Here is a 251,795-nt window from a genome sequence, read left to right as displayed (position 1 = left end):
TTTCCTGTGGTGCTTCTAGTTCATGTAACCCATTTCAATAGCACTTCATTCTCTGATAGAGATCTGATAGAGATCTGGTAGAGTGGTCCTGCTGCAGTGAAAGTGTAGACATAATATGCTGCATTCTGGGATGTCTTCAAAGTAAAAGCTTTGAGAATATTTTCATTGAAGAGTTTGCTTTTCCTTATTTATATAAGATTTTGCCAGTCTGAAAGGTGTTTGGAGTTAGAGTTGCTCTGCTTGTGTACACATTTCTGGGGATTATCTCAATTTCAGTTTAATTTGCTACTTCACTCAATGCTATAAAGCTCTCAGGAATCTTTAATTTTCAGTGAGAGCTCACTAAATGAAAATGAAATTGAAATACACTTGCATCATCAGCGCTGAGAATGGCAGCGTTGTTCCAGATTTCCATTTACACTTCACTGGAGCTGCTTGTTCACGTTAAGGCACCGGAGCTCCCAGGTGCCGGGTACCAGATCTGATCGAGTGGTTGAACACCCCGACCTTCTGCCTAACTGCACCCATGTGAGGAGGTTTCTAACTTGCAGCACACTGTGCTCCACGTGAGCAGTGACACATCGGCTGTGACACACTGAGTTCCTCTTAAATGTCATGGATCTCAGCAGTTCTCAGTAATGTTTAAATTACATGTAAATTTACCCCACCGCTCCCTGGATTGATCTCCTGTGAGGCTGGAGGTTGGGGGCTGTAAGAGCAATCGGTGTCTGTACCCCTTGGAACTGTTTTCACCTGCAGTGTATTCCAGCGTCCTTCAGTAGCTTTGTGAACCTTCAGCACCTCGGAGGGGAGTAGATGGGACTGCAGTCTGAAGAGGACAGGAAGGCAGTCGGGACAGGATGAAAGCAGACTGGATGAAAAAAGGGTGACAGCGTGGCACTGACGGTTGCTATACATACCTGTGGCCTTGTGCGCGCTAGATGGGGTTGGTGAATTCCCCCTTCTACTGGTGACAGCACCAGCTCTGCTCCCAAGTTACCTGTGTGACTGCCGGGATGGGGAGGTGGAGACTCTCTGGCAGGAGTGGACTGATGGCCTGGCTGCAGTACCGCTGGGACATCACAGCTTCCGTCAGACCGAGCTGAATCTGTGTGCTACGGAGGACTGAGGGAACCACCATCTACGCAAGACTCAAGAACCCCAAATCTGCTACATCACAGGGACAAGGAGGAACAGTTTATAGAGAGGCTTTATACAAGCTGCAGCCCTGATTCCATTCTGGGAGACTCTTTCTGAAAGAACACTGTCTGTTGTGAATGAGCTGACTGTGTATTTCATGGGATACTGCCCTGCTTTTGTACCTCACTGTGAGGAAAAACACGCTGCTCAAGTGCTAAGTGTTGTCTGCCCAGGTCTCTTGTCCATTTCCAACCTTCTCCCATACATTTCATCTATGCTTTTTTGTAACTATCATTTTTAGTTTCCCTTCTCCACTTTTCCTGGTACAGAAGTCTGGATAAACTGGAGTCTTGTGCCAGCCATGGCAAAGTTTTCTTGCATTGGAATATTCTAATTAAGAAGGACATAAGTACATAGATTTTTTGAATGTACATTAACTCTTGATTCCATCAGGAAGAAGAGAGTGTGGTTTGCAGTTAGCTTTTAATTGTGCCTGTTTATCATGTGATAATGATTTGAAACCTACGAGCGCTTATTTCAAAGGACCTTTTGATACTGATGATTGTGTTGTGTCAGGAAAACCAGCTGTGGTGCAGTTAGGAATAAGAAGGTGTTTAATAGGGAAGAACTCTCATGCACGGACTTCACAGGAAGATTTAAAACTTGAATTTTTATTAGCACCAAATATCAAGCAAGTTCCATGACAACAAGCTGTACTTCCAAGCTGGTGAGTTATTTTATTTAGGGAAAGTGAATTGGTAATTATATGACACATCAATTCGGTCTGTGTACTCTCTTGTGTTTGCATTTGCAAATCCATATTCCTTCAGCTGGGCACAGGTCTGAGTTCACCATTTCTGGTTTCCCCCAAAAGTAGGAGTATTTTCAACCATGAGGTTTCACGGCCTCTCTGTTCTTGAGAAATCAAGTAGCTTAATGTAACTGCACACCAGGAGAACAGTCTAAGCACCTCTGGCTTCTAGGGAAAAATATTCCTGTTCCTCTAAGATGCTTATGTGTCCAGTAACTGCAGCTGAGGTCACAGCATGGAGACTTTTCCCAAATACCTCCAGTTGTAGCTCGGTGCTGCCTCCCTATTCAACTAACGCCAACATGGCTTTCAGACGAGATTGATGCAGGTGCGAGAGCCTTCTTGGTGGGAAGAAGGGTGCTGCGTGCTGCTCTCAGCATTGCACAGGCATCCTGAGTGACTGACTGTGGTAAGTGACCTGGTAGAGGATGGCAGTGAGAGGAGGGCTTCCAGGAAAGCACCAGGAGCAGCACGGTGCTGAAGTGCTCTTTTCCTTGAATACTTGCAACTGCTTCGTCTTAATTGAGTTTGTAAACAGCTTTAACGCCTTGGGGGGGGGGGGGGGGGGGGGGGGAGGGAGGGTTCAGTTCCTTGAGAAATGAGAGCCTGAAAATACTTTTTCTTTCTCTTTTTTTTTTTTTTTCCTCTTTTTCCTTTTTGTTGTTGTTGAAATTACCTGGGACAGTTGGGCTGGACAGTTAGGCGGTCACAGTGCAAAACAAAACAAGGGGATACAGGAGATGAGCTGTGTATGCTGCTCCGGGCACCTCGGTAGCATGTGGGTGCACGTGAGCTTTTCAGAACAGCAGTGGCAGCATTTATAGGCTGAGGCATTTTTTTAGCTCAGTATTCTGGGCGCTTATTAACCGAGCTGAGATATAATATCAGCACCAGTTAATTGCCTCTGTGGGTGATACAATAACACTGAACAAGGTAAATTGGGTTAAAAGAAGGGGGGAATAAAAGAGAAAAAAATAACCCCTGCAGCATCAGTGTCTCTGAGGAATGCTAAACAACCAGTGACAGTTCTGTTTGGTAACAGCAGTGCTCATCTACCTGCCTGGGGAGCTGGGACATTGAGAGCAATTCAGATATAGTCACTAGTTAGGCCTGTAACTCGGCTGACATTAATTACTTGATTACAGCACTCACTTTGTTCTGTAGGGACTGTTGTCTCCTCAGCATCAAACCTGAACTTTGTAGAGCCGTGGAAGGTGTCTGTCCTTGGGCACTAAGTTATTAAACACAGCGAACCGACTCCCCTCCACATTTGGCAGACGAGGACCTTGATTAACCAGGTACCCTGTGTGCACAGTGATGGGTTTAAATAGTGCAGTAGAGGGCTGGAGCAGTGATGGGCTGAAGCTTTACAGCCAAGGAAAGGTCTTTGTGGAGGAGGGTAATTCTGAGGTGCATATGAATAGAATTTCACAGACCGTTTCCCAAAAATCCCTTTGCTTCTATAGTTTTTAGTATCTTCAGGATGAATGTTTTATACCTGAAACGCTCATCGCTGTCCATATGGAAAAATAAACAGGTAAGTAATTCAAGTCAACAGCTGGGATGTATGCTGTACATACTTTGTCATATATAGCTCAATTATATGCAGTTTTATTTTGTTAGCTGTGATTTGAACCATATCCAGGGGAATATAAGGGGAGGGTTATAGTGATCCCCTCCTTTCAAGTTGTTCTTGTAACCACAAGTACAGGGAAGTCTCTGTTACACAGTTCTGTAGTCACAAAACGTTCTCCCATACAATTTCTGCATAAAAGATAACAGGGAGGAGTTCAAGAAACTAGTTTAACTGATCAGCCATTTCTTCATTAAAAGGGTGCTTGGCATGGTGACACCAGCCCTCTCTGTAGCTGTCTAACATGCACTGGGTTAGACTTGGCTGTTGGCGTAGGGACACAAACAAACGGTTCTCACAGGTCAGCACAACCCAGGATCGCTACTGAGCACAGGGCCAGGCAGTGTTTCTATGGGGAAACAGGTTCACTGCGGGCGGGGACCAAGGCCTACGTGGGCAACTGCTGGGGTGTCAGAAACCCAGCCTTTCAAACAGCACTGCCTGGGGGCTGCTGAGGGTTGCTTCTTTCTCTTTGGGGGTTTTTAACATAGGGGAAGGTGAGACCTGTAGGGCTCTGCAATTTGCACTCAGGATGTGTCAAGACAGAACTCTGGATAAAGTCGCACAGGCTGTCCTTGAGTCTCTGGAAGTTATCACCACGCAACCAGAAAGTACTTTGTGTTGCACAGGTAGTGCAGTCAGATAAACATGATATTCCTGGGCTGTGTTAAGTGTATTTGAGGCAAAATAGTAGAATGCCAGCTGAAATACTATGGTAGTTGGTGATAAAAATAGAAACTCCCTTGCCTGTGCCAACATGTAGTTCAGAAAGCAAAGACAGCTGAACTAGGCGAGCTGCTTGGGGAGGGGAGGTACAGTGGGCTTAGGGTTTGGTTTTTTTTGAAACAATGGGATCTTGAAAATCAATAGTGTATTCTGTTACCCAGGTGCAAGCTTCAGTGGAAAGTTAATACAGCTGCTCTGTGCCCATATATTTCTGTAAGAAACATTAGGTTAGTGTTCCTGGAGTGTAGAACCAGTGGTGAATAAAATAAATTGAAAGGCAACATGTTAAACTCCATGTAAGAAGGTTCTTTTAAATATTTACTGCACAATGGAATTGGGACATTCACTGCTACAGTGACTTCAAAGAATTCAGAAAGGGATTAAAGGCAGACGTGAGTAGTGAGACCATCTAGTGGTGCAGGTAACGAGATGAAGAAAGCCCAAGTAACATAAATGTTCTTACTGAATTGTGGGAGTTTTGTAAGAAACTTCCACCAAAGGTGTGATGTTACCCTTTATGTGGTTTCCTACATCAACTTCTCAAGCCTCTGGGACAGCACTTGGAGGACACGTCTTCCCTGACACCTTCAACAGTACGCCTGTGGAGGTGTTCGGTACGCACCCCGCTTAGAAGCACTTGCACTTGTGAAGCTGTTTGACCTGGAGGGTACAATAAATGGTACTGAGACAGGTGGTGTTAGACGGCTTCAGCCAGGATACCATCCTAACCACCCTTTTCTGATCTGACGTAGCAGGAGTTCGTAGCTGGTCCATTTTAACAGTCTGGTGTTAATTTTATAAGTTTCTCCTTGTAATTTCTGAATCTAAGCAACTACCTCAGAAAAAGAGAAGTCCTTTTGCTTCAGAATCATTAGTAACAGACAAGTTCTAAAGAGAAAATAAGTATTTTGTTACTCTGTAAACCCAATCCCCCAGAATTTTCTGAATTGTTACCGACTTGCACATCATTTCAGGTTGCCCTTAAGAGGAAAGGGGTGTAAATTTACCTGGGAATGGGTAAGCCACTTAAGTAATAATACTATTAAAAAAAAATAATCCAAAGAAGGCTCATTCAAATCAAAGTGAGGCAATGAGGAATGACAGAAAGGATGTAGGCTGCTGCGCATCACGCTTTGTCCTGCTGCGTAGGCTGCGTGTCTCACGCACGCACCTCTGTGGGTGTGTGTGCTCATGGGATCGCTTGTAGTGTGGTCGGTCATAAAGAATACAAAAGACATTCTGTTGTAAACTTTAAAGAATATTTAATAACTTTTAAAAAATAAAATGTATATTTTAAATTTTGTGGTTATATGAATGCACAAAAATGAATCATTGTAGTTGCAGCAACAAAATCCCAAGGACTGAGGAGACCTGCCCACTGTGGTCAGGTGCCACTGACAAGCTGGGAGAATTCCCAGTGGAATCCAAACAGAGTTTCCCATGGCGAGTCCTGACTCATTTCCTCACTGCGAACTGTCTACCCTGGAACCTGTGACGATCGTTCACGCTTAGCAAGGACCCTTGCAGACAAAGGTGATAGAGTCTGGCTTTAAAATAAATGCCACATCAGCTGCTGGTTTCTGTTGCTTACCTTTGGTGCCACATTTACAGCACAGCAGTGAAGCTATAGGGGTATGGGAAAACTTTCTCCTTGCTAACAACGTCCGGCCCTGTGTGGAGGGGGTGGGGAGAGGTGGCTGCAGCCACGTGTGCTGAAAGATGTAGCCAGTTCTTAATTAGTGTGAGAGCAGTGAGGGGCTTGGGTGCCTTTGCACAGCAGCTGCATTGCTGCTGCGAGATAAAGTATTTTTACAACTTCTATGCAGTTCCTTCCTCTCTGCATTATAAACCATTCAGTGCTGCAGTCAAGTGGTAATTATTAAATGGAAGCTTAAACTGTTATGAGATTGTATTATTTGAGGGGGAGGAGCAGAGAGCTAGTCGTGGAACAGTTTCTGGAGTGAATTGCAGTGATTGTGCTCGATAAGATGTGGAGCTAAATAATTCCGTTATATAGGCAATAAACTTTGGCTGCTACTGGCAGTTACTGTACAGGAAAATAAATCGTATTTCATTAACATATATATATATACACACTTATATGTATTTAGTATAATTGTGAAGGTTGGAAACCAGAAGTATACTGGACTGAAGCTAAAAGCTAAATCCTGATGTTGCTGAATTCAGTAGGTCCAGCCATGTGCCCTGTGCCTTCATGCCTTGTTATTTAACAGAAAGAGCAATGAGTACAAATTAGGAGTGCTCTCCTTTAATGTCTTTGTTGCCTTTGGTTCTGTCTTTAAATGTACTGAGTCCTCCTTCATGTCTAAAGATAAGTGAAGATAATTTAAAGGGCTTTACTAAAAGTGACAAAACACTAATGGATGTAATCAGAACGACTCCTGTGTTGCTCTGTGTATGTAGGATGCAAACAGCCTTGTAAATGGATGTTCTGTACTACAGGGTATTCGTAATAACCACTTCAGCATGAAATTTTATGCATAATATGGGACTATCTTTAAAAAAAAAAAAGAGATTGTTGTTGTTAGATACCAGAAAATACTCTGACCTCGTCAGCAGAGAAAGGATGTGATGCTTTTAAAGATATGGTAAGTCTGAGGCTTGTTGTATGCAGAATGTGCAGAGGTTTGAAATTGGATTGTACTGGTAATGCTTTAAGCCCCGTAGCATCTGCTGGGCCTGTGTGCAGAAGACAGCGTGTAACAGCTGATAGAGCAAACAGTCCAGTGCAAAGCACAAACAAGCTGCAGTAGCATCTCAGTTGGGAGTTTAAAAAAATATGTGGCAGGAATGTGTGGCCTGTTTGGGTTCAGGGTTGGGTTTTTCCCCTTGTCTTCTCAGCAGTTAGTGCCGTGTGCTTCTGTTGCAGGAACTGGGCTTTACACAGCAAGGAGCGTTTATTCTCCCTACAGACCGGGGCTTTTTGAAAGCCCAGGCAGTTGTTTATCTTGTAGACACCTAAGCTGTAGAAAATTATTGGGGGGGGGGAGGTGTGGAACCACAAAGTGTGACTTGTCTTCGGTCTCTACTTCTCATTTTGTTCCTTCTGTGGGTTTAGCTAATGTCTAGAAGTCTTCTCCAAGCTCAGGGCCCAGTACTGGGAGAGTCACAGGATAAGAATTTGTGACCAGGCACGTTGATGAGCGTTGCCCTCTGTGGGAGCTCCTGCACAATGTTTGTTCCTGTCAGCTCAGCCAGCATCAGCCTACTGTCTCTGTGTGAATTTTTAATGGCAGGGATCACTACAAATCGGCTTGTCTGCCTTTTATCTTTCTTAAAAATCAGTGTTCTATTAATGTGTTCATCACTCCATCCGCTGCTTTTCGGCAGGGGAACTCTGAGCTGTCGGCGGGAGCGCCTGTGCGTACAAACCATAGAACTAATGGTCCATCTAACCTGGAATCGTGTCTGTGCAGATAAGGGACAGAGTGGAAAGAGGCAAGGAAGGACCTGGCACCACCTTTTGAAGAGCAGCATGGCTGACAGGTCAGCCTGGCCTCAGGAAGCAGAGAGCTCTGACACTGGTGATCCTAACACCGAAAGTGGGGCTCTTGCTTGAGGTACAGGGTGCTGATGTGTGGGCTGCTCACTGGGTTTAATCTCTAACTTGGGTAAAGGTCTGCTGATTTTTGTTGAGGCTTGTCATCATGGCAGTAACACACTGCAGTGGTGGTGAGGCTTGTGGTAGGGATGAGGAAGCCACGTAAAATGCACACAGGTAACAAGTTGCTTTCAACTTCGCCTGCACAGCATAAAGGTGGGGGTATTTTTGGAAGATACTTGCTCTTTCACATACCAGGCTGTCCTTCCCCACAAAACTAAGAGTGGTTCAGGCCCGAGGGTGAGAAGACTGAAAGGAATCAGCAAAGTGAGGGGGGCAGGAAACCAACCCCCAAATAGTGGCAGTAGTATTTGTCAATGGTGGAGGTCCAGAAAAAGGTTACTCAGGGATGTTACACAGATGTGGGTTGGTGAGCCCAGCTTTACTGCTGGCAGTTGCCATTAAATCAAAGTACAAAGTACACAGAGCATCACTTGTAGCTGAGACCTGCTGTTGTAAGCATTAAAGGTACAGGGTAACTTTTTTGCTTGAACCTGATACATGCTTGTAGTCTGTCACAGCAGGAGTGGCTGTACTGAGCCTTCTGGGAAAGCAAGGCTCATGGGGTGGCTCTGGTCTGTTGTCAGTGGCTGAGAGGTCCTCAAAGGCTGGCTGTGGAAGCAGGCCAGCAGTGATGCTCAGCTTGCCTGTTCCCTGCTGTGTCCTTTCCCTGTGTGCTTCAGCATCTCCCTGCCACATGAGTGTTGTGCAGGGAATTGTTTGTTTGAACAACAGGAAACATCTTATCCTTAACCTCATCGCTAGAAGGGGTGCACAGAAGGGATGACATAAGTGACAGGCAGGGAGGGGAAATCTGGCAAACGGTGGCTGTTTCCTGGCTAAGGAAAGTTATGGGTTTGATTTCTACAAATTCCAGACATGTTCTAGCCAAGAGCCAGGCAGAGGGAGATGGGTCTGAAAAACAGACCTGAGAGGTGACTCCAGCTCTAACAGAGATGATGTGTCTTGCTGTGAGCATGCAGCTTTTAAAAAAAAAAAGCATAAGAACATCTGAAGTCTTAATACCTCTCAGAAAAATGAGCAATGTGCAGGAGATTTCTCCTCAGCAAGGCAAACTCTATCATACCTGCAGATGATGATATCCCAAAGTAAATTAATGAAATGGTGACATTCAGGGAAGGAACAGCTGACAGCTTTGTACAGATCTTCAAGTGTGGAAATGAGTGATATTTTTTTGGCAGACTAACTTGAAACAGGGATGATAAAAAAAATAAAACCATAGTAGAATGACAGCGAGAGCCCACTCACAAGTTGTTTACTGAAATGAAGATACAGCTGAAAGTAATTACTTGTTTCCCAGAGGTATAAGTGATAGTGCCTCCTACAAGAAATAATACTCAGTTATTTCAGTTGGAATGTAAAATGAGATAGAAAGGTTCCCTCTTTCTGAGGTTAGATGCTGGGTGTTTTGACCTCGTTTTAGAACAGTATGTGTATGTGAGTGTAATATATATTACATACTCAGTCAACCATCTATATGCCACGGGCAATTAATAAATGAGACAATGTCCAATGTTGTTTTCCCTTAACAGCCAGATCTTACTGTTCAGATTCTGATTAAAAGCCTGACTTTGCAGTGCATAAGATTAAAAATGCTCCTTTAAAATAACGTATTTCTGAGGATGATCCTGTCCTGGCTACAAAATCGTCTTGAGACACTTGGAGGCAGGGTTGCTTGATCTTGACATTTTAGCCTTGTGCAGTCTGTAGTCCAATTACAGCTGTGTTCAGTGCCAGCCACGCTGTGCGGGCTTGCCCTGCCCAGGAACACACCTTTCCTGTGCCCTCTCTGCCAGACTGAGATGCAGGAAGGCAACCAGGCAGGTTTCCCAGAGTTTTCCTCAGCGCAATCTTTTCCTAACATGGGTTTGCAGATCAGCCCCTCGCAAGCAGCCTCCTCTGCCTTGCCATGGCCATGGAAGAGGAACCATTCTCTCTTCAGGGGTGTTGTTCTGTTTAGGGACAAGGCTGCTTCTTACCTGTGCCAGTTCACATACCGACTTTCTTTCCTTCCTCCTTCAGTGACGTGGGGCGACTCACAAAATCTTCAGAAAGATAGCATTATACACAGTTCATAGTACAAAGGGGCAGGGGGGAGAAAAAGGTCAGATGAATGAGAATGAAGGAGATTTCTCCTGTGTCCTTTGGAGGAGGAGCAGAAAGACTGGGAATGGTATCTATGCACAGTAGGTGTCTGCCTTGACTACCTGACAGTACATGGTCATTGCAAAGGTGAGTCCAAGAATCTAAGGGAAAAAAGAAAACAAACAATTTTTCACCAAATAACCCCTCTTTTTACTGGAGCAAAGAGAAGAGCAGGCTTGCGCTGGTTTTGTTCACACACAGGAAGAACACATCACACACTGCTTTTCCTGCTGGCTCATCTTGTTCTGGTCCTAGTTCCTGTCTGCCTTTTGTCCTTACCTGTATTGCCATTTCACAGCATGAGCAGTGACAGCAGGAGAGAGTTGAATTCTTCACAGAAAGCAACCACCAGGTACTGGGAAGAGTTACATTGAGAAGAAGCGCTTGGAAGTCTTCTGCTCAAAGGTATTTTATAGTAGCAACCCCGGCTGTGGGGTCACTGTAACTGTGGCTTTGAAAGACAATCAGGTTCATCCCTGGCCCAAAGGATGCTGTGCTGTGCTTCACTCTACTCTGCTTTTCCAAGCGTTTGTCTGCACAGGTCCCTGTACTTGGCATTGGTGAGGCCACACCTTGAGTACTGTGTGCAGTTCTGGGCTCCTCACCATTAGAAGGACATTGAGGTCCTTGAGCAAGTGCAGAGAAGGGCAACCAGGTTGGGGAAGGGGCTGGAGGGCAAATCCTATGAGGAACAGCTGAGGGAGCTGGGGATGTTTAGCCTGGAGAAGAGGAGGCTGAGGGGAGACCTTATCACCACCTACAACTACCTGAAGGGAGGTTGTAGAGAGGTGGGCGATGGTCTCTTCAGCCAGGTGACAGGAGATAGAACAAGGGGAAATGGCATGAAGCTGCACCAGGGCAGGTTTAGATTGGATATTAGAAAAAAAAATTTTTACTGAAAGAATTGTCAGGGCCTGGAACAGGCTGCCCAGGGAGGGGGTTGAGTCACCTTCCTTGGATGTGTTTAAAAAAAGGGTAGATGAGGTACTTAGGGATATGGTTTAGCATAGGATGGGAATGGTTGGACTCGATGATCTTCAAAGGTGTCTTCCAACCTTGTGATACTGTGAACTGTCGGGAATCACTGAGAGCTGTCCTTGCAGTAACCATTGCCATCAGTGCTGCACCAGCAGCCTGGGTGTCCTTCTGCTCAGCCTATCCCAGGGAAGCATCAGGGAGGGAGGTGGTGGTCATTCTCCAACTAATGACCTGCTGTGCTGCCTCTGGTAGCTTACTTCATCAGGAAAGTACTTACTCCCTGTTACAAGTGATTGTTACTCTTCCTTTGCAACACCACTCTAAAAATTGTCATTGAAATGAAGGTTTGCCAAGTAGAAATCTTTTGTATTAATTGTATTAAGGACTTAATTTGACCACTTCAAATTTACTCTACATAAATAGCAGTTCCTGTTAATGAGTATTTCGAAAGGTTATGTGAATAGCACACATACTGCTCTCTAAATAAATTCAAATAAATGGCTATAAAGCTGTTCTCATCTTCAGTGACTGTTCTCCCACAGTGAAGTGAGATTGTCAGGCTTTGTGTGCTGTTTTACAGTAAGCATCTGCCTTTGCTAGGAAGTAGAAGGCAGAGTTTGGGGTATTTCCAAAGGGGCACTTCCAGGTGCCTCATTCAGCCTCCTGGCTGAATTCCTTTCACAGTCCTGATCATGCATGACAAAGAGGCCTTCTGGCACCTGTGGTTGTGTCACTCTCTGATGAGTAGTCACAGGAAAACCAGAAGCTGGCACGTGCTCAGGGCCAGAACAACATTCTAACAGCAACAACAGAGGCAGCCCACTTCAGTGAGGTGACAGTGGATCAAAACTCTCATTGTCAGTTAGATCTGATCACATAGTGGAGCTGGAAGACAGACCAAAAAGCTTTTGTGTTCTGAGGTGGTGTGTCTATTTCACAACACTTAATAGGAATAGTATAATTTCTTAATTGTCTGAAGAGTTTATTCCCACACTAACTAGTAATTTCTTTGTCAGAAAGACAGTATTCTCTTAAATATCCTAAACATAAACAAGGTCTATGGGAAGGAATCCGACACGGGCTGCTGCGCTTTTACTGTATCTTCTAAAGACTCCTTAAATCCTGAGCAGATGCTTTAAAGCCATCATGAAAAATATGGGAATACATTAACAACAGTCTTACATTGTCTCTCTGCCACGTGATCTCGTTGTGCTTATCTTTTTTCATATACATAGCTGCTTAGTACACTGGAAGCCAAAGCCCCAAATGCCACTGGCTTTGGGCCTACGAGGACTCAGGCATTTGCATTCATCAGCTGCAGCCAGCACCTGAGGTAGGCCGTGCTGCCTGATGTGCTGAGTGGAGTAGGAGTGGAACGCTGAGCCCAGCGTCTCTCTCGCTGCTGCTGCCAGTGCTCGGCCATGCAGAATTAAAGCAAAGCCCCCTCGGGCTGATCTGGACTTGCATGATCCTACAGTATTTATTAATTAGTTTAGCAGTGCCCCAGTGAGCTGGAACTGAAGCTCTGCCTTCCCTGCACCCAGGGTGGGGCCTGGGCCACGCAAGGAGGGCTGGCAGGGTGGAAGCAGCCTGCACTGCAGCACAGCTTTCACCAGCGTATGCCCGGGCTGAGGTTGGTGCTGTTGTGCTTATGTTATGGCCACAGCCATGGCAAACTGAGTCAAGGACACAGGTACCTAAGAGACAAGGTACTGACTGAGCCTTCTCTCCTCAGAGTTACGGTGGGAGTAACTCCAGGTCAAAATCTGCCAGTCTGTGCCAGTGTTCCCTACCTGGCTGCCTTAGTTTTCCAATTAATAGAAAGGGAGCATGGCTTTATTTCCTGGTTGAGTAATGGTAACAACATCCCAACTTCTAACTTGCCCTAGGACTAAGAATGGGCGTTGAAGACTTAAGCTACCCTCAGGCTATCTTAAACTTACTTAGTCTAAGCAGATGGACCTCTCTGCATAATAGGCAATTCATCCTCCCTGACCACACTTCTGCCTTTGGAAGGAGGGAACCACCTCTCCACTAAGTCCACTGGGTGAAGGGCCTGCTCTTTGCAGTGCAGCACAGAAAACACATGTGGAGTTCCTCATTCTGCCCCTCATACATCATGCTTTAGCTCAGTTGAACTCTGAAAGGCCTTGCAGAGTTTTACATTATGCAAAATTCAGAATTATTAAAACAGGCTTGAGCAGAGTATATCTGGATCTGTGCTTACGTATTTAGTTACTGTCACTTAGGATTTGAAAAATTCATATTAAACTGTACCTGCACCATAGCCGTGCACAATCCAAAGATTCCCACTGCTAGTAAGTTTTCCTGGAGCCATATTTTCACTGTTTCATAGCAAGGCTGGGAAAAAAAAAAAAAGAAAAGCCCAGAATATTGTATTAGCCCTAAACACACAACTCCACACCTCTGTGAACATGTGCCAGAACGAGCCAGGTCAGACTAAACTGCGAGGGAGCCTGGGTGATCATTCCAGCACTGAGCAGCTACCATGTACTTCTGGCATGAAGCTTGAACGTGGGGCACTACCAAAGAAGTGCATCTCCAAAATGTAAACCAAGAATTGTGCCCACTGTCTTGTAAGTGCACGTGGCCAAGAATCACTCACCCCTAGTTAGGGGCTTTCACAGATGTGTAAAAACTATCAATGCCACCAGAAGGTACAGCGTTAACCCCCACTGGTGTTCTCAGTATCCCAAATAAAACAGAAGAAATGTTAAGTCTGTACATTCAAAATTTGACCTGGAACTACTTGAAAGGTAGGAGGAGTGTGCCAAGTGGGGTTCGGACTCACCCTCTGCCAATCCATGTGTATGAAATTTCATGAGAAAGAGGCAGAGGGAGCTTTACTCACTGACCTCACAACCAGTAAAACCAGCAAACCTTATTATTGTTCCAGCTCATCAGCTGGCATTACTGCACACCCCTCCTGGATAATTGTTCCACCCGCAATTAGCACTAAGAATTGCTGAGCTAATTTCAGACAAGAATTTAGGTTCTCTCTGCCTGCTCTGGAAAGATCTTGCTGAGGAAATTATCCCATGGAGTTTTGAATTTGATTACAGGCAAATGCAGAAATGCACTGCTGAAAAAAAAAATCAAAATGCTGCTGGCAGCTCAGTGGAGCAGTTCCCGTGCTCCTGCTGTGCAGTGGAAGCCTCTGAAGGGGGTTCCTGGCAGGAGCAGAGCACAGCAGGCTCCCACAGTCCTCCCTCCTGCCTCACCACTGCCTGGGCCAGGAGAAGCCTCAGCTGCGGCTCCAGGGCTTCTGCTACCTGTGTGGCCTTAGTCTCTGCCCAGTGCCAGTGGGTGGGACATTAAAAGGGACACTCCTGCCATTTCCTAGCTAGATCTAACTGGAGCGTGTTCCAGCTCAGTGTTGGAAGGTACTTGTCTGCAGTGGGAGCAGCAGCTCAGAGCCGCCTGAAAGGAAAGCTTCAGCTCGTCAAAGTAGTTAAACTGGCTGGTTCACCAGAGGTCAAAAGCCAGCGCTCACACAACCCTCCCCAGCAAAGACGGGTGAAAGGGTACAACATTCCTTAGTGTCTGTGGAGCCCTGCCCATGACCAGCTGCCTGCGCTGTACCTGGGTTGCAAGGCAGCTGCTGCTGCTGGAGAGCTACTCACCGCTTTCCACCAGGTCCCTGGGGAGTGGAGTCCACAGTTCTCACTGAACTCTAAGCAGCAGGAGTCTGGCACCCGGGTTGTATTGTACACTTCAAACCAGTCAGTGTAGTTGGAGACTCCACAGCATCTGAACTGGAAAAAGAAGCAGCGAGACAATAATGTAAGCGTGACCTGTCACTGACTTCTGCTCGTTCCAACTCCGTCTCCTGGAGTAGGACATTCACTGCATTTCAATTACACCAGCAGAGGCTTGAAATGTTAAAGAAATACCCTATTTCCTCAGCTGAACCCAAACAGACCCTTCCCTCACTCTTTCCTAATGTTTAGGTACAGTCTCCTATGTACCCGATGTCGATACAGGGTGGCCAAGGCACCGATGTGCCGTGGCAGGACCCTGCAGGAGCTGAGCCAGGACCAGCCCAGCCAAGTGCTGTGGTTCCCAGGTGATGTGACTGAGCAGGATTGTAACGACTGGCCGCAGCTTCTCATCAGGGAAAAAGGTAATACAGACACAGCACCCAGGAGAGGAAGATACTGGGATCTCTGGGACCTCCACTGCACACTATTGTTGAAATCATGATTGCAGTTAACGAGGCAACTTTCTCTCTAAGCTGTTAATTACTGATCACCTTTGAAAGTCTTTGTCAGTGAGTAAAAGATGCATTTCCTTTCTTTTCTCTTTGGTACAATTCCTTAATGGCATCATGCCATGCTGCTAAATTGTGGTGCTTTAACTGGCTTCGTTAAGCATCTGTGTACACCGACATGGTGAACAGGGCCTGCCTTAGTGCCAAATCAGAAGGTTGGTTCCACTTCTAGTGGGATGAAAGGTATAGGAAATATATGTAACAGTACAGGGAATGGCTCTGGGACCATCTCCCCACCCTGGGGACTGGTATATTCCTGAGACACAAAACAAGCTACAACTCATTACCATATAGATGTACACACCATCTGGCACGCCTGTGCTAACGCACAAGTACGAATTTGTCAGTATTTAGACACTTCACCACTAATGAGTAAAACAAGATGACATTGGGCTGCAGAGCTGCTCTCTGCTATTGGCAGTACTGCACACTTCTCCAAACCACCTACCTGGCCCCAAAATGACCTGCCAAGATCTTAGTTTTCAGATGTGCTCTTATCTAAGCCTGCACAGTATTTTTCACATCCCTGTAGGGACCATTCCTCTTCTTTCTGACTGACTTATGATCATGCAGATTCGGCATCACCAGGACCAGGGACCTAATTCAGATCCTGATGTTTACACTGGCCCAAGGGAGAGTTTTCCCTATATATGTGTGTGTGTGTGTGTGTGCACATATATATGCATATATAGTCACAGAGAGCTGAGTGTTCAGGGCTTGATGCATACACAGGATCTGCCATTCAACACCAATAGAGGGCAGAGGTGTCATACATTGCCTCGCACATCATCGGATGCTTCAAGCACTCACAGCAAGTAGTCTGTGATAGAGACGTTCCAGTGCTCACAGCACTGTTTTCTTCTGCCAAGCAGAAGTCAGAAATCTTTCCCGGATTAACAGCTGTTCCCCAAGGTTCTGCTCAGAATTCCGCTTAGGTCAATGGCAGGAATCAATCCTTAGCTCACAACTGTTTGATTTGTGAGTTTACAGGCTTCATTTTCTACAAACTGACTTGAAAAGGAGTTGATGAGTTTCTTTTTTTCCTCTATGTCCTTGCACACAAGACAGAAGCTCCATGCATAACAGGTCTCAAAACCAGATAGGAACAGCACGGACCACATGGCATGAATTTGAGGAGAGCAGGTTTATCTGGAAATCTAACAAGGTGGTCTTGCAGGCTGTCATCATTAGAGTCAGGAAGCAGTGCTTTGATAGACAGTGAGAAGTGACAGCTTGTAAACAGCAAGCCTTGGAAATGTGGCTCATCTGTGATGGAGAGAGTACCACAGTAAGGGCTGAGACATTTGAGTGATGTTCTGGCCAAACACGAGTGACACAAGTTTGCATAAATCAGGACTAGAGCCCTTCACAGCATCTCAGAGTGGTCGGGGTTGGAAGTGACCACTGGAGATTACCTAGTCCAGCACCCTGCTAAAGCTGGATCACCTACAGCAGGTTGCACAGGATCACATCCAGATGGGTCTTGACTATGTCCAGAGAAGGAGACTCCACCACCTCTGTGGGCAGCCTGTCCCAGTGCTCTGCCATCTTCAGAGTAAACAAGTTTTTTCCTCATATTGAGAAGGAACTTCTGTGCTCCAGTTTATGCCTGTTGCCCCCTGTCCTGTCACTGGGCACTACTGAGAAGAGTCTGGCCCCATGCTCTATACACCCACACTTCAGGTGTTTGTAAGCACTGATCTTCTCTCAGTCTTCTCCAAGCTAAACAGACCCAGGTCTCCCAGCCTTTCCTCATAAGAGAGATGCTCCAGTCCCCTCATCATCTTTGTAGCCCTCCAGATAAGAGGGATAAGCAGAGAGCTCAGCAAATTCTGAGACTTCATTATGGAAGCCCAAATAGAGAAGAGAGTGTGGGAGTGCCTGACTCATGAAGCAATTGCAGACCTGATTCTTGCTACGACATTCATTTTTTGGTCACATTTATGGTCCTGTCTAGTATCCTTCACTAGTGAAGTGATAAAATGAGACAAGGTTGCCTGTGTGATTAGTTCTATTCCCAATTTCAACAGGGAACTGAAGTATTTTAGAAACAAATACAAACCAATAGGCTTATTTTGGGGTGCGAACACACTTTAAAAGGGATAATCTGTAAAAAATGTCAGCTACTGTCTGGAACAGCAGTAACTTTAAGACACCTTTCCTTGGACATCTCGGGTCAGTTGGCTTCAGCTTGGCAGCTGCAGAGGAGAGCACACTTAGATGGAAGCGCGTGTGCCCCCACGAACAAATGCCGGTACTTACGGCCCAAGGTAACAGTCGTGTAGTAGTTCTGGGGATGCTCCTACAGCGTTTGTCAGAGCTGCTCAAACAAGCAAAAGCTTTTCGATGCCTCTGAATATCTTACATTTCCCCTTCTGAACATTTCCAGGAATCCTGACAACACACTGCTGTGTGCTTCACGTGTTTCATGGGAGAGATGCTGTCTCCTGAGATGTCAACACACATTTGCCCCCTCCTTTGTTAGAGAGACATAAATCACTCCCCTATGGATTACCTGTGGGGCTGTGAGGCAGCTTGTCAGCTCCCATGAGCTCAGGACACACAGGGGCTGCTCAACAGGATGACAGAGCCAAAGGTTGTGCTGCTGAGGAGTGGGTCTCCCAGCTGAGCTGTGCCAAACAGCACTGAGGTCCCTGTGCCATACTCGTGGAATGCAGCACTACTTCCAAATAGCTAAATTTTTGCACTAACAGTTGCTGCTGTAGCATGAGGTACCTGGGGTGGGTACTTAAACGCAAAGTTCCTCGCTGAGCAACAGGAATCCAAAGGAGTTGGATATGTGCAGGTATTTTACAGGCAATCCCAGTATTTAAGGCTAAATACGCCTTATTTTCTTTGCCAAATTCCTAAAAAATTGTCCGGGCTGGAGTTGAGTTCATGAAAATTGTGTGTTTTCAACCCTGGCCGCAGACAGGTTACAGCAATTCCCAGACTTCTGGTTTTGTGAATGTGGCAGGGAACTAGGGCAGGGCAGGGCAGGGCGCCACCTGCACACCTGTTCCCTCCGCTGTAAAAAGTGGTGAGTAAGGTAAGTTTTGTTCTAAAGACACCTTAATGGGAGGTTATGCACGGTCTGACCTAACAGAATCAATGACTGGGGTAGAGGGAGGGACATGGGTCAAATTCTGTTCTCAGTTGCAGTGGTCTGACAGACACGAAAGGCATCACGCAGCAGGGCGAGTGCGCCGGACCTGCTCGCTGTAGTGAAGCTCACGCGTCTGCTGCGCGCCGCTCGCATCACCGCGCGGTTGGTTAAAAGCAGAGGTGTTCAAATATTGACCACAGAGATGCTGAGGGTGAAACAACATTTAACCATTAATGCCTCTCTCTCATTTCCTAATGCTCCCCAACTGTAACCCTCAGTCATGGTTAAACTCACTTTGCCCACCTTTATAATCTCCAGTCATGACATGCAACAGCCACCTGCTCGTGTTTCTGATCCTTTTAAGGTTTGAAACACCCCGAGACAGGCTGTGGTTTGGTTAGCTGAAGGAATTAAGAAGAAATCAATAACGTGTTCTATTTTGAAACAGCTCGCTGGCCTAGAGGCTCACCATGACTGCAAAACGAGTCTAGTGCTTTTCCTCTACATGTGTTGCATGTATGCAGCTCAACCCAGCTCCTTTACTGGCAATCTCCACAGGGAAGTCATGGACCAAAACCTTGTCCTTTAAAGACAGACCTGACAGACCCTGTTTTTTTCTTGTTCCCCTTTACTTGAAAATCATATGCTTCTGTTAAAAGGTGGAAAACCATTTCTGAAAGCACAAAGGCTTCAGAGGAGAAAGCCCCTGAAAAAGGTGGTCAGGTCTTTCACACTTGAATAAGAAATACCATAATCCCTATTCCCATGTCACTGTGTGCACACTGGGTATCTGTATTCCCAGTCAAAACTCCCTTCTGATTTGTGATCAGCCAGTCCCACAGAAACAAAATGCCATCTAAATGTGGTTCTGTTTCTGGAAAATCTTTTTTCCCCCCTTTAAGCAGAAGTTGCCACACACTGTTGTATTCTGTGAACTGAGGGCAGGCATGGTCTCTAAGCTATTAGTAGGAGAAAGGAAGAACTATGTTAGAGCTTAGATCTCCCATGTCTGAGCCTCTGGCTTTGGCCATGGCACCATCCTTCTGCTCAAGCTCTGAAAAATGCTTTTGCAAAGAAAGGAGCGTGAATGCAGGGAGGGCAAGGGAGAAGGGCCCATTATGACTCCAGGTACTGTCATGTGTTTTTCAGATTTCATGCTTTCCTCTGAGGCTGCTTGGCATCCATGTACAGACACGGCCCACAGCTCAACCAGTGGCTGAATGCTGCTGGTCCCATTACAAAAGCCGGTGCTGAGGCATGCCCTGTCTGGCTCTAACATGGGGTTTTCTGCAGGCAGACTCTTAGGAGCTGGAATGCAAACAGCAAGCCTGGGCTGGGACTTTCCATTCAGAAAGTCGCCTGTATTGCCCTAATCATCCTATCATTGATTGCACTCTACTGATTGGGGATGTAAGGGATAACGATTATTACTGAACACAAAAAATAATACTTGGCATTTACATAGAGCTATTTAACTGCAAAGTGTTTTACATAATTAACCATGCTGGGATTGCCTTCTCTGCACCACTGCAATATTCTACTCCTAAATAGTTTTGAAAGATACACGTGAAAACCAATTATGCAGAGTGGTAAAAATAGATCTGTGGGAGCTCTTTGCTTTTCTCCTTAGTGCCCAGCACGGAGCACAGAGACTTTAACACTATGGTACTGTCAAGACCATGGTAATTCCATAGTTGTCATGTTAGAAAAGAGAGTGATGTAACATGATTGTACATGGCTTGTGAGACGGCACTTTGCTGTTATCTTTTGGGCTCCTAAGACCTAGCTAACATTAGTTTCATCTGAAACTTGTAAGATGCTCTTTAAACTGTAATAGGTTTCAAGGCCAAAAGAATGAAGACAATCGAGCTTGATCTGTAGCACTACATAGGCCAGAGACTATTGAGTCCTGCCTCAAACCCAGGCTTGTCACTGAAGACGACCATTTCTTTTCAACAAAAAAAAACCCTGTCTTCACTTTAGAGAAGAATAATCCACCATCCTGCTGTACAATCACATCCTGCCATCAGATACCTGTACCCTTCTTCCAAAATCCCTTTCTTTTTCCTTTCCTTTCAAGGACTGCAGTCACATCAGTACTTCATCTTTTCCTGGTTATATAAAGCCTTTAACATTTTTCACCATAATGTAAATTTCCAAAATTCTCATTATTCTTTTGCATCTTTTTTTAATCCAATCCAACCTGTGAACAACCTGAAAAAATGTTCCTTGGTGACTAGACAGCTGTATGTCCTTACAGCTGTTTTACAGAAAGGGGGGAGGAAGAATCAGGTTTATATCCCGTAAGTCCTCGAAATAATGCTGCTCCCCCACTTCTGCTATGTGCTTTTAACAGTTCTTGGGGTGTCACTGAATCCACATTATTAACATTTACTGCAAACATCTTAGCATTAGTATTTTTTCTACATTTTTATTAAGCAGAGTGAAGTTAATGCAAGAGAGTAAAACTTCTAATGCTGTTTGATATAAGCACTGATATTAAAGAATTCAGGTATATGTCACATGGCTCACTCTGAGCCAGCAGCACAAAACACATTTTCCTTGTCAGTAATTGTCAGTTTCTCAGATTTCATCACAGTCTTGGAAGAGAAAAACACTAACAAAATTGCAAGATGCTGATGCCTCTACAGGCAACTGAAAGAACTCTCCACACACGGTTGTTAGGATGCAGGACTGGAAAGCTTATTAGCTTGTTATCTGGACCCGAGCTGCTTGTCTTTCACACACTGTTGCTGTACTGTTGCTGTCAACCCACTGCACTCGACACAGACAGCTCGTGCAGCCCCAAAGATGCTCATGGGATTTGGCCAACCAGCTCTTTTGTTCTGTTAGTCACCCCCTTTTTAATTTCTCAGACATTTCCTTAGCTGCCGCTCCTGTGACCTCACGTTGTCAAACCAAAAGACACTCAGGATTTCAGCCCCAACAGAGGAAATCAAAGGTAAACGAGCAGGTTTGTTCTATGAGAATGGGGCACTTGCCCATCCATCATCTCAAATAGCTCGTATGACCTTGGAAGTATTGGGAGGGGTTGTCATCTGTGGTGGATTTGAGACATCTGAGGCAAGATGCCTGTCTGTACCACGCTGGCACCTCTGGAGAAGAATTTGATAAATCTATGCAAGACTTCTTGAATGAAGCCAAGGCAGTACCAGGGCTTCTTCCTAAAGTGGAAGAAAAGTTGAAGCACTTTTCCTCATACAAGAAGCAGAGAAAATCAAATCAGAAAGATCACCCCCCAAGAGATCTGATTGAACTGAATATGAAAGGAGAAGGGCAGAGCTAATAAACCTAAGCTGTCAGGGATGGTGTTTCTTCAGCAAGCCAGACAAGGACAAAAGGAGGAAGCCAGCTATAGTGTTCACCAGTTCTTATGAGACAAACATTGGCAGAGTGCTGTCAGAGAATCAGAAGGATGCTACAGTGGTGGCAACATAGCAAAAAGCATTCCCAGCCCATCTGTGAGGAAGGGTGATTAAATTCTGCTGGGAAGGATGTACTGTCTGTAGGAGGAGGTTGTAAACACTATGGCTGGTTTACATTTTGACTGTACTAGTGGAAACCAGCAACAGTAACAAAAGGAGACAGGACAGAAATGAAAAGGGGTTGACAAAAGTAGCACTTTGTTATTACACTATTGCTCTTCATTCCAGCATAAGGCATCCCTTTGACTTTAAAGAGGAGGTACTGCTTGTTTCCTGACCATCCCCTTCGTTCCCCGCACAGCACAGAACTATATGATATTTAGGCATCAACACAATATAAATGTTCAGAAGACAAAAGCTATCCTAGTCAAAGAAGAAACAAATAAAAGGTACTATTTGTTACAAAAAGCAGAGTTTAGTTGCTAATGTGCTGACTGGGGGGAAGAGGTTGGCTCAGTATCTTGAGGTTTAATTAGGTTTACGCCCAGAATATGCTGTTACAGAACCCAGAGGGTAAAGGGGAAGCAAAAAAAGCCCAGACTTACATCTGTTTGAATGATGCTCCACGCGTTAGTCAGACCAATGTTTCCATCTGTCCCATACAAATGAAGCCCTTTCTTCAGATCCCGCTGGGCATACTTGTCAATCTAAAACCAACAACAAAAGACACAAATCTCAAAATTTGCTGCGTACCAGATTTCAGAACCAACAGCCACAGAGCAGGGAGATGCTGGGCAACAGTCCTATGCTGAAACAAATAAAAAGTTAACCATCATTTTCTAAAGCTTTTCTCTAGTAGATTTGTTATATTACAGGTAGCATTTTGTAAAGAACAAGAGGAGTTCCTGTTCTGAGTTCCTGTTTGTGTTTTCCATCAGAGACACCCAGAACATGGTTTCTGTCTGCTCTCAACCACCAAAGCACCATAGAGAGACTAGATTCAGTTTAATCACTCTTCTCTTCCTCTGTTTTTTTGGTGGTGGTGGGTGGTTGTTTGATTTTTGGTGGGGTTTATTTTGCAAATGAGGACTATATATTAAAACAGTCATCCATCCACAGCACTTCCTTTCAGACTAATACCTTTAATTGTGACCAGGTACCCCTCAGCATCTCCACACGGGAGATCAACAGCAGCATTACATAGTACTGATACTCTGAGTTGTGTTCATAGTATCAGCCAGGGCACCCCCCTTCTTACAGCAGGATTGACATAGTTACATTGAAGCAATGGAGAGTAACCTATCCAAAATTCAGGACAGACAGGATTTAGGAATTTAGTTACTGAATGGAGCTGCTCTTAAATAAATGGATTTTTTGTTGATTTAATGAAAGAATGAAGTTCTGTGTTAGAGGCTTTTGCAATTGAAGATCATGCTTTCTTGTTGAGAGGCTCCACTGGTAAAGCAGGTTATTCTTGGATCACCACCAGATAGTATGCAAAATGGTTGAAAGTGCTTCTCTCCCAGTCTAACCACATATACACATTTCTACAGAATCAAGCAAACACAAAAAGGACGTAAATTATAAATGGATGTTCACAGTTTAAACTGATTTTAGTGTTGCAAATTAAGAGCATCAAGTAGTACATTCACCCCTTCCCTGGATGCCTGTCAGAGTTAGTGGTCTGTCTGACATCAGAGCAAGAAAGGTGGGCAGTCTCATCCCATTTTCTTCTCCATTAATCTGCTGTAAACCTGACTGCAAAATACAGTGCCACTCAGACTCTGCTGCTCCAACAGTCAAAACCAAAACTAAATTCACAACTTTCTTCATGGGGACAGTCTAAGTTAAGTTAATACATATTGGACAACAGACAGACATGGAGCATACTCTTGTGATTGCCCCTCTGACTCTGGCCATTCCACCTGAGAATGGTCTAAAACAAAGTAACCAATGCTAATTTTGAGTTAACAGAGGTAAAAAAGGTATTCTTCTATCAGCTGTTGGATTTTCCTTCTGCTTTGTTCAGTCAAAATTGGTTTTATTTCCTACTGGGAAAAAAAATGGACACAAAGCAACTTCCAAAGTCTAAAAGAACTTTCAACCCAGTACATCATAATTATTATGGACTAAATGTGTAAGTTACTCAACGATATGACACCAGGAAAAACTGACCTCAAAAGTTCATCATGTCCAGTAAATCTCTGCTGTATGTACAAAGGGTGGTGCTCCAGTTCTTTTGTATCCTTCCCAAAAGTTTACCACCATCAAGATAAGCCACTGATAAAATAGCTTTGGGACAGTACCAGAAGCACCTTAACTGTTATGCAAGCACTTTCTCATGGATGACTCTCTTGAACAGTAGGTGCTGTACTCCCACTGTAATTATCATGTAAGCTGCTTTTGACTTCATGCAGAGATTATACATAGTCACTGGTATGTTAATTAGAAGAGAAAACCAAAGCTGAAAGCTATCATTACATTTGGAATTAGTTGAGAAAATTACTAGCAATAAATGATAAACTCGCATGTGTGGGGGATTCCTGGTGTTCATTTACCAACGAGACTGAACTGGGTTTCAAATCTTCCCTTACCCCCTGTGTCTCAGCTGGACCTGCTGCAGCCTGGAGCAGAGCTTGTCTGAGAGAGGCTCTAGAATTGCGTCCCACAGAGGGGGCGAAGGAAACCGACTGTTGAAAACCTAATTGCTATTCAGAAAGGGACAGGGGTGAAGAGGAACAGCAGAGCTGAGGGCAGGTGGGGACAGAAATCTAGCTAGTAGATCTGTTGCCTCGCAGAAGAAAGAGAAAGGTCTTTTTGCAATATTAATTTATCAGACTTGAGGAATTCTGCCCTGTAAAGTGAGAGAGTTATGCATCAGCCTGCAGTTCGTATCACCGTTGATCTGGAACAAGGGAGATAAGGTCAAATGAAGCAGTGATGCCCATCTGAAGGGCGGCTGTCAGGACACAAAAAGGAGGCAAAATGCAAAGTTTGCATTTCCTTCTCAAATTTTGCTTTACAAACCACTGGGGTGGTTCAGCATGATAACCCTTTTTGCCAGGGCTCACAGGCTGCCCGTGTTAACACAATCCTCACATCCTGGGTGGGATTAACAGCAACAAAAGAATAATTTGACAATTTATGATCAACATTTTAAAAGTACTTCACGATCAAGAACAAGGTTTTGTTAGTCCCTGTGTGCTGTAACATGGCCTGGAGAGATTTCCTCACCAAACATTCCTGCTCTCACTTTCCCTGGATACAATGTGCTCACAAGCAAGCTTCCTGAAGCAAAATGGAAACAAGCCTCCTCTTCCTCTTAAAACTGACCACTTTTCTCCACACAGAGAGTGCAGGACCTTTATACAGGAAACACAACTGGCAACAGAAGTCCCTGTTTCAAAAACTGAGTAAACAGCAGAGCTTACTCAAGAAAACAGGCACTATGTGACCAGTTCTCTCACTGCCATTTCAAAAAGCTTCCACATCAACTCCCTCAACATCAAGTCATTCACATTGTATGACCCCCATTACCACGTGTTGGTTTAAAAAGCAAGTGCCTGTTTGAATGTTCTTTGGAAGAGGATATAAGCTTTTTATAATCCCACACCATTTCCTTAAATCTCCCATCTCTATGCAGGTCACAAGTTAAAGAGGCTCATGCATGCTGTGAAACAGTATCTCCAGATTGCTTTGTTTTTCATGTCCATTGACATAGGGAAGTATCTGGAAACCTCACAGTGTTTCATACGTAAACACACACACAGAGAACTTTATATTTATTGGAGCAATTGTAAATGTAGGATTTGACATAGTTCTCCTTTACTAAAGTATCTAACTGGTCTTCTAGCCTTGTGTGCTGTAAATGCCCCCAAGAGCGCTCTTTTTCTGAAGAGCAGCTGATTTAAAAACACTTTCTGACAGAGATACTCCTTAAAGCGTTCACAGTCCCCTGCTTGCTTACACAAGGGTCAAAAAGGTCTTTGTCATCACCTTGTACAGCACAGCTGAGCCTTTGGCACCAGGAGAAAGGGGAAGCAGGCATCGCCCTTTGGTCTCCTGTCACATGTGTCAGCAGCTGAGGTACCAGCACAAAGTCACTCACTGTGTCTGCTGTTTCCAGCCAGTTGCATGGAGCCTGTTTTAGTAATGTGTTATCTTGCATGAATTAATCAGCCTTGACACAGAAGTAGTCTTGGGCTGCTAAGAGCACAGATGTTACTAAACAAGACCACTTCTCTCATTCAGGCTGCGAGGAGTTCACTGTCTACGTGCAGTCCTATTAAAAGCACATTGACCTCTGCTTGAGTATCTTGTGTACAAGGTTATAGGAAGGATACTTTTTTCCCTAACTGAAGCACTGCTTGAAGCTCTAGACGTGATTCCTACTGGCTTTGACCAGAGTGGTAAGTAAAACTCACCTATTTGTGGAGCACACCTGGCAAATGCCCCTCAAGGTCAGTCATGCCCAACAAATTTGGTGGCCTGCTATGACAGGGGTATAGCACTGGTAGATAAGGGAAGTGCAACTGGTGTCATCTACCTGCACTTGTGCAAAGCATTTGACACTGTCCCAACATGATATCCTTGTCTCTAAACTGGAGAGACATGGACTTGATGGATGGACCATTCAGTAGATAATGAACTGCCTAGATGCTTGCATTCAAAGAGTTGTGGTCAACAGCTCAATGTCTAAATCAAGACCAGTGACAACCAGCATTCCTGAGAGGTCAGTACTGGGACCAGTGCTGTTTAACAACTTTGTTGCCAACATGGACAGTGGGATTGAGTGCACCCTCACTAGAGGGAAGGATGCTTTCCAGAGGGACCTGGACAGGTCCATGAAGTTCATGAACGTCATGAAGTTCAACAGAGGCAAGAACAAGGTCCTGCACCTGGCTCAGGACAATACCCAGTGTCAAACAAGGCTGGGGGATGAATGGATTGAGAGCAGCCCTGAGGAGGAGGACTTGATATAAAGCTCAACATGAACCATCAACATGCGCTTGTAGCCCAGAAAGCCAGTCCCATCCTGGGCTACATCAAAACCAGTGTGACCAGCAGGTCAATGGAAATGATCCTGCCCCCCTTGTGACACCCCCACCTGGAGTACAGCGTCCTGCTCTGGGGTCCCCAGTGCACAAAAGATGGGGACCTGTTGGAGAAAGTCCAGAAGAGGGATACAAAGATGATCATTGAGGTGGAGCATCTCTCCTATAAAGGGAGGCTGAAAAGAGTTGCTCTTGTTCAGCCTGGAGGAGAGAAGGCTCTGGGGAGACCTTACAGTGGCCTTCCAGTACCTCAAGGGAGCCTGCAAGAAAGCTGGAGAGGGACTGGTCACAAGGGCATGGAGTGATAGGGCAAGGGGTGATGGCTTTAAACTGCAAGAGAGCAGATTTCTATTAGATATTAGAAATAAATTCTTTACTGTGAGGGTGGTCATGCTCTGGAACAGGTTGCCCTGGGCAGTGGGTAGGTGTCCCTCTATCTCTTGAAGTGTTCAGGGCCAGGCTGGATGGGGCTTTGGGTAACCTGGTCTAGTGGAGGGTGTCCCTGCCCGTGGCAGGGGGATTGGAACTAGATGACCTTTAGGGTCCCTTCCAGTCTAGCCCATTCTACAATACTATGATTCTATGATTTTGTTTCCTGCTAGCCTCAATTTTATTTCTTCCTCAAAATATTTTTAGAATAGCAGGATTTTTTCAATATGCCCTTATTCTAATTGTATATTTGATTTAAATGAAAACTCACAAAACACCCCCAGCTGTCTCTTCTGCCTTCAATTTGAGTTTCCAGAAAATGATCCTTCTGAAAATGAAATGCTGCACGACAGTGATTCATCACATCTCCTGACAAATGATCCACCCAGCATTCACCAATTTGTCAGCTTCTCTTGTTTATCTCTGTGCTACCAGTCCTCAGCCAGGCAAAATGTCTGTCACAAAACTGGGACTGTAAGTACTATATTAAATATTCTGCAATTTGAATCTGCTCTGTACTCCCATAGGCAAGCCAGGCCCTTCACACAGCACAACTCTATCCAGTGAGGGAGCACAATGAGGCATAATAAAGACTCTCAGCAGGCCAGCAATTTCTCTAAATGAAATGCCTATTTTTAGTCATGTGGAATACCACAGATTTCCTCAGAATTAAGAGTTTCTGAAAGGTTGAGGAGTTAGAACCTTTTATCAATCTGGAAGTGAGGCAGAGAAAAATTCTTTTACCTTTTGTGGTTCATTGGTCAACAGATGAGAGGTGTAAGCTTCAAGCTGGCACCCCATCCATGTCAATTCCCATGACTTCTGGATTCAGAGACATGGGAAGTTTGCTCATGCTTATCAGTGCCGTTGGATTTCAGTGGTGTTTCCACTAACATAAATTGTCCTGTTGCTTAGTGTGGTAATCCATGACAATCCAGGACTGCTGGAGCAGCACTTCTTCCAGTAGGGCATGCATACTACTAGCACTTTATTTAAGGTAAGATCCCATTTCCACTGTAATGAGCAGAAATACCTTCTTACTGACTTCCAATAGGGCCTAATTTAGCTCTTAAATCTCTCATTGTCCTATTAAAAAGACTTTCTAAGAAACACAGGCCACAGCAAGGTAGACAAGTCATGTTCAGGGAGTTTCAGGCAATGTAAGAAATTCTGTATTTGAACTACACAAAGCTGTTACCTTGAGCCAGTAATTTGTTGTGTTGTGTAATTTGTGTGTGTACCTGTATCGATGATTTTTCAAAAGACCCTTGATGTGCCTTGTTAGTCTAAAGAATGTGCTAACAATTATTATAGAAGAAACTAACCCTTAAGCATCTCTTGTACATAATGAAAAGGAAGAACAACCAAGCATTTAATCGACTCAAGGTCCTTTTGTGCATCAAGATGTGTCCTTCACTGTCTGACAGGGAAGACTTACAGTTCTTCAAAGAAACTTCCCTATCTTTATTAAGAATTTCACAAGCTAGAATAAATACTCTTTAAAGTTTGTTCTCTAGAATAAAGTCCTTAGATGACTCAATACCTTAAAAGTGTAACGTGAGGAAGGGTGTCTCTCCCCAAACAGCCACCAAAGACCCTGTGCTAGCACAGAAGCATTTTGCCTATGCAGCAGATTTTAATATGCAGGCACAAAAGGCTATTTGGTCAAGTTAATGAATATGCAAACATAGGTGGGGACTTTATGATATTCTGTGTACAGATGTATGCTGGATGTTCCCCAAAATGTGCTTGATCTGTGGATTTCCACCTAGCACCTGGCAGTGAATAAAGCAGAATCTCCTCTCTGAACTAGTTCTTGGTTTCAAGGGTCTTGATTTCAGGTGGCAAAGGTACAAGAGATACAGCAGGACATGAGAGAATCTGCTACAGAGGTCAGGAAAAGTGGCTGGATGCAGCTGATGCAGTGAGAAAATGGGCAGGGATCTATCTTAGCCTCACCCAAATTACAACTGTGACAAAACATCCCTTAAAAATCTTACTTAAGTCTGCATATAAATTCAAGCAAAATTAAAAAGTGGTTCCTTCTTAATCTGTATTCCTGTGAGACAGCTACTTAAGCTGTAGCAATTTACATGGAAGACTTGTTCTACTGTCAGCTCTGTCCCCTCATTGCTTCAGAAATCTGGAGCCTCCAAGCAGAATTGGGGCTGGCTGGCTGACAAGTCCAGCTGCGGAAGCCAGCATCCTTCAAGAGGACCAAGAGCTGTCAGACTCCACCTTGCCTCCTTGAATAAGACAACCAAGGAGTAATTGAGGCTGAGATAAAAACCATGTAACAGCAGCAACAACAAAAACCCTGCTTAGCACAGACACAGACACACTGAAAGCACTACATAAACATTCTGCACTGCAAAAACCCAGTGAGGCTCATAATTATTTCCATCTTTCTATTACAGATGAGGGATGGCAGTAGCCTTCTCAGTTCCCAGGGATGGTTTGACAGATCTCTTACTGTCTAAATGAAAGGCTTTGGAGTTTATCTACTTACTGTTAAGGCATGAAAACAGAAGACAAGTACTGCTCCCTGAGAAGCCCAGTCATGTATTTTGCTGCTGCTAAGGAGGAAGCAGAGCTTTGGAGTAAAACTTCTTGGGCAAACAAGAAAGTTGTATCTGTGCAGAGCATGGGTATTATCAATATTTACAGCTAATACCATGGGAGACTTGGATTAACTGCAGCTATACCAATACTGAGGAGACAAGGTCCTTCCACTGTCCCTGCACAATGAGATGGAAGGTGGCTTTGCTGTAATTCTCTCTGGAGGAAAGACCAAAAGAAGGCTCCTGGGGACATCCTTCTTCATTCCTTTTCGACTTTCTGACAGCATGAGATGTCACTCACATTCTGGCATACCCTCAGGCAAAGGCCAGGGGATGCCAGCAGCATGCCCAGCTTTCTAACCTGCAGGTAAATGAAGACTTCTAATTTCAAGCCTCAGTGCTTTCTTACCACATCAGGAACAAAAATTCCACCCAACAAGGCTCTTAAACTGGGCAAAGCCTCTCAGCAGCCTTTCAATATAGGTAAGTAAATATTCCTGACCTTTCTGGTGATTGCTTCCCCTACCTCTCTGCCTCTCCACCAGAACAGGAGAGGCTGTAAGGAAATTACAAAATATCCAATAGTTTCTTACCAGGCAAAACTTTTACTTTAATGCCTTGATAATCATTCTCTACATATAACAGGGAAGGGGAAATTGAATGTAAACAAAAAGTGCCTAATATATAAGGTCATTTTTGAGAGCCCTCTTGCTTGCCAAGAAAAGATGAGATTGATTGCACCAACAGGTAAGCTTGTCTATGAGAAGCTGAGAGCAGTAAGTGCTCTCCTCACCACTGAAATCTTCTTTATATCATCTGCCTGCAGATAGAAATCTTGCATGATTTTAGCAAGTAAGACACATGGTGTGAGTTTTTATGATGTTTGGCAGTTAAGGGGCAATATCATAGAATCATAGAATCATAGAATATACTAATTTCTTGTCAGTGTCATCAGTGTCACACAGAATCTCTATGATGCTTTGCTCAGCTCTGTGGTATTCCTTCTTCCTCACTTTGTCCCCAGATGTGAAACAACTCCAGGACTTAACAACTGTTTGTAACTGCTTCCTTAACACAGCAAATCACTTGCTTACTGAATTCTTCTCTCTCAGTCCAGTTCGACTGCAAACACCTACATCAGGATTCAAACATTTTATAGACCTTCCAAACTTCAGGAAGTTAGTTGCAATGCTTATTGGCTCTAGCAGTGTTTGATACCAAGAGAGATGTGCTGGCACTGGCTGCTTAACTTCAGAGGAAAAGTGGAGAAAAGAGGAACAGAAGACCATAGCAAACGGTCTGGGAGTGGCAAGAAGAAGGAATATTTCTGAAGCATGCTGGCTTGGGTCAGCTGAGGTGAGACCTTTCAGCTGTGCCATAGGCTTCCTATATAGTCCTGAGAAGTCACTGTTTTTCTTGTGTTTCAGTTTGCTATTTGTAAAACAGGAACAACCTGACTCCACTCATGCCATAAAATGAGTAATAGAACTTGGAGTAGGTATTTGAATATCAAAACAAACCAGGGACATGAAGCCATGTAGAGAATTTCAGACAAGGAATAGAGTTACTAACCTGGGAGGGTCAGTAACCCTCCTGGCACTGAGAAGGTAAAACTGGGGTTCATCATTAAGCAAAAGGAAGGACAAGTACATCTTGCATTGGCCTGGAGGAGGCAGGCTGAGGAAACTATGAGAGAAAGCTTCCTACTGCATGCTCTGACAAGAAACAGGAAGTTTTTATAACAAAAAGCTAGTAAGAAACTCAAAGAAATAGGGAGTTTCAAATCAGTTTTGGTCCCTGGTTTGTGCATGTGTCAGGGTCTAGCCCTCACCACCAGCTAAGCACCACACAGCTGCTCACTCCTCCACCCTCCAGTGGGGCAGGTAAAAAAAAGGTAAAACTCACAGGTTGGGTTAAGGGCAGTTTACTAGGACAGGAAAGGAAGAAGAAAGTAGAACAGCAGTACTTACAAAGGCAAATACAAAGCAGGTGATGCACAATGCAATTTGCTCAATCCCCCGAATGCCCAGTGTGTCCCCAAGCAGCAACCCCTCCTCCCTGGCCAACTTCCCCCCCACATCCCCTTATATAAAGAGCATGACATCATATGGTACCAAATACCCCTTTGGCTAGTTTGGGTCAACTGTCCTGGCTGTGTCCCCTCACAGCCTTTTGTGAGTATTTACACAATCACAGCTGCAAACCAGGACAGCATACAATTAACTGCAGTTTCAGTCCCTGTCTTCCACACACAAGCACCTGCTTGTACTCACAAAGCAGGCGTCCTGGCACCTCAGACAGCTGAGACAGCAATAAAGGAGCCACAGAAATGTTCCCATACTATTCATACTATTAAAATGCCAGTGAATCCCAACAGCAGCTTTAGTGATACTTTGTTCAAGATACAAGAGATCACAAGTATGACAAGTAACCAGGCTCTGCAACTCAAATTTTTTTCATGCAAGAGAAAATGAAAACATTTTCAGCAAACTGCACCTGATTTTGTTCACATGATTCCTTTAAAGTCCAAGGGAGAGACAGGCATTTTATCACTGTTCAGCATAAAGTGGGTATTTGGCTTCCTGTCATTGCTGGTATAAGGGGAAAGCATGGTTTTCTGGAGCCAGAGAGGCCCCTGCCATCTAATCTGTTCTTAGGCACAGTAACAGCTGAATAACTCGTGCATCAAGTCCCCAAGCTTGTTTAAATTAAGTACTCCATAGCCAGCCCAAAGATACAGGCTCACAATGTTGAGGGGCAGCTATGCCCATTCTCTGCTTGCACACAGAATGAAGCCAGTAGCAGAGCTGACTGCTTAAGAGAGTGTGTACATCTGGCGCTGTGCACCCCGGCCAGGGGCACTTCCCAGGGACACAGCCCCAGGCCTCCTTTAAAAAACCTCACACCTTGTTTCTTTGTCATGAACCTCAAAATAAAAACTTTCAACGTGCACTCTTGGCTTGCTGCTTCTTGTTTCAAAGGAGTTTGAATGCTGCAGAAAACATGGGAAAAGGGCTGGGTAAAAATAGGCAGGTAAACCAAATCAATTACATACACAAAAGGCTGACACTACACGTTAATTACCAGGACATTAAGTAAATTCTTCTTGGGCATTATGCGTTTTCAGTGACAAAAGCCTCACCAGCTTTTGTTGGAGGAATTTCAGGTGAGTGAACACCGATATGAACGTTGCTTCTGACATGATTATTTATTTATACGGCATTCAGAATACATCTTCTGCTGATCCATTAAAGGAACCTTTTGTTTACATATAAATAAGCTCTTCGACAGATTATTATACTGATTGGGAAAAAATGGTATTAACATCCTCAGCAGCAGTTACAGCAGCAAGTTGGGTGCCATCGTTACCTAATATTGTCGTTTCTTTTCCAGCCTGAAACTCCCTTTGCAGCAGGTTTTCTCCGAATACTTGCTCCAAAGACGCCTGACACAAAAGAGCTTCTCTCCTTTCTCCAGTTAGTATCCTGCCAACCACTGCTCTCAGCAACGCTTCCCTGTCTTCACAAATCAGCGTGGTGTCCCACAGATCTCACAACTAATCCTCCAAGCGCCCATCTCCTTCCTGTGCCACCCCTCCTACTCACTGGAATTATCTTTCCCCAGACACGATCCTGCGAGAGTCATTCCTTTCCCACATGTCTCAGTACTCGACAATTTTGCCTTGATTTCTAGTGGCTACAGGACCATACCCAAGCCAGCGTGTAAAGGTGCCTCCCAGCTACGCTTATGCACTGAAATCCCGGGTACACGGAATCCAGGCCAGCAGAAAAGGGAAATGCCCATTCTTTCAAAGCCTGTACGGTGGAAAATATTCCCAGGATATCAGTACTCAGCTCCTTTGCTGCCTTTTTTTTTTTTTTTTTTTTAAGATAATCACTTTCATTTGTCCTCAACTACCATCAGTATAAGCTCAGATAAGTAAATGAGGAAGGATGCTAATTAACACGATACATGCTGTTGAGCCTTTGTTTGCCAAGAGACATGAAAGGTGGGTTGCATTTGTGTTTCAAGTGCTAACAACCTGTTATCTCCATCTATACAGGTCCTCCCCCCAAAAAGGTACACCCCTCCTCCCAAACCACCCAGGGATGCACATGTCAATAGAGCTTAAGATCCAATTACCTGCCACAAAGGCTTAAGAACATGCAGAGGCAAATCAAAGCAGGGAGACAAGCCGCTTCCCTTGTAGGAACTAATGACTATTGTGTGACTGTGTATGAGGACTCGCAGTGACATTGGACACAGAGTCCTTCTCGGATGGTGCGTGCTGGGGAAAGGGAAGCCGGCAGTTGACTCACAGGGCTAAAGGACTTGGCCATTTGCCCACTAAGCCATTTGTTGCAGCCATCCCACGGGATCAACCTTTGCTTCAATTATTTACAATACTTATTTACTTAGTTTAAAGGTGAATGAGAAAGCTTTCAGAAAGAGAGCACGCTACTAATGTCAGGGGAGGAGGGATAGCAAAGGCAGACCACACTGTACGCTCTGACTGGGATGAGAGAAGAAGAACAAGTCCCACAAACCACTTAAGTGTGGGCTACCTGCAAGTTCATTTACCCAAGTAACTTAAGTTCATTTCCTATGAAATTCACTACTCTGGTAGGAAGACACAAGCCAAAGTAAGTAACTTGTCCACTGCTGTAAGGTAAATACATCTCAACAAGAGTGAAAACAATTGCACCCTGACCAGATCAGGCCTCCGGTGGCACCTGAACCTTGCTGGGGGCCATGGGATAGGCACACAAGCTCCCCCTAGTTAATCACAGGCACTGGCATTGTCACCTCTTGGTGGCAGAGCTGGTCTGCTGAACACAAGCTGTAAAGCAAGTGTGGGAGAAGGCTGCTTAAATCACATCCTCAGGGAACCGGAATTTTCCTGACCCCTTAGAACAAGGGGAACAAACGTCTGCTGCTAAGCCACCTTCCTCTGTGCTGGAACTAAAAGACCCATTAAAAACCAAACCAAACCAAACCGGGGTTAAAATCTGTTACCCTGCCTGGGGAAACTTGTCTGCAAAGAGTGAATCTGTAGAAACAGACTGAAGAACCTGTGTATTCCTAGATGCAGGGAATGTTAATCCTTAGGGGAAAGTGAGATTTGCTCACAGCCTGCTTTATTATTCTTAAGATCAGCTTTCTCTGAAATTAACTCATTTTAAATAAATAATGCTGTGAGGAGAACTATCATTGTCCTTGGAGGGAACAGACTATCTGGCAAAGTCAGGCTTTATGCCTAGTGCAGGGTGATCTCTGCTCAGTCTTAAAGTGGGACAAGTGCAGAATGTACCCCCACAGAGAGAAGGCAGCACAAATTGTAGATTCAAGAAAGAGACTTTAGGGGAATATCTGGCCACTTTACAGAAATTTGGCAAAACCTCTGGAAGAGTTCCCTGGCTTTATTTTGAAAAAATGGAACAGGATCTCAATATCCTCCTGCCTAAACACCAGAGAAGGTAATTATCTCCTTACCTATATTTTCTTTCTTGAAAATATGTTCTTTCCTTCCAATCACATAGACACATGAACTTGCAAGAATCACAGGTTATGCTACATGCCAGCTCCTCAGCTAGTAGAAATCTGCCCGGCTCCTGTGAAACCAAAGGACTTGTTCACATTTCTTAGCACTTGGAAGCATCACATGGTATCTCCAGTGCCTCAAAATCATGTTTCCATTAGGATATGTGCAAGCTTTTAAACCTCTCCAAAACAGCACCTCTGACACCATAGGAGTTCTGACCTTCAGCAACTCGAATTACTGTTTTTCCTGGAGTTACTCAGGTAACTTTTCAGTGGAGATACTAAAATAAAACGTCTTGGAAAGCAGCAGAAGTGAATAACTGCTATTAAAGGCCTCCCTCGTTTTAACAAAACAAACAATTGCAGCTCTTCACCACACTTGGTAGAAAACAGATTTTATCATGAATGGAATGATCTGGAGTCACTGCAAATGACAAAACTACAAGGAGATTGTTTTCCATAGTAACAGAAAACAAACAAACAAATAAACTGCCCATCACACTTAGGAGGCACAACATGCAAGTCTCCAACACCTTCTCTCCTTCTAGTACTACCAGAAAAAAAGCCACATTTCTCATTGGAAATCACACAGGTAGAATGGAGAAGGAAAGATGGTTGTTTCCTCACAAATTAAACAGAGGTAAGTGACAGCACCTTCACTGAGCAAGGCACTGTAGGACCATAATATGTCCATACAGAACAGAATTATATATGCTATAGAAGTTTTGGGTGGGTTTTTTTCCCATAAAAATGACATTTACCAAATGAACAGCGCAGACCCTGCTAAATTCTGTGACTCTGTAAACAGCAGCAAAGTTGGATTAAAGAACAAATCAGAAATATTGAAGAAAAGATCATCTCAAACTGCTGCTACGTGGGCAGCCCTTGATGTCCCAGAACACGATCCGTGCACATCCTGGCTGCCAAACACAGCTCCAGATTGCCAAGAGGTTTGGCTCCGCCCCCCCCAGACCCCACCGGGGTGACCAGTGGAGGGAGGACAGCATCATCACCGCTGTGCCAGATGCAATGTTTCAAACTGCCCAAGGTGCACATCAACTTCTTTTGAAATTGCATTGGCATGTAAAGGATGACACACAGCCTATATATTTAGAAAGCAGTGTCATCCACTACCCATCAACAGTCGAGTCTGGAGAGACCAAGGAGTTCCAGTTCCTCAGCTATCTGGTGGTCTCAAATGAAAGGACATTCAGGGTTGCCAAATGAAAAAGGCAACAAAAACCATCATAAAAAATGCACATACTGTTCATGTGAGCAGCAAGGCACCCAACAGAGATTATGTTTTGAACCACCCTCACCTAACCCTATAAAAAACCATCATACTACTAAGCATCTGAAGACAACATACCACATGCAGCTGGACTAGAGGTAAGGGGATGAAAGGGTATGACCATCTCATAACAAAGATGAGTCCCATTCCAAATCCAGAGGAGCCAACATTTAGGAAAAAGGAAGGCAATTTGCAGAACTGGTCCCCCTCAGTCTGCCTTCCTCACAAGGACTGAACAAGGTCACATCTAAAAGTATACAGAGAACTGACTACAGTAATCCAGGCTCAATCAAGTAACTGCTGCCCGCACCACCATCTCCTTCAGATGGCAATCACTTTTCATCAGTTCTAAGCACAAGCTGCATCTTAATCAGGATCCTCTAAGGTCTTATCTCCACTGGATAATTTTGCCTTTACTTAATTAACTGCCAGCCACCTAGACGTCGCTGACCCATTTGTAAAGGTTAGATTGGACAATCACCAAAAACCTCAGGTTTGCCTCTGAGATCAAACTACAATAATATTAGCTTGGCTCAAGCACATATCTAGGGTGCAGAATTGCCTTTAAAAATGTGCAAATTGTCTGAAGCCTACTGTCAATCAACTACAGCCCAACGCTCCCCACTGTCAGTACCAGCCTCTGGTATAGGCTGTATCCTGCTACCAACCTGCTATGCTAATTCATCCCCTTTCCATCCCACAAAACCTCAAGTCTTAAAAGCTTTCTGTCAAGAATGAACACACCGGCTTGGTTTTGAGTTTTTTCTTTGTTATAGCCTACACCTACTCTATATTCATGCAATTTACTTCATCCAATACACAAGTCTCTCAGAAGAGGCCTGTTGTTTCAAAAAGGTAGTGTTTGAGCTAAGGACCTGAAACAAGTTTCTGCCATATCCAAGTGCCCCTTCTAGAAATGGCATCACGATCCTGGAAGTAATCCAATCTGCTGGATTATGAGCCATTGAGCCATTGTCAGTGATGATCTAGTTTATTCAGAAATAATCTATCAGGAGAGTGAGTTATCCCTTAGAGAGGAGCAGAAACCCAAGTGAAAGGTTAAATCTGCCACATTTAACAGCGGTCTCAAGAACACCTCGGAGGATGCTCCTCAGCTGCCTCTGTCTTGTTTTACATCTATTGCTCTGCTTCTACCTTTCAAAATGAGCTCCTGTTTCCTAATTAAGATATTGACATTTTGCCAAAGAGAAGTATTGATCCCAAGTCTCTTCTTAAAGCCGGAAACGGCTTTCTCCCTCTCACCTCCTGCAGATTCTCTGGTGTCTACTAATACTGGTTGAGCTATCCCTGAGACATTTATCTCCATGGGGCATTTATCTGGTTCTCTCCAACTATCTAAACATACTGCTTTTGACACCTCAAATTTGACTGAAATTTATCACTTTCAAGTTTTATGAGGGTATAGGGGAAAGAAAAGCCAGTGTAGTCACACTGAATGTATTTTAAAAAGTAAAATTTACAAATAAGGAACATAATTAGAAACAGGGGATTCATTTGGTGGGGTTTTTAGTGGGTACATGACCCAAAGTAGTTTAGTATTTTTTTCACTTAGCAGTGAAGTAAGCATAAAACTGACTGCTAATAAGGTTTTGCAGATAACACACAAAACTTGCCTAACCTGCTGATATCACTTGGCCTGCTTGCCTAGAGAGCCTCATGGCATTCAGCCAAATACCAGAAGAGATATTTGGGATCAAATACAAGAGGTTACACTACAAGGCTGGAAACCATATTCTGGAAAGCAGGAAATCTGTGGAAAGACCAAGGAAATGGAGATGGACATGCTCTGAGGTCAACACTTCCAACTTACAGAGGAAACAGTCATGGTTATATTCAACATAAGCTGTATAAAGGTTGAGTTGTATCATCTCTGCACTGCAGAATTGATATCAATATTTTCAGAAATCTACTGAAAAATCTGAAATATTTTAGAAAATACCTACAGGAAAAAGCCAGTCACTGAGAAGCATGCTTTATATTGAATGACTAACACTCTTGGATAAACTTAGTACAATGACAAGGTTAAAAAGCAGCCTAATTGCTGTCTGCAAGTACCTACATGAAGAAGCAATTCTCAACAGCAGACAGCACTTCAATCTCCCAGAAAAAGGCACAATGAAAGTTAATGCTTAGAAGTTTAAGCTAGACAAATACAAGACATAATTTTAAAAAGAAAAAAACAGTCTTTGGAATAAATTATTGAGCAATGAGGTTGAGCCAACGATGTCTTTAAATCAAGGCTCAAGAATTTTGCAAAGTTGTAACTCAGATGTAATTAGTTAGATTACAAGAATACTGATTGAAATGCAACGGACCATAGATGCCTTTAGTTGCTTCATCTGGTCTTTATAAATCTTTCCAAAAGTCTACAAAATTTTCCAAGGATAAGGACTTTGTTATTCATGCCAGATTATGTCACCTATGCCTTGCACCTTGAACTTTGCTCTAAATCCATCCTGAAAGAATAGTTGACATAAAATGTATCAGTCTATTTAGCATATCACATCTTGGTACTCAGGCATTGCTCCTTTGAAACCATCACTGGTGATTTTGGGACACAAATTCTCCTAGATCGCAGACCAAGTTCTCTGAACGAGCTCCCTATTTGCCAAATCCACCACTCTTCACCCCTGTCAATACTCAGAAGTTCTGGTCCCAGTATTGCACAAGCTGCTACTGACTGTGTGGCAGACCAGGGGTCCTTTGGGGAATGTGTCATCCAAGTCACCAAGGCCAGCAGCTCCACAGACACCACCCACAGTCGGGCTCATTTGCCCGGCAGCACGTTCATGACATTCATCTTCGAGGCTGCTTTTACCCGGCTTCACGTGGTGCGCTGTGAGAGCCTGTGCGCCGTCACCACCCAGTACTGTGACTGCACAGGAGAGGCCAGGCCTATGGAGTCACAGGTGGGCAGCCCTCAGCAGCGCTGCCGTGACTCCCTCGGTACAGGCAAACGTATTTTATCCCCTCTGACAGAAAGTCAGGACTCCTGGATAAACAGCAGAAGTACCTTCAATACACCTCTCAGTTATCAATGCCACATGATAATTTTGTCAGTCCAAATGGTTGAATTCTTTTGGTTCCTTTAATCTTGTCAGCAGTAACAATGCCCCTGTCCTGCCAGACACTTCCCTGAGATATTGCAGCACTGGCTTGGCAGGGCATGGCCCTGCCAGGTACATCTCCAGTCTATATCCAATTAATAGGCATAAAGTCAGGGCATCAGCTTTAGCCACAATCTAACAGGGCTGCACTGAACACTGGGGACAGCAGCAAAGGCCACTTAACAGCCACAGACACTGTGCTGTTTGCTGGTTTAGTTTTGCAATATCTTCCTTCTAGAGAAGGACCCTGTGTAGAGCCCTTGCTATTCAGAATCCCATTAACTTGTTATTTTAAACACTTCCATCATCTAAACTGCACCAGCTTCAGCAAACATTGCACTATGGTTAGCTGCAGTGACACCACCTACTATTCATGACCCAAAACATGGTAAAAGCTCACATGCATTCACATGTGACTGTGACACGTTTCCAAAACTTAGTCATGATAGAGCTGGATCGATAGAATTAAATCTCCTATGGGATTCAAAGAGGTTTGGAGATGGGATCACAATTTTCCTTACGTGATCCTAAGGGCCCAAAACCAACAGCAGAGTCTCGCAGGTGTTGCTGTAGTGAAAACAGAATGTATACACACAAAAGTGCAAAGTGCAGGGTTTTGTGCCTTGTGAAGTTTTTTTGAGGCACTGAAAGGCCATGAGGAGTTCATAACAATGTTAATAAACACTGGAAAAGGTAGCTTTAGAATGAAAATCTGTTTGAGACTTGTTCTGGTTTTTATTCATTATTCACCATTAAGCACTTCCTTCATTTTGTCTGGGGAACTAAAAACACCCTATTCAGCCAGGATGACAAACTGCACAACCTAAATATTAAGTAGTAAAGAGCCAAAGAGAATGCTTTTTGAAAAACCCATAGGTAACAACACACCAACACCACTCCATCCCCCCCAAACTAAACAAGCAGCATTAAATAAATTGCAGGCTGTGATTAGTCTGCTGAATCACTAATCCAAAGGAGCAACATCATACTTTTACCAAGATTGCCAGCTTTTGGAATACTTTGAGAAGTCACATCATACTTGCATGGGTGCTTGTATAATGCTCCAGCTACTGAATCCAGCAGCTATAGTTGAGAATTTTGTATTTTATTTAAAAAGAGTTTATTATACATTTTATGGTCTAATGGTTTATACTAGAAGTTTGAAAATATTACAAAGCAAAGGCACCCCCCTTCCCTTGCCCAACTTAGTAAGAAGAAAGAGTTGTATTTGTCATTCTGCCTCACTACCCGTGTTATCTTGCATGACTTCATACACTAAATGCAGGCTGCTTCTCTACTCTGATGAAGTTCTGGCATAGTGCCACTAGGCTGATGATCTGACTATTTAAGAGATGAGATGCTCTAGGTGTTTAAACTATTTATACTAGTCAAGAAAATGACAAAATAACCAGTACTGGACATACAGTGCCTTTACCTGAGCATGAAAAGAGCTTATAATAATCACTAAAGACCATTTCCTTCTTATGATGAAGCTGTGGTTTTTTCCAATCGGATCCTATTTAAATCTCTTTATTCTACAAAGCACAGCCTCCTTCACAAGAGGCAGCGACCCCATCCTCTCAGCCATGTACACCTTTGACCAGCAGAAGCCAGGTCTCCAGTGATCACACAGAACTGCTTGACTATGCAACACACTCTGACAAGAACCATTGGGGAACTCTGCTACACCAACTTTCACCTTTCTTGTGTTTGTTGGAAAATACAAGAATAATTAAAAAAAGATTAGTCTCCTTGTCTGTGATAACTTTCCAAAAAGAGAAAAGAAAGTTACAGCATTTTTTCCCTACTACTGAGCTTGACATTGTGTTGCTGAAATGTTTGCTAACACATCTGTGAAGACAAACAGAGCAGAAAGCAAGCCAGTGACTCCACTTACCTTTCTAATTAACACAGAAAACATGTTGACTAAGTAATTTCAGAAGACCTCATCTAATCTAGTATTGCTTTGGGACATAATTACATGAAATACTCTTCTGAGTGCTACTCAGGTCAGTGGTCAGAATCCATTCTCTCCAGATTTTGGATGATTTGGAAGGCAGCAAGAGAACTAGCAGTGGTGAAAACACAGCCAGTGTCACTGGCTGGAGCACTGCAGGATATTAACAATGAAAAAAAGAAACAAACCACAACTCTCAAACTCTGTCCTGTTGCAAGAGCAAGGCAGCAACAGCTCCAATAGGAGGAAAAACTCATAAATCACTGAGATAGAATCCAGGGCATAAATACCATAGGCATCAGAGTGTACTTGAAGGGCAAAAGGCTTTGAGAAACTGGCTGTGTGACCACCACATAAACATGCAAGTGCAAAATGCTCCACTGAAGGAGAAAGGTGACAGTGCTCTCTGCTGTCAACAGAAACAAAGGTCCTTCAAAACTCATTAGCACCACTAAGAAATGTGCACAGCTAAAATGTCAAGGACCACACAAAGTCTGGAGACTGGGACTAGATTCTAATTGTTCTGAAACTGCATAAACCACATCCCAGTGAAGAGATTTCACTGAGCAGTAATGATTTCTTTGCTAGCCTCACATTAGTGGTAACAACTGACCTTGCAGCCAAACCCACACAGACATCTGTAAGTGAAGCATTCAGTCAATAACTGCAAGTGCTGTAAGGCAGAGGCTGAGCTATGAAGAACACTATCCACTAAAAGACAATTTGTCCATCCCTAAGTGTGCCACAATCTAATCTTGGAAACAGAGTTGCAACCAGGTAAATCAAAAGCAACAGACCTTCAGGTTTTGCATAAAGCAGCTTTGCAGATGAAAAATGGCAGCCAGCATACAAGGAGTAAATGAATCCTGACATCCTGAACTCAGATGACAGAAGTTTTAATTGCTAAACCCATTCACCTCTTTCTACAACATAAACAGGACAAAATAAATAGTAATCAGTGGATGACTCTTTCACCAAAACAATGTGAGGGCTTAAAAAACCACTAAATTTCTGAAGCAACCAATGTAAATATTAATAATGGAAAAGAGACACTGAAAGTTTGATAAAGAAAGGGCTTTCATTTGAAAGATCAATTCAAACAAACTTAACAGACAGGAAAATAATTTGTATTATCTATATATGTCACATCTAAACAATGTGTATCACTCCAGTTTGTTTCTGAGCTGTATTAGAAAAGTTTGTAGTTTAAGTCTGTAAAATTGTAGCTCCCAACATGAAATGGGAGAGTGACAGCATTCAGTAACATGCTGACTACCACTGTTACCACGCTGCTCAGAGAAAATCACCAATTCTAACTAAGCCTATGGGCACAATCACTAAAGCATTCTAAGTACTCTTCATCCTACCCTACCCTTTCCTGGGCATGTGTGTGCAGTGTTTGAAACAGTTTTAACTGCTCCTATCTCCTTGGATTTGGGGGAAAAGAAAGAGAGGAGAGAATCAATAGGAAGACTATGGTTCTGGTTATTTCAGATAGATTTCCAAATTGCATTAAATACTCTGAATTTAGGAGAGGAAACTTCTCATTATCTCATACAAATCTGATTAACTAAACTAATATGCCTGGAGCAGCAGCATATTCCCCACATGCACTTCTGAGTAAAGGGATTCTCTTCTTGTGAAACTGCAAATCAGCATCAGGTGTCCTCTCCTACAGAGGCTGTTTGCCAAAAGGGATTGCAAAGGACACTTAAATCTGCAAAGAACACTTAAGTGTATAAAAATATACCCCATTTAGAAATGCAATGGCTGAGAGCCTGAGGCTATCATTTTTGTCCATAGCAGACAAGCAGTCTGAGTAGTCTATTAATGAGAGCACAAGACTGGGCAGCAGGATTTGAAACTGTTGTTCAAACCAATGGAAAATATAGATCAGAAGCAAACTGGCTCTCACAACAGCTACTTGCAGCAGAGACCAATTATTTTCTGCAGGAGCATGTCAACCACCCCACCACAGACCAGTATGAGAAAGTTGCTGCAGCAAGAGAGAATTCGTGATTTACTTTAAAAAAACTACAATTATTCCTACAGAACCATCTCTGTTTTGACCTGACTCATAATTTATAGAGGGGAGGAAAAAATGCCACCCTGGAAATTACTTTGGCCCTGTAGTTTTTAACTGTCAGAGACAATTTCTTTGAAATCTAATTTATGATTTGCAGGCTTCATTAAGTTTTCGCAAGTAATTTTACACTTAAATCACCATTGGCAAATCCATCATTTATTGATAGAAACATTAGGACTCTAATGGAGTGTGACTTGTGATGAAACAAGATAGGAAGAGATGAAGGTGGAAAAAGGTGCTTCCCTCTGCCACATTTTAGACCATTTTATAGGAAGAAAAAAAAAGGAAAAAAATTATTCCCACCTCCTATGGGTTGTTAAAATTATCTTCTAAAACTTGGGGAAGAAGATACAAGCAAAACTCAAGATTAAGTGCAAGTTTTCTGTTTTCTTATTTAGAGAGAAATTGTAAGGATGGACTGCAGTAAAATTCCATCCTCTGAAAGAAAAACATCTAAATAAAAGCCTGCCAAAGCAAGTAAAATACAACAGAGAAGGCCGGGTATTTGTTATCAATTTAATCCCTCACCATGCTGAATCCTGTGATTCCAGGTGAGGACATGTTGAAACAGCAGAAAGATTATTATATTCTGATTGACATTTAAGGATTTAGTATATAGTTAGCCCAAACTTTTACCAAGTAGGGAAGTATTCAAACAAACAGCATTCAAGTACACTTCTCAGAAGCCTGCATATATCTGATCCTACCAAGAAAAGTCTCCTTCATGCTTTGTAGCCATCTCCCTTCAGTACACCTTGCCAGACAGTCTCAGGAATATATTTCTTTTGAATTCCAGACAGCATCTTTATTTACTGTACTTTATTTATGATACCATCATTCCCCTCATCCAGCAATTATGATTTCTGACCACCTGTTTCCAACAGATGTGATAAAAAATACATTTAACTTATTAAGTGACTTCAGTGCAACTCCCAAAGAAAACAAGTCCTAATGCAGTGCAAAGCACTGTTGCACTGGAAAGGTGAGTGATGGACAAGCAGAAGTCCCTGTATCTTCTTATCTCAGCAGAATGAAGCTGTGCCACAGCAAGAGTTAATACTGTAAAGTCCTTAAGTACGTGACAAAGAAACCTCCACTGCAATCAGATCTGAGCAGTCTGCCATTTGCAAGTTGATTGACACTGCCCAGAAGAAAGCGTAAGAAAAAGATGAAAAAGAACCACAATTCTCTTACAGTGCTAGCACTATGCAGCAACATGGAAAGTTAGGAATATTTGGTGCCATTTAAAAAGAGAGGATAATGGGATTGCTCTGTCTGTGAGAAGCTATCTGACTTCAGTGAAGTTATTTCTAAGTTCACCCAAACAGAGTTCATGAAATGACTGGCTAGTTACAAAGCCAGATTTTGCCTATTTTTACCCGATCACTTTGCACTGGGTGGGTATTTCTGTGACTTTCTAATTCATTTTTATATATATGTGATGAATAAGTATTAAATAACCTGAATGCAATGAATTTTAAATCAACCTGCTACTCCTTTTTTTAGATCTAAATTAAATGCAAAGTAAGCACCTCTCAAATGCTTGTGGCTAAATTTACCACTGGGAACTTAATGGGTGTGCTGATGAAATATTTACATGCACCTGTCTTGGCCATAAAGAGAAAATTCACACATCCAATACATTCAGCTTTGCATCTAACTTTCCTGCAATCTGATTGCCTGCTTAATATGAACAAATGAAAGATTAAATGGGAAAAACTGGCAAGGTTCAAAGTCTGGACTTTTTTTTTTTAAAAAAAAAAAACCCAAACAACTAACCCAAAACATTTTCACACAGTGTTTGGCCTGACACATTCAAGTTGAGATTTATAAAGTTCAGCCATTCACATTTCAGTTCTGTTCCAATAAAGGCCATTGTAAAGTTTTCAGACTAGTAATAAAGAAAAGCTATTAATGTGTTTTCTGCATGCTAATTCAATATGGGGATTGTGATGTTAACACTACTTAGGTTACTGCCTTCACCATTTCTCATTCTTACAATATATAACATAAACAAAGGGCTTTTGGATTCCTTACAGATTCATTTTTATCTCAAAGTGAAAGCTGTGCAAGATTTGCAGCTTCAGACTCATAGCTGGTGATAAGCTTCTCCTTCCTTCCTCTTCCCAATCTAAATATACAAAGAGACTTTAACAAAATTAATTGCAGTATTCAGCGTTCATGAATTTCTATGCTTGTGTAATTCATTTCCTTGCAGATAGCAAAGCAGGAGGAGGTTCTCTTGCTGCCAAGGTTACAAGATTCATGAGCAAGCCTGCCCTGAACTAATGGGGAATAAGTAAAGAATCTCCCTCATCGCTCCTTTCACCGGGGACTAGCTTTTAATCGCATTAAATTACTTGAGTCATCGGTCTGCATACCTAAGGATAGAGGGATGGCCAGAAGAAAAATGCTGCCAGGTGATTCCTGAACAGCCATTTCTGCCACAAATTGGATAATATTTAGTTATAATGATTGGGGACCAACAATATTCATGTCAATCTCTGGAAATAATACAGCCCCAACTCAATTCCTTCATCAGCAACTCCAATCTTCAATGCAGGCATGATGCAGGAAGGTGAAGCAGCCGGTGCTACCTGAGAAAAAAAGCACTACCATAAAACTGTCTCTTTCCTCGCACCTGATCCTGCTGCTTAGAGTCACTGACTGTAGAGGTCAGAAAAGGGACCTCATCTCTGGTAAGGACTGGCTTTACAGGAGGTGAAGCCCCAGAGCACTGCAGGATCAATCCAGGTGTTACTTCTCTTGTCGCAAATTAAAAAATCATTTTCAGGTGCCATACATACTTTTTACAAGAAATAGGTTTACAGGCACTGAAAGACCCACCCAGCCACCCTTCCCAAATCCTAAAGACCTTCCTGCATGAGCTGAGACAGCCCCAGACCTGGGGAGGAATATCCGTACATTCAGAACACACCAAACAGTAGCTCAACTTTTCCTGGATTTTTGATTTAGAGGGTGGAAGGACAGTTAAATTCCCTATCTTATAAAATGCAATTCACCTTTCATTCCCCAGTCACTTACATAAAAATCAACTGAGATAAAACACTTCTTTAATTTACTCTTCATTTCACCTTGAAATGAATTACTGGGTGAGGTGCTAGTTCCCAAAAAACCAAGGAAGTGACCCAGTCCTATATGCTTATTAATACAAATGCATCTTTACCCTCCATGCACAACCATATTCCAAAGGGGATGTGAGAGGGTCAGCACTGTGGTCACAGGACAAGAAAAAGGAAAACGTTAAGATTCATTCTTACCCAAGGAATTGTAAAATGTGTTGCTGCAATAGGCAGGGCGCTGAACCACATCCCACCACTGTACTGATGTACTCTACCTCAGAGATGACTTGCAGACATGAGAGTCAGGGCATCACACTTCATTCACATCCTGGTAGGTCTAATTTTCATGAAATGTCAAAATTCAAGCCTCTCTATCTCAAATTAGGTCAACAAGGGGGAGGCACTCAAATTATTCCCAGATTAACACCACATATGTAGGATGTAGTCAACTGTCTGTTAAGTCTAACTTTCCTTTAGCCTTATTTTTTCTCTGTATTAGATTCCCTCACCACCACTTAAAAGAGCACGTAAAAGCTGCCTAAAGACAACCTCCGTAACAAGTGTCAAATTCTTGCCTACTTATCTCCACTTAACTCTGTTCAATCTGAACATAAGTTGTCTGTGTGCGACCTAAAATTTCCACAGGATAACTGTGGTGAAGCGATCTGCAAGTCAGAATTGATATGGTGACATTTCAAGGTCCTCTTCTCTTGAAAGGTTTGAGTAACCAGGGCATTGCAAGCTTTCAGAGATCAGAAACTTGATCTTCTTAATTCACACTTCGATTTTGGATTCTTGATGTTAACCTGAATAAGGCAAACAGTCTTCGAGGAGAAAGAGAGTAATTGTGTGACTGAAGAAACACACTTCAAGTACTGCATTTTATGCCCTCATCAACTTTGCCTGGCATTCTCCAAATGCGCTACTTCTCACAAAAATCTATATAGAACAGGACTCCTTAGCCCTTCTCTGATAAATTAATCTCCTCTACAAAATTTCACATAGAAAAATCTTGAGAAAGAGTGATATTGGAATCCTTGAATTTAATATGCTATTAAAAAAGACAAAGAAATTAATGAGATGTATCAACTTGGAACATAAAAGCTGTGGAATAGATAAGGACTTACTAAGTGACCCTTACAGGCTGTAACTCTGCACGGCATCCTACTGAGACCAGAAATAAATACACACAGTCTGCAAAATGGTGATTTAAAATATGTTGCTCGTTTACATTGAAATAGTTTTATAAGGGCACATGGAAAGGATTCATTTGTCCATCTCTAAGCCTGGCTGTTAGCATCTATCTGCTAAAAGAGACCTAGAGAACATGCCACAAGCCTCTCTACAGTGTCAACCCAGACTCAGAGGGAAGAATACAGTGCTTCCACGCACACTGCAGAAAGGTCTGTTCTAAATGGCCAGCTACTCCAGTGGAGCATTGCTCAAAAAATGTCAGAATGGGTGGAGGAAGACCTTTAGAACACAAAGGTGCCTTTGTGTTTCCTAGATCAAGCAGGATAGCTGTTTTGCATCTCAGAGCCTGATCTAGTCCCCTCAAAGTGCTATGCAGTAATGTTGACAGTTCTATGGTGTCTAAGGAGCATGCTAGGAGCTGCCTCTGCATCAGGAGGGAGGAGCCCAAGGAATCCAGAATTTGACTCCTATGGAATCTGCATGACCCCACCAAAGATGTGGAAGCAAAAAGCCATATTCTCCATTTTACCATACAGAGCACTAGCTGATGCTTATATGACCATACCAGATCACAAAATCTAATAAACAAGCGTGTGGAAAAGGGACACACTAAATCCTCAAAAGGCCAGCTCGGAGTGGAATGAGATCTCTCCCTGCTGTCCCCTTAGTGGTTGGGTATCAAACGCATTCCAGGACTTCAGTGTAAGCATTCAAAAAAGTAATTTCAAACAAATTACAGTGAAAAGCTAATTGGAAAGGCCATTCCAGTAAGCATCATTGAGAAAAAGCTTTAAATTGCATATTTGCCTTAAATATTCTCCTTTTGTTTAATAACTGCAAACCTATGGCACGCACCAGTGGGAGCATTTTGTCATTGGAAAGTTGTTGCCATATGACTTCAACAAATAATTATAGAGCAAAAAAGCCAAAGTCAGATGGTTGGTTGACACACAGATACCAGATACACTCAATTTCCTTAATTTTTGTGAAAACTGGAAACTAGGTGCAGCAGATACCCCAAATTAGTACCCAGTATGAGAAAAGGCTGAGTGTAACAGACACACATTCTGTGGGCTCTAGAATATATAATGCCCTGTCAGTCAGCATTTGGGCTTTTTTATTTTTTGCCAGTGGAATGGTTGGAAGTACTGGAATGGCAATACCATACAAGGCAAGAGAGGACTCTCTGTCCTACTAGAGGACACCGAGAAGTTCTTGAACACTGGAAGACAGCAGATTCCACTCCTATCTTCAACACACACAACAAGGAAGATCCAGGAACAATAGGCTGTCATTCTCACCTCAGTCTCTGGAAGGTGATGGAGCAAATAATCCTGGAAGCCATACCCAAACACATAAAGGACAAGAAGATGATTTGGAGTAGTCAGAATGTGTTTACAAAGGGGAAATCATGCTAGCTTTCACCATAGCCTTCCACAACATGGTAAGTAGCTCTGTAGATGAGGGGTGAGCAGTAGATGTTTACCTTGCCTTTAGTATGGCACGTGGCACCTGTGCTGCAGAGAAAGATCCTGGGGTCTTGGTGACCATTACATTGACCATAAGTCAGAAATGCACTCTTGTAGCAAAGCAGGCCAACAGTATCCTGGACTGCACATATCATTTGACATGAGCCTTCCTCTCTACTCAACATTAGTGATGTCCTATCTGTGTCCAAATCTGGACTCCTCAGTAAAAGAAAGACTTACTGGGGAAGGTCATGCACATGGCTATAAAGATGATTTGACTGGAACATCTTTTATATGAAAAGAGGCCAAAGGAGATGGGACTGCTCAGCTGTGAAGAAAGAAGATTCAGAGGGGTTCTTACCAATGTGTCTAAGTAACTGATGGGAAGGAATGAAGTGGGAGTGCATACTGAGGTCATGAGAGGCAATGGACACAAACTAAAAAGTAGAACATTAAATCTGAACGTAAGAAAACACTTTTACTGTTTGTGAGGTCAAACACTGCACCAGGTTGTCTAGAGACATTGTGGAGTCAGCCTATTCTAGCTGGTCCTGCTTGAGGACATGGTTGGACTACATGATCTCAAGAGATCTCTTCTAACCTAAAAAATTCTCTGATTCTGTACCATAAAAAGCCCCCACCTGGACAGTCACTGAGAACACAGATGGTGAAGCCAAGCTATCACAGCAGACATTAGGAAACAAATATGCACAGGAATCTAGATTTCACTAATTTCATTTCTCTTGGGAATGCATGATTTTTCCACAGCCAAAGTTCAACCAATTTCTTAGCAGGCAGCAGCATTCCATACATTCTGCATTGCAAGATTAACACATTATGTGCAAGAATTCAGAACTCCCTGATAACTGCAGTTGCCATGCAGCAGAGCCTCCCATTGCACTGCAATACACTAGTTGACACACTCAAGCAAGCATTACTTGTATCACCCTGTGGGGAAGTGGGATAGAGATTTCAAAAGTCCTAAAATTACGGATAATGGCCTGGCTCCATGGAATACAAAGCAGAGCTCCCACTGACTACACTGGGGCAGGATTTTACCACACACAAAGCGGTAACTTGTGTATTCATTCTGTGCTGACACCTGATGTTGCATCATGTAACTAAACCCCTAAGTGCCTTAAAGTGGGCATGGCAAAACTGTGATATCCAGCAGCAGAGCACCGTTCCAGTGTCCTAGTCTCACTCATCTAATTGTCTCCCACAGATGTTCCCACACAAAAACTGACACTTACATGAATAGAGTTGAAAGGGAGAGAACTTAGGCTAGGCAGTCGGAAAAGCAGACCTCAGGGCGCAGTGCTCTTGTGTGGTAACAACAGTCATTCTGAAAGAACCGCCTCTGCCATCTGTACATAAATCAGCATCAAAGATAGCATGAATGAGGCTTCCACTGAGAACACCCAGCCATGGGAAGCCACACCTGGCCACTGAATGGCCATCAGCAGTGGTGGTAGCAGCAAGGGCACTCCACTGACATTTTCTTAAATACCAGTCCAATCTCAACACACTTCAAGGTATGCAACACATCCATCTCCTGCTTTCTTCACTGTCCTCAAAAGAAAATCAATTTTTTTCCCCCAAGCTACCTGACCTTGAAAAAAGCATTGCTTCTCTTTGTTTGAATGTATTCAGCCGCTCTTCTGCCAACTGCGATGCATTCCCTATTCATCAAGAAAAAGATGGATCTGAAAGAGATCTGCAGGATGTTTTCTTGTGTGTGCATGTTGTTTAGATAGTAAGGTTCCCCTATTTTAAATATGCCTTCAATAATTACAATTCATTCAAATCTTGTTGATTGATCCAGAAATTTCAAAAGAAAAAGTGAGTGTCCTGTGTGATAAATCTAACAAACAGCTCATTTTGAGTCAAAATCTTTTCCTCTTACATGCCTCAAGACTTTCCACTTTCAGTACTCTGTAGAGAAAGACTTTTGAAGTTTTTTTCTGAAATATGTTCGAATGATGTTTTGACTCTTCCCCGTTTCGTTTCATTTACATAGTTTCATGGAATTGTAGAATGGTTTAAGTTGGAAGGGACCCTAAAGATCATCTAGTTCCAATCCCCCTGCCCCATCCAACCTGGCCTTGAACACTGCCAGGGTCACAGAGGCACCTAGCATCTCCCTGGGCAACCTGTTCCAGAGCATGTAGTTCCCTGGGATTTACTTTTCAGCCTTATTAAAAATGGGGGTTACTTCACCAGACTGCCACAACTTGAAGTATGATGGATCGTGGCTTAGCAACTCCATTCTCCAGTTCCCTGTGGACTCATGGATACATCTTGTCAGGTCCCATGGACTTGTACACCTCCAGGTTCCTCATATCGTCTTGAATCTGATCTTGTCAGTTCTTAATTCTTCCAGACCCTGCCTTTACCTTTTGTGACTTGGGTGGTGTGGCTAGAGCACCTGCTGGTGAAGATCAAGGCAAAAAATTGAGTACCTGAGTCTTCTTCATATCCTAGGTAATCAGGTCTCCAGTTTCCTTCCAGGAATGGTCCACATTTTCTCTTGTCTTCCTTTTATCATTGACATACCTATAGAAGCTTTTCTTGTTGCCCCTGATGTCCTTGGCTAGATTTAATTTTATCAGAGCTTTAACTTTCCAAACCTGATCCCTGGCTGCTCAGACAATTTCTCTGTATTTTTACTAATTTTTTAACATGCAATTCAATATGCCCTTCAAGGTGACCTCTGAAAAGGTTTCCTAAATGCTGAGGTTAGGACATTGTCAACAAAGGCAACATCAGCACGGATGAAGATGATGACACGTACTATTCTTCTTTCCTGTGGTTCAGAGTGGTAGGGTGCAGATGGCAAAAAAGTCTTGCAGAGCAACAACATTCTTGCTTTACAGCAAGTGCAAAATGGAGAAAGCAAGGAAATCAAAGCATACATTTTTGTATAATAATTCAATAATATATCACAGAAAAAAATCATTAAGAAATCCTATCAAGGACAGTTAGGAGCAGTTGTAAGTAGATTCATGGGTTTTAACAAGAAATAACTGAACCTATACGAAAATTCTCTGTTCTCAAGGATGCCTCTGCTGCAAATTAAAGGCATAGAAGAGGGTACACAAAATAACTGCAGTACAACAAAATGAATTAAGATTGTGTCATAGTTAAAACAACCTTTGTAAATGCCTCGTTCACTGCTAACAATATGACATCGTAGCAAAATCGTGTTACACGACCATGATTGAAATTATCAGAGGCACTGAAAGTGTCCCATAGGAATTGTGTGCAGTCAGAAATTGTAAAATAAAGTTCTCCCTCTTCTTCTTGTTCAGATGTATCCCTTTACACAAAATCTCTTTCTTCCAGCTCAGTTATTTCCTATTGTTGAGTCAATCATTGATTTTAGTGTTCATTTGTAAAATGATTCAGGGAGTCCAAGTTCCCATATAATTAAAGATAATTAGTCTGAATTAAAGATGGCACAGGTAGCAAAACAGCAAGTAGGTATTGATTAGCATTGATTAGCAATCACCATTGATTATGTTAGTTTTCTAAGTTTGGGAATGTATTTCAAAATATCACCAGTGTCTAGAACACCTGCTGAACCTCCTTCACAGCAAGGACCCAACTCCCAATTTTCAGCTGAAAATTCACCACCATCTTGCTGTGCAGTGGTATTTCCAATAAGAAGCTACACTATAGAGTTGTGGCCTTGTACATATCATGGAATTTGGTTAATAAAAAGCACCTGAATGTGATTTGTGGCCTTAAAGTCAACACAATCCACTCCAAAAGAACCCCGAATGTTTGGATTTAGAGTTGCTGATCAACAAGATTCCTCATTTCAACTAAGAATTGTTCTCTATATATCATTAGTGAGTTAAATAAAAGGAAGGAGTTGAAAAAACTTCAGCTGCAAATTACACCTAATAAAGAGGTCTACTCACCACATTATTCTTCAATGACAGCAGGTAAATCCAAGACAAGGACTGCACACTATTGGCCTGCTTACAGCCTGATAACACAAAAAGTCATCTTCCCTTCTCTTTTTGTATATGTAAAAAATGTTAAACATTTAGTTTACTGTCATTTTCTAATGTTGTCTGAAATACATTTTGACACATCAAAAATGTTTGTAAAATGAATAAAAAATGTGCTGTCTGGTTCAATACACTACCTCAGTCATTCCTCTACGTTTGATGCTGCCTGTACTTAAATGACGAAAGCTGCCTTAATTATTTATCGCCTTTCTGAAACATCCTTTTTTCTCTCTGGTATTCTTCCCTTTTTCAAGTAAAATTGTGTAAAATGTGTACCAGCAGTTAGAACAATTGCAAAACTGGGAGTCAGTCACCAGCTAAAACTAGTGTTGATCAGGCATACGTAAACCAGTACCACTCACTTGAGTTCTACCAGCACTGAATATCATCATAAATTCAGTTCCCGATCCACCAAAATATTGAAAGGGTTTCTCATTTCACTGCAGATGAGTCATGCAAAAACTTGCTCTCTGGAATAGTAAGGCCCCATTACATTCATTCAGACATTAAAACACTAAATATTTCTCAGGAGACATGGCACCTTCCAGATTTAGCCTTCAACAAGACTTCTCCCAGACAGCAAAAGCAGACCTGAACTTATAACATGCTTTAAGATGCCTGGACAAAAACTCACACAGTTGTGCAATGCATTTACTAGCCACCATAACTGTATTCAAGAGTTTTCCTCTGGAGAGATTGTCTGCAGACCTGGACCACTCATATTTTGTCTAATATGAATTCTGAAGCTTGAGATAGAGGCACAGGAGACAAATCATCATCATAAGAGTGCTCCCAGAACAAAGATATACTCTGATGTCCCCTTCAGATTATAAATTAACCTCTAATTAGGGATTACAAACTAGCAAGAAGGAAACCCAGATACATCTCTTTCTGTTGTAGGCTAACTGATACATTGCCAAATATTTATCAGAGAACCTCAAATGAATTTAGTGATGTCAAGAAATAAAACAACAGATCTGGCTGGCTTTAAGCCAGGCATAATGGCAGCAGCAGCAGCTGTGTTCAATTCATCTCTACAGATCTGGGAATTAATCTCCCAGTCAGGCAGGTTGGAGGTCGGAACTGGATTTCTCCTGAGACAAAGAACTATTCCAAACTATGCAGCAGGACAACATGAAAAATACTGTACTCATTGCAATATGAACAAAAATCCATATTGACTATGATAAGACATCATTCATCTTCATTTCTGATTTCAACCAAAATAGAAAGATTTGTCAGCCAAATGGAAAGTGGCACAAAGAGCTGAGAGGCTACTGCATCACCTAATCTTTGCAAAGAGTATCTGTGTTAGGCATGGAGCTTGATTTCAGAAAGTTTGATTTTATTTGCCCTGCCCCCATTTCCCCGCTAACACTTTATTCAAGGAATCAATTAGGCCTTGATCAAGCATTGATCAAGAGGTCCCAATGGGGAGCCCTAATGTATTTCATCTGCAGTTATCGTTCCTGAATAACACCTATTTCTGAGCATGCACTTAATTCTTTTCATCAATACTGTGCTATCCTTCAACAAGACTGTGAATAGCTTTTTGTAGATGCGCTTTCAATGAAATTCTCCTTTGACAAATGAATTAGTGAAACTACTGGGATTTCCTTTGGTGTATTTTTTTTCCAGCCACACAGACAAATAAATTCCAACCCCCTCACCTCCTCCTGCCTAGAAAAAGGTTACAGTGATGTGTTGGAGTTCAAGATACTAAATGGAAAGCTGTTCAGAACAAACAGAAAAAGATAACCAGCAATGCCTTAAAGCAAACATTCATTATTTTTCACTAAATTCCCTATGGAGTGAAAGATGTGATGCATCTTTACAATCTCAAGATTTTCTCACTGTCATTAGCATTTCCCCAGCCTTTTAAAGGCAAGGCACAAAAGGTGTGTATCAGCGAAGACAAGACTTCAGTATATGATTAAGTCATTCACATGGGTTTAAGCGTGCACTTAAGTTATCTGCTGAATAGAGACAGATTTAAGCACATGCCTGAATGCTTTGCTGAAAAGAAGCCAAAACGAATTGGTTATAATTAAATTCTTTTGATGAAATTTCTGCAACTCCCTATTGTATGTCACCAGAACTGAAATGCTAATAAACTAGTTAAAATTAAGCTTATTACCAAGTAAAATAAACCACAGAGACACTTCTGTCTTTTCTTGTTTTATATCACCATTTATGTAACATTATTTTGCATTAGAGAAATAAAATACTTGACCAGGGCTGATGCATCAGCCTCACAGTGCAGTAATTGCAATGCAACACAATCCAGGAGACAATCTATACCTTCCCTCCACATCCGCCTGCAATCTACTTCTGTTTCTCTGAGAAGCAGCTTAGAGCCACGTCAGCATTTACACAGAGCCCTAACTCCAGAACACTGCCAGAGTCATGCTACAGGCCAGGAACTGCTCAGTGGGTGGAGAGATCTTTTAAAACCAACACAAATGGAACTCCACCTCAAAAATAAAGCATTAACACACAGGGTGCTCAGAAACAATTGCATATAAATACCAGGACTTGCATGTGCTGAAGCACGTTATGTTACTTCAGCACAGCTCCACAGAAATAATGGAGTTAAAAATGGCTTTGCACTCTTGAGAACGCAGAAGCTATACACCAGACTTGTTCTGAAATTCTCCCAGCCTTGCATAGCAACAGGAAGGTCTATGTTCACTGTGGCAAAGAAGGACACAGGCACCCAATATTTCTACCACCACTCAAAAGTTTCAATAGTAAAAAGTTTTGAAATATATGACAATAGGACAGTGTAGGCAAAGTCAAATGGTGGTAAAGCAAGGCTGGTAGAAAAGGCAGGCCATCTGACTGAAGAGTGCTGCAGAGTGACCACCCTGCCAGTTTTGCAGGACTTTCCAAAGCCTGTTGTTTTCCAATAACTTAAGAACATGTACAAACTGCATAGAATTTGCATGACCCTGCCCCTTCACTTTGGCCTTCATTTCTCCATTTTCAAAAAGATTAACATCTTCTGTCTGCATGCCTTAGACAGCCCTGCGTGCAAAGGCAAACCAGGAACACAAGGCACTTTGGTACCTAAGCAGACATCCTGCTCCATTGAAGCTCTGTCAAAGAGAAACACGGAAATATTTAAATCTCTCTGGACAGAAGCTCAATGTGAACAGCTCCTGCAGTAGGTTTGAACTAAACCTTCTGTAAGTACAATTTCTTCAGTTTGGGAATACCTTCCTCATACTGGCAAGTGGCTCGGCAGCATCAAGTCATTTCTGTGAGCTCATGAGTGCAGAAGGTGGAAGAGATTCAGGGCTTCCACTCTGTCTTTAAAGCCAAACGTGAAAGAGGTTGTGAGGACTGAGCTATACTTGAAATCATACCCACTACATTCCAGTCTGCTGTCTATAATCTGTATGGGACCAGGCAAAATATCAATCAGGAATTACAGTAATTTGTAAAATGTTTTGAGAAACAAAGTAAGAAATGTATCAACCCACAGACCGTATTTCTTTTTATAAGCTAGCAGTAAAAGCTAAAAGGAACTCATTACAATTTACTGTGGAACAGAAAACAACAGCATTTTTACACATCTCATGAAAAACAGAAGCAGCTATTATTTTTCAATCTTCTACCATTCTGTGGGCCATTTCCAACACAGCTAAGCAGGCATGGAATTTAGGCTGTAATTTTCACGGGGACCCCAAGTGAGTTAATGGCCTAATCTTTATTGAAAATTCTGGTCTTAACTTTGAGTTGCCAATAGCAGTAACTGCTCCCATAATCAAATATCATAGCCAGCGATCCTCCAGTGCTTTTGTTCCTTAATCTGGCTTATGCTACTCAGTCTGACATTTCAAAAAGAAAAGAAAAAGCCCACATTACGGTGGGTTAGTTATGTTCTTCTGTTTGTGAGCATTAAATAGTGGCACCAGAGCTCTACGCGTAAATCAGAAAATATATAGACATCTGAACAAACAAACCTACTAAAAAAAATCATGTATTACAGCTGCAAAAAAGTAAACATGGCAATTTTTTTCTGTGCCTCCAGGAGAATCTTCACAGTAAAAATAAATACAGATGCTAAACCCAAAAGGATTACAGAAGTTAGAACTGCTAGAAGACTGTGCATTTTATTAGCATAATTTATCTTTTAACAGGGTCCAATCTGGTGCTGAGAATTATAAGGAGCATCCAGCCTCTGACAGGATAGGGCCTGCTGCTTTCTGTCTATCACAATAAAATGAAGGTTAACCCCAAGCACTCCATGGATCTCTACAAATACACATAGAGCCTCACACAGAAATGATAAACTTATAAAACCATCAAACGCTACTCTGTATTAATGGAATAAAAATAAACATATTAAAGACAATATTCAAATTGTAAATGGGTGGCCATTCACATGACTCCAGCAATCTCACTGGAGTTTGGACTGCTTCACATGGTGGCATAAATTTAACCTGAAAAAATAATTCTCTCAGAGTGATAACAACCTGCTTTAGTTCTCATAATCACACTCCACTCAGTACCCACATCTCTTGGGTTGGTATTTCTGCCCTCAAAAAAATGACAAGCTACATTTTAGGAACTTCCATATGAACATGCACAAGTACCAATATTAGCTGCCAAGTCCCTCAGGTACCCACTTTGAGCTGAAGACAGCCTAAGAATCAGTCACTCTGCTGCTTTGGGAACAGTCAGGACAAAATAAAAGTGCTGTGTGTTTTTGCTGCCAACCATCCCATAGGAACATATTTCCCCATACTATTCCCACAGCCCACATTTCATTTCTGCAGAACTCCAGGGTTTCTTCTTTTGCAATGTAACCAGCCAGGACAATTGGAGTAGTAGTGAACAAGGTTTGAGCCCTGCTAAAGAGATCAACAGTGCAGCTCCAAGAAGCAAGGCATCACACCTTTTTCTTTCCTATACCATGGATTTCTGAGCTTCTCCATGCCCCTCTCTCTTCACAACATCATACTGCATAGCCAGTTCAGAGAAAGAGTAGGGAAATCCAGAGCAGCATTTATGTCATGAGATCAAGACAAACATTTCTCCATCAAGAAAAGTGAAGATGACACTCTAGAGCACGTGAGCAAGTTGGCTGCTTAAAAGCTCAGAGAGGCTGATGCAAGCGACTAGAACAAGAGGCAGAGGCAATTTTGGGGCTTCTCCCAAGCTGATGAATGAGAATGGGTCAGTCTAAACTGCCTTGAGTCCCAGCAGCTGGTCCTGTCGACCTCCACAGCTGCATGCTCTTCCACAGCAAAAGAAAAAAAAGCACTGTGCCAAACACCTACCTGTGAATGGCTGTAAAGAACTTTTGTCTTGATGCTTTTTAATAATTAACACACTATTAAAGCAACAGTCCCAGCAACAGATAGAGCAGCTTGGGAGCTTCAGAGCTTAGGAGACCATGCATTGTGTTCACCAGCACATGGATGTATGCCCACCCTGTTGCTGATATTGCAGTGCAAGCACCAGCTTGCTACTGTGTCCACTCTACAGCAGAAGGAATAAAATGGACATCATTCACTGGACAAGTGCTAATAAGTCAGCTGCAATACCCAGCCCTGCCATCTGCACGATTCAGCCTCTCAAATCTCTTGCTGTCAGCCAAAGCACTACGAGCTCTAAATTTAGAATCAGCTCCAGCTGCCTGCAGAGTCTCAGGCAACTCTCAGCTCTTGCCTCTCCAGTGAAACAGGGCAGTAACAGTGCCCTGCTTCCCAGAAAGAGGAGAGGATTGATTAAACTTTGTAGCAAGGGACACAGTATCCATTCCAAAGTCCTTCCACTGAATTAAGTTAGAATAAATGAAAGCTGCAAGTGAATCTATTACTTACCCTCTTCTCAAGCCAGAAACAGAAAGTAATGATTGACCCCCATTTTATCCTTAGAAGAATTTTACACGTACATACACTCCTCATTAACAGAAGGCTAGCTGGTACTTAAAAACCCTGATTTTTAGAAATACATGTATACACACATACACACAGATATACACACACAAACATGTATATGAACGATAGAGATGCCCTCAAAGTCTTAATCTGCAAAGTAATTTTCTGCTTTTGCACACAAAATTAATGTTTCTTTCCTCTGATGTGCAAGAGTTAGTATAGATTGCCCCTTCACTTATTTCTCAAGGGACTCCATTAGCCATGACTGCGGTGGATTTGTCTGGATTGTGTACGTGTCCATACCAGGACGTAGGCAATACTGTCCTTCACATGAGGGAAGCCAGTGTACAAATTCCAAGCATGCTGTACAAAAATACTAGTTTTAGGCTGCTGCTGCTTTATTTATTCTGTAGGCATGACTGTAAGTGTAACACAGAGACAAACTATTGATTTCCTCAGTGTAAGACCATGGATTTAAAGTCATACAGGAACATTAAGAGCCTCTAAATTTGATCATTCGCAATACCCCGACTACAACAATTTCTTTACTTAGTAAAACTGCTCTTGAACTACAGCCCATATTTCAGGCTCTGTTTTGATCTTACAGACAACTGCAGTGTACCTCCTGCATCAACCTACAGCACGTGACTCAGAGGAAAGTTAAATTTCCTGCTCTCCTTATTAAGAGCAAATAAATTCCACTGCAAACCAACAGGCTGAAGGAGGGAGGGAATCCTTCCGGACACTTTGTCATGACTCTTACCTCTGAAGAGTGAGGACCAACATTCTCTGTGACACACCTGTCAACATTAACAGTGCTGATTGCTTTACGAATCAAAATATGCATTGGTTTTTTTCTTTGCTCCTTACCTACACACTTATCGAACTATCACCCTCAACCACAGGGAATTCTACAAGATCATGATGTGGAGCATAAGAAACATTTATCTTCCATAACTACTCCTCAAGTTTTTCAAGTATTTTTTTCTATGTTCAGGGCAGGTCTTTTGTATGTCATTACTGTAGAAACCGCTATCATTTCACTTCTTAAGATCTCTTAAGCAGAGGATCTCATTCCTTTCCCGGACTGAATCAGGACAGCCTCCATAATCCCTCTTCACGACTGCTCTCTCCCACCTTCCCAGCACTGTACCCAAACAGTTTTCTGTTTGGTTTTCATGTCTGCAACCAAAACTCAAAGTTAAGTTCGGAGTGAGGCGAATCCGTCAGTTTATAAATGAGGTGCGAATATTTTCTAACGGAGTCCCCTTTCTAAATACAGCCAAGTGCTGCATTTGGGGTTTGGAGGGCCACTGCATATTAAGTAGATGCCTTTATTAAGCTGTCATGTATGACGTGTAGATCTTTCTCCCAAGAGGTTACAAGTAATTCAGAATCCAATAATGCATACAAGTAATTTCAAATCGCCCCTTCTACTTTAATTACCTTGCAAGTTAATTCCATGTTCCAGCTACAGCAGCATGCCATTCAACAGCATGGTTTTTTACAGCCCTTCACAAGTGCACCTCACAATCACTCACAGTGTTCATTCATTAATTTGGAGCCTTTCTATAAAATAATGTGGACATCTTATCCACTCCTCATCCAGGTTATTGCTAAACATACTGACTATAGCTAGGTCTACTGTTAACCTTAGTTTTATTTTGATATTTTGTGTAGTTAATTTTATTCTCTTTTTATTTGCTATTTTTATTCTTTATTTATATTTTCCTATACTTTCCACTCCAGAAGAAGTTGTTTATTGGTAATGTACAACATGAGTGTTAAATCATGGCAAAATTTGCCACCTACCCTGTGATTTTCAAGCTTCCTTAGTCTTCAGTTGCAAGAGACTTTGTTTGACAGTTCTGACTGAATAGGCAGGTTACAGTTATGCCCTTGGTTTTGGTTTATTCATGTAAGATTTATTTTTATGAAAAAAATATTTTAAGGCTAAAGATAATTCAGATATGCAACTTTACCCTTACAACAGAAATATCATGTAAGCACAGAAACAAAGGTCAAGCATAAGTAAAATTTGAAACCACAAATAAAAGCTTTGTTTATTAAATTTTTATACATTTACCTTGGCTTTTCACTGGAATCCAAGTACACATGTGCTGCAAAGAGCAACTTGGAAATATCATGAATTGTGTGCCTTTGCCTGTGCTAAGGCCACCTTCTTTGTAACAATAATAATGTGGATTTTAAACTGTAAACATATTTTTTTAAAATCCCATTCATTCTGATTGCTGTGTCTTCCTACATTTTCCAAGCAAGGCTCATTGGCTTCTATGGTTTTTTGTGGGGGCTTTTGGTGTTTATTGCTTTGGGTTTTTTAAATGGCAGATACACTTGGCAATATCTGTGACCTTGAGCTGTACACATGAGCACACAAGAGTCCTGTCCTGCAAGGCTGTTTATGCATTCTGAGCGAGCTCCTTCTGAGAGGGGTGTCTCAAGGAAGACAGAAGCATGATGTGCATACCAAGCCAAATGCTTCATGATTTATTTATAGGCAAAAGGGGCATAAAAATTTGCTGAAGAGGAAAGAAAAATGAAGAATCTGACTTACCTTGTCAGTGTAGACGAAGAACAGAATCACAACAGTGAGCTCCAACAGAAATATAATTAACAGCATGATAAAAAACTGTCAAGAGAAGAAGGGATAGGGGAAAAAACAAAAAGCAAAACCCATCAACATCTATTTCAGCTTTTTCTGGATGCACAATAAGTACATTCAGCAGATCATGCAGAATGGGGAGTGGGAGTCAAGGCAGGGAGATGCAGAGCTACTATGTTACAGCAGAACGGAAGGCACACAACATGTAGCAACTGAAAAAGCAGGTAAAGGACTAGTAAGGACAACACAGTATCTGGGCATAAGTATGGCTTGTTGATATCACTGTAGAACACACAAAATCCCACAGTAATCTGTCCCCCCAGAAGCCTAGCACTCTACTTGACAGTAACTCTTAAGGACTCCTCCCAGATTAGGTTCCCTTTTTTTTTCCCCCATCGGGTCTTTGCAATTAACAATGTACCAGCAAAATCCACAGCTCAGACTTCCCATTGCAAGAGAAGGTAGCTAGGTCCATAAACTATAAAGTCATAGTCCCTTTCAAGGGGAATTGTGGGAAAAATGAAATGCACACCAAAAAGCTTGCATACCAAGTCAGCTTTACAAGCAGTTTTGGTGGCTACACAAATCATCCACTGGTTTCAACTGAAAGGGGCTGATTTGTATTGAAGACATAAAAGCATCTCCTTTGGCCCTCATACGCCACAGAACTGTCTGAAACCCCGTAGTCAAAAGCTCAAAGGAGTGGATAAAAAGTTTAAACAGAAGCATTTCAGGGACATTCTCTAAAGCCCTCAGCTCTAATCGACTGAGAGGAACTGTTGGCAATGCCAAACACTTCTGAAAAAACATATCCCCTGCTTTTTGTTAAGATGCTGGACAGGTCTGCAGCACAGGTCTGCAGCTCAGGCCAAGGTCCTGCTCCCTATATTACAAACTCCATACACTTAGCAGCCTGCATGGCTGGAATTCTGAGCAACAGTACCTTAATTGAAATTCCATTCCCAAGAGAAAAAAACCAGTTACTATCTCGTTAGCTGCAACCACCAGGCTGCAAATCTATGAAAGTTCAATAGCTACAAAGCCTTATCAGAGCTTCTTCACTGGCTGGTAAGTCAAAACTAAACCTTTGAACCTATGGATTTCTGTGATTGAATGGAGGGCAAAAGATCAAGAAGGGGAAAATACCTTTCTTCACTAGTACAATTACTACAGAACTCATTGCATTTTGCCCTGCAAGTCTTAAATTAAAGTTTATTTTCAAATCTTCGTCACTATCTTCACACCTGCCTGACCCTAATACTGGATGCTATTACTGCCCAGTTTTGAATCACAGAAGTCATTCATGCTTGCAATCCAAGCTGATTTCCATGTCATTACCATCCAACGCTGACCTTCTGTATGGCTTTGCAAACCAGTCTAGGTGCAGCTTGCTTATTTTTTACATCTACGAGTTCAGCCTGCTGCTTAGCACTAATTGAAACAGGAAAAAGCATTTCCCTCTTTGCAGAGATGCCCAGACTCTCTGCTATATTTTATTTGGCTGTGGGGTACTTCTTTGCTCATTCATAAAGCACGGCTTTCCCAAAATGTGCATGTGAACACCACCGTCTGCCTCTGAAATTCACTGGCATAGCCTGGATTACATCAGGCAATTTCTAGAACAAAGGAAGGACTCATACCCATTATGAATAGTGACCAGCATTTCCTGCCACAGGACCCCAACTTCGTCAGCTTATAACTTTGCCAAACCTTAATTGTCTATGCTTATATATGGTAAATGGTAAAAGGTTTTGGAAGAACTTAGAAAATAGCACTTCATATGTTTCTAAGAATGAAGCAGGGTAAAGTACATTATTCTGCCTAGGTTGAGTTTCTGGTGGCTTTAATTTGAAATCCTCTCACACACCAGTGTTTAGAGCAGGGACCTGAAAGAAAGTGTGGCTCCATTTCAGTCACGTGCCTTTTGTCTTGCCCAGCTGCAAGTGGATTTTTTGTGGAAAAGTTATTAGCCTTCAAAAAACTGCCTTTTGCACATCCAGCAGAGATGAGAGGACTCAGCAGCCAAAACCTCAAAGTCTACAACCACAGAAAGATTACTCACATGCTTCCCACAGCTCACATGTGACCAAACAACTCGATAACAATCACACAGAGTATCTTCCCCATTCTGGTGGTGCCCATACACCTGTAGTGCCTTTCTGATGTACCCTCAGAGCAGATGGCCTCCCATCCTGCCTCACAGGACATGACCTGGAACAGCAGGTATGGCAAGGAATCCAAGTAAAGTTCAGGGACATGTTTTTCCTGTGCCCACAAGAAAACGCTTCCTCTCTTCGCCACACACACCAGCAAGGAGACGGTACAGATGAAGGTACAGATGAAGCTGGGGAATAACTTTGCAGGGGTACCTGAGGCAGAACGTTTTGAACAGCAGATGGGGAATGCTTTGGTTTAGGATTTGATTTGGCTAATAGTTCAGAGAAACTGGATGTACTGGCAGTAGTCAACCAGGGCAGGAGACAGCAGAGAAGAAGACAAGGCTTGCACAGCGGCAGAGAACACCTGCATATGTGTATACCCAGGAGGGATTATGCCTTTGAGAGGAAGACTCCACACTGGAGCTGTTGCTAAAAAAGAACAAGATGCGAAGAGTGGCAGTGAAAGCAAAGCACGCTACACTGACCCCCCTGCCTGAGCACAATATACAGGGAGTGGACTAGAGGCTGGCAAGGCTGGAGAAAAAGTGTCTGGAGGGAAGTAAGAGGGTTTTTCTCAAGTGTGTAATTGTCTTTAATTCTCAATACCAGAATCAGTAATTAAAAGTATATCTTAATTAGCAACAAAATTTAGGGAAATTTCACAACTCAAGAGTGTTTTCCCATGCAACGCTAAGTCATAAAACTCTGCTAACCCCCCTCCACATCTTAGTTCTGGAGCAGGCAGCTGCTGTTTCCAGCTGTGCTGCTGCATCCAGTAGAACTGTGTGGGGTGGATCTTCTGGTGAAACCATGGAGGTGCTCCTGTCTTTTGCAGTTCATAATAGAGAAATAGGTATGACGTTGCTTTTGTAAAACATGCTAAACATGTGAAGTCAAGCACTCAAAATTTATGAAATCTTAACATAAAAGTCCTCTCAGTGACAGTCATACATCATGTCTAATTCTTTTCCTATGCAGACTCAGAGGTTCCTCTAAGCTATTACTGGTGAGAATTTGGTTTCATGCACTAAAGATTTTGGAAGCCATGCAGTGAACCAAAATTAATGTACACTCTTCAGAAAATCAAAACATAGACAAGTAGGATTATGCCTTTCTCTATAGAAATGTATATATTTTTATATAAAACCTCTAGTTTTATCTTTCTTACTATTTGCATTAATTGACAAAAAGTACACTGTTACATCACAGATAACTAACGTGCATTAGTAATTAAATTGTTCACTGACAGTAGAGACACACACTGTACCTTTTACTGCAAGGTACATTAGGTAAGTGCAACCTTAAGGTGGAAGCTTCAAATTCACCACCCAGTAAAAGGTACAAGCACTTACATGTCAGTGCATTTGTCAACCCCCTTTAAAGAATAACCCTACCTGAACCCAAAACAATATGTCAGAAAATAAAAATCATGGGTCCAGACTGAGCTGGCTGCAAAATATGGCCTGCACACTGGGCTGGCTGCAAAGCATGGTCTGTACATCCTCTGACCCACTGGACAACAGTGCATACATGGATGCATGCACAACCTGCTCTTCTATTCCCATAGCACCTTCCAACAAAAGTTCATTTTCAGTTCCATGCTCAATATCACCTCAAGGTGAATGATGCCCAGTCAGAACCAGCTTGGCATATCCCATTCAAATTTAAAAGGGAGAAACATAAGGCTGAAGGCTCACAGCACTTAAACCCCTACCACACCTGCTGGAAACTCTCATAGCTCCTTTTCAAATGAGTTCTCTCACTGTGGTAATAAATACAGAGAAGAATAAAAATGAGTTTTGCTTTGGTTCACTGGGGCTGCAGGCTGTTGGTGTAATAAAGATTTATGCATGGAGAAACAACAGTCCCAGAACAAAGCATTCATGTAAAACTCAATAAAAAACAAGATCAATCTGACCTTGTACAGAGAGATCCTTTACCACCCTACTTGCCAGATAGTGGGATGCAACCTACTAGAGGTTCACTGGAGAGGTATCTACTGCACAGGTTTTCATAAATTACACCTGAAATAACCCCACAGAAGTTTTTTCCATTTTAACACCCAAACACAGCATTCCATCCGCTGCTACAGAAGAAGTTAACTCCATCCTGACCCAATTATCACATTTATCTTTTTATTCTGATTTAAGACAAAGTGGCATATTAAAGTGGAGGCTTTCCCAACATTTGAATGATCTCTGCCTGTTCAGATCAGGAGGAGTAGGTAATTTGCCTTGGACCTAAAAGGAGGCTTTGATAATTGTGGATTGTGATACTGTGCTTTAGGTCTAAACATTCAAAGTTCTTTTACAGCAGCCACACTTTACCAAGATGCCTGAATATTAAGAACACTCCTTAAATTTGTTTTATAATTTTCCTGTGTTCTTATCCTAAATTCTATTATTTATATTGAAATAACATCTACTAGACTGAGTGGAGATTCTTCAATATTATGGTTTGCACTGTAAAAGTCTTATATCTTCCCTGCAGAAGTGTAGCAACCCCACGCCTAACCTAATTAAAACAGATGTATCAATAAATGTTGATGCAAAAAGTCAAGCACCAACAGGGCTGAAACTGTTGATGCCCTGAATGCTATAGATTATTGCCAAAGTTACTGAACATCCCACACTTTGGAAAAAATGAAGCTGCCTATGAAAAGTTAAAATCAGAACTCCAGGTACTAGAGAAGCACCTGTACTTTATAGGGGTCCTGTATCTGCTTTCAGGTACCAATGCTTGCTAATGTTGGCTCTGGTTTTCTAAGCACAGCAATAAAAATATCATCCCCAAGCATTTTAAAAGGTTTCCCAAAATAGCTTTTTTATTACATATTGGCACATGACTTCCACAATAAAAAGTGATATAGTGCAGATTTTATTAGCACTCAAAAAAAAAAGAAAGGAAAAAGAAAAAAAAGAAACTTTCTTCCACTTTTGAAAGGAAAAGTGTTTAATGTATCACTAGTTCTCGCAAGCAGTTTGACTTAACATAATTCCCCAAAGGCATTTTGATCTGATACATTAATAGGTAGTAGGAACACCACAGGCTCACTTCGTTTTTTAAAATTTTCTTTGATTTTCTTTTCCAAGGAACTGAACAAGGACAGAACAGAAGAAAAAAACGCAATGGGAATTGTACCTGCATCTTGGAAATGAGTTCTGCTGCAGCCTGAACGACTTGTAGAGAATGAGACAGAGCAATGAATGCAAAACGACAGGACAGCACCCAGCCAATAACAATAACTGGAATTATAGTCAATAAAATCCCAGTGTATTGATCTATCACATGAACTTCACAACAAAAGGGCAATGGCAGCTTGCTTTCACCAATTTCTATCATAGTGGATTCTGATTCTACATCCCAGTACCAAAGTGTCTGCTGGCACTTGGTTTGAATTCTCTTTTCCATACCATTGCTCCTACTTACTAACTTTTGTAGCACCATGCACACACCCTTTCTGCCCACAGAATTTAGACTCCTTGAGTATCTGTAGGCTTATGTCCCATCTGAGCACTCGCCTCTGCCATGCTGTGCATATTTAGCTCTTTTAATGCTTCCTTGGAAGTAAATCTCTTTAGCCTCCTGATCTTCTTTTAGCCTCCCGATCTTCTTTTTTCAGCATAAAAATGATAGGTTTGCTCATAAACTGTAAAAAGGCAATAATGTATATGAGCAAACTTATGAGCAGAAACTCCATTATGAAAATGGCATGTATCTAAATTGGGTTCATCAGCTATTATTCTCTAAAAGCCTTAATAGTTAATTCATTGTGAATGTGACAAAGCCGTGCATGCTTTATGCCTGCTGAATATACACTACAGCTCTGTTTATGTTTGGACTATATTTTTTAAGAATGTGCAAAAACTCCTGCAGATCAATAAGGCTCAAAGAAATCTGCAGTAATTATTTCTGGGAAGATATACAACATATGTAGTTTTAACACATTAACAGTGTTTCATTTTAGTCTCATCACTGCTTGGAATCATTCAGTCTTACTGCATTAGTAAGTAAGTGTTGAGACTTGACATTCATGTACTGTGTGTCAGAGGATTTTAACTGGCATTGTGTGGCATTTCTAGTAATTTTCCATCTTGTCCAAAAACTGACTCAAAATCAAGGAAGTGTCATCAGATATTAGCTAGGCATCACTCATATATCATAACGGTAGGTGGGCATAGGCCCATTTAACACATTTGCAGATTATTACTCCTTAGCACAAACAAAGGTCTCGTTGGCCTTTGACTCTACAAGTTGCTCCATCTCTTGTATAAACATAAAGCAAAGGTGTGACATGATCTGGTGCCAATCTTTACCCTAGGCAAGACAGAAACTCACCCTACTTCTGAAGTGCAACATGGCTGAAGAACTGAAACATCAGACTAGCTCTTACAAGTGCCTGCACCACTCTATTAATAACAAAGTAGTTGCTGGAGTCCATCTAACACACCTAATGGGAACAGCAAATAAAAGAAAAAGGCTCTGGCTTGGGGTTAATCCAATATTCTCCATCTATGGCAAAGACAGGAAAAGTTAATTAGTGTCTAAACTTAGACCTTTTACTCAGACTTTAACATCGTCCTTGTACTGAGTAAATGGAGCTTCTTCTCTGAATCTACCATACCCAGGATATTTCTTGTCACCTGGAGCTCCAGCATGAAACTTGTTTGGACAGCTCAGTACCCCATAAGCCCTGCTTGGGAAGTGTTGAGTTGGTAGGGCCGCCTTCACACTCATGTTCACATCAAACATCTGGCTGACCTCAAGTGCTAGGAAACCAACAGATGCTCCCCCAAGATAAGGGCAAGTGACATGACCATGCTGCCCAGCTGAATTATGATGACCTGAAGGGGAAAATAATTACTCTGAAATTCTGCAGCTCTCCCTTTACACGCATTTGCAAACCCCAAGCTAAGGTTGCAATGGGACCTCACCTGCTAATTATAACAATAGAAAATTTCTCTTTTTTCTGGGAGTCTCAAAACAGCATCTAGAAACTGCACTGCATGTGTAAGTGAAGGAAATGATGAGAACAGATGGTCAAGAACAGAAAAGAGACAAGGTGGAGTGTTTTGCCTGTATTTAAATTCTACTGCTGGTTTTGTCCCCAGTTTGCTGTTCCCAAATGTGCCACACACAGACTGCTGCATCAGATGCACAAGAGTCAGTCCTGCAGCAGCTTAAAAAAATTATCGGCAAGCCTGTTTGGTTTACCTAATTCTGCCTTTTGGCTGGTAATACCCTCCTGTTGGGCAACTGAAATGTCTATAATACCTTATGTAGGCATCACTAATTTAAACAAACTAGCCTCCTTTTCTTTACCTCCAGAGCCAGAATTTTCTGAGGTTCAGGTAATTGTAATCCTTAAAGAAAAAAGCCAATGCTGCTATTTGACTTAAGTAGTAGTGTTAAGGTAGATAAAATAGCAAACAAATGATTTGGAATATAAACACAAATGCTGCTTTGCTAAGTGCATGGCTTTCTATCACAGGAGATAGTTTTGTTAGGAAAATAATTATCAAATGCTATGCTCAAAAGTGGCACGAATGTCTGGGTTGGCAGGGAACATACGGTTTATCTCTCCTTTACATTTGAAATGGCAGTAACTCTGTTGCCTATCAGATCTTGCAGGCGACCCCAGGTTGGAGCAAAAGCCCATCAAAATCAGCAGAGGTCAGCCTTATAGATCAATGAGCACATCTGTCCAGAGATGGCAAGCTCTAGCAGAAAACAGGCTTTCTTGAAAGTGTTTTCCTGACCATATGGTTTAGGGAGGTGATTGTGCCCCTGTACTCGGCATTGGTGAGGCCGCACATTGAGTACTGTGTCCAGTTCTGGGATCCCCAACATAAGAAGGACAGTGAGGTCCTCGAGCGAGTCCAGAGAAGGGCAACCAGGCTGGTGAAGGGGCTGGAGGGCAAATCATATGAAGAGTGGGTGAGGGAGCTGGGGATGCCTGGAGAAGAGGAGGCTGAGGGGAGACCTTATCACCACCTACAACTACCTGAAAGGAGGTTGTAGAGAGGTGGGCAATGGTCTCTTCAGCCACGTAACAGGAGATGGGACAAAGGGAAATGGCATGAAGCTGTGCCAGGGCAGGTTTAGATTGGATATTAGAAAAAAACTTTTACTGAAAGAGTTGCCAGGGCCTGGAACAGGCTGCTCAGGGAGGTGGTTGAGTCACCTTCCCTGGATGTGTTCAAAAAAAGGGTAGACGAGGTACTTAAGGATATGGTTGAGCTTAGGACGGGAGTGGTTGGACTTGATCTCAAAGGTCTTTTCCAACCTTGTGATTCTGTGAATCTGTTCTAGGTAGTCCTGTGAGGAGCAGGGAGCAGGACTCTATAATCCTTATGGATCCCTTTCAACTTGAGCTATTCTGTGATTCTATGATTCAAAACACTATCAGGCACTAGTGGTATTGCATCAATCTATATTAAAAAAATAAACACTACTCTATGAGGTAAGCCCTGCCTACGCACTGAGACTAGGCTCAAGTCTAAAACCAGAAAGGAAGGAGGGAAAACAGCTTTATACTTTCTTTCCTCTGTTCCCAGGTCCTTTGATTAACTGCTACCAGAGCTGAAGAAAAGAAGGGAGGAAGGGCAGGACTCCGGTCCTATCCACTCCTGAGTTTCAGTATCAGCCAAGCGGAAGGACCTAAAAAAAGGGAAATGACGAGCAGATTCTTAACAATAAAGGAGAAGAAACAAAACTAGGGGAGTTTTGTGCTCAGTATTTACAGTTCAAACAGGTAGGAAGTTAGGCCTTTAATATGCACCACAGCACTACACAGAGAAGTGTTTACACATGATGTATAATGCTCTCAGGCTGTGTGCATGGTATCTTCCTGGTCTTTGCAGCACTTGCTGCTGTGGCTGCAATAATTTCCCTGATTTTGCTACTTGAAATTGCTAAAAGAACACAAGCTCATGTGCTAAGCTGGAATGAGAATCTAGTGTTTCGTCTGCAGTATTAATTTACTGAGGTGAAGTAATTCACAGACTATTTCTTTCCCATTTAGTGGCTTTGAAATAAATTTCCTGTCACCAATGGAGTTTCAGCTGTCAGGTCTCTGATTGGATCCTGTGACACTATTGAAAACAGTAGGGTTTTTTATTCTCTTTTTCTTCCCACTCATTAACTTTTTCCTCATTTTCTTTATTGCTATTTCACTTACAGATGAGCTGGCTGAAATTCAGAAAACTCTCAACAGCACAGTACAAAACATCATGGGCACTCATTTTCCCCTTGGACTATTCCAGAAATAAAAACTTTTTGATGCCTGGGTAGTCATCCAGACACGTATATAGTATCAGTTCTTTCCATAGCTGGCCCTAATCTAGTATGAAGATTTAATTCTGATCTTATTAATTCACTGATGTAGATCTGTCAACGATTATTTTCTTTACTCTTCTCAGTAATCAGCTTCAGCTTTTCTTAGAAAAAAAAAATCAATAAACAAATAAATAAAACCAGGCTTAGCTACAAATCAGGGATGAGAGGAAAGAGAGCATATCTAAGCTATCTTCTTACTTATCAAATCCTTGATCTGATGGAATGTATCCAACCTTGGTGCTTTATAAGAAAGCAGCTGGCTTTGGATAATCAGAGAGGAATGAGCATTTTGTCTACTTCAAACCCTTTCCTCTTTCTAATATATTCCTGTATGGTCAATACGTGGTGAAGAATTCCCTACATAAATTTATGGCCTCTTTAGGCCTTAAGGTCTACACAACCAAGACTCATTCTCTGCTTCTTTTGATTGGATTATTGGCCACCTTGCACATCCCAACCAGGAGCAGAATATGTTCTTTGTAACAAAACACCGGAGGAAAAAAAAATTGTCTAAAAACCAGGGGATGAAAAGAAAAAGAACTGACTTGGGATCTTATTTCCTTCCAGGACACGGGTTATTATTTCAGTTGCAAGTGTCCAGAAACATGGTATCTCTACATGTGTGCTGCAAAAACCAAATAGACACAAAAATCCTTCCTTCCCAAAGGGCCTGATACCTGTTTTTACCAGTGACTATTATTTCTGGACCATAAGTAAGTTCCTATTTGCAAAAATTTGCATTAGACCATGTTCACATGCCCCTTCTGGCAGCTTCTCTGCATGTCCTGTTTCCAATTTAACTGGAGCAACATTGCAATTAGGCTGATCAGATCAGCTGGGACAGCCTGGCATTGAGAGTATGGAAACCAACTAATTGTGCCAATTAGGCACTGTCAACGAAATAAAAATTGAGAACTAACTTTGCTTTGGCATAGTTATTTATTATTTGGACATAATACATATGATGAAAAATCAAAATTGTCATTACTATTAGAGAAACATGGACTAAATACTTCTTAAAGGTCATTGTCGCACCCAGGACAGCTACACATATTCTGCTGTAATCAGAGAAAGATGACAAAGGCACTGAGTGGAGATTTAGAGAATCTGGGTTTGCTTCATAGCTCTCCCACAATCTCCCAGCGCAACCTACTCAAGGCACTTAGTTTCACTTTGCTGCAGCTCCCCATCTGTCTAATGAGGATAATAATACTTTCCATTTGTCTTATCTATTTAGATGGTAAGCTCTACTGGCCAGGGACCTCCTCTCACCAGGACTTTTATACAGAATGAGTATTCTGATCTCATGGGCTGCCTGTAGGGGATACTGTAATACAGATAATAAATAACATAATCCATCATGATTTAACACCTAGATATGAGATTCTTAACCTGGACTTTCCATGGAATAACAACCTTTTTCACTGCAAGCATGCAAATATAGAACTCTGCTGAGCATGTATGAAAGGCACAGAATTCAAGCAATTTAGCTCTGCAAACACAGATCTTAAGCAATTAACCTAATAGACAATGTTTACACAGACACCTAAGGATCAGCTAGGTCAACATCTGAGCATGGAAGTGTTACTTAGGCATAAATTTCTTTAACTCAGAGCAATGGTATGTGTACTTGTACATTCAGCACTTGTCTGAAGTCAGCATCATAACTGATCATGCTAGAGTGGCTCGGGAAGATGGTACCTCATCTTCCCCAAGGACCTGCCCTCAGCTGAAAAGCATATGCACTACAACAGTGTTAGGAGCACTCAAGCTAAATGTTTTGCTAAAATTCACCAAGATGATGACTATAGCTAATAGCTCTGGTGGACATTAGATCTAGAACAGATTTGCAAAGGGGAATGCAGCGTAAATGGACTCTTAATTTTGTCTCAAGATAGCCTATAGAGACCTGCAGCACAGCTAGGTGATCGTGCAATGCAGGGTCAACCATCCATGAAAAAAATCAACGGAAACCCATAAACGAACTTTCTCAAGTCTGACTTACTACCTCTGGTTATTACCTCTGTCACCTGCTGAGGACAAGGACAGTAACCTGACCCATCAGAACAAATCTGCCATTTCCTAATTACTGCTAAGCCTGAAGCAGAGGGATCTCTGTTACAGAATCTTGAGCAAGAAGAATAGCTGAAATGTCAAGAATCTTACTGAAGCAAGAAAGCATTGTTTGCCTGCTCCACTCATCAATTTGCATCTACATTCAGATGCAAGATTATATACACCAGCTTGTATACTTATTTCAAGAAATGCCATTTGCTCTGATTTCCCTAGGGAAATCTCATGATGGAAAAGTTTATCTTCTTTCACATTGTAGCTTGAGCAAATAAGAATTACTGCAAAAATCCATTCTTTGTTCACCAAGATCTTAGAATGACAGCTGCACAACTCACCCCTCTGTGTATTTTTGCAGAATGTATAGGATGGTTTAGGTTGCCTTTTAAATATTTTATTTTTCACTCTTTATTTCAGATTTTCAGATTATTCTGTTCCTCTGAATGCAGAGAAATAGGATCGGGCCTGTTTCTTGAGAGATTAATGAGGCCTTGTCCTGCCTTTACTTTGCCACTGAGTAAAGAATACCTGACAGCTCCTTAGTTGGTGGACACCAGGTAAGTTCTTTCCAGTCAGTAAAACTGTGAAGCCTTAGGGTACCTAAACTCCCTATTCAGAGACCTAACATGGATCAATCCTGACTAATGCACAGCTATGCAAAATTCTCATTTACAAACTTTACTTCTGCTTTTGACCTCCATTCTCCATCTGTCCTCTTCTACTTAAAACACTTTGTCTGTCCTCCTTTCTTTCAAAAGTCATTGGCAAATGCCAGAGGTAAGCAATTATCATTTACACCTCACATCACAGCAGCCTAATACCAAATTACTTACAGGTTTGCTCTGACAACCTGATACAAATGTCATATGTGAAGAACCCAAAGGTAAAGGAACAGTCTCACCTGCTCTGCAACATACTGGGTGAAACATAAATAGATTGAAATGTCTCTTTGATTCTGCTCATTTCTCATTCACATAAGCAGACTCCTTGGGAAATCTCATCATTAAGCAATCGCACTAACTGTAAGGCAGCACCACACACAAACATCCTGCTGTCTAACACCACATAAAACTCTACTCCTCCAGTGCAGTTGTTTTGATCTAGTAGTTGTCCCTGCCCTGCTCCCTCACAGTCCATTTTAGGACTCCAGTGGTACTCCATGCCTCCAATATCACCCATGTCTTTCTGCAAACCACCCGTACCAGTAACAGCAGCACATGCTCCCAACTACATCCTTCCCCAACTTATAAGTGCCAAATCCTTTTCTCTCTCTTCTGCTTTTAGGAGCAGAGTAAGAGGTGCTCTTGTCTCATGTGAAATTTGTCTATCCAGCCCTTGCAGGTCTAAAGACTAACACAAACCTATCGTTAGGATGGGGTGCACTACAGGAGATAATAGCAAATGAAGGTCCAAATTGTTCTTGGTTAAGCCAGGCACATCCATGTGATCTGTATGCTTATATCATAAGTGCCTTCAAGGAGGTCTTAGGAGCGTGATTTCAGAGCAGGAGGCAACAGGAAAACAGTAAAGGCAGATAGGATCTGGTGAACCAGATGACATTTGCATCATCATTACTACTGTCTGTGGTTATACTTAACATGCCAGACTTTTTCTCACACTTATTGAGCAGAGGAAAGGGGGAGGCCAGTGAAGCCTGCTACTCACTCAGAGAGATGCAGAATGATGTTCTAATCAGTGGAGCAGTGTTTGATCTCATATACATAGGTTATAACTTAAGTATCTGTCACCCAACTATGCCAGCATGCCCGGATACTTCAGCTTAGTTAATTCCACTTCCTTTCTTTTCATCCATTCCAAGCCTCACTTCGTGAGATTATTACATACAGACTACTGAAACATGCAAGGGACCACACAATATCCTATCTTTTGCTTCTTGATTCCATTTTAGTACTCCATTAATAGCTTTTCATTGCTTTTAAGCTCACCACAAAATTATTTCAACTGCCTGTACACCTTGTCTATCATCTGTCCATCCCAATTCACTAAATTTGTTTAGCACTTTGCTCCTTATTGGTCCATAGTGCTGGGGCTGGCCAAATATCAGGAGGTTAAAATCAAATACATTATCCCATGAACAGTACAGAAGAATATACTACCCAGGCAATCGAACAGCCTCCATCAGCCTGCCTTAAACATCTGTGCAGCCAGACTGCAGTTTCTTTGGCTGTGCACTACCAAAGCTCCTATTTCCAAATGGACCAAAAAGTTAGGAAAAGTTAGCTAAACCAAACACTGTACAAGAAAATACAGTAGTGACATCACACATGAGCAGGACAACTTAGTTGCTGTCACATTTGTGGTGATACCTTCTGGAGACATGAACTACAGAATTTCAGTAAAAATTAAATCTTATTTTCTATCAGGAACAAAGCCAGATGACCTGATCCTGCAATGACTGCTGAACACAGTGTCTGTCGTACACACAAGGTTGCCCATGTTTAGTAGCTTACGCTTTGCAACTTAGATGGTAAATCTTATAAAATCCCAATTGCAACAAAACAGCCCTCTTAAAAAGTAGTAAAGAAGGGGCATTCTTGGGGATATTTAACAAAAACAGAGATATTTTGTGAGGGTATAGTTTTTATTTTGGCAGAACAGTGTTGAGAATGCCTGTGAAATAAGAAAAGACCTTAGAGACACGGCAACCACAGACCCTGACAGCAGCCTTGGTTTGATATTCAGGAAGTTTGTTCCTTCAAGTATTTATTTTGCTACCAATCCTACCTAAAAAAACAGCAGCTGGACTAAACCAATGCCCTGGCCCTAACTGAAAAACACTATCTCAAACACAGGTCAAACAGAACTAGCAATCAGGAGAAAGACAGACTAAGAACAAGCCTACATAATAAGGTTTTGCACCAAGAAACAGAAGCTCCTACCACCACCCATTCCCCTTCCAAGTAGATAGACTCAATAGAAGAACCCATCAGAGCTCAAAAATCTCACTCATATTTCATGAGTATCGATGCACATTGTGGAAAGACTGACTAAACAAGAAGTTAATTCAACACTGACTAACGAAACACCATTTCAACAGTCTATAGTTGGTTTATTCAGAATTAAAGTAACTGTAATCAGCCCTAATCTAAAATAGAGGCATTGCTGAATAGCTGTGGTTCACAAAGGTAAGGACAGGCAGATAGTGAAATGCTGGTACCGAATCAGATCATGCTTCCCAATTCTCCCATCCAAAGAGCTCCTAAATGAGTTTGGATTCCTTTGCATTACTTGACCCATCAAGTACAGTCCTTACATCACGTGCTGAAGGGCATTAGTCCTTCTATCATGCATTGAAGGGCATTAGATTCTCAGTATTGTTCTGTACATGTTAGGAGGAGTGGTACCCACAAACATCTGCACCTCCCAAAAGGATGCCCACCTTGGGGTGGCAGAGTACACTCACCAATAGCAGCTGATCAAGGGAGACTTTACCCTTCCCAAAAGGAGTGAGGACGACCAGAAAACCGTATGAGATAAAAGACAGAAACTATTCCAGTACCAAAGACTGACTGCTAAATCCTGATCCTGATACATAAAATGACACCTCTAATTTATGGTCACACCTGAGCTAGGCCTTTGACCAAAAAAAGCACAAAACAGGTGCACATATAAGTAACATCATTAGACTGAGCACCCTGTGGACTCCTGCTGCACTGGCACTGAAGCTGTAATCTAGCAATTGCATCTGCCTGACCAGACACTTCTCCACAAAGTGGCTATTTATAAGACTGTTAAAATTGTCAAGGACTTTCAGGCTCAGATTCTAACTTCAGTCTTCCCAGTGTAAATTTCTACTCACAAAATTGCCTTAATTGCTATTTATGTTGTTCATTTTAGTTTCAAACCACCTAGCTGCAGCATAAATAGCTCTTACTAACCTAGACTGACTAGTCCTGCCTTTTACTTGTTAAAAATCAGCAGAAACAACCATTTAAGGCAGGAGTCTGGAAAGAATCCTCTATTGAGGTTGAAATCTCACAGTCACTTGAAGATTTTTAATGGATTAATTGTTCTTGGGGGCTGTGTGCCTTGACTTATTCTGTAGTTCCCGGGGAGCAAAACGAATACGTGAAGCACAGTGAGGAACAGACTTTTACAAAGGAATCACCAGCTCAACAAACTAAATCCCAGCTTCACTTCACTCTGAGGTTTGCCAAACCTCATGGTAAAATCCTGAACTTGAGCAGCAAGATCACCTCCCTTCCTGGTCTTCAGTTGAACAGAACCAAATATATACACTAACACCAGTTACAGCAGGCTCTCACAACTCGTAAAGTCCAGTTTTGAGTGGCACCAAGTTCCATTTTAATAAAATACACCAGGGACATGGACCAAGCCTCTGTTAAATCATGGACAGCTGGAACCTTATTAATCTTTGATTTTGTTGCAGTTTCCTCATGCTGGCACCTTTGTTTCCTGACATCTCAGCCTTTTGAGAGTTAATGACTAGCAACACCAGCACTGCCAAATCTGAAGGACTTAATTTCCAATTTAAACAAAAATCAACCTCTTTACAATGTTTCCTGCCTACAATGATCTTTCTGCCCAAAACTTCATCAGTCCCACTGGGGTAGACATCTGGAGTTGATGGCTACCAAAGCTGAGTAAAACGTTATTCAAGGGCACACTGCAAAAGATGTCTTCACAAATCTCTTCCTCTTCTCTGAAGAGTTCAAGGAAACCCATACCACTACTAACCATTCCCTTCTTAGAGATCTCATCCTCCAAGGACATGTTAAAAGCATGGTCAGGAATGGTCTAGAGGTTTCTTAGAGCTATCAGAGTGATGTAAACATGACTCACATCTCATCCTTGTTAAGTTGGCAACTTCTGTAATACAGGACACCTTAACACCAGCATCTTAAGGCAGCAAACACTGCAACAGCATAGAAGCTTAATACTCACACTCAGCAGGAGGCACTTGTTTTCTTTGATGGCGCCTATGCAGCCCACGAAGCCAATGATCATGACAAATGTCCCTGTGACAATCAGTAGGTTGGCAGCTGACAGGGATGGGAAAGAAGAGGAGAGGGTGGCAAAGTTCCCTTGAGTAACAGCCAGCCAGATGCCCACTCCAAGGATTCCACAGCCTCCCAACTGGGAAAATAAAGAGAAACAAAGAAACTCGGTTAGCATATCCAAGAACCCCAGATATCAACCCATATGGCACCAGTAGGAATGCTCTGCTGAGGTAAACCCAGTAGTCATATCTAGTAAGAAACCATGGCACTTTCTATTGGGAAAACAAAGTGAAAGGAAAAAAAAATCCAGAGGTGGAACTCATCAGTAAGATGTAAACGCTCATGAGAAGACTCAGATGTCCTAAATCCAAGACACAACTTCAAATACCAGGCTTCTTCCTCTCTAGTGAAAAAGCAGACACTGCATAAAGGAGAAATACCCAAAGATTCAGATCTCAAATGGACTGAAACATCCATATCCTATTTAGGTACCTCAGAGAGTTGCACAGAATGGCTGAACCATTTTTGATACCCTGGTCTTCCCATCCCAATACAATGCCTCCCATCCCTGGCACATGCCATAAACAAATCCTGTCAGAGCATCCCCTGGTAGGACTCCTCACACCTCTCCTTCAATATTTTCTGTCCAAGGTCTAACCTTTCTTAGAATCAAAACAGTAATTAGAGTGAAAAAGGGCCAGAGAATGAGGGAGAATCCTCCCATAATGTTAAATCATACAGATGTTTACTCTTAATGTGGCCACTAGTTTGGTAATTCATCCCTTAGAAGAGGAATTGGCTGGCTTAGGACAAGTTTGAGAGCTGAGCAGTAGTACAGGCTCCTCAGGCATGTGAACAAGGAGAATGGAAGATGCAGTGCAGGCAGCAGTCACCACAAAAAACATAAGATTAACAACTATTATATACACAAGGAACTTTTATAAAATGCAAACATTTATAAGCATGCTGCTTGTAATTGCAAGAAAGCCTGCAGAATTGTAACAATCTAACCAAAACTCAGCAATTAAATAGAATTAAACCAAAAGGGATTTTGCATTATTATAGCCACATAGCAGAGCATCACTTAGGTTTCTTTCTTTCCTGCTCTCCCTTTAAAATAACCATTTTTTATTGAGTTTTATAATTGCACTTTATTATCCAAATCAATTAAAGGCTCGGAAAGAAGTTGTGTTTGTAAAGTAGTAAGCCAGACATAGGAGCATATCAATTAAATGTCTGCATAAAGTGCATGAACATAGAGCAGCTCATGAACCAGGGAACGAAAAAGACAGAGGTAATCCCGGGGCAGAGCTAAGCCTCAGAAATGAAACGCAGAAGAGAAACACAAAAGCCAAAGCAATTTCTTACACTAATTGCTAAGGTTGCCTCTACATGCCACTGAATTCCCCCTCAATAAGGGACAATAAAGGCAGTTGTGTCTTGAGGCAGGACTCCTCACCCCAGCTGCAAACCAGTCTGTTTTGTTCAGAACCAAGGAGCAAACGGTACCTTAATTGTCACATACTCAGCTGCATCAACCTGTGTGTCCCCAGTGAGAGAAGGTGGACTCCAGGACACACGGATCATCTCTATCAGCAGCCTTTTCATATACAGATATCAAATATCACAACATCCACCCTTTTCCAAAGCACCCTCTACAAGCACCATGGCTGGACAGTCCATGGCCTGACCACATATGTGGAAATACTTCCCCTCTATTCCCACTCATGGACCATGATCTTCAACATGGTCTAAAATGATTGAAGAATAACCAGAGGAGAGGAGGGGGAAGAACAAGAAGTCAACCCACAGAAGATAATTTAAGGCAACAGAGATGATACAAACAAAAGCTATCACCATTGCCCAAGGGGAAAAAAAAAAAAAAAAGAAGGAATAAATTCCTTAATATGGGAGAGAACAGCATCAAAGGAGAGGTGGCAGACACCCAAGTTAAAACTGAACCCATCAGAGTGCTGAAGTACAGTCAGGAATAGCACTCAACTGGCTGAGGAAGGGGATGGGAAGAACAACTGTGCTTCTGCCTCAAAATCAGCCTCAGAGCCACAGGCACACTGAGACCACATAAATGGCCCAATTAAGCATAACGAAGGCAGATGCCCAGCAGCTGCAGAGACATCACCTTGCAATACATTTAGCTATTATGTTCAGTTCTTTGTTCTGAAGCAATTCAACAGTACCAATAACAGGCAGCTTGTTTCATCACCTTTTGCACTCCCCACGTTGCTAATCTGCTTTGAGTGATGTTGACACCTACAACTAGAATTTGTACGAGAGGTGGGTCTCATCAAGGATGCTGCTGTGTTCAGTAACAGCAAGACCTGCTTACCTGCTCCTTCATCACCCCTTAAATTCTTTAGGTTGTATAACACATCATTTCCCTTAGGGCATTTGATTCAAGCTGCTTCTTCCTCCAAAGCCATTCTTGTCTATGGAAATTGGGAATTCAGCAGTGCCACAAAACACAAAGCTAGGCAATGCCTGGCAAAATGCTGTGACTGTGGCTGTACCCATTTAGATCAGGGCTGAATATTTCAGGACAGTTGGTCAGCAGGAGTATCTCAGTACATTGCCCTTGATTCAGAGATATTCTTAATATACACGATGTTCTCTAGCAGCTCATTATCTTTCTATTTTTGAAGAGATAATGCACAGCTCTTCTAAAAATCTGAAATGCACAAAAGGATCCCTTTGAGCATTAACCAGTCAGGCTCAAACTGGATTTCATGAAGTGCTGCTTAGGAAATGTCAGCACACATTACTGAGGGCTGCTCCACCTCAGTTCAGTCCTGTTCCTCTTCCCACACCAAAATGACACCTCATGGTCCTTAAATGAAGTCACTAAGCTGTCAAACCAAGCCCTAGGAAACAGAAGCTGCCCTTAACTCCAATCTAAACTTCTTGAAGTCCTCTTTCCACCAAGGAGTGAAGCACACCTGTAAGTCTCTGTCCAATGACCATAATAACGCTCAAGCACCAGGTTAAGGAAATGCTTAAGCGAGCCAAGACAGCCACAGGAACCTTTCCAACCATAGCAGAACAGTTTCTGTTCCCATTCAAAAAGCTTTCTCCCTCCCCCCTCTTCCTTTCTGAACAGAACAGTACTGTAATTCCCACTCTAAGATCCAGGGATCAGAAGGATCACATGTATTTATTCTGGATCAGAGGGAAGAGAAAAGGGTTGGAGCTGGTTCCATGGTACCTGTCCATTATGATTTCATCTTGGTGTCTAAGGAGCTGTTAAGTTATAGATAGCTTTACTTATTTATGACGTTCCCCTTCCTTCACTTTTTCCCTCCCTACCCTATTCCAGTTCTTGTTTGTGTCAAGCAGTCAGAAGCAGAATGATGAGACGATAAATCTCGACAGCTTTCAAGGCTTGCTGAGATGTGAAACTAAACAAACCCCAAAACCATTAACTGGGCTAGTCTTGACAATTTGGGGGCTTCCATGCAAACAGTGAAGCTGTCATGGTTAAAAGAGAAAATATTAATACAAAAAGATTAGCAAGAAGTCTACAGCTTGAACCTGATTTATTGGCAGACAAATATGAGTCTGTATTGATTTCACGTGAGTGCAGTGTTGACTTATAAATTAAAAAAATCTGCCTCAAAGATGTCAGGGTCCTGACAATGGCACTTGAAAAATTCCCTTGTGAAATGTTTAACACATTATTTGCCTAATTGTTTATGATAATCCATTGTTTGGCAAGCTCATGGCCAAATCTGAAGCAACATGCAGCTTCCTCTAACACTTTTTTTCCAATAAAAGTTGCAGTTTTTATAAAAGCTTTTATTCTAAGGCCAAAACAGTGGGATACAAGAAGGGATAATGACATAGACCTAAGACTATTAGGGCTACCAGATTTAATTGTTCTGGAACCGACTTCAGTGTAAATCTCAAATAGCCTGTTCCTTATCTCTGTGCTTGAGTTGCAGAATACAGAGTACAGAGACATGAGTAGTGGGTTCTTTGCAAGCCCTGGACTTTGTGATTGGCTGTGGAAGGGGCGGTTTCTTCAGTTCAAGGCAAATTGCTCACAGGCATTTATACAGCAGAGTCAAGCAGTAAAGCAGGTGGCGTGTTCTGAAAGCAGATTCAGCCTGTCTCTGCTTCCCCAAGAGATACACAGGCACGTGTGCGCTCGCTCTCTTGGCAGAAAAGCTGCCTACGGAATTAGATCCTCCAAATTGTTCTAATGGACTAGAAAATAAATTATTCAGACTTCAGTGGGTACATTTAGAATTGATCTTACAGTAGGAGTATGGTAAGCAAAGTAATCCCAAACAGCCCTGGATATACGCGTGGTGTTGGAGAAAATTATTCCGAAGTTACATCTGTGCACTTAAAATCCTGGTGGAGAAATTGCCTTGTCATTCATGATAATGGTGTTGGTGTCTTTAAGTGGGTTTTTTACTGGTTTTATTACATGGAAAATACATCTAATTGAGACTTCTTGTATTTGATTAGGATCTACCCATCATACTTCCTCTTTGAGGAAAATGTCCTCACTTATTAAAAATACACTGATAAGAGAATCCAAGTAGAAGGCACAATCAGTTGCCCTGTAGTTAAACTAACTCACTTGGAGGGTTTTTCTCCCCCAGTCACCACCTATTTAAACTAGGAAGGGCTTTCTCAATCTCACTTGCTATCCGGGTATTCTTGTGTGAATACGCTTCCCTCTCTAACTATGGAGTAGTATGGTGTACAATGGACAAATCAACATCAAAGTATTAATAGTAGTGATGTGAACTTTATCCAGCAAATATCCTTGCAATATAAAGCATACTTAAATTCCTGTTCTTTTCCTCTAGACACATAGAAGAGGTGGAAATGGAATACATATATACACCGGCAGGGTCAAATGAATCAAGAATCCTACATAGAAAAAGCAGAAGTGTGCTTGTTGATGCAGAGACCATGGTGCTCTATACAAGTGCAGGTAAACAACCTGTCAGTGTAGCTACTGCCTATCTTTAGGGAAGGACTGGTCACTTCTTAAAAACACCTTCAAGCCAGCAGTTTGTGGACATTAGACCACATAGAACCACACCACCACTACCAACTGCCAGCACATGGGGTGACTGAATTCACAGACAGTGTCCCACCACTAGTTGTATCACCTCCGTGTAGCACAAGCTGCATGTCTCTTGCTAGTCAGAGGACTGGAATTCAACAAATACAGGATGTTCTATGGAAAGTTAACAAATAAAAGATGGCATAAAATTTAATCCCTTTTTGGCTCTGCCTTTAGAAACTTAAATGGAGTAGTAAGTGGGGAAGTGAAGCACATTTCTATGCTTAGCACATTGAGGATCTAGAGCTCTGTAGTGCGCAGCTGAAGGATATGCACAGACTTCATCTAAAATGACCATGATCTCATCTGTGCCCTTTTAACAGCAATTTTAAAAGAACTAGGGGAAAAAAAAAACTTGAAAAAAGATCAGTCAGTAGGGACCACTTTCCTGGGAGTGAAGAGACTGGAACAGTAGCAGTCCATAAATGCTGATGTGGGATGGGAAAGGTGAACAGAGGATCATTATTCACTTATCTTGAGATAAAAAAGCTAGAGGTTATTTGGTCTGCGGGTTGAAAACCAATAAACTCAAGTATGTTTTCACAAAACATTTAATTAAATTCTAGAATTCATTACCATAGAGTTTTATGGATGACAAAATAGAAGCACATTAAAAAAAGGGATCAAAGGAGGGCAAGGTCTCCTAGCATTTATTTAAAAATGGTATTTTACATGCAGCCCTTGCAGAAGACCTAAACCATTAATTGAAGCAGCTGGTAAAAGCATCTCTCCTTTTTCTTATATTCTCTCAGTGTTCACCAAAAATTTGATACTCAGCTAGATAAAGCATTTTCAGCATTATGAACCTCTGTATGTTCTCCTTACATCACCTTCTTCCCCCACCTAGATTTAATGTTCATCTGCAGTTTGAATTTCATTCTTTCTCTTTTTTGGCTTCCTTGCTTTGCTTGGTATCAACCTATTTTCAGAGACAGGGTTACAGATACAGATAACAGTCAGTAGCTATATTAAGTCCCTGTTTCTCCTTACCTACATATCATGCTCTTGATTTTGTATCAAAGAAAGCACAGCTTATTTCAACACAAAATTTAGAAATCTGTTTATTCATGAAATTTAGAAACAAATTCAGTCTCTTTTCCTCTCTTGGATCCATTAGACCTATAAAAGCCGTATTTCTTTTCCAGTGGGCATACAGATCCTATCCAGACTCTTATCTCATAGCTTCAGTAAATCTGAAGCAAGACCTACTAACTTCTACATGCCCAGTCCACTAGATCTTTTGCAGTTTAATACAGACAGTTACAGGAAAATCCTAGAACTCGTGCCCACATGTAATGGACTCATGTGCTGGTACAATAAATAGCTAAACTAGGAACACCACAGTGCTTATGCTATAGTACATTTAAAAATAAAAATAAAGGATTAAACTATCTAAATCCATTTCTGAAGCAGAATAGGATACCTCCACTTCAGCTCTTCAAACACATGTACTTCCTTCTCTATAATGCTGCCTGCATTTGCAGCCATGGCCCTTTTTTAGTATTCCTTATGGAAATTGGGCAGCTGCCAGCAAATTCTCAGCTGTCACCACTCCAAAGCACTTGAGCTGTCTCATAATTTGCATCAAAAAATCAATGAGAACTAGGCTTATGTATCCTCTAGATCATTGTAAAAAGTCTGCCTGATTTCTCACTCTAGGGATTAAGCATCCTTTTAAAGCTTGGCTGAACACAAGGGTGTCCTTTCCACCCCATACTCCATCCACACATCTTTAGCACTTGATTGTCAGGCTGGCAGACAGGACAGAAGGAGTCTTTTCAGAGAAGCATAAATAAGGGCAAAAAATACTCCAATCCATCCAGCCTTGGGATAGACCTCAAAAGTCTGTTGAGACTTGAGATTTCAACAGTAGGACACATCATGAAGTTTGTATAGAAGAAAAAATATCAAAATGACAAAAAAAACCCCAAACAAACAAAACCCCAAACCCAACCAAGCTTGCAGTCTGCAAGGCCCCTCTGCAAAAGGGAGCAACTCGGGAAATCCTTTCCTCACCTAGTTCAGATGGGATCTCAGTTTTATGGCTTCTTACACACCGCTGGTCTCAACTCCTCAAGGATACTAGCTCCACCAAGTAGATGGACACTGAGATTATCTCATGTATATTACGCATCACAAACAGATGCTGCCCTACTCCCAGACTCAACCCTTTCTTTTAGAACAAATCTAGACCCTGCAGTATATTCTCTGAAGCCAAAATTTTATGTTGTTCTACACTCATTTATTTCCACTTTTGAACTCTTTCATTAATACCTCTATTATGAGGTATCTATGACTTAACAGGAAGGTGCTTTAAAAGAGTGCAACCGAGTGAAGCACAAAGCCTTTCAAATGCCAATCTCTTCAGCTCTGCATATAAGCAGTCAAACATTAATAGCTCTACGAAACTAGTTGTTTGGCTTTGCCATCCCACAGTCTTCTCATTTTGCTTAAAAATTAGTTTCAAATACAAAGATCTCATCTGGCAATATGGGCTGTTATGTACACAATCAGCAGCAAATGCTTCCAGGAGTTGCACGCCCACAACTGCTGTCAACCAGTATGACTGATCAGTCACCACCCTGATCAACAACAGCCAAGGATCCTGTCTGAACGTCATACTAGACTTCTTACAAACTGATTAACATGCTGTCTGCCTCTCCTTTACAAGCCTGTGTATAGCCCTGAACGTGATTTCAAGGCAGATGTGATGCATCATCTGCCATGGGCCTGAACTTGATGTCCTGCATGACAGGCAAGCAACCATTACACACAGAGGTAGCTGAGGGCACGATCCTAACCTGTGTTCTGCCTGCCAGCCCGACATCCCGGGATTCACAGCTTCACTGCCCTCTAACTGCACTGCAGTCTTGTCACAGACTTGAATAAACACCTCAATAGCTCCTGTTGTTGCTTTCCTTCCTTTTAGACATTTCTCTTACAAACAGGCTTTGTTTTAGGATTTTCCACTGTGTGTGAATCTGACAAATTCCAAGAGTGTTTTTATCAAGCCTAGAAAGTCTACAAAGAGGACATTGGAGGTCTACGTGAGCAAACATCTCAAGAAGAGCATTCATTTTCGTAGTGCCAATAATGGAAACACACAAAATACTACTTTTTCAGTTACCCTGGTGAGGATTGAGCCTCGAGAGCTTCAGCTGTAAGAAATTTTTTCTTCTTTCCCAACTGAGTTCCATCACTAAACTCCAGTCTCATACAACTAAAGTAAATTTGGGGACAAAGATGGCAAAACCCAAAATATCACCCTGACGCTCCGCTAATGAAAAGTGAATAAAAAGTCATTCATTTAATTCCCCCCTGGTTTATGAGCAGCATTCTCCTACGCACTTGCTCCTCTAAATCACAGCTATCTATCAACTACATTACAAAAGAACAGAACTGCAACTACAACAATTTATGTGTTAATACACCCAATCTAAAAGTTATGTTTTCATTCACAGGTTCAAAATTCATTGAAACAAGCATGTGTGCAACTGCATCCTTATCCAGCTTTAAGTGCTCAACTGCCACCGACTGACATTTGTCCCTTCCCTAGTGCACTTGATTGCCCCCGCTGCAAAGTCTTACCAGCAAGGATGCAGAAACTTACAGAAATAGAACAGGTGAGGATGACCTATTAAGGCAGCAATGCCAATAAAGATTATACATCATCACAGAATATTAAAAAGTGGTGATTATCAGTGTCACGAGCATCTAATTTGGAAACTTGCCTAAACTAATTCCAATTAAGGATTATAAGCGAAGTACTGAGTTAATGACAACTTCCTGAAATAGAGAGCAAATGCACGAGTTAGAAGATGGAAAGGGATGAACAAACAACAATGAAAAGAATATGTCTCTCTTCAGGTTCTAGTTATACCTGCTGCCAAACTGAAAGTGGTAAAGCTTTTTCATCTGCTCCTCAAATATAATTTCTAAATCCACCTGGGATGACTGTAATGAAATTGATAGAGTTGTATAGAGGAATACATGCATGAGGGTCTGAAATCAGAATCCATCAAATGAAGTTATATCTTTTAAAAAAAAGAAGTGGAAGAAAACTGGGTGTGCTCTGGAGTGCCTGTTCTGTCCCATCCATAAAATATATGATTTTGAAATTACTCTGTAAATAAACTGGTAAAAGACCAGATCTGGAGCTCTAGATGCAATTTCAGTCACCTGCTGTCACATACAAAGCACTAAATAGTGAAAACAATAGAAGCAAATAAAATGCTAACATTTAGTCTTTTATACAACACAAACCCTGTGATTTCTGTACAGGAGACTGTTGACAGAGAGTATTACCTAAACCATTTGGTGAGACAGTTGAGAGAAACTGAGGATAATGAGCATCAAATGATGGCTCCAGAGACCACAGCTTAGTTCCCTGGTTTACCACAGATTTCTTGCACTGGATGAAACCAAGATTATGTGGTGTCTTTAGTGCTTTTCCCTCCCCTAGAGGCAGTGAATGGGTTTAGAGTAAGAGGTAGTGAAATAGATGATACGGGTTATATAAAAAGCAAAGACAAATAAACAGGTTTCTCAAGGAGTACAAGGATAACAGAGATGGCCTTTCTATTTCATTTTACTCAAAAAACTCTTAAAAACATGTGCTAACATGCACAGTCTGGAGAAAAATAAAATGAAAAAAGCATTTTTATATTGCATGTTTAATCCCTCCATAGAGGTATGTAGATAGGACAAGGCTGGTTGCTATAGAAACGTCCATAGTGAATATAGATAATATAGATGAAATGTAAAATTACTTGTACATCTAAAAAAGAAAATTGCTGATACTGTGAAAAAAAAAAATGACAGCTGAAGCTTATATCCTCCCTTACAAAAGCTTTCAAAAAAGATCCACAGTGAATTTTACAGTCTTTGACTGCATAAACCAATATTCGATTAAACAGCCTGAACAAAGAATCCTGCAGTGCACCCTGGCAGAAGCTGAACTTCCTTGGGGAAGTTGCAGCAGGTCACAAAGAGTCTGGTTTCAGTCCTGGAATGAGGGGACAGGTGGCTTTTCCTGATGTGTTTGGCTCTTCACAGCTCGGGGCTGATTTTAAAAGCATCCTTCCCCCAGGTCCCAAGTTGTTCTGATGTAGTACACTGTGATTATGGTTAATTTTCCTGATGGAGACTTTTTCAAAGAGAAATTGGTTTTCTTTGCAAACTACATGTTAGGAGAGGTCCTTTCCAATTCCTCCAGTAGCAACCCAGCTATGCAAGACATTCTGCCCTCCCATTCACCTTTCTGAAGTTCAGTCAGCAGTTCCTAGCAGCTACAGCGACAACAAAGATATGTATAGGGTCATCAAACACTGCTCTTAAACCTACCAGCTGACAGCAGAGGGCTGGAGCTGAGGGTCAGTGGGAACATCAGCCATCCATTCCATCATACATACTGTTCTCTCTGACCGGGTGCTGGCAATACCTGTGGACAGACAAATCCCTGCATCGCAGGAATTCCCTTCCCACTCTCCTCCAAATCCCCCTCCAAAACTTAAGCTGATTCCTGGTATACCCAATTCTCTCCTTGAGGAGCTCAAGCCCTGGTCAGGAATTGAGCCCAGCAGGGACAGGAAGGTTTTGGAAACCAGTAGGACTTTTACATAATATCTCAGCAGCCGTGGGACATGACTGCAGCACAACCTTCCTGTCTGAATCAGTCACAGGCATGAAAACCATCTGATTGCTATTTGTTAAGAGGATTCTTCTTATTCATGCTTCCAATAATGCTAAAGACACGTTCCATGCCAGATCCCAGCAACACTACAGCATCAATCAGTAGAAGTAGCATAAGGTGTGAGGTTAGTGTAGGGAATAAAACAAACTAGAAAACAGCTGGAGTACAAGGTGGGGGTGCTGAGGCCTCACAAATAAAACTCTGCAACGAAAGACTGTCTCAGATGGCTCCAACACAATTTCCCACCCTCTCCTTTTCTCTTTACTTCCCTTGCCCACCACCTGCCTCTGCCACATTTCACACTCTGTAGGATGCAACTTAACCCCTTCACTGCCATAAGAACTCACACGCAAAACAAACATTCGTCACCTTAATATTCTTTCCTATGTTAAAACAAAGCAAAACCACATCAAAACCAACTGGGATATCCAAGATAAGGATACAAACATAGCTCCATGGAGGACAGCCAAGCATATCGCAACTGCAACACTAATGACATAACATGAAATTTATTAAGATGCAGTGAGAGCTCCCTAGACCTCTGAGGTTTAGCTTTCCAAGATGGGGAGAATGACCAAATTTGTACACCAGAACTGGCTTTTAATAAGAAGTCTTTTTTTAACAGTCCCATCAATAAGTGGCTCACATGATCATAGAAAGGGTTTCTACCACGTTCAGTGTCGATCCCCTGATCAATAACAGACTTGTGAGCAATAATCACACCCTAATAACAAGCAGCCTCACATCACAAAGCTCATCTTCTTTCACTGAATGCCATCAGAAAGCTGAGCAAAACCCATTCTGAATCTTTCATGGATTCTTTTCAATGGATTGTTAATATTTGTACAGGCAAGCGAAATATTTCCTGCCATTGAATTGCCTGACAATACCCTGTAAGCAGTCCCTGGTTAACACCACCAGCCTTACGACTGGAATAGCACCTCTCGCTTCAATAGTTCAAATGCCTTGTCAAGGAAACTATTCTAATCGGGTGGGAGTACAAGAGAAAACAAAGATTATTCCCTTGTTTTATGTTAGCAATTTTTAATGATTGTTTATTTATATTAGGCTTTGCTATGCAATAGCACATCTGAGGCTTTTCTGCACTCTTACTAGTTCTATTTATATACAATTGCCTGTATCCCAAGCCACTTCCAAGCATGGGCAGTATGCCATCAGTAATGAATGCCACCTCAAATAATCTCTTTTTCTGTGCTAGTTATCCCCAAAGGAGACACTACAGTCCTTTCTTATCACCAAGCAAATATCTGCTATGGAAGCATTTCAGATGCTTTGGAACAAACACATTTAGTTAAACAGATCTGTGATCAGCAGCTTCATGGCAACATACTGCTAGGAAAGCCCACAGTATCCCTTGCCTTCATGTTTTATTTTGCTTTTTCTGTTTCAGGGATCTGTGGAAATGAGCACAAAGACTATGAAATAAAAACAAATATAAACTTTCCCATTGGGACTGCCCAAACAATGAGTAAGGGCTACATACAAGTACTCCTCTGGTCATATAAGTACTGTTGAAACTTCTGAACTGCAGAAGATTTCTGGACTAAACTCCATCTTCTTTTGTTGTACACTATAGGATACAGAAAGATTGCAAGTATTTCTTTAACTTCAGGTCTACACGATCAGCTTTTAGACAACTAGGGTGGGATTCCAGTCACCTGACTTTAGATGTCAATGCCACTAGTGGTATCTAGAAATCCACGAGACTTATTGTACTCCAAGCCTGCCTTTGGTCAACTGAATAGCTCCCTCTATGCTTTGACCAGAATTTCCCTGACTGCAACAGTAGCTCAGCGGCCTAGAGGATAACCCTGATCCCAGTTCAAATCCATCTGCCTGACTCTCCTTCCCTCATGACTGGAAAGAAACAAGCACCTCCAAAGGTAACTCCAGCCTATCCCAGAATATGAATCCAAGACAAATCATGCTTTGGAAAACATAGTCCATGCAGTGATTGTAGAGTAATCAGAGCAAACAGTATAGACTTAAACATAAAATCCCTTCCTCACCCTGTTACCTAAAAAACCCAGAAAAGATGATTCTGTCTCCAAATGTCAGGTCATGAAATTTCACAATCCTCCCTGAGGTAGTTTGGATATTAACTCATATACCCTTACTAATTAGAATTACATACTGCTTTTTTTTCTTCCTTGTGATAAAAACACACTACCATGAGCATGAAGAATCAAATTATCTCTGTTTAGCAAGTCCCTTCCAGTCAATGCTCATTGAAAGCATTCAGCCACACTTAACGTTCTTGCACTGCCCATTATGCGTATTGCTTAGTAGCTCTTAATAAAGGAGTATGACTGACATGAATTTATAGCTTTTTTATTACTGTGCCCCCTCACGTTATAAATTCATGAAACAGTTGTAGTTTATTGCGGTTTTATGTTTGTCAGTTTTATTTACACACTCTCTTGCCATTAGAGGGGAAAAAGCTTTTGGGTTTCTGCAGATCCTCAATCACTCTGTTCTGGGGCCTGAAATGAGAAGGAAGCAAAGACTTCTAGTTCATCTAAAAATAAACCCTCATCTCAAACGCTTTCTCAGCTCAACCTTCCATCATAAAGCACTGCTACATAAATATGGCTTTATAAATTATATATCTTAAGTCTTTGCATGCTCACAGCAGTTTACCAATAAATGTTCTGCAATACCTGCTAAAAAACCCAGACATAAAATCATTGCCAATGATGATAAATGATTACAGCTTAATAACAGTCAAGCTGACAAAGCTAAAATGTCCACAGGGTGTATTGTAATTCAAATGCCACAGGTGGAAAAATAAAAAGCTTTCAAATATAAATATTAGAGCCTTCAGCAAAGAGAGAAAATCTAGAGAACAGCCTTGTGACACCAGGCTTCGTACTAATTCTAGGATGTCCCCCAGAACAAAACAGGGGATTTGAATGCAAATTTAACAGCAAAGAGAATAATGGAACTTCAGGGTAGAAACTGTTGCAATGTGTCTGTGCTGAGTGGGACAGGTCTGACCAAAGAATAAAAACAGACACACATGGGAGCAGGACAGAAAAGGAAGCCAAACACTGAAAAACTTAAGTTTACCCAAACAAAACCAAAAGGATATTTTAGATAATGAACCATATTCTTGGGTTAACTACAAAATTAGCCTCTCTGGATAAGAAGGTGGAAGGCAGCAACAGGACTCTCTGCATGAAACCTCTGTTAAGTTCAGGCTAAAAATCATATTTGTGAATCAAGGGAAAAACTCTTATTTAATAACTCATCATGAGGCCACTTACAGTCTGCAGCTGTACTGTAGAGAACCTGCTCATAATTAATGACCTGTAGCCACTTAAAGCTAAATGACTGATATCAAATTTTAAATGAGCAGCTCAATAACAAGAAAACGTCTCAAGATGATTTCAGCGGTCTCCATTCCCATTAACCATTTAACAGGCAAAACACAATCAAAAAGACCAAAAGCTCGTGTTGTTGTAGCCTGCTTTTAACAGGTCATCTTCAGATGAGGAAATGAATCCCCAAGAGACATTTGCTTCAGTATTTTTCCTGGCATTTCAGTCTCAGCACGGTCTCTCACTCTCCCTAGGGTAAGTGAACTTTGCCTATCCAGTAACAGCAGTGGTTGGCGGTTAGTCTAGAATGATGAGATCTTACCTGGCATGTGGCACATCTCAAGAACTATTCTAATGCAATGAGCTTTTCCCAGGACAAATACAACAAAAAAATAATCCAATTTTCAGTCCAACTCCTTTTTCCTATGGTTCTCTAGGAGTGTGACTGGCCATTAGGAAGATGTTCTCTCACAGGAAAGACAGACAGGTATCAAAAGTACATGGATGAATTACTGCAAGCAGAGAAAAGTGCAGCAGGATGAATGAGAGTCCTCAAATGAAAGTGGAAGGATAAGCAGAGAAACATGAAGAGAAGTCCTTTGAGTAAATAGCCTACTCTCATTAACTAGTTCCCTCCAGACTTAGTGATCTGGACCAAAGCACTGGAACAGGCTGCCCAGAGAGGTTGTGGAGTCTCCTTCTCAGCAAACATTCAAAACTCACCTGGACATGTTCTTGTGTGACCTAATCTAGGTGATCCTGCTCTGGCAGGGGATTGGACTAGATGATCTTTCAAGACCCCTTCTAACCCCTAACATTCTGTGATTCTGTGAATGTTCCCTTTCCATCCTCGACAACAGAAACATAACGCCCTCCCCCAAAAATAGAAAGCTACAAAGCTTCCAGACTAGTTAGAAGAACATGAGACTACAAGGCATTTCCCACATACACCATGGGGTTTTGCCATCCAAGCTGTTAGATACTATGCATCGACTGATATGCTATGAAGAGACCTGGAATTCATCCTTCCACTTCACCTGTATAGCCTCCAAGACAAACAGACCTGCTAACGTGTCCTCACCTAGCTCATCCATATCACAACTGCTGGTGAAAATGTACTCTCTACACAGTCGCTGACACGCTTCTGCTCTCTCTCTGGATGACCATATGAGGGATGTACGATCTCATTTGTCATCACATACTTCTCTTCCCATCCCCAAACCCCTCTGTCAGATGCCACATGCATCCTGGGTCTGAGCTGTCCCATGCTGGATCTCAACATAGAAAGGAGCAGGAAACAAAGTGTAAGTGCCAGTGCAGATGAATTTGCCCAAAGAATGTCTGCCTGTCTGTTGTTCTGGTACAAGGTGTCAGGGAATAAAGGGTGCTGAAGGCATACTGTAAGAAAGAAAGGTGACGTTTACAAGGAAAAAAGTCTGAAGAAAGAAAAAAGTCTGGAGGAAGAAGCAACATTCTCACACCTAGTTTCTGCCTTCACTGCAACAGCACAGGGAGAGCTGATGAAAATATGATGTCATTGTGTCCCTTTATTTTAAGGGAGAAAGTTGCTGTTGGCAAGCTGCTGTCTGGGTAATTGCTTCCTTCTTGGTCTGATGAATCTGAGATTTGTTGTCAGCCTTCCAGGGACAGTGAAAAGCTCATCCATTTTCTCCATTTTATCTGGATGAAATGGTCACAGGATTTGCTCAGTTGGGCAGCATTAGTGTGAATGATTATGAGGAACCGCTAGAGCACCACCAAGACATGCATGGTGCTACCGGGGCTGTGTATTAGTTCTCTTTAATAAAAACTAGTTCTTACAAAGAATAATCATCCTCAGTTGTAATCTTTAATGGCTATGGCTGGTGCAAGCAGCTGGAGCTAGTTTCCAAAATAAATAAATACTCCTGTCAGGACCACCAAGGAGTCGTAATCTAAGTATGACACCGTTTTCAGCTAGCTCAATGCTGTATCAAAGTCATCTCTCTTCAGGCTTTCTACATAAGAAGGAAACCACAGTCAAGTTTACCCTGACAGCTTTGTAAGTACAATTATGCATGTTTGACATGCTTGTATCAACTTTCATGTTAGAAGAGTCAGAGCAAAAGAGATTTCAGGAGTCAGAGTAGAGAAAATGGAAATGACTTGCCCTGAAGAAGGAGTGACTTTCCAGCCATTTCTCCACTGAAAGTAGTTCTCAACTGAAAGAGGACTGATTCTGCCATGCTTGCTTTCACTCAATGCAGAAATCCAGCAAAGGCTTCCAGGCAATATATAGTTTTTCAGACTGAAGAGGGAAACCTCTGGCACAAGGAGAAATCCCACTGCTTGGCTTTACTCTCAGATTCAAATCATGTTATTTCTTTTTAACGAATACAATCCAAGGCAAAGCATGCAGTGAGCCTGCAAAGGCTACAAGTAGCTAGAACATCCCCAAACTCCGGTGATGCTGATGGCACAACAGCACTTGGCACGTAGCATATTGAACACACTTCAGGGCTTTACCTTAAAAGAGCTGTCAACAAGTAAAACTTTTTGCTTCCCTCACTATTAAATTGGCAAAACAAGCATACCATTACCTTAAAGCCAGCTAGAAATGAGAAATTAACTCTGACAAAGGGGACAAGAGGCTCACAGTGAAACGTTCGTGTCTCCTACCCAGGAGCAGCTCTCAGAAAGCCAGGCTTATTACAGACACAATCGACTCACAATAAAACTTTGCTATAGGGTAAGAAAACCCATGGCAGAGAAATAATTTCTCTCTGCAAAGCATCTGCTTGCTGACTTTATTGCTGTTGCCAACTCGAGCTGCGAATTAAATAGCAGCAATATTTGTATGAAAAGGAGGAATGCTCAGCGTCACCAGTGAGGAATGGTTCTCCCTTTGCATTGCCCCTCCTACTGCTCCTCTTTTTAATATGGACCCTTGGAGGCTGCAAGAGGAAAAAAGAGTTCAAAGTTTTTCCAGGTGCCTCTAAAAGTATCAACATATGCAACAGCTCTGCACAGAAGCTAAGGCAGAAGCATTTGGATAGGGGGGTTAAACAGGTGCCAAACTCTTCATCCAAACCCCAGGCATCACTTTTTGCAAAGCAGTAGCAACAGGGAAATGGGAGGCTGTCCCAGCTCTGCAGCTGGAGTGCCAACCAAAGGGTGCTTGTTGCTTGTCCCCAGGCCTTAAGGTTGTTATCCCTGAGCTGCTTTGGGGACATGATGAGACTGTTTCACTGCATCGTATGCAATACCCAGCTTCAACCATTAAACTGTACATCCACAAACACTCACTACAGTCTGCTCCTCATGGCACTGGCTATAGAAAAGCTCAAGCGTGGGGGCCACAGTGGCTTATTGCCACCTGTCCCACACCAAACAGATTGATCCAAGGGCAGCCAAAGTCTTTCTGGCATAGGCTGGGAGAAAAATATCAGCCAGGCAGTTTGCAGCAATTCCAGCCTCATCTGACCATCTGAGTCACTTCAACAGATTCAGCTCTGAGGAGGTGATTTCTGTGTCATGCTGGATGGGCACAGTGAGAGGGAAGAACCACTTACACATAATGCTCTGCATGAAGACATGCCATCTACCTTTCTGAAGCCAGAGCTGTTTTTTACAAGCATGCTATTCATAGCTAAATTCCACTCAGGTGTTGCTCATGCCTTCCACCCCCATGGTGTCTTCTCTGGTCCAACTGCAGATGAGTTTGTGAAAGACTTTTTGCATCCACACACTCTGCTTAGTTTTAGAGAAAAGCTGCCAGTGTGGTGGCATTAATATATATACAGACCACAAGGTTTAGAACTGTCTAGTAGACTATGATCAATGAAAAGCCTCTTTCCTGTGTCTGCAGCTGCTTTGAAATGGATATGTGATGGTACTTGAACATGCCCAGGAAAGTTTATCTAATCTTAATCTGCTACTGATGGTGTCTGCTGTCTGTGTTATAATGGAGTAAACCTGCAGCTGGGCAGAGCAAATGAGAGAGAAAGAAAGAAACTAGTTTAAGTCTGTCTGTGCTGCAGAACACAGAGAAGACCATGTGTGATACAACCTGAGTTAAGGGAAATGAAAAAGTATTGCTACAACAACAACAACAACAAAGAACAAGCTGTGTGACTCACAAATGTTTATTCACATGAACATGATCTAAAGTGCATACTTCTAATTGGGTATTCACTGACCAAATCTCTGATGTAATTTAAAGTATTGCAATTGCCTGAAAGCACGAGTCACATGACACAGCCACATCCAGCTCCTACCAAACAGCACATACCCAGAGAGTTCTAAGCAGCTGTGCAAACATGCAGAACCTTTTCACATGCATCTCCCACTTCCACTTGGTAACATAATGGCTAGTAATGTAAAGAGCAAAATACAGACCCCTTAACTGTCTTCAATTAAAAGAACTATTGGAAATTTCATACAACTCACTAAGTTTCTGAACATAAGCCAGAAACAAACCAGCAGAGCATTTGCAGCAAGATCAGTGGTTTGGAAAATTTGGTCAATTCATCCAATCGCACTCTGCAAATGAGAAGAGTCTGAAGTGGCAAGAGAGTCTCTCCAGTGCTCTCCAGGGGGAGGAGCAGTGGCAGCATGAAGTGTAATGAAGCTAAAATAATTCAATCCCTCTTTTTGTTTTTAAATTCCACTTTCCCAGCTTGTTCATGAAGAGTATCAATCCAAAACAGAGGCCAAATTTATAATGTAAAATGTAAAAGTGACTCTGAATCTGGCTCTTGATGAAGTTTTGTCTTTTGAAATACTGCTGCCTGGATCAGACCAAGCACCTGTATGAAAGGAAACAATAAGGCAGTTCTCTCTTTTCTCACAGCATCCTTCCTTGCTGTTTCAAAGCAGGTGTAAAAAACTGACACACATACAAATAGCTCTTCTGAGCCCAGGGAGAGCAAGTATGAACAAACCTTTTTGTTGCCTTCCACCAATTGTTCCTCCGTGTTACAAAGATAGGAAGGGAGGAAAAAGCAACATTGTGACGTTCAGGTCTCTCATATCACAGGCTAAACCTTGTAGCAGTGGCATTAGTGGCAACCCTGACACACAGAAATTCTGACTGGAAAGTTTTATTACTGAGATTACACACATGGGTTTTAAAAAGGGATGCTAAGAGAATACGGGGTCTGTGCGCCCTTTTTACCCAATGCCATAACCCCTGCCCTCTCTATGGCCAGGAGCCATTCCCAAACTTCCTCTGATTTCAAAGAGTTCTGGTTCCCATTCCCAGTCATTCAATCTTAGCAATGCTTTAAGGTCCTAAAACCACTAAATAGTTTTTTCAAAGCAATCTTTTTAAAAATAAAATTATTTCCTTAATTTTGAAGGAGAATTCCTTAGTTCCTCTGAAGAAAACTGCCCGAAGGCCTTCCTCCCTTCCTTCCCCCTGCTCCTGCACACATTTTCAGCTGGTCGGGCTGTTTTTCAGACACAGAAATGTCTCCAGGTAACTGAACAGCTCTCAAGTTTTTTACAATGAGCACTCCCACCATCTACCAATCCCTGTCACTTCTGAATATCTGCACATAAATATGCTGTGTCCAAGTGCTTTATGACTATGTACTAGTTGCTGTAAAAACAGGCCCAGAAGACTGGCATGCCACCCCACAATAGGGCAGGGCCTGTTCAGCCTTCCTTCATCTTTTCTTTTTGTTGAAGGAAAAAGAAGGAAACAATGATGTGGTTCTGTTCCTATCTTCTATTTTTGCTATTGTTGACTCTGCTTCTAATACTTCTTTTATTTCGCTTTTGGAAAAAGTGCAATTCAGCAAGGAAGGGCAGAAGGGCTCCTGATTTTGTTGCTACAACAATGGCATTAAAAACAACCACAACAAAACCCTGACAGAACTGGCAGCTCACAGATTACATGAAAATGGCAACAGAATTCGCCAAAATTAGAGCTGCGGTGCAGCTTTTCTCTGCACACCCAAGTTTTGCAACCTGGTGTTTCTAAAGACAGCGGTGTCACTGAGCTGTGAACTCCAAAGCATGAAGAAAGGCGTAACAGCTGAGTGAGTCAAAGGTCCTCTCACAGCCTTGGAAAAGCTCTCTGCCATTCAGTAAATGCCACCCTCTCAAAAAGCCCTCTGTTGATATATTCTGCAAACCAGCAAGCCTGAAATAATTGTGATAGCCTTCAACACTTAACAACGTGCTAGTGTAGGAAAACAACCCAACAAAACCTGAAGAATGACAGCTGGTATGGTTTTGTGTAGCGGGGTTCTGGTAGAGGAGGGGGTGCTGCAGGGGTGACTTCTGCAAGAAGCAGCTAGAAGCTTTCCCTAGGCCCAAACAGAGTAAACGGCAGCCAGGCTCAAGGCTGGCATCGTTGCTGACCAAGACTGAGACAATCAGAGATGGTCAGAGCGCCTCTGGGAATCCCATTTAGGTGAAAGAAACCACAAGCAGCTGCTTCTTCCCCACCAGAAAAGGGAGTGAGAAGACGTATGAAACTCTGTAGACACCAAGGTCAGTGAAGAAGGCGGGGGGAGGAGGTACTGCGGGCGCCAGAGATGCCCCTGCAGTCTGAGAAGACCATGGTGGAGCAGGTGTCCCTCTTCAGCCCGTGGAAGAGGATGGGGAGTAGAGACCCCACCCGCAGCCCATGGAGAGGGCCCATGCTGGAGGAGGTGGCGACATATGGAGGACACTGTGACCCACATTGGAGCAAGCCTCTAGCAGAACCTGCAGCCTGTGGAGAGAGTGGCCCACAGTGGAGCAGGTTTGCTTGGGGGAATTGTGACTCCAAGGGAGACCAGGCTGGAGCAGTCTGGGTCTGAAAGTCTGAGAGACATTCTGTGATTTTATGACTGCACCCCATAGCAGCCACCCACGCTGAGGCAGTTGGAGAGGAGCTGAAGCCCCACAGGAAAAGACTCACACTGGAGAAGTTCATGGAGGACTGTGTCCTGTGGGTGGGACCCCACACTGGAGAAGGGGAATGCCCTCCCTGCTAAAGAAAACAACTTGTGAGGAACTGACCAAAGCCCCCAGTCCCCATTTCCGTTCGCCCCTCTCCCCCATGCTACACTGGGAGGGGGAAAGAAGGGAGAGAAGTCATGAAAAAAGTTACCTCTGCTAAGAAAGGAGGGGTGGGGGAAGTTGTACTTCTCATTATCCAACTCTGGTTTCACTGTGTGCTGTGTGTGTAGTGTAGTGTAACAAATTAGATGCTTTTTTTTTTCTTTTTATTCCATGTTGAGTCTGTTCTGCCCATGACACTGACTGTGGAACGATCTCTCCCTGTCCTTGCCCTGACTTCTAAGCCTCTCAATACACATTTTCTCCCCTGTCCATCTGAAAAGAGGACTTTGGTGGGCATTTGGCCTCCAGCCAGGGTCAAACCACAGCAAGTAACAGAAAACCTATGTGACATCAAAACCATAAACCTGAACTTTGTGTGCAAAAGGACAAAAGAAAAAAGATACAGGTATTAATCATGAAGCTCCACGGACTTAGTTTGGTCTAGCACTATATTGTTTATCAGCTCCCTTCACTAAAGGTTCTATTCCAGGCCCATAATTTTCCCAGCTGTACAAATGAGCTTTCCCTGTCATCCCTTGGCTGTTTCCCTAACCTCTGCAAATACACCTGCCACCTCTTGGCCTGTTGGATTCTTTCATCCTGCCCACATATTCCTTACAGCACTGCTCAGCTCCCCCTTCTCTCTTAGGAAAGGAGGGAAAAAAAAAAAGAAAAAAAGCTGCAAAAAAAATCTCCAATTCCTTGCCCTCACTAAAAATCCTACCACCTTTCCATTCTGGACATCAGATTACACCCCTTCATATGAATTGTCTGCTCAAAAGATTTTTAAAACAGTCCACCAAAGATGAGTGTTTACTTGTCATTATCCTTTCTAAAATCCCTTTGTCCTGGTATGTGACAGTGTCTTCACCAAGTAATCCTCTGTGTCATACATTCAGGGAACATTGTCTGTCAACATTACAAAGGAAGCCAAGCAAAGCCAACAGCAAATGTTCTCCTAAAAAACACCAGCACTTGTTATCAACCAAACTGGAAAGCTGGAAGGTTGTCAAACAAATGCAAAAGGTGACACTGCTGGTCTTCATAGCGATCACGTGGTGTAAGGTAATGCTATCCATGAAAGAGTAATTTCTGGGAATTCAGAGTGATCAGCCCGCTGGAGCTGGCCTGTACTATACTGTGATAAAGTGATTCTTTACAGACCCCCTTGCTCTGCCCAAAAGGCCATTTGCAGGTAGCCACATAAATCAACAGATCACAGCAGAGATGTTCTACCGACAGCCTGCCTGTGCTATACAACTTGCTATTTTGACATTTGATAGATGAGTGTGCTTGTGATGAAAATCCTCAGATCCCTCTTTTCTTGCTGTGCAAGTCTCTACTTCCAGCAGTTTCACCTGTCTGAATTTACCTGGAAAAAACTGTTCAACACAGAAGTCAGCAGTGTAAAGAGGTAAATCAGCCTAAGCCTGAAGGATCCACACACCCACACCTTTCTGTGTGCTGCACCCTTCAGGACCCTTGCTGTAACTCTGGCTTTTATAATTGAAAAAAAAAATCACCTCACTTCAATTAAAGCTCCTTTTCTATTCATCATTCGCTTGTCTAAATTAGAAGTTACTCTGCTCATACAGCAAAGAAACCACGTGTGTTCTAATACCATCTCTCTGCTAGACTCATGACTCACTAAAAGAGGGTATCTGCCATTTGGCTATATTTTATTACTTGGGGTAAGTCCTAGAGGTTCAAAAATGCTGGCTGCAGATGCCTGTCTGTTCTGAAGCTGGTGTCTTCGGTCTCCTAACTATTTCCACTAGCTGACTTAATCACCGTGGATGCAACGGTTAACTCCATCCCCGCCTAAAGACCTCAGTATCCCAAGACATTACACCTCCAGGAAAAGATCATTGTGGTTGTGTTATTCTAGTGAAAAGTCTAAAATAATTGCAGTGCACGATGGGACAAAGGGACAATGAACATGTGTCATCATAACTTTTGGCACAATACAAGAATAACAAGACGAGTAAAGGGATAGAGAATGCTGCAGAATTAGAAGCAATTTCCCTTATCAGCTTTTTCTAGTAGGATTCCCTTAGGGACCTGAAGAAATTAAAAACTGATTCTGCTTTCTGAAAAACAGAGTTAAGCATACAGACTTCCAGGACTGACATTTTCAATATCCAACCTACTGCCTTTCGTAAGGGTTCAACCTTGGATCGTTCCCTCATGCAAGCAGCTAACAGCACAAGCTGTCTCAGGATGGATTTCAGAGCACAAAAAAGAAACACAGATTTGTGAAAAATGTCACTACAGCAGAGAAGGAAGCCCAAATGTATTTTGACACTGAATGGAAAGATAGCTGGGAAGGAAAATCTCAGACCCACTGCTCCAGTAAAATTTCTACTACAGTCCACAAAGAGCTCTCCAAGTCATTAGGAAAATGAAATACCACTGTTTTCTTGTGGGTTGTTTTGGGTTTTGCTGTGTTTTGGTTTTTTTAAACAGAATGTTTATGAAATGTTTTTGAATTGTTATTGCTCATTGTGGGATGATTGCATTTTCCTGCAGAGCAGTATGTGATGTGTTTACTCAGGAGAGGCACAGGGTACATAGATTGCAATGCAATAAGATATCATAGCAGTTACCCACCCTAGCTCCTTTCTCTACCTACAGACACAAGTAGCTTTAGCTGAGAGTCATGAAGCCTGATGTAGGGCAACCAGTGAATGTATAAGGGTACCACAGCGTGGAAATACACCTCACTCGCAGATTTGCAGGGATTGGAAAGGACCTCTGCAGATCATCTAGTCCAACTTCCCTGACAGAGCAGGCTTTCCTAGAACATGCTGCACAGGATAGCATCTGGGCAGGTTTTGAATATCTCCAGAGAAGGAGACTCCACAACCTCTCTGGGCATCCTGTTCCAGTGCTTGGTCACCCTCACAGCAAGTAACTTCTTTTTCTCATACCAAGATGGAACTTCCTGTGTTCTAGCTTTTAATGCGGTCACCCTATTTCAAGTTTGGAACTCTCATGCTGCTTCTGCAATCATGGTTGGCACTGTAACAAAAACACTGCAATAGCCAGATACCTTTGATAGTACAAAAAAACCTAAGGGAAGAAATGTATCTTCCACAGAAACCACATCCTTACTAAACAGAAGGAATCCATGCTTAGCTCTAAAGTTTCAAAGGTACTTGCTAAATAATTAGATGAAGCTTGTTATGCCAACAGATTTCTCCAGGAGCTAGCCCCATCTCCGCAACAACAGCCCTAGGTTTTCATTTGAGCATGCTGATACAAGCAAGCACAAAGGCAGAATACTACTAATGTGCCAGCACTACTCCAAACAGGCTGTCTCCATCGCTCCTTTAGCTGGGTAAAGATCTTCACAACACAAACTTAAAGGAGTACGTTCAACCTCTAAAATCCTTTTGCCAATGAAGATTGTGTAAACGTGAGATAACATTATGTTGCAGGTTTTTTGCAAGCTATTAGCTGGCTGGGAGCTGAATGGGAAGGAAGCTAGTTAAACTGACAGAGATGATGCCTAACATCGATTTTTCAATTGATTTCACTAAATTGTTGTCCACACAAACCCCAGCGTGGACATTCCTGAATTGGTTTAAAATTGACTTATAAAGATTTAGCTTGTGTTGACTCTTTATTGACTTGGGTTGTGACCACAGTAGGGGGAAGGAAAAAAAACCCCACCAAAAAACCAAACAGAAAAAGCATTCTTTGTGTCAGAACGCAGCAACGTATCCCATGGAACATCCTGACAAGAACAGCACCGCTGTCCAATACACACTCTTATCAAGGGTTACTGATTTGCCAAAGACGAGCTGTAAAGCCAAGGGGAAGCTCACGTAACTGCAACAGATTCAGAGATTGTGTTTTAAAGAAAATATCCCATTTTCATCTGAAAGTTACTTCTCAGCTGAGGCAGGGAAGCCAAACCTGTGCAGTCTCAGCCCCAGCTGTTAGCTTCTGTTTGTCCATTTTATTCTGTATTTACTGGATAATTGGTGTTTGTGCTGGCAGCTATCACACTCAGGTGAAGGACAGGCACTTCTTAAGATAACCTCCTCTGACTGTTTCCAACTGCTAAGCCACCAGGAGACACTTACACTGACTTAATGTACTTTGAACAGTAGTCATCCCATAACACATAGAAGTCTAGTTATATCTTAAGATAATACGAAAGCCAACTTTACAACCTGCTTCCAGGGTGAGGAGAGTGGCCAGGAAAGACCTGTTGGCTCATGTCATTCTACACAGCACCCTTGGTGCTGATGCTAGACTCCAAACAATGTCCCATGATGGGAACGGCACCTTGACTGCTCAAGAGCCACAATCTACCACTGAGTCCTATAACAATAAAACCCATTTTCATAATGTCTGCGGAACATCAGAGGAGGGTTGTTCATCAGCGTAAGCAGAGCCCCACCTTCACTGGAATCAGGGCATGTGTGGAGCTGGAACACCTGCATTCCCGGTGGGAAGATTTAAAGGCAGGTGGTTGTGGATCGGTGTGAGTTTATTAACTGATAGACATGCTCTATGCTGACAATTACATTGAAAGAACAGAAAATGGGCACTTGCCTTTTGACAGTGGTAAAAATCATTACAAACCTAGCTCTTTACACAGGCCCGACCATGTGAGTTTGCTCATTTCTTTTCGACTTTGAAATACCCTCTATACAGATTTATTTGCCTTTGTAATTGCAGATGTGAAATTAAAATCTTCTTCCCCTTCCCTGGACAATCATTTTTTTCCACTCTGTACAGTTTATAGGAGCTCACTCTTTGATATTTTTTAATAACTTGTGTTGTGTCTGGCGCTTTGGGGAGTGCCTATGACAGAAAGCACTTTATTACTTCTCTGTTTGAGTTCACTGCAGAGCGCTCACCAGGCCCTATCACTGAAAGGATGAATCTAGGCAGCAATTTAATCAAGCAGTGATTGAAAAATTAAAGGTGGTGGTGATTAATATGGATTTAGGACTTCTTTTGTTTGAATGGGTTTTAGCTAGAGAACATGGCAGATTTACTGGGGTTTTTTTTTCCCCGAAAGAGAGAGGAGGGTGAGAGGGGGAACACAAAGGGATCCTCTTTAGCCAGATCATTTCTCTCTCCTTAGTATTCAAATAAAAGCCAAGGGAAGAGGTTACATACAGTGCATATCATTATCCTTAGGTAAATACCCACGTGTAATTCCAGCAATCACAAGCACACCTCTGCGTGTAAGCGAAGGTCCAGCCACAGAAACTCATCTTGAACCAGCACCAGAAGGAAAAACTCTGCCCAAGGCACGAACAAATCTTGAGACTGAATCATCAGCCTGGCTTATCAAGAAATAATAACCAGGAGCATACTCTGAACATACACAGAGTGCTTTACATTCAAAACAGAGGAACGAAGATCTTTGAAAGCTGATAAGAAACAAGGAAGGAGCAACCTGCTAGGCAGTCTGTGCAGTCACACAGAATGAATCTACAGGTCCAGGTCAGAGGAAGATGGGTGTCTGTGTGTGGTGGGGGTGGGGGTGTACCTCTCCCTTGCAGCGTCCTGCAGCCATTTCCAGCAGTAAAGGAGGTGGAACACACCACCACAGTTCGCATCAGATTTCAAACCAAGTCTTTGCGTGGTGTCTACGTCGATTTAGCTGAGGTTATAGAGACACCAGAACTTTTTGTATTGCCCCCATTTACAAGTTACTTCTGTAGATACATGTATTGTAAATTCATACTAAAGCTGGCTCAAAGTTATTCTCTTTAACTCATTATAAACACCTTTGTGCATACACTTAGTTCAATTTCAACAGTTGATAGCATTTTAAATCATCTGAGCAACCAGGACAAGCCAAGGTAAGAACAGCCATGCAAAATTATGAATGTTAAAAAAAGTCTCAGCCAAACTGACACAAGTTGCATGTAATGCTGGCTTTCTTACCTTCCCCAGCAATGAGTAGCTCCTGCTACTTGCAGAAACATCAGACACACCTTGTCTTGCATAGAAAACACAAAAATGCATAGGCAAAGAAGATTACTTGTAGAATATTAATAAAAGCCTTGTGTCTTACTTTAACCCAGGCAGCAGCTAAAACACCACCACAGCCATTTGCTGCCTCCCCCCACTCTCAGTGGGATGGGGAAGAGAATTAAAAATGAAAAAAATGTGGGTTGAGATAAAAAGTTTAATAGGACAGAAAAGGAAGATGATGGTGATGATAATAATAATATACAAAATAAGCGATGCACAGCACAATTACTCACCACCTGAGGCTGATACACAGCTAGTTTTCAAGCTGAGCTGCCTCACAGCCAACCCCCCAGTTGCATGACCATGATGTCATACGGTATGGAACATGGCTCTGGACAGTTTGGGTCAGCTGTCCTGACTGTGTCCCGTCCCAGTTTCTTGGGCACCCCCTCCTTCTCACTGGCAGGGCAGCGTGAGAAGCTGAAAAACCCTTGACTGATCAGCAACAACTAAACCCATCAGTGTGTTATTAACATTATTATCCTCCTAAATCACAAACACAGCACTATGCCAGCTGCTAGAATGAAAATTAACACTATCCCAGCCAAAACCAGGACACATTGTCTGAATAACAATAACCAGAGCTTCTTCAGCTAATAGACTTATTTTTCCCAAAATACTTCTTTTTTCCTCTTTTCTTCCAGTTTGGCCAGTGTAGGTAATTCACATTTCTCCCACATGTATCTTATCCCAACATACAGAAGAACATCTTAAGAAGAGGCAGGAATCTGAAATCTACATTCAAAGCACTGAGATTATTAAAAAAAAAAAGTTACTCACAAAATGGCTCTGGAGAGAAGTATGTTTGCATGCAACTTCAGATTATTTTTGTTAACTAACACTTATATAATTGCCTTGTTCCCAAAGGACTCATATAATTTAAGTATGGGGTGTCTGAAAGAAAGTGTGTGCTGGAAGGAGGATACCTGGTAATTCAATCCCATATGCCCCTGGGCACAAATATAATTGTATTATAAAGTAGCTCTGCCAAAAAAGCAAACAATTAAAGAACAATACATATTTCACTGCTTACAGGTAGAGAAGGGTGGTCTCATTTTTCATGCATGCCTACACCGGTAAACACAACATAGAACAATTCCATGAACCCTGCTTGAAAATACAGTAGTGAGATACTGCAATGTCACGTACGTACAGGAGAAGTTACACAGTCAGAATCAGAACTTTGCTGATGTAATGGCAAGCCAGCTCTAACCTGATCAGTGCTCTTGAACCACTTTGTTGAATCAACACGTTTAACATTGAGTATAGCTGTGAATGGAAATTCTGAGGAAGCCCAGAGAAGCGCAAAGAGCTCTCTTCCCCCAGTGGTGGGGTTTCTCCTCTCTTCTACATCCAATGAGAGGCTGAACATGGTTAATGTTTAGTCAGAACAAGTACTCCAAAGTGCAAGACTCAAATACACAACTTCATCACATAAAGATTCTGACAGAGACTGGGAAGACAGGACCAAGACACAGTCACCATCTAAAGAACAAAAAGTATAACCAAAAACCTATGGTAGAGCAGCAGGGCATAGCAGTAGGACTCACAGCAATGTCTAGGACTCTATTGCGCCCTTTAGCCCAAGGAAATCTCTTAGGCCAATGTTTTTCAGAGCAGCCCCAGATTTTTCCTACTATGAAATGCTTTCCAGTTTTGTAAAAGCCAAGGCACTTTAGTTTATGCCCAGAGAGGCTCCATATGATCTGCATCTCTGAAAATCTTGGGAAATGTCTGCCTCCTAATACAAGACACTTCCGAAAATGCTGGACTGTACTTCTCTGCCTTTCAGTCTCTCCTTCTGCAAATTGAGGATGAAAATATTTTCCTGCCTTGAAGGAGTATTATATAGCTTCCTTGCTGTCTGCAAAGCTATTTGAAGGAGAGAATAATCAATGCTATAAAAAAGAAAAATCATCATTATTGCTATCCTGATGCCTCATGGCAACACAGTCCATTTTCAACACCTCTAGGGACTGCCTCTTCCTAATAAAGGGTTCAAAATCCCAAATGGCCAAAAGAAAGAGAACAATGGAAGGCTAAGAACTACAAACAGTTACAAGGAAACCCAAGTTCCTACTACTGCCACTACCAAAGAAGTAGCCGCCTGATAAATATGCAGTGGCAACTCGCCAGCAAGTGTACAGATTTCTTTTTCCCACTGAATCACAAAGGCTCAGCGAACTTCTGGGGCACTTAATTTCTGGGCAGATCCCTTGAACCAGTTACTTACGGAGCATTACCCCACAGCTTCCGACACAGAGTAACTCTGCGCGTCTGCTGTCAGGCACAGCAACAGACCTCGCGTTAAAGCGCTGCAGAGTATTATCCCTTTATTTTTCTGCAGTCAACCTTTATCCTTAATGAGATTTTTTTTTTAACCACTGCTTCCTCCTTCTACCTTTGCTTCACAGGACAGTGAGCCCAGACAGCACTTGATACAATGCTTTCAGTGTCAGTCTTGCTGTCCCATTACATGGCAGAGTTTAATGTGCACATGCTGGGTCTGTCAACTCGGCAGCGACTGTGCTCTTCAGCACAGCTCTGCCAAGCAGCCTATAGAGCTGAGGTGTCCTCCCCACCTTTCTCTATTCTTTGCTCAAAACAGTTCTGCTCCCCACCGCCAAATAACCTTTCTTAGCCCCCAGGGGCTCGAAGGAGGAGCTGTGTTGTTCATTCCCAGCCCAGCAGCTCGCATTACTGCTTCAGTATGAAAAACTACAGAGAGTGTATGGCGTAAATTGTTACAATCACTCCCTTCCTCTCATAAAGCAGGCACTGCCGATATCAGACTGCTGTTCTTCATGCATAATTCATCAGGTTCCTTAATGTGCAAAGGTCTCCTCTGCAGCTCTTTTCTCTGCATTAAAGTTATCTGTGAGAAAAAAAGCATCCATCCAGACCCTGCTTGAAATATTACGAGGACACCTAAATTTTAAAGTGTCTGTTGTCTTCTTTAATTTACCGTAAAAACAAAAGCATCAGCCATGTCTCCATAAGCACAAGGTCCAGAATGGGACAGAACCACGGAGGGTAACAGGGACAGGAATCTCAGCTGCAGCTGTACTGCCTGGCACTTCTGTTAAAAAACAATCCTTCGTAAAAGCCCATAGCCTGGAAGTCTTCACTGACAAGATACACAGAGCAAAGGAGAGTGCAAAGCACTCCAGCAGCATGCTCCGTGCTTTTCCAAAGGCTTCAGTAGAACAATACTGTCACACAGAGTTACTGCATGACAGTACTGCACACACAAAGACTCCCATGACCCTTTTAACTATTTTTAGCCTTTGGATGAGTCTCTGATTGCTTTTGGCCACTTGCTAACCACCTATGCAGCCAACTGACAATTGCTAACTGCTTTCTTCTACTCACCTGTTCCACCCCAGCCAAACAGCACACGATCTTCAGATCTAGCCTCATGTGCACAGTCTTCCCATTCCCTTTAACTGCAAAAGTCTGGGGCTTCTTCAGCCAACACCTCTTAGATATCTCTCCTTCAAATATTCCTAAATACTCTGTCTGTCTTGTCCCAGTTGCAGAAAATTCGAGGTTGTGGGGTGATGATGAAAAGCTTTGCTAAGTCTTCTCTAACCTTTACCCAATACCTTCAAGTTTCCATCACTCCAGGATCAGTCCATAAATATTAAACTATTTAGTATTCTTTTATTTACTATAAATAAGACTGCACATGTCTTAAAAGCACTGCATTTGGGGCTGCTGGCAGAGAGCCATTCCTGGCTGGGATCTATGGCCTCTCATATGCAGCTGGACAGACTAGCTGCTAATACCAGAATCTTTCAGCTTCTATAATCTAGGAGCACTAACGCCACTTTGTAAACATCAGACTCATGTACACTCCCTGAGGCTGCCTTCTCATGCTACTCTACTGCAGAGGTAGGGATGGAGATCCATGGATCAGAAAACACTGGCAAGTGAGATAGCAGAGGTGTAAACAGAATCAAGCATCCCATAAAACACACCAGAGCTTCCATTCCTCCCCAATTCAACCAGTAATGACAAGGAACTGCTGCACTTTCAGCTGTGCAAACCTCCAAACTACTTTCCTCCAGTCTCTTGATCTGCTCTTGTTCAACCTTCCCCATCCCTTCTATTTGTAATTGCAAAGCTGGGTCATTTTCCCTCACACCTCATTTTAATATTGGTGAGTTTGCTGATGCCAGCTGAGGGGAAGAAGCAATGCTCCTCCAAAGCTAAGGCAATTTCTCACGTTCTGCCTACTGTTCTCCAGACCTTTTCACATTTTCCCTGCAGCGAATAGCTGTAAGAAGTGTTCACACAACAACAGGCTAGGAAAAAAACACCACCAACATGAAAAAGTAACATGGCATCTATTTCTACTGTAATGAAACAATTACTAACTAATAAGAACCAAACAAACCAACCAGGACATAAACACGGGGAAACATTTTGTAATAAAGCTTCATGCTCACTGAAGTGGCAGAGAGTTGTGTGGCTATTTCCCTTTAGAAGGGTAAAAAAAAAAAATGCTTGCAGCAGGCTGTAAAAAAGTTCACTGGTTTGTGATGTTCTGGTTTTGTCAGGCCATGGTTACAGTTTAGTTTTACATACAGAAGTGGGCTGAACACCAAGAGATCATTTCCTTTACCCCTCCATACCAACCCAAAAATTTCAAGTGGGAGAGGGCACAGAGGAGCCTAACAAAGAGCCAAAGTCTCGTCCCCTTACAGGGTGGAGAGAGGACCTCCAGGTGCTATAATGACCTGTGATGGGACACAGCTGCCCCAAGGCAGAGAAGAGCTGCAGTGTTGTGCTACTTCTGAGAGGTGCAGTTTTGCTTCTTATCTTTGCTTAAACTACACTGGTACCAAGAAGGAACTTCAAGTGAAAACTCCACTTGACAAGAGATATCAAGAACACTGATGTGGTGTAAATAACCACAAGACAGATGACAGAAAGTGCCCATTGTGCCCGCTAATACAACATACCCCCCTCACCACCCTGCATACAGTTACATGTGCAACTCAGCAAAGGTAACGTTCAGTGAGGCAGTACAGGCTACACAGTGCTATAGCATTTTGATCATGCTAACACAGCCAGGTTTTTAGGAAAGAAAAAATAGCCAGAGGAGGTATTTTACTACCATAATGATACTACTCCCTGTGCTCCAGTCTTGGAGAAACCTAAGCGTTACTGAAGGCAGACATGACCTCTATGCCGAGGGTCTCTTCCAAACAGCAGAATCTCACACCATATAAACCAGCAATGGACTTTTACTTTTCCTGCTACTTATTTGCCTCCAGGGCTCCTCCTTCTCCTTTTGCAGGCAATGGGAAGCCCACCCATGCCTCTGGTCTCCAGTCCAGTAGTAATACATTAAGCACCAATGGTCCTACCCATTCCTCATGAACCTTCCTAACTGATTTTACCCCTCCCTTTCTTACATTCTTTTCTTGTACAGTTCCTCTGTAGCTCCAAAAGCTACACCTCCATTTTATTCCTGGCACTCACCTTCTTGGTAGTTTTCAGCTTCTAGTTCTCATCAATTGTTTCTAGCTGGGGGAGTAGTGAGGCCCATCCTTGACCATTTCTGGTACACCACACTGTTCAATAAGCCCAGCCAGGAAAACAACAAGGGGATTTGGTTAATCTCATTACAAATACAGGAGATGGAACCTTCAGAGTCTTGGACCCTAGTTACATAGTCATGACTCATCCATCACCAACTTGAAGTCCACATGAAATAATATGGCACTCTCTTAAGCTGACAAGAAAGTCATATACCTTTGCATGAGATGCAGCATTACTGGAGAGGCTGGCCCTCTCAAAGAGTACTATGCCAGGTTTAGGAATGAGCAGATAGGAGGATTTTAACCCTTTGGACCCACAGAGCTTGGCTCAGTAAGTAAGCATGCAGATAAGCTGGTTTCTTTTGCTGCCAGCGATGCTACAACTCAAGGATGGGGTTGTCACCTAAAAAGGTTTGCAGGAGAATATGTATATTGCTTTACAGGCAGACTGACTAAGACTGGGATCGGATCTAGGCTGAGCATAAGGTCCCCGTAACATATGTAAGAACCAGCTACTGCCTAGAATGAGGAAGGTGACTTAAGCTGGAATAAGAGAAGTGCAATGCCACTGAGTGATTTTGTGCCCCACAGAGGTAGAGTTCACTTTAGGCAATTATCTCACATGCTCCCTACCAACTGCTCTCCTCAATGATGATGGGCTTCAGTCCATACTAATAAAGATAATGAAAGTGATCTTGGACACTGGAGTGATTCCAGGAATAAATTTCCACCTCCCCAAAGGCTGGAACAATCTAGCTAAGGGCAGCATCACACAGCACATATGGCATGCCAGGAGGGGAGAGCTGGAGCCAATCTATTTCATCACCTATGAAGGAAAAAGGAAAACAAGCAAGAAAAACAAACAAGCAACTTGTTAGAAAGACACGGAACATTTCACGTCATTTAGGGTGACCTACTGGTCAGTGCAGGCATGATGCAAGCAGCACCTTTCTGTCTCCATCCCTGAAAAAGTCTGTTTCGGACAGTAAGAAAAGTTACCTGTTTTGCAAGCATGACCAGTTGCTTCAAACATAGACTGAAATAGAGATACTCATCTGATTCTTAGGAGAGGTTATGCTTCTAATGCTAATGGATGCTGAGTTATACATATTGCCTCTCTATTCAAATCAGAATTCATAATGGCAGCTAAGGTTGCAGAACTCTGTAGTTCTTTCTGCCTCCACTGAACTTTAAGAAAGTTACACCAACATGAACCATGCAAGCATTTTGCTCTGCCTGAGCATATCTGCACAGGTGAAACTAGCAGATGTGTGACAGAAGATGCATTAACTTGCTTTGTGGTGAATTGGCTAATCTGTTTTTCCACTATGTCCGAGAGAGCAGTGAGAGCACAAGAGATCACACCAGGCTTAGATGCAGGAGGAAATCAATATCCGTGCTGTGCCCTGGCCAGAGAGGCAATGTGGCAGTCAGCGGGGGAGTGTCCGCAGGGCTCCGGAATCATTGCTCGCCTTGGACCGGAGCTCACGTTCACCAACTGTGATGGAATCACAGGGCATCTTGCTCAGATTTGCTTTCTCCAGCCGTTTTGTGCCCTTATGTGGCCAGTCTTCAAAATTTAATTCTCACCACAACACTCTTCTACTTTTATATATAGCTCCCATTCCTACAGTCCTGCCAGCACATGGGAAACAAGGCTTTGGACCTGAGTTTTGTCTATATTTTACCTATTGTGAAAAGGAGCCTTAACAAGTACATTGCTTCAATGATTTCCCTTTGCATTTCCAGGTTTACATAAAGAGGCTTCAGTGGAAACTGGAATCGAGCTCTCTGTTTCTAAATCCTGACATAAAACTCAGCACTTCTTAATTCACAGGCCTTTTTTCTGTATCCCCCAGACTCAAAGTTGTTCTTTAATAAACACCCCACTGTCATGGAAAAGGAATTCCCCACACATTTAGCTGGCTCATGCCTAGTTCTGTGAGGTTGGTACTAACTCCTGAGGGAGAATAGCTTGCTCATTTTTTTGCCAAGTGCAAGTTACATTAAAAATGCTGGACCTGTGCAGGTTTCTGCTAAGTTGCCTCTGTAAAACTGAAATTCATTTGTCTTTTAAATGGCTGGAAATCTTCATGAAGCATAAATCATCCCCCTTCCTCACTCACCCCACAAATTTCATATATTATATAAACATATGGATATTAAAATTATACATAACTTGTAAAATAAGTGGTATCTGCCTTTGAGACATTGGGCAGGTAAATTATAGCCTCAGAGACCAAGGAAAAGATTTGGGGACCATTAGAGATGTGGTGCTAGGAACATCAAAAGCAGAATAAATTAAAGCTGAGGTAATTTTAAAAGTTGGATACTCTCCAATTCCTCTGCAAGAAAGTGGAATGGAACAAGGACACTGGAACGGTGTCTCCCAGGGGGAACTGAAAGCAGAAGAGGCTTGGACAGAGAATCTGCATTTAGTTTATTATTTTGTTGGTACTTAAACTGTCAATCTAACTTGGCTTTCTGCCTCCCCAGTTAAAACAACAAACTTTACAACCTTAGTTCTTTACCTTGTCTCTAGGGATCTCCTGCAAACATTTCCACCCTTCCAAGGCCCAACAGACCACAGAAACACGGGGCCTGCGGCTTTCCAAGGTGACAGGGATAACAGGAAAAGAAAGCTCAATGCTTTGGCTTTTGTTAAACTCTCGACACCTCCAAACAACTGCAGAAACTTACTGAGTGGCTTTAACATGTAATGCACCTGCAGCTATACATACATCCATATGTGGTCGTCTGTGTACCTAGTGCCATGTGTAGGGTGCTGAGCTGCCATGAAGCAAACGGGATGGCGTTTAGATCAGTGCCCTGCCCAGCAGGCAGCCCCCTGTAACACCCTCTGCGGGCAATGCCTGAGCGTCACCGCAGGCGTTGCTGGGGCTTATTAACTGGTCCTCAAGCACTGAACATCATTTGAATGTCACTGTCCCTACAGGATCTGCTCGGTATGTAGCCCTCCACACTGTGAACAGCTTTACTGACTTCTGTGTTTTGAGTTGCAGCCCACATGCTCAGGGGAACCACTGAGCATAAGGTCAGACCTGTTTTGGTTTTTGCAGCATAAGGACCTTTATCCCTTTCCATGTTGACCTTTACTCCCTTCCATGTGGCAGAAGGCAGGAAAGAAGATAAGGATTAACTTATATTTCATGTACAAAAAGATCCAGACCCTCCTCTTTATAGCCAGTTCTGAAAAAAAAAGAAAAGAAAATGAAAGAACCAGGCTTTGCTAAAGTATAAAATAGAATACTTAATATTTTAATTAAAGAAAAAAACCTCAAAAAAAGACTATTGCAGAGAGAAGAGAAATGAAAATGGGTTATAACTGATACTCACTTCATCCATGGTTTCCTTGCAAGCAGGTCTTTGCCCCTAAGCTTTAGATCTGCCATCAGTCACATTCTGCAGCAAACTGTGCCCACATCTTACATCCCTAAGGAACATGGTCCTGCTGCTCTCAGCTCCATGCTGTGGATCTCCCGCCTCCCACACTCAAAGTCACTGAAAGTCCCTTCACTTGCTCCTCAGCTGGTGACCGGGGAAGATGCGACTTCCCTATTTCCCTCCTGGGCCCAAGGGGCTCCCCCTCACTCAACCATCACATTTACAGGAACATGAGCAAACTCAAGGGCTGTCACAAAGCATGTGTTATCCTGGGAAATTCAAGGAAAGTCCTGACTGCTGCTTTCAAACAACTAGCAGACAGCATTCAGGGGATCTTTTTTGAAAACAGAGATACAGTGAAAATCCAAATAAATGTGATCTGTGGGATCTGAATATGTCATCATGTGTCATCTTAATTTTTAATGATGTAGTATAGCCTATGACATCTTTACTCCCCAGTGAGCACTGTTTGGGCCTCATCACCATGACCTTCACTGGTTTAATAGCTATGCCATTTATGGCCATAATAGATTGTGCAGCTGGCAATCAACACGGAAACTTATAACTAACACCTGCAGAGCATGTATGGATTCAAGGAAATTGAAGCCACAGTGCTACAATACCAAAGCAATGACTGAGCTTTTGAGACCCCCTAGCTGTACCGTGCTCCTGTTTGGGATGAACATGTATCTTTCAGGCTTAGAAGCCTCTCATATTTTCTGTAGGTCTGTTATCTGGTGCCTAGAGAATGGGAGCCCAGTGTTGTGCCCCCACTACCAGATATCCTGCACCACTGCTGTCCATGGGCTGGGCTGGCTGTACAGCTATGTCCAGCACATGGAGGTCACCACACTTAACTAACAGTCACAGCCAGGTACAACTTCATGGGCCTTAAAATTCAACCTCACATTGAAACCTTCCTTCTTCTCACAGGGGCAAGAAGAGGAGTAAATTGCCTTTGTGATGTGTCTCAGCGTGCAAGAAGCCTTGCATGGAGCAATAAAATAAGCTGAAAAAGAAGCTTTTTTCTGTGAAAATGCTGCTGCTGCAATGTGATTGGTTTTGCAAGCTATGTGGTACTTTTGATGCAAGAAAGCATTTAAGCACAGGCAAGGGTCCAAACAGAAGCAATAAACAGGTGAGAATGCTTAAATCACAGCAGTATCTTAATTGCCAGGGGAGGAAAAGGAGGACTATCAAGCACAGTGCTAGGCTCTGTGGTACAAGGAAACCCTGTTGCCTGACCAGGTGAAAAAAATTGTTGACTTTAGGCACGATACTTTTTCAGCAGTAGACTGGTATGTAATACTCTGAGTGGGTTAGCATATATAATCCAAAACCACTTTTCTTTCCATCTGCAGATTCAGTGAAGCTTGTAAAGGATTCCATATAAGTAATTTTAAATATTCATGCCGTGTTCATCAACCATGTGTCCCAGTAAACCTACAAGGACAACCTTGGGCTTTCTAGACAATTCCTCTTCAAAAATAGTACTCTTGCATGCAAACATTTGCCCGCACGCTGCACTGACAGCATATGCTGCTGATTGCAACATTAAACATTATTCAAAGGAGTAACGTTCACACTATTAACACCACAGCACACACACTGTGAAGCACCGTATCTGCTCTCCTAGAGCCAAGCGGAATACACAGCTCTGTTATCCCCATCCCTGAAGTGTTTCTCCAACAGCATCATTTTAACACTATCTCCCCCTTTTGTTCATCACATCCAAATACCCCACAAAGACATTCCCTGACTCCTAACAAGACTTATTTTGTCAGGTCTTCATTTTCTGCTGAGAGCTGGAGATGTCAACATTTGCCCGCATCTTATCTCTAGTGCCTCGCTGTAGAGGGAAAAGCATCTCCCTTACAGACAGAATTACATATTCTCAGCCTGACAGTAACAGATATCACTGTGCTGCATTGGGTAAATTACATCAACTTGAACTAGACAAGGAATATATCATGAAATATGAAAAAAGGCAGGCACATCTGTAGGGTTTTTTTCTTTAAATGATTTTCCCTAATCACAGCAGGAACACACCAAAACAGAAAAGGAATGCAACAGGCCATCAACTAGAAACTGCAATTTGGATCTTCTGCTTTCCATAGACCCTGCTACTAGATAGTAGCTATCCAAAAACTATTTCAGCCCAAGGAGTTCATGGTCTTACATGTTTTGGGTTTTTAACTTTCATTTTACTTCAATGTGCCTTTACCGTTTGGTTGATCGTTTCCTTTTCAGAGTGTGGTCCCTCTCGGTGGCCTGAACTGCATCCCCCAGAAGTCTTGTGCTATCAGAAGCCTCTCTGACTCAGTGAACCAGCCCGTGCAATGTAATACGTGGTAACACTTTACTGAACTGTCTGTCCACAAAATACAAACCAAAACAAGTTTAGCAGCCTGCTGCATATGATTCACCTATACAAGAATTAATTCTTCACAATTTCTATTGTTAGCACCATCTAATTGCAAAATGATTCATAAAGATTAGCTAGTAAAACCATTAACCCATCAGAAAAATAAGCATTTAGAAAAAGAAACATTTTAAGCTGAGAAAGAGATTGCTACCATAAGACTTCAAAGACAACTGCCTACTTCATTTTTGCTCTCAGCCTCTAGTTTTCTACCATCCTCGGTCCTGCATAACTAGATTTAAAGGTGTATTTGGTATTAACTGCTCCTTGAGGTCTTAGCTGCAGATGAAAATCTGCTCCAGACAGATATTACCAGTATTTAATTCATAGTTGATGGAAAGGATCCACCGTGTTTTGTGCATCTTCAAAAATATGTGGATAACGCCTGTCATTTCCAACAGGTTAAGTTAAAAACAGTAACAATTCAGTTTTCTCTGCATCTACAAAAATCCTTTTATTGTACTAACACAGAAAATAATGTCCTTCCTCTCCTTACTAGCCCCATACCAGAAGAAGAATAGAGAAAAAGACTAATGATAGTAATTTTTAAAAATTAGCATTTACTCATTCAATTTTAAAATTAGTAAGTAGGCTCCATATGAACAAGAACATTAGTGACAAGGGTCATTTTGTCTAAATATTCTGCTTCTAATAGAAACAAACTTGATTTAATAAGCGCTGCTTCAAAATGAGGGACTGCCAAGGGTCAGCCAAGCACACTCCTGGACAAAGTACAAATGGTCTGGATAAATAAGATTAAAGTTTACTCTTAAAGCAAGCAAAACAAATAAGACACCAGTGCTGTCAAATTCAATTCAATCTTCTATCAAGTATAAAGAACTTCATCTCAGGCACAGGACATTTTGGAACACTTCAAGATCGTTTTCAATTATTTAAAAAGATGTTACTTCAGTTTTCAGTCTGGTTATAATAGCAGCTGTTCCAAGGACCAGAAACTTCAGCTCGTTTGTTTTCCTAATAACATCACCCCTTTCAGTGTGACACACCGGACATGGTACTCATCTCTGCTACATTACTGAACTTGATGTGGCAAAAAAGAAAAGGGAGTAATTACAAGTTTGTGTAAAATGCTGTAATGGAGGAAGGAAAAGCCCAACATGCTTCACTTTTTTTATTCCTCCCCTAGAAGAGAATTTGAAATTTGCCTGTTTTGTTTTACACCCTGATTGCTTACGACTCTGGGCCTGCACAGATCTGGCAATAATGCTCATGAATTAGCAGTCTGTGCCTATACCAAACTGGAGCTGAGATGGGGTGCAGAGACATAAAATAGAGCTGTTCTGGGATATTTTCAATAATGCAGTATTGTGGCAGCAAGGAAAAGTTGTGTAAAATGTACCAGACTGTTATCATTGACTTAGCAAGGAAAGCTTTTCGGAGACTTTTGCAAACTGCAACCACTGCCAATCCAAGCCTCTAGGACCTCTTGTTTGTGCTAGTGGCTATGTAAATGGTTCCCGAACTGCAGTACACAAAAAGGAAGCAGGATGACCATCTTTTTCTCTTGTGAAGATTGGGTATTGCCTGAACAACTAGCCATCTGCCTCTGTACATGACCTGATACAGAGTCAAAAGCTATTTGCAGTCATTATCGCTGCCACTGACACATGGTACCCCATAATCTCTGCTTTTGGTATCTCAGCAAGCTCAGTATGCAAAAACCCCAGGCTATACTGTTAGTACAGTGGGATGTAGTAAAAGGATATCAAAGATTATGAAGGGATATTTCAGCAGCAGCAGCTCCTGACTCCTAAAAGACAGAATTAGGTATGAGGAGAAGTCTGGTTATGCTGACCAGTTACACAGCAGAATGGAGACGGCTGCTGCATGCCAAAGGAGCTGCTTAGGCAACAAGAAGCCCCGCGATACAGAAAAATGAGTGTACTGTGATGAGGCACACGCATGGTCCACAGAGCAAAAGCCCCAGAATGTACAGCTAAAGCAAGTGATTCTCCTGATGCTTTGCATGAAGTCTTTGTGCCTTCTCCAGCTTCAGAAGCAAAAGTCCAGAGCTGTATAAAACAGAATGGCAGTTGGGCATCCACCACCTGTCTGGGCAGCCTGTTCCAGCACCTCACCACTCTCTCTGTAAAAAACTTCCCCCTAATACCTAATCTAAACCTTCCTTCATTTAGCTTTAATCCATTCCCCCTTGTCTTGCCATTGTTTACCCTTTTAAAGAGTTGATACCCCTCCTGTTTATACGTTCCCTTCAGGTACTGAAAGGCTGCAGTGAGATCCCCCCACAGCCTTCTCTTCTCCAGGCTGAACAAGCCCAGCTCCCTCAGCCTCTCTTTGTAGGGGAGAAAAAACTTCCCCCCACTCTGTGGAAGGGTTTCCAAGAGCATATACTTATCATACACCTGACTGTATAATGCCAGATAATAACCTCTCCAGTTGTAAGTTATTTATATGTAAAGTTGCCACAGTAAAGCACCAAATTATTTCTGCTCTATTTCAGCATTCACTAACTAATGCAGAGGTGGCAGCCTCAGAACAAATACCTGAAAAGAGCAGGACTGAGGGAAGCCAAGTTCGTTTCCAGACTCACTATTTTGGGAAAAGTCCTTGCCTCTGCCAGAGCACAAGTGAACTGGGGCTGAATTATGACACTGGGTGCAAATTCTTCAAAATGAAATGGTTCTGCCACAAATATTTGCTCAGTCAAATGATTTCAGGCTTTGAGGGGGTGTTGGTACATAGGAACCAGTCAGTCAGTTCTGGGAAAGGGGGAGGTATTAAAGGACAAACCAACAAGAACAGTAATATAAACCATATGGGGGCTGAAAAGAGTTTCCTGGGAACACTCTTGCTTACAACTTAGTCACATTCACGTCCTTTGGAAACATACCATTCAACTTAGAAACCTTCTCTCTAAGCAATGCTTGTTACCACTGATAAAGAGGAATGTACTTGCTATTCTTTACATTAAAATAATTGTTTTACCTTTCTTGATTGCTTTTCCTCTTTTGTCATTATAATGAGCAGCACAATAGCTTTCCTTACTGTAAAGCAACTCATTGTTGTCTGCTTATTTGCAAGGGAAGAGAGAACTGATACAAAAATAACACTGAATACATAGTAAACTTCATCTCAAGCTCCTATGGAGCTACTAGGCACATACTGGTATGAGATAACCCTTAAGAGGAGTGCTTTATAAAAGGCAATATAATAGTAGCAGACTAAATAGAGGAATTGCTTATTATAAAACCTGCAATTTTTCTCCTATTAAAGAAATACTGCATTGTCTAAAAACCCCTGCTCTTCCGAACTGAATCTGCCACCACAGAATGCCCCTTTTAAAAAGGATTTTTCCCCAGCAAGCTTTTCTGATAGGTGTCCTTGAAATTTTGCAGAGGAAAACAACTGCAGCACTAAAATGATTATTTGGCAGCTTGCTGTAGCTTGCTGAATCTCTCTTTGAGCCAGCTCCTGTTTGGTTTTCTTCTCCCTCTCACAATGATCTCATCCAGCTTGGGTATCTCAGAGACCGCAGTGTGGAACTACAGTTTCAAGGTTGTTTTTTTCCCCAACATAAAGAGATGCTTGAGTTGAACTAAAATACTCCACCCAACTTAACTCCACTGCAGTGCAGGTCTGAAAGCAAGTGCACCTCTGTATCAGAGGGCTGGGAAACTCTATCTTTGCTTCAGACTAGAGCAAAGTCTAGGATTCAAATGCTCCAGAAGGCTGAATTTGATGTTGTCTCCTCTCGAGTTATCACTACACAAGCTCTGATACTGTAAAGTGAGAGGAGAAAATTGCTTGTCTTCTCTAAATGAAACAACCACTTTGAAGCTTTTTCTTCATTTCCTTTACAGTAGCTAAGGTGAGGCCTGATAGAAACCTGCTCCACCATTATTGCTTATAGGTATTTATCAGGAAACATTTTTGCCCCTCTAAAGATGTTTATCTGTTTCTATTATTTATCTGCTCACTGAATTCACACTGAGCTTTCAAACAAACAACCAAACCAAAAACCCCACAATCTTGCATTGACTCTCTGCAATTCAACACTGTAAGCAATAACTGATCGAGCCAAAACATTACTGAAAAATCTGTCAATCAAATGTCATAATTTGTATATTTTCTACCTTCCTAGTCCTGGGTAATGGAAAATACAACTTTTCAGAAACCAGTCAGCTCCATCTTCAATGTTTAACCTCACCCTTATATGGAATATACCACCCTTACCATTTACTTTTGAGACCTCTGAGGTGTGTAGGTGGCAAAGAGAGCAGGGAACCCACACCAGTGCCTGCCTCTGGTTTTCACCAGCAGAGCTGTGCCAGCAGAGCCCACAGGGGAAGTAGCTTTCAGAACATTCTGTGTGTGTGAACCACCAGACCCATTTCTCCTGTTTTCACTGTTGAAGAGGCAGTGCAGATAGTAAATCAGAAACAGTGGTCCTGAGGTATGTTCTGGATACATGACAGTGCATGTGGCACAGTATAAAAGTTTTATAAATATGACATACATAACTCGGTGCAGATGTAAAGACTTTGCCAATAAAACTGGTGACCATAAACTTTTGATAATAAAAACCTTCTATGCTATAATATAAAATATTTTCTCTTTCTCTAATTATACAGAAATATAGCACTACGATGAACAGGTACATACAGACATTAGGCCAGTATGAGATACTTCAAACTACAGTATATGACAAGATATAAACCTGTCCAAATGTGACTGGCAGCAAGTTAGGAAGGTTTAAAGTATCCTGGCCAACAGATCTGTGATTATCAGGCCGGAGCTGTTGCCTGCTGTGTAATTAGTTTGTTCTCACCGAGCCAGCCCGTGGCTTGTAGGCATTTTTAAATGGTGTAAAGCACCCTAGAGAAAGACCACTACTGCTGATGGGAAAGGGCTCTCCATCGCAACATGCAGGCCAGGAGAGCTCTGTTAGCCCTCAGTGTGGAGACTAATGCCTGCAGAGCTGAAGAACCTGCTTTAGATCCTGCTGCCTCCACTTGGTGCTTTATGTGCACAGCTGGCTAATGACCACGTTGTATTATGTATAAAGCTATTTGCTGTGATATGTCGTGTAGTTAATATGCTGTAGAGCATTTTTGCTCAGTTTAAGGGGCAACTGTGGGAAACATTAATGTTGGATGGTAATGAAAACAAGGGCAATTCCAGTCCAGACAGCAAGAAGAAATCCACAAAGTGGCCAAACATTTCCATCTGCTCAGTGAACAAAGATACTTTCATGCCTCAATTTATGCCTTCTGCTGTGAGCTCCTGTCACAGTGAGCAAGGAATCCTCCTCGCATTCACAGGAGCCATGTTGCTGAATGCTGCTAGTGATGCTTACTTTGTTTGGCCTCCATGCTCCCTGTCATGAGTCCATGCATGAGGCTTTTAGGCTGTTTGGATTAGTCCTAGCCCCTTCACAACTTCCCCCAGAGAGGAAAGTGAATACAAGGAACCCTCCGCTACATCAAAAGAAACCAATGGTCTGAAGGGATGAACAAGGTTTTGAGAATTTGATGCTGATAATTGTACTTTCTTCACAAACCATCAACTTACCATACACTTCCTGAAAGTGTAAAACAGCAAAGAAGTCTTTGGTTCCATCTGTTCTGGACAGTTAAACCATCTTGGGAGTTCCCTCATCCTATAAAGCCCTTGTCTGCTTAATATAAAAGCAATGATGTTCAGAAAGTAATGTAAGACTGTTACCTTCTCACTAAAACTTGTAATTACAGCCAACTTTTTTCCCCCTTTTTTACTGGTTCTGTATTTTCACTGACACATCTCTAGAGTAGGCTTGAAGAGCCTATTAGAGACTACAAAATACTGAAAATCACCATAAGGGCACCTTAGAAAAAGCTTCCACTGACCTTATTCCCTAATATTAAAAAAATTTATGTCTGTTTTTAAAGATCCAGTAAGGTCTGTGCCAGCACACAGATACAGTGCGCAGTTTTGTTGCTCACAGTTAACATGTGAGTGGGAGTTCCAGGTCATTACCCCATTAGTATCAAGCAGTATAGAACAAACTGCCCTTGGGAAAATTTCCCAGCTATTTCCTCACCTTCCCCTTTTCCATCTTCATTCTGAGCAGGGCTGCCTTCTAGAATGAGCATAACAACAGTGATGGAGGAGCTCTGGTTCCCTGGTGTGGTCAGTCACATCACTGATGCTCCAAAGATGACTTGACTCAGCTCACCTCACGGTTTTCTACCTCAACAGAGAACGGCCATAGTGTCTCTAGACTCCTCCAATGCTTTGCCTCTCTGCTGGCGCTGAAACTTGCACCACAGTATGGAAAGGAAACGTTGCACTGGGTGACTGATATCAAAGGCTTAGATTATGTGAAATGCTTAAGTCCCTTAGTTACAAGTTAATGAACAAACAGTGTTTCCTGAGATGGTCAGATACTGTCAGATGGCCCAGGTACTCCCTGGCAGTCTTGTCACCCCTTACTGCACTGCATCCTCAACGCCAGTTGTTTGCAGCACAGACAAGGCCAATGCCCGACAGCAGTAATCACTGCAGCGCGCTGCACACGAAGGCCATTCAACAGTTCCAGCTCCTTCAGAGGGAAGCCGCCTGCTAATGTTTCTGTAGAGTCTCCATTACACCTTCAGGTCCCTGGATCTGTGCTGTCTTCCAGATAATTGTGCTCTGTTTGGACTAATTTGTTCAAGAATTCTTCTGTTGGTTTGGGTTGCTGATAAAAGCTCATGAAAACTTTAAAGATATTCTCTACATTTCTGCAGAAGCAGGAATAGGTTTATGGGCTGGAGTCCCAGATAATGCAGTGGGAGACACAGCAGACTATGGCCTGAATCACTGCTTTGCAGGTTTGCCACAAAGACCAATTTTCTCAGGCAGCTACGAACAGAGAAAAGAATGCCTGGCATGTCTTAATCCTTATCAGGGGAAGACAGACTTAAATGTGTTTGTTTATAACAGCGTTAAAGTTTGCTAATGTATTTTAATAAGTAGGTAAAAAGAAGAGGCTCTCAAAAAATCCAGTTTTCCTTTGATGGAAAAAGGAGGAGAGAATCTAAATTAAAATAAATATGTTTTCATACACAGAAAATAACACGGTGTGAAGCGTTGTGATATTTTTCTATGAATAACATCCACAGAAGCAGGTTACGCTTTATGATGTTACTCTTGCTCTAAGAGTAGGTGAAGCTTGTCATTTTGTGTGGTGGTGTGAGAAGTTTTTCTGTGGAGCTTTCTCACTCACTGATCCTAACCTACGTAAGAATCACTATGAGGTTGCACTCGTAATCAGGACACACATAGCATTAACGGACAAAGGAAGGTAACAAACTACAGGTAAAATCTGGAGGGTGTACACAGTGTTTGTTTCTGACATACACCTTGCATTTTTCGTTATAGTTACACACACTGATGACATTAATGGCATTCATGCTTACAAATACTTCTAGGCTGTGACAACTGACCCTTAAAGAAATTAAGATGAATGGTTCAGTTAAAAGTAAGGTCTATAACAAGATTTGTCTGGAGAGTCTATTCTTTGCAAAATCTTATTTATGAAAGTGTTCCGGTGATGTAGATTGATGTTCTTGGCTCCATATTTTAGGATCTAACCTGTCTGGGAGTGGAGATTGCTGGTACATTGATTAATGAATTGAAAGTTTCTCTAGTTCCACTGCTGTTTCACTAAGCACTTCTCTTTATTCTCTACTGATAATCCTCAAAGCTCCCTTCAATGAATCACAGTGTTCCTGCACTGACATTGCCCTCTCTGGACTCTTATCTCTCTCCCACCAATGATTAAGAAATGCCAATTGTAAAGTCTATAAGCAAGCCAGAATCCAAGCTAGGTCCAACTTTTGCAGGTCACCAGACTGATGAAAAAGATCATCTAGAAACAATATTGAGGATCTACCAAGTGCTAGAATAAGTAACTGCCAAAGCACAAAACTCCACTATTTTGAGCCTTTGCCTTTACGTTAAATTGCAACCATAAAGACAATCACCATAAAATTTATTGGGGCAGTTACCAGCCATTTAGTTTTCTATGTACATATTACAGATTCAGAATGGTTTTGACAACAATGGCTGTTTCTGCCTGAGGGACACCACAAGTACCAGGATTATGACACTCTGCAATGCCCGATGCTGATTATTGCACAAGTGAGACTGTTTTTTTACCATGCATGAAATGTTTCATGCAGCCACGGCTGGGAAAGTTACTTTATATTCTGCTATAAAATGAAGAAAATATCACTTGGAGAATCTATTAAGATAAAGTTACATGAGCTGAAGTAGCCATTTTGAAAGAGCCATCTGTAAACAGAGGTTGTAACTTACTTTGCTAGTACACAACCACTTGGTCTTCCAGCAGGCTACTGCAAGAGCAGATTAGAACTAAAGGAAGAAGAGACAGTGTATGAAATACATCAGTGTTATGACAGATGTTGTTCTACAAGCCCCTGGAAGACAGTATCATCTCATATGAACTACACTATCATTTTATTGTACTTGACATTATACTGCCACTGAAGAGTTTTCCAAAGGAAAGGATGTTTGTAATTTAGGATGCTGCATAAGTAGAGCTTTGTGCAAACAACTAACTAGGTCAGGTCATCAGATTCAGACTGAATGGCAGGCTTAATGCACTGTTTGTCCTACTCTTTTGAAATGAAATAGTTCTTTAACTGACAGATGATAGAGATTTGCTTTGATCTTATTTGGAACATACTGAATGCTTACAGTGAAGACACAATGAAAGAATGCCAGAGTAAATTAGTATATCCTGAAACATTAAAATATGTGCCCTTAAAATTTTATTATTACAAGGCAAATAGGTCTTGCCCTCTCCCCTGTAAATTTTATTTACATAGGATAACTAGTATTTATTTTCAACAAAACGCTAACATCAAGTTAGTTATAGTATAGCACGTGTTTACATATATATAAGTATTTGTAGTATACTTTCACTCTAGAATAATTCAGTTGTGCTGAGATCCATTGCAGCAGGCACTCAAGCCAACTCCTAAAAGCTTGGGCAGGTACTTAATAGCTACACCACGTTGTTTCTGTAATGTAAAAAAAGCCTTAGTGTATGTTCAAAGTTAACTCTTGAATTTGGGTCCTGAGCAGGTGATAAGCTAATTTATATTTTTCCTGAACACCATTTCACTGAATTCATTATGCCTGTGGACACCTATTTCAATAAACAGAAATGACTGAAGGTCAATTAATGTTAACTGTATTGAGACCCAATGCTGTGAACCAACAGTTACCAAGTTAAATACATATCAGTTTCAGCAGGGAGTGAAAAATAAAGGGTTTCGAACAGGAAGCTCAGGAATCTCACACTTACAAGAATTCTGATGTGGTGTCTTCTCCTTTGACCCGCAATCTGTTTAGGTACCGCAGGCAGCTACCCTTCCCCATCAGTGACCCAGAAAATTAGACAAACAGGCCACACATAGGGAAATGCTGGAGGAACTCACAGTTCAGAAAAGAGAGCGCTCATAGGGAATACGATCACAGTCTATAAATATCTTCAAGGCAGTATCATAAATGTATAAATGAAAGATGGGAATTACTCTGTCTCAGAAGCTGGTAGATAAGTTGGCAGGTAAGTTGGCAGTGTAAGTTACGAAAAAGAATTACTGGTAGGTGAATAGCATCTACAGGGAAGATGGCTAGGAACCACTACTGTAAATACTGAAGTACATGTAAAATCAGATACTGTTGGGAAAGATGCACTGAGTAGGCCTGCAAGGACCCTGGCGTTAATGTAGATGTTTCCGAGGTGTCTTTTCTGGTACCACTTTTGGTATCCACGACATTAGGGTAAGGCCCTAGACAGAGAAACGATTACATTCACCAAACTAAATGTGGCTGCTTCAATTACAATTATCTCTCAGCAGGTGTTCCATTGACTCAGCACCTGCCATCTACTTTCTAACAGTGATAGCTTTCATGATGTGCTAATGTAGAAGGTACTACACAACACTGATAGAAATTCATAGTTGCCAATTATACTATTAATAACACTGAACCTATTTGCTGCTAATCTTATTGATATAAATAGTATTATTAATTCCATCAGGCGTCAGCAGTGATGTTGAATGACACTGTGTACAGTAATCTCCCTGAATGACTCATTAGGCTCACAGAGAAATATGACCTCCTTACACAGCCGCACCTGGCCTGCCTGAGGCATTAATAGCTCAGATGTCTTTGGTTCCTGTCAAACAAATAGCCAGTGAAGTGCAGTGACATTATTTTTACTACATTAAAACAAACTAGAAAACCCTCCAGCACATGAAAGCAAGGACTGCAAAGTCGCACTTCAGGTCTCTCTCCAGTGCATGTACGCTGGGACGCACTGCCAAAAACCGCATTTCTATAGGAATTATGGCTAATTTAGTGACTCTATAGTTAGTTGATATTTCTTCTCAAACTCCACATTCAGCACATCTTTTTTCTGTGCACACATAAACCCTACACTAATAGCATCACACTTCCAGGCCTCTCTTCGTCACACTAACTAGAGAAAATTCTCATTTTTCCCTCGATATTTCTACAATATTTGCAATTATTACAACCTTCTTTTGGCAATTGAAATTAGAGCTAGCCACGAGTAAACCCAAGGCAGCTAAAAGTCTACATTTAAGGAACCAACTTGAGATCCCCAGAGCATGATTTTTCCAAAGTACTTACCATTTTTATGGCAACCTGCACAGACCCAAGCAGTCACAATTCCACCCAGGAACACTCAGCATTTAGGCAAATCTGGCCTAACATACCATCCTACCAAGTACCCACATAACTAGGAATGTGTAAACTGCAGCTCAGAGTATTTTGGCATTGCACAGCCTTACCCATTGCCTGTCAGCAATCCCTGGCCATATTCACTGCATAGTTTCCAAATAAGAAAAGGGCTCTGCGAAGATCAGACCCATTCCCTGCACAACCTCGCAACTTTCCCCTGTGTCCTGCAGGAGGAAGGCACTCTATGGAACAAACATAAGAAAGGCGAATTAAGACTGCAAAGACAACAAACTAGAATTCCTGTGTCTACTACACAGGAGGCACTCACCTATTAACTTGTTAAATGATTGCTGCTTCTGAAAAAAGCCAAATAAGCTATTTTCCTCAGTAACAATTTAAGAAACACCCTCACTAGATTTACAAAAGCACTATCCTACATTTTCCCACAGTTCTTTAGAAACCCACAAGCATTGGATGGCATGGCAAACACGTGAGGATGTGTGGGTTTAGCAATAACCATATAGTGCCTCCTGCTCCCTATTTAAAAATTCAGAGATGAGCATGAACTATCTCAGTCAGCCAGTGCTTTACTCCAGACCCGTGACCATTCCCTCCCACTATCACATAATGAAGAGATCAAAAAATTCTTAGCACAGAATTTTTTTGCTCAATGTTTGCATTAAACTTGGCAAACTACATTTCTGCTTCATTGACGGTTCCAACCCTGTGTTACCACTGCATAAATGATGCTTACAGGTTTGGGTAAGCCAATTTAAGCAGTGATTAGTTTTCCTATCTGCTAAACCTTTAAATATTTGATTTGCAGATGTGTATGACTTTTCATCTCAGCTATCTTCCCCATTATTTCACCTATTTTTACATAGGTTATACATATATTCTGGGAGATAGCTGGTTTTCCCTTATCCAAATACTTCTTCCTGCTTTAAGTCATCAGAGCAGCTGCAGTATAGAGAACTGCAGGCAATGGATGGAGAGCTACTACTGTGCTCTAGGAACCATTTTTGTTCAGGGCTGGCTGGAGAGTGTTATTTGGATGCTCAAGAGCATGCAGATCACTTGATGTGAAGTTTAAAATTAATTTTCTGAGGGCCTCAGGGGATTTTTTTGCCTACCACCCTTGCACAGTGCATAGCTTGCCTGCTAGAATCACATGGACATATTTCAATTAATCCGTTTCGTGCCTCTGCTGCTCTCTGCCAGCAGCACAGTTTAATGTCCTGAGAAAAGCAACTCCTCAGACTACCTGGTCTTTGGGCTTAACATATGGAACCCAAATTGAGCATCTGAGTACAAATTTATTTACCATAATATGTTAGTTCTCTTGAGCATGTAAATAAAACTCAATTTACTACACAGACAGCACGATAAAACCAACAACAGATTGGGCTGAGCGGAATCACTATTTTGCAATCAGATTTATCCACCTCCTTTTGGGTATTTTATTTGTTCTGTGTATTAATGTGTGTAGGAAGAGCAAGCAACAGACCTGATGTAGTCATCACACAAGTCCAGAAGGTACATCAGTTTGTGCAGACTAACAGTTCATTTTTTCTCCTACGTCCCACTCATGGCCTATGGACTGAGAGTCTGTGACCCTTCTGGTCTGTCTCCAAGGTTGTTCATGCTACCTGGCTTTATGTATGCAAGTGCTGGAGTTTAGTCTTGTATTCATGTACATCCACCACCATTAAGTCCAGTTTGCCCATATAAAATCATCTCACATTAATCAGAGCATGTGTGTGCACACGTATTTGTGCCTGTGCCTACATGTGTGTACCTGAGCTTTGGACTCTTGGCTACAGCATTATAGTCCACACCATGCTGAATGATAAGCTCAGAGCTATCACAGACAGGTTACGTGCAGCCAGAACCAAGCTGTAAAAATTAAGGGTTCAATTTCTATTTTTCATTCAGGATCTCGGCATCTCTTTCATACACACTGTCTGAAGCTGCCAAGCTTTCCTGATATGAGTTCTTATCAGAAGATTCTTCCTTGTCATCATTTCCCTTGTGACTGACTGACTGGCAGTGTTTCCCCTAAGTGTGGCAGCGTCAGGAATGCTCTCACCTGCGGAGACCTCAGAGAGCTGCCTCTGCAAAGCTGACATTTCCACAGTGTGGAAGAGCAGACTGTGTACATCACTGGCACAGTATAGGCACCAAGAAGAAAAGACAAATAGCTTTTCAGGGAATCCTTGCTCAAAAGATGCAAATACTGCTTCAATAAAAAATGAATTTGGGAAAAAAACCACAAGGTGTGGGTGTTGGCAAAAGTAGACGGTAATTCTGAAGAGCTTAAGTATCCAGGGTCACCTCCAGCCACAAAAGACATTGTACTTTTTTCATTCTTGAAGTACAACAATAGATATGAGAGGCAAAGCCCAGGAGATAAAAATCAGTTTTGATTCAGACTTTTCACCTGGACAGCCTCTCTCCTGCAAGCACAGGACCCTAAATGTTTTTCTTTTTTTTAGGTCTTTGAGCACTTTCAATGGGTTCTTGCCATCTGAGATGTTCAGAGGCTCTCTCCAGTCCCACTGCCCTATACACACTTTAAAGTATTCCTTTTCACATCTACTCATGATGTGCTAAACTCCACTCCTTCATTCCCATTATTGTTGTTCAGCCCATTTACACCTCCACCTGTATGGTCACAGTGGAGAATCAATCCAGTTCTTCCACCCACACCAGAAGATGTTTGATAATGTAGTTCACTTCTAATAAGAACAAGGACACACCAGGAAATCATTCCAGTGTACAAAAGAGTACTCTAGCTTCAAATACCTCCAATCACATCACATGAATAAAATAAAAATAGGAAAAGTGCATTTTAAAAATTCTAATGCGATAGTAACAGTAGCCATTAGACATTCAAACAGTGAAGCTGCAGAGCAGAGGCTGTTTTGCACAGGTGGGCACAACACCAGTAGGTCTGTGCATCCACACCTCCAGTTGCAGAAGAGTTTTCTCTCCTACCAAAACATTAAGTTAGGGAGAACACTTGTCCTAGCCCATTTGTGTCTCCCCTTTCCAGAAGAAATGAGCACCACCATAGGATGATTCTCAGCACTTTCCCAAAGATCAACCATATTCCCAGGCTTCAGTTGTCTGAGACTCAATATCTGGTGTACTGCAGGACAGCCATGAGAATCTGGCTCAACTTTACTGTAGAAAACCAAATGGTTATTGAGTTGTGAGACAATGCATGAGCTAAAGCCAATGCAGACAGAAATGACCCTGTTGAGATTTTACCAGTGAGTGACGCAAGAGAAAACCACTGATGCGAGAAGCTGTAAAGCCCTAAGAAAAAAAAAGAAAGGAGAATCAGAGACAGCAGCTCTACACAAATGGTCAAAGATCAGCTCTCCTGAAGGAGCAGTAGAAGCCAGCTTTTTCCCACCTGTCTGATGACTAACTGGCAATTAACCCACCACCCATTAAGTCTCAGCATCTGCAATGGAGAACGCACTGACATTCTGCTAACCTGGTAACACTTTTGTCCTAGCTGACTACTACGTGCGTTAGTTAATAAATTATCATTGGGTACTATTAAATTGCCTATATCCTTCTTGCACACTAGAAGTAGGGTTACAGAGAGTCTCTCAGTCTGCAGAAGCAATTTGCTAGCACATATTTGCTAGCACATTGAGATGATAAGCATCACAACCAGACACTTCCATGTGGCTGCAAAGACAAAGCAGAGAACGCTGCTTATTTTGTTCAGGGCTTGACAACACCGAGGCAGGCAAAATGCTGGTACAGACACATGAAGGTTAATTCTACCTTTCAGAACAGCATGCCAACAGCAGTGTCATCTTTCTCTGAATATCCAGTACGTGTCTGAAAATGATACCCCAAAAGCACAGTAAAAGAGGCTCAAGTGAAAGAAAAGCTGTAGCAATAATGTTGCTGCTGCTTACTCTGACTGGTGACATAAAAAGCAGACACAGATGACAGCTGCTTTAGATCATCAGATCAGCTCTCAGCTTTCCACAAGGCAGCAATACATTCAAATTCCTGTGCCCTGGAATGGGCATCTGAAAGCACACTTTCCAAAACCTCCACTAGTAACTTGTCAATTCTTATGGATCTCTTTAGGTCATGTTCCAAAAAGTTAATCTGTATCTCATAGGGTCTGAGAGTGAAATTACCAGTACTAATGCAACCACTTCCAGATCACCGAATCACAGAACATTAGGAGTTGGAAGGGACCTCGAAAGATCATCTAGTCCAACCCTCCTGCCACAGTAGGATCACCTAGACTAAATCACACAGGAACACATACAGGGGGGTTTTGAATGTCTCCAGAGAAGGAGACTGCAAAACCTCTCTGGGCAGTCTGCTCTAGTGCTCTGTCACCCTCACAGTGAAAAACTTTCTCCTTATATTCACATGGAACTTCCTATGCTCCAGCTTGCACCCTTTGCCTCCTCCTACCGCTGGCCACCACTGAGAAGAGCCTGGCTCCGTTCTTCTGACTCTCGCCCTTTACATATTAATAGACATTAATAAGATTAAGATGCAGCCTACCTGATCGCCCAGTCATCTTCTTCACTGAGTCTACACATTTTCATTTCCCCTGTGCCACAGGAACTCATAAGTTTTAAAATAACATAAGACTTGAGCACCTGCTTATACTACCAGAGTATTGACAAAGTACAAGTCAACATATTGTGTTGGGGTTTTTTTCCTGGGTGATGAAAGGAAGGACAGAAATAACATAATAAGCAACTATTATGTTGCAGTTGATAAAGGGAACTGGAACAAACACTGTCAGCACATTTAAATTAAAACTTACACTGAAGTCCTGTGACACTACTGGGACTTAAACACAAGCTGATATGGGGGTGGAGGTGAAACTGCATTGCAATTCTGAAAAAATCAGAGAATACACAATGTTACCCTTAGAGCTGACTGAAAAAGGAGGAATAAAATTATCTGGAAATTGTTCCCTCTATTTTTCTTCTCTGTTGAAAATCTGTACTGAAATTGGAAGTGCATCCTCCCTCATTTGGGTAGGCAAAGAATGAAAGATCTTTAGCACTCACCCTCAGTGGACTCTGTTCTTTTGCATTCTGCCAATGTGATGCTCACCGGGACTGAGTAAATCAGAGCCATTAGCAAAAGCAGAACAAAGCACTGCACTTCTTAAAAATCTGCAAACATTGCAAACAAAATTATCCCCATTAACAGGACCTTCATGTCCATAACTGGGGACAGAATTCAGTGCTATGCATCCCTGAATCCCTAACAGCACTGCATCTCTTACATCAGAAAGCAGAAATGACAAGTGTTTCTCTTGGTCTCAAGTACCCAATTCCTATATGGCCACATTTCTTTGTAACACCTGAGAGACGAAATTTTATAATAGATTTATTACTGGATGTAAACAATCATACTACATGTATGAATTAAGAAGACTCTTTTTGGATAGGATTTACCTCTGTCTCCTCCCTTATACTCTATTGTTTTTTGAGATTTAGACAAATGAGACTCAAGATCCAGTTCACCTGTCCCTCCATTTCAGACCCTAACAATTACCTGTCTCACTCACTTCAGGTATCTTTTTTCACTCACTTTATCTGTGCTGCTTTATTGCTTTTCTTCTCTTTTTGAGACCAAAGCCCAGCTCCCTGTTTTCCATTCCTGATGCTTACCCCTCTTCTAACTCCAATGTAGTCACAACTGAAAGGGAATGACTAGGAAGATGTAGAAAACCCACTGGGTCAGAAGGAGCCAAGGCATGAGAAAGCAAGCAACTGGAAGAAAAAGACTGAGCTGCCTCAAGTGCTTTCAGATGGACAACTGTTAAGAACCAAAAGTGGGGACAGGGACAAGACACAGAAGCCCAGACATTACATCAGGGCGATACTGCTGTTTCAGCATAATGAAAGCATTTCTTCTTGAATGTTTCATTCTGCTTCTACCTGATAGTGAGTCATATACAGTCCTTAAAAGCCGAGTGAATTTTTATAGCTGTTATTTGAATTGAAAAAAAAAATTCCATGTTTACTAAATTGAATTTCAAAGCCAAAAATAATCACTCACCACCACGTACAGTATCATATTTTCACTACAAAAGAAATTAAACAAAAAGAAACTTTTCATCTTATGATCAATATCCATCATAATCAGAAGTGCATCTTCAAGCCAAAGGTTAACAATAATATTTGGTTTAGTGACACACAGCAACAGGTCCCTGTTCTCCCTGGGTCCCAGGTCCTAAGCACTCGCATGAATCACTAATGCACAGAATTGCTGATCCAGATCAACAGAGCTTTCAAACGCACTGTCTTGCTGATAACCTCCATAAAACACAGCCATAGCTCAGAAATGCTGATCCACACTAATGCACTTGGTTTCCAGTACTTCACCATACAGACCAATAAAAATATTAATGCACTAGAAGTGCTGATGCAGCCCCATTAGAGCAGGATTTCTTCACCATAGAAGTATCCTGGTTTTCTTCCCTGTGAGGATGTAATGCTTTCAATAAATGTTATGCTGGAACATCCCAAGGAGGAGAAAATATTAAGTGGTTCTGTCCTCATCAGTCAGACAAGGTTATGATGATTCAGAAATGATGACGTACTCTTGCTAAAGAAGAAAATCAGAGAAAAAAATTATCCTGGCAGATGAAGGGCAGAAGGGACAAATGTTGAGGTAACTATTCTGTAAGACAGAAACAATTTTCTTCTGCTTGAATTGCCAGGTTGTAGGTCTCACAGATCTAGAAAAAAAGCAATTCCCCAGGTGTGTCAAGAAAGAACTTAGTGGTCTGGGGAATATAGTGAACGAGTACCACTGACTAACTGGTGTGACGCACATTGGCTGAACCATCTCTCTCATCTGTTACAGAATTTGCATGATTTGTGTACAGAAGTTTCTTACCATATAATCTAGAGCACTGTTTCAATCACAGGGGTGATCCAGAGCCAGGCACATGCTAAACTACAAATGTGGTTCTTACAACATGGTCTTTATATAGCTTCACAGATAATAGGAATTGCACATTAGGAAAAGTACCCCAGAAGAACATTATTTATCCCGTTATGGTGATATGATGTGGGGGAAGAATGGCTGGTTGTAAACCTGATCAGCTTTTCTAAAGTCTAAAACTCTCCATTTGAAGAACGAATGATGTGGGCAATTCCACTGTTTCACTTCCAAATTCAATGTTTATTCATCACCGTGAAAGGTGATATCAAAGCCAAATACAATTGTCAATGTCCTAGTGCAGTTTAGCAGTATGCTTCTGATCTCTGGTTGTATATATTTGCAAATAAAATATGTTATATTGATCAAACAAACATGAAGGTTAATCTAAACAAGTAAATTGCTTCTATAAAGTCTCATTAAGGTAAGTAAACTGGAAACACTGAGGTAGTTGTCTCTAAAGACTTCGTATATTCTAACCAAGATCTGTACTAAAAAAAGGCAAAGGGTATCTGAAAGAAGCTCGTGAAGTTAAAGCAGCTCTTTGCGGTAGAAGCTGGGTAATATTTTCTATATGAAAGCAAAACTGAACATATTGTTTTAGTGTAAATGGGTATATACCCAAGAGGAGGCTTGACACAACAGCATAATGTAATCTATGGCCAAAATAAAGTCCATGTTGCATACATTTAGATGTCAAAACTTCTGGGTTAAACTCCTTGAGGTCAGGAAATAAAAATATTTAATTTACAAGACAGCGTGCAATCATATTACCACAGTTCAGCCAGCTTGGTTTCCTAAGACAAGGCTTACATGGCGACCATGCTATCTACCTGTTCATCTACGTATCTCTTTGTGTTCCTCTCTCTCCTACCCTGCAACTTCTAAATCCATTCACTTTCTGAGTTTTCTGTCTATCAAAGTCAGAGAGCAAGTGTAGATGCTTCTAAGACAATGAAGTTCTGGAAGTTTTGTAAATACCCACTGCTACAAAGAGGAGAGGAAGCCATACCTGGAGTGGTACTGAAGGAAGGAAAACCAGCCATTTGTCAACCTTTTTGGCAGCTTTGGCAGCAACTAATCAGTATGTGCATATCATATGCACACTGGATAGCCATAAAGCATGCATTTGGCTCTGAATTTCATCAGATGACGTCTCTTGAGACAGGGCAGAGCCTTCTGCTGCTCTCCAGGCACTGAGAGGAAAGGCCAGGGCTGAGCCAGTTCCAGCTGGTTCCAGCTGGCTCACAAGGACCCACACCTGAGCCTGTCAGCCATCATGGCGGCACCTCACGAGGAAACACGCTGAAGGGCAGAGAACAGCACAGGGGCAGAGGAGGGGAATATCAGAGGGAGCACTGTGGCAGACCAGACTTCTGGCAGCCTGTGGAGGACCTGAACTGGGGTAGATTTTCCTGACAGGAACTGAAGCCTGCAGAAAGCCCATGCTGAAACATGGGACAGAATGACAGAGAGAACCCCCTACGTACTGACTTCCTCCATTGCCGTGCTGCTTGGCGGGGAGGCGTTGGTGCCTGGAGTGAACCTGAGCCTGGCAGAGTGGGCAGAAAAGCTGTTGTAACGGTTGTCTCTTTGTTTCTCAGTACCTGAATCTATTTTAATTGGCAATAAATTAATTTTCCATAAATCGAGCCCCTTTTGCCTACAACAGAAACTGATAACCAATCTTTTTACCTCAACCCACACACTCTCCTATTCTTTTATTTTTTTACCCTCTCTCACTGAGCAGGAGGTGGGAGCAAGGGGCTGGGTGGGAGCTTGGCTGTTAGACAAGGTTGACCTGCCACTTGGTCTCTCAGCCCAAATCTATTCATTTTTATGAAAATATTCAAATCATACTGACTCTAGAATGGCCAGGTGACTTAACACATGGGAACACAGCCTTTGTTCAAGTTTGTGATGTAAAACTGTATTCATTGCAACAACAGTCGTTGTGCCATTATTTAGCAAATAACCAACAGATATTTTTTCCAACTGGCTGGATGTAACAAAACCCCAGAATAATCCTCATGCTAAAAGATGCCAATTTATTTTTTTCCCCCAGAAAAATCTAAATCATGACGACAACTACCATGTTGCCACACCAGCACTGAAGAACACTGAATCAAAAGTTATCTAATAAATACTAACATGTTCTAATATCTAACTTGGGGTTTTTCTACATTAAAAATAACTTGGTAAGTTACTCCCAATTTATTAATATACTTCACCTTTTACTGCACATAGGGTTTTTTTGTTGCTATCACTATACACTATTTGCACATCACTTTTCAGCATGTGTCTCTACCAAGGACAAAACCCTGTCCTGAAAAGAGAAAAAAAAACAGTTATGCACAGAATTACATTGCCTTACATTTAGGAAAAGTTCAGAAAGGCAGAGCTGAGGAAAACATGTAGCAGGGTAAACACTAAGGCCACCACAGTAGAGACAACTTTTGGGCAATCTGTCCTTCTATGAATCCATTACTGTCTGTAGAACAGAGTTAAATTTTACTTTATTTGACAGTGGTCCATTGAAACTCCAGAGCAATGCATTTCAGAATGCATTTATGGAACAAATTAAGTATCTTTATAGCTGTTCATACAAATTCTTTTCTTATGTAGGTTATCATTGAACAGTTGGGGGCAGATCTGTAATTACTATAAAGTATATTTTACTCAGCTGAATATAAAGGAGTTTCTACTGAAACTGATTAATTGAAATTACAATCAGTTTCACTGACAGGATAAAAACTAGCAGGAGGACACCTACATTGTATTTTACTTATTTGATGCATTCCACAATATGTTAAAAATAAACCTATATAATCAGAGATGGGTAGAAGAAAACTTTAATGTCACTCTTTACTCTCAGGTAGTAATGCCACACAGAGAAATGCAGAGGATTCTATTGGAAAGGCAGGAATGAAAATGGACTGTGCTCCTAGACTATACTCTTCATTAACACTTTCTTATTCTGAATGCTCCCACACAAGCACAGCTCCTCATTTACAGTTCCTTTCAAAGGAAAACCTTACAGTAGTTTATAACAAAAAAAAAAAAAATATAGCTCACATATGAGAATCAGTACTGATAAAATAAAAAACCCCAACCCTAAAAATCCTAAGATAAAAGTAAGCATTCTAAGCTCTGTAAACCAGAAGAAATTTCAGACTACAAGTAAATGGTAAAGCTGAAGAATTCAAGCAGAAAGACATGACAAAGAATGACTACAAAAAAACCACAATGCAATGATGGAAAATAGGAAGTAGAATAAACACAAAATTATTTCTGAGGGTTATGACTGCCCTTTCTCTAACTTAAACTTCTTTATCTAATAACATCTATTGATTTCACTGTGAATTGTACACTGTGGACAGGAAGTTACTTTTTAATTTCAGACTGATGGCTTACGCCCTCTGCGAGACTTCTGCTCTGTCAAACACCTGTCTCAGGAAATACAGAATCAATAACGGCCAAAATTATAGTTTTTGGTAAAAGGCCAATGCAGTGTTTAGCATTACATATTTAGAAAGGTATACAGTAGCATGAGCAGCAACTTTAACTAAGAAAAATTTGCTTTATTAGACTATGTCCACCCTATCAAGTTGACTTCTGACAGACAGTGTCAGCAGCAGCAAGCTCAGAAGAACTCATGCTGACAGGCTAGCATGCATAGAACAGGAGGACTGCTTCTAGTACCAAAGCTGAAAACATTAAAATGTCAAGGACTTCAACGTACTAGGGGCATACATCTAGCTATGCTGTTTTGGAAAATTTCAGTCTCAACAGTTCAGATATTTCACAGAAATATATCACTTTGCTTATGTTTAAAACAAAAGGAAATAAATATTTTCTTTAAGAAGCTTTAGATTTGCAGTGTGGAGGTGCAACTTGGCAAGGAAATAGCTTTCCAAGAATAAAAATGGAAAAGCCATTACAAAAACTGGAGCCAAGTCCTCATTAGTGAAGATATTGAAGGTTGCTGTAGCTGCCATTGCTGAAGACTCCATTCACCTTGAACATTCACCTGTTGGCCAGTGCTGCAACAGGCCAGCCAAAATTTTTCTACAAATGCAGATTCCTCACTCAGCCTCAGTATCAAAAGCACACAAATAGTTTCTTGTTTGTCCCCAGGCTCTGGCAGAGTGGGGGGAAAAAACCCCAACATGAGGTGTAAAGGTCTAAACAATGGCACAAGGTGGTGGTCAGTGTGGAAAGCAGAGAAGCATCCAAGTTTATGAAGGTGAGATAAGGAAACAATTTTTACATACTAAAACAAGTCCTGAACACACAAAGCTGGGAACAGAATCTAAAATTTGAATGCTGGCGTTTGAGAACGACCCTTTGCTGTGGTTTAGCCCCAGGCACAGCCAAGCACCGCACAGCCGCTTGCTCACACCTCCCCGGGCAGGACAGGGAGCAGAATAGGCAAACCAAGGGGGTTGGGTGAGGACAGTTTACTGGGACAGCACAGGCAGAAGGAAACAACAACAGAACTTGGGACAGAATACACAAACAGTGATAACACAAGGCACTTTACTGACACAGTAACCATCCTGGTGCCATAGGGAGCCGCCCCTCCCTGCCCAGCTCCCTTTTATGGAGACCACAGTGTCAGATGGTATGGAAACAGCTTTGGCCAGCTCAGCTCACCTGTGCTGGCTCCTTGGGAAAATGAATTCTATCCTTTTCTAACCAGGATACCCTTGCAATAGCTATGTAACCTACTTGAAAATGTACACCTCACTCCTATTTGCATTAAAACCACCAACCTAGTATTACTTCAGTTACTCTATTAACAAAATCGGTACACAACGTGAAGCATCTTCATACAAGACAGGATTGCCATTATTATAAGGTGTAAGTACTTTACCCTAAGTCATTTAACACCGAAATGTCAAACTAATGCTACACAAGTTAAACTGATTCCAGTGTTTCCTAATTTTAAAGCACTTTGCAGTTGTATTAAGATTCTTTTAGGAATATTTTTGGCACATAAATATATGTGGAGATTGCTGGTAATGATGTAGTTTTATGACAATAGTGAGAGCATCCTGTCTACCTTTATTCTGAGACAGGGACTAGTCACCAAAAACAATTGTGTCATTCCAATTCAAAGAGCAGAAAATGAACCAAATAAAAGACTGAAGTGTAACCCAGCAGTCAAACCAAAACTATGGGACCCAGAAGACCTTAGTGTTTTTTCCTCGAGTGTTTACAAAATGGGAAACCTGGCTGCCTCTGACTTACCTCCAGCTCATCTGCTGGTGTCTGGCACCCATTTCCTCTAGCGTGCCAGCCACATGTACTCAAGCATTTATGGTTTTTACACCTAGAGCTAATGTGAAAGATGCAGCTGCTGAGAGCTTTAAGAGCAGGAGGTGTGAAACAACAATGTCACATTCTGAAATCGTCGTTTATGCATTAGTTTAAAATAATTATTTAATCAATTCACTAACTTTTAAAAAGACTTGAAGTCCCCTCTGTAATATGCTTATAGTCTTGAGGCAGCTCTTAGCAGTTCCAAGTACTTTTGTGGTTCCACATGTGTATATGAGCACTTGAAAGTACATTGACAATTCAGCACTACGCAGCTACTAATATGTTATAATGTAGACATTGCTTACTTTGAAACAGAGAGGCTGGATTGGATGTTCCTAACCTATGTGTTCAAACAAGCATGCTTTAACAAAGAGCATAAAATAGAGTACATAATATTCAAAGATGTAAATAATTAAGTGATTCAGTTACAAAGATGTTTTTAAAAACACTTCCCTAGCATGCTGAAGTTATTCTCTTGTAGCCTCTGGAAAGATACCTACAGCTGACTGATGGCCAAGTTTCTTCTCCCCTGGTTTTGGTGCCCCTTAATGAGTAACATTAACTAGGACAAATTTGCCATCTGAATCAATTATGGTTTGATCCAGAGAGCTTGAGATCTGAACTGGAACCATAAAGAGACACTAGAGTTCTAAGGAGAAGGGCAGTAAAGCAGTGTGCCCACTGCCAATTCATTTAACTAGATACAGCTAACCCCCACCTTCCTTGTAAACAGTTCTCCTGTCCTGAAATGTGGACATCTGTAAGCATGGAAAAAACCTTGTGACACTTTCTGCCCCTATATACAAAATTACTTTAAAGAGAAGACAGACAATAGTCCTTTGCCATAAATAGTTGTCATCAGAAAGAACAAGGGTCATCACTGTATCATCAAGCAGACCTTAACTGCTGCCCTGCATATACAGCAATTTTGGTAAAAACAAAACTATATTCCAGATGTCAAATCAGATTGTACATTGGTCAGTTTTATGCTATGATAGCAAACTTGTTCAGACAAGAATGATCCTTGAAATTAATAATGAGGAAACCTAGAGCTATAAGGTAAGCCTAGACCAAACTCACTGGTCCTCTTCTCTTCCCTTCCTCCCTTCAAGCAACAGATTTATTAAGGCACGGCCCAGCAGTCTAGGTCAATTACTGGGAAAAGGCCAGGGCACAATATATCAATTGAATGACTTTCTACCTCATTAAAGGTGAAAATAAAAGGGATTTCAGCAACATCAGCCTCTTGTGCACTTGCTGATGGGATTTGAGATTTGCTATTGATTTTCCAAGTGGAGGCACTTACTTCTCCTTACTTTACTGAAAGGACATTTTGTCATTAAAATGAACGACACAAAAAATTCACCCCTACAAATCTCAGCCATAGGTGAAGTTTTGAGGATACATAGCTACCTGGTATTAAAACTCTTCCCTTATTGACTACTACTTTTACAGGGCTTTCCATAGCAATTTGGGGTTTATTGATATGGAAAAAATAAGGAGATCACAAGGCCCATACCATGTAACTTCCAAGCTGGAAGATACTCTAGCACTTCAAAGACAACTAAATCAAATAAAAGTTCTATCCACTCTTTTAGCATCTTAATTCCTGACCTGCCCCAATTAAGTATGGGATAATGAATGTGAACTATAACCCCATTAATTACGTTAGTCCATATGCTGAAATAAACAAATACATAGGGGTGAACATGCACATTAGAAACAGTCAGAAGTAGGCCTACATTAGATACAGGCAAGTAAATCAGAATTAAGGAAGAAAAAGCAAACAGATCTGGAAACTCTTATTTCCTGGCCAGAAGCACTTCTTCTCTGGTTCAGACATAGAATTGTTCCAATAAAATTCCCTCTGAAAAACAGAGGTAGCACAATCTTCATGATCTCTGTTTCCACAAAGCCAAGCTATATTCTTTTAGGGACGCCTCCAACTCAGAACCTGCTTATTACTTAACTGAAGAGAAGTTCACAGCATGATGCTGCTGGTCTGACCTGCTGGCCCAAACTCAGGAGTCCTTGAAAACCTCTACAGAGCAAAAACTCACTCTTCTGGAACACCTTGGAGTATTTTTTATTTGTATTTATTTTTAGTTTCCTGTTAATTAATTTAAAATAAGACTTTTGCTCTGTTTCTATTCAATTAATTAGAGCATGAAGTTTCTGGCACAAACCAGCACGCTCAAACAGGAGCTTAGTAACGAAAACAATAGCACTCTTTTGGGCACCACCTTGTCACACATCTAATTAATGAATACAAATCCAAACATCTAAACTTTGTTTTTTAAAAGGCTAAGACAATTATGATCTTAAATATAATACAAAGGGCAACCACCGAGCAGAAACGTGCCTGGCTCAACAGGGCTCTTCAGCTACCTTGGGTCAAAACAGTAGCTTCCTTGGAGCCCTTGGCACTCTCAGGAACACCACACACATTTTTCTGGCTTGGCTTTCTTTGTCACTAGAGAGCTAATTGTAAAAAGAGGTCAAATTATTTTAGTGGCATTTCAAATTCAGAGGAAAAGCTACTGCATGTCGTTAATCAAGTAAATTGCTTATGCCTCATTCTGCAAAGTAAATTGCTTAAGTTATATCTCTTTCTGTAGGTCTGGTTAAGGACACAGAAGACAAATGAGTTTTCAGCCTTAAAAAAAGTGAAAAAATATATTTTTCATAATTCATGTGCAGCACTAGGAAGGTGGGTCGGATGCTTGGTTGGTTTTAAAAAGGTTATGAATAGAAGGGTGTGCACCTTATCTGCAACACTATAAGAGCTATCCTAATTCTGAAGTTCAGTTTACAGTGAATGTTGCTCACACAATGCTCAATTCTCTGAATCCCTCGGAATAAAATTACCAACGTAAAATCCACAGAGACATTAATTGTTGAAACACCCTTGAAAGCACAGAGTAGAAGACTTAGCAAAATGCATTTGTACTCAGCTGAGATTTACAAAAGTAGATGAAAGTAACTGTGTCCGAACAACACTGACAATCCGTGGGAGATGCAGAGTTTTGATTTTCTTGAGATTAGTCAACAAGGCTGAATTTAAAATAGAACAAACCCATATTTTTTCACATGCATGATAGCTAAGGCACGAAGATAATTGAAAGGTGGAAAATTTTTCACTTATACTTACACTAAACCATGTTTCATGACTGTGAACACGCTTTACTCTTTCCAGACATACATCACACCAGACAGTAACAAGTTTCAAATCACCAAACAAATTTTCATTTACTATTCTACAATGGCTGACAGAGGCTCCTTTTGAGTGATTAAGAGTATTGAAGGAAGCCAGTCAGTCTCAACCTACTTTAAACATCGTTTACACAGTTTCAGATCTAATTTAGAATCACAGAACCGCTTCAACCTTCTCCCTATACTAAATCCAGAAGGTACCTGTACGTAGCAATGCATTCAATCAAAGATTTAACACAGACGCACCACCATGTAGGCAGAGACTTCCATTTCTTCACCTGCAACTGGAAAGGTAAAATGTAAATCTGCTCAACAAAATAGGTAACAACTTAGATTGCATTTGAAGAGCTAAATGGATTTGAAGAGTTTACTTCACTTTCAAGTGAACAAACAGCTGGGGTAAGAAAGACCTCCTTTCCCCTTGTGTAAAAGGGAGCAAAAGTAAAGAGCAACATTCACCAGAGGCTGGGCTGGTAGCAGCCTTTCTTGCCCTCTGAGAGTAAAGGAATAGTGTCCTTTGTCCAGAACAGCCAAGGTTTCTGCACAATTAGCCAAGAGCAGGTCCTGAGTAGTGTATGAGCTCTCTATTGCTACCCTGAATGTTACCAAGTCAAAAGTTTAATGTTACAAGGGAAAGTCTAGACGTCATTTGCTCATCTGCCACCTACTCTCCCATTTGTGGTAAGCACCCATTAAAATAAGGCACAGGCCCCATGACTGCCATGACTCTTTGCTTTCAAGTCTGTCCTATCTCCAGACCATCTGTACTTTCTGTCTCAGCAGAAAATAAACTACTGATAGCATCTGACACAAGAGGATGAAGAATCTGATGGGGATTTTATCAAACACTTGTAAAGTGATGGAGAGACAGACTAAGACCACCATATATTAATCCCTATTGATCCCAATGGATCTTACAGCAAGCAGAAAGAAACACATCCTAAATACAAAGCAACTTCAAATACCAAGATATTATAAATTGAGTATTAAAATATCAGTTTCCAAGGGTCTTCAGGTGGAAACACACACTGACTTTACAAAGTCATGTCTGCCTAACATTCATAGCCTGATGTGACACCCTGCAGAGATCTCCAGCCACCAACACCATAAAAATAAGTAATTACAGTAATAATACAGAGGGGTTTGGACCAGTAGGGAGGGAATAAGCTGAGATAGATGTGCAGGAAGAGTGCTAGAAAGTCTGTAGCAAAGACTCAGCCACCTGATGAGAAACCTCTTAAGAGGCAAATGTAGTCTGAAAGCAAGTTCAGTTAAAGAGAAGTTTTCCTGCCTTCTACAGACCTGTAAATATTGCTTTCATTACTATCCTAACAACTACCTGCATCCACAGGCAGGAATGCTTTAATTCACAAGCATTTGCAAGAGACAGTGCATAAAATCTAATAGGAACATATGTTCAGACCTTGAAGTAGCCTGAGCAGTTCCTTTTCACGTCAGCAGTGATAGGCACATCCAACTAACAGCTTCCCTGCTGCTAAGGACATCGTTACCCATCGCTGTTTGAGACAAATCAAATCCAAGCAGTTTAGAGGAGCTGCTTGGCTTCTGCAAACGCTGAGGCCCAGCTCAGTTTGCATTTTAGGCTTTATAAACAAGGAAAAAAACATCAGCAATAAGAGAAAGAGAAGCACTGAGTGAAGGAAACAAATGAAGAGGAGGGAGAAATGGATGCCACTTTCACAGGTTTGTCTATCAAGTTAGCCTGCCCTTAGCTGGCTTACAGAGGTAGCTGCACTTGAGCCTTGTTTGCCTCCTCCCAAGACAGTGCTTCAAGGTGTCCAGAAACATTTGTCAGGTTCCAGAGATGGATTTTATGGAGCTTTGAAAGGAGGTTGGGAGGGCAGGAGGAAATGAGGTGTTAATGCTGATGATAACAAAAACCACTGGAGCCAGCCGTAATGGGACAGTGGGCGCGTGTCTGAAGCGAAAATGAAGGTGTTGAAGGATGTACCACACTACATCAATGTCAGAGACTGCCTGGTGCCTCTGAGCAACTCCAAAATAGAAATGTGTCACAACTGCCCATGCAGGGCTCTTTGTGGTTACAGCAGCTCTCTGCGCCCTCTCCAAGTTTCTAAAGCAAAGCTTTCATATTAATGAGGCAATCGTGTGGCACAGTTGTGGGAAGTAGTCAGAAGACAGAGATGCTGTTTGTCACAAAGGCATTCTCTTACTGACTCTGTTTTTCATTTTCACTTAATCTATTCTAATTGGAGAGAACAAAGCTAATGAAAAGATTAGGAGCTGTAGTTAACATAGCATTTCCCAAGCCTCAAATGACTTGGCCCTCTTCAGCAACACAGAATCAAGATATATATTCTCCTCTCTCCCACCTCTTCTTTTTGAGTGCCAAGTCACCTGTATTTACACATAGGTCCACAGCTACTTCCCTGTGGCCAGGGGAGTAATAAGAGATTAAATAGACATAATAACACTGTTAAAACTTTCCAAGTAAGTAAAATTGCTGTTTTATAAAAGCTTGAGCCGTGATTATTCTCCACTGGGTAACCAGTACTTCTGTTTAGAATAGTCTAGCATTTGTTATGCTGAATCGATTAAGGGGGTGAAACCTTGCTTGTGTCCTGTCTGCCAGGCAATAGACGACCTCACCTGACAGATCTGCACCAGACCGAGCCCCTCTGCGCTTCTGACAAACTTTGAACAATAGCAGTTGTGCTTCTGAGGGAACACAAGGTCTCCAAATCAATGCAATGCTGTTCTCCCCTCTCCAGCGAGTGCATATTACGAGATCATATACTATTGCCGGGAGCCCAGTCTTTCTTCACTCAGATGGTACAGTGTACTTAGATGGTAGTGTAGTGTACTTAGTGATTCTGTCTCATTATCAGGTATTTGTATGGATAGATTAGACAAAGAGGGTTAATACTTCATACTGTAAGAAATATATTTTCTCAAGTGTGTATACCTGGCATATCCCACCACCTAACACACAATCATAATGGACACTGGTTCTTAGGCACAGGTTCACTTGCATTATTTGTTCAGCTGCCTATCAGGACACCTAATTACCTCACAATGAGAAGAGATGGTAAGTAGAAAATAAACAACTTGATCAATGAGAAATGTTAGATACAGCTGAAACATCATTCTTCATTTGGAGTAAGTTGCAAGTAGGTAACCTGCACCCTAGTACCCTAAAAATAAGTTTCTAACAGCCCTTTCTCATCAAACACAGCACACCATAGCATAGGAACTGGCACATACTAAACCCTTGAAAATCAAAAGTAACAAACTTCAGCACCTTGGGCAGGAGCCATGGTCTCAGAGCCCTTGGGTGAAAGGGCTGCAGAGGCACTATCAGCAGCATGTGGTGTTGGACTTCTCTGATGGCTGTTTCCCACCCCACTGAAATAGGCTAAGAAGTACAAAATACTTCATGAAGTAAAAAATACTGCTTTCTTCTTTGTATTTCTAATGTAGGTTTTGTCATTACACAACCCTTTATTCCCTCCATGAACTGTCCTTAATTTAATAAACTGAGCCTTGAAAATCTGTCCAGGTAGATAGACTAGCTTACTGATTAATGACAGTTGTACATCTTGTGGCATGTGGAATCTTAATGAAGTCTGGAAAATTATTATTTCGCTAATTCCACAGAGAAGAATTAGTTAACAGGTCTGTGTTTCAGGACTATGCATTTCCATGCATTAAAATGACTTTACTGCAGTTGCCAGGCCCAGCCATTCTAGTCACTGAGAGACACTTGTTTATTGTGTCTGAATAAATTTGACACAAGTGCTCTCAGGCACTGCCATGAAGTTTATATATGCTTGGGTGGTACAATCTGCATTTCTGTATTTTGAAATATTTAGATTCATCAATAAAGCTAAAGGGCAGTGAATTAAAAATCAATACAAAGGCAGACTTCTTAAAGTAACAGAGAGGGAGCTCATGGAATACATAATTGCTAGAATTCATTAAAGACAGGTGCGAGTAATGAATTTTAAGAAGCACCCAGTGTTATCATCTTGCAACCTCACATAAAATGGGTAGTAAAAAAAAAAATCACATTTTAGAGTATGAACTGACAGATAAAGGTCATGAAGTAACTCCTCTGCCTTTTCAACCTTAAGTAGATTACTGCACAGTTGATTAGATAAATTACTGAAAGGAGCTGGGAGTCACCTTGCTATGGCTCCATTGCTGTTAAGGCGCTGCACTGGTGAACAGCAGGAGGTAATTCTGCACTAACAGAGTATTGTTTCCTGTTATGCTCCTAGCATAAGGAAGCTTGCAAAGCATCACTCATCTTCCCAAAACAGAGCGGGGGAAGCTGTAAATTTCTTTTGGCCTTGTGAGAATAGACGCTTTGGACAGCCTTCAGAAAAAGTAACTATGTACAGGTACAAACATACCTGGAATTTAATGGCAATGAAAAGAAATTCCTCAGACTTCTGCTTTCAGAAGAGAGAAAAAAATGAAGAAGGAGGAAATCCTTTGCCAACACAGGCAGTGACAACCACATTTCCTTTCAAATTAAAGCCCTCTTTTAATCTTACCTGAAAAACCATGTCAGCACTAAACTTAAAGAAAACTTTAAGCAGAAAATACTGGACTGCAGATAGCTAAGGGAAATCTCCTCCCAATTACTTATGGAACTCTGAAAAGTTTTTAGGATTTTTTTTTATCCACCATCCACTGACTGTGTGCTGGCCAGTGCCTTGTGTAAAGAGGGAACTCAAAAATAAGTGCAAAAATTTGAAAGAAATCCCCATCTGGTGATATACTCACAGGACTAACTATACTACTATATATATACTGCTTAACAAGGCTAACACACACTAGATTATCACCAGACACCTAATCCGGTGATAGTTGTTTTCTCCAGCCTTTTCCCTAACCAATCTGACTCTGAACAGCTATTACTTTAAAACCCTATCCAGCACAGGGTTGGAGGGTTAGGACTACTCTCACTGTCCCAACACCCCATTCATCACTCTTTTTATATTTTTTCTTTCTTGATTTGACAATTGTAAACCAAACCATTATTTGACCTGTACGTCTCTGAAGGGAATGGGAAACTGGATAGCACTTACAGAAGCTTTGTAGCAAAACTTCATAGAGGAAAAACCTCACTCACTGAATAAAACCTTTAGAAACATAAATTTTAGCAATACTAGAGCTTGCTAACAAAAGATGCAGCTTAACAAAAACAGTATTTTCCACTAATTTGCTGAAAAATACTATTACTATGGTTATCTAAGAAAAACTTAACTGAAATACCTCATTACGGAATTCCTTACCCCAAAGGTGTTTGTAGCAGTTTTTCAGTGTGAACTAACCCAAAATATTTCCTCGAACTTGGAGTAAGAAATTACTAAACTGCATTTCCCTAAGAGCATGTTGATTTATGTAAATTGAAGTACAGGCCCACATTTTCTAACATAAACTGAATGGCCCAGAAGATTACTTTTCCTGTAATGCAATGCAGATCTTTCCTCTGAGGGATCTGTATGATACATTACAGAAACTGCATAATTCTGAATAATCCCTGGAGACGTAGTCCAGAAAAGCAGGCCAACCCAAAAGGGAGAATGGAAAACACATCAAGCGTCTTAACGGCAATCCTCATCTTCTATGTAGCTTAAATACTAAACAGGCTCAAGATGAAATACTGCAGAGCCAATCAATAATAGAAATTAAACATTTTCAAATTGAAAAGTGTTAAAATATTTTGATTAAAAAACATTTAAAAGGAGTGTTCTGGAATTCCCACTATGTTAAAATGCCCAATTTCACTTTTTCGTACCAACCTGGAAGAAACCCAATTATTCAAATACAGGCATTCCCACTGTGGTGGAAATTTCCATTTTTGCCCATCTCTAATCAGTTAATTCCCTTCTTTAATTTCAGAGGCAACCCTGAAATCATGTGTAAGGAAAGTATTTTGCCCTTTTCCTGTGTCTTTTTTTCCTTTAAAGAAGTCTCCATTTTCTGAAATGTGAATGCCTCCAGTCAAGTTTGGACAGCTGCTACTTAGATGCTAATCAAATGTATATGGACACATCAAGGCACCGAGCTCAGGCAGAAGTCAGAAGGTCATCTATATACAATCAAGCCACATAAATGATTCATATCCACACTGATCCATGTAAACAAATACAAATGCTTACATGTAAGACTTATGATCAGATAGTTCCCCTGGACTGCAGAAGACAACAAAGACAAATCTCAGTGAAACCAGGACACTCAAGTCCTCCTCACTGAACCACCACTCGTTGAGACACGCTTTTCTGTGTGCAGTAGGTAGATCCATCCCTTCTCATCCCACACAAGTATGTGACTTTCTTTCAGGTACCAACTGACTTGGTACATACAAACCTGCAAGAGTGAGTGAAGTTCATGCATCTAGGGAGCCAGCAGCAGCTATAGGTTGCTACTACCACACATGACAAGTCAGAGTGTTTCATGGAGGAAATAACACTACATATTTCTCACAGGCAAACAGAGAGACAGAGAGGCCAGTTCCCCAAGTCAGCAGCACATCTTCTCCACTCCCTACACTGCTAATAGCACAAGATCTCTCAGCATTAAATAGAAGTTCCCAAGAGCTAAATAGATTCCTACATATCCAGAGGCAGCCTATAAATACTCTTACATGTAGAGACCAGAGAGATTCTATTAGCTTCCTTCATGATGATGCTCCTAAATATTACAGCTAAACCCTCTTTCTTGACCCCTATTTGTTCTCACATGTGTTTAAAGCAGTAAGCTTGATGCCACATTGATTAAATTACAAAGTTGCAATTTTCATATTACAGAGAAACTCCAAAATTTTCAATTATGCAGTGTTTAGACCCATGTTTTACAAAGCTTTCTATCCTTAGAAAGTCATGGCTACTCAGGCACTTGAACCCCTCCTTGGTAGGTACAGAATAAATATGAGAAAGATGAAAGAGAACTGTTGGCATCATAACCCATTCCACAAATACCATTGCAGCAGCACTCTAAAAGCCCATTCAGTTCTGCATGGTTATGCTAACTATATAATGTACAGGATTTGCCATTATTTTTTTGTATTTGGCAAAGCACAATGCAAGATCATGCTAACAAATCAGACCTTGCCTCTGTTACCCATCCTTTCCAAGAACTCCCTGCTGAAGATCTGTACTAACTGCCTGAGCAATAACCTGTCAAAATGACCCCATCATCATCATGACAACCACCAACCCAGCTTTCTTCCTCCATCTATTAGGTGTACAAGCTCCCATCATCCTTATTCCTGCATCCTTCTCCCGGCCCACACTAGTGTCAGCGTGCTGAGTCAGCCACTGCACTGCCTTATGTCAAGCAGTCCTGTGTAATACTAACCTGAGTGGGAAAGTTCAGTTTGATCCCAGCTGTTAATCAGATTATGCCCTGAAGTATTTACTGTGCTACGGTTTGCACTTTTATACCGGTTTGCATCACTGGGGGACAGTGCCATTAATAGCCTGTCACCAGCTCAGCAGCTTAGGGAGAATTTTTCTTCTGGCTGAAAGAAGTTTCTCTTTTGGGATTTTAATGGCTGTGTGGCAGGTCCTTCGTTTCACATTTCTGCTGACAGGCCATGCTCAGAAAGCACCACAACAAACACTGCTGCTCCCCTATCTCCATTTACTCATATTATAACCTCGCTGTGCTGCACTGACCACATTTACCTTCTGTGAAAATCATCCAACACAAAATTGTATGGCACAAGCTATGAGAGGGCTGGAGAAGCACCCAACTGAAGCTGGTTGCAGACAATTAGCAAGAGCCACCAGTGGCTCTTACCCTTTCCCTGTCTTTTTGAAAAGCCTGGGGTAAGGGCACGAATCAGGCTGATAAAAAACAGAAGCCACTCACCTTCGGGTCACCGGTTCAAACTTCATCCCAAGTCCAAATCATCAGAAAGTCTCTGTTACCCCCTGAAGGCTATTTGGTAGTTTTTAAGAAACTTCCTAGAAATAAGTCATGCTGTATGGAGCACTCACGTACTGCCAACTAAACGCCCATCCAAAATCACTGCTAAAGCAAGGATACACATGGGACCATCATGTCATCATGGTCCAGCTATACCAAAGCCACCTCACCAGCAGAACAAGGGAAAAAACAACCTCCTTCTGAAGGAAGTGACATTAGCACAGCAAACTCAAAGGCTGCTAAAAAAATGCCTTTTTTCCTTTTTACATGTCTGACTTAGAGTCTGACTTACAGCAGCTCCTGTTTGGATGCTTTCTCACAGAAATACTTCTATTTTACAACACCTTTTCTCCTGCTTAGCTTTACTCTGATGTATTTGTAGCCCTTCCCCCAATACATGGTCACTGGAGTTTTCTGGCAAATGGGTAGAAAAATACATCTCCTGAAAACAATCGTGCCTTTATTGCATAGCAGGGAGTATAGTTAAACAACATGACAGCCACAAAGGCAGGCTTTTAGTGACAAGTGCTTTTGATGCTCTAAGAGCTATGCTAATTACTGACAGGCATCTGAGACAACAACTGAAGACAGCAGCTACCTCCTGTATTGGAAGATCATTGAAAGGTCAGCGCCTCAGGAGTACGAATATAGATATGCACCCAAGGACAGGATCCCTGCCAAACTTTATTCTCACCTGTTTCTTGAGTATGACATTTATTGAGCGCAACAAAGGCTGTTGTGGTGTGCCCACTGCAGCAGGGTCCTGCACAACATGAGCCAGGAGACTTGGGCAGCCTGATTGAAGCCAGACACAACCATCAGCGCTACTCTACCACATCCCAGTGAGGTGGAAAGGGTGGGGACACCAGTGGGTGCTATTGGCCATCCCCAATGATATGAGGTAATGAGAGAAGTTTGGGGTCAGCTCAGGAAGTCCAGTCAGGACCTGCAGGAGGTGGGTGGAAGTCAGGACACAACGCTGGGCTATGCTGAAGCCAGGGGACTACTACCAACAGCACCCATATACAGGATAACCAGTTTGCAGACAGAAAAACCAGTCTATAAACTGGGTCTCGGGCTGGATGCTGGCCTCTCTGTGGGGTGGAGCCAGCTAAGTGGGGCTGAGTGGCTGGGCAGGGCCAGTGGGGCCTCCAGTGCCCTCTGTGCCCACCCAAGTGCCATGTGCCCAAGGGTAGCAGAGCACCGGCACACCTTTGCTTTCAAAATGTATACATGGCACGTGACAGAGGATTATTCTAAACAGTTCCCTCCATGTTTTTCACACTCACTGAAAGGTGATGCTACGATTTTAAGCTTTCTGTTTTGAGCAGACAACAAGTGCAGCAATGGGACCAGAACAGAAGTTACTGGATTAGCGGCTCAGTAATTCTCCCTACTGCCTTCAGCCGTGTCAGAACAAACTTGTCTGCTGTTCTGAAAATTGTATTACATTTGCAAAGCACCAGGCCTTGCCCACTGCTTGCTGTGCCACTCTGCAAGGAACCCACCCTGCACCTCTGGGCAATGCCCGAGAGGGGCTCTGCAAGCGCAAGCCTTCACTTGGCACACAGCTTGCCAAGGGAACTTACTGGTGGAGGACATGATCATTTTCACCTTGCCTTCATCTGAAGCAGGCCCGTTTCAAATATCTTTTTCTCCTTCAAATACTTAGCAAGAAGAAATCTATAATCATCAATTGCTGGCAGATTTTTTTTCGCATTCATACTTCTAATGAGGTTTCCAGCCAGACTGCTCACCCCTGCTGCCAACAGCATGCCCCCTTATACCCATTTGCAGCCCTTTCCTTCCAACCTTTCCTCCCCACCTCTACCCATCAGGATCACATGTTCTATTTATGGCCATAATTACCCTGTCTCTTAAGAGAGTAGCTGTCTGTGAAAACCATGGAACACTGACTGTATATGTCACATTAATAAGTCTCATAAATAAACTTGATTTAATTTACAATAACTGATTTCTCAGAAATACAAAGCTTCCAGTCAAGTTTATGATTCCTTGATGGCTGTTTAAAACATTGGGGTGTTTTTTCATACCAGTGCACATATTTTATAGCCACTGCTGTTTTGTGCTGTAAAAAGAAAGGAAGTAGAGAAAAGGCTTGGTTTCCCCCCTCTAAGTCAGTAGTAGTAAGAGTTGAAAGAAATGTAAAGTAACAGCAGTGAGTTTACACTTGCTAGGAAAATTATTTTTGCTCCCTTTATGCTTTGAAAGGCATATTAAAAAAAGTCTTAAAGGCTTCATTCTCATGCTCTAAAGTGCTACACAAGAATAATTTCCAATATTGTCTATCTGATATAAAACTAGCTGTGGTGACATTAACAATATTTTGTCATTAGAAAACTGGCCTGGGGACTCAGAAAATTAAAACTAGGGCTCAATATTTGACTTTCATGGATTTTCTGGGCTTTGTCAGATATAGAATTTCATCCATCACTCTAATTATTTGTCTTCTACCTAATTTCTCTTTCATCCTTACTAAGCTGCCATATAGCTTTTATTTATGTATATATAAATATATATATATACGAATTTTAATCAAGCTACCTCTTGGATTGCACTCTGCCCATGTCCATGAAAGGCCTCACCTACAAAATCAAAATGTGGTGAAATGTGTTGACATTTCCCCATATTTCTGCAAACTGCAGGCTCTCGGTGCTGGCTCACTTGGGTCGAACAGCATGGGCACAGCCTCTCAGCCTTCCTGAAAACCCACCTGGTGCACGGCAACCTGTTTGGTACAAGAGTGTTTCTACAGCAGTTCACAGCTGTAAACTCCTTTGAAATCATACTTTCAGTGCTGCTTTCTCAAAGGGCTTGGGATAAATGTTGAGAAACTGGGATAAATTCAAAACTCCAGGATTTTTCAACATTAGCTACAGTTGGAGTGACAATAAAAAGCATCAGTTGCTAAGTGTCTGTGTGTCTAGCTGTACGTTGGGTGTGACTGGGGTACGTATTTGCATGCAGACCTCTCGTGGTTTCCCACTGACGCAAGCATTTGTAGAAGGGTCTCTGAAGAGTAACAGGAACATCACGCAGAATCACCATGTGTGATCCAAACAGTAAATTTGCTCTACACCAACACAATAATCTACTGACTACTACTTAAACCAGATTTATTTACACTGTACTCAGTGCATTACCTGCCAAGAATCTCTGAGAGAGAACATTCTGGTGATGTATTACTACATTTCAGTCTTTCTTATTTCTTTCGATGTGGAAGAACTCTGCAGTGCGACATTTTATCTCATTTACACTAGTTTGCTTGTGACTATGAGATTTTTAATTTTTTTTTTTTTTTTTTTTTTTTAAAGAGGACAGTTAGATAGCCATGCCTGCTCTTCAATCACAAGTCTGGGGCACCACATGCAAATCTTTCTTATTCGAACAGCAGCTGAACATGAAAGGCAAAGGTCTGAATGGATGCTTATTCACATTCCCCAATATGTTACTGCATCCAAACAACAATAATCTCAGTTAAATCTAGAAATACAGGTTCAGATTCTCACTCAGGTACAAATGCCATTGTTAGTGGAGAACTGTAACAGCAATGGAGTCAGTTATAATACAGCCACTGCAATGTAAAAGGATTCACACAATATAACACTCTCATACCACTATCTTTGTAAAAATATTAATTCTCCCTGTTTCTAATCACTTACAAAAAAAAAATACTTGCAGCATATCAGAATTATTAACATCTGCAACCTGTCTAATCTTCTGCTTTGGGTTCTAGCCTCTGGAATCCTGGATAACGGCAGTCTCAGCTAACAACAAAAATTACTTGCCATCACAGTTTCAGAGAATAGCTAGAAAATGAGACCTTTAAAACTTAACAAAATAAGATGGGAACAAAAGCATTCAGCATAAGATGATTAGAGGGCTGGAGCACCTGCCCTACAAAGAGAGGCTGGGGCAGCTGGGCTTGCTCAGCCTGGAGAAGAGAAGGCTGTGGGGGGAGCTCATTGCAGCCTCCCAGTACCTGAAGGGAATGTATAAACATGAGGGGAACCAACTTTAAAATGGTAGACAATGGCAGGACAAGGGGGAATGGATTAAAGCTAAAGGAAGGAAGGTTTAGATTAGATATTAGAGGGAAGTTTTTTACAGAGAGAGTGGTGAGGTGCTGGAACAGGCTGCCCAGAGAGGTGGTGGATGCCCCGTCCTGGAGGTGTTCAAGGCCAGGTTGGATGGGGCCCTGGGCAACCTTGTGTAGATCCAGGCCTGAGGTTGGTGTCCCTGCCTGTGGCAGGAGGGTTGGAGCTCTATGATCCTTGGGGTCCCTTCCAACCCATGCCATTCTATGATCTGTTTAAAATCTTGTCATTTTCTATGTAAAGACCAGATTTTTTGACTCCCCAAACAACTTCAGCCCTTGTTCATCCCTGTAAGGAAACTGCAAATTAAGCTTCTGACCAGCCTCGTCAAAATGTCAATTTTATCAAGCAGAGAAGTATAAAGGGACCTAAAGTTCCACTTGCTGTACTTTTGGGTCTCAACACACATTGTACGTCTTAAGCTGCAGATTAGAACCATTCATATGACTAGAAACATTAACAATTTTACCTCCAGACAGGACCAGAGTTTTTTCAAAATATAGCCTTTTTATTTCCAGAACTCCAAAGAAATTGCACTGTGCTGATCTATTGAGAGACAAAAATTGTAACTGACCTACAAGGTTTTATTATCTTAGACTAGGAGAATGGCAGCAGAGCAATTTTTTAAAATTGTTTTTTCCATCAATATCTTAATGACTGCTAGTAAGTAATTCTAAACTCTAAATATGTTTTATTATAATAGCTAAAATAAATAGGTTTTAATAGAAGAACTTCCATTAAAAGCACCAAGTTTAAAGAAACAAAGACAAGACCATAGAATGTATAGCTGTTAGCTTTCTTGCTTCCTTCCTTCCCTGGGAGCATCTGCACTCTCCACAGCAATGCTGAAGTAGCAAGTGGAACAGTTAGGTACACAATTATTGCTTACCAGAGGCAGTAACATTGGAATATCATAAATACAAAATTAACAGGGAGATAAAAAAAAAAAATCAGGCAGTGAATATAGTTACATTCTGAAAGACAGTATCAGCTTCAAAAACATCTTTGCATGTTAAATTGAATGGAGGTCAACAGTCCTACTGACCTCCCTGATGCTTCTTAAAGGTACATTTCACTGCCCATGTTTTGCTCCAAGCAAGACTGAGTGCCCACGTGGTGGCACAGTACCCCAACAACGTGATCCTGATCTCACAGCAAACTGTAGTAACACAAGTTAGCGGGTACAAATCTCAGCCCCTGTGAATTAAGGAGCAATACTCCAGTCACTTTAGGTAGATCAAATGCTACTCAATGGAAGTGAAAAAAAAAAAGACTGAAAGAGAACAGAAGCAGACATGGAAAATACAAGCTGTTGGTGAAGGAGGTAGCAGACATACTGGAAACGAGCTTTTGAGGTTTCTCCCTAATTAGAAAAAGAAAAAAAAAAAAAAGGAAAGATAGATCAATCATGACTATAAGGTCAAAATGAAAAGAGAAAGGTGAATACTAGACAGTTAGAATTCCCTTACAATGATTTAGTATTTTCTTCTGGTGAGGTGGAACGTAAGCATTTCTGAATAAATTGCCCTTTTTAAGTCTTGATTCATGCTTCAGTAATTTTTTTTTAACATGAGCTTAAGTTCTGTTGATAAGGAAACATTTAATCACTTGCTAGAGTACTTTTCTAAATTGAGACCTAAATCAGCATCTATAAAAGCTCCGTTCAAATCAATGGGAATCTTTTTATAGACCTTACTAAGAGCTCTGTCAGCCACTAAGTCAATGGAGGCTGAACCAAGAAGTGGAAAAATCCAAGCTGCTTCTCCTGGAAGAATAAGCTGCAAAACCTCTGTACTTAGTAATAACTTTCTTTCATCATCTAATATTAAATGACAGCACTAATAATACGCAATATCAAGTTATTAAGCATCTAGTCCCGAGCCATCCAATTAGTCTACTGCAATGTAATTAAAACAAAACCAACATTAATTCAAAAGTGAAATTCAGTGCGGTTGAGATGAGTAAAGCCAAAGAATAAAAGTTCATTAGATCTAGATGAAATTCATATCCAGATTGGTCTAAACTCTGGGTAATTAGCTTGAAACAGCTTGCCATTATCCAAGGAGGATATGGATAATTGGGTTCAACATCCCTGAAGATCTGCTATGTTTCTTGTGACAATAAACCGTTCGTGCTTTGAAACTGCTTCCCGTTTCCTCAACCAGCCTCATCTGACAAGGGCTATTGACCTGATAATCTACTTGTCAAAACTTGTTAGTCAAGGCAGGACAAAAGCAACAAGGCATGTGGGTAATCCAAGAGATTAATTTGTTTTAATGACTTTCAGGGATCCTAACCACTGTAGTGGAGATCAAACACATCTCTGAAACAGTTTAGTCTAAACTAGGAATCACACGGCAGAAGAAAAGAAGCAGGGCGAGAATTATTTTATTATTTTATATGAGGTGGCTAGAGAAAGACAGAGCCTGGTATAAAGGACCCATGCAGAAAAACACCTGATCATTTGTACTTCAGCCCCAGGTCTAATGCAGTCCTCTACTGCTTAAGTCCGGAGTCAAGTTGAATTGGTTGTCTCCTGACTCCAACCACCACCATGCCTGAGAAGGGTTACAGTTGAAGAAGGGCCTGATCACCTAACTGTGGGGATTTGTTAGCCTGCTACAGTGGCATAAAGTATGACATTGCAAAATTGACATACTGTCCTACACATTTGTCTCAACTTCTCAAGAGAAGAGTTTGCAATTTATTCCAGAAGATGGGACATTTTCTCATTGAAGGTTTAAGAAGAAATAGCACCTTCTAATCCTGCTCATGCTATCAGTCATGTAGCTAACCCAAAGCAGTAGCAACAGAGCCCTGACTTCCTATTATGCCCAACATGACCTTTGAGCAACCTCACTATCTCCCGTGGTTTCTTCTGATTTATAGTTGACTGAAGTCGAGTCAGCTCACTATATTTCTTAAAGCAGTGCTATAGATATAAAGGGAATAAAATCCAGCCCAGTTTAATACTGCTAAACTTACACATACAGAACTCAGGAATTACACACCTAAAAGTGTGAAGCTGGATTAAATTGCAGGATGCATTTCTTTAATTAAATGTTGGGAGTCTGAATCTTCCAGAAAATGTTTAGTGACTCCAGAAAGTGTTAAAATTGAGTGACACCTTTTTCTCTGAATAAATGAAGTTACAAAGTAATATTCTTAAGTATTAACATGAATATCAAAGCTGAGCTTTTAGGAAAACAGCAAATACTGTGAGTACCACAAGAAAATTCCATGAGGACAATGCTGTCATTTTGATACATTGGTCTTGCAAGAATAACAAGGGTAAAAGGAAAAGAATGGGGTTTTGTGTTCAGTACCTCAAATTCTGGTGCCACAAGCAATACAGTCCAAGAAGTACAGCAATGCAACCTCAAGCAGCTATTTTCCAGTACAGAAATCCAATGTCAAAAACCTCCGTGAGTTGGAGAAGGCATTTGGTTTTACCAGATAGGCCATCTCCTCCATGGCAGCAGAGAAGGGGCTCCAGAACTGGAAACCACCTGGCATTTCAGTTCACAGGGCTGCAGTATAGTCAGTCTTTAGCATGCAGAATTCAATCATAATCCACATCGCAACTCCCTCAAGGAGCAACTCTTCCACCAGCCCACTCTGCATCTGAAAGTCTGACATTTGCAGAGGAAAGGCACCAGGGGAAACAAAAAATAGTAAACCAAATATGCAAGGCCTTTCACATCCTACTGATGAGCAGATATCACCAGCTATAGCAATAAAAATGTTTTCTTTTCTGAATGCACATGGGAGAAGGAAGCAAAATTTAATTCTAAATGCAAATCTCAGAAGAAAAAAATATCTTGCACAAGGCTAAGGGCAATAGGGAAATCCTAGAAACAAGATAATGAGAAAGGATATAAGGAGGCATATATAAAAGAAATCAGAAATAATAACTCAAGGGGGGTTGCCTGTTTGTTTTTATTATTGGCTTTAATTAAAGATTCTTCATTTTTTTCCTATTCACATGGTTCTTTTCCTCTCTTCCATTAGCCAGCAAGAAACCTGGCCCCTAAAGGCTGTTTTTCAGTATTGATAAGAATCACCATCATTTTTTTCATATCTCAGATCTGGTTGACAGTTTCTAGTCTCCATCTTACTGGAAGCAGTGACTATGCTGCATAGGCTCACACATAAAATCAACACTGGATCCTTCTCCACAGTAACACAGGTTACTGTCAGTTCAGACAAAAAGTTGCATGCTAATAAGGTTGCTGTACATGAGACCAAAAGAATTATAATTCCACAAACTAAAGGTACTGTTAATCAGGCTTAACTGGCAATATAATTAAACAGGTGTGAAAAAAAGGTCCTTTTATGTAAAGTGCAAATGTAAAGGAAAGCCAGAAACTTCAGGATTTCCTTAACATTCTCCAAATAAAGGGGAAAATGAGTTACTGAAATGGCTAAATGAGGATAATAAAAAAGGAGAGTGACTGAGAACTTCGGATCAGGCATCCCCTGTTCCAGTGGGCCACAGAGGAACTGAAAACGCAAGACTCCTAGAAGACATCCCACCATGTTGCCTAAGGCACTTCACAGCTAATTTACAGAATCACAAGCTCAAAGCCAGACTACCTTGGTGAAATACTTCAAGGGGGGATATGCAGGAGATCAGATTGATGATCCACTGTTCATTTTTTACTTTGGTAGATATGAAAGCTTCAACAATTACTTCAAAGGAACTCCAAGCAGCGTGACATCCATGAAAAAGCCAAGACATCAAAAGTTAGGTGATCTGCCCATAATCAGGAAAGGTTCTCATAGTGTGAAGAAAAGAATATTCTGCTTCTGCTGATTCTCTTGCACCACAAGCTTCCCCCCCCCCTTTTAACCACATGATGATTTAGAAGAATGGATGGGAAAATAATATATTGATTGTAAAAATCATCCAAGCCCTTTTCTTGACTCTTCCATCCAATTAAATGGTGGTGGAAAAATAATGTTTTGTAGCACAGAATCAGTGAAGATATTGTGAATATTGTGACAGTTCCCACTGCCTCATAGCCAGCTTGTTACTTGTTTATAACAGGGAATGATGAGAGTAAGAAAAGTCATTCTGTTCTCCTGTTTTCAGATTTCTCACACCAAGCTTTTCCATTGCATCATTCTTTTTGTAGTCGTGTACTTACTGATTAGAAACAGAAATGAACATGTTTGAGAGTGGTTAACCGATGGAGGAGGTCCACAGAGACAATGAGGAGTCTCAGTATTTGAAGATACTCAAAACTCCATTGGACGAGCCTGTGAACAACCTGTTCTAGAGAGACCTGCTTTCAGCTGGCCTACATCACCTATATCATCACCAGAGATCCTTCTGAACCTAGATTACGGATTCTGCAATTGGTTATCTTGGTCTTCTACAGTCCAAGGCACCTGAGAGCACTTTTTCCTCAAGCAATCAACTTCAGAGTGGCAATGCAACTACCTCAATAAGGGAATGAAGCTCTCATTTGTGTTGATGGAGGCCTTGATGTTGCCCCCGTTCTCCATGTCACATTAACTGGAATCATTCAGTGCCTCGCACAGAATTAAGCTGCACCCAGATCTGGTTCCCTGAAAAAGACAGACTACAAAATCTGCTGGTACTGAACATAACAAAACCACTTTCAAAAATCAGGTGGACAAAAAAATTAGAATACAAAAATCTGAAGATCCCATAGGCATAAGACAGAAATGAAATAACTTGTATATAGTGCCTGAATTACAACTCCAGGCTTCTTACATATACATTTTGTCTGACAAAGCAAAAGAGTAGGATTCTGAACCTTCTGTGCATGCAACAGAACTTATGCTGAGTATTATAAACTGAAAATGTGAATGCAGAAACCATAAATAATAGGTGGTAAATTCTCTTAGCTCCTTTCAACTTTCATTCTGAACAACACTACAGAATGTGGAGGAAGAGTTTATCTGAGGCAAAGCTGCAACACATCTTCTGGTTTTATTAAAAAATATGTGCACTTTTAGTAGAGTGACAACTCCCTGACATTTTTCAGTGAGTGAAAATGCATCAGAATTCAGGCGAAATGCGAGCACTGAGGTGATGTTTTCAACATAGCAGCAAGTACCTCTTTGGAGTTTGTGGAGACCAAAAAGTGTTCTCAGACTTGGACAGCACTAAAATGTGCTACTAAAATGTATTACTGAATGGTAAATCACAGCATTCCAGAGTGGAAAATGATCTGCAACTATTTTTGCCTCTTCACGGAATGGCAGGACAAGACCCAGCACCCTCAAGTCAAAGTCAGAAATAGAGACTCAATTCAGAACTAATATTTATATGTAGTTAGCAAGGTACACAACTTGGATTTGTTTATTCTTCTCTGAGGCTTGATTATGGCTTTCATTTTGAACTTTACTGTTGAACTCACTTTGTGCAAGCTATTTAGTTCACCCCAAGTGACTTCTCAGCCACTGCAGAATTGTTAAGTACATTTTACCTCACAGCCATTCAGCTTCATGTTACCGTTGTGGCACCATCAAGACTTCTGCAGATTGAAAATGAGATTATTTTTTTTTTGTACCCCCAGTAACTTGTCCTTTCTAAACCTCATTCATTTGCTGTTAAAAATTCCTTTCCCTCTGTGGTGGGATGACCCTGACTGGAAGCCACATGGCCACCAAAAACACACTATCAAACCCCCATCAGCTGGACATGGTAGAGAAAATGTAATAAAACACTCATGGGTGAAGATAAGTACAGAGAGAGATCATTCACCAATTACTGTCACAGGCAAAACAGACTCAACAATAAATAAAATCATCTAATTTATTACCAAAGCAAAACAGAGTAATTAGAAGTAAAACCAAATCTTAAAAGACCTCCCCTGACACATTCTTTTTTCCCAGCCTTTTCTCCTGTATTTTCTACCTGCTCCACCCAGAGCAGCACAGGAGTGGCAGGGAATGAGGGTTACAGTCAGCTCATCACACGTTGACTCTGCTGCTCCTTCCTCCTCAGGGGAGGACTCCTCACACTCTTCCCATGCTCCAGCATGAGGTCCCTCCTACGGGAGACAGTCTTTTGCAGACTTCTCCAAAGTGAGTCCTTTCCACAGGCTACAGTTCTTCACAAACTCCCCTATTGTGGGTCTGTTCCACGGGGTGCAGAACTTGAGGGACAGACTGCTCCAGTGTGGGTCCCCCATGGGGTCACAAGTCCTGCCAGCAAACATGCTCCACAATGGGCTTCTCTCTCCACTGAGCCACAGGTCATGCCAGGAACCTGCTCCAGCACAGCCTTCCCACAGAGTCACAGCCCTCTCCAAGTGCCTCCACCTGCTCCAGCATGGAGTCCTCCATGGACTGCAGGTGGAGTCTCTGCTCCACCATCCATCTCCATGGGCTGCAGGGGGACAGGCTGCAGGGGAATCTCTGCTCTGGCACCTGGAGCAACTCTCCTCTTCCTCCTTCACTGACTCTGGTGTCTGCAGACTTTCTCACATCTCACTCCATTCTATGGCTGCAAAAGCTCCTGATCCTTTTTTCATTTGGTTTTTCCTTCTTAAATATACTATCCCAGAGGCACTACCACCATCACTAATTGCCTCGGCCTTGGTCAGTGGCAGGTCCCTCTTAGAACTGGCTGATATTTGCTCTATCAAACCTATGGGAAGCTGCTTCTCACAGAAGCCACCCCTGTAGCCCCCCTGCTACATAAAACCTTGCCACACAAACCCAAAACACCCTCTTCTCTCCTTTTACCCTTGTTATAGTTTAACCTAGCAGGTAACCACACAGCCATTTGCTCACTACCCCTCAGTGGGATGGGGGAGAGAATAAAAAAAGAATAAAAATGTTGAGCATATGGGTTGAGATTAAGACAGTATAATAGAACAGAAAGGGAAGGCAATAATAATCATAGAAAACCAACATACAAAACAAGGGATGCACAGCACAAGTGCTCACCACCATTCAGCTGGTTCTTGAGCCAAACTGCCTCCCAGCCAACCCCTCAGTTATATACAGAACATGATGTCATATGCTGTGGAATATCCATCTGGCCAGATTGGGTCAGCTGGCCTGGCTGACCACCCCAGTTTCTTGGGCATCCCCACCTTCTCATTGGCAGGGCAGCATGAAGAGCTGAAAAGCCTTTGACTGCTCAGCAGCAGCTAAAAACATCAGTGTGTTATCGACATTATTCTCATCCTAAATCCAAAACACAGCACTATGCCAGCTGCTAGAATGAAAATTATCCCAGCCAAAGCCAGGACAGTATCCACCCCTTAATTCCATACCATCTACATCATCTATATCCATGTTATCATACTTGTCATCATACTCCACTATATTCTGCCAGATTCGTAAATCATGCTGCTCATAATTACCACCATGCTTTTCCTTACCCTCTCCCATCATTTTACATACAGTACTGGAACCCCCAGTGGTACCAGAGGATTCAGAAACAGATTTGAGAGATCTTATTTGAAAGGCAGGTAAGGGAGACATTGTTACTAATTCATTCAATAAAACCAGCTTGCACTCCTGCTTGTGATTTGTATTGCCATACCATGCTGTAGACATGTACACTCTGATGTATCTTATCACTTCTGAAACTGTTTCCTTCAAATATCAGTGCAAATTATTTTCTCAGACATATTCACTTGAATTCTATCATGATGAATTTCATTCTCATTCCTTCTTGTATTCAGCTATCCAAGTGTATTTAAAACATTTATCTTCCTTACTATTCAGAGAACCCTGCAACTTCTCTCTTCCTTATGACTTCTTCCAAATAGCTAATGGAACTTCCAAATAATACTTCTCCAGATATTAAGTAACACAAATTATTCATTAAGGTAACAGGAAAACTTCACTGAAGACAACAGATCTAAGTTGTACCAAGTTTCTGTTTATTAGTACTTACCTACATTTCTCTCAATAATTTTTAATCCAACTATTAACAACATAATAAGTTGTCTTGTCTGAGGCACTCTACCAACTGTTCCACTATAATACAGGTATATTTATTTGGTTCCCACACCCCACCCCACCCCAAATACCATCCAAGATGTAACACAGAGTTACAGAGACCTAAACAGAAGATATATTTCTTACCATCATGACCCCACTGAAAGCACCCGAGCTACAGCAGTTTAACCAAGCTGCAAAAATGCTCCTATTTATCTTTGTTAACGATACACTTTTTCTTATAGTACATTAGTAATCTAACCAACTGACAACTACACATTTTGCATCAGCTGAAATTGCTAGTCACAAGCACCATTAAATACTTGAAAACAACCACACCAAAAGCAAGGCAAGGTGCTTTGTTAGCTCTATCCTTGAACCATACAGTCTCTTGGAAGTTTCAAGAAACAATACACACTCAGGCAACTTTAGAGACAGAATCACAGAAACCTCAGTTTATCATGGCCAGTGGAAACTGGCATGTATCAGCTAATAACACTGTACTTTTAGAAGCCCAGAAGAAACCCAGGCCAGTAGTACAGTAGTTTTCAGTACAGAAATTAAACCCAGAGTGGGGAGGGGGGAAAAAAAAAAAAGGAAAAATTATAAATCCCCCAGATTTAATTAAAAGTTAGAAGACAGCTGATGGCAACAAGAGGTGGAAGCAGGGCACACTGCCAGATGAATCAAAGGAGTCTGGTTCACTATGGTCTATTTTTAGCTGATTGGTTTTTAATGTCTCATCCAGAGGCAGTGACAACCATGCCTTGTGAAAATAACGTGGGGGCAAATGCCAAGACAGTAACACACACCTTCACACTGTTACCAACCAAGTCAATGACCCACCTGGAACCAGGCAGGGTTCAGTACTCTAAGACCAAGTCAAGCACCACTCCAGAGATGCTGCTCCTCACTCACCATTGTTCTCTAGATTAGGAGACTAATTAGGAGTCACAGTTTACACAGCCCTGCAGAAGTGTTGGTGGGCACTCTGCAGGTCTCCAGTCCAATGTTGTTCTCCAAGAAGGACTACTGCCAACACCAGACCAGCTCAGCCACAGCTTGGTCTGTCATAGTCTTAAAAGTGTCCAAGGATGCAAACACATCATCTCCAGGCATTTTATTACTGAGCTGCAGCACCAAACAAATGAAAAAGTTTCAAGTTTGCAAGCTGCAATCTCTGGCCACAGAACCCTTTACAAATCACTTGCAATTACTGGTATGTGTTTAGCTCTGTCATTTTTCTCCACTCCCTTCAAATAGTTGGAGTTTTTTATTAGATGGCCCCTTTGCTTCCCCTCATCAAACCACACAAACCCATTTCTCTCAAACTTTGCCTAAAATTCATGCACTCTCAGTCCCTAGCCATCCTAGCAGGTCTTTGTGGGACCTGCTTCAGTTTCTTGATATCCTCTACGAAGTGAATGACCCAAAATAGACCCAATATACCAGGCAAAGCCTTGCCAGTCTCAAATAGAGAGGGATGTTAGTGATTTCCTCCAAACTACTAGCTTCAGTCCTCTTGATGTAGCCCAGCACGTAGTTCACCTCATTCACGTACAGAGGGCGATGTTGGTCAAGAGTCAACCTGACATCCCCCTATAACTGGCAAGGCCCTCACAGTTGGATTGATATTCAGCCTCTTGGTTCCCTGCACAGATACAAAGGGTTACTCTGCTGCATGAGCAGAATTTTGCAGTTCTTGTTAAGTACTCTCCCTTGGACCACCTTCAGGCTTCTCAGGATGCCCCTGGGCTGAAGCTCCTCCCTCTGGCATACCATCAACAGAAGCATGTAGTGTTCACCTCTCACGCTTTGCAACCAGAATTGGTCACAGCTGTAGCTTTTCCCTTTTCCTTTTAAAAATGGTTCTACACTCCCCAGAAAATAACAGAGCTCCAGCACTATAGTTACCATTCCCAAATATGAGGTGTTGAGTGCCCCAAGTGTCCTTCTCAGGAGCAAATATTTGAAGGGGAAGTTCCTTTCCCAAGGGATAGCAATATTGCTGCTGTGTGCAGAAATACATTCCCATACATCTAGCCAAAGATTCAGCATCCAATTCAAACAATACAAGCTACAAAGCAGGAAGAGCCTCACACAGCAGCTGCTATCTAAAATGTGATTTGGGATTCCTCTGAAGCATTAAAGACACTCTTCCAAAAGGCATTATATTTCTGCTGATAAGCTCTAGCTTTCCATTCCAAAAAAAAAAAAGAAAAAAGAAAAAAGCAGGGACTTGCCTACTCAATTCTGTATCACTGTAGCCTTCCATAAACACAGGGTACCTTGTATTTCGCAAAACTGAGTAGCACCTCCTTCTGAAACCAGTCCAACCATGTTCTGTGCAAACAGTTCAAGCATAATGGTTTGGAAACTGAAAGAATACCCTTTGCATTTTAGGATACCCAGTCATGTCCCAAGAACTTTTACTGCCTTACTGACAGATATTCCCTATGGGAATATCTTTTGGGGTAATCAACAAGACAAAAACGTGCTGATTCCACTGTGGTTCACACATACTTTTCCCATGATCATCTGCAGAGACAGAGAGCTTGCCTGCCATGCAGAATCGGGCAATTTAAGCCCAACAGGCGTGCAATGGTTAACTATTTAAAAGCACTAACTGCAGATAAAAGCAGTGGATGGCAGCAGAATTATTCAGTTAAACATTGAATGATCTCAATGCCCTGAAGGAATAAGTATAGTTCATATTCAAGATCAACCCTCTTTAACAGGCGTTTTATTTTAAATTGTAGCTATAGAAAGGGAAGGATTTTTAGCTCTTTATTCCAATCGAATAGCTACATTAGAGTTGGAATAGAGATTCTTGTGGCTAATGCAACCTGACCTGTGAGTGTACCTGTGAGTGACTTCACTGCTAAACATTATTCGTCGTCAGGTTAGAGCTAACACAATGTAGACTGCATTGCACACTTTTATAACAAAACAAAACAAAACAAAAGGGTTATCTGTAAAACATGACAACATCTTTCAAATCCACCTATGGAATCCATTCAGTTTCCTTTTTCTCCATCTCTGCATTAGATGTCAGTAGATGCTTGTCTTTGGGTTCCTTCCCTTCTCAAATCCTTGGCAGATGGAGGGTTATGCTCTGTTTTCGGCTGCTGCCACCAGGCTCATATAGTTAGCATACCAACTGCTGCACAGTACCTACTGTGTGAAAAGAAGTATTGGTTCAGGTCACATTTCCAGCTGACAAGTCTCTACATTAAATTAAAAAAAAATAAAATAGTGACACACCTTGGTAACAAGAGGGCAGATTCAGCAAAGGCACTGATAACCAGAGGCACACAAGCAACAGGCTACCACTTTTCCCTGAGTTCCTCTACTGGCCCATTGACCCTGGAATCACATCCAAAAAACCCACTGAAGGTAAATGAGATTTCTTGAGGACCTGTGAAAGCGTAACTTTTTTAAGAATGAAGAGTAGTGAATGTAGTCCAGCCACAGGCTTGTACATAGCACAAAAGAAGCTGCTGCTGCTGCAGCTGACTGACTCTTTCAAGGTCATCCATCTGACTGTGGTTTGCTTTCTCTCATCTGAGGCTTGTAAAACCTGTGCAAACAGCTCCTGAGTGATGCACAAAATGCAAGTCACCATTTCAGTCCTGAGAAAGGGCAATATGTCTCTGTGCTACAGAAACAGTGTGGTATAGTCCCTGCCTCCTCACGTGCCTCCAAGATCCTTGGAAAAAATTATGCAAAAGCAGCTACTCTCTGAAAGGAAATCAAGCAATTTATAGCTGATTTATCTCTGCCACACACCACTTATCTGGAGTGCATGTTTTCCCTTTCTTAAGAGATTGAACAGGATGAGGATATTGAATGGCTCTAAAAAAAGTTCAAGCTAAAGCCATCAGCCTTCAGAGCCAGCCAAAACAGTCATCAGCATTTAAAGAACCATGAAACTACTGGAGATCCCAAACCAGGCAGCACATGCACACCTCCATTCAGCCTACCAACTTCCCCTGGAGCGAACCACAGAAGTGCTGCCTTGGCTGCTAGCACAGAGCCTGAACTACTCCTGCATTTGAGGGAAGGATGAATAGAAATGGAGGAACAAGTCCTACTGCTGCAGCAGGTGAAGGCATTCCAAAGCTAGGTTCAAACCCCAGCTGGCTGGTCAAGGGCTCTGTCAGTCACACTACCCCTCTACTGCAAGAGAAAAGATTGGAAGGTGGTTTGTGGCTGAGGTTTTCTGTGAAAGAAGCAGCAGCTAGCTTCCTTGTATTCATTTCCAGTTGACAGTACAAGGTCCATCTCAGCCAGCAGAGCTCTTCCAATTCCCTGATGTGGCCAGCCCGTAAGCTACAGAAGGGAATGATGCCCTCCCCTGAGCACGAAACTCAGCTTTTTTAACACAAAATGCTCTAATGCAAGTTCAAGGCCAAGGTCTGAGTCACCTTGACTCCTCTAGGGCTTCACACCATCCCCTCTGCCCAGGGGGCTCATCCTAAGCTCAGCCTTGGGCCTTCAGTCCCTGCCTCAGCTGTTGTAGGGATGTGCCTCTTTCCAGCTCCAGCCTTGCCTGTGCCTGGCAATGGACCCCACTGATCTGGACCCTGCACTGCATACTGACTTCCCAGCTTGACATCAGACCTGCCTCACTCCCTAATATGGGCCTACCTGGTGTCACTGGATGTGGACCTGACCTTGGGTAAAGCGGTCTTTCATGTCCCCTGGCCAGTCAGACCTCTACCTTGCCCACCATGTTATTGTACAAGGAGCACAGCCAGCTTTCATTGCATCCCAACATTCACATCAGAGGTGATATATCCTTAATTTACCTATTACACAAACAAAACAAGCCCCAACCATGTGCCAAAAAAGAAGTGGATAAAATAAATATTCACGAGGCAGAAGGTGAGAAATAAAACCCTTAGTATGCCTCAGATGTGATTTTTGCACCAGAAGGAAATTCTCAAATTACTCTGTCCTGTGAAGCTTCTGTGCTGTATCTCTCCTTCAACACTCGCTCCTCTCTGGCTTGCAGAGAGTTGGTAGGGAGGCAGTCACCTACCTGAAGCCAAGACAGTCTACTGCCAGAGAAGAGAAAACTACTCACACCTTGGAGACAACTGAGCTTCCTTAGAGACCCCCTGCTGTCTCTAAGACTTTATTGAACTTCAGAAAATGTTCCTTTTTGTGAAAAGCAGTAGCTTAACAGCTGACAGAGTTTCCAACTGTGCAGGTCTCTGTTACAATAACTGCATGAGCTGGGACTCATTAGCCAGCTGCACAAAAATACAACCAAAAATAGAGAGGATATCAGCCTTTCCTCATTCAGAAAGTGCTTTTCCAGCACGCAGCTACAAGCCACACGTTTTGCATAGCCAAGGAAACTGTGGAGCAGAACTTCAGGGACTCTAACCCAGTGCAGATCAAACTTATTTCTAAGAAACTGAGGTCAACTTACAACTGGAATGCAGGAACTTGGGGTTTCTATGCTCAGGCTTTGCTGGATCTGCAGGAGAGCAGATAGACATTGGGGAAATTATCCCACAGCCATAAATATCAAAGGGACTATCAATGTACTTTCACTTTCTCCCTAAAAACATGCTCTCTATTACTACTGTGTATTTTATTCTCTCTAGAGGAAATGACAACACGCCTTCATCTTGTCAGCGCTAGGAGAACCTGCTCTGATTATTCAAGTAGTCAAATGGGGGCTTTCCAAGCTGTGTTTGACTGACATATTTAACATGCTTCTCTCCACCAGAGCCTATTACCTGATTTCATAAACTCAGTGCCATCTGCCCTGCTGTCTGTGGAGTAAAGAGCATGTTTTGATTGCAGTCGTTCACATGCCTGGCCTCATTTACTGGACAGACTTTCCATCTTGGATCTGCTGCCTTCTGAGAACATCAATCCTGGCAGATCACACCACCAAATGTGACCACACCAGGAGAGCTGCATTCAGAGTAGGTAGCACTTATCTCTGGATCGCTCCAGGTATTTCACTCCTCTCCCAGAGGCAACAGCCTCTTCATATGTTCATCAACATCGACTTGAAAGAAGGCAAAATATGGAGAGATTGAAACGTAAGTCTCAAAAGAATATCTGAAATTATCCTGGGAACTATCTTCCACCAGCTGAGAGCACCCACAGTTCTGCATGCAGCATCCATTCAACTGGTTATCAGCAGCCCAAGGAAATATGCCCAAGCACTGAAGTTGCCAACCCATAAGTCCAAAGGGGCTTTGAAAATGCACAGACACACCAGGGAACAGCAGGAAACAACTCAACCACTTCTGAGCAGAAACTAAGAAATTCACCACCCATCAGTTTCTTACTTGGGTGTAATTACTGAACATTACAATAACCTCATTGCATTGCTTATTATGCTAATCTTAATTGGCTTGCTGTTTCTTTGCACACCCTCCCATCTGTTTGTCATTTTTGTCGGTTGTTTCTCCTCTGACACTTTTGACTGCAAATTCTTGAGTTAGGGACTGGTTTTCCATTAAAGGTGTAGAAAGCCTGGTCTGATGAGCTAGTGGTCTCTAACTGGGGTTCTCAGGAACTGTCAAAGCACTCAGACACTAGCTGGCATCAAACATATCTCAGGTTATTTTTGTTTTCCTGTTAAACTGACTTTCCCCTTAAAACCAAATGGTCCCATACTGAAAAGGACTCTGTAACTATACCAGCAAACATACCAGCTAATAGTAGTGACAGAATCAAATCTGTAACATCATTTCCTTTTCTTTTATCCCTTTCTCCCCCGCCCTTGCTTTTAAATATTGGTTGAATGATATGAGTGAAACTGTCTTATGTTTGATTCTCTGATGACCCAACATTTCCTAACCACCAAGGAACCTGCGAGCAGTAGCTGTATAGGCTGCTAATGAGCATGGAAAAACAAACACTCCAAATCAGGGGCCTCTTTAGAAAATACTGGCTTTTATTTTGATCTTTCTCCTTTAGTAAGTTTGTTCCCTGGATAAGGCTTAAGCCATTAATTTCCCTGAGGTGGCACTGATGAGTACAGTGTTGTCCGAATGCTGAGACCTGGAAACCTCTTCCCAGAAAAAAAAAAGCCAAATCCCTGCATCAGGACACAGTCAGAGTCTCTAAAGGACTAACAGTTAAATAATGAGCGTGCATCTCAGCTTGATGCAACTTCTGTTTCTATAATTGCCTGAAGTGGATTTATGTTCACAATGATACAGATGCAAGAGTGTCAGGACAAGAGTGTCCATTTCTGTGAGGAAGGTAGCAAAACTGCATCAGAGATTTCATTACTGGTTTGTATCTTAATGCAGCAGAGCCTCAAGTTATAGTCTAATCAAAGCCTAAAAATTTCCTTTTGTAACAAAAACCCCAAACAACCTTTCCCCAAGCTTTTTCCAAAAGAACACTACAGGAAAGAAAACGTGAGTAAAACCATCTGATCTGTATCGAGACTGCTCATGAGAACAAACCCCCTTCCTGACCACCTCTAGCAAACACTTCTCATGAGGGAGTTCGGATGGTGCAAGAGGCATGGAACCTCTCCATATCCTCTCCAAACACTTATGAGCAAGCTGCCAACTAGCTTCAGAGCTCAGAGTCTAGGGATAACAGGGTAGGTAAAATTAAAACAAACAGCTCCTCTCTGTATCCACTTCACGACATTTTGACCTAGTTTGCGCTTTCAGTTACAGTATTGAGTAGCCTTGATCCCCACTAGGATTCACAGCCCTGCTTTTCCCCTAACCCCTGCAAAGTTTACAGAAGCAGCTTGCTAAATCAGTAGAGAGGGAAAAAAACAAAAGAAAAAAAGGGGGTGTGGTGCAACAGGGAAAAAAAAAAAAAGCCCCCAAACTTCTGTTACTAAAGACACATTAAATGAGCCATTAAAATAGTTTCAGAAAGTTTTGGATCTAAGTTTGCTGTCACCAACAGCCTTCCTGCTCAGACAGGTGGGTCACACCAAGACTCAGACCCAGAGGCCATCTGAACATTACAGCTGTACCACATCTGCTCAAAGATCTCAAACAGAACCCTTCATCAAGGGAGTCTTAAATTCCTGGGGCTTGAAGTCCAGGTTGAAATTGAGATTTCCATCTTGAGTCAGCGGTACAGTAGCTAAGCCTCAGTATGCCAGAGTAGGATGTGGTAGAAATGAAAAAACCCCATAGTCTAGTCTCCTGCTCAGCTTACTGTCAGTATCACCCACTGGACATGGATGCGAACTCCCCAGAAGCACTACGCTTTGTAAGGCGCAGAAATACCAGCCTCTGTGACAGGAGCAAGAAGATAACACATGGAGGAAGAGGCAAATTGTTCATCACAGATGCATATTTTATACACTGCTCTGCTCAGACACATGTCTTACCCTTATCTTCTGATGTGGGCACCAACAGGCCCATCACCGGAGCAATCAGTTTATAAAGAAGTGACAGCAGAGAGCCTGCATTCATTGTTATTGCTCAGTTTACAACTCAGTGATGGGCTTTTTCACCACTGACAGTTCAGAAATCTCATTTTGAGATTGGAAAAATTATGCTGTATTTCTCCTGTCTCTAACAGCAGCACAGGTAATAAAGACTCCAAATTGCATATTCAGGACTGGGCAAAGCAGCAGATGCTCTAGGCAGAAAAGACTGCAGGTCACTCTTCCATAGTTTTACAAGGTCTGCATGGAGAAGCAGCACGAAGACTTGTATTTGTCAAAATAATCAAATGTCTTGAAAATACACTAGGGAAGTGTTCTGGAATAAGAATGCAGTTATTTTTACTTAGTCGCTTCCCTAGTCAAAACCGCGCTTAAAAATATATATTCCCTGGCTTTAATAACCTTTGAAATACAGCACGTAACTCACCAGAGATAGCCACACTGAAGGGAGACTGCACCAATAATCTAAATATCTGGACAGAAAGTCATTAAACACAAATATCAACACAGCCCTGCAATAACAGGAAACAGTGGCAGGTGGGAAAACTGGCAGAAGCCAATTTGGACGCAGTGTGTGTACCTCTAAGACTCTGTTTTCAGCCACACTATCCAGGCAGTAACACAACAGATTGCTGTTACTGCCACCCCACAGTGCAGCTCCATGCCTTTGAATCCACTCTCATCCAGGTTGGAGACTAAGAGGTTGCCTCTGCCAGTACCACAGCCACTTCAAAATTAAACTGTTATTACTAATGATTCTCATTGACCTTATTTAAGGATAAATAGGTATTTTTTCTTTTTGCTCACTTGTGTATTTTTCTGTATGGGAATGAATTTCAGTCATCTGCAAAGTTTGAGGCCAAACAGAGTGGCTGTTCCCAGGCAGAACACTGAGAAGTGCTTATGTGGGGCTGTAATACAGCCCTGCTGACAACCCTCACTGCAGATTAACAGCTCTTTCTACTGCTTCAGGTTCTTCTGAAAAGAGGAAATGAGTCCTACCAGCCTATGGAAAGTGCAGAGAAACAATGCAAGAAGAGGTGCCAGGCCAAGTACTCCTTAGAGCCGTTGGGATCAATGCCGGCGCTTAGATCTCTAATGTAAGTAGTGCAGCTGTAGTGAGGTTACTTTGCCTGCACCCAACAACAAACATGAAACAAGCACTTGCCTTTTCATCACACTCTAATCTTGTATTAGAGCTGCCTTTGGAGCACGCTCCCCATTTGATACTTAGGCAAGTTATTTAACCTCCCAGGGCCCAGTTCCCTGGGAGGGAAGCCCCCTTTCTAAATTGTCTTGCCTTTTTACATTTTTCTGGGCAGAAATTCTCTTCCTAAGTGTTTGTTCTGTACCATTCACAGCATTGCCCAATTTCAGCTGTGAAATCTCAGTGATACTGCAGCACACAAAAAATGCAACTCTCCCTGCTCCGTGCTTCTATCACCAGCAGGTGCTGCGCCAGGTGGGCATAACCGTCCTGGCGGGGTGAAACCACCCAACAAAATGCTCAAGAACATGTGAAACACTTTCTGCCACCTTGCCCTTCTTGAAAACTGAAATTTGAAAGAACCAGAAACCCTGAGCAAAGGTGTCAGTCTAAGTGTCTTATCTCCTCAGCACGCACTGCTGGCAGGCTGACTTTCTCAAGCATTTTGGCTGCTGGATGCTACAAAGGCAAAGCTCCATTAACCTGAGGCCAAACCAGGCTAAACAGAGCTGGGAACTCTCCCAAGAAGAACTAGAGTAACCCTCCCTCTCCTTTTCTAACCCCTCCTTTTCCTTGTTTGCCTAAAGGTGTGAAGACAAAACAAGTTTGAGCCTTGCATATTTTAAAGGAATTGCTTTTCTATTTCAAAAGATATTCCTGTCATCAGAGAGTGAATACATATCACAGCCAGCAACAGCTCCTTCGCATTTAAGTCTTCAATCTGATTGTATAAATATGTATACCATGGAACAGAAAACACTCTGACAGGTACATAGGAAGCCTGACAGGATAACCACTCCTCTGCCTACATGCACTAAGCCACTGGGTAAATAACTATTCAAGCTCATGGGCTTTTTTTTTCTTCTAAATACATTCTATTTATATGATCGTCTGTAATGACTCCTCTCTGAAATTGTTAAGCTCTATCATGTAGAACCATATTTAGATGGATTTACACTTAACACTCATATCAAGAAATAAGATGGCATCACTCACCTAACACTGTCACTTGGCATAAAGTATTCTCTTTTGCTCAAATAACAGCTAAATTCCAATCCTCATGCCTGAAGCAAATATCTTAATCTACAAGATATCCCATATTCCTGGGGTCAGGCACAGAGCAAGGTGATATTCTTTACAATTAATGCTCTGAAATCTGGTCTTTTATGACCTGAAGTGCAAAAGGGGATTTGAAAACAACTATTATTTTTGTGCCTAAGTGGAGTTATTTTTACACAGCCTCCTTCTCAGGAGGTGAGAGCTCAATATTTTACTCAGAAACGGTTGTATCAAGTCAGAACAAGCTCCCATACAGAAGAGCGGTGACTCTCTAATCATATCCTATGCCAGAGGAAAGAAAAAGTGCAAGGACAGAGACAGCATACAGGAACACTTCCCCTGAGCCTTGCCTCAGGCTCCAGCTCTTGGGCGCTTCCTGAGTCTGAAGCATCTTAATTTTTCATAACTTTTAACAGGTTTTATTCCCAATTTTCTCATTTTTGAACTCATGCTGCTCACAGCATGTCCTGTGGCACCAATATCTACAGGCTTCGCCACATATTCTTCTAGAAACCATTCCTTATTCACCCTTTTCCATGCAACCACTAATTTTATGCTTACAAAATCTGTCAAGTCCATCCTCAGCCACCTGCTGCTTAGACTGAAGAGATCTACTCTAACTACCCTATCTCTGATCCTGCCGTCTCCCTTCTCTGCATGTTTTAGGTCTGTTCTAGGCTTTTTGTGCCATTTTTGAGGCATTAGTGTCCTCCAATGGAGTCTCGCAGGTTAAGCACAGAACTGAAGCTTCCAAAAATCTCTTGGTTTTTTACAAGTCTTGGCCCTGAATTCATTTGTATTTACAGAAAGACACCTCTTTTCCACACTGCTAGCTTCACTATCTTTTACACAGGGATATCTCAGATTAGACCAGCATGGCACCTATTCTTACAACTTATCACCAAGAGGAGCAGATGCTACAGAGCAGGAAAAGTAAATTCTAGAGAACACAATGAAATAATATATTACACATAGAAACTGCCTTCCAAACCTCACACTTTAATTCTTAACCCAGTAAGATTTTAATTTCCTTTATGTCCAGGAAACTTTGAAATTGAAGAGATTCATTAAAGCTAAGTATCCTCAAAGCCAAAGTATTTGGAAAAAGAAGAGGAGCACAAGATCCAAAATGTTTAGAAATGTTTTTTCTATCTTCATTAAGGTAACAAGTACGTTAATTTCAAGGTATTTTCCTTTACCATTAAAAAATTGATCTCCCACCTTTGCTGGACGTCAGCTGTTCTTATTATAGGGGAAATGAAAAATAGGAGCAACATGAGATTGCATTCATCATTCATGAATAAAACCCTTTTTGAGTTGGATCGAAATGCCAGTTGAACATGAACAGTGATTCAAACCAGCATCCTTACAGCCAAGTCACCAAAGGGAGTTTTTAAGGAAGATGAACTTCAGGCTTACTCTCACCACTGATTTCAGCAGCTCAATTACAAATGCTGTTAATAGACATGAATTTTCAGCACCTTTCAGGAATTTTGGCAACTTTAATGCAGTAGTGAATTTCACAGACTGTCTTGCCTCTGAAGTAGATTTCTGACTTTGATCGTATTCTTTTTTTCCTGACCTTTCATTGCCTAGGAACATTCTTTGTTCTTATGTCCTGGGAGCTGGTAACAGAGAGAGCCTAATCACCACATCTTTGCTGGGAGGACTAAAGGTACCCGAATACAAATGTTATGCAAAATTCACAAGGAACAGAAAGGCAGCAACAAAAATGAGAGTTATTTAAAATTAATAATGAGAGGGACATATTGGGAGACTTTCAACTTAGAAAGCAATAGCTTGTTAAGCTTGTTTTAATACCAGCTTAGTTCATTACTCATTACAGAGTGACAGGGAAAATAAAGCTGGAGGAATTGCTAATGATGCCAGAAGTCTGTGTTATGCATTTTGTAGCTCCTAATCTCTTAAAACTAAAAAAAAACCAAAACCCAAAAAACCCAAAAACCACAAAAAGCCCAAAACCACCCAAAAAAGCCCCAACAACAAAAAAAGCTAATCACCTGTTCCTAGTCCGATGATTTCATATCAAATTGCCAGCAAACAAATCCACTTAAGGGGAATTTTTTAGTTCCTTTTCTGCTATAGTTTAATTAGATGCCACCAATAAGTGTCTGAAAGCAACATAATTTCTTGTCTCAAAGCAGTTAGAGGAGACTTACTCTCTCTTCATGTCTTTGCCACCCTACCTCCTGCTGAAGTACTAGGCAGGGGTCCACACTGCCCTGGCATGACCTTCACGTTGCTCAGTGCCTTCCAGGGTCTCATATCACCATCACCACCTACAAGTCAGTGCTTTTGAACCTGCTAGCCTAAAAACTTCAAAGGCGCTTTTTTTTTTTCCCATTTCTACTAGGGATGGTCTCTGCAGTTGCTAAGATGAAGCAGATCAATCAATGCATTTCCAGAATTCTGGTTTCATTCAGTTGCTTCCCAAATCATCTGCAATAGTGCTTAACCCAGCCTGATTAATTTCAGGTGTTGGACATGGTGAGAGCTGTGAGTCTAAAACTCTTCTTATATGACATTACAGCGTGACAGCTACTTCATGAAGCCAAAGGCTCTGTGAGAAGCAGAGCTGTAGGATGGTAAAGTACACTCCCTCTTATTGATGTCAACCAAATGCTCTTTCACAAATCCTTTTTCCTAAGAATTCAGTTAGTGATGACTACTGAAACACCACAGAGATTACATGTACATCCACTATGAGATCATCTCTGATAAAGAGAAAGTATTGATGAGAATAATCAATTTGCTATTAACAGAAACTTGCCAGTCACTGATTTTGTGTGAGGGATGTTCATGTGGAACTCTATTTTTCCACTCTCACATCAAGACAGACACATAGCATGCTTTAGGAGGATCAAAAAAATCTACTTTACACTGACAGGTAATTTATTGCATGAGCCTCACTGAAGATAATAGGACTTAGCTCTTGACATGCAATTCCATATGTTTGTTCCATACACATCTTCCAAGTATCTCTGATTGTTTCATGGATGCAAACAAGTCTTCATTCATTACATGCACTAATGCACAGACAAATATAGTACTCTCAGAGCAACTGGATCATCTTTCTGCCTTACAAATTTCTGACAACTCCTTAGCAGAATTCTGATGACAAAGACATTAGGAATACAAATTTTAAAGCAAAATAGTCAGAGCAGACAAAGATGTCATCCCACTGTAATCATCAAAACAGGTACCTCCACCAAATGAGCCTACTCCTCTAATAATCCTACTCAAAAAAGTCTGGTATTAAAATGTAATCTATCTCATATAAAATGAGATCACTTGGTCTTACGGAGTTGGTAAAGATCCCCAGCTGCCCACTTGCGCCCTTTTCCACTATTTAGAACTGTACTGTCACAATGGGGAGCACTAAAACGTGTAAGTGATTTCCAAAGTGCAGGAAAACATAATCTAAAGACTATGCATAATTGTGCATCCACTGAAGCATTTGGAAAAGGATCCTTGAAATCAGTGGTGCAACACTAGGTCCCAAAGTAACTTCCTTGAGAATTCAGTGTGAGGAACAGAATCCTTCCTTCCTTCCTGCTGGCAGAGATGATGCTCTCAACAGCCCTGACAGTTCTGGGGTTTATGGAAGTGTGCAAGCACACAACTGGTTTCATTGACTTGCAGGATCAAAACCTTAATGCAGTTGGTTCCCGCAGTTCTGGAATATATGAAAATCATTTAAGTGAAGTAAAACAGTTGTCTCTGAAGTATTCACTGTGCACTTGGGGAGGATCACATAAAGGAAGGAGAATATAGTGGTTTACATTGCCTTCACTTGCATGGTTTCAGCGGTGGGGGAAAGAAAAGCAAAACACCTCCTCCAAGTTTGTGTGTGGTTTGTAAATCCTACTGAGAGGAGGTGGCAATGAGAAAACAGACAGTTGGGACAGGTAGACACTTGCAAATGGCAGCCAAAACAAACAAACAAACAAAAAATAAAAAGAGAGAAAAGAACAAAATAATCTGTAAGTGCTTTTTCCCTACAACTTTGTATTTAGTAGATAGGCAGACTTGGAGAAGGGCCCACTGTAAAGCTAATTAAGTCAGCTTCTTTCCAATTGCTTTAACTGGCTTTTGATGAGGCTCAGCTTTTAGATCTTACTCTTCCTAATACTCAGGATCATTACTGTTGTGCTCGAGGACCAACCAAGAATGAAACCCCGCTGCTTTAAACATAATGCAAACAAAACTAAAAGCATTCTTGACAAAGCTTTTTGTATAATTAAAAAAGGAAAAAGGTAGGAGGATGATATACAATGATCTGCACTTCATCTGCAGTTTTGCCACCTGAAAACCAGGCATGGCCAAAGGAAGGAACATCCTTCTGCTCTAGCTGCCTTACCACTATCGCAGAGCTGCTCAGAGAAGCTCCACAATGAATGCTGTGGGGTGTAAGGTGTAACACAGCCATTGAGATCTTCCTCATTCCCAGAAATCACACACACAGGTAAAGGATAAGACCCCATGCATTGAAACCGCACGGGACAGTCTTTACACAGCCTGTGCCACTGACAGAGCAGTACCAACTGCTTCCAGTCACTGCAAGGAAACACCAAGTACTTTCTTTGGCAATATCACAGAGGAAAAGCGCTTCCAAGGGACTTGAAAATATTTACATGCCAATCTCTCTAACCAACAAGAACAAATCAAAATCAAAGATAGAGCTGATGAAATTTCAGTGAAATTCTGGATATATCATGAGATCTTATGTTGGTTTAGAATATGCATTAAAGAAGCCCCAGGACATTCTTATTTCCAGCTGAATTACTGGCTCACAGCATGGCAACCACTTGTGAAGACCTCACAGGAAATTACACTGGGGGAAAATAAATAATTAAATAAATTTAAAGGAGTATGAAATTAGTGTGCTGCTGTAGAACAATGCCCCAGTTAGATCTAATCAGAGCACTGGAGAGAAACTGAACAGAGTACCACAAAAGTTAGAGAAGATTAGATTGATCCCTAAATCAAGAAAAAATCTGGGACACAAGAACAAAATCAATCCATGCTGTACAGAATGAAGAAACAGTTTGCTAGACTCCACAAGAAAATCCACAAGATCTTATCTGGAGTGGATAATATGCACTCATACCAGTATTTATTTTTGTACAGTAGAATAGGTTAGAAGGTGAAGGAAGAACAGAAAGTTAGATGTAAACAAAAAAACCCCAAAACCCACCCCAACCAGACTTCAGAACAGAATACAATTAATTTTTATATCCCATGTCCATTGGAAAGTGTTGTAAATCCCATTGCTGCAAGACTCTATCTCAACCTAAAGTAGAGAGGACATGGCTTAGAGAGGAGGAGAAAGAAAAAGTTTTAGGAAGAGAAAATCCAACAATGTCAAACATGATGGGGCAGTTTGGAGGAATAAGGGAAGTAGTGTAACAGGTTTGAACGCATCTTTCTGTGGAGACTGAAAGGTTTTATCTCTCCACAACAATAACAAGCATTTAACCAAATGAAAATAATCCACTGGCATCAAATATCAGCAATTCTATCAGAGGGGAACACTACTTTCTAGCTCCCCTCCCCTTCTACACCACCTGACCAGTATCTTAAACAGTTATTTCACAGAGCTTGCAGACATTTGGTTTTAAAAGTCAAAATGGATGATCACAACCACCTAGAACCTGAACTTGATGTGTAATGCCAGAAAGAAGTAGTACTGTACTCTCCAAAGCTCATATCCACAAACACCATGCCAGCTGTGCTAAGAAAGCTCTTCGTGAAGTTGTTCCAGTTTCTGCCCCAGAACTCTTACCCACTCATCCCCTCACACACATTCATACCCCAGAAGACTGATGCCAGCCCCTCTGTAACAATTTATTAAACAAAACATTGAGTCTCACAGAGTAGGTGGTTACATATTCAAATCTATAGTGCCTTACTTGTTTAACCTTTACACCTGTGGATACTCTCAAATCCACAATCCTGTCTTTTCACCCCAAATAGTATCCTTTTGTAAGTGCTTTTTTTCCCAGCTGCATAAATATGGTCTGTAAAGCCTCTTCATATCAAGGGACTTGCTCTCCTCTCATCTGTATTCACTGCTGCCTTCACCTCAAGAGGGCTGCCACACGTCAGCTATTGATTTCTGTAGGCAGTTTCCTGTCATCAGCATTAAGTGATTGCTTAGTAGATGGACAGGGGGAAACTCGAGCATGTGGGCAGTGTTATTTATCATAGAAACAAAGAGCTTTGCAATGAGACGTGAGGCTGGAGAGGAGGAGGAATTCTGCCAGGTTGAAGGATGCCAGCACCCAGGCAAAGCCCAGGGTTTAGGGGGGGTGGGGAGCAAGTAAAATCAATTCTTTGCAATGGCTGGGTTCCCAGAGAAACTGTCTTTAAGCTTGATCCTTACCCCGAGAGTGAACTTGGCCTTCATGATAAGTGGGGACCAACAAAAATAAGGAAGCTGCTGGATTAAGTCTCTGTTAACCCTTTTTGGATTAGATCAGTGGTACCGTAGAGTGCACTGGAGCTTCAGAAAATGACTCTTGCAGAGGAGATGCAGAGCAGTGTTGATTCCCTAGCATTGCTGCAGACACTTAAGGTCTGCAGTGAAGTTTAATGAATGTAATGAAGCAGAGAACAGAGCCTTTTCTCTAGAGCTAGGCAGCCCCACAGCTTCTAGGGGTCCATGCAGAACCGCAGTACAAGCAATTTTCTTTCTCCCATCCATGAAGTTTCCAACTGGCAGAAACACCAGGGTGTCTGCAGGTGTTCACTGGTTAATTAAATAATTGGAAGGTATCATACTCCTACATAAACACCTTGAAGAGGCATTTGAGAGTTTGTCACCTTTACAGAAGATTTCCTGGAACAACAGACTGTAGAGAATGGTGTCACAGAAAACTCCTAAGGGCTACAGTTGTAATGACATTCTTGTAGCCTGCAATACATTTGATCCTAACAGCATCCAGATCAATAGCAATATTTAATACCATGCCTTTAACGAAATGAAGTGAAGGAAAGGAAACAGACACCACCACAAACAGTTAACCAAATTATGTTCGGCATATCAGGGGAAACGTCCTTAGTAAAATGCTTCACATCCCTCTAGGCTGTGTCTCCTCTGCTTTCGTATACACTACCCTATCAAGGAGAATAAAGTGGTTCTGATTACTTGCTAAAAATAGAAGACATCAATAAAAGTCACTTCCAACTTCTTTAACCACTTCCTACTGCAGAAAATGTGCTGTTATAGGAAGGTTTGAGCATGCAAGTCCATTTCTGTCTCTTGGTCATCTGTACTCTCACAAATACACACTGAAAGCACAGGTGCACCTTCTGCAAGGCAGCATTTTAAATGGGCACCATAGTTTCCCTCACATTGTGCACAAGAGCCTCCACAACTAATTCAGAGCAGAGCATCGCTGCTTTCAAGACCACTACAGCTGTACACACTGCAAGGGATTTTGCTCTTTACAGTCTGTCCAGAGCTGAGGACTTTGTGCCTACTTCTAGAGTAGCAGGGATTTTTTCTTTATTCCTGATTCCTCACCATAAAAAAGGAACAGGTTTCTTTAAAGTCAAAAGTATTACTAAACTCTTCAATCACTATAGGATAATTAGCATCTTTCAAGAGTAGAAAGGGGTTGCTTACCTGAAAACAATTGTACACCTAAAGATACACACAGACAAGAAGATATCTACTTGATATCATTTATGTTATGTTCCTCAACACCTTTAACAACCTAGCTTTCTTTCCTTTGGGCATCCAGCAGAAAACTGGCCTCAATCTCCTTCCTTCTTTTTAATCTCTTTTGCAGAAGCAGTCTGATGTCTTGGTGCCCAGCAGTGATATTAATCATTGAAACACTCTCCAGTTCCCCTCGCTTCTCTTAACCTGAGAATCTGTTACGTAAAGAGTGGAGCTCAGAAAGCAGTTGACAAGACATGGTTCTTACAGCTGCATGAATGTCAGATCCTACAACCTTCCCCCTTGCTGCTTCCCACCTCAAAAAAAAAAAAAAGGGAAAAAAAAATAAAAAGATAAGCACAAGGCTGCTGGGGAACAGGGGGAACAGTATATTTGCCTGGCAGGAGCAGTGCAATTTGTGAAGGCAGCTATATAATTGGGACATTTTTATGGAAGCACTGTAGGGATCATGGAGTATGTCACCTAGCTTCCAAGCCATGTCTACTTATAAGTTCCTGAAGCTCTCTGTCCAAGGCAAAGTGTGTTCACAAAGGCAGATTATTCTCTAAGAATATGTATTAAGTGGCTTGTGACTTTAAGGTAACAAGACCAAGCAGTTTGAGCAAAGAGTCTCTGCAAGAATTACAATCTTAAACACAGCAAATATTTTACTGTCAAAGGAAAGTGCCAGCAGTCTTGAACTGAAGGGCAGGCTGTGGGGGGAAAAGGGAAGCCTCTACTGTTGTCTTCACTTTGGCAGACCAAATTCTGATGCCTTTTCACACAGATTAGTAACTGACACCAGAAACAAAATCACCAAACTGCCACCAACTGAACACAGCAGCATCCAGTGTAGCTAAGAAAAATAATATCTATTCAAAGAAATTCAGTCACTGAAAGTCTGGCCCTACTTAATCCAGAATGCATAACCCAGTATCTTTGAACCAAGATCTCAATCCCCAATAAAATTACTTTGGTTTAAGTGGTTACTACTTGTCAGTTCATCTGCTGTGGCACTGCCTGTGTGCTTTCAGCAACCCCAGTTTCAAGAAAATGGAATGTTTCATTCTGAGTGAAGCTAAGCAGACTTACTTCAAATATATCCTGATTACAAGTGTATACATAGACTACCATCAGCACTCAGCTGATGTGATAATTCAATCATAAAAAGCCATGAATTTCAACCAGAGACATATAAAACCCACTATGATACAAAGGCTGATGTATAGCATCAAAATAACATTATTGCTGTTAATCCAAGACACCACCTAAGTACAAATCAAATTCCAGGTTTGGTGGGGGGGGGGTGGGTTGTCTTTTAATGGGACCACCATACAGGGATGAATGAAACTCTGAATGCAAGAGCATCTTTGGTAATAATTCCTATGTGCAGCTAGTGCTACACCTGTCTAGACCTACAGCCAACAATAGATAAGCTCTCTTCTAAAGGGTAAAGGGAAAGGAATTCTCAGGAAGTGAACAGCGAGGAACTCTAACCTTTTTCCAGTGCCTTCTCCCACTTCTTTACTCCAGCTTATATACCCTTGTATATACTTATACACTCTGTCTCTGGGATGAGTGTCCATCTGGCATCTCTTCCCAAAAGCAAAGGCAAGGTATCGCAGCATCCAATACCCCCCTACCAAATCTGTTAAACTTTTTCTGTAGGAGAAATAAAAGCAAATATTATAGTTAAAGAAAATAATTGACAGACACTTCCTAACAATTTGCTGAAACAGAGAAAAAGTGTAAGCTTACCTACAGCTGAATTAAGAGTCCTGCTCACACCTTTTCCATGGACAACAAGAACATAGCAACACAAACGGAATGAAAAATTCTGTATGCCATCAGGAAGTACAAGGATGCTGAAGTGGTCAAGCTGTATCATATATTGATATTCATCAAAGATCAAAATTATTCTTTTACTAAAAGAACTGTCACAATATCTGAAATATTGTAAACTGGTCTTATATTTTGGCCAAAGCCTTCATTTCTAATGATGTATGTATATTTCCCAGATGCCGAACTGGACACTTCATAGTGTCTATCTCATAAGGATGGCCCTGCTCATGATAGTCAATGCTTCCTGATGTCCTCCCCAGGTACTCTGTGCTTGATTTAGTATGCTGGCCTGAGTAGCAGTAGTCATGGTGCTGCGATTAAGTGAGATTTGGTGAATATTTCTGCTAACACTCTTTCCACATAAAGCTCCGTGAGCATATTGAGAAAAGAGAGTGCATGCAGCTTTTCTCCAAATTCTGGTTAGTAAGATACAAAGCATCAGGCACTGTCAGTTACTCAGCACCCACAAAAAGGGGGGGAATGGCACCAAGTACTAAGCAGCTCAAGGAAGGGGGTGTTGTCCCACCGTAAGTACACTTCACTTTAAACAGTGGGTTTGCCATCTGTTCTGCCCTCTAATTACAAAATATAAACCAAATATAACACACTACTGAATCATAAAAAGTAAGTTATAGGAGATATAGATTCATGGGGAAAGTTCTTTATTTAATGTAGAAAGCATCTGCAAGGTTTCTCTTATGTCACCTCCCAGGCAGTAATCTAGGGAAAATGAAAAGAGAGTCCTTCTCCGTGACTCTGCCAAACATGTTTCTGGCAAACCTGGATGACTCCCCAGGGGATGCTTCACTTCAGGAAAATTATGTTGCAGGGAAATGTCCACTCCAATTTATCTCTCCATGCAAAAGTACAATTATTACTGTAAGAAAATGGATAACACAGCCACAATGGTCTAAGGACATAACTAGGGCAAGTTTATGAGAAAAAATACCAGGCTTTATTAGAGTGATTCATACAGTTGGCCAAAAACCACACCCAGCCCAAAACACCACACCATAAAAAGCCCACAGATCAGTTTTTGGCTATGCATTTCTTCATTAGGGACTTGGGGTTTGGGTTTTTTCCCAACTATACCCAGTTATAAGACTATAGTATCTCAGTTTGCTGAGTGACACAATCTCATTGTAATGGAAACACAGACAGAAGAAATGCAGAAGACAACAGCAGGGTTTTTCAGAATCTGGAATCAGTTTTGTGGAAAAGCAGCAGGAAAGGAGGAGTCTGAGGCTTCCCTTTGATTCAGCCTGTCATGGCTAGAGGCAGCTCTGCCATCTGAGGTTGTCTGTACTGCAAAATTTTGGAGACCCTTTACAACACCCCTGCGCTCCCTGACAGAGAGTTTCATTACAGACAGAGATGTGACCAGGACTGGCAGCTGCCATAGGAAAGCGACCTTTGCACCCCACCATGCAATGAGGCAGCAAACCCGGGAGGCTGGTGACAACATGAGCTGCTGCCACAGGACAGGCAGTCCTTGACCAGCCTGGGATTTCACAGACACGTGGCAATCTGCCTGATTGGGAGCTCACTGCCTTACCAGATGAATGTGCCTAACTCCTGTTTCGGAATAGGCACCTATCTCTGGTATTTAATGAAGGTGGAGATGTGGGAAAGGAGGTGGCAAACATACAGGACTGGCTCAGGATTTTGCAGTCAAACCACCCCACTGCTTAAATGCATTTTAATACCCAGGATCTTTCACTACAACTGAGCACATCTACTGAAGCCACACCTAATGGTAGCAGGGAAAATTAACAAGAAAAGCTGCATGGAATAGCTCTCTTACACATAAGGAGCTGCGATAAATCAATCACAACCCACATTACAAAACCAGGAGCGCTGACCAAGCTACAAAGCATGTGTGTGCGTCCTGGATTTAGACTCTGGACACATGGGGCTTATGTCAAATCAGGTCAGACTAGTCTGAAGGTGAGGAATGTAGCAATTGATGATACTAACTTAAGGATGCTTCTGAAGACAACTCAATCACTAGTTCCTGTGCACACTAGCAAAACAGATATTCACTAAGGGGTTGATAAAACTCCTAGCACAGGCAAGGGCTCACTTTAAAGGGCCAAGTAGTTAAGATAGTTGAATAGGCTTATGGGTAATGCATCCTGTTTGCCAAAACGTTCCCTACTGCACATTGGAAAAGGAAAGACAAATTTCTAAAATTCTGAGTCAATAAGCACAACATAATTGAAGACAAGGATGGACAGGACACCCACAAATGAACTACAGGAAAACCAGACCAAAATAGAAGTAGTACATTTTCAATACTTTCAGGGAGGTAGGGGTCTTGAATTAAGGCCAAAAAAGGGGGGGGGGGGGGGGGGGGGGGGGGTGGGCAGGAGGGGAAGAAGGCACGAGGCTACATATAGAAGCAGTAAGGTCTGTATACCAATATGAGAAGCTCAAATGCTAAAGCTGATGAGTTGGAATAACTACCAGTAAGACAGAGCTCTGACAAAAGAGGTACTTCCTGAGCATGGCAGTGTACTAAATCAGTTGGAAACCATTCCAGAAGGACAGAATAGGTCATAACTACTGGGGATGTTACTCTACTGAAAGATCCCTGTAACCTACTAAGATAATAATGACTGAAGAGAAGAAACTGTATCTTCAGAACTATAGAGCTACAAAGTCTCTAAGCTATAAGAGTATATGTCTTCCAGAAAAATTACCATCTTAACCTCTAGAGCTGGCACAAACTGCCAACAAAATCCTGATCTTCTGGAATCTGTGGAGCTTCTCACGCTGGATTCAACAGAACTGGAACACCATTCTGGGCTTTATATACATAGTCTTAACATCTCTGGATAAGACAACCATAAATGATCTGGAATAATTGCCATTTTAGGTTTTTTGTCCCTTCTCCGGAGGTGTCTGGCACAGGCTTTGCATTAGACAATGCTTGTCTGAACAAGTGCAGTACTGCTTGCATGATGACAGGGGAATGCCAAATAAATAAAAGGAAAAAGGCTGAGGATACAGCTGATGTGGATTCAGAAATATCATAATAACAATTATAAAAATCAGTAGCAACAAAAGAATCCAAAGGAAATGTTTATTTGTCTCCTTCAGACAAAGAGAAAGCAGACATTAAGATGGGTGACCCCTTCTGCAAAGGCAGAGTGAGTAGCAAACCTTCCTTTGGTCCTCTTTTCCCTAAAGGAGAAGCTGAGGTCAACAGGGAAAATGTGAGCTAAAGGACACAGAATCAAGGCAATTCTGAGCGGTGAACAGGCATTTGAGCAGACTGCAGCAGCAATTCTTGTTCTGCTCAAAGATCTGCTGAGAGGAAATCACTGTGCAGGCAAGAGCAGTGATAAGCACTGTTGATGAAAGGTTTGGAAATGATAAATAAGAATGGTGCTCTGTAAGACACACAAATCAAAGTTGCACTTCCTGATTGTGAATGATACAAGCAAATTCCCCCGCAGGTGCCCAGTACTCTTGCCCTTCCTTACTGACTCAACACATGTGTCTATGCATACATGAGATCTTCCTGCAGTGAATGATAGAGAGAGGGTCTGGCTCCAACAGCCCTAACTAGCCACATAATTTCTCAGTAATCAACAGTTGCATCATATGTGCAACTAAAAGAGTGAGCTTTGATATCACAGCCCTTTCCTTGGCACTTTCACCCAGACATGACACTGCTAAAAGAACCAGGAATAATGTTCTACAGGAAATGGCATGTTTAACTCTTTGAAGACAAGACAAATGCCTTTCACAACTGAGTGACCTATAACTTCCAAAATTTATGCAAATCCCATAAGAGGGAGGATGGAAGCAGCTCTGGGCACATCACCGACCACTTTGACTTGCAGAAATAAAAAGCACTTTACAGTCTGGTAACATCAAATGCTGCCCAAAGATCAAAAATTTGTTAGAGACTCACAAAGAATGGAATAGTGCTGCTGCCTCTGTCCCTCTGCCTCCAGGATGCTTTTAAACAGGCATGTGCTCCTCCAAAACACTCAATTTGATGTGGAGATAGCAAGGGCAGAGGTTTCCAAATCTATGCTACATTTTTACATTGTTTCTGTAAAACTGCCTTCATATTCCATGAATTTGGTCAAATAACTCATGAGTAAACATTTTTAATAGCTTATTCAGCTCTGCCTGATAACAGAATTAAACTGTCCCAGTTGTACGATCCTTCTGTCAGGCTTACAGGTAGTGGAACAGAATGAACTGTTCAAAACTTAGGATCAAAGGTAATTAAAAAAGACTGCCGTGTATAAACAATATCTAGATCACTGCACAAACTCTCTGGAGTGTCAAGAGGAGCTATAAAGTTCAATCCAATAATACAATTTCCTGCTTAATTAATAACATTTTCAAAAGAAGCAGACAGCAAGATTAGGGCTTCCTAAAAGAGTACACCTACCAATGACAGAGACAACCAACCAGGGTGGAGTGGGAGATTTAAGAGCCAGCTCATTAATATTTCCTTGGTGATAAATATCCTTTTGGGGATACACAGGCACTCTGGTTCACTGACCCCAGGTGATTCTTCTGAGGACTCAGAGAAGTACAGTCTATACAAATGAAGTAGGAAAAAGCAAACCAGAAATTCCCTGTCAGCACTATCTACACAACTGCAGCACTGATCTAGAGAACGAACCCACCAGTGGGGTTCTGAAGTGACCTGCGTGGGTCACTTCAGAAACAGAACTGATTGCCAACAGAGACAGGAAGAGCAAAAAATGAGGTTAGAATGGCAAAGTCCAAGCAGGGACTTCTGGAGGGGTATATGGACATCTGACAGCCCAGCAACACCCACGTACTGGTCCATGGTAGGTAATTTTGTAGAATTACAGATCCGTTCTCAGATTATAAAAGTTACTCAAATTAACAAAGATACAAGAAGCCCAAACCACCTGCAGCTCTATTGTAAGCAGAGCCTATTTTCCAGTTTTCAATAAAAAAAACCTCCCAGTATAAGGTACAGCAGTACGTCCAGAGGTAAGAGCTGAAACCTAAATGCAATCTGCTAAAAGTTACCACAGTGTTAGAGGAAAACTCAGTCTTACTTTGCTGTTCTCAGGGCTCTTCCCACTCAGAAAAAGGGGCTCAATCAGGCGGCTAGAGGCACAGCATCTAAGAGTACTGAAATGACTTCAGCCTTCTGCCTTCCACATAAATCCTGGATTATATGACACCACACATGACATGGGTAACACTTCTGCTCAGTCTTGACATTTTGAATCATATGAGTCTGGAGTGTGAGAGGTGAGGACCCACTTTCTCAGATCCATGTCACAGATGCCTTGTTCAAGGGCAAAGCTCCTCCTGTCTTCTGCAAGGCACAGATTGGGAGAAGCTGTAACTGGCTGAAGGGTCTGAAGAGACAGACTTGGAACAAAACTTCAAAGAACCTAAAAGATGTTCAGCTGTAATGGAAATTCAACACGAACATGGATATTTAAGTCATATTAGTCCTTTTGAACATTCTAGGCTCAAAATTGTCCTATCCTAAAATCTCCCTAGTTCAGCTGATGACTCAGTCATTCTCAATCATAGAAATGACGTAGTAATTAATGAACAGCAGCTGACGCTTCTTGAAGAAGAAAATACAGATTCTTCAAACATTCCCTTTGTTTCTTCCTCCCATCACATGTATATAACTATAAGCTCTGAATGCCATAGACCCAAAGCGTGACTCTCTTGGAATCTCTCCACTTCCAGCTATAACATCTGATGTGGGTTTCTTCTCTTCTGGCACACCTATTAACTACCTAATAGCCCGGAATGGCTGCTATCAGATAACCAAGTTTGTAAAGAGATGCTGTTTTCCAAAAGACTAAAAATGCTGCTCTGCTCAATATTTTCACATTTTATAATATTTTTTTAAAATCATGTCTTTAAGTAGAAAAGTAAATTAACAAAATCTTACAAGTAAAGCCAGACTAAATTATTACTGCATTTAATTTTTACTTAACCCACTTCAACTATTAAAAAAGCAAGGCCTGTATTAGACAACACAATTTTACAGTTTCACACCTAATGACATGCAGTTCAGCTATCTGACACAAGCTAAATGACTCTCCAGCAAGGGAGATGAGCATCAGGTCCTGCAGCACAAGGAGATGTAGTGATGCTGGCTGCACTAGACTGAGCTCGCCGTACTCATTTTAAAGCAATTACACAGAAACAGGGATTTTCTTTGGTGATATTGCTCAAGTGGTTTGCTGATAACAACAGTATTTATTTCCATGTCTTGGGTATTGTTTTTAATTGGATAGCAGAGGGAAATTGTTTATTTTAAATCTATTGAGATTTCCCCACTAATGTTAAAGATAATCTCTATTTTAATAAAGAGTTTCAAATACAGTTCTCCAGTAAGTAAGTAGCCTGGTTTGTGAATTCCTTCCCTAACAGATAACCTGCAAAAAAAGTCTCCTGAGAATTTCTATTCCATGACCTATGGATATAGGAAAGTAATTACTTTGCATTGTATCCTGCTTATGTACACACTGTCTCTTGCAACACCCATTTCTTATCTTGCACTACTTATTTCAAAGAAATTGATAGGATTTTCTCTTAATACCCCTAAATATTCGTATAACTCAATGTACACTTTTTCCCTCAGAACCAGATATTCTGTCCAATATATACACCTACTGGTCTGGTGTAATCGTTGTAACTTCCAAGCCTGATAGATCTGTAAGTCTCACAGCTGTCACTTGTTATTTCAAATTCCAAGTGAAATAAGATCTTGTTAGTCAAAATTGAACACCCACTCACTAAAATTCAGTTAGCTCATGCTCTCATACACATGCACACACACATGCACACAGCAATGAAACCTTTCAGATAAAACAAATGATTCTACATTCTGCACAAAACAAGAGTATGTCTGGGGTGAACATCTAATTCAACAACTATAGCTCTTCATTTTTCTTTAAGCACCTACTTTTCCAGCTCTGGACAAAGTCAGCAGCAGTGCTGAATTGTTACAACAAAGTTTTTGTAGAACCTTTTAGAAGGCTCTGGAGATCCCAGGACATGCATCTAAGACTTCGATATGCAAAAGCTTCTGGCTGTGTCTTTTCAAAAGCCCAGCTTTATCTTATGAATCCTACTTCCTTGCACACTGGAAAAGAGCCTCATTCCACAGTACCAGTAGACACCATGACATTCTCACTAAAACCTCTCAATGCAAATACCAACAGTAACACTAGTGCCAAGATGAACAATGTTCTATGTGGTCCTGTACTTGCAAAACTGCCAGGAGGCTCCACTTCCTTTTCCATCCTGCCATCACCTGTGCAGAGGTTCCAGTATCGACTGGCACAAGGATATGGCACCAGCCTGAAAGCCACAAAATGGATACCACCTACCACAGCAATGGCATGGGTTTCCACTTGATCCCACTGCTTCCTTGCTGAGGATACATCGGGGTTCCAGAGGCACTTCAGCAATGCTGGCACCCTGGCTGCCCCATGACAACCCCTGCAATACGAACTATAAGGCACCTGCTGCTGCTGTGGCTCGGGAGCTACAGGCCAGACAACCCTGTGCAGCGCCCAGTGACAAGCTTTTAAGCACCATCTGAGCTCTCTGGCACCGTCTGTCTTGTCTTCTGCAGCAGTAACCACATAAACTTTGCAGCAGAATCCATGGGTAGCCGAGGCATAAAGGTTTGTATCTAATTAACACACTATAGCTATTGGGAAACCAACTGTGCCCCTGCAGCTTCCCCACTTTATGAGTGTTGTTTAGAAAAAACGGACAAAACATTTGGCACTCGAGGCAAAGCCTAATTTGGGAACAGAACAGAGCAGGGTGTAGCTGCAGAGACAAAACCAAAATCAAATTAAAACTACTGTGTGCAGCACTGGAGCTATGAGCAACCTGCCACATAGTCAGAAAAAGGGTTAAATTGGACTGAAGTTTGGGGAAAACGGGCCTGTTTGGTAATTCAGTGGAAGATCTGACACCTCTATTGAGCGCCTCAAACAGCACACAACAGCTAACGATATCTGTGATGAGGAGAAGATGGCTGTTTTACTGAGCATAATGGGGACTGAAGCCTGTAACTTGCTGTGCAACCTAACAGCTCCTATTATACCAGCAGACAGCAAAGTATATGCCAAGACTGTGTGAATCCTACAGAGTCCCCAGCCCACAGGCTCTGTGTGGCCACAGAGCATCTTCCCGTTTCTAGATATTTGATAAAAGGTGGGGACATGACACCAAACCTCAACATGCAGACGGAACCGAGTGTTGCCAGTGAGGACACAAGGAGATGATGCACAAAGAGGATTAACTGGTAAGCAGCAAGCAAAGGGAAGCAATCCAAAACCAGGTATTGATGGGATCAAATGTGACTCTAAAGCATCAAGGTCTGGCTCAGACCTCACCAGCAGGATGCAGCATTTGTGCAGCTGCTCAGCCACGTGATGAAGGGCAAGTGCATATGCTGCACCAAATGGTATGTAGTATGACAACCCCTATTGCTTTCAACTTTCATTTTCTTTCTTCTCATTTCATTTCCTTTCTTCTCCTTAGAAACTTTCTGTCCTGCATATGCAATATGCCTACCTCACATGCATGTTTCCTGAACAAAAGCACGTCAGGGAGAAAGCAATGTAAGGGTGAGCTTTCAGTGTTGCAAACCATTAAATAATCCAACTGAACCCTGAGTCAAAGGCAAATCCCATAGGGGCTATCAAAAATGGTTACAGAAGTTGTAAAAACCTCATGAAATCAAAAGGAAAGAGAGTGAGAAGAAAAAGTACCAGTTTGAAGAACACGCCAGAGAACTTCAAATTTCTTAGCTGTCCAATTCTGTTTGGATTCCATTGAAAACATAGTACAAAGAATGCTTTTTATATATCTTAGAATAATAGAATGGGTTGGGCTGGAAGGGACCTCAAAGATCTTCTAGTTCTAACCCCTCTGCCATGGGCAGGGACACCTTTATTAGACCAGGTTGTCCAAAGCCCCATCCAACCTGGCCTTAAACACTTCCAGGGCCATGTCTTCCTCAAACTCTCTGTGCAACCTGGCCCAGTGCCTCACCATCCTCATAGTAAAGAATTTCTTCTTAAGGTCTAATCTAAAGCTACTCTCTTTCAGCTTAATAAAGAGACATATTCCTCCAACTAGCCTGGGTGAGATTGAAAATGAAGGCCCTTCTGTTTTCATAATATCACATCAGAATTATTAAGTAACGAAAATGGATTAGGTGGCAAAAGGGAGCACTGCTAACACATGCACAGGGAAATCCACACTGCTGTTACAGAGAAGGTGACATGTAACTGTAAGCAGCTTGTGCTAAAAATACTAAGCTGGGAATTGAATGGGTTGAATATTACTTTGAAGAGAGAAGTTTCAGCTGCAGTGACAGAGCATGAGGTATTTCCAAGCTCCAACCACAAAACAACAATACACTGCAACCTTTGGGTAGAGCAGGTGGAAACTTACAGGAAGGTATCAGCAGCTAAGAAAGCAAAGGAAAACAAAGCCTGTGTTCGAAGACAATTCCTTAATTTTGAAAAGCCTGTGGAGTATTTGCTCAGAAAATGAAGGCAGAGAGAATTCCAGTACTTAGAAAATGTCAGAATTCAATCTAAGGTGAGTAGTGAAACATCCCTTCAGTGTCAGCAGTGGAAAAAACCTGGGACTGTCCAGTCTGTTTTTTCAGGATTACAATTTAACCAGTACCATAAGTGGAGACACACTCTATCCTTAGGAACAGGGCACTTTTCTCACCGATTGTTAGTTGATTTGTCTCCAAGAATGATCTCCCTAAAGCCTAGTTACAAAGGTAAACTGGAGAGCAAGAAGGGATACAACTGACACGCAAGAGCATACTCAAGAAGGCAGGTTGGTAAGAGGATGGTAAAAATGTTTCAGATTCCAAGTGACTTTACCCAAGGAATGCAAATAGAATCAGTGACAAATGTCACAGAGGATTTCAATAACGCTTATTAAAAAAAACCAAAGCAAGTGCCAAAGTCTCTACATTGTTTCCTTGCCTCTGACTCAACCTTGAGACTACCCTGTGGCACTGGAGCAGTAATTTTACCTGCCACAGGACCCCCCTGAAAAGTCCTGTTGTTTTGCTGCCATGTTACCACACCTTTGAAGAACGCAGTGATGCCGACATGCAAAAGGGATGCAAGAGTTTAGCCTGGAGTATTAAATACACTTCCCACTTGGGCTACCAGAAACACAGTGAGCATCCTTACCTCTGTTTTCAGCTTTCTGTGGTAAGAAGCACCAGGAAGGCACCAGTCTGACAACAAAGAGGAGTCATGCCTGGGTGCCCCGTGACAAGTTCAACACACCAACCCAGCTGCACCAACCAGGCTTGCGAACACCAGGAAACTACTAGTACACTACAAAAGTCTTGTGGCTGGAGGTTGTGGTGCGACCATGAGTAAACAACAAAATGGTGTCTGCTTCTCATGCCCGAAGATGCTTCAGTGTACCCTTTGGTAGTGGCAGCATGCCCATACAGGATGCATTAGAGCATTTCTGAGTTCTCTATTTTAGTTTGCAAAGTCATTCTAAACCAACCAAGCATTCTGCATGGATGCAGCAAGTACAGCGCAGATGGCGGCTGTGTTAAAATCTCTGGCCTTCAAGGGTGGGAGCTCATAACAGATTGCAACTGGCAGTGGAACTCCATTCCTATCCAGAGTTCCAGTTGTTTTCTTGAAGAAAAAATGTTATCCAACGTGTCACCTCAGCTCCTTCCCATGCTGCCCACTAATGGATTAGCAAATGGATTTATTCAGAAAAACATAAACAATTTGTGCTGCAACCCTGGGATATTGTCACAAAACAAGAGCACACGTTCTCGATGGCCAATATGAATGCAGTCAGTCCATTTACAGACTCGACAGGAGCAATGTGGTGGACAGGATATAAACCTAAGGCAAATTTTTAGAGTGACTTAAAAAAAAAGTAATGTAATAAAATAGCCATAGATCTGCAAGTTTCATTTCCACCAGATGCAGGGGGAGGGGATGTTAAAAAATTCTTATTGCAAGACAACCAAGATGCTTTTTTGAATGCTTAAGTGGTTTACAACAAACTGGAGCTTTGTATAAAAGAGCCCTAAGTCCATCTCACCCAGTATATACCTTCATAATAGCCAGTGGTGAATACTGACAGAATAAAAAAATCAGCAATTTGATAGCAAAGCTCTACAGTAAGCTGACCTAGAGAAAAATCCAACTGCTCCATAGAACCAAACACACTCGTGTGTGGTATTGCCCAAGGAGACTTGTACCCTTGCTGCTACTATAGGTGACTCCCAGCTTGTCACAGAAACTGTGACAGGACCAGAAATTACTGGGACACCACAGAATGGAAGGGAAAAAAAGCCCTCAGAAGGGTTGAAGCCCACAGGATTGTCTTCTGTGGAAGAAACCATCACATGAGCCTTTCCAAGCATAGCAGCACAAAGAGGCACCTGCTCTTGGTCTCTAATAAGAACCTAGCTCCTTCTTTGTGCTCTCCTTACTAAATATTTTGTAGGCAGCAAGGGCAAAACAACTGGCAATTAAAGGAGGAAGGAGGAGGTACAAAACCAAGCTGGAGTCACTCATTTTACCAGCAGTCGCTGGTTACTACCTGTCCTTAGAGATGAAGCTCTCAGTCTCCTTTCTGCTCCTGGCAGAAGCACCCTGCTCAGGGGGTGTTACCTCCTTGTGCTGTTGCCTCATTTAAGCCTCCAGGCACGAGCAACAACAAAATCTCATTTTCTACAACCAACACTCACTTCCCCTTTACCTGGCTCTGTGCTGTGTCTTTGGGTCCAGGGCTGTCCAACAGCAGCACAGAGACAGGATCACTGCTCTTAAGATCTGTGGGCTAAAAACTAGTTGTGAGTGTGTTGTGGCTGCAAAGCCCCTACTGGGGGAACAATTAACACCAGCAAAAGCATTTTTTGCCATTACAGTCTACACCAGTCCTCTGAGCAGAACAAACTTTCTGGGCAGTTTTGCTGGTGTAACTGCAGTTTGCATGAAGGCTTTGCAACCCCATCACAGGCCTGCCACATAGTCATTTGTGAAGGAAATGAGATTTTTGCTCCTAAGTGCTAGGCTTGTTTTAACTAAGAGACTTAGATAGTTTAATTCCAAGTATTGCACCCCGTGCTGGCTGTTTGATCATTAAAGCTGGTGGTCACCGTGACAAAGAAAAGCCACATAGAGAAGAAGAAAGTGAACATCTGCACGAAGGGCAGGTGGTTGGTTGGGTTTCTCTTCCACACAGCACAGTTTTCTTGGTTCTCCACATCTCAAACTAAATCCTGTCCTGCACAGGGGGAAGACAGCTGTCTATTTCAACAGAGCGGGAGCTAACACTTTGTAGTTTTACCAACAAAGGGTCTTCTAATGACTACAACCAGAAGCCAAAAAAGCTCATTCCCACCATAAGCTATATCCAGAAGCCTCTACACATCATTGAAGAGATACATAAGGAATGTTATACAGAAAACAAAAGTTTCTTCCTGAACTCCTTATATAAAGAACTGTGTGAGTATGGAGTGCTGGAGGAGGCAAAGCATTAAATAAGAGGCAGCACAAATTAATCAGTATGTGCAGTGAACGCGTGTAATAAAGAAAATGAGCACTAGTAGTAAACTACTATCATTTTGTGGTCATCAGATGCAGTGTTTACAGGCATCGCAGCAGATGATTTCTCAAAAAGTTTACAAAACACAGCTGGAGAGGAAAAGGAAGATTTAGTAGCCAGGATTTTCCTGTAAAAGTTGGATCAGGAAGAAAACATGAAGATGCTTGTGAGAAGAGCAAATAATCAAGTATGGTCTAATGTGCAAAGCAGAAACAGCAATAATATAATTATAAACAAAGTAATAATAAAAAAAAGCAATAATACAATAAACCAGCATAGATCAAGTTGATCTAAATTTAGAGCCACCCCTAAAGCATACAACTCAGAGGGACTCCAAGAATGACACAGAGCAATAGCTTCTGCTGCCCTATTTGGAAAATACTTGATAACAAAGGTACCATGGCCAAGGAAAGAATAAAAAGAGCTACACAAGTAATCCTGGGAAAGCAGAGCCAGCAGGAAAAAAAAACCATGAACAATCAACCACACAAAAACACCCAGCAAAACGAACCCCAAAAAGTCTTGAAAGTCTGTATAAAGACTTACAAGACCAAGTCATTCTGGCCCTTTGTTCTTGCACATCATCCAGTCTACTGCTTCTATTATATGACAACTTAAGAACAAGCTGCAGTTGAATCATGTTAAATTATAAGGCTCTGCATGCATTCACACTTGAAGCAGGTTGGGAGGGCTTTTTGGAGAGTGTTAGTTTTTCTGTTGAAGACAGATTTAAGATGTGTTACAGTATGACAGTCTAATTACAGGCTGCAATTTCAATTTCATTTACTTCTGTTGCATCTTGTGATGGCTTAACATTTTCTGGAGAAACAATTACAGGACAGTACTATGAAATACAATTTACTGTCTCCAATATGCATGAGCATGCAGAAGTCATTCCATTCAACTCCACATTTCATTTTTGACCTAGCAGTGCTCACTCTACACTATAAATAGCAGAGAGAAGTGCCTTTGTATATTTTATATAGATACTGTATATTATTCATATAGTAACTTGTATGGATTTGCTACCTTAGCCAAAAGTTATGTTCTAAATAAATAAATCACATAGCAGCATTAACAGCTATCATGTTTGAAACAGTAGTGTCTGGAGACAAACTGAGACTGGGATTTTATTCTTCTAGCTGCTCTGTGGGTACACAGTTGCACACAACACCCTGGCCAAATGGTTCACACACTAAAAAAAGGAGAAAACAAAACAAAAGCCAAAAGTGGGTGAAAAATATCTAATACATAGGCAGAGTGAACTGTGAGATGCCAGCATATGTTGTGGTAGTTAGTCTGACTGATCATAGCCCCCGTGATAAGAAACCAGGTCCCATGTAAGAAAGGAGGACTGGCTCACCTTCAAAAACCTTCGCGCCAACATACGGAGGAGGAAGAATCATGATGGAAATGATCTCACCTGCCTTCTGTCTTCCTCTGCATAGTTCAAAGTACTGGCTGCTATGGATTTAGTATCAGTCATTGTCCAGAAGACAAAACAGTGCTGGCAGCCATTTCGCTCACTACTTTAGAAAGGCCAGTATTTCCACAACTGCAACATGCCACGTCCTCTGGTTTATTCACTGATGGGTTTCCTCAGGTTTTTGTACTACCAGTATGTCTGGATCAGGTACAGTGGGTACACTTGACAGCAAAACCTGTAAGGTAAGGTGCCTAGTCCTTGCCAACACTCACGGCCAAAAAGCATATCAACGTTAGCAAACCCACCTAAAGCAACGCAGCTACTCTTTGTCTTGAGTAAAAGCAGCAGACACTGGCCCACAGCGAGCAATTTGAAGATGACATATATTATATAGTCAACTTTAAAGCATTTTTTTTCTCCTCTATTAAGAGCCTTCTGAGCCTGGTTTCCTCAGGAAAGAAGATGATGAAATTGAACTGTGTTGGCTGAATATCCCACAAATAACTTGCGACTCCATTTGTCACTGTTAGTCTGATTTGACAGATATGCAGCCTTTCAAAGTCATTAACTTCCTAAAGGTTCTCAGAAGGTATGCAGTTAGGTAGCAAATGTAGCCCTCAGCAATGCCTTCACTGCGAGATAAGACTCCAGCATGATCCCCAACCCCTATTAGACATCAGAATCCGCACAGTAAAGAGACTGTATGAATGGCACTGCTAGAGGAAAAGCTCTAATTGGTGCCCATATAAATCAGACATCAGGTAATACAATCATCTCTCTCTCACTTAATATCAGTCCTCAATAGTTCTGCTTCTCACAGAAATGCCATTTTTTGAAGTCTGTAATTCCCATATCAAATGACTCTCCTTTCTTTAAAAGCAATGCTCCTTAAAAATACATCCTTGGAGAGCCCTCACAAAGTCAGAGGCAGAGATAAGATGCCAATCAGACTGAGCAGTTTCTGGAGAAGGTAAGTAACAAAAGAGAATCAGAGACTCGGAGGCAGAGAAAATTACATTCTGGGGAAACTTCCCATGTTTTAATTACACAGAAGCAAAGTCTGTTTAATCAAATTTTTGTTTGTCATAGATTATCCACCTGTTATACATAGGAAAATACATGGCCTGTCTTATTCCTAATCAAACTGTCTTCTCAGAGCACCACCCAACTGGCAGGCATGCGACTGTCTTCCTGCAGACCGGCATGCAGCAGCTCCAGCTGGTAAGCTCAGCCCCCTGGGATGAGTGGCAGCCCCTGCCCATCAGAGGAGAATGTGCAGAAATAGTGGTGAGGAGATGGTGGGCCTGCTTTTAAAATGGCTTACTGCTCTATTGGTAATTTTTTTTCTCCACCAACTTAAGCCTGCAGCCAAGTATAACTACAAAATGATTCTGTCCTCAGCCACTAACAATCTGTAGAGTTTCTGGCTGTTTCAGCCATCAATCTCATTCAGCTGACTGATGGAGGATGCAGATGAAGGACAAGGAATCCAATTCTACAAAATCAGCTGCTGCTCTCACAAAATTCCCCAGCTTTGAGAACAAGCTTAGCTAACAGCTTTCCTCTCAAGCTAATAATGTCAGATGGTTTCTGCATGAGGTAAAGAAATGAAAAGACACCCCTCTGCCTCCACCCTTTGGCCAAATTTGGCCAGGATCACTCAAAGACCATCCAATGCCCCATGGTGCATTTTCAGATCAAGCTGTTCCCTTTTCCAGCTGCCCTGCACACTCAGTCTCCCAGATATTCTTAACAATTTCATAGTTCTTCCAAGACATACCTGTGCCACTGAGGTTGAAATGCAAGGAAGGAAGATGAGGGATTTCTCATTTTTATTACCTCCCCTCCTTCTGTCCGATTACATACAAGTAATACAGATTGCTGGCAGTCTCACTAGTGCACCAGGCCAGCAGTACTCATTAGTGCAGAGCTTCCCAAACTGTGGTCCATGAACTATCAACAGCAGGAAGCCAGAGCAAGAGACCCACAGCTGGCTGCTGGAATCAGATTAGATTGTTGTTGTTTTCCAACAGATCCTAGTGCATTCATTAGTGCTACCTGTCCCTTCCTTGGCTCTGTGCTTCCATACATCTCAGATTCACACTTTGTGTCTCTGAAGCCAGGACACATCACTCTCAGGACTGTATCAGTTGGGAATTTTATGTGGACCAAATGGCAAAACACTGAGCAGGGCCAAGTGCCGTGCCTCATCCCCTGAGGAAGGGAGGTGGAAAGCAGAGCTCCAGCTGCTCATCCCAGCCATAGTGTGTCCAACAGATGGCAACTCCCAAGTTTTAAAGCTGCAAGAGAATATTTCCCTGGGTCTTTGGGAGCCTACCTGCTGGAATTAGTTTTCACATACCATTGTGAAGACTTTGACTTCTTTGCAGAGCATACAATTTTAGTATGTTTTAACAACAGAAAGGAGACGTGCATTGAAATTATTACTGGTAAGTTTGGTAAACTTCTCTCCTTTTTGTTGCTGCCTCCTCTCTAATATCCTAACAACAGTGTTACGATATTTAACCAACAGAGAAAGTCAGTAAAGCAAATTCTGTGCTTTACTAAATTTCTCTGTCAGTTAAAGCATTGCCTGGAGAGTCAAATATAGGTATTCAGTTCTTCGATGGGCAATTCACTACCAATTTAGCCAGTTCTCTCTAGCACAGGCTCTCTTAAGGAAAGCAAGAGCCACTGGAAACACAAGTACAGTTCTGTGCATTTCCTTTTTTGAGTCTCAGAGGTTGGGAGTTAGAAGTCACAGAAAGTGGGAATGCTGGCATAAGCCGAGAAGGATTAAGGAGATATTTTTCTTTCTATAGCACTCTCTCAGCCCTTAGGATGTATCCTACTTTTTTAACCAAAAAGAAGGAGGGGAAAAAAAAAAAAAGAAAAAAAAAAAGGTGTCCAGCAGAGCCTTGGATTACAAGCAGAGAAAGAAATTATTTCATTTTACTGACTCGTTAAGAAGGTCTGTATGTTTGGAGAACAGAATGTGGAACACAAACAAATGTTCTTCCTTGGGTATTTCACAGTGAAATACAAATATTTCATTATGAAATAAAAATATTCTGCTGTGATCTTTGGTCTCGAGGGTTCAGGGTTCAGCAATTCAACAAAAGAAAACAGAAGTCCATTAAAGTGAACGAGTCAGGCAAGTATCATGTATCAGGTGACAAGTTATTTTGGGAGCTTACAAACCAGTGCAGTGATGCAAGGATGCTCCTCTGCACCTGGCAGCATTCCAAGAAATGGCCACTGAATGGCAATTCCCATTAGAGCAGCAGTGCTGCTGTCTAATAATGTTTCATCCATGTTCCAGCACCTTAATACCCCAGAGTAGTTGCAAATGCACCAAGAGCCATTTGTGCAATGGAGAAAAGAGCTATTTTAGGACTACCAGAGTTTTTCTCTACATTAATAGCTGCTGGTCTGCTACACCAATAGACTGACTGAGCACCAACACAGACCAGGCACCTCAGGCTCCGACACTTGTGAAAGGACCTTTATGTTGCCTTCAACCATCAGAAAGGGGAGGAGAAATTCACTCTGCTTTCACAGTTATATGACAACTTTTAAAAATTTTACAGCATGACCACAGCGCCTAATCCAATAAAGCTTGGCAGGAACATTAAAAATCAAGGTCTCTGAGATTTTGCTTACTGTAAATCCACCATATTTATAAGAAAAGGGACTTTTCCTCAAAAATGCAGCATCAAAACCTCCTGAGTTGCACAGGGATGAGGACTATTTTTCTGCCTCACTGTGGGAAAGATATCTGAAAGTACTGGGAAATAGGCTGTAGAAATGTACAAAGTGGACTGGAATTAATGAATAGGAATAGGAAGAAGAAAATGGAAATATGATTTCTGAAGGAAATAAAAGCATTTGCTCAAAACAAAATAAAAACCAGGAAGAACCTATAATAGGCATTTAATTCATTTAATGCCATGACTGCTCTATACATGGAAATAGCTGCAGTTTTTACTTAGAGGTCAAAGCATTAAAAGATTTCCTCTTCCTACTTACCACTGTCTGTCACTAACCAGCTGCTGAGGGAAGGGTGGAGGGAGCAAAACTTTGATAAGCACAAATGCAAACAGAAATCCCGCTGTCTTGCAGAGATGCTTCTCCTTTAATTTCACAAAGTAAAACATGACAGATAACTAACAACTTGAAAAACAAAACAGCAGCAGCATCAACCTGTAATCATTCTGAGATTTTTGATCATTAGAAATTGGAATTTGTTTCTGCATTTACTAAGGATAGGTCAGCTTAAACCCACTACTTTTTAAAATCACATCTTTTTTGTTACTTTCTCCACTACGAGAAGGTGTAGAGCAGCATATATTCTAACTACATGCTGTGCAAACCTCATTTGAACATCATCAATCACTCCTGCTGTGCAGGTAGCATGTGAAAGGGAAACAAAACAGAAATCGTGCTGCAGTATTTGACACCACCCACCCCCCTGCTCGCACCCTTTAGTTCACGAAGAGTCCAGTCAGCATATGGTTACTCTCTTTTTGAGACCCAGTCCTTTCTCTCCCCGCAAGCATTTGAGAATAGCTTTGGTGTTTCAGGGGAAAGACAAAAACCTTTCCTTCTCTCTCAAAGGACTAAGGCTTTGCTACTGAAAAGCATGCCAAAGATATACTATTATGTGCCATCTTCCCTTTGTAAATACACACACATTACTTGCAACAGTACCTCTTCTTATCATATGCTTCAGTGGAAGATGAATATTGTAAAAGGAATCAGAATGCAGCAAGTATCCTTTGTGGCAGCATCATGCATAGTCCTGAAAAGACCTATTAATGCCAGCAGCCTATTGCATTTCTGTAGCTCACACTTCAACTAGCTGTCAGTGCTATAACCTTGAGCAGGGCAAAAGGCTTAAAATGAGCAAGAAAGATAGTGGTTTTCTTTTTGAAAAAGGACTGAAGTAAGCAGCCATAAATATCAGACGATATATAGGATGCAGAAGCAACCAGAGTCAGAGTTGAAAGACAGACTGCAGTCTTACCAATGCTCTTTCTACCAGCTTATCTAGGGTTTAAAGAGAGCACTCTCCTCGTGTTTCACAGCTCTGGTTAGTACCATGCTGATTCAGTGTACTTGCACTGGTTTATCTCATCCTGACTCCTTGGTATGACTCAGGTCAGCAGAAGTTGCCTGCACTTTGTGTTTTCTGATGCAACAGCACTGCAGCATGCCTGGCTTTAAACAGCTGTACAGCAGCGCACACTAGAGAACAGCTCTTTCCATCTCACTCGCAGCCCTCCGCGTACCTCTTGACAATTCATGAGAGTACAATCAGCAATACAGACTTGGTAACTGCAACTGCAAGCACACACCCCCCTCCTTAAGTGTCAGGACAGAAGTAGTGCCACTTGACAATACCCCTTATTTCCCTCAGCATGTTAATAAACCACTCAGGAAAAACAAGGCATTTTTTTAAAGGCACCTCCTGAGGACCCTGTGTATGAATCTGGTCAGGAGACTTTGAACTAGAAATCTCTTCCTCCCTTTCCCTAGGAATCACACTACTCCCTTTTTTACAAGGCAAACAGCATTTGCAACTCGAACCCCCTCACTGTGCTTCTTTAGTCTCTGTCTACAGCCTATGCTCCATCTCAGGGCAGTGAAATGCCCAACCACCCTGCTGCTGACAGCCACCTCATTTATTAGAAAGATGATGCAGAGATGCACGCCCATACGTCCCATCATGGACACGCATGCCTGGTAGTGATTCAGTGAGCTCCTGCCATATGGTAGCAGCCCCAGAAGAAGCAACCAAGAGCTCGAGCTTCCCTCCACCCTCCAGAGATGTGTCTTCAGGAGGGAATGGCAATGGTAGGACCCATCACTGACTGGGACAGAGAATGATCACCTGTAGAGTCTTGATACAGGCTTTAATGTTGTAATGTCCAAGAGTGCCATCCACGATACAGCAGTGGATGTAAGCAAGCACTTGACTTTAAAACCATGAATGACACCAGTAGTTTTGCTGAGACTATGCCTGACTTTTGAGGCAAGCACGTGTGAGAATGAAAAATCAGGGCAACAGAAGTGTACAGCTCCTGCTGGAACAAAGTGATGAAGGCATACATGCAACTGGCCTCTATAAACACATTATTTTGCCTTATATCATGGCTTTGAAACATACAACAGGAAATGAAGGGGATGAAGAATACCCTCAGTAGGCTGTCAACAGAAATTAACGAGGTCACAGAAAAGGAGGCCTAGGCACCCCTTTGTTCAACTTCTGAGTTTAAACGTCCAAGTATAAAAGCAGCAACAAGTTCACCTTCCATCTTAGTAAGTAGACAAATGCAACTGTCTTGCAGTTTCAAACATGTACTCACCCAGAAAAGAAGGTTGAAGACAAACATTAGGTACTTGATACACTGCAGGCAGTTGTGAGCCATACTGCACCTCTTCAGTTCTAGGAGAAAAATAAATGAGAGATCCAGGTAAAAGACAACGTACTTGTTTCCCTTGGGGGACGTGTACTTAGCCTTGGTGGCCTTAGGGCCTGGATTGGTATGGAATCCAAAAAAAGAGTTGCTGGCAGCCCCAAACTGGCCACCATACATGCTGCTGTAGCGACGAAAGGCGCCATTTGGGAAACTGTAATCCTTGCTGTCCAGGGAAGGGCTCCTGTGATAGGTCGACTCATCGGTGCTAGACCTGCGCATGGTGGCTTCAGCTCGTCCTGTGGCAACTGCTGTTCTGACAATCGCCGAATGTCAATGGTGCAGGTGAAAGGTTTGTGGTTTTCTTTCCTCCTCCTTGCTATGAATGAATCCCCTATTGCTTTGCACCAGCTGTTCTTTTGTCTGCCATCCTGTCAAGGAGTTACGTGTGCTGTACGGCAGCAAAGTTGGTGAACTGAAGTCTGCTTAGCCAGGAGTTAGGGAGCAGCGTGCTTCCACATGAGAAAGACTTCTGCACAAGTAAACATTCCCTCCGGTGTCACAATCGTCCCTCCCGGCCCACCCCACTACCAGAGAAGAAAAAAAGAGAGAGATATATACTGTACCCAAAGCAATGAATGTAAAAAAAAGTAAGTGTGACCTCACTTGGATCGCAAATGCCATATAAAACCCCAGCTTCGCATGCCACACACAGACAAGAGAGCTGCTGCACGAGACTCGTGGGCAAGGGCAGGAATTATCCAAAAGGCGAGCAGCTCCCGTGGCACTCTCCTCCTCGCCACATTGCTCTGTCCCGAGACGCTCAGCTCACTTTAAGGATCCCCGTATCCCCTTCATGCGGACGGAGCCTGTGGCGAGGCGGCCACGGAGCTCCATTCACAGCGCGGCCGCCACTCCTCCGAGGCTCCGCGCCAATCGCGCTCCCCGCCCGCCCGCATCGCCGCGCCCCGGCCCGGCCCCGCGCCTCCCGCCGAGGCAGGAGCGGGGGCCGCCTCGCCCTGCGCACCCCTCCCCATCCCTGCCCTCCCTCCCGCCTGTCGTAGCCCCTCCGGTACCCGCCCACACACACATACACACCGCCACCTTTGCAATAAGAAACCTCCCCTCGGCTTCGGGATGCGGCGGGTGCTGCCTCAGCCCGGCGACAGCGGCGGCAGGAGCCCGGGCTGGGCAGCTCCCCAGGCCGCCCGCCTCTTGCCGCCCGCCGTCCTCCCCGCGTCCCTCGCTGGAAACTGAGCGCGAAGTAACCGCGCGGAGAGGAGCCTGACGTGCGGCCGGCTTTAGAAGGGCTGCCCGGCTGCACAGGCAGAGCCGCCAAAAGAAACGGGAATACGCAGCGTTCGGGATGCTTCGGAGGGAGCGGGGTTAGAAGAGGCTGTGCCTCCCTTCCCGGAAGGCTTCTTCATTCTGCTACAGATCCATCACCTGGGTTTTCCTCATTTACTCAGTCCCACGGAATCATCACTCAGCACAATGCACGGCCAGCTCGTTTGCTTCTCCAGCAGCCCACCTCCCCCTGACAGGTATCATACTCCGCATGCTGAGGAGCACTTCTCTAAAACCTGGCTACTCCCACAGGCAGTAGAGTTGAAAATCCACACCAAACTTTTTCAGAAGGGAAACATCTGACTGAACCTGTAGCAACTGCAGTATTACTCAGGAAAGCAATACTCATCTATCATCCATTGCCCTGAACTCCCCATGAGAATAACTCAGTTCATCTCCACATGCCACTTCCTCATTGGTAAAACAGGACGGCCTGTCTCTGCTGTCCTTTCTTCACCTCTCCATCTGCCTTATGGTTCTGACTTTAAGCTCCTGGAGATGAGAAGTTGGCTGGCTAATATTTTTTAAAAGGCTTGCCCCAGCAGAGAATTAATCAAGATGAAAACAGGTTTCTTGCATGAAGCATCTTGCCAGTCTCAGCACAAATGAACAGACACAGGCACCAATTAATTAAAGAACAAATTAGTAAAAGTAAAATGAGCTGGTTTTGCACATAGCCTGAGCAGTTTGCCCTTGCAAACCACCCTCTAATTCTGTTAATTTACAAACTGTAAAGCTAGAGTCTAATTATTTCCCTTCATTTCCTCTGCAAACTATAAATACCTGGGCATACCTGGTGCAAGCTTTTAGAGAAAGAACTTGAGCATGGAACCCAAGGGTAATAACTCCTGTACCATCTGTTTCAACAATTTTGGATGACTTAAAACTTTCCCACTTTTTAATTTCCCTACCTCTAAGAACAGAGAGTGCCACAATAGAGTTTGCTCTTTGACTTTTCCTCCCTCCCTTTCCTGCACAGTATAAACTCTGCTCCCAAAACAAGTCACCATTTCCTAGGACATAAAGATGGTCCCATTCAAGCAGATCTGTACTCTGCCTGAGTTTCCAGTATACCACTGATCCTTCCTATGGCATGAAATTGTTCTGCCCCCAATCTTCTTCCTTGTCCATATAGTGATTAGATCAGCTTGACAATGGAAAACCAAAGGTGATTCAAATATTTTCTGTGTCCCCTGCCAGTATGCAGAAATGCCTATGCACAAAGCTCCATAATAAATGGTAAAAAGGCAAACTGGGTACAGCTCTGTAACACAAATTATTTTGAAAGAGTCAAGTCAGATAATTGTTATTTAACAAGGGTTCCCACAGTATTGCAAGGGTTTAACAGAGGCCAATTTGGTGTATTTACTGTAAACTAGACATCTAAAGGCTCAAAAGCAGCTTGCTCACTGCTGTTTGGATAAGAGAAGAGATAGAAATCACTTGATTTCACCTTTCTTTAAGGCAAGAAATCATCAATTCTCAAGAGAATTCTGTCCTTAACAGGAGTGGAATAATTTATAAAGCAAAGATCTGAGATAGAAAGGAGAGTTTCTAAATGCTTCCTTTAAATTAAAAAAAAAAAACCCAAACCAAAACCCAACATTGACACTCAGTGGGTTATTTCAGACAGATGCAGAAAAACATACGAGGAGGGCAGAGGTCCCACATGACCCTTATAGTAAAGGGTACTTTTACCCTAGCCTCCTTTCACTATCATCCCTTAGCACTCTTCAATGAAATGACAACTTTCCAAAGGCACTTCACTGTAAAAATTAGCTCTCAAGTTGCTGCTGTTCTTTCTCACACCAATATCAGCAGCTAATTAGAACCACAGTTATTTGGGATACAGACATTATGCGCCCCTGGAATCATTCTTTTATTAAATCTTCCACACTAGGAAGCTCAGAGTCACTAGCCTAAACAGGAAATCCTTGAGATAGCAACACTGCACCGGCAGGCTAACTGCGACTGGGATGACATGCTTTCATGAAGGAGTGACACCCTGCACGGAACTGAGTAAAAGCAATAAAAAGAGAAGGGCTGATGTGCTCTACTTTTGCCCATCACTGGTAGAAAGTGGGTGAAAGGGGCAGGGACATGCTGGGAACTGTATCAACATTCAAGCTGCTACAATAAAATAATACGTGAACCAAGAAGAATAAACCTCAGAAGCATCGCGTCACTGGGCCATTATGTCCACAGGGGTGACTCAAGGGGCTCATGAATTACAGCTTTCACAAAACTTTTTCTTAATGACTGAGCCTAAGCTCATAGCCTGGGCCTTGTGACCCCTGTTCCCCTCAGCTTTCCATCTACTTTTTCTTTCCCCGACTGCAGCTGTATATTCCCATCCTGCGGCCAATTGATTCCATATTGATTCCTCCACACAAGAAAGCAAGCACTATGCAGTCTCTTCAGCAGCAGTTCAACTTGTATTGATTCTGGTGGCATGCCACCATTTATGTTGTAACAACTCTGTCCCTGCCACTTTGAGTAGAGGGCTCGTAACACTTCAACATCTCCTGCCAAAACCCTGGCCCTGAAAGAGGAGAGGCAACACTCTAATGATGTCAGATGAATTCCAGCCGATAGAAACTGTAAAGGTTTGGACATCAGCAGTAGAACTTTAACTGTGTTATCCCTCACACATTTTTCAGAAAAGCCTCATACAAGGCTACAACTATCACCTGAAGACACACACCTACTTGATCAGCCCACACTTCCCCTCTGCTGCTTCATCCTGCACTTGCAGTCGCCACTGGCCCTGCACCACACCCCCAATTCCCTTAGCCAAATCTACACCCAGCTCCCTTGTTTGTACTCGCAGCTGAGATGGCCACTGCTCCCAGACCACACCCCACCACTCTGCAGGACAGCAGCCATTAACCAGGTGCAGGCAGCTCTCCACCCAACTCCTCCTTTAACAGGGTGGCAGCCACCTAGGACAATCAGGATGGGGCACATGGTGGAACAGGCCCACCTGAGGGCACATGTAGGCCCCAGCTGGGGCTGAGGCCCAGCTGGTGCTGCCCAGCCCTGCTCCCTGGGGCACAGGTCACTGCCCTTGCCAAGGCCTAAGCAAGCTGTGTCTACTCTGAGCTCAGCTCAAGTGATGGTTAACGTGTCAAAAAGGTCTACCGAGGATCCCCAAAGAACCGGCCTGTCCTCATAGTTTGGGCTCTCTGGGCCTCTTAGCTCCCCTGCTTGCCTTTGGCTTCTCTTTCAATGAACTAGGGTTTTCCACCTCTGCTGTTTTCTTTCACTGCCCCACATCAAAGGCCTCCTCTCCTTGCTCCTCGCTGTGTATGATTCCCCTCGACCCAAAGGAACCACCAACTGAAGCCAGCAGGGATTTCAGTACCACTTTGGGTCAGCCTTCCTTTTATCCATTTTGAATACTGCTTTCTCTTCCTGCTCTGTGATTTAACTCTCATGATCACAAAACACCAGCCCCTACAGGCCACGCAAAATGCAGCCACTGACCTCCTCATTCATTTAATCTCATTAGTCCTTTAATGGTTGCAATGGGTTTCCCTCTACTGATGTGTCTTCCCACTGTTTTCAGAACTCTACATATCTGCTCCATCCTCCTAATGAAATAACCCACCTTGCATTAACCCCTGTGGCCTGTGTGTGAGCATCTCATTAAAAACTGTTAAGTGATCCATGACACACAATAATTTTTTTAAAAAATCCTACTAGAAGCCATTACTGAAATATACTACATAAGTACAGGGTATGTATGTGACAACTGTTCCTGTTCTGCAAGAGGGGGATGTGCAAAGGCATGCACATAAGATGTGTTAGTGTTTACCAGTAGCTTCAGCAAACAAAACCTCTAAGATCAAATATTACTACAAGATTTGGAACTTTCTGTGGCTTATTAACTCTGTTCCACACCACAGCATTACTATCAGCTATGGGTAATCAATTGATAAATACACTCCAAATAGCTAACTTTTTAATTTCATGTACATGCAGGGATCGCCACATAAAAGCATTAATCAAAGCTGCTTGGCACTGCCTGTCTGCTTCTTCAGCAACGTGCCCAGCAAACAATTTCTTCTCTACTCTTCTCCCCCTCCCCGCCCCATGGTGCATTCTGCCCAGCTACTGTTTGGTTATGTTTGATTCACTGATACAGGCTTTGTAAAAAATGTACCTCTTCCAAAGACTAAGAGAAACATTACCAGAGTTCAGGGATGTTTGGGCTAGCAGAAAAAAAATCTTGTGATGGAGTCTCTGTTTTCTTTGGTTTTGAATATTTGTTTTGCATGAATATAAATGACTAAAAGCACAAAGCAAAAGGGAGTGAAAATATGGGTTTTATCCTGAAAGCCTTGTGCTGCCATAGGTCTGCAGTCTCTGCTGAGCCCTGGCCAGTGTCAGTTCGTATCTTCATCAATAACATAAACAGTGGAATCAAGTGCATCTTCAGCAAATTTGAAGAAAATACCAAGCTGAGTGGTGCATTAGACACACATGAGTGACAGGATGCCACTCAGAGCAACCTGTACCAGCTCAAGAAGTGGGTCCAAATGGACCTCATGAGGTTCAACAAGGCCAAGTACAAGGTCCTGCACCTGTATCAGGGTAACTCCTAGTATCAATACAAGCTGGGGGATGCAAGGACTGAAAGCAGCCCTGCAGAGGAGGATTTGGGGGTACCAGTGCATGAAAAGCTGGACATGAGCCAGCAATGTGTGCTCACAGCCCAGCAAGCCAATTGCATACTGCATTGCATCAAAAGAAGCATGACCAGCAGGTTGAAGGAGGTGGTTTTGCCCTTGTACTCTGCTCTGGTGACACCTCACCTGCAGCATTGTGTCCAGCTCTGGAGCGCTCAGCACAGGAAAGGCATGGACTTGTTGGAGTGGGTTGAGAGGAGTGCTACAAAGATGATCAGAGGGAGGAAGCACCTCTCCTATGAGGACAGGCTGAGAGAATTGGGGTTGTTCAGCCTCGAAAAGGCTACAGGGGAACTTTATTGCAGCCTTTCAAAACTTGAGGAGGGTTTGAGAGAGAGATGGTGACAGATTTTTTAGTAGAGCCTGTAGCAATAGGACAAGGGATAATAGTTTTAAACTAAAAGAAGGTAGATTCAGATTACATATACGGAAGAAATATTTTACAATGAGGATGGTGAAGCACTGGAACAGGTTGCCCAAACCATTCTACGAACATGACTGCAGAACTAGGTGTGGAGCCAATGGTATATGATTACCTCTTCTGCATCTCCATCCAAAGGCTAAGCAATGGAGAAATCTGGCAACAGTGTCCCAGCATGTCAACCTCCTTTCTGACAGCCCACACAGAGCAAAAAAAAAAAGCAACCTTAAATCCTGATCTTTCCTAAAAATCTCTTGTGGTGCAAAGAGCCTGTTGCCACAGGCTTCAAGAGACACGTGAGTAGGTCAGACTTGGAGCCATAAAGCCAGTTCATGAACTAAAAGCAAGACATGTCAAACAACCCCCCCTAAGAAACAGGAAAACCAAACAATCAGTCCTACTCTGGATACCAGGTCCTCCAGCTCTACACATGGGGCTGTAAGCTGAGGATCCCTCAAGAAGATTTTATTGTAGAAAGAAATATGAATATTTTTTTAAAATACAAATCAAGCCAAAGAGAGCATGTTTGACTGAAACTTCAAACTTACCACATACATAAGATCACAGAATCACAGAATTGTAGGGGTTGGAAGGGACCTCAAGAGGTCATCAAGTCCAACCCCCCTGCCAAGGCAGGTTCCCTAGGACAGATCACATAGATAGGCATCCCGCACCTTCCCTTCTATTTCCAGGGTCTTCACTCATCCATTGGCAATTTCAGTATCTGTAAAAGGCTGTATCTGCTGGAGAGTGGCTAAGCCCTGGATTGCTCGGGCAGAGGGGGAATGTCAGATGTTCTAGAGATTTCCTCAGCTAATACAATGGCCTTTTGATATTCACAGCTGCACCTGCAACTCCTTTAAAGACTTACTGATGCCTTCAACAAAACTTTGAAAAAATACTCCAGTCAGAAGCAATCTGACTTATATAGCAGACTTCAGGGTGGATTTTTTTCATTTTCTTTTTTTTTCTTTATAAATACGGAAATTTGCATGAAAAAAAAAGGATCTTCAGTACTTAATAGCTCTTCTCCTTCTGCTCACATGCCACCTGAAGTCATGATCTTTGGTTTATGGCATAATTAGTTGCTATGGAAATAACAATCAGAGAGAGAAAATATTTTTGGTATGATTTGCAATGCCCTTTATTTAAACCTGTGCACAAGTTACTTTTGCAGAAACCTCACTGCTTTTTAGGCGCTCTTATCTGCATAATGGTTTTCATCACCTCTGTGCACCTTCTGTGCATTCAGACACATCACTATGTGCACTACTTGCACTGAAGGCATTTCCTTCACCCATATTTAAGCATCTACATGTACAGACAGTGATGAGAGTATACGTGCAGAAGAGCTGGTGCCAAGTCAGACTAAAAAAAAGAAAGGAAAAAAATAGGAAAGAAAAAAGAAAAAAATCCCTCAAAGAAGTTAATTGGTATTGAGCCCCAAAACCCTATGCACTACAGAGCTCCCTTGCCATTTGTGCTTTCTGGGCTTTTGTAATCCTATTCTTTGCTAATGATTTTTGTCCAATAATTATAAAAAAGAAATTAAAAAGCAAAGATATTCCCTGTTTCCCTAGAAAATGCTGTGTATTTAAGTCCTGGACAAGAGAGGATTATTGCTGCAGATGAAAGATGAGCAGTGCCAGTCAGTGAAATCCTGAAGAAGTAGAAGCCCTGTTCCCCTGCCAATGCCCTCAGCAATAAAGAATGAAAGAACGGAAATAAAGAATCCATCTAGCACCCCATACAAGATGAGTTGTGGCCCAAAGAAAATTTTTGTCAAGACCTATCTTTACAGTGTCAGCAGGTCTTAGCAGCACAAATGCAATTTATGTGCTAGTTTTCTTAAAATCAGGTTACTTTCTCTAACCTGAGATATCAGCCGATGTTCAAAGAATACCACTTCAAACACACACGTGATACTCAGGATCTTTCTGTCAAGTACAAAGCAATCAATGAGACACAAAAATCTTTACACAGTTCTGAGGGCTTGTGAAAGCAGGTATTTTAAAGCAGAAGCAAACAAAACAAAACAATGACTGAGAAAAATTCAAACATTCATTAATGTTCCCTAACTAATGTCTACCTTTTAACATCATCATCATGGATTTTTTTTTTCCCCCTGAAGATTCAAAATGAAGCCTCCTCTTCTCTTGCATCCTTAAAAACAGGGCCAGGGTTTCAGGAGCATATGAGCATAAAGCAAAGTTCATGTAACCATATTTCAGCTCCATTTCCAAAGCAGTGAAGGCCCAGCAGCGTTCACTGACCTCGCAGGGATCCGAGAGCTCAGCACTTTTGAGAATCAGGTCACAGAGAGCCTATTTCAGCAAAACAGGCAGGCAGTTTTCACTGCACTGAGATATTCATGTACTTAAATAGTAAGCACACACTTAAATGCTTTGGTGAGTGGGGCTGTACACAAGTATGAGAAATGTAGCGTTTAAAGGCTGTGAATGAGCTGGACTCTGTATACAGCTGCTGTAGTGGAAGGGATTACTCCCTTAACATACATCTTTGAGGCTACGTCTTCACAGATCTACCTGCAGAGCTGGCCAAGAGGTGCCTTCAGCCAAAGCAAGCAAAGTTAGTTCAGCTGTTTTGAGAGGTGGTGAGGAGCCCTCCTACCAGCAGCTCAGTCAACAGACCTCAGCACACCAAGACCCCAGGGCAGGCAAGAGCTCTGCTACTGTTTTCCAGGGTCTGCAACTTTCTCTTTATGACTTAAAGTTTGTTCCTAGTTCCCTTAGAGTTCTTCCAAAATCCTAGCTTAAATATAAATGTACATCTTTTTCCAAAAAAGGACTGAAAATAAAACCCCTGAGGGAGCAACAGATACCCTTTTCATCTTGAAAGATAACTTCTTGGAATAAGGAAATGGGCATTTTTTTAAATGAGACCAAAGTTCTGTCACAGCAACTCAGTGTGTTTCTTACCATGCAAGCTGTGCTGGAGAGAGCTTAAAATGAAATCTGAAGTATTAAGGAGCCTGCAGAAAATGAAAAGAGTATTTGAAAGGGAATAATAAACAAAAACACTAGGTGATGATTAAATATTGATATTAAAATGGAATGGACCTGTACAAAGAAAATGCCACTGGCATTGTATTTCTTTATACATTATGTTATCAGCTATTACTCTATTTCTTGATGTTGTAAGGAATCACAGGACTTATAGCATCCCACATAGTAAAAGTAAACAGCAGTAGATCTCTTATCACTGGCACCTCTGTAACCATTCAAGCAAAAACAGAAGAGCTTTTGCTAATAAAAATTTCTGGGTAGGAGCACAAGTTTTGGCTTTCTGCTTTGCCATTCTGAGAATTCATAACAGTGAACAGTCAAAAATAACTTCAGGAGCAAGACCAGTAGACGTACTTTCAAATATATTGTTTGAACAGATAACACATACACAGGTAAGCCAGTTCAAAACAACAGTCTGGGATTTACACTCCCTAAAGACACATTAGAACATATAATAGTGATAATGCTTGAAATAAAAATGCTCTTTTGGAAGAAAAGGTATCACTTGCACTGGAAACTATGTATCTGTATTTACTTGTTTACCACCACCTGGTTCTTTTTGGGTTTCACTATCAAAATCTGTAAATGAGCTAATTTGCCTATTTTAAGGCAGCACAGGTATGACACCTTTTTTGCAAAACATACCTAAACTCAGTTACCAAAGATAACACAAAGGCCCTAATTCAACAAATTTGAGTTATATTAAAAAAAAAAAGAGAGAGATAAAGTCATCCCTATTTATGAAGGCACTTAATGTTATTTAACTTCAATCATGGGGCTTTGTTTGGACAGAAAGGACACACAAAAGGACATAACTTAGAGCTTTAATGATGAAGAATGAAAGATAATCAGTGCCTTAATTTAGATGCTCTCACTGAAAAGGTACTTCAAAAGTTTCTCTTTAATCTTTAAAGTTATCACTCATCTTGCAAGGATTCTAGTCAAACCTAGATTTTGATCCTAATCAAAACCAAATTTGTGCCTAAATTTCCCCTGCGTGTTTGTGCTCAGTGTTTCCTGTTGGTTTGCACTAGTATTTCAGATATTCCCACTCTGTAAGAAACATTTGGCACAGGACCTTTGCAAAATTTAATCCTGCTAAATCTTAAATCCTAGCATACATTACACTGCTAAAAATGCAAGGTCAACCTCTTCTGTGGTCTGACCTCCAAGCAGTTTGTTTTCTGTGCTATAATTATGTGGATTTTCATGAAAGCAGATTTATACACTGAAAATTATTTCTGCATCAGATCACCAAGAAGCCAACTCAAAAGTGAGTAGGAGCATTTCCCCAAAACAAGGATATCTGTTCCATCCATGATGGTTTTCAGAAGTGGCAGGGAATGCAGAGCAAAGAACCAGTCCTTCTGATTTCTGAATTCTACATTTCTACCTTCAGACAGGATTTCTTATCTGATGGGGAAAGAGGACCTCCTTACAAACATCTTTATTTTACACATATGTGTAGCTCTCATATTGCTAATGATATTTCTCTGAAATAATGCATAATTATGAGCCTATAAAACTTTAATTAAGATGCTTTATAGCCTTTTATAACTGTCACCCAAACCTATGCTGTAGGGTAAACTGTGCTTTTAATTTCTATTTGTTATGTTTACACTGTGCAAAGAGATTCATTACAGTAAAAGACAGTTATTATTTCTTAGACAACTACACAAATTCCTTGGTCAAAGTCTGTCTGGATAAAGCAAACAAACAATCATTTTTGCTTGCTTCTATTTTGCCTAGAAATAGAAAAGCTAAACACACCTTTACCAATTCCTGTTGGGGTCAAATATTACAAAGCCAAAACCTCCTGCTTTCCACACCCCACAAACCAAGATGCTGAATGCATCTGTAAGAGTAAGAAGTGAAAACACACAGAGGATAAATATACCCACTGCCCAGGCTCAGGCAGCTGACTGTGTTTGGAGCCCAATCCAAAGCACACTGAAATCATTGCAAGGTACTCCTCCAATCTCAACACCGCATAAGCCTGACTTTTTAGTCCAGGCAAATCTTGGAGTAAGCTTCTGCCCCCCCTGATGCCTGGATATTGTTGTGAGCAGGGCTGCTATAAATTGGTCATACTCGGATGAGATGGCAGTAACTTGTTTTATGCAGGACAGAGGTAGGAGGGTTGAATTGACCACTGTGGAATGGGATTTCTTTATTGATCTGTTTAAGAAAGGACAGATGTAACAGGGTTTTAAAACTCCAAGAACTGAGAGGGGAGAAGGGTGACATCCTCACCAAAGCCTATGAGACCTCCCTGCTGCCAGCTCTGTGGGTCAGACAAATAACTCCAAAGGCATTATGGACACCTGTTTCTTCAGCCAGGTCTTAGACTCTGTCCTGTAGTGCCATGTGCAGCACCTTTTTTGCCTCACAAAACAACTTTGGGAAGAATTTAAACAGAAAGAGTTTCAAACATTTTTTTTTTTAAAATGCAAGCACAAAGAAACCAACAATCCTCAGTTTATCAATACACAACTGACACTAGAAAAACACAAGCTCTAGCAGTGAGAAACTCCCCTGGCTTGGCACATTTCACTGCTTTCTCCACTCCTACGCTCCTTGCAAAACAAGGCTGAGTCCCACCGCTGCAGCACTCTGCATCTGGCAGTCTGATGGCAGCCATTAGCCCCACTATGAGTCCTGGCATAATCCTGGCCTGGCCCCAGCCACTCCTCCAACAGCAAACTCTGCTAGAAAGGGAACCACGCCAAAGCTGGCTTTGGCAAGATAGAGGTGCAGATCTGATTTTCCTTCATGGAGGAAGTTATGGATCCTGTAAACTTGTGCCTCATGCAGCTGGAATCTGACAGCTTCAGATGAGAGGAATTTATCATTATTATTTTAGTATGAGAGCAGCTCACTGATTGCAATTTGACAACTCAAGTTAATTAGTTGATGAAGGGTCTGCTGCACACTGGCTGGCTCCACATCTGTGTACGATGACACAATCAGCATAATAAAATCCATACTTAAAAGGTCTTTGGTCTTTTTAATCCTAAACTACAAATCACAAAATCCACATAACAAAACCTGCCGATCAGAGGAATTACACAAGAGGTTCCCCTTTCCCTGGCCCTTGGGACAGTCTGGTCTCTGTTGCTTATTGATGCTCATAAATAGACAGACTCGACTTCAAAAGCATCTCTCTCCTTCCCAGAGTCCCAGTGGTTCTCAACAATAAGATAACTGGCTTGACACAGCCTGGCACTGCTCCCTTACAGCTGCTTTCTTCAGCAGGGAAATACCAACTCACAGGTTTCCCTCTGCTTCTGCCAAACAGCAGGTGAGATTTACCCACCTTGTCAAAGAGATTATGTCAAGATCATCTGGCCCCACCCATCAGGTCAATGCACAGGGCCCACGATTTTGGATGCTGTTTTGCATCCAGGTTTGCAGAATGGTAAGGTTCTTACTAAAGAGTCAGCTAAAACAGTATGTGAGGCTGCAATGTCCCAAGCTCTGAAGAAATGGTGGAGAAGCACAAATGGCAGGGAAAGATGTCTGCAGCCAATGAAATCCACTAAGCAGCGAGGACCAGGTGAAGCACTTTACTTATTGGGAACAAGAAAGGCTCTTGCTGGTAGGCTGGGAGCCTCATATCAGTAGGAGCTACTGCAGAAAGTCAGCCAGGTCTCTGCAGCCTCCACCTGTAATTATAAGGCATAGATGTGAATCTCTCTGCGGCCTTGGTTCTTAGCACAGAGAATAGCATTTTTTCCCTTCTGCATTTAATATCCACTTTGCACTTTTCTGGGCATAGTCTGCTTTCATCTCTTTTTTTTTACTTATCACCTAGGAACGTGAACTGCCCTTCCAAGCACCCTCTTAAACCAAATCTAAAGCAAAAAAGGGAACTCCAAGAGTCACTAGACATGTCTGAAATGTGGTCAATCAGAAGTCACTGGAGGGCAATCGCCTGAAAGGAGATCACTCCCTCTAGATAGAGATGACAAAATGTCAAAAGAAGCAGCTCTTGTCACCAGAAGCAATGAGCAGAGTATGCAACTCAGCAGCCATCTCACCTGGACCTCCTGAGTCCTGAAAGGGGCTGCAGAGAAAGGCACATGGCACAGGAGCCAGTACTTAGTAAGGAAGAGAAGCCCGTGACAAACAGAAAAGGCTGAGTTCAGAAGCCACCACAAGGCTTTACCAGTTTCTAACACGTTTTAAGCTTGTTTCATTCATTCATACGACAACTCTGTTGATGGAGTCTGCATTCCTCTAACAGAAACCTTCCAGTCCTGGATCCCTGCTTGACTGCACTTCTTGAAGTACCATAAAAGCAGATGAATATTTTTTTTGCGTGTTATAGGACTATTTCCTCCCAGCTTGAGAACAGCTCAAAGGAATTGGCTTCAACAACTTCACCATGATTTAAGTTTATTTTTTGACCATGCTGAGCTCTGACACAAGAGAGGCTCCAGCAAGAGCCATGCTTTATTCTGCCTCCACTAGGATGCTATTGAAAACCTTGGGATGAATCAGGACAGCACAGGTGCTGCACACAGAGTTTCAAAGCAAAACATTCTGCTGTAATCATGTTTGAGCATTTAGGGGCCCACAACGATGATTTTTTGTTATTACACTCTAAACAAAAAAACACTTTCCATGTTGACATTAATTTCTATAACATGGCTTTAAAAACAAAACAACCCCAAAATTCAATAGACTACACCCAGGATGGCAATGCCTCAAAATTAGAAGCAGCATGTTGGCATATTTCCCAGGAAAAAAAAATATATATCCATGTGTGCATACACACAGGCACTTCTTATTTTTCACAAGATCAATGAAGCTCTGCGGCTTATTCCCACCTCACTCATGCAGAGGCAGGGACAGGCTGGCCTCTGCAGTCCACAAACTCTTAGGCACAAGGAGGAGTTTGTTCACTCAAACAACTGCAGTAGTAGTGAGCAGCATGGCACTCTCAAATCCATGATCCCGAAGCCTTATCCTTCCTATCCAAGACAGAGACCTGACCTTGATGGCTCTAAGTCTCATTGCAGTGCTTCCAGGACAGAGTAATAAGCAAGCTCCTAACAGGAGGTTTATGAGAATCCTCTTGGTCATCCTCAGCCACTTGTGAACAAATCCCTGCGGTAGCAGCAGGATTTCTCTCCAGGATCATGCTACAGAAATTCCTAATCTTAAATCCTCCACCAAATCTACTGTGATGATGTCTGCAGCTCTGCTTGAACCAGTAAGAAGCGAGAGTCAAAATCTTGCAGTAGAACAGGGCAAAAGAGATGCAGTTCCACACATACCCTTATGTACTCTTGCCGAAGCATCTGAATGCTGTCCAAAAGCAATTACATCGCATGACGAGCTCTGACAATTAGCTAACAAGACTGCTTGAAGGCTAGGATATTAAATAAGGATCTTTCAAGGGGGAAACTCTGGAACAGACAGTGCTACTGTCATAACACACTGAGCCATCACAAAACCATAGTACCAATGAGACAGCCCTATGGGCTTCACAACTGCAACAGCAAAGGAAAGAAAAGATTCTGGAGAAAAAGGACCTATTTAACCGCACCTGAGCCTCACATCCCTCTTCAGCCCTTACAAGAGGGCTGGAAGAGAGGAGGACTTGGGTCTTCTCTAGACTACAGTTGGCCCCCAAGCAGCAGGAAGAGAAGCCAGGACCACCACCTCCTCTTACAGAGGCCGTCATGCTGTATGCCCTGTCACAGCATGTTGGACAGAGATCACAAGCAGGGCTGCAAATACAGCCAGTCCTTGTGCAACAGCAGGCCTAGCACCCTTAACACCAATTAGACCCAAAAATGCACTGTCTCCCAACTCTACCCCAAGCTACCCTGAGTGTTGCTGTTCCTCTGCATCTTGACTGAAGGGGAGTTTTGGAAAGGGCTTTTGCTGCCACACACCATTTATGCAGCTTTCTCTGACGGCTGCTCGTAGAAATCACTGGTTCACTCTCACACAGCCCTCACCTCTTCTGGGTAAGAAAAAATGCTCCCACTTTCTCTGTTTTCTCCCTTTGTATGTGAAAAGGAGGGATGAAGAGGCAAGGATTTCAGGACAGTAAACAACCACAGTGACTTGACAGCAAGTAAATCAGCACTTTGTAGTGTTCATGGCAACAGCTTTTGGCATCGCAGGAGAAGAAACAAATTTCATTATACAACAAATAAACTACAATCTTCTATTTACAAGGCAGACTTTCAATGCAGCCAATTACTGTATATGTAGTGGTGACTAGAAGTCTTACATTACCATTTAGAGATCATCTCTGAGATAACTGGGTTTTATCAGTATATCTTTTTATGAAAAAGGATCAAGGAACGTATTAAATAGGGAAGATGGGTTTTGGTGGAAGCTGGGTGTTTGTTTCCCTTCTGTGAAAATCTCTCTTCATGAGTCTGTTCCAAACGTATTTTAGTCACATAAAATACTTCAAGTATTTGCTTCACAATTTGCTATTCTTGTCTGACACAATTACCAACATTACTTGGCAGTTTCTTTTCCCTGACTGGATTACTCCCTGGGCCTTTAGAAGGATTCAGGTTGGTTCTGGTATGTACACTTGTGATGAATATATATATATAAATAAGGATATGTCAGTGTATATGCTTTCACAGAAAATCAGAATCTTAAGAAGTTCACTGATACCCCTGAGAAACTTATAATTTCACGGGTTTTAAGTCTATTTTAAAACTTTTTATTCTTGGTTTGGACTTTGTCAGGGTTGAGCTATGACCTGGCAGCTCATATTTCTTCTGTGGAATCAAGGATCAAATCTCTATCTAGATAGGTGCATTGAAGCGCTGTTCACTTAAACTAGATCTGCTTTTAACACCATATGCTAATTGACCGTTGGGTTTTGATATGAATCCCTCAGAGGCTCACGCTCCTCAGTCATGAGTCAGATGGATAAGCAAGATTTTCAGCTGCTGCAAAACAACTTAACTACAAGGAAATCAAAAGCACTGGATGGGTTTACACCAATTGAGAACCCAGCCAACCGTCCTAAAATTGCAGAGGCTTTCGCTCAGGCAAGCACCGCCACTGAAGTATTTCTCCCCCGTGTATATGCTGATTTTTTCATTCTGGTGGCTGCTGTGGAAAATATCTGCAGCAGCATTTCTGAACCATGCTGTGGGATTTGCTTGCACTTCCCCCTTTCTTTGAGTAGGGGCTCTGTTTTCCTGATTCAGTTGAGCTATGTGTGCCAAGGCTCACACGTGTAGTTTATGCTGCTGTGACACAGGTGAGCTGCCCTTCCCTCAAGCTGTCACCAACCTCACTGGAGAGTCAGCTGCCAGCTGGGCCTCAGCATCTCCAGAGGAACCTCACGCGTTGCAATGTTAGGCTCCCTCTTGCTCCTCCATCTGGGAGCATGGCTGGCTCCTTTCTCTCTCAAGGCAAGCAGCCAGTAAGGGCCACAAGTCACTTCACACCGTTATTTGCGACCTGCCAATCCACAAACCCAAGCCAGCTTCATTTGAGAATCCAGCTTTTAGATTTATTTTCCTTCCAGGCAAAGAGGTAGCAGGACACTGCTGCTGAATACGTTCTGTTATAGCCTCCCATTACTGCTGAATGCCATAGTTTATTCTGCATTAGGCTGTCGATCATAGTCCCGTTTTATGTTTTTCAAAGTGTTTCTGGATGATGCATGGTTTGAAGGAAGACTGCCCAGGACACAGGCACAGTGCAGTACTGCAGGAAAATTTCCCTAAAGCAGATGAGAGGAGACAAGGTTGTGGAATGGCTCCCTGGGGTAATGACCCACACAGCCATGGCAATGAAAAAGCTATCAGGATTTATCAACTCAGCTTAGTGTTTATTCCAAAATTCACATATTCTTTTCCTTCTCCCTGTGTGTGTCAATCCAATGCCCTCTGAATTCAGTGCAAGGTCTACCTATGAGTCTGAAGAGTACAGAGGGAAACCTTTGAGAAACTTTTTCATTTAAAGTAATCTCCCTGTAATGTGAAATAACTAAATATCAGATATCTGCAGCTACTTTACTGACAGCTTGCCCTTCTATACTGAGCCTGTAGAGTTCGAAAAACTTCATGTGCCTCCTGACGTGCTGAACAAGAGCATTAGGTCTAACCTTTTGCAGGGAGGAAGAAGGAAAAGATATGAATCAGTCCCCTTTGTCAATTAGGCAACAAGGAGGACTTACCCTTTGTCCCCAAAAATTAAGTAGGCTTTCAAATGAAAGCCAGAAATGAAGTTTCCATTCCATTTCCGAGACACCTTCAGTGCTGGCTAGGTCATTCAATCCCTATGCTTTGATTTTGCTTTTCAGCCCTTTTCTTCATACCATTCCTCACCAACTTGTTGAGGTTTTTAAGTATCAGTGCAACACCACTGGCGATGGACGTGCCCTACGACAGCTGTAATAACAGCATAATGGTAAGGATGAGGAAGAGGTTCCCAACACAAACCCAAAATCTAACTATGAGCACAAGGAACATAACCATGAACTCAACCATACAAAATATATGCTAAGATGCTTTTAAAATGGTATCAGTGTGTACCAGGTAAGAGCAAGAGTTCAACTTTACTGTTAATTACCATCATAACGACTGCTCGCTGAAGTGTTTTTTGTTTTCGCTAGAAGAGTAATCACATGTGGCTGGTCATTGAAACGTTACTTACTCTGTGCTCAGCCATTACACTGGCTGGATGAAAACTCACTTCAACCAGAACAAGTATTACAACCTATGTATTGACTTGGTTCCTCCAACACAGGTCTGCAAATGGAAAGGGAGGTCTGCCACATTTCTAGTAATCCTGGCATTGTCCTGAAGTGGTTCACTAACAGACAGCACTTGGAATAAGCCAGGGAAGACAACGCAGAAATGGGGAAACACTGTATGGACAGGTGGTGATAGTGAAAAGGAGTGAGACACACTGTCATCACGTAGGGAGCATTTTAGCTCTGCTTAAAGAAATCACATCTTACATACCAAAAGGAGCTGCTAGCTGCACACTCAGAGCCAAGAACTGCTTTGCATTTGAGCATGCAGTACTGAATAGATTTGCATTTCCTAAACATACAGCTCTTCCATAGTGGCAACCGCTGCGTTCCCATCACGTTGATGCAGAACTACTGCACTGGACCCACTTGTTGAAAGCCTGAGTAAATTGTTCCCCTCTTCTGTGCTCCTTTCACAGCAGAGAGCCCACCCCAAGCCCTGCTCTCCCCTCTCCCCCCTGCCCCCATCTCCACACACAACTTACTTAAGCAAGAAGGGAACAAGTAGTTTTTCATCCACAATGACAAGTGTCCACAAAGGAAGAGTTCCCTTTTTGTAGCAGACAGATATCTATGCTGACAAGGTGCCAGCAAACATCTTTGAAACCAACCGCTCAAATATTAATAATCAATTTTAGGGGTTCTGCAAGTTATTTCAGATGAAGTCAATGAATTGTTTTGCAATGTGCATGTGGAAGCACAAAGCAATGTAGGTAGCTACTGCAGTACGAACTAATATTCCCTAACAAGTTAGTGTTTGCAAAAGGCCAAAGGGAAGCTCTGCCACAGGGATACAACAAAATATAAGGACACGTCAGGTGAATTTTGTAAGCAGATGTTATAGCAAATAACATATATATGAAATATATATCAATAAATGTACCCTCCAGCTCCTCTTTTTTTACTGTCTTTGCTACTGACACTTACATTATAAATCAATATCATTTTGGCTCCCAGAAAGATCTTGTTCCATCCACTTTATCAAGACATACTTAATAAATCATATTTGGCAGCATAGAATCATATCTTACCACAAATAAGATTTAGAGGAACTAATCTCTAAACATATTTGGTTAGCATATGCAATAAAGCCACCCCTATATTAAAATTCACATCTGCAATATTTTAGCACACATGGTAGCAAACACAGGACTCACAAACAGGTCCACTTAATGTGTCTTTATATAGCTTTAAATATATCTTTCCCTAATTTTCATTAACATTTTCCCTAAGAGCTAAAATATCTGAAAGCCTGAATAGCTTCACAGTGCTGGAGCCATATATCATATTGCAAAGGTGAGAAATGCACTTCGCTTGGTTTCACAAGCACACCCCACGTTTCAGCAGTATACTCTGTCTTCCAGAGAAAACCAGTGAAGGCTAATTTCTAACTATGGAATGAAGCAGAGCACACAGAGTTCAGAGATATAACTCCTACTTAGTCCTGTCGCTTCTGCTACACGCTTTACCAAAGGCTTTACACAAAATGCAGTGAAATTTTCTTGTGTGTATATGGTTTTAAGACCTAAGACAGATCTGCTTCCATCTCTTCAGACCTCAAACAGTAAAACTCAAACAGGAAGGGCCAAACCAGTCCCAGGGTTCAATCCTGTCCTTATTAGATGCCTTGAGACTGTTTTCAAGAGAGTCAGATTCTGAATAAAATCTGCCAGAGCCTGAATCAAAGCTAAAAGACAGGAAGGAATCACTTGATCCAAAGCCTCAGAACAGAAAAGTGTTGTTATTATGAAATGGTTTTATGCTTTAATGCCTTTTCACATTGACTCAGTGATCTGGGTTTTAACAATGGCTCTCCAGATGTATTGCTGGCAAGGGACCTGTTCTGTATTACAGCATGTTATGTACCCCAGTGCAAATAGCAAAAGATACAATATCAACAGCAATGCAACTGGATTTTCGGTCACGAATACAAAAAGTCACTACCTGGTCTCTTTTTACTGTGCCTAAATGTGCAATTTTCTTGGCACTCAAGACAGAGCATTGGGCTAAAATGGTCACTGCTGAGAGCCAGTGATAGCAGGGTAGAGGAGGTGTAATTAATAACGAGATAATTACTATCAAGCAATCCTCTTCCACTTGAGGCTGCTTATTTACACATTTAAAAAACGGAAAAAAGAAAACACACTGTTTCTTCATTTCCTCACGGCCTTTTACCCCCCCTCACACTCAAATATTCATGATAGAAGCCAGAGCTTTCTGTCTTTCTGGTTCAATACTTCTGCAAATTAGGAAATTACTCAGACATATGTATTACATTGTTGATATTCTGTATGTTAACTAAAAAAGAACAAAGCCAAAACAACAACAGAAAAAAAAGCACAAAAAACCACAAACAAACAAAAAAAGAAAACCCACAACCAACCAAACAACCCCAACCAACCCCCAAACCTAAGTTTTGCCTTCACCATAGGCCTGTATCAACACAGAAGCAACCAGCATGGTGGGACATCAGCCTCACAAGGAAATTGCATAGGGGCTCTAATTTGTAGGAAGATAAATGAACAGAAAAGCCAAGTTTCCAAATGCCCTCTTCTGGCACCTGTCAGTATTACTAACAATTTCACCCTGTTCCTAACGGACCTTCCAGAAAATTAATTCTAAAGGTTTATAAATAGAAGATACCCTGAATTTACATTTATCCTAAAAAAAATTACCTTTTTCCAGCTCTGCTTTAATGCCAACATTTTCTTGGCTTTAGCCAAGCACAGCAGAAACACAAAAGCCACAGTTCTCCTTGTAAATATCATGGGTACATCTTCTTTGAGTAGAAAACTGCCTGAAAAGTTTTTCAAATCCATTAACTTGTGGGGATCTTTCTACTCGTCATTTGGACCAGTTGCTTTTCAGGAAGCTGCAGTGAAGTTTTCCTTACCTTACCCAAAGAAATTTTTGATGAACCTATAAAAAAGCCTTATCAATCAGAAGACCAAAGCTGTTAAATCATATCTGATTAACTGAAATATATATTCAGTAAACCAGATTTTTCTTACTACTCTGACTGCACAACTAAACAAGGCTTTTAATAACTCTGCCTATGTAGGTGGGCATGGAATTAAGTAGTTTGGGGCTATTCATTACGGACACAGCCTTTTTTTTTTCTTTACAGCTGACTCTAGGCTAGCAAATTTAATTTTCATAATTTGTCACCACTGCTCACTGATAAAAATTGATTGGGGTTTTAATGCACAAAGAAGACAGCTTAAATTAGCCCAGCAAAACGTAACTGGGTCCCATGCTGAACACCACAAATACAGCATAAAAGCATTCCTTGTGAAATGTATCATGACATGAGTGACTCCCCTGATGAAAGATCACCTTGGTCTGCCACTGCTTTAGGACCAGAAACTGACTGTAGCTTTCCAGACTGTGATTTCTGTCCTTGCAGTTGATCTGCGGGGTAGGAAACAGTGTTTACTAAAAGAAGCTCAGGCCATCCATGAAAAGCCAACATCAGCCTGGTGTTGGTCGTTACTCACGTGGAATAGATACAGTGACCACTGGGTTACCTTTTTGGTTTTCCACTAGTTTGGCATCTGTGTAGACGACAGATTTCAATTTTGTCATCCTTGGCCATATTTACATTTAAGTGTTTTTTGGATGGGACAGGGAAATAATTCTGTTTCATCTAGAAACTTGTGGCACACCTTGCTTCTAGAGGGAAAATCAACCTGACCTTCATATTCTGGTCAAATGGGACCCATAATCATTAATATGACACTATAAAGACGATTGGAGTTCTACACAGAAAATGTCAGGATGCGAGGAATGGCAGGAGAGGAAGAGCTGGCACTTCAACATAAGAACAGCATGTCTTTGTTTTGACACAAAATACATTCCAGTTCAGTAAATATACCAGTGGTAAAGCAGAACAACAACATCCTCTAAGGTAACCTGCAAAATAGTGTTTTCTACTCACAAAGTTGCTGCAATGTCAAGTCTTCCTCCCAGCACAATGATACCTGGAGCTTTCCAAGCTTTATCTCTCTACAAGCAACACAGAGAGAGCCCCTAGAAAAAAGACTGAACCGAGGACTTTAGCACTGAAAAGTCATTTCAAAAGAAGAGTTCAGACCAAACTCTTCAGAAAATGTTTCCTTAAAGCCTTCTCATCCAAAAGCTCATTCTAAAGCAGCACCATGGTATTCTCTTGCTGATGCTCTTTGCAGAATTTCAAATCAAATAGCCTCAATTTGCAAGAAAGAATATCTTGCTCCCCAAATCCCGTAAATTCACTGTGGGAGTCCCAAAACTCCAGCTGGGTTCTTTCCTTCATGCTAACAGATTTCAAGGGACTTGCACAGAAATAGCAGATTAGAATTTAGGAAATAAACATGGAAATGAACCACAAGTTATACCAAAAAATAGCTCGTTCCTCTAGTTCCATTTGTTCTGCAGTGATAACGAAGGGGGAGAAAAACTCCAATAAAACCTGACACTAAGATGCAATGCTGTATCTTCAGGACATTTTTACATATTCTGAAAAACAGGCCCTGGGAAGTTGTCTTACATTGGGCTCCAAATATTGAGAAGCATTATTTAGGTGTTTCCTGATAGTGAGCTTTGCAGAATGATTAGTAGTGCCTGGAAAATAAAGAGTCTAAAATAATTTGTAAGAGGATAACAACTGTTCTGGATATTACGAGTATTTACTAAGCCTTGAGCTAAAAAGGAAGATGTAAAGGAAATACTGAAAAAGAAACATTGGAGAATAATATTAATCTCTGGAAAACAAAGTTCAAAAACTCAAAATACAGTTAAGACAATTCATATGTAATAGTATTCTATGACATTCTGGATAATTTACTGTATTGAATTGTTTTCCCATCAGCTGGCTGGTAAATGGCTTTGTGGAGAATGACCTGTGGTTCTGATGCACAGCAAATAAAAAACAAATCAGCGTTGCCCTCAAGGCTGAAGATCAGCTGTGTGCTGGGCTGCATGAAAAGAAAGGAAGCTAGAAGACCAAAGGAAGTGTTTAACTTGCTCCACTCAGCACAAGTAAGACTGTTTGCAGTAACAGGGCCAGTTTAGGGCTCCCCAGTTCAACAGAGACATTGACACACTGGAGAAAGACTAATGGAGGGGGACCAGGATAATTAAGAAGCTGAAGCATGTGATAAATAAAAAGCTGAGAATAGGGCTTGAGCAGTCTTTACAGAGGGTTAATGGACGGTATTGCTGGCTTCAGCTACGTAAAGGGAAGGTCTAGAAAGAAAGAAGCCAGAGTCTCTCCCTCCAGAGCTACATAGCAATAGGAGAGACAATGGCCATGACTTGTAATAAGGAAACTCTCCCTGGGTATTGGCTAAAGGAGAAAGGAAGAATCCCTGTGAGGTTGTCCAACACTGGAACAGGAGCTCCATCGTTGGAGATGAAAACAAAAATTAAGATTTAAAAAGGCCCTGGGAGATCTACCCAATCTAACTTAAAAGCTATTCCTGCTTGGCACAAGGGATCAGACCAGATAACATCTAGATGTCACTTCCAACACAAATTATTCTCTAATTCTGTGATCTACAGGCAAGTTAGGGCTGTGTAACACAGTGACAGAGCTCGAACAGGCTGTATATTGAGAGTAAAGCTGGAGGTCACACACTACAAGAATCACCGTGTTTTTGAAGAAAAGGCAAAAGGCTGCCTGAGAGACTGAAGATGGACTCTCTGGGTCTCGAACTGCATTCCAAACATTAAATGTGGAATACATTTTGACCGAGATTAAATCATGTGACAGACAACGAGATACTCTGGTAGACCTCAGAGATAGGGGAAAAGCATATGGAGACTTTACAAAAATTCTTGGAGACATGGCTATAAATTATAAGTGGCTGGAGACAGAAGGGACATACAGAGTTTAAGTATTGCCACACAGGAGCAAGCTGTTTACACAGTTATGTTAAAAAAAGATCTATGGTAGAAAAGCTGAACAGTCAGAATGTAGGATGAGAGACCAGGCCCAAAGGCCTATCAATCACATTATAAATGGATGTACTTTTGCTGACCTGAGATGTATATAAAGCACAAACTGACAAAGTTAGAAGCATTGTGTACCGATAGCTCTGCAAAAGTATGACCCATAAATAGCAGAGAAGCAATACCACCATAGATCAGAGACAGTTGTAGAGAAGAGTATACAAATATCACAGGATTTTTCAGTCATTTCCACTCCTGAAGCATCTGTAAATGAGCAGGCAAAGTGCTCACAAGAAATGGAGGAGAGAACATTTAATCACTAACTCTCCACTTCCACTTGATGAGAATAAAGTGATCCAAAATACAAGAAAAGGCCATCAGATGCAACTAACTGGGGGCCTAAAATCACAATGACAGTTGCTTACAAAACACTAAAATCTTCTGGGGAAATACCACAGAAGCACAATACAAACTGGTATATTATCTGACCTCAAGTCCTCAAAAGAAAACCATGAATAGGGCAGCTCTAAAATACTTCAGAAGGCATTTAGAGTCCCTGATGGTCACTTTTTCAGGCAGCAATTGTGTCTTCCCTTCTCTCCTCTCACTCCCGGCCTGTGGTGAAGAAAATAAAAAAATATTTATATCCAGATTCTCTGTCTAGTATTCACTTGGTATAGCCCAACAAGCTTTAAAATGAAGATTATCATCATTATGGCTATCTGACAGATAAAGGCACTGGAGCACAAATAAGGAAAGATTACTCAGCAGAGAGTAAGACCGGAATGGAGTCAGTCCCCTGTATCTCAGCAGGATTTCTTATTCATTAGGTCAACACATATTTTGTTGTTCATTGCTTTGGCGCTAATCTAGATCCACAAAAAACACAGACTGAAGACAGTTCAACATCAGCTTACCTTGTCGACTTGCTAGAGTTGCATTTATATTTCATCCAATGCATACTGATGGTAACTCCCATATGACTACACTCTTCCCTCTACTGCTGCACTGATACTGACAAGCTCCACAGTGGATAAACAACTCCTTATTTTAATATTTTTGCTAATAATACAGGAGGTGCTTCCACCATAGGACATTCATTCATTCATTGACAGAAATCAACTATCCCTCTTGATTTGGCTTAGACTCCCATCAACGGAAGGAAAAGGAGGGGAAATGACATAGGTATGTTTCTGGTGACTAGCAGGAATTACTAGCAGGAAACGCTTTGATGGCAGCAGAGAATAACTGAACATATCCTAAGCAATCACTATCACTGTAACAAGCAAGAGGCAGTTTTTACATACCTGTGAGCTTATCTTTTAATTGCCTTGAAAGCTGAGGCCTGCAGTCAGAAAAGTGATTGCAATAAAGATTGTCTTGTTCACAGTATGTGCATCCACCGCATCCTCTCTGATTAAACAATGTAAATCAAGGGAAATGCATGACTTCTGGAAACAGACGCTGAGCTATGTATTGGTTTACAGAGTCTAGAGAATTCAAGCTCAAAACAGCAAAAGGAAAGGAATGTGGTGCTGTTTCTCACTTCTGGCATAAAGTAAGGAAGCAAATTTGCCAGGGAAGGGCAAAATACTGTGCAACTGCTGCCTACGACAAGAGTTTTCTGGTCTTACTGCTTAGTGCACAGCTAGACTCCTAGGATCTCCACAAAGCGTGTTCCAAAGTATAATGCAACTGGCTACATTTTAGAGCTACTATTGATCTAAAAATCCATGTAACATAAGCAATGTACCCTGCTCCAGCCTCATCCTTGCAGCAGACTCTTCAGACACTTCTGACGGTACATGACGTGAAGGAAGAGTTTGCAGCCATTTCCACCCCACCAGTGCTCCCCTGGAGTTATTCTTGGAAGGCACTTCAGACAGATTACATGTTCCCATTCCTTAGGAAGTGCAAATCAAGTGTTTTCAAATTAATCAGAAATAACTTGCTTTCTCTTAAGTAACTTACTATCTGCTCTTCTGTGTGGCTACTTTGTATCTAGTGCTTTGGAAAGGCACCAGACTGATAGCCCAGCGTTTGATTTTCCACAATGCTCACATTGTAGGGAGGCAGTTCCCCCACCCCAGCAGCACTAAGAGGCACCAGCTAACAGCAAATTATTGATCCTACCACCCATCTCAGGTCTGCATTGCCATTTACTCAAAGTGCTACTATGGTCTGTGGCTACAACCCATACAGTACAGGCAACCATGGTAGGAAGCTCCTACTCAATGATCTGTCTGTTAAATTGTCTCTAACTTGGTTTATAAAAATCTCTGTCAGTAGAGTAAGCTACATCCAGCTTGATATACCCACTGGCGTACCCGCTAAGCCTGCCACCCACAGAGCTTGATTATATTGCAGCATTTCATGAGGTGAACACCTGATTCACTACAACCAGCATTCCTGAAGACACATCAAATCCGACAACTGATTTGCAGTGGCTTCAGAGCAGCCAAAGTAAAAGACTGTGTCTCATTATTAGCTTCCTAAGCCCATGCATTTCCATCTCTGGCCACACAGCCTTCACTTTGAACTGCACAAATAGATTAAAGTCATTGTCAAAACAACAAGACAACGTCACCCTGGATGAGCTGAACAGTGACAGCAAGTAAGCAGTAGCTGCATGGGAGAGTAGACAGCAACAAGTCACTAAAGGAAAAAGCAAACTATTTTTCACAAAGATGAAAACATCTGATTCCTTTGTGCCAAGAACCCCAGTGGTGCGGGATGTTTTAGAGAGAAGCTAACCAAACGGACAGCATTAAAACTGCCTCAGTGTCTGCTGCAGTGGAACAGAACAGCCCACTGCAGAGGTCAGCCAGCACAGCTCTGAGTGGTCACCGTTATCATTGCACATTAAAACAAGCCAAGGGGAGCCAATGCCTTGTAAAAGGAATCTGGATGATTTTCTGTATTTGCATTTGTGCCAAAATTGAAAATTACTGGGCTAAGCAGATTATAACAAGGAGAATTGTGACTGCCTAAAACCTTTGCTGTGAGCTCAGGTTACTGTCTCCTACATGGCATTTTTCAGTTAAAATCCTGGCCCTTATGGGTCTGAGGATTCTGCTGCAACAGACATATGGAAATCACAACTTAGAAACAAATGGCTACAGACGAACAGCAGCAACAAAACAAACCCCACTATTATGCTGCCAAAAGCATGAAGAAGTAGAGAAGCAAGATCTGCTTTGACACACCCACACTTATTTAGCAATTTCATCTCCTCTATATGCCTGGTATGGGCACATAAATAAAGTGTTTGCAAGCCTGATGCCTTCTTGAAATACAGATACATTAAGACTTTAGAGCGCACAGAGCGGTTTCCACCAGATTTGGGCATCAGAAAGATGCAGCCAGCAGCTGCGATGCTACAAACCTCTTTCCTTGTTGAACCCTGCTGCTGCCTGTCATACCCCATGAAGCCATCATAACCACTTTATCTTCCTCTGCACCCACGTTTATCCCTTTGTTTGCTGCCTTACATCGATGGCAGAGCATGAGGGAAGACTGACTTCTTTCAAGCCAACTAACTTAAACCGAAACACTGGAGAAAACATTGCTTTTGGAAGCTCACATAAAATGGCCAATCAACAAAAAGGTGTGTTTTCTTCTGCACTCACTGCTTAGTAAATCCCAGACACATTAGCATTGTGGTAAATTCTTCTTATGTCCCTTGCACAAATTAATCCAGTGATTTCACAGCTAGAGACTGGCGAGAAAACACAAATGCCACAGATGGATACATACCCACACACGTGTACATCAACTGTTATATTTGCTACAGAAGCTTGACAAGAAAGTAATTCAAGAAGTAACAGAGACATGAGGTCTGCCCTGTCATAGGAAAATTTAAAAATGTGGTGGTATGCAAGGCTTGCAAGTGTGGGTGGGAATCCCTGCATGGTAAAGTGGGTTAAGATACCCTTCATTAGCTGTATGACTGAGCAAACTCTTGGTTCCCAGATATAATGAAGGCTTAATGCCTGTGCAGGGCACAGTAATACACCTTTTCACATTCTAAGCAATATGGCAGGACGCTGCACTGAAGGGTACTTAGGCAAGATCCTGTGAATACAAGTATTATTTGTGACCTGGATCTCAATCAGTTATGCCTTCTGGGATTTGGGATCACGCTCAGATGCAGGCAAAGTCTTTAGGCTACAGCTAGGACAGTGGGAAAAAAAAAGAAAAAAGAAGAAAAGCATCAAAATAGGAAAGCTATATCCTGGTTTTCAACTGAGAAATTTCACAAAAGACCATCACTCTGAAGCAATGATGTATATAAATTTCTTTTGGAGAAGGTCAGGGGTTGCAAGGGATAGGATTTGACTGTCAGGACTAACTGAAGTGTCTGGGCAACTCAGCAAACCACAGAGAATGAGAGCACAAACAGGTCTCCTGGTCTGCAGAGCTGGTGATGGAGAAAAGGAACAAAATTGCTACTGCTCAGAAGCCTGTTAGAGAGGGACAAGAGGCAGCAGCTTTGTTTGGAGGTAAAGAGCATGGAGAGGAACCACAAAAGTTGTGAACAAGCCTGTGACAGAGGGAAATCCTGGTGGAAGATTTCAGTCCTCTCTGCAGAAAGACAAAAAAATACTTGTACCAAAGAATCACACCCAGAAGCCTGATACCAAATTAGCTTAGCACAGGGCTCTGTAATTCCACCCAAGTATTTTCTGTTTGATGACAGACTGAGCTGCTGCTCACTGAACCAGGGTTATCTCCCCCACGCATTACCAGCCTGGCAATCAGAAGGGAACCTGGCAAACAGGACTAAGAACAAGGACGAAGTAATCTTCTCTCTGAGGCCTGCTGCCAAGTGACAGAGCTGCCTGCCTGCCAGCAGCAGCACTTTCACTGGAGACTTGGTAGAAGAGTTTCTCTTCCCTGCAGGTAAGCATGTGTCACCTCAGGGGCAGCCCATCTGCTAACTTCACCACATGATGGACACAAAGGAGATGCAGGAAGGGAACAGCAGGAGTTAAGAAAATAGCCTTTTGGCTTGTCCCTGCTGTCAGCACTCAGTGATGCACTTCCAAGTGCTGGCAATTTCAAGATACAAGGTGCTGGGTGGTCTGATAACATGCTCTCCCTACTCTGCTGCCCCAAGCATCCACCCTACGTTGTAAATAAGACTTAGCACTAAGTTCCCAAGGCAACTGGAGCTCCTTGGTACTGCTGACAGATTTTCCCTCTCATGCAAAGAGGGCAGACCAAGTTAGGTCAGACTCTGTGTGAGATGTGACAAAGCACAGCCAATCACCAGGAATGCTCCCAAGACACCTGAAGAGAAGACAGCACAATGGCTTGGCCATTACGCTCCAGGCTCACCACTAACCATGTCACAAGATTTCATTGTGATCCACCATACCCCCAAAAGTGGTTTATTCAGATAAGAGCTGTGTGATCTTCTACTAGTGTTCTCCTTTGGTGGGACACTGGGAGTCCCAAGAAATCATCTGGAGAGAGTGTGATAGAGTGAAAGAGTCAGACAGCTGCATGCACATAACAAACCATGGGTGAAAGTTCACACAGGAGGTAACTGATATCTGCTCCATGGGCTCTGGGATTTTCCATCCTGATATTGAAACAAGTCACCAGAGCTTGCCAGAGCCCTCACACCCATCCCACCACAGGCTAAGGCCCAAACTGTTCCTCTACACTCAGGAAACTTGCTGCTTCCCAGACAATTGACATCTGAGTAGCAAATAAATTTCTTCCCAGACTGGGTTATATGTTCAAAGATATTGTGCTAAAGAGTGGGAAGTTTCCTTCTAACACACATAACATTTTTAGTTCCTTTCCCACTCTTTTTTTCCACAGCCTCTGTCTTCTTAAGCCTGTGGAGAAAAGGCAATCATGCACGTTCCCCAAATCAGGTAGTCTAGGGCAGCACCCCACCTCAAATTTAGTATCTCAAATACTCATTTAATCCTCTCCACAGTAGTTGTGTTAGAGAGACCTCATCAACACCAGGTTTGCATGCAGAAACAACTTCCTTTCTACATCCTCCCCTCTGCCAAACCCCACTGCCAACTCTTTACAAGGCTGTATTCCTCATAGCCACCCACAACACACAGTGTAAGTTGAGAATTTTGCAAAATTTAGCTTGGAGATGATACTGAATTTAAATCACAGTCCTAAGTGGCTGCACAATGTTTCAGCAGCTGCTTTCTGCCCCACCCTCATTCCTGGCTCATCCCTTCCCATTTCTCCTCAGCTCAGTCCACTGGGGTGTTTTGGACTCTTTGCTGAATATTCAGCTTAAATAGAGGAATCAAATCAAGTTTTAATCAAGCATTCAAATCACTGCAGGTAGGTTCATTCGACAGCTTCAATAACCAAGTACTCTTGTGACAAAAGCCACCGACGCATGAAACACACATATGCTATGCAAAAGCTGAAGTACTAACGCAACACAGACACCAGGGACTCTCCACAGAAGACTACTAACTATACTGTGCAGATAAACTTAGTATGAATAATTCCAATGCACAGGAGACACTAACTTGTTGAGGAAGAGGGGGGTGGTACAGAACATTTCACAGAAGCTCACAGTCCTCACTTCTTTCCCCCCCCACAAGAGTGAGTCTCGCTGAACTGAGTCTTGGAACCATAATCCTCTTCTTGAGCAATGCCAGTAGCTCTTCTTAGCATTGCTGTCTGGCACCAAAGTACCCTCTCTTCCAGTTATTCTCTGGATCTGCAAATATGGGAGGCTGTCCCTTGCATTTAGCCATGGGTTACAAAAGCTAAAGGTGACCAAGAGGTAACAACCACGCAGGGCAACTTGGAACCCTAACCCTAAATCTTTCTGATAAGCCTGAAGAAACAAAGTTGTTCTTATGTGACAAATATCTGCAAAGAGGTGCCCTGTGGAAACAGTGTCACACAAAAACATAGTTTCAGTTCCAGGGAAAAGCCTAATTTCTTCCCTGTGCTCTGCAGCACTACATTTCCAGAACTACAGCAAGGTCGTAACTTTATACTAGGCCAAACTGCATTGGGGATGCCTCCCTCATTTGGTGTACAACTGGATTTCTAAGGAGTTAGTTTTCCAGAGTGCTGAGCACTCACAGAACTATCTCGGATATCCACAAGAATTTTACCTCTAACTTCAGTGCAAATAGAGCTTGGACAACAATGGGTGCACTTCAAAATTCTACCTTGAGATATTTGTTACAGAAAAACGAAGACTGGACTAAATGCAGTCTGAAGAGAAATGTCTATGTGCTAGCAACAGAAGAAACAGAAGGACAGAGGGTTAAAAGAAAGTTCTGTATTGTTAATGAAGACCACACTAAGGTTATGGCAGTGTCACATCTACAACCCCTACCCTCCTTAACTCAGGAGGAAAACAGGCAATGGGTGGGATCCTAAAATTTATGGAAGATGGAGAAAGCAGGGCTCCACAGCAAAGTGCTACCTCACAGCTGCTGCTGAATCCTAAAGGGCACAAAAGATCTGTTCATAAACATGCTTCAGGAAGAATCCCAGAAACTTGACATCTAACATCCTTTTTTCCCTGTGTCACACACATGTGATCTTTGTCAGACCACTTGGATGGTACTTGTGGGCTCAAGTATACAGATGAATTAAATCCATGACAAAATGAGCATCAACCAGTAAAATCAACTTATTTCAAGTTTTTATTTTAATAAATACCACTTTCTCTATTTGTAAGATCTTCCACTGAATTTTGTTACACTGATACCCAGCCCTTAACTGCAGCAGAAGGTGAGACCATTTAAGTTTCCTTCGCAAATAAACTCTTTTACTCATCCACCCTGTAGTCACAGAACCTCAACGTCCGCAGAGTTGCTCAGGCCACAGCTCTCTGTAGGTTACCTTAAGCAAGGAACTTCTCCATCAAAAGCTACTGCAACACTTCATTCAGATTCCTGGGTTTTACAGCTCAGGTAAGTAAGGACTGAACAGCAAGTTCAAGGAGGTTAACAGGACAGACTACTGTCAGTCTAACAACTGACAAACTACACCAATATGTACCATATTACTACCGTGGTTGAAACGTCAATGAAACAAGATTATCTCCACTTAAGGAAAAAGGGAAATGCTTCCAAATCTAATGATAATTTTAGGCATCTTAAAGTAAATTTTCCTTTGTCTAGCAAGATTCTGTTGCCAACCTGTCTCTCCTGTTCTTCATTTATGATAAAATACGAGTTACAGGTGGACAGTTAATGAGCCACTTGTGTGTGCCACACAAAGGAGAAATGCTGCAGTACCAAACATTTTTGTGTCTGAGACTGCTGAAGAAAATAGCTTTATAATTCTTGTATGTTTCAAAAAAAAAACCCCAAACCCTCAAAAAAACAACCAAACAAAAAAACCCTAACAAAAATCCCTACACTAAAAGACCAAACATTGAAATTCCTGTCTGCAATAGGCTGTCTGAAAGATATTAGGTGTCTCTCAGACCAGCTTCTGCTAACAAACATTCAGCACAGGAGTTGTATCCAGCTTGCATTGGAATGACACATTTCCTCCTCCCACTTTCTTTTCTTAACAAGATTAGTTTCCTTGGGATGAAGGGAAAAGAGCACGTGGCAGTGATGCATGCAGTCCTGGTTCTGTGATAAGCAGAGACTGCAAACCCACCAGGCTGAATCCTGCCAAACATCTGCTCATATGAACTAGATTACGAGACTTTCTGGTGGTTGAGTTGTTTATTTAAATAATGCCAGAGAACTGAATTTATATCTCCAAACCCTATGTTGCTTCTTGCATTTCAAATTGTTTACACTACTTTATTTGGCCATAAGATTCTATTTAGAAGAAAAAGAAAGCTCCTCAAACTCTGTCATGATTCATATGCAATCTAACGTAGGGGGGGAAAAATGAAACCCAATGAGAAACTCAAGGAGAATTTATAACACACACAGCATTTGAAAAGATGAACGTCTGTAAAGGTCAGACTCTACCAGTGGATGGATAAAACCTGTCCTACCTTGTGGGTGACCTTAACCATGAAGAATGCTGTTACTTGCCTTAATGAGACACCCCCTAACATGTAATACTCAGTGAAAAGGCATTAAGATATTGATCCTTTTCAAGTTCAAACTAGTCATCAATTGAACTTGAGGGAAGAATGGTACATACAAGCACAAACAAACGTTAGGCAACAGAAGACCAATACATTTGAAGCTCCAAGCGGCCTCCATTATGTTCCAGTTTCAGTGAACAGACTAGTCACTTCTCGCTCCTCTGCCAAAAGAAGGCACTCTCTCATGTATGTCCTTTATGGAAACCAACATCCTTTATGGTACAAAATCCCAGCTACAGACCACTTCAGGAAACAAAACTTTCTTCTGAAAAAACAACCAAGACTACTGTTACTTAAGTAAGCATCAAACCTCCTCAAGCTACATAAAAGCACAAAGAAATTAGGAAGTAGAAGTTTATTCTATGGGGAATCTTGTGCTTCAACCACATTCAGAACTTTGCCACAAAAATGGAAATAGGACTTTTCTAAAATATTGAACAGATTAGAATTCAAATCTCTGTTTTATAAATCCATGTTACTGTGCTGACAGCCCTTTCACTTTAGGGCATGGAAAAAATCAATAAAACAAACAATTTCTGTAGATATTACCCAGAAATCCCAATTTCAAATAGGACCAGGAAAGGTTACACAAAGGACAAGGAAAGGAACACTGCACTGGCATCATTACAGAATTCAGAAAAATTTGGCTATGAATAGCAATTAAACTGTGTTATAGGATTTAAATCTGGTGCCCTGAGACTAAGTTAATTCCTAATTCAGCTATGGCCTTGCACAGAGAGTGTGGCAGAAATGCAAGGTGATGCTGTTTAGGTATCTTCTGTGAAAGCCAATCTAATTAACCCATGCTTTACTAATATGATCATACTGCAGGTCCAGAGCTCTTAATTATTTTACTGTATAAATACCTGAGCTTTTTGTTCTACTACACAGCTTAAGTTGTTCCCTGCTTGACATCACTGTTCTGCCACCAAGCATGTTTAGCTCACGCTCAGCTTCTCAGATGTTCTGCTGCTGCTGTTTTCTGTGTGAAAAAGTGATGAGGTAAGTAAAAGGCACCTCAGCTGTCCCTTCCATAACACAGATGTTGTTACATGTGTCATGTTGCTGTTTGTTGAGATGGAACAACACAGCCTCCTGGCTCCTAAATCTCCATCCATCTCAGTGTTGGTATCTATCCTGGTTTTGAACATTGTTTACTTCAACCAAGGGGACTCTCTGAGACTCTGCATGCCTCCGCTCATAGTTGTATGTTCCATCATTATTTCCACACCTGCTGTTGATAGTGTCTAATGCTACCAATTTATTGTTGCTAATTCTATCACTGTCTGCTTTACAACATTTTCTTTTCCTGTAGATTAGCTCTTCGCTAACATTTCCACCCTCTCATGCCACAGAGCATCCTTTTTTAGCCATTTGTCATTTTCACACTAGCTACAGCTCCAGGCTCCCTCCTCTCAAGCCTGGCTACTTCCTACCCAGCTACACGTACACAAACTCACAATTCCCACCGGCCTCCAGACCAGTCTTGTCAACACGGGGCAAAAGTTCAGACGGACATAAAATCCATAAAATTTCAGAAAACGTTGCTGCTCACCAGTTAGTGGGCATCAGCAGCTACAGGTAGGAAAGCCAGAAACTTGGTGGGGTAGGCTGCAAAGCAGCATACACCGCTTTTAAAGCCGCCTGCCAAGGAAGGATGCAAATGTCCAGCCTCTGCTGACAGCATGACTAAGTCGGCAGCATTTCAACTGGAAAAAATCCCTACTCACTTCTCATTCCTGTCCTTCCTGCAAGTGTATTCCACCCTGCCTACCAGATGGCCCCCTTCGTGATGAACTTGTGCTCCCATCTCCTGCTGAGACAAGGTGTCCTACATTCACTGCCCATCACAAGCCACAGAGAGGACACTGGTGGTTTTTTACGCTCTAACAAAGTAGAGTTGAAAAGTCCACCTTTCCAGCTCGTTTGCCAGCATAGCCTCTTCCCCCTCCCACAGAGCACACAGCTCTTCACACCACCTCCCACAGCAATAAAAAGGAAAGGCTTTAGCATTTCTCAGCAATCACATTAACTTTGATGAATTGTCTGGCAGTGGCACCTGCTGCTAAGGATACAGATGTACAAGATGAACTAAAAGGCATTTCTCCATGAAGCAGATGATATCACTGCAGATCTGTCACTGTACAAATATGTATTTTTCCACTTAATCTGACCAACGATTTTTGCTTTGGTATAGGCATCCATAAAATAGCTTTGTGGGACAAACAACTCCAAATAAACTTTGCAAAAATCCTAGTAATGAAACAGAGTACATGGAAGAAAATCCTTCTGTTTCACTGAGAAAAGCTGGTCTTCATTTTTAACGGAAAAAAGAAAACAAATTACCTGACATATATTTCACAATAATTACTTGAGTATTGTTACAACTGAGTTGTGTTCTGTGGCTACCAGGCCTTTCCAGTGGAAACACTTACACACTCACATTATTAGTTCAGTATCAGGAAGGCAAATTCTCCTGTAAGGAAATTCCATTTCAACAAAGAAGATAAAAAGTTCAGAAGCAATTAGTGTGCAACAAGTGTGAAAAATTTCCCATTTGGGTTGGGACTCCAGAAATAAGCCACTAGAATATTCTTTATAAAGTATATGCAACACCCAATATATATTGCCAACCCTAAAGCCGTAGTTGTCACTTCCACAAGGAAACCTATCAAGGCATTTGAAAGTGCTGCAGAAAAATGCTTTGGGGTTTTATTGCATTCTTTAAATTTTATCTTATTAACCTCCAGGGTGAATTTTTTTAAGGCAGGCACACGATAGTAATAGATAAAGTCAGTTATTCAGTTCCTCATCTGATTGCTTTGGCTTTTCAGAATACACAAAGCAACTGCAAAGCTGATATCAAAACAAGTTGGGGATTTTCCAGCATCAGGTACGTTCTGTCTCAGACAGCATGGTTCTGGTATAGATGGTCCAAAATGGATAGAGGGGCTGCTAAGGGCAGGGGCAGGCAAGGAAAATGAGGTCAGCCACAGAAGGGTGTGCTGTTGAGATGTGTTGAGTCAAGTAGTGGTCCCATTACAGGCACTAATTCAGAAAATATCAATTTAAATTCATTCACAGACTGCTCTACATTCTGCAAAGGATAACAATTCCTCTAGCACAACATCAGTTCTGGCTATAGTCACACCCCCTGATCACTACCGGGGGCCTTTCTTTCCAAGACCTCTGCAGGATGTTCACTAGGATAGGACTTCTATATGGGACATAATATCTGTCGCACTAAGGATAAACAGGATTTGCAATTTATTTCTAAATGATGAGAGAAACCAACCATTAAATGAGAGACTTCTAAGCTATGTAGTATTGGCCAACGCCCACATTAGCTGAGTCAGCACTTTGGGCTAGTGTAGTAATTTTTTATCATGTCTACAATGTACAGCCCCTTTTGAAAGTGTAGCTGCTTCTTAATTCAGAAGACATAAGATGATTTGGGAATCACATGCAGTGAAACCTGCTGAAGAAATGTTAAAGTGACATTTTCTTTTTTTCAATTTTAATTTGAATAATCTTTTTTCAGGATCTATAGATTTTGCAATGCTTTTGCTTTGTCTTACAAGGTTTGATGTTGGGAAAAAAGGGCAGAAGATCTTGAGGTGATATCTAGAATGGCATTAACAAAGTTTTGAAAGCATATAATTTTTGGACTTGAAATAATTTCCAGTCATTGCACCAAGTACAACTGCCCTACAATGCAGCCATCCCTCAAAGGACTCTTAGATCACAGAATGCGTTAGGCTGGAAGGCACCATTAAAGGTCATCTATTCCAACCCCCTGCAGTAAGCAGGGACACCTTTAACTAGATCAGGTTGCTCAGAGCTTCATCAAACCTGACCTTGAATGCATCCAGAGATGTGGCCTCCACCACATCTCTGGGCAACCTCTTGCCTCCTATAGCTTTGTTCCAGACTTGTAAAGGTATTTTTAGCTTCCTAATAAAGACTTAGGTATCACAACACCTTTTCAATCTAAACATTAGTCTTTTTGCTTACTGATCAAGGCACTGTGCTCCAGAACTAGAAGACACTCTTCCATATCAGCACAGGCCTTATTGGGTACAAAATTACTTCTCATGTGGACATTATTCTACCTGGTTTCCATTTTGTTGTCAATCTGCACACTGTCTGCCAGGAATATTCCCTCTAACAACATGCTCCAGCAGGTTGACTCATCAGACTGTGCTCTGTAACAAGCTGAACATGACCAGAGGTGTTTAGCTCTCATTATGGCCTTTCCTGGCCTCGTGTTCTTTTATCAGGCAGGCTCTGCCATTGTAATCAATCCTATTCTGTCAACACTTTGAATTGTTTGCCCCACAGGTAAAATTCATAGCTTACTCTTATCAACACAATGGTTTTAGCATTGGCAGAGGAAAGCTTATAGGCAGAAAAGCACCAAGAGTCTCCTGCTTGCATGCCACCTCCTGGCATATCAATCCCATGTAGTCATGTCTACAGAACACATAATTCTAACAGAATGTCAGCATGTTGGCTAGAGAAATTATTTTAGGGCCATTCATAATATCATCCTGATAAAGACAGGGCAGTTTTGTGAGGGAAAAAAGTCAACACACAGCATTTATGCGTTTTTTATCTGACCTTACTCACATACCTCTTGGCTATTTGCAATTCTTCCTATAAGCTGTGCCAAGCTTCGTACTGAGAAATGCCTCTCCTCATGGGGTTTCCTAAGTTACCCTTAACAGCAAAGACTTGACACTTCATAGCTCAGCTATGGTTGGAAATAATCTAGGAAGCACATGCCCTGCAATTTCCAGCAAAGACATGAGAATGCCCAGTGCCTGGGACTGAATTTTTGCTGCCTCTTCCCATTCCATGCCAGCTGTTCCACTGCACTGCTCGGCTTGAAATGGGAGTGCTGACAGAACACTTCTCAGATGGGAACAAAAGTAGTCCCAGTCAGGGCTCTTCTCAGATCCTGACAGGCAAAAGGCTATTTTAAAGGTGCTGATTATCAGGCATGTGGATGCCTCCACAGGCTGTGACTGCAGACTGGAGAAAGAGAAAACCCTCCAACAACTTTTGGTCCCAGGTCCAACCTCTGACACACACTGCCTGCAAGTGTCAAGAGTGTAAGAACAGTGCAGAAACATAGTAGTAACCTCCATGCTATACAGTCACAGCCTCTAGCAACATGTGCCTCCAGAACCGATATATTTACGTTTAAATACTTTTGACAGATCTGCTGGCATAATATTATCTAATTGCTTCTGGCACTGAACACATCTAACAGCAATAAATCCCTCAGATTAACTAAACGTGGCATAAAAAAATCCTTCCCTGTTTTGCATTTACCACCTGATAATTCAAGGGGGTGTCCTGCAGCTTTTGTACCATGAGAAACTGAGAATAACCAATAATTTGTGACTTACATCTCCATGCTCTTCATGGCAACCAAAAGATTACATAGCCCTCTTTTGCTTCCCTCTGCCCAGCTACTATTATCTCCAATAGCATCAGTCCTCCTTGCAGGAACAGGTTCTCAGGGAGACACTGAGCACACTGTCTGCTGCAGGGAATTGCAGACATTCATTTCCAACTCAAAGCATATAATCATGCAGAATTACAGAATCACAGAACTGGAAGAGATTTGAAAAGACCACACAGATGACAGCAGAACAGGTCATATCTATGTCACCTCAGACAGACATTGACTTCATTCTATTCTGTGATGGAAACCTATTACTTTTTACCCTGTGCCTACAAAGACAACTTCTTCCCTTCCTTTTTCCAGCAGCCATTTACATGTTTATGAAATTTGGAACATCCTTAGCAATCTCTTCTTTACCAAAGAACTCTAATTCATGCAATCTTCCCTTTAGATTTTATTTTCACTTTGATCATTCTCAGTACAATCGTATCAAATTATCCAGCTGATCCACATCTTTCAACTGCAGCTCCTAAAATCTGAACTATATCCCAGCTGAGACTGTCCTAAGTGCCAAAGAGATGGATCATTTCACAGGTCTCACGCGCGATACGTTTTCGTTTTGCATTGCAAGGTGGTTTTGCCTTTGGAAGCAACACAGCATTCCTGACTTGAATTCCCCTTGTAAATCACAATAACCCCCAAATCTTCTCTTATAGGCCTATTTGTACTTAAATAGTTGCATACTTCTTAAGTAAAATATATTGCATTTATTCACATTTTCAGGCTGTATCTCCAAGTTGTCAACATCATTTTGGCTACCAAATGCATCTTCTCTATTTCCCAACCACTCAGAAAATCAAATCAGCACTGAACAGTATCTGTAACAAAGTACATGGGGATCCAAAAACTTTCCAATTCCAAAGGAGTATTTTTTAAATTGTCCTATGAATTAGGGTCTTGACTACCTTCAAAACAGTTCCCTCCTAGCATCACAGGTGCAGCTCATCCCTAATGAGGTTTCACAGAATAATTAAATCTGGACAGCTTGGGCAAACATCCAAATCTTTAGTTATTCACCTTAGCTGACAAGTCTGGCAGATAGTTTGAAGTGTTGTAATTCCTAACACAAAGGGCGCATAGTATCTGGGACCACTGACTGAATAGTTGAGATACCTCTCATTGCTTCATCCACAGTAGGCAAAAATGGCATTAAAGTGCTGCAGCTAGAAAGGACTTTCTCATGGTCTTGTTATTTTAGGGAGCTTTGCCAGTGGTACAATCACACCAAGAGTTTTGCCATGTCACTTCTCTAAAATATCCAGCCAACTATTTTTGTGCAGTACTGATGACTAACCTAATGTCCTGCAACATACTTCTAACTCTTACTGAGCCTCCCTAAAGGGGAACATACAGTGAGGCCAGCGCATAGGACATGGGTAGGCAGGATTACAGCATCTATTCTTGTCCTTGGACTTTATACAACTCTTGGAATATCCTTTAAACTATCCACAGTCCATATTCACCCTCTGAAATGGCATTAGTGAGAAGAACACAGAACTCCTGTTTCAGAATTGGGATGAGCCTCCCAGGAGCAATGCATTGGCAGTTTATTTGGCAGTTAATTTGGCAGCACATACATTCATGATAAAAACCTCTGTTGCAAAATCAACTTCATTGTACAGATTGGGAACTGAAAAACAAGAAAATTAGGCAAGCACGACCAAAATAGAATCCAGGTCCTGCACCTGAACCCAGTGCCTTACACCCTAAGATGTCTTGACTAAAATAATACAGATTTTGAAATTCCTGACTTTTAGTAATCATCCTATAACTATACCCAACACCTCACTAACTTAGCTTATGGCATGGAATTACTCTGACTTCTACAGTTTTACTCCTTGTCTTAGACCAATATGCTTCTCACTTTAGAAAGCTGTTTTTCCACATGAGATTTCCCAAATTCACTTTGGTTATCCGGTACGGAACCGCCTCACAATGTGGGAGCCACGTGAGAACACAGCATCCTCTACTCTGAATATCAGCAACAGTCAGAGAAGTGAATGTGCCAGCGCACTGGATGAGAAAAAACTGAGGCTCAAATAGCTCTGGCGGTTGGTTTGCTAAAGCAGGATCACTGGTACGTGGCACCATGTTAAGCGATTGAGCTCTTTAACACAAGCCCATCCAGCAGAGCCTGGGGACAGCACAGCTGTACGTCCCCGTGTTACGTGTAAAGCGCTAGCAAAACAAAAGGCAGGTGCCTGCAGCAGCCTGGGCACACAAGGGTGGGTGGCACAGAGCTGAGCAGCACAAGTAGATATGCTGAGAGTGCCAGACAAGCGTGTGCGGCTGCATCCCAGGCCTAGAGAGAAAACAGATGAATGTGCTTGAGCGCAGTGCTTGGCTGCAAGGTTACCGTGTGGGAGTCTCATAGCTTTGCCCTGGGCACTAATGGAACAGACAATCTGCAGACGCAGCTGGCGTGAGTACTTCTAGCAACACGAAATCTAGCAACTCACTCTGGAAGGAGAATCATAGTGAGTTATTTAACTCACAGAGCACGCCAAAATCTGCAGGAGCATCAGTTTCTCAAGGTCCCACTAACAGCAGTCTGAGGATCTGAGGATACACATTTGAAATGTCTCAGAGATTAAAGAAAAAATAAATTTGTTTATGGCTTTCGAAGTGGTAGCATCCTAGCAACAATTTCAACAAAAAGTCCTGACTCTAAATTCAAAATTCACTCTGTCATGAGTGAGCATCAAGAATAATTATAGAATTGTAGAATGCTTCGGGTTTGAAGGGACTTTAAAGGACTTTAAAGATCATTTAGTTCCAAACCCTGCCATGGGCATGGAAAGCCTCCACTAGACCAGGTTGCCCAAAGTCCCATCCAACCTGACCTGAACACCGCCAGGGAAGGGGCATCTACAACCTCTCCGGGCAACCTGTTCCTGTGTCTTACCACCCTCACAGTAAAGAACTTCTTTCTTATATCTAATCTAAATCTACTCTCTTTTAGTTTAAACCCATCACGCCTTCTCTTATCGCTACACTTACTGACAAAGAGCCTCACTCCATCCGTCCTGTAGGATCTTTACTAAATGGGATTTAAACCTGCATAGATCTCAAGCTGCAACACTGACAGAGTTTGAAGCTTTAGAGTGATCTTTGAGTTAAACATCCATGTTTTAGTTATCATTTTAAAAAAGCACTATTGAAGAATGGCTTTGAAAGACCACTATTTGTGTATCTGAATTCCCAGGAATTTCCAGGGTAGAAAATTTCTGGGTAAAAAGCTGCCATGCAAAAAATCAAGGACAAACCCTCACACAAAACAACATTCAGATGGGAATGAGCTGCACGCCCTTCTAATCATTGTATATCATCCCACGTCTGTAAGGTGTGAAGCTACAAGTCTCCGTGTAGCTGAACTCGCGCAGAACAGACACTTTTTAAAAGTCATCTTTGGTTTAGTGGGAAATTTTGCACAGTTCAGTAGATTTTTAATTATTCACACTCAAGTAACTACACTCCTACTGGAAATCAAAATATTAATGTACAATACCTTGCTGAGAGTGTACAAGCAACACAGGTCCTTCCCAGAGTATCAGCGGTGCTGGGCTTGGACTCATCTCAGCTAGCTGCTCCCCTCCCGCGTCTGTCTGCAGAGCGCTTGCAGTTGGTCTCACACAGACTGAGAGCTGAGCCCTGATTCATGATTTCAGGCTCCAGCCATGGAATGCAGCCATTGAAAGCCCAGAACTATTTTTACCCCTGAGCAGCCGCAGCATTTCTGCCCCATAAAGACTTCTGAAGCTAATGCCTTACCCTCATCACACACACACGCACGCACCCTGAACCTAACCAGCTAAGATGCATGGTTCCCTGGCATTTAGTGTGGTTTTTAAACTGCACAGTTGCTATCAACAGGACAAAGAAGCTCAGCCCCTGGCATTATTGTCAGCCCTCAGAAGTCAGACATTTGATCCCAGTTGTCAAAATTAGAAATTCTTCAGAAATGCTTTGCTCCAGGAGATAAGATTAGCTCAGAGCAATGACTGTCTATACAGTTTGTCTTGTACACCACCACTCCCCCAGCCTGCATTTAACAAACTTCAGCTAACTGACAGACTGCACACACAAATAAAGTCACAGCATGTAGAACAAAATCACTACATGTTTTAAGGAAAACCACAAAGCCAAGGCAACCCCAAAAAAATTCACAAACCAGAAAACCCTGGCTTTTTACATAGAACCACCAGAAGTATTAAATTGTCTTTAATAAATAATTGGCAACAAATCAGAGCTAGACACCTGCACTAATTTTTCAAGATTAAGCAAAGAATGGTGACCGCTAGAAGCTTTTACAACTGCATTGTCTGGAGCGTACAGGATTCTGTGAGTATACTTCAGGAATAAAAAAAATGGAATCTAATCTTACTGTGGAGGAATAAATAACAATCAAAAAGAACTAATTGTATTTTTGCATAATCAACTACAACTGACACAATAAAAAAGAACCTTGGCAGTGAACAAGCAAATGTGTAGTTGGACACTGAGGTGCTGGAGAGGGTGCAGAGAAGGGTAATTAGGCTGATTAGGGGTCTAGAGAACAGGTCTTGTGAGGAGAGGCTGAGGGAGCTGGGGCTGTTTAGCCTGAAGAAGAGGAGGCTGAGGGGACACCTTATCACTCTACAGCTAGTTGAAAAGAGGTTGTACTGAGGTGGGGGTTGGCCTCTTCTCCCTTATAACTAGTGACAGGACACAAGGGAATGAGTTCAAGTTGCGTCAGGGGATATGTAAATTGGATATTGGAAAAAATTTCTTCACTGAAAGAGTGGTGAAACATTGGAAAAGGCTGCCCAGGGAGGTCATGGAATCACTGTCCCTGGCGCTGTCCAAAAAACAGGGTAGATGTGGCACTTCAGGAAATTGTTTACAGGTTACGGTGGTGTGGTGTTGATAGTTGGAGTTGATGATTTTGAAGATCTTTTCCAGTCATGACCATTCTATGATTCTGTACATAAGGGGTCCAAATACCTAAGAACCAGCAGACTCGTTGACTTAACTTGCTCATATGTTGCTTTAGACAATGAAAAATAACTGTAGGCACTTCTCATAGATACTTGGTGAAAACACAAGAAGCACAATACAAAACGGACAGAACTACTGGCAACAGTCAATTATTAGTTCTTAACCTGTGGAAGCATGTGGCAGCTTAAGTAGGAATTAATATCCCAACAGTATTACATCTTATATTAAAAAATGGTCCCTGGCACCTAAACTTTTCAGGATGATGAAAGAAATAGTTTGCAAAGGGTGAGACTGCCAAGTTCTTAGGAAGACAGTTACAATCACCATTAAGCACCAGATGCTATGCCCTATGAAGCCTCCTAGTGATTTTTAGGGATAGCACCCCCATAACGTCCCTTCAGAATGCAACTGCAGTATCCACATACACCCGCAGTAACCTCAATGCTACACGTAACTTAAAGACAAAGTCTTGAGCAGATATACCCAAAGCTGTGGCAACTGTCATTCTGGGGATACTCCATTCATGAAAAAGTGATGAAATAGTTACAGGAATATTTCTCAGTTCATTCACAACTGAGTACTGCCAGCATCACGCAGGCTGACTCTGCAGCTCTGAAGGATCTGGCCCTTTTGAGCAGACCCTGTACTGGGAACCTATTCTTTGCTGCTTCATACTTGCTGTCAGTCTCTTTAAGAAAGCACAGGGGGAACACAAGGAAACAGCAATGAAGGAGACCCCTTGGGGAATGAGAAAGCTACAATCAGAGTATGTAGAAGAACATGAAACATACCCTAAGTGGGCCAGATCTGACATCAATGACCTAAAGCTCAGAAAAGATATTAAATAAAGGAGCAATACAAGCTTGTAATGTCCAGAAGGCTGAGCCGCTGAGCCTAGTGTTGTGGGAAATAAAGCAGAAGAAATGCTGTTGCTGTGAATTCATGTCTGTATGAGAGATTATTCTCAGTGAACAGCCTTCTGCTATTTCTGCAATGAGCTGACTATCCAGAAGTTCCTTTCATTTGCAGTGAAAAACCAGAAATCCCCTCAATGACAAAAAGCCAAGAGAGAGTAAGTCTAGCTAACAAAGACTCTATGCATCTAACTTCACAGTTTCCATGACTTTTCACCTAAAAATTAGGAAGTACATGTTACTGACCCACCAAATTAGTACCCGTTTAAGAACAGACAGTGCCTCAAATTACTGGCTCTCACAAGCAAGAGAAAGTGCAACAGATGGGTATAAACCCCATTCCTTCCCAGCAGAATATTAAAGGTTCTCCTTTCATACTACCAAACCTAATTCAAAGGGAAAACCCCAACCCTACACTAATACAAACCTGAGGCTGTCTGATAATACCTTCTGCTTTTAATACCTTATTCAATAAGCTCCAAACTCTTCGAAAACCAGAAGGTGAAGAGCCAAGATAAGCTCAGTCAATTTTTAACCAGGCTCCCTCAGTGACTGCCAACACCAGACAGGAAATTATTCACCATGGTTCATGTAGTGATGTTGAGGGATGGTCAGAAGTAGGTGTCTAAAACTGGGAGTCGTAATATGAGGCCATCTGTGAGGGCCTCAACATTTGCTGATTTGTTTCTAAATGAAGAGTTTAAATTTACACACTTGCTTTTAAAAGCCAATCTTTTCTCCTCTGTCCTTGATTTTATGCCATATGGAAGTGGCTTGTGATCAATGGTCAAAAAAAATAAAAAGATCCTACACAAAGTGCACAGTTTTAGGTATCAAAAGAAGAAATCACCAAAAGCAGTCACCATGAAAAATACCAAAGAAGCTTTAATATATAAGAAAGGAGGAAGGACATGAAACAAATGAAAAAAGTATCAATTTAGGGCGTCAAATTCCAGAAAGTTTTCAATTTTTTGTTTTCCCAGAAAATCCACACTACTCGTATCTCACTTCAGTGAATTAGCACCATGCAAGGCAGCTTTTAAGACATTTTAATGAAGAAATCCCAAATTGCTTTGTCATAAACACCCTATATGTTTCTAGAAGTTCTATAATGAAACTATTGATCATTTATGTTAAACAGTCCTTGCAACTAAAGACCAGCAGAAAAAAGAATTTGAAACCAATTCATCATTTTTATAGTTTCAGATTTCAGGGAGAATATAATATTATTAGAAATATTACCCATAATGCAGAAACTCAGAGGTATCTGCAGGTCTTCCCGTTACTGTTCAAGAAGCAGAACCAGGCTGTGGATCCTGCTTAGAACAGAAAGCGAGGGCAATGACCCAACAGTTGATATAGTTGCTGCCCCTTTCTAGCGCTGCTCTGGAAAGACTGCACAGGACAGATGGGAAAGAAAGACCTTTCTAAAAAGAAGGTGTATTTCTAGCTTAGATCCCAAGCTAACTGCCTGATAAACCTTTTACATATGCATGCAGATAGAAACCAAACACTGAAAGACACTCACAAACATGCATTTCTTTCCTGTTCTTCAGAGATTTCAAGTGTTGGTTATCAGAGTTATCATCACAATCCATCTATGAGAGAGTCAAACACCTGCACAGCTACCAAGAACCAGGTTTGCAATCACAGCGCAGAACAGTTGCTAACTGCAGGCTTAACTTGTGTTCATACGCCCACCACTTCACAGGGGTGAGATGTTTATGGAATCAGCCCCACTCAGGAGGCAGAGGCCAAAAACTTGTCCACCTGCACGGATGCAAATCCAGACTGCAAGGAAGGAAAAGCTCAAATTGTGACATTTGCCCTTACTCTTGTTTCAAAGAGGAAAACTAGAAGGAGAAGCTCAGCCTCTGCTTAGGCCTTGCACTGCTGCAGCCATATTGCTCACTGGCTGCTAAGACAGTCAGGGAACTCAAGAATTATCACTCTATGTCTTACTACTTTTACCATTTACTGAAGTATTTGCTCTGAGCCACTGTTCAAGAAGGTTACTGTGCTAA

General features: G+C 41.9%; 1 protein-coding gene across 1 annotated transcript; it reads right to left on the bottom strand.

Moving 5' to 3' along the window:
• Positions 1–10,130: 10,130 nt before the first annotated feature.
• TSPAN4 (tetraspanin 4) lies at positions 10,131–205,448 on the bottom strand (the record flags this gene model as incomplete). Its single annotated transcript, XM_084262685.1, has 7 exons — positions 10,131–10,199; positions 13,354–13,437; positions 14,721–14,852; positions 22,465–22,566; positions 62,138–62,212; positions 78,679–78,870; positions 205,116–205,448. The coding sequence occupies 7 exons, from the start codon at positions 205,446–205,448 to the stop codon at positions 10,131–10,133; spliced, it is 987 nt and encodes a 328-aa protein (XP_084118811.1).
• Positions 205,449–251,795: the final 46,347 nt, after the last annotated feature.

This window comes from Gallinula chloropus, assembly GCF_964237585.1.
Source record: "Gallinula chloropus genome assembly, chromosome: 4".
Classification (NCBI taxonomy): domain Eukaryota; kingdom Metazoa; phylum Chordata; class Aves; order Gruiformes; family Rallidae; genus Gallinula; species Gallinula chloropus.
Note: the sequence above shows the minus strand (reverse complement) of the source record. Positions and strands in the feature narration are given on the sequence as shown.